At 49.6% G+C, this 279328-nt stretch overlaps 13 protein-coding genes and 1 long non-coding RNA gene across 29 annotated transcripts; 9 read left to right on the top strand and 5 right to left on the bottom strand.

Moving 5' to 3' along the window:
• Nucleotides 1-1870: 1870 nt before the first annotated feature.
• FAM183A (family with sequence similarity 183 member A) lies at nucleotides 1871-10428 on the top strand. The gene is made up of 4 exons (XM_032611705.1): nucleotides 1871-2077; nucleotides 4711-4770; nucleotides 6769-6872; nucleotides 10237-10428. Exons 1-4 carry the CDS (start codon nucleotides 1945-1947, stop codon nucleotides 10345-10347), a joined length of 408 nt encoding a protein of 135 aa, XP_032467596.1. The 5' UTR covers nucleotides 1871-1944; the 3' UTR covers nucleotides 10348-10428.
• A 3472-nt stretch (nucleotides 10429-13900) lies between these two features.
• Nucleotides 13901-20730, bottom strand: EBNA1BP2 (EBNA1 binding protein 2). Its single transcript, XM_032607195.1, has 9 exons — nucleotides 20459-20730; nucleotides 20292-20375; nucleotides 19919-20088; nucleotides 19192-19315; nucleotides 18018-18107; nucleotides 16293-16368; nucleotides 15965-16058; nucleotides 14234-14396; nucleotides 13901-14087 (listed from the first exon to the last, which is right to left on the bottom strand). The coding sequence occupies exons 1-9, from the start codon at nucleotides 20522-20524 to the stop codon at nucleotides 14037-14039; spliced, it is 918 nt and encodes a 305-aa protein (XP_032463086.1). The 5' UTR covers nucleotides 20525-20730; the 3' UTR covers nucleotides 13901-14036.
• Nucleotides 20731-20738: 8 nt separating this feature from the next.
• CFAP57 (cilia and flagella associated protein 57) lies at nucleotides 20739-99295 on the top strand. The gene is made up of 23 exons (XM_032607205.1): nucleotides 20739-20863; nucleotides 21088-21264; nucleotides 28967-29283; nucleotides 30984-31270; nucleotides 33240-33447; nucleotides 36459-36611; nucleotides 46805-46944; nucleotides 48405-48570; nucleotides 49270-49383; nucleotides 58171-58383; nucleotides 59671-59844; nucleotides 62557-62718; nucleotides 66168-66323; nucleotides 67792-67885; nucleotides 68516-68706; nucleotides 72558-72731; nucleotides 73758-73916; nucleotides 76973-77116; nucleotides 83423-83539; nucleotides 84861-84995; nucleotides 85077-85220; nucleotides 92769-92901; nucleotides 98989-99295. Exons 2-23 carry the CDS (start codon nucleotides 21108-21110, stop codon nucleotides 99201-99203), a joined length of 3753 nt encoding a protein of 1250 aa, XP_032463096.1. The 5' UTR covers nucleotides 20739-20863; nucleotides 21088-21107; the 3' UTR covers nucleotides 99204-99295.
• A 5322-nt stretch (nucleotides 99296-104617) lies between these two features.
• TMEM125 (transmembrane protein 125) lies at nucleotides 104618-107875 on the top strand. Of its 2 annotated transcripts, none has more exons than XM_032607216.1 (3): nucleotides 104618-104723; nucleotides 106030-106179; nucleotides 106420-107875. In XM_032607216.1, exon 3 carries the CDS (start codon nucleotides 106562-106564, stop codon nucleotides 107219-107221), a length of 660 nt encoding a protein of 219 aa, XP_032463107.1. In that variant the 5' UTR covers nucleotides 104618-104723; nucleotides 106030-106179; nucleotides 106420-106561; the 3' UTR covers nucleotides 107222-107875. The 2 variants fall into 2 exon arrangements, with proteins under 2 accessions (XP_032463107.1, XP_032463115.1); XM_032607224.1 differs by having other exon boundaries at nucleotides 106102-106179.
• Nucleotides 107876-115220: 7345 nt separating this feature from the next.
• On the bottom strand, nucleotides 115221-118868 carry C1H1orf210 (chromosome 1 C1orf210 homolog). Of its 3 annotated transcripts, none has more exons than XM_032611902.1 (4): nucleotides 118618-118868; nucleotides 117243-117320; nucleotides 116292-116408; nucleotides 115221-116145 (listed from the first exon to the last, which is right to left on the bottom strand). In XM_032611902.1, exons 3-4 carry the CDS (start codon nucleotides 116308-116310, stop codon nucleotides 115826-115828), a joined length of 339 nt encoding a protein of 112 aa, XP_032467793.1. In that variant the 5' UTR covers nucleotides 116311-116408; nucleotides 117243-117320; nucleotides 118618-118868; the 3' UTR covers nucleotides 115221-115825. The 3 variants fall into 3 exon arrangements, with proteins under 3 accessions (XP_032467793.1, XP_032467785.1, XP_032467778.1); XM_032611894.1 differs by lacking the exon at nucleotides 118618-118868 and adding an exon at nucleotides 118525-118606; XM_032611887.1 differs by lacking the exon at nucleotides 118618-118868 and adding an exon at nucleotides 117882-118062.
• Nucleotides 118869-118878: 10 nt separating this feature from the next.
• On the top strand, nucleotides 118879-130660 carry LOC116743485. Its single transcript, XR_004346793.1, has 2 exons — nucleotides 118879-118997; nucleotides 130363-130660. It is a non-coding gene; the product is annotated as an uncharacterized LOC116743485 (long non-coding RNA).
• Nucleotides 123049-125331, top strand: LOC116743479 (hypoxanthine-guanine phosphoribosyltransferase-like). Its single transcript, XM_032611916.1, is given in 2 exon segments — nucleotides 123049-124555; nucleotides 124921-125331. Coding segments are annotated over 2 exon segments (657 nt in total). The 5' UTR covers nucleotides 123049-124210; the 3' UTR covers nucleotides 125233-125331.
• A 2076-nt stretch (nucleotides 130661-132736) lies between the features above and the next one.
• TIE1 (tyrosine kinase with immunoglobulin like and EGF like domains 1) lies at nucleotides 132737-152166 on the top strand. Its single transcript, XM_032606350.1, has 23 exons — nucleotides 132737-132879; nucleotides 135586-135903; nucleotides 135984-136094; nucleotides 137559-137714; nucleotides 137877-138008; nucleotides 138169-138309; nucleotides 138528-138656; nucleotides 139479-139624; nucleotides 139852-139996; nucleotides 142046-142204; nucleotides 142384-142521; nucleotides 142708-143004; nucleotides 143534-143824; nucleotides 144165-144355; nucleotides 146691-146901; nucleotides 147063-147173; nucleotides 147387-147577; nucleotides 148884-148997; nucleotides 149107-149177; nucleotides 150329-150369; nucleotides 150476-150572; nucleotides 150656-150755; nucleotides 151703-152166. The coding sequence occupies exons 1-23, from the start codon at nucleotides 132822-132824 to the stop codon at nucleotides 151772-151774; spliced, it is 3420 nt and encodes a 1139-aa protein (XP_032462241.1). The 5' UTR covers nucleotides 132737-132821; the 3' UTR covers nucleotides 151775-152166.
• An 11500-nt stretch (nucleotides 152167-163666) lies between these two features.
• MPL (MPL proto-oncogene, thrombopoietin receptor) lies at nucleotides 163667-177030 on the top strand. Its single transcript, XM_032650293.1, has 12 exons — nucleotides 163667-163745; nucleotides 163899-164031; nucleotides 164372-164550; nucleotides 165073-165371; nucleotides 165772-165934; nucleotides 166191-166317; nucleotides 170519-170700; nucleotides 170863-171005; nucleotides 172914-173073; nucleotides 173267-173363; nucleotides 175431-175518; nucleotides 175733-177030. Exons 1-12 carry the CDS (start codon nucleotides 163667-163669, stop codon nucleotides 176018-176020), a joined length of 1938 nt encoding a protein of 645 aa, XP_032506184.1. The 3' UTR covers nucleotides 176021-177030.
• A 4369-nt stretch (nucleotides 177031-181399) lies between these two features.
• On the top strand, nucleotides 181400-185511 carry CDC20 (cell division cycle 20). Of its 2 annotated transcripts, none has more exons than XM_032650258.1 (11): nucleotides 181400-181541; nucleotides 181700-181888; nucleotides 182003-182151; nucleotides 182239-182335; nucleotides 182518-182646; nucleotides 182747-182943; nucleotides 183063-183157; nucleotides 183307-183535; nucleotides 183692-183817; nucleotides 184765-184882; nucleotides 185250-185511. In XM_032650258.1, the coding sequence occupies exons 2-11, from the start codon at nucleotides 181708-181710 to the stop codon at nucleotides 185426-185428; spliced, it is 1500 nt and encodes a 499-aa protein (XP_032506149.1). In that variant the 5' UTR covers nucleotides 181400-181541; nucleotides 181700-181707; the 3' UTR covers nucleotides 185429-185511. The 2 variants fall into 2 exon arrangements, with proteins under 2 accessions (XP_032506149.1, XP_032506158.1); XM_032650267.1 differs by having other exon boundaries at nucleotides 181468-181571.
• A 170-nt stretch (nucleotides 185512-185681) lies between these two features.
• Nucleotides 185682-190569, bottom strand: ELOVL1 (ELOVL fatty acid elongase 1). The gene is made up of 8 exons (XM_032650281.1): nucleotides 190418-190569; nucleotides 187822-187881; nucleotides 187444-187634; nucleotides 187186-187266; nucleotides 187004-187060; nucleotides 186809-186914; nucleotides 186590-186726; nucleotides 185682-186413 (listed from the first exon to the last, which is right to left on the bottom strand). Exons 1-8 carry the CDS (start codon nucleotides 190506-190508, stop codon nucleotides 186192-186194), a joined length of 945 nt encoding a protein of 314 aa, XP_032506172.1. The 5' UTR covers nucleotides 190509-190569; the 3' UTR covers nucleotides 185682-186191.
• A 5467-nt stretch (nucleotides 190570-196036) lies between these two features.
• MED8 (mediator complex subunit 8) lies at nucleotides 196037-209389 on the bottom strand. Of its 7 annotated transcripts, XM_032625503.1 has the most exons (10): nucleotides 208915-209298; nucleotides 207946-208064; nucleotides 206585-206729; nucleotides 205759-205899; nucleotides 205485-205566; nucleotides 204874-205122; nucleotides 203972-204032; nucleotides 203575-203621; nucleotides 197758-197828; nucleotides 197534-197669 (listed from the first exon to the last, which is right to left on the bottom strand). In XM_032625503.1, the coding sequence occupies exons 1-10, from the start codon at nucleotides 208927-208929 to the stop codon at nucleotides 197655-197657; spliced, it is 945 nt and encodes a 314-aa protein (XP_032481394.1). In that variant the 5' UTR covers nucleotides 208930-209298; the 3' UTR covers nucleotides 197534-197654. The 7 variants fall into 7 exon arrangements, 6 of the variants coding, with proteins under 6 accessions (XP_032481377.1, XP_032481369.1, XP_032481394.1 ...); XM_032625486.1 differs by lacking the exon at nucleotides 208915-209298 and adding an exon at nucleotides 209306-209389 and having other exon boundaries at nucleotides 196037-197828; XM_032625478.1 differs by having other exon boundaries at nucleotides 196037-197828.
• Nucleotides 209390-209402: 13 nt separating this feature from the next.
• On the top strand, nucleotides 209403-260770 carry SZT2 (SZT2 subunit of KICSTOR complex). Of its 4 annotated transcripts, none has more exons than XM_032625540.1 (72): nucleotides 209403-209515; nucleotides 219858-219983; nucleotides 220294-220467; nucleotides 220777-220947; nucleotides 224261-224392; nucleotides 225155-225296; nucleotides 225709-225815; nucleotides 229686-229896; nucleotides 230119-230289; nucleotides 230712-230946; nucleotides 231128-231257; nucleotides 232003-232145; nucleotides 232400-232552; nucleotides 232699-232813; nucleotides 233028-233245; nucleotides 233345-233560; nucleotides 233949-234027; nucleotides 234274-234368; nucleotides 234640-234808; nucleotides 235009-235123; nucleotides 235237-235350; nucleotides 235551-235721; nucleotides 235886-235980; nucleotides 236222-236345; nucleotides 236452-236616; nucleotides 236708-236912; nucleotides 237217-237332; nucleotides 237443-237689; nucleotides 238558-238699; nucleotides 238841-238933; nucleotides 239072-239150; nucleotides 239253-239546; nucleotides 239703-239844; nucleotides 240024-240119; nucleotides 240208-240271; nucleotides 240504-240689; nucleotides 241037-241204; nucleotides 241293-241380; nucleotides 241480-241551; nucleotides 241729-241930; nucleotides 242758-242857; nucleotides 243581-243710; nucleotides 245679-245831; nucleotides 245938-246040; nucleotides 246130-246235; nucleotides 246322-246433; nucleotides 247060-247178; nucleotides 247295-247459; nucleotides 247740-247824; nucleotides 247988-248152; nucleotides 248241-248408; nucleotides 248765-248916; nucleotides 249344-249510; nucleotides 249604-249701; nucleotides 249790-249922; nucleotides 250038-250168; nucleotides 250300-250400; nucleotides 250474-250650; nucleotides 250850-251117; nucleotides 251220-251299; nucleotides 251384-251509; nucleotides 251635-251834; nucleotides 253757-253847; nucleotides 254087-254167; nucleotides 254250-254324; nucleotides 256563-256776; nucleotides 257200-257353; nucleotides 257492-257614; nucleotides 257722-258127; nucleotides 258259-258375; nucleotides 259689-259757; nucleotides 259894-260770. In XM_032625540.1, the coding sequence occupies exons 1-72, from the start codon at nucleotides 209489-209491 to the stop codon at nucleotides 260035-260037; spliced, it is 10305 nt and encodes a 3434-aa protein (XP_032481431.1). In that variant the 5' UTR covers nucleotides 209403-209488; the 3' UTR covers nucleotides 260038-260770. The 4 variants fall into 4 exon arrangements, with proteins under 4 accessions (XP_032481431.1, XP_032481441.1, XP_032481459.1 ...); XM_032625550.1 differs by having other exon boundaries at nucleotides 235557-235721; nucleotides 259894-260037; XM_032625558.1 differs by lacking the exons at nucleotides 209403-209515; nucleotides 219858-219983 and having other exon boundaries at nucleotides 220348-220467; nucleotides 220838-220947; nucleotides 259894-260037.
• HYI (hydroxypyruvate isomerase (putative)) lies at nucleotides 260763-263371 on the bottom strand. 3 transcript variants are annotated; one of them, XM_032625587.1, is made up of 8 exons: nucleotides 263113-263371; nucleotides 262924-263035; nucleotides 261877-261991; nucleotides 261598-261676; nucleotides 261459-261508; nucleotides 261279-261348; nucleotides 261042-261176; nucleotides 260763-260922 (listed from the first exon to the last, which is right to left on the bottom strand). In XM_032625587.1, exons 1-8 carry the CDS (start codon nucleotides 263309-263311, stop codon nucleotides 260849-260851), a joined length of 834 nt encoding a protein of 277 aa, XP_032481478.1. In that variant the 5' UTR covers nucleotides 263312-263371; the 3' UTR covers nucleotides 260763-260848. The 3 variants fall into 3 exon arrangements, with proteins under 3 accessions (XP_032481478.1, XP_032481488.1, XP_032481471.1); XM_032625597.1 differs by having other exon boundaries at nucleotides 261624-261676; nucleotides 263113-263350; XM_032625580.1 differs by having other exon boundaries at nucleotides 261624-261711; nucleotides 263113-263350.
• Nucleotides 263372-279328: the final 15957 nt, after the last annotated feature.

Consider the following 279328-nt stretch of genomic DNA (forward strand, 5'->3'; position numbering starts at 1 on the left):
TATTCATTTCCACTCTTTATTATTTCTTTAATTCTACTTATTTTTTATTAAAATTTGCTCTTCTTTTACCACCTTCCAAGGTATAAGCCTAATCCATCAATATTGTACTTTGATTCTTTCCTGGTACCAGCAATTAAAGCTATAAATTCCCCTCTAAGCACTGGTTTATATATATTCTAAAAGTCTCAATAGCTGTGTGTTCACTTTTTATCAGTTCAAAATATTTTCTAATTTATCATGATTTTCTTTGATTCAAGACATTTAGGAATGTGTTGTGTAATTTACAAGTAATTTGAATGTTCTATCTTTTGGTAATTGACCTCTAAATTAAATGTGTTGTGGTCAGAGTACATATTTGTATGATTCATTCCTTTTAAATTTATTGAAACTTGTTTTCTGGCATAACATATGGTCTATACTGGTTAGTAGTCTACATGCAATTTAAAAGAATGCATAGCCTGATATCAATGGGTCAATGTGCTCTAATTGTCAATTAGTTCAAATGATTGGTAGTGTTTTCAAGTCTTCTATATACTCACAGATTTTCTGTTTACTTGCTTTATCAATTACTAAGATAGAAACGTTGGCAGTTCTACAATTTTTGCTTTATGTGTTTTGTTTTGTTTTTTATTTTTATTTATTTATTTATTTTTTGCTGCCTTGGGTCTTCGTTGCCACATGCAGGCTTTCTCTAGTTGAGGCGAGCAGGGGCTATTCGTCATTGAGGTGCACAGACTTCTCATTGAGGTGGCTTCTCTTGTTGTGGAGCATGGGCTCTAGGCCCGTGGGCTTCAGTAGTTGTGGCACGTGGGCTCAGTAGTTGTGGCTTGCAGGCTCTAGAGCACAGGCTCAGTAGTGGTGGCTGCCAAGGGCTAGGGATAGGAGGCAATGGGGAGCTGTTTAATGCATATAAAAACTTTCTGGAGATGGGTTTCACACCATAGTGTATGTGACTATACACTACTGAACTACAATACTTAAAAGTGGTTCAGGGCTTCCCTGGTGGCACAGTGGTTGAGAGTCCGCCTGCCGATGCAGGGGACACGGGTTCGTGCCCCGGTCCAGGAAGATCCCACATGCCGTGGAGTGGCTAGGCCCGTGAGCCATGGTCGCTGAGCCTGTGCGTCTGGAGCCTGTGCTCCGCAACGGGAGAGGCCACAACAGTGAGAGGCCTGCGTACCGAAAAAAAAAAAAAAAAAAGTTCAGAAGGTAAATTTTATGTGTGTTTACCACAATTTAAAAAATTTAAATAAATGAACTGTAAAGTCCCTAAGGTACTTTTAGGGTTATTCTGTCTATATTATCACACGGCTGATATGGGCCAGAATGTCTTCTCAGATAGGAAACCTCCACTGTTTGTGAGACAGACATAGAAGGTCTCAGTTCTGGGCAACTGCCTTAAAGTGGGAGAGGATGGGACTTCCCTGGTGGTCCAGTGGTTAAGACTCCAGTTTCCAATGCAGGGGGCATAGGTTCAATCCCTGGTTGTGCAACTAAGATCCCACATGCCACAGCGCCTCCAAAACAAAAACAGAAAGCAAACAAACAAAACACAAGTGGGAGAGGTTTCTGACTACTTCCAAAATCTTTTTTAGGAAATGACTGGCCAAGGTGAGGTCCAATCCTAAGCTCATTACCTCTTGGGTCTATCACTTCACGGCCAGTCGTTTTCTGGCGGTGTCCAGCCGCGATTCTGTAACCAGACTAGGTCCAGAGAAGCTGGGAAGGTGAGTTGAGCAGCCAAAGGGGCGGGCCGCGCGTTATAAGATTTGGGGAGGATTGGGGTGGACCGGCAGGAGTGAGGTCCAAGGGAGGAGGGTGAGCTAGCATGTGTTGCCTGGAGACGGCTTGGGACTCTGTTGCCTGGAGACCTGGCAGCCGGTGAGAGTCCAAAGGGCGGTGAGAGGGGGTTAGGTACTGACCAGACACAGCAGAGCCAAGGCCATGGCTGGACACCAGAAGGAGAAGGCGATCGCAGATGAGGTCCACCAGAACCAGATCCTGCGGGAATTGTACCTCAAAGAGTTACGAACCCAGAAACTCCACACGCAGTATCATGTGAATCCACTCCGCAAGGGTGAGGGGAGCTGCGGGATGGAGGAAGGGAAAGGGGGCGCCCCCAGGAAGGAGCCGGCAGAGATGCGGGCGGGGTGCTGGGTGGAGCACAGTAGGAGACGCCTCCTGTGACCTCTCATCCCTTCATAGCCTTCAGGAACTATGACTTTGGGGTTGGAGAGGGGTCTCACCCCCCATCACATTGAAAGTATTAGATACGTTAAAATGCATCCACGTCCTGATTAAATAACATTTTGTTGTAAAAATTTTGAAAGGCTTTTTATAAATTGCTTTTGAAATATTTTGCAGGTTTTATGTTTTCTTTTGCATGTGTTTTGGTTTGCTGCTATCAAAGGATTTCTTTCCGTCTTCTAACATTGTCTTAAGACCTTCAGAAAGTTCAAGGGGAGCAGACTCAGGGTCCAACGTGCCCCCCCCCGATAAAATGGCCACACCCCCACTTCTCACTTTGCACATTCCTGGGCCGGTTTCATCTGGTCCTGTAACATCAGCTCCCCCTAAATGCTACCGAGTCTCAAATGGAGCCCCAGACCCACATCCCCATCCACCTCCCGGCTCCGTTCCCCGGGACATCCCTTAGGCACCTCAGACGCACTGGTTCAGAAAACCGGGCACGTCCTGCACCCCTCCCCCACCTGCAGCTACTCCAGAATATTTGGTTTTAGCCAAAGGCACCACAGCCCTTCTCTCTCCCAAGTTAGAAGCTTGGGAGTCATCCTCAGTCTCTCACTCTCTCCCTCCCTCCACACAGCTGAGTAGGCACTGTCCTGTTTGTTCCTTATCCTTTCTCTCACGTGATGGTTCCCATGTTCCCGCCTGAGTGGGAAACACCATCATGCATGGCGAGGTCTCTCTGCCTCACCTCATTTGTCTCCGCTCTCTCTCCATCCTCACTCCCAGGCCCTCATCAATCCTGCCTGCATTGGTCTGATGGGCTCTTAACTCTCTCTTTCCCTCCAGGCCCAGCTCTCCAACCCTCCCCCACACCACTGCTGGCGAAAGCTGTGCTAAAGGGGATTTGATCATCCAGTCCCTCTGTAAAATCCTCAGTGGTCCCACAGATTCTGAGCTAAGGTTTAACCTGATCAGTACCTAAGGCCCCGGTGGATCTAGCTCTGCTGCCCACCCAGCTTCATCCTGACTCCCCTCCCAACCCGCACACTCTTCCTTTAATAAAAATGTTAGTGCCTGGTCTGCACCAGCCACAGATTTTCTATCCCACCATATTTAGATGCATGGATTTCCTAAATCATCTTCAGTTTCATAAATACTGCTCCTTCTTTCCGAACTTCTCCCCCAGTCCTGGGCCCGATTAACTGCAGTCCACTGCAGCCCAGCTTTGTAAAGAAAATGTAATGTCATTTCTAAAAATAGAATCTGCATATAGTTAAGGTGTACCACGTGATGTTTAGATATACATATACGTATACACAGTGAAGTGATGGCGACCGCTATATCCACCTGCTCACACACTTACATTGCGGGGGGCGGGATGAGAGTACAGAAAATGTACGTCTTCATTTAGCTTATAACGAACCTGGTTTTCCTCTGGAGCCGCCAGCTACTAATTCCAAGAAAACCACTTAACGTCCAATTCTGTTTAAACTTGGTCTATTTCAATCCCTTCAAGGGGCATCCAGGCTTCCTAGGAAAAGCGCTTGGGCTCCCAGCTCACGGTCCTTGGGCACAGGACTAATATGATCCATTGGGATTAAGTGAGGAAATATCAGAATTTGTATCTATGTTTACACTTATGTATAAAGAAAGAAATGGTGCTTTGTTAATATATGACAACAGTGCGTAGAGACTATATAAGTATTCATATGTGGAAGTTTTTTGACTGGTAGGAGTTTGAGATAAAACACTTGGAGATCACTGGTTCCTTCTGGCCTCTGCTCATTTACTACTACTCTCCTCCTAGCTCCTTCCACTAGAGCTACTCTGCCTCTCGATGTTTCTCTAACTCACCAACCTCACTCTGGGATCCCTCCCACATATCCTCACACAGCAAATTTATTCAGGACTCTGCTCTAAGGTATGTCCTTAGAGACATACCACCCACACTATACCCCACCACAAACAGAGTGGAAGCCCAGGGAGTACGGGGACCTCCTCTTTCTTGTTTGCAGCCCTACCTCCAGTGCACCAGTAATTACGGGCTGAATAGATGTCCGTGGATCCTACACCTCTGTTATCGCATGGCCTGCTGGGTATATATCACTACCTCTGGCTGCCTGGCATGTCTGCATCCCCATAGACCAGTCTGTCCCAGAGAACATTCTGTGATGATGAGAATGTTCTCTATCTGTGTTGCCCTAAATGGTAGCCAGTAGCCACATATGGCTGTTGATCATTTGAAATACAGCTGATGGGACAGAGGAATGAATTTTCAATTGTATTAAATTTAACTTATTCAAATTCAAGTCACCGCATGTGGCTGGTGGCCACCATACAGGACAGTGCCTCTCAGATTGTGAGGTCCCCGAAGGTCTTAAATGCCCTAGTGCCCAGCACAATACCTGACACATGACAGACACTCAGAAAAGGCTGACTGGGTGTCTGGCCTAGGGTGGGTCTCAGAGAGGCCAGCAAGATCGTTTTTTAACTTGAATCTGTGATGCTGTTTTTCTCTAGTTCACACAATCGCCAGAAAGCCCATGTCTTGGCATGATAACCTGGAGGAACCTGCAGATGGTAAGTCTGGGGTCTGAGAATACCGTTGAGACAGAGCATGGAGAGGCAGCCGGCTGGGAGTCTCTCAGGGCAGTGGTTTTTTGGGGCAGACCTCAGTCCTCTGTTTGATCATCTGAAAACAGGGCTCATACTGACAGAGCTCACAAGAGACTGACACATTCAAATACACAGCCAGTTCATTAACTGTCAAGCCAAGAACATGTTCCTACTGGCCCTGACATTACGGTCATTCTTTCATCCAATACTTAGCTGTTACAAGCACAGGTTCTGGAGTCCTAGTAACTAACTGAGTTTAAATCCTGGTTCTGCCACTCGTTAACTGTGTGACTTCGAGCAAGTTTTTTAACCCCTCTGAGCCTATCTGTTAGGGGCATTGTGAAGATTAAACAGAATAACCCAAGGGCTTAGAACAGTATCTGGTACACTGGTGGTCAGAACATGTTATTGTTTTCATTATTACCATGTGATAGTCACTAGGATGGGGCTGGGGATCTCATACCATAGTCAAGGAGACAGACTAGTAAATACACAGGTAAACAGAGAACAAGATTGGGATGGCAGCAGCATAGAAAACAGGTGCCCACCTCAGGCAGTGGAGTTCTGGGAAGTCTTCTTGGAGGAGGGGATGAGAGGGTGAGGTGGAGTATGTCAGGGTGAGAAGAATGTGGAAGGACATTCCAGGTATATGGAAAAGCACAGAAATGAGGTAACAGCATGGTCCACGGACTGTGAGGAGTTTGGCATGGCTGGGATGTATGGGTGAGTGGGGGCCACGTTTGGGAATGCGGGAAGGGAGATACGTGATGGGAAGCCTAATCCTTCTGGCAAGCTCTACTCCTTCCCCTCTACCTTCTTAGAGTGGAGTTTGATAGAGGATAGATGTGTGATTTTTGTAGAAGGACAGGGTGGGAAGTGAGGGGTGGGAAGGAGGAGTGAGGATCTCATAGCATCACAGAGACAGACAAGTAAATAGACTAATAGAGAACAATCCAAGAAAGTAAGGTTGTTATCTGCAGTGGAGACATCAGCCTGGCTAGAATGAAGGATAGGAGCTGGGGACTTGCAGCAATAAGGGAAATAACAGGTGGTGAGGGGCTCAAACACCGGGCAGGAGTTCATTACTAGCTGCCTTGTATTCAGGATAAGCTCGCCCCGAGGCCAGGTCCTGTATTCACAGTCCTTCATTTACTTCTCAGACATCTTGCTGAGGTAGATATTTTCCTCCCATTTTGCAGACGAACAAAGTGAGGCCCAGAGAATTAAACCACCTGTCAAGCTAGTAGTGGAAGGGCCACGAATACCCAACTACCAAGCCAGCTTCTTCCCCTTGTCAGACTGCCTCTCTCAAATTGAGACTGGATAGGATAGATTGCAAATGAAATGTGTCTAAGTCCTTAAGCCGTGGAGTTACAGATATACCTGGTGTTGACAGCCATGCTGATTTCAATCCAGAAGGATCTGACCTCACCTGGTACAGCCCAGCTCCTCACTCTCTGTGCTGCAGGTACATCGCCCAAACTCGCTCATGCCCCAGGACATTTGTTCTTGCCGCCTGTGGCGTGCTTTTCCTCTGCCTCTCTCAGGGCTGGCTCCTGCGAGCCTTCCTACTGAGTAGCCAGCCCTGCCCCGACATGGCCCTTTGCCAACTCCCTTCCTCAGAGTTTGCATCACTGTCTACCACCATTGGGTTTGTTTTTATAGGTGTATATTGTGTCCCCTGTCCCCTCACCTAGACTACCTCTCCAGGAGACCGGGGACCATGTCTATCTCACTCTGCTCTACCTCCAGGGCCCAAACAGTGCCTGGCACAGAGTTTGTGCTCAACAGATGTTTGTTGAGAGATGAGTGGAGGAGCCAGATACCTGTGTCGCGAGGCCTAGGCAAGCGTCTGAGGCCGATGCTCTGCCTCTAAGAAAGGATGTGCCAGAGTCAAGGGCACAGGATCTCTCGTTTGGTCCCAAAGCCTGACGCCTTCATAACTCATGCCTCGTCTCCCAGCCAGGTTCCTAAGTCTTATCCACCATGCCGCCCAGGGACCAAGGAGGAAATACCCCGAGACACAGACTGAAAGTCAAGAGATTGGATGGGACTCAGAGCCATTGGTAAGTGTGTCTCCTTCACTTGGAAGGTCAGAGGTAATCCAGTGGTGGCTCAGAGAACAGAGTATGGAGCTGACTGCCTGGGCTTTGACCTCTGACTACCATGTACTAGTTGTGTGACCCTGGTAAGGGACTAAGCTCTTTTGGGACTAAGTTTCCTCCTAGTACAGTGGAGATATCACAGCACTTATCTCATAAGATTGCTCCGAGGCTTAAATGGGGTGGTGTTTGTAAGGTGCTTAGAACAGCGCGTGGCATGTAGTGAATGCTGGTAAGTGTGGATTAAGCAAAGCTTGCTGATGACAGACGGCCTGAGTTTGCTCTCCCAGGTGTTAGTAGAGTGGTCTCGGGCACATCACCTACATCTCTAAATTCTGTCCCCTTCTCTGGAAAATGCAAATGCCCGTAACATATTTGCCTCGTTGATTGGAGCAATCAATCCTAGGTGCAAGGAGCCTGGCCAACGCAGTCTTTAGCATGTGATCTCCCTAAATGATATAGGGCTTCTGTTTCTGAGGAAGAAATGCAGGGTTTTGTTTTCGGGGTTTTTTTGTTTGTTTTTTTGCGGTACGCGGGCCTCTCACCATTGTGGCCTCTCCCGTTGCGGAGCACAGGCTCCGGACGTACAGGCTCGGCGGCCATGGCTCACAGGCCCAGCCACTCCGCGGCATGTGGGATCCTCCCGGACAGGGGCACGAACCCGTGTCCCCTGCATCGGCAGGTGGACTCTCAACCACTGCGCCACCAGGGAAGCCCAAATGCAGGGTTTTGAATAGACAACTTGAAGAGCTTCCTGCTACACTTGTCTTTCAACTCTGATTATGTCTTTCCTCATATAGAAGGTTTTAATTTTTAAGTAGTCAAATGTGTCAATTGTTTCCATTTTGACTTCTGGGTTTTGTGCCTTATTTAGGAAAACCTTCAAAAACCAGAGTTACAAAACACCTAATTTTGCTCTGTATTTCCCCCTAAGTTATTATTACTGTTGTTGTTGTTAAGATTTGGCTCTGAGCCCATCTGTTTCTTTTGTGGAAGATGTGAGGCTGGAGACACTGTTCCTCGGCTGTGTCAGAATTTCCTTCATTACCTCAAAGGCACCAAGACCTGCACACCCTGTCTTTATATTTGCTGCCCTGCCGATGCCTCCTGGCCCCCAGCCCTCACTCCTTGAGAAGTCCCACTCACCCTACATGAAATCCAGGAGTCACCTCCTCCCTAAAGCCCATCAAGACACTTCTGTCCCCCACTCCCCCTGGGCTTCTTGCGCACCATGTGCTCCTGCTGAGCTGCAGCTCAGTATCAGTGCATCAATGTAACCTGGTGACCCTGGAGCCAGACAGCCTGCGTTCAAATCCCAGCTCCAATGTTCTCTAGCTTTGTGAACTCCACCTCTCTTAACTTCCATTCATCTGCCTTAACATGGGGATAATAGTGTCAACACTTGAAGGTTTGTTGTGTGGATGAACTGAGACATATATAAACTGCTTAAAATGGTACCTAGCACACAGCATGTGCTCAGGACATGCAGGCTACTGTGATGTTGAGGGGGAAGAATAGACAAGACGGCATGGGGCCCAACTGAGGACCAACTGAGTGCTTCTCCTGGCCTGGTGGCTTAATCCCTGTTGTCTTTATCTGGTGAATAATTTTCCAGTGTGCTCCCTTCCCAAGAACTCCCCACACCCTGTAGTCCTCATATTTCTACAGGCACCTGTCTTTCTCACCCATTTATTTTTTATTTTTTTGTGGTTCGCGGGCCTCTCACTGTTGTGGCCTTTCCCGTTGCGGAGCACAGGCTCCAGACACGCAGGCTCAGCGGCTATGGTTCATGGGCCCAGCCGCTCCACGGCAGGTGGGATCCTCCCAGACCGGGGCGTGAACCCGCGTCCCCTGCGTCGGCAGGCGGACTCAACCACTGCGCCACCAGGGAAGCCCTTTCTCACCCATTTATACAACTCCAGTCTGGGCATGGCTCTGCAACCCCTGGTTCTGTGCAGGGCTACTGCATGGAGATTGGAATAAACATCTCACTGAGTCGGCTTTTACCAGTGAAGAGCGCAAATAGCTGCTCACTTGTAACAGCCCCTCTTCAGATATGGGGCATCGCGTTGGAGGGAGGAGACTGTGCAAGACAGGGAGAGGCTTCCAGCAGGAGCCCTCATCTCTTACCCAAGAACTGAGTCCAGAGGGAGAGGCGCTGTTGGGCAGCTGGGGAAGAGATAAAAGCTCAAAGGGTAAAGGAGGAGGATGGGAGGCGGGGCCACATAATTTACAGTGACTAAGGGAATGGAGAGGGGTCTTGTGAACGAAGGAAGGCGGAGTGAAGAAAAAGTCCTCCAAGTTAGATAACTGAGCAATGTAGAAAAATATCACAAAGCACAAGTCATTTAACTCACTACTCTTCATTTTCTTAAAGAGAAAAGGCCTGGCTCCCATGGGTACAAAGTGTATGGGTAGAAGTGTTGCATCTCTGACCAGCACATCTCAGGGCAGGCCCACCAGCCATGATAGGAGACTGGCTCGGCTAGCCCTGCCCTGCGTGGGCCTCCAGATCACTAGTCACTGTGGGGTTTCAGAGGGTCTGGAAATACACCGCACCTGTTCATTTTAAACCTGGGGACAATGCCATCAGATGGCACTGGTGGCAAAGTAAGAAAGCGTACCCAGAAAAGTTAGATCCAGGGGTCATGCAACCATAAAAGGTAATTAAGCTTTCAGAATGATGTGTTTGGGGGCAGAAGAGGTTTGATCAGCCCCAACTTAACACAGGGCTCCTGCCCCCAGCGGCACCTCGCCCCACACAGGCAGAGAACTCCAACCCCAATACTGGGACTCTGGGGAAGCCACACTCAGTGAGTATCGCTCAGCCTCTGGTCTCCTGGTAACATTTGCTGAAAGTATAACCTTTTAGCTAATGGCACAGTGTAGCTTCTGTGAGATTTGTGTGTCCCGGGACTCACTCTTACTCAGTTCTCTGTGTAACTACTTCAACAACATCCAATCTTTCATTCAGCAAATATGTCTTGAGTCCCCTGTGTGTGCTGGATACTGTTCCGGGTGCTGGGATATAGATGCAGCACCTCCCCTCATGGAGCGTCCATGCCAGTGGAGGGAAGAGTCCACAGGCCTCCACTGTAGGCAGCGGGAAAGGGCAGTGCAGCAACTCTGCACAGTTGAGATTCTCATGCAACCCTGCAAGTCTTTTGGTGGAAATGTTGTCTTTATTTCACAAACAGGTTTAGCAAGGAAAAGCACCAGAGGCTGCACATCAGGAGACTGAGGCCTGATTCGAGTCCAGGTCCCTACAAGCCCAGGTCTTCCTCCTTCCCCACTGGCTTCTTTCTGATGTCTGCCTTCCCCTCTCTAGGTCAACCCACAACGCGATGACCACAGGCTGAACCACTTCAGGGTCTACAGTGACATCACTCTATACAAGGCTAAAATGTGGAGCTTGGGAGAAGATGGTCACCACAAGTAGTATTCCCGCAGTGCTGTCAATCGCTGTCGTTAATGCCCAGAGTGTGTGCTTCCCAGGTTAAAAAAAGACACTTTAAAGCCTAGGTCTGACCTTTACCGTCCTGAGTCTCACATTTCTCCCTTCTGGTTCATATCCTTAATTTAATAAACTAGGGGGAGAATTCCAGTTAAAGATGGCAAACTGAAGGCCTACAATATCTCCTCTGCCTTCCAGACCCCAGTAAAGGATAATACATGGATTTTTTAAAAGGTATGAACCCACAACAGAGAAAATGAGAGAGAAACCTTAGCAGCCAAGAAGACTGAAGCCATGTTTAAAAGACGGAAAGCTGATGGAAGAGGGTGGAGGAGACCACAAAATGCGAGCGGGACACCTCTGAGCACAGAGCTCCGCCCCCCAGAACTCTGGAGGGAGGTCAGGACTCTGGACAGAGTGGGGTGTGTGGGAGGGAACTGAAATGGCCACTGGGAGGGGGGCTCTGCAGGGAGTCTCCTCCACACACCCCAGCACCAGGCGTGTAACAGCTCTCACGCTGGAGGTTTACTCTTGGAGAAATGGGCAAAGCCCAGGGCTCAGGGACACTAAGTAAGACGTGGGGTCAGAGTGAGGTGTCAGGCTGAAGACAATGACCATCTGTGAAAAGGAGGTTGAACCTCTCACTCGCACATGCTGTGTTTTTACCCCGGGTTTGAAGCTAGAGGGCTCCTTTCTGAAAAAAATGAAACAGCTCTAAAGAAAAGACCCGCGCCCCCCCCCCCCACGCTACCATTTGAAGGTCCTGGGAAACAAGAACTGGGGAACGTCCAGGTAGGTGAACACACGGAGGTGCTGGGAGAGTCACTCGCCCAGGGAGGGCATGGACGCTCTGTGCACTGCCCCCCACCCTGCCCCCGAATCCCTTGCTCTCTGTATCTCTTCCATCTGGCTCTTCCTGACTTATGCCTTGAGGGGTGAAGCCATATATTGCTGCGGTCACTCCTGCTTTTGTATCCTGCCAAGACTGAATGGAAGCTCCAACGCTGAGTGGCCTCACCCTGACAGCCATTTTCATACAAGGCTGGACTAGACCAATTATTAGTGACTACATGGGAATCTAGAAGGGGGCCAGTATCTCGTAACTGTTACAAACTTTTTGCTCTAAGGAATCCATGGTCAATGACCAAAGGGTGACCTGTGATATCATAGAAAGAGATTTGGTCTTTTCCTAGTTCCTGACGCAGAGCTCCTAAATCCTTTGTAATTTCCTAAAGGATAGGGGTGGTAGGAGGGTCTTTTGTTCTAATGAGGTGACTCTTAGCAGCCTCTAGACAGCTTCAGCATGGGGGCTGCTCCCCAGGAAGACCAAGTCTTGGTTAGAAACTTGCAACTTTCAGCCCCACCACCCAACCTCTGGGGAGGGAGGAGGAGCTCAAGATTGAATTAATCACCAATGGCCCATGATTTCATCAATCACGCCCACATAATGAAACCTCCAAAGACCCCTAGACTGCAGGGTTTGGAGAGCTTCTGGGTGGGTGAACACATCAAGGTGCTGGGGGGTGGCAGTATTTTAACTATCAGGATTTGTGGCTTGAGTGTGCCTGATATTTGGATGCACCTGGTCTTCCTTTAAGGTAGTGTTGATTATTGCTACATTACTGGATTTTCTTGAGTGGTCATTAGCTTACAACAGCCTCCTGAATGCCTTTAAAATTCCCTGTCTTTGATCCCCTAGTGGGATTTCTAAACGAATTGTCCTACTCTATCCCTATCAGATTCACCTCCAACATTTTATCATTTGTACTTTCAATGCCACAAAATATCTCCAGGAGTCCCTTTAATGGGAAGTTTTCTGCCAGTGTCACTTCCTCTGGGACATCATCATCCTTTCCATCATTTTCCTCATTCTGTTAAGTTCACATTCACTACTTCTCTGGCTGCATCTCTATCTAGTCTCTACAACAGCAGCCTCGTCTCCATCCCCCCATCACCTGTCTCTCCTATAACTCCATTTGCATTCTATTCCATTTTACTTCCAACCTTACCACTTTTCATTTCTTTGCCGCACTTTCATCTGTTGGTCAATTCCCTCTTTCAATGACTTACTTTTGTAAAACACCATGTGGGTTTATCGCTGGAGACGAGACAACACAAGTGCACTCCTTGCCACCTGTGCATGAACTAAATAACAGGTGTGCAGTGGCCAATCACCCACATGCTTCAAAAGCAGTGGTATTTGGCCACTATTCATTATGTTTCTTTTATGCAGCGGTTTCTGAACTGAAGAGCCAGCAGCAAAGTTTCTACTTCCTGCAATTACTTGGTTAACAATACTTTGGTAACTGAAACATGAACAGTCTTGTCGAGGAACACTGCTGCTATAACTGCACCTTGATAGCTGAAGTCCACGTATATTGGAACAAAGCAAAGCAAGAAGAGCCTGGACTCGGTAATGGGAACTGCTAGCTCCTCCTTATCTTTCAATGCATGGAATTGCATTTTAAAGCAGTATGGGGGCTAATGCTGAGTTCTATAAAGTATACCTCTGAAATTAAGGAAAGTGATTCCATTTGCTATAAAGAAAAAAAAAAAAGGAAAGAAGGTACATTGTTTTCAAAACCTTTAGAAGTACTCAAATCAGTAATTTACTTTTGTCCCTACCAGTGTGAACTCTGGCAATCTGTGTTCACCTTTCTTAAAGCTCTCAATATGTTCCACATTTAATTCAAAGTCTCTGAGCTGAGGCTCCTTATTGGAATTACTATACGTTACCCCATTCACTGCCATTGTACAGACTGTCAAAATAGGTCAGGGTTAAACATGGTGGTCTTCTGAGAACACGACTTGTTTGCTTGGAATTTTGCTCATTGAAATTAGTTTACAAAAACTAAATTCATTCTTTTTGTTCTAGAAACTCAATATCATAGGAAACCAGAGAGATCCTTTTTTAAGTCCCAATGATGCTACAAGGAAACAATGTGAAAATCAGTTGTTTTTTCTGCCTAAGCATATAGAGCTCTTAGATATCTGTGGCCTCCTTAAAGTATGGCTTCTGAACTGGAATAGAGAGAGGAGGGCAGGGAAGCTGTCTTCCTTTCCCACCTTTCAAGATACAGGAAAGCCCAAACACGGCCCGCCCACCACATCCAACCCGTGCACAGCTCCCAGCCAGCAGTGGAGAAGCTTCAAACGTGCACCACCATGGCTCAGCAGACATTAGGGAGAGCCACCCCCCCCAGCAAAATAAGCCTACGCAGGTATACACTCTCATACGGCAGGCAGTGTCCTAAGCATTTTACACATATTAACTCAAGGCTGAAAGGAACCCTCTTTGGTAGATACTATTACCACGTCTACATGGAGATGACAAAGCACAGAAAAATTAACTGGCCCAAGGTCAAGCAGCAAGTATGCAGCAGAGCCAGGTGCCAAACCGAGCAGTCTGGCCCCAGAATCCATGCTTTTAACTTAAACAGGGCTCACTTATTTATTATCAACAAATGGCAGTATTATTTAATATGTAAAAAGTAACTTCTAAATCTTTTAGTCTTGAGTTTTTAACCAAGAATATATATTTCTCTGAAAATTTTTCTTTAGTTTATTGAAAGAATTTTTACAAAAGGAAACCAACAGAAGGGATCCAATTGCATTGTGAAATCCCAAGTCTCCATCCCTTTTTCTTGGTCTTTGTATACAAAGACGCTGCCTATTTAGCGTGTTCTGCTCTTCATTTTCTCTCTTGTCCGTTTTCCGGGTCTCTTCTGCAGAAAAGGAAACACCACATGTATTCACACAGCAGGTGGCCTTCTGCCTCAGGGTCAGGATACAGGGAAAGAAAGGGAAGGGGAGGGGCGGGGTGGGAGAGGAAGCTGCTCTGGCCCCTCACCTGCGCCCCCAGCTCACTTACATTTGATCCTTTCTTTCCAGGCCTCTTGAGGCCCTTGCCATGAGCTATCTTGGCCCGGAAGCCGGATACATCATCATAGCTCTCACGAGTGTTCCACTTGGAGCCTTTCTTCTTCCCACCATAACCAAACCTCTGGTTTTTATAGCGTCGCTTGGCACTGGGCCTGGAAAAAAGCAGTCTTACACGTTACCCTCAGCACTGCAAATCCTGATGAATGTAATGACCCAAGAATACCCTCAGTTTCCTATCTGTACAGGTACTACTGTACCTAGAATCTCATCCTTGGCCCTACATTTCTACTCTACCAACTCCCCAGGCAAGCTCATCTCTTTACAGTCTTAACCACCAAAGCAGGAAAACAAAGCAAGAATCAGGAAAAGACCCAGATATGTCGTGTGGCTTTTACCACTTATCTTCAGAAACCTTTCTACTTACACTAAATCTTGCTAAATCATCCTCAGTTGTTTCAGTTCCTCTCAAGTATATTAAATGCAGTTAACATTCAGGTGCCATACATTTTAAAACTGGTCGTCCCACAGGAATCTCAATTCACCATATCCAAAGTCACACGTCACCTCCCTTCTAGACTGGTTTCAGCTCCTGTATCTATGTCCTAACTTGAGGCTGGTGGTCCTACCATCTACTCAGCCACCCACACTGTGAACCTGGAGTGGGCCTTGATTCTTCCTTCTTTCATTTTCTACACCCAGCTCAGTTACTGAGACCTGCTCATTTAACCTCCTGAATATTTCTTCAACCCATTTTCTCTTCTCTACCCCCGTTAACACTTCTATGTCATTATCTTGTTCTCTGGACTTCTGTAACAGTCCCCGCCTCCCTCACTTACACAAGCAACACTGAAATATTTAAAATATGAACGTGACCTGCTCGCTATTTTGAATAAAGCCCATCAGCGGCTCCCCACTGACTGCTGGATACAGCCCAGGCTCCTCACAAGGCCAACGAACGCTGCCCTGTGCCCGGCCCAGGTCCCCCCAGCTACACCGCGCCACTCCTTGCCCACGCTGTGTCCCTGTGATACCGAATGCTGGCTGCTCTCATCTCTACGCTCCTGCTCGTTAGTGTTCTTCTTTCTTCCCGAAACCCCGTGTCTCTCCCGTTCTGGTTGATTCCTTCCTATTCATGCCTCAGACTAAGCTCAGGTGTACCCTCCTCCAGGAAGTCATCACCTGACCCTGACCCCTGGACCATGTCACATATTTCTAAAATGTGCTTCCAGACTACTATATCTAATGCCTCTATCACAGCATGTACTATATTATACAGAAATGACCATTTCCCCCAGGACGGGTGTCCAGAAATGCATAACGGTAAACGAAAAGAACCAGTAATAATATCCAACATTATCCCTTTCAATCTTCCTAATATTAAGAGGCACTTACAATTTTCTCATTTTCATAGATAAGGAAATTAACATTTAGAAAGGTGAAGTAACCTGCTCAAAGCCACCCTCCTAATGAGCGGCAGAGTCCAGATGGGAACCTTAGGTCTGTACACTTAACCGTCACACGTGAGGAATCAACTTCTACCGAGTGTTCACTCAAAATGTGCCAAATCCTGAAATCGCCTCATTTTAAACTTCAAAGACTGATGTGGCTGAACGGGCCCATCACACGGCCTGTAGCTGTGGCCACACTCTCTGCACTGAGGTCACACTGTGAACTGTGGCCCTGCATGCACCACCACCAAAACAGAACCCGGCACCCATACCCCTTCTTCATCTGCTGGCCTTTGGCTCCTTCTTTCGTGCTCCGTGCGACGGGCTTCTGATCTCCCTCCAGGAAGTCCAGTTTATCAGAGAAGCCTGGGAGTGAAGAAGTACTTTGATCAGCGCCATCACATTTTAAGAAAAGGTTAAGCTTCGAAAGAAGGATGTTACTTATGGAACTGGTATTAAGAGGCCCATCTTGCTCCCCACACCATTCCCAAGCCTTAGGTCCAGTAGTTCCCAATCAATCAAGCCTCTAGAACACTATGTGTTTGTTAGAATTAGCAGGTACCCCTGCTCCTCTGCAGCCTTAGGAGAGAATGTACTCACCTTTCTGATATTTCTTAATGGCACTCATCATGTGTGCTTTCTCCCGCTGCCGCTTCTGAAGAACTTCTGTTTGCACCTGGACGTGGACACAGGACTGTCAAACCCACTCCAAGCCGGCACTACAAGTGTCTACATTCTCTCAGTAGCCACGCTGTGACATTACCACCACCGCTGAACACTGACTATGTGCCACGACTACACTAAAGCTCTAAGGATATTCTCTATTTCTCGTCTCAACCACCCAGTGAAGTAGAAATTCTTATGACCCCGAAACTGAAGCACAGAGAGGTTACACAACTTGACTGAGTCACACACGAGAAAGTGCGGAGCTGAGATTCACACCCAGGCAGTCTGCACCCTTACCCCATGACACAACCTGCCTACAAAACTGCACAAATCATGTTTATGTCTACATCCAATTCTCCCACTAATTATATTTGGGCAGATTAAATATCTAACCTACTGTTGCTAGGCATGAAAGTACCAACAGAGAAAACAATCTCCCTGAAAAACAAAGAAAAAAAGCTTTAAGGACAAAAAGAGATGATTAAACTCTAAGGCAGCACTCCTCCATCTCAACACTATGACAGCTGCGGCAGGATCACTGTGTGTGTGTGGGGGCACGGCCTGCCCTGGGCACCGTAGGGTGTTCAGCAGCCTCCCTGCCCTCTAGCCACTAGCTGCCAACAGGACGCTCCCCACCAGGACGCGACGACCAAAAATGTCTCCAGCATTGCCAAATGTTCCCCGGTAAGCAGAATTGTCCCCCACTGAGAAACACAGCCCTGAGGTTTCCTCACATTAGAAACAAGGGGCTAATGGACCCGACTAAGTTATTCTTTCCTTTGATAATTTAAGTTATGTTAAACCAATTGCCCAAGTCTTTGAGTTGATCTCAACCACCAACCACATCCATCCAATAGATCCACAGCTGCCCTCGTGCAGAGCCCAGGATGCTAATCTGCTCATACCCTGCTGAGGATCCATCAGGGAAATAACTGCAACTGTGGACGGCAGCTCAGCACCCAGATCACGAGTGTTTACGTCCAAAATGTTAACAAGGTCTTAACACCCATGCTGATCCTCTTCACAGTCATTTCTTCCCACAACCCTAAGTTTAGTTCCTGTCATCTTCCTTCTTAGGTAACCATGAAATAAATAAGGAAATCAAGGAAAGTTTCATGGTATATGCCTTCTGGCTTTACATTAGAACTCAGTCACAGTTCAAACATACTGGTGCCATTTTTTCTGATTGGATAACAATCAATAATATGATTGATTCCTTCAAGGACTTTATAATCATCTAGGCCAGTGAGTCTCAAACCAGGATGTGTATTGGAAACATCTGAGAAGATTTAGGGGCAAGGGATGAGAACATACAGATTCCCAAAGTTCCCAAAGCCTAGAAATCTGCTTTGAAGTTTCCCCAGTTGACTGTGCTGTGAGGTCAGGTTGGGAAACCATTGATCTGGACCCAATTCTCTGCTGTACAGGTGTGCAAACTGCAGCCCAGAGAAGCGCATGACTTGCCGGTAGTGACCACACTACCTCTGGCCACACACAGGTGTCCAGGAGGGATTGTGCTCACGGACACTAGCACTCATGCCACTGTGAAACAGTAAACACACGATGGAACACACACGGGGCACGGAAACAACGCAGACCAAGCAATCTACCGACAAACACACTCGGCCCCATCCCAACCCCGCTCCTTTTCCTTCCCACCTTCTTTCCGTATTTCCTAAGTGCTCGCAGCTGCTTAGCCTTTTCCGACCTCTCCATGGCGACCTGTTTAGCCTGCAGCTTCTGTCGAATCTAAAACACAAAATATTATCAGCTTATGTTATTTGAAAATGGGATGACTGCTGCTTAGGACGCACTGCAGCAGGGAGCAGTTATCTCCAGCTCTGCCAACTATGGGGCTCAAAGGGACCTTGTGAATCATCTACTTCAAGCCCTGCGTTCTACACACAAGGACGATAAGGCCCAGAGGCTGACCACTTTGTCCAAGACACCAAAAGTCTCAGCCTTGCAACCAGAATATCAAAGCGACCTCCCTCCTCCCAGTGTGCTGTTTGATCCATTACGCAAAATGGCATGGTACCAGGAGAGAAGACTAACTTCTCTCCATCCCTACTGTCGGCAGACTGTGGTGAAACCAGTCTGCAGCTTCGGCCCCCTTCTCCAATACACCACGTACACAATAAAAGCTCAAACAGATATCAGGTACCTAGCAGCATGCATTAAACATACACATTTCAGTTAAAGGATGAGCAGTTGTCAGTTTGAATGTGCAGAGATGGGTCTGGGCTCGTCTCTAGATTAGCTTCCCTGAGTACACTGAGAAAAGAAAATCCAGCTTGAGACCCAAGGGAATTATTTAGGTATATCTTGGATTAGATGTTGGTAATTCTCTGCCTCCCAAAGTTGAATGAGGGCAAATTCTACCTAACTCTAAATTATATCAAATCTGAGCCATATATTAATCCTTCATTTTACAGAAGAGGAAAACTGAGGCCCAGAGAAAGGTAACTGTCTACCAGTTATAGTGCTGCCCCCAGGCATTGGCAGGAAAGAACTATTGTCTTTTCCACGCATCATGCCATGACCAAGCCAGTTAGGAAATGCATAAAGGCCATCTTTACTTCAGGGACCACACTTCTTACAGTACTTTCCTCCCCTTAACTGTTTAAATTGGGAAAATGTCACCCTTACATTTATCCAACTGGTGGCGATTGGCACGAATCTGATGTAGATAACTGAGATAATAATTGTCCACTGACAACCCATTCCCTATCAGTGGGCTTATGCCTATGTGTAAATGTTAAAGGAGATAAGCCAGCTGAATACCCTTAAGTACAACGCCTCAGCTATCCAGAGAAAACCATTTGTTTCTCACCTTCTGCATCTGCTGATCAGACTTGGCCATCTCTGCAAAATAATCCGTGGGCCGCTTGGTAGGGACTTTGAGCTGATGGAGGCGGGGCAATACTGCAAGCACTGCTGCCTGGGCCTGACAGTAGCTGAGGATGTAGGACAAAAGTGTAAAATAAGCTAAGGGAGAGAGGCCTTACATCCTTTTCACTGCTCTCATGAGGCATCCAAGGTCAGGACTCTCAACATCTGACCTCCACCAGCAAGAACACACACACAAACAAAAACAGTAATAAAACCTCATTAACTTAATGGGAGAAATTGAGATGTACACTCTTTTTAAAAGGAGTGGGGAGTATTGCTAAAAATAAATTAGTAGTTTAAGAGAATGACCACTTTAGAAGTGCCCATTAACTTACAAACAAATGCTAATTACACATTCTTATTTGGTCACTAAGAAGAGCCTATATAAGGGCGTTCCGTAAGCAAATTTTTGTTCTAATAATTAACTGCACACACACACACACACAAACTTTAAAACTGGGTATTTGAAAATAAACTGGACTTTAAATTGTGATTGCTGGACAAAGGGGCTCTTCTCTCAACCAGGGAGAATCTCCTAGCTCTTCAGTCCAAAGAAGCCTTCCTCCCTACACCCCGGCCTACGACACCTCTGAGGAGTACGGGCTCACGGCTTCCCCCTCTCCAGCACAAGAACCCACAACCTCTGCCACATCTGAAAACATACATACAAGCTCATCTCACGCTGAAAGTCATCTTCTGGATCAACAGCTTTCTGATCCTTGTTCTGAGATGTTGCCTGCGGTCCACGGATTGCCGGTACCGGACCCAGGGTCACATCAAGCCTTTCAACCCATTCCAGATCCCGTTTGAATTCAGCCAAACACTGCTTCAGGCCATTCTAGGAAATTCAGACACTAAGCTCGCAAGACAGTAACAGGCCAGTGGACGAAGAGCTAACCCCCAAGACCCCGACAGGTAGTTGACCCTCTTGGCAATACGCAGGTTGTGTCTTTCCTGGGACTAGAACGCAGCCTCCCGAGCACAACGGTGCCTCGCGCGCATCCCAAGTCCAGCACCCTCCAACCGGGCGCCCGAGCTCACCACGTCGTTCACGGCCTTCTTCGGCCCCTCTAGCACCACGTTGAGGCCTGGCTTCAGAAGCCCTCGGGAAAACGCCTCCTGCAACTACAGGGCACGATCGGCGGTCAGTACCGGGGAGTGAGGACCCCTCTCCTGCGCGCAGCCCCACGAGCTCGGATGACACCTACCTCTCTGTCTGTGACAAGGGAGTCGTCAGAATCCGAGTCCGAACCTGAGAGCGGGGGAGTGTCCATCTCCCAGCACGCACGTCCACACCCGCCGGAGGAAGCGAAGGCGCCCGAGGCCCCCGCGCCTGGAAAAGGGCTCCCCTCGTCGCCACCTCCGCCCGCTTTCAGCCCCCTGCCCTCCTGCCCGCTGCTCCACGTGGACTCGAACAGCACCAGCTCCCGAAAGCCCCCAGATGCAGCTGAACTTTCTGATAGGAGTTCCGCTTCCGGCTGCTGACACACTTCCGGTTTCCCGTTGCTATAGGAACCGCTCCGGCGTCTGGGAGTGCAGCGTTGCTTGGGATTCGTAGGCGTAGTACCCTGTATACACGCGTGCTCTGGTGATCTAGAGAGCAGAAGCGACAGGTGGGAACGGTCCCTCGGGGTCGTCCGGAGGAGCAGGAAGCCACGAAGGCCAAAGGAAAGAGGAGAGGCAGGAGCGGGGTCGGGGGCGCGGGAGAAGGTTGCTGGGGGGAGGGGGCGGAGGAGGAGTCCAGGGGAGGATCTAGAGGCGTGTCGCGGGGGCGGGGACGGTAATGTGGGCGGGGTGACGCGCTTCTCCAGGCTCACCAGCTGCGCTGCATCTTCAGCGAAACTCCTTACTGGGACCATGTCCACTGTGGTAGCTCAGTCGCTGCATGTTTTTGGTCTTCGATCCCACGTGTCCAACAATGTGTTCTTCTTCGATGAACAGATCATTATATTTCCTTCAGGAAATCACTGTGTGAAGTACAATGTGGATCAGAAGTGGCAAAAATTCATTCCAGGTAAAACGCTTTCCAATCTGACGCATACGTAACCGTGTATGCCACATATAACCCCATAATACCGACACGACGATTGAAAGGAAACTTTTTTGGCCAACTTGAATATATATATAGTTCTATAAATGTAGAAGAAATACATGTCTACTTGCCATATTTAATGTATAGATTAATGAATCACACATACATAGTTAAAATCACATGTAAAATCATGTTAATTTAAAAGTACTTTTTTTCACTGTGATTTAATGAAAAAAATTCTTTTAAAGAGTTTCATGCATCTTCAATATCATTGTCTTTGTCGTCACCAGGGCCACTTTTTGAGTTTTCTAACAGTTTTCCAGAGTACACCACTTTCATGACAGCACCTTTTGAACCCATGTATGGTGAAGACACTGGAGATTTCAGCCCAAGTCACACATAACCGTCTGTATACTGTAACATTTGGTTTCGTTTGCATTGGTGCTGCTAATAATATACATGATTTCCACAGCTTAACCACCTACTCTCTTTTTCCACTCTTTTTTGCACTCAACATGTTTTATTGTGACTTGCATACAAAAGACTGTGCACTACATATATGTAATATTTAAAGAACTATATATAATAAAATGAAGATCTGTGAACCCACCAACAGGAGAGTAAATAGAACATTACCAGTTCCAGTGTTTCTCCCTGACTTCATTCTTCTCACACATGCAGACTCTCACTCCACCCTGGACTTTGTAATTATTCCCTTATTTCTCTACGTAATTTTACCACATCTCTATCTGTGTGGCCTTATGTAAGGTATCCTTTTTGTTTGTGCTCTTCACCAACTTTATATAAATGTAACCATAGTGTATGTATTCTGTGACTTGCTTCTTTTTTTCAACGACATACTTTTGACATTCATGCATCTTGATACATATTAAGTGAGTTCATTTTATTACTCATAGGACTCTAATTCTCAATTATATTTATCCATTCTAGTGTTGATGGACATTTGGGAATGAACTTTTTTTGCTATTTCAAATGATGCCACTATAAACATTGTTGCACATGTGTACTTATCCACTTGTGCAGAGATTCTCCAGGGCACACACCAGGACTAAAATTACTGGGTAATGTGGCAGTACCAATTCACACTGCCATTCCTCCACAACCTCACCCTCATTTGCTATCTTTCTAGTTTCTGTTTCCTAATTTTTGCTCATCTGATGCTTGAGAAAGGGCATCTTATTGTGGTTTTAATGTGCATTTATCTAGTACAAATGAGGACGAATAACTTTTCACATGGTTAAGGGGCTACTCATTCTGTGAAATGTCTTAAGTCTTTTATCCATATTCTGTGTTTTTTTGGGGTAATTTTCTTACTGATTTATGGGCACACTTTATAGTTTATGCCAATCCTTTGTCAGATATATATATATATATGTATTATATATATATATATATATATATATATATATATATAAAGCAAATAATTTCTCCCAGTTTGAGGCTTGTGTTTTCTTCCTCCTTATGGTATGATGGACAGAAATTCTTAGTTTTAATGAAGTCAAATGTGTCAACTTTTTCCTTTTTGTGTCTTGTTAAGGAATCATCCCTTACCCCAAGCTTATTCTCCTGTATTATCTCTTTGGTGCTCTACACATTTGCCTCTCACCTTTTAGGCTCTGGGTTAGGAGGGTGCTGAGTGTGTTAGGGGAATAGCAAGGAGGCCAGTGTGGCTGGAGTGGAGTAAATGGAGGAGGAGTGAGAGGTGAGGCAGAGTAATGGGAGCAACGTCACATGGGCTTTGAGGTCAAGGGCTCCTACTCTGAGTGAAGTGAGAAACCAGCAGGGGTGGGGGGGTGGGGGCGGGGGATGAGGGGGGATTCTGAGCAGAGTGACATGATCTGACTTATGTTTCAACAGGTTCCTTCTGGCTACTGTACAGAGAATAGATTTAAGGAGGGGCAAGGGAGGAAGCAGGAGACCAGCTGAGAGACCATTGCTATTAATATAATCCAGCTGAGAGAGCATGGTCGCTCGCAGCAGGTGGCAGGCAATAGGGTGGTGAAAAGAGACCAAAGCCTGCCTGTATTTTGAAGGTGAAGGTGACAGGTTTCCTCATAGACCTGATGTAGGTGGAAGAGAAAAGGAAAAAGCAAGGGTTTTGGCCTGAGCAACCAGAAGGATGGAGTTGCTGCTAACTGAAGCAGGAAAGACTTCAGAATGAGCAGGCTTTGTGGAGCGTATCAGGAGGTTAGTTTTTGACATGGGAAGACTGAGATGCCTGCTAAATATGCAGATGGGATCCTAAGCAAGCACTTTGATGTCAGGTTTGGGTTCAAGAGAGAGAGAGGTCCAGGCTGGTGATAGAAATTTGAGGGTCATCAGCATGGAGGTGAAATATTAGGTCCTTAGAATGGATTGGATCCCCCAAGGAGTGAATATGTTTATGAAAGAGAAGGTGAAAGATTGGGCTCTGGGGCCCTCCGACATATAGTGCCAGGGAAATGAGGAACAACCTGCAAAAGAGTTTTTGGAGGAGTAGCCAGAAAGATAAGAGGAAATCCATGCAAGAGGTGAACGTATTTCAAGGAGGAATCAGTCACTGACTGGGTTAAAACAATGAGAAAGCATTTACAGACTCTGCAGTCAGCGTATATTGGTGGCAGGCGCTGGTGATTGAAAGAATGAATAAGAAAGAAAGCCAGACCAGGAGCTCTCAGTATTGTAGTGGGGACAGGTATGTATTCAAATGAGCGGGACTATGTAAATGAGCAGCACACCTGCTAGGCCAAGTACAGCCCTGGTACAAAAGCACAGAGGAGGGAGTGAACTGTTGCCCTTTCCGTCCTCCAGGCAATCTCATCTATGTGCACACTTTAAAATCCACACCGTGACTTTTTAAAAAATTTTTTTCTAAAGGCCAAAAGTAAATATTTCTTTTATTGTTTTATACAGTGTTTGTTTGTATACCAGCTTTTTGTTAACTGTTCCTTCTTGTTTCTCCACCTTCCTTTCTTTATTTCTTTTTTTAAATTTTTACTGGGGTATAATTGATTTACAATGTTGTGTTAGTTTCAGGTGTACAGCAAAGTGAATCTGTTATACATATACATATATCCACTCTTGTTTAGATTCTTTTCCCATATAGGCCAATACAGAGTACGGAGTGGAGTTCCCTGTGCTATACAGTAGGTCCTTATTAGTTATCTATTTTATATATAGTGGTGTGTATGTATCAATCCCAGTCTTCCAAATGATCCCTCCCTCTGCCTTACCCCTCAGTAACCATAAGTTTATTTTCTGTATCTGTAACTCTATTTCAGTTTTATAGATAAGTTCATTTGTAGCCTTTTTTTAGATTCCACATATAAGCGATATCATATGTTATTTATCTTTCTGTATCTGACTTATTTCATTCACTATGAGAATCTATAGGTCCATCCATGTTGCAGCAAATGGCATGATTTTGTTCTTTTTTATGGATGAGTAATATTCCATTGTATATATGCACCACATCTTCTTTATCCATTCCTCTATCTATGGACATTTAGGTTGCTTCCATGTCTTGGCTATTGTGATAGTGCTACAGTGAACATTGAGGTGCACATATCTTTTCCAGTTATGGTTTTCTCCAGTTATATGCCCAGGGTGGGATTGCTGGATCATATGGTAACTCTATTTTCAGTTTTTTAAGGAACCTCCATACTGTTCTCCATACTGGCTGTACCCGTTTGCGTTCCCACCAACAGTGTAGGAGGGTTCCTTCTCTCCACACCCTCTCCAGCGTTTACTGTTTGCAGATTATTTTTTAACATCTTTATTGGGGTATAATTGCTTTACAATGATGTGTTAGTTTCTGCTGTATAACAAAGTGAAACAGCTATATGTATACATATATCCCCATATCTCCTGCCTCTTGCGTCTCCCACCCACCCTCCCTATCCCACCCCTCTAGGTGGTCACAAAGCACCCAGCTGATCTCCCTGTGCTATGCGGCTGCTTCCCACTAGCTATCTATTTTACATTTGGTAGTGTATATATGTTCATGCCACTCTCTCACTTCATCCCAGCTTACCCTTCCACCTCCCTGTGTCCTCAAGTCCATTCTCTACATCTGCGTCTTTATTCTTATCCTGCCCTTCTTCAGTTCTTCAGAGCCATTTTTTCTTTTTCTAGATTCCATATATATGTGTTAGCATACGGTATTTGTCTTTCTCTTTCTGACTTACTTCACTCTGTATGACAGACTCTAGATCCATCCACCTCACTACCAATAACTCAATTTCGTTTCTTTTTATGGCTGAGTAATATTCCATTGTATATATGCACCACATCTTCTTTATCCATTCATCTGTCGATGGACACTTAGGTTGCTTCCATGTCCTGGCTACTGTAAATAAAGCTGCAATGAACATTGTGGTACTTAACTCTTTTTGAATTATGGTTTTCTCAGAGTATATGCCCAGTAGTGGGATTGCTGTGTCATATGGTAGTTCTATTTTTAGTTTTTTAAGGAACCTCCTTACTGTTCTCCATAGTGGCTGTATCAATTTACATTCCCACCAACAGTGCAAGAGGGTTCCTTTTTCTCTACACCCTCTCCAGCATTTATTGTTTGCAGATTTTTTGATGATGGCCATTCTGACTGGTGTGAGGTGATACCTCACTGTAGTTTTGATTTGCATTTCTCTAATAATTGGTGATGTTGAGCAGCTTTTCTGGTGCCTCTTGGCCATCTGTATGTCTTTGAAGAAATGTCTATTTAGATCTTCTGCCCATTTTTTGATTGGGTTGTTTGTTTTTTTGATGTTGAGCTGCTTGTTTATATATTTTGGAGATTAATCCCTTGTTGACTGTTTCATTTGCAAATATTTTCTCCCATTCTGAGGGTTTTCTTTCCTTTTTGTTTATGGTTTCCTTTGCTGTGCAAAAGCTTTTAAGTTTAATTAGGTCCCATTTGTTTATTTTTGTTTTTATTTTCATTACTCTAGGAGGTGGATTGAAAAAGATTTTGTTGCAACTTATGTCAGAAGTGTTCTCCCTATGTTTTCCTCTAAAAGTTTTTTTAGCATCTGGCCTTACATTTAGGTCTTTAATCCATTTTGAGTTTATTTTTGTGTATAGTGTTAGGGTGTGTTCTAATTTCATTTGTTTACATGTAACTCTCCAGTTTTCCCAGCACCACTTATTGAAGAGCCTGTCTTTTCTCTGTTGTATATTCTTGCCTCCTTTGCCATAGATTAGGTGACCATAAGTGCATGGGTTTATCTCTGGACTTTCTATCCTGTTCCATTGATCTATATTTCTGTTTTTGTGCCAGTACCATACTGTTTTGATGACTGTAGCCTTGTAGTATAGTCTGAAGTCAGGGAACCTGATTCCTCCAGCTCTGTTTTTCTTTCTCAAGATTGCTTTGGCTATTTGTGGTCTTTTGTGTTTCCATACAAATTGTAAAAATTTTCGGTTCTAATTCTGTGAAAAATGCCATTGGTAATTTGATAGGGATTGCATTGAATATGTAGATTCCTTTGGGTAGTATAGTCATTGTCACAATATTGATTCTTCCAATCCAAGAACATAGTATGTCTCTCCATCTGTTTGTGTCATCTTTTATTTCTTTCATCAATATCTTATAGCCCCATGACTTTTATCTCAAATCTATATTTCAGTCCAAACATCTCCTCCAGCTTTCATCATATCCAGCTGCCTGCTAGACCTCTTTAAAGTTCTGCAGTATGTACCTCACACACAATATATCCAGAATGGAATTTATCACTTCCTTTTTTCTCCCTCTTTCCTTAAGAGCCTACTATGCCAGCTATCCAAACACATGATAAGGATATGATTACAAAAATAATCTAGTCCTAGTATAAATATCCCAGAACCCAGTAATACACACATAAATGAACACAATGGATAAATGAATTTAATACAACATAAAGGTGGCATTAGTAGTTAGTGCTGGGATAACCAGTTAGGTATTGATGTTTGGGAAAGGGGAGTCACCATGAACCTGAGATGGATTAAAGACTTCAGTGCAAAAAAATAAATAACTAAATAAGAAATCATAAAAAACTGAAAGCAAATAAGCACGATTAAATCAGAAATATTTGCATGAGCTATTTTCCGTGAAAAACAGTGGACGTGACCTTCACCATGGCCCCTAGCTCCCTTAGCCTGTGTTCCATCCCAGTTGTCACCACCACTCCCATCACCAAACCAGAAACCTAAATGTCATTCATTGCTCCTCTCTCTCCATCAGCCCCTCACCCCACCTTCACTGAGTCCTCCTGGTTTTACCCCTTAGCATTTCTCTAACCTCCTGTTCCCATTGCCCCTACTGCCTTCCTGTTGCTCATTGCTGCCATGTGTCCCGGTTTTTGAAATAACATGCTGAAGTTTCCTTCCCTCCAGGATTGTCTTCCATACAGTTGCCAGAGGGATCTTTCTACAACACACATTGGGCCTTCCTAAAATTTCCCAGGGCCTTCCCATTGGCCTCCCTGGTAAAGTCCAAACTCTCATGCAAGGCTCTCAGTGACCCAAACCCTGGGTTCTTCTCAGAGGTGCAGGTATTCTCTGCAGCCCTTCCAGAGAAGCCCGCGGGCTGGTGCAACTTGCTGTGGCTTGTGTGACACAGCAGCATGGAGTCCAACGTGTCACTTTCTAGCACAGCTTCCCCTGCCTCTCTCACCCGCCCCGCCCGGGGCTTGTATCAGGTCGAATTACTGTGAGGCACAGCCTGGGGCCCGTGATGCTTTTAGGGACCCAAGAAAATATTTTAATTTTAATTTATTTTAAAATCAGGAAAAAATGAATATAATACTAGTGAATCTAGCATGGATTATATTCTTCTTTAAACCAATGAGTCATAAAGTATAATTTTTACCATATTTTAATGGAGGAAGGGGCCCATGAAAGCAGAAGTGCCTAAGGCCCATGAAAATTATAATGCAGACCTGACTACATTACCCAAATAAAGCATTTGCAGTTTAATGTTTACATCAGGCTCTGCTCTCTAGAGGCCGATGGACTTCATTCTCATGCTTGTTACCTCATGGACAAGAAGAGTGCTTGACCACCAGATATCGCCTCTTTATTCCTGAAAAATGGATAGAATGCATCCCTCCTGGTTTCGAAGGAAGCACAGGCTTCACCATAAAGCCCATTCAGCAGACCTCTGCATCTGTCTCTCAGCCAGAATGTCACATAGATCACTTAACTGCAAGGGAGGCTGAGGAATCTAGTGGTTAGCGTCCCAGCCTGGAAAGTGGAGGAAGAGTATTGAGTGCTGACTGCTCAGGGCATATAGGCCTCTGATCTGACCCTACTGCATGCTCCAGACCCATCTTTGGTCACCCCTGGCTCACAGGGGGTGCTCAGCCATCTCCCACCATGTGCAGTTCCCCCTCCATCTATACCCTTTCTCACATCCACACCTTTGCCCTTCCTGACGTGCCCCACCCCCACCTCCCCACCACACTTCATCTTCCTTCAGGAATCCTTCCCTGACTTATCCTCCCACCACGGCCTCAGTGAGGTGCCCATCCTAGTTATTTCCATAATAGCCCAGACACAGTTGCCCCGAGGGACACAGGGATTGACAATGACCTATTTCTGCACTTTTCTCCTCTTGCCTCAGCAGTGCCCACCACAGTGCCTGGTTCATGCTGAATCTTGGTGAATGCATGATCTCCCCTCACCAGCTCCTCTCCTTTGTTTGCAGGCTCAGACAAGAGTCAGGGCATGTTGGCCTTGTCCATCAGTCCCAATCGGCGATACCTCGCTATCTCTGAGACTGTGCAAGAAAAACCCGTCATCACCATTTATGAACTGTCAGCCGTTCCTTGCCGAAAGCGCAAAGTCCTTAATAATTTTGACTTCCCAGTTCAGAAGTTCATTTGCATGGCTTTTTCTCCAGACTCCAAATACCTCTTGACCCAGACCTCACCTCCAGAGTCAAACCTTGTCTATTGGCTGTGGGAAAAACAGAAAGTAATGGCCATCGTTAGAACTGATACTCAGAACAATGCTGTCTACCAGGTACGACCCAGCATGAGAAGTATGGTGCAAATCATTAAAAAATAGTACAAGCTGTCCCTCATTAAATGCTTTTTCTGTGTCAGGAATAGTGCTAATTTCTTAAAATGCATTTTAAAATTTGCCTCACAACACCATATAAGGTATGCATAATTATTGTGTCTGTGTTATTTATTTATTTATTTTAAATTTATTTATTTTTGGCTGTGTTGGGTCTTCGTTTCTGTGCGAGGGCTTTCTCTATTTGCGGCAAGCGGGGGCCACTCTTCATCGCGGTGTGCGGACCTCTCACTATCGTGGCCTCTGTTGTTGCTGAGCATGGGCTCCAGACGCGCAGGCTCAGTAGTTGTGCCTCACAGGCCTACTTGCTCCGCGGCATGTGGGATCTTCCCAGACCAGGGCTCGAACCCATGTCCCCTGCATTAGCAGGCAGATTCTCAACCACTGTGCCACCAGGGAAGCCCCTATTGTCTCTGTTTTAAAGATGAAGGAACTGAGGCTCCAAGGACTTAGCAGAGCCAGGGCTCCCTGATTCCAGGGACTGTGTTCTTCACTTTGGCCCAGAACTGCTTTCTGGTCCCAGGTCAAGCCCAGAGGCAGGTTGATCAAACTTGCTGTCTCTCCCTGATCCTGGCCTCTTCCGGGCAGCATTGCGGGGCAGTGGGAAGACTTCAGGAAGGTGGTGTGAAGTGGTAGGTCTTTAGGAAGCTGTCCATGAAATTGCACTTACGTGGGGAGCAGAAGTTTCTATCGTGGTTTGAGGGCAAAATGAAGAGGATGTGTCGGGGGACTGATTGGGGCCCAAGGAGGCTTTTCTTGGAGCAGTCAACCTGGTCTAGGATCTAGTGCTCAGTTTGCCAAGGCCAAGCACTCAGTTCTGTTCATGTTCAGAGATATTTGCTAGTCAGCATCTCAGGCACAGACTCCGTTATTCTCACAAGAGTCTGGCTTGTGAACCAGCATGTCACAACCAGAACACACAGCATTTATCCAGTGTATTTCCTCCCTGGTAACAGAGTCCTTGGGAGATGAAATTAGTAGTCAGAAGGTTGCTTGCTGATCACGGAATCAGAGCAAAGGCAGGTAGAGCCCGAAGATTATTTCACCCAGGTCACAGTAAGGCATGATATGGCATCCTATTCAGAGCAGGGAGCACCTCCTCTCAAACAGATCCAGGAAACACTCATTGGATGCCCGCGCTGAACCCGGCACTGGGGATACAGAGATGAAAAAGCCACAGCCCCACCAGGTGCTCACCATCCAGTGGAGGTGACAGGTTGATTGCCCATGACTGCGCATTGGGATGAGGGTAGAGATAAAGGAAGTTTAGTCCCTGACATGTGGTTCCTTTGCCCTGAACAGGGCACGTAAGCCTGCCAAACCCTCATTTTATGCTTCCAGCTGAGCCTTCATTCCATTTTGTTGGCACAGAGTTTGGTGATTGTCAAGACCTGCTCATCTTGCTTTTCGGCCTTTGTCAGATGACTTTTGAAGGTTTCCTAGGTTAAAGACTCATGGGCTGTACAAATACAATAGATATAGATCTGTCCTCTTGTCAAATATGGTCTTAAAATTATATGATTTAGTGATATTTAAAAGATCCTATGAGCTTCTTGGGATAACTCGTAATTAGTAAAATGGGAAATAATGCCATCAAGTTTAGTTTTATATATCTTTTTCTTTAATTCCTTCCCATTTTACAGGTGAGCTTCAATCCCCAGGATAACGCTCAGATTTGTGTCACTGGAAATGGGATGTTTAAGCTTCTCCGTTTTGCTGAGGGAACCTTGAAGCAAACTAATTTTCAGAGGGGAGAACCCCAAAACTATCTCGCCCACACTTGGGTGTCTGATGACAAGATTGTTGCTGGCACTGATACAGGCAGGCTCTTCCTCTTTGAGTCTGGAGATCAACGCTGGGAGACAAGTATCATGGTCAGGGAGCCCACCAGCGAGATGAAGAACCTGGGGGTGATCCAGGAATCCGAGAGGTAACGGCGCCCTCTGGGCAGGAGCTCTTGGAAAAATACACTCATCATGGTAATAGCATTACACCAAAAACAGCATACTTTAAAAATCACTCCTATCCCCTCTACCTTAAAAATCAATGCTTTTCATTTTCCCTCTGCCTTTCTAGTGTTCTTCCATATTCAAGCACAAATTTGAAAGTTATGACCGTAACCTAGATACAATCCTTTTTATTTTTATACCTAACCTCATTTTATAAACGTTTTAGTATGATGTCTTCAAAACAACAGATTTTCAAAAATATGTTTTCTAATGGCTGCCTAATTTACTGAATCAATTAAATGAATGTCCACCAAGCCCTTGCAGTGTGCAAGGCATCTTGCTAGGTGCTGGGGACACAGGTCCATAGGACCTTACAATTGAGTGGGAGGCACCAGACCAACAAGGAAGTGCAAGGAAATGTTGTCGGTCAATCTGACAAAGCATATGGGCTAAAGTGGGGGGTCAGGATAGAGCTGTCTATTTCACCTCTACTGCAACCAATAACAGTCGTATCTCACCCATATTGGAAAGTACCATTGTGTGTTCTAGACACTGCCTTAAGCACTTTATATATATCCTCATTTGAGTCTTACCCTAAAAAGTATATATTATTATCATGCCCATTTTATAGATGAGGAAACTGAGGCTCAAAGAGGTTAAGTGCCTCACCCAGTATCACAGCACTGTTAAATGACAGGTCAGGATTCAAACCCAGACCTGTCTGACCCCAGAGCCTGAGCCCTCAACCACAATGGCACACTGTAGATGCCTCTTCCTCAGTGACTTTGGTTTCACCCATTTTCACCACCCTCCATGCCAATAACGTCTCCTTTTTTTATCGTGATTATGTTGAGAACTTCCTAATAAGACCATATGCCCTCCAGTTTTCTGGGTTCACCATCCTTCAGTGGGTCCAGGGCTCCAAGAATAAAGCTCAGACTCCTGAGCCTGGCCCACATGTCCCTGCTGCTCGGACCCTTCTTTACATCTGCAGCATCAGCTCTTACCCCTGTCTACCGCACATGCCTCGTGTACTCTCCTGCTTCTGGGCTTGGTCTGCCCCCACCCCGACCCCACTCCCCCGGACATAGACACATGCCTGACACAGTCCTCTTTGTCCTTCACTTCTCAGCTGGGAGCTCTCAGCCTCTGCTCATCTCAAATAGGTGGTGCTCCTCTGTAACTGTCCTCAGAAAACCCTTGTTAGCTGCTGACTGGTTGCTCCCATCCTACTCAGCTGCCCTTAACAGTCCTTATCATATGCCCCCTAGACCATCAGCTTCTCAGGGCAGAAACTGTGTCAACTTATTTACCATTTTTCCAGAGAGCTGTTAACACAGCATAACTCCAGTAAATGTTATATGAATGAATGAATGAATGAGTGAATGAATGAAAGAGAAACAATGGAAGGAAGGGAGGAAGGAGAAGGGAGGCAGGGAGGAAATGGAAACCTGGATTCAAATCTCAGCTCTTGGGACTTCCCTGGTGGTCTAGTGGTTAGGACTCCACGCTTCAACTGCAGGGGGCACAGGTTCCATCCCTGGTCAGGGAACTAAGATCCCACATGCCTTGCAACAAGACCAAAACAAAAAACAAAACAAAACAAAAAACAAACAAAAAAACCCAAGTCTCAGCTCTTGCCCTTACTAATTTTGTGATCTTGGAAACAACCCCTCTGAGCCACTTTTTTCCAAACAACAAAATGAATATGATAATAACAATGAAAACAGTGACCACACAGGTTTGCGAGACTTCCACATAAATGCACAACCTTCCATCTTCCATGGAGCTCAGGTAGCATTCCCAGCCAAAGGGGAGCATTTGGGCCGTGGGAAAGGGGCTCACGCTGGTTTCTCCCACACCCAAGGACAGCCCTTCTTTCTCATTCCTAGCAGGATTCATCTCCTTGGAATCGTCTCTGTTATCTTTACATGCTGTCTTCTTTTCCAGCCTGATCGAATTTCCGACAATCACCTCCCCAGTCCCTTCCTACAAGCAGGTCGTGATGGCCAGTAGCCACCACCAGCTGTCCCTGCCCCAGGTGTCTGCCATCGCAGCCTATTCCAAGGGATTTGCCTGCTCTGCTGGGCCAGGGAGAGTTCTACTGTTTGAGAAGATAGAAGAGAAGGGGTTTTATCGTGAGAGCAGGGAAATCCGGGTAAGGAGGGGAGGAGGAAGCAATACTGGGATCCAACTGGCATTTGTTCTCTGACAGCAGAGCACTGACAGGGCGTCTGGTGCGGAGAGAGGGGCTGAGGCCTGAGCCATTTGTCCTGAGGGGAGTTTTAGGATGGGTTGGACAGAATTGGGGTATAGAATTAAGGAGATCCAGATCTGACTCCTGGGAGAGGGCTTTGGCAAATTCTATTTTCTCTTTGAAGTTCAGTGTTCCCATAATGTATATTGATATTTAATGTCAAGAAAACTACCTGGTACACAGCAAGCATTCAGTAAATATTCGGAGAATAAGTGACACAAACTGTTGTGGAGAGAGAGCTTATCTGGTTGCGGAAGAACCAGGAAGGCTTCAAGGTGTTTGAGGATAATCTTTGAGGAAGGGTCATAGAGGAAGAAACAGATCAGGGATTCCAGGTGAAAGGAACAAAATTAAGCAAAGGCACCACTGACAGGGAGCAGGTGGTGTGTTTGTGAGACACCTGTTGCCCCGTGGAAGAGCCTGAAGTCACTTGAAGGGAAAGAGAGGAGCTAAGGCTGGTGAAAGATGGCAAAGCCAGCCTGAGGAGTGTGTATGTACGTCGGCAGGCATCCTGTTTTCAGCAAAGAAGCATTATGCTTCAGAGAAGTAATCTATCTGCCTGTGATGCATGGTGTGGGCCATTCGGGGGCATTGGATATGAAGTGGTTAAATACGCAATGAATGAGTTAGACTTGACTCTGAGGTTTACTGGCTGAGTGGCTTCACATGAGTTGCTGAATCTAGCAAACCTGTGTCTCTTTGTTAAGGAACTAGCCTATCCCTTGTGGTTATCGAAAGGATTAAACGACATCTCTGTAATCACTGATGCAGTGCCTGTGCTTAATAAATGATACAAGTTATTATTGCCACCGTTAGGAATCAGTTCTGAGGCTTTTTTGTTACTGAAGCGAAAAGGCAACGAGGTCTAGGATCACAGCAGTGGGAAGCCGACAGAGCCTTTGTGAAGGTTAAGTCTGTAGGACGTTCCCTGAGCAGATGTGGGAGGCCAGAGATAAGGAGCTCTCAGGGAAGATGCCCAGGCTCTGTGCTGGATGCTGGGAAAGGATGCCACGGCACGAAAACTGGAGGTGAGAGCAAGGTGGGTGGGGACTCGGGGGGACCACTGTGAGTTTACTTTGCCTATAAAACAGGTCATTCTTTTGTGTGTTTATTCATTTAACAAATATTTATTGAGTGTTTACTATGTGCCAGGCTCTATGCTCGGGGCTGGGATACAGATGAGAAGTAACCACACTAAGACTTGCCCTTAGAACTCAGTCAACAAGTAAACAAACAAATATGAACAGATTGTTGGATGAGATCCATTCTGTGAAGAAAATAAAGCCAGGAAAGGACGGGGTGCAAGAGGGGCTTCTGTTCTAGAGGGAGTGACCTGGGGAGGCCTCGCTGAGGAATGTTGACATTTGACCAGAGACAAGGATAAAATGAAGCAGTTGGATATGTGGTTTAGACCTTGGGAGTGAGATCGATATATCCACCACACACACACACACACACACACACACACACACACACACACACACACACATAGCGCTTGGCTTGTATCTGGCACATAGTCAATACTATTTTAAGTATTTATTATTGTAATTACTTTACTACTATTGTTTTCGCTGAACCCTTATATTAGGTAAAATCACTGAGAGAGAAAAATATAGAGCCAAAAAGAGAACTGAGGACAAAACTTAGCATTTCCTAATTTCAAGACTGAGACAGGATGAGAATCCAGCAGGGCACTGAGAAGGTGTCGTCCTTCACTCATTCAGTCAACAAACGTCCGTCATGCAGCTATCATGGGCCAGGCTCTGTGGTGTGGCCTGCGGTGGGTGAATCAGACATGGGCACTTCCCTTGTGGACCTCGCTGTCTGGGGGAGGACCGTGAGGCCACACCGCGCAGTCACTGAGCGCCTGCTATATGTCAGGCACTGCTCCAAGCACCAGGAGACAGACGTGGGGACAGACACGGTCCTCGGTCTGCGGGCTCCCGTTCTACTTTATACAGTGTGATGCGTGTGACAGCAGAGGGAACCCCGGGTGCTGTGGGCACATTGAGGGAACATCAGGGCCCACTCAGCCCGGGGTGGTCAGGGAGGGCTTCCCAGAGCCCTTGCTGTTCTGGTGAGGCAGTGAGAGTAGACTTCATGAGGACAGGTTAGGGGGTACATAGGAAGACAGGACTCCAGGCAGGGGGAGGGCGGCACAGGAGGCCGGGGCCTTCTAGGGAGGAAGGTGCCGAGGTCACTGCTGCAGGCTCTAGAAAAGCCTAGAAGATGAGGGCCGAGCAGGGACATCAGGCTTTGGTGATGTTTATGAGAACAGTTTCAGTAAATGATGCGGTGGAAGCCACATTATAAGGAGTTAAGAACTGAGTGGGTGGTAGGGAAGTGGAGATGGTATGTGCAGACCAGCCTTTCAATAAGTTTGGTTGTTAGTGGAAGGAGAGAAATAGCAGGGAAAAGGAAATCTAGTTTCATAATGTCCACTAGGAGCTCCCGGCCCTCTGAGACTGCTGCAGGAGCTGTGTGACCCCTTCTCTTCTCTCTGCCCTGTCACCTACTCCACGTGGTAGAAGGGCTGCCACCTTCCCCTCTACTGCCCTGGAGCACACACTGTGTACCTGGTGCAGGTGGGCGCCCACACTGGGCTCCCAACAGCTGGGCGAGAGTCGGGGTTAGACTAACGCTTGTTGTGAAGGGGGATCTCAAACTGAGACGTACAGATGGATCAGTTTCACCTGTGCTGCTGCCTTATTATTCAGCCACTAATCACTTAAAGGTGAGTAGGAAACCCACAGGAACGGAGGCCCCTCAAGCCCTCCCTTCTCCACATCTGAGGAGGATCCCGGAAGCATGGTCAGGAGTCTGTAAGCTACAGTATCTGAGAGAATCTGAAAGCCCAAGGACACCCTGACAATGTGAGGCCATTGCTGACCGCTGTTCTGTGTCTTGGGCAGATTCCTGTGGACCCACAGAGCAATGACCCGAGTCAGTCAGACAAACAGGACGTGCTCTGCATGTGCTTCAGCCCCTCTGAGGAAATGCTGATCGCCAGCACCAGCAAGAACCAGCTCTACAGCATCACCATGTCCCTGATGGAGATCAGCAAGGTGAGTCTCCCAGCAGCGCTTCCTTCCAGCCTGGAGACTGGTCACCATGTGGGAAATTTTTAATCCAATTCCTGAGTGCAGGCTCACTCACCACTTCATAACAGAGCAAAAGAAACTCAAATTTCAAGTTGTCCATGTAAGGAGCGCTCCGATACCCTGGGCAGCGGGCAGAGGGGTGCCCGGGAATGTGATTGCTGCAGCCTCTTTGGAGAACACCCTGGAGACATCTGTCAGATTTAAATTGTACCTGTCTTTAACCCAGCAAGCAAGTGTACTTCAGGTATTTAATGTATGGCTATACCTGCTTCTGTGCACAGAGATGTATATATGTAAAGGTTTATCATTGCTTTTTGTTTTTAAATAACAAAGAAAGCCAGTATGAATACACCGCAGACATTGCAACAAAAAAAGCGGTGTTAAAAGATAAAAAGAAGCACTTTGTACTTATAAAAGGTTCACTTCATCAAGCAGACATTAGTTTTAAATTTGTATGCACCTAATAGCATGGACTCAAAATATATCCAGCAAACTTTGGCAGAACAACAAGGAAAATAAACCACCTACAATTGTAGGAGATTTTAATATATCTTTCTCAGTAATTGTGGTTTTCTAAATAACAGCTGTATTGAGTTATAATTCATTATACAGTTCACCTATTTAAAGTGTACCATACAATGGTTTTTAGTATATTCAGAGTTGTGCAGCCATTACCTCCATCAATTTTAGAACACTTTCATCACTTAAAAAAAATATATGCCCTTTAGCTATTATGCTCCCACCATCCCATCTGCCTCCCTCCCAGCTGTAGCCAACCACTACTGTCTTGTGTCTGTATAGATTTGCCTTTTCTGAACATTGCATACCAATATGTGGACTCTTGGGACTGGCTTCTTTCATTTAGCACAATGTTTTTAAGTTTCATCCATGTGGTAGCATGTATCAGTACTCCACTCCTTTTTTATTTTTGTCTGCGTCGGGTCGTTGAGGCATTCAGGATCTTTCGTTGTGGTGCTTGGCATGCAGGATCTTTCGTTGAGGTGCTCGGGCTTTTCTCTAGTTGTGGCATGTGGGTTTTCCCTCTCTAATTCTGTCGTGCAGGCTCCAGGGCGCGTGGGCACTGCAGTTTGCGGCACGTGGGCTCTCTCCTTGAGGTGCATGAGCTCAGTAGTTGCAGCGCATGGGCTTAGTTGCTTCACAGCATGTGGAATCTTAGGTCCCCGATCAGAGATTGTACCTGCGTCCCCTGCATTGGAAGGCAGATTCTTTACCACTGGACCACCAAGGAAGTCCCTTGTACTCCATTCCTTTTCATGTCCAAATAATATTCCATTGCATGGCTGTACCACTTTTGTCGGTCTAATCATCAGTTGATGAACATTTGGGCTGTTTCTAACTTTTAGATATTATAAATACTGCTGCTATAAACATCTGTGTACAAGTTTTTCTGTAGACATATGTTTTTATCCTTCTGGGTGTATACCTAGGAGTGGAATTCCTGGGTCACGTAGTAACTCAATATTTAAACATTTAAGGGACTGCCAGATGGTTTTCCAAGGTGCTGTACCATTTATATTCCTATCAGCTGTGTACGAGTGTTCTCATTTCTATTTTTGCCAACATTTGTTCTTATCTAATTTTTAAATTACACTCACTCCTTCCTGCAAGAGCACCGGAATCACAACTAACTGCTGGGCAATCATCAACAGGAAGACACTGGAACTCACCAAAAAAGATACCCCACATCCAAAGACAAAGGAGAAGCCGCAGTGAGATGGTAGGAGGGGTGCAATCACAATAAAATCAAATCCCATAACTGCTGGTGGGTGACTCACAAACTGGAGAACACTTATACCACAGAAGTCCACCCACTGGAGTGAAGATTCTGAGCGACACATCAGGCTTCCCAACCTGAGGGTCCGGCAACAGGAGGAGGAATTCCTAGAGAATCAGAGTTCGAAGGCTAGCAGGATTTGATGGCAGGACTTCAACAGGACTGGGGGAAACAGAGACTCCACTCTTGGAGGGCACACACAAAGGAGTGTGTGCACTGGAACCCACGGGAAGGAGCCGTGACCCCACAGGAGACTGAATCAGACCTACCTGCTAGTGTTGGAGGGTCTCCTGCAGAGGCGGGGGGTGGCTCTGTCTCACCATGAGGACAAGGACACTGGCAGCAGAAGTTCTGGGAAGTACTCCTTGTTGTGAGCCCTCCCAGAGTCCGCCATCAGCCTCACCAAAGAGCCTGGGTAGGCTCCAGTGTTGGGTCAAACAACCAACAGGGAGGGAACCCAGCCCCACCCAACAGCAGACAAGTGGATTAAAGTTTTACTGAGCTCTGCCCACCAGAGCAACAGCCAGCTCTACCCACCACCAGTCCCTTCCATGAGGAAACTTGCGCAAGCCTCTTAGATAGCCTCACCCACCAGAAGGCAGACAGCAGAAACAAGAAGAGCTACAATCCTGCAGCCTGTGGAACAAAAACCACATTCACAGAAAAATAGACAAGATGAAAAGGCAGAGAGCTATGTACCAGATGAAGGAACAAGATAAAACCCCAGAAAAACAACTAAATGAAGTGGAGATAGTCAACTTTCCGGAAAAAGAATTCAGAATAATGATAGTGAAGACGATCCAGGACCTCAGAAAAGGAATGGAGGCAAAGATCAAGACGATGCAAGAAATGTTTAACAAAGACCTAGAAGAATTAAATAACAAACAAACAGAGATGAACAATACAATAACTGAAATGAAAAATACACTAGAAAGAATCAATAGTAGACTAACTGAGGCAGAAGAATGGATAAATGACCTGGAAGACAGAATGGTGGAATTCACTGCTGTGGAACAGGCTAAAGAAAAAAGAATGAAAAGAAATGAAGACAGCCTAAGAGACCTCTGGGACATTAAAGGCAACAACATTCACATTATTAGAGGTCCCAGAAAGAGAAGAGAGAGAGAAAGGACCCGAGAAAATATTTGAAGAGGTCATAGTTAAAAACTTCCCTAACATGGGAAAGGAAATAGCCACCCAAGTCCAGGAAGTGCAGAGAGCCCCATACAGGATAAACCCAAGGAGAAACACGCCGAGACACATAGTAATCAAACTGGCAAAAAGTAAAGAGAGAAAAATTATTGAAAGCAGCAAGGGAAAAATGACAAATAACATAAAAGGGAACTCCCATAAGGTTAGCAGCTGATTTCTCAGCAGAAACTCTACAAGTCAGAAGGTAGTGGCATGACATATTTAAACTGATGAAAGGGAAGAACCTACAACCAAGAGTACTCTACCTGGCAAGGATCTCATTCAGATTCTATGGAGAAATCAAAAGCTTTATAGACAAGCAAAAGCTAAGAGAAGTCAGCACCACCAAACGAGCTCTACAACAAATGATAAAGGAACTTCTCTAAGTGGGAAACACAAGAGAAGAAAAGGACCTACAAAAACAAACCCAAAACAATTAAGAAAATGGTCATAAGAACATACATATAGATAATTACCTTAAATGTGTATGGATTAAATGCTCCAACCAGAAGACACAGGCTCGCTGAATGGATACAAAAACAAGACCCCTCTATATGCTGTCTACAAGAGATGCACTTCAGACCTAGGGACACATACAGACTGAAAGTGAGGGGATGGAAAAGATATTCTATGCAAATGGAAATCAAAAGAAAGCTGGAGTAGCAATACTCATATAAGACAAAATAGACTTTCAAATAAAGAATGTTACAAGAGACAAGGAAGGACACTGTATAATGATCAAGGGATGAATCCAAGAAGAAGATATAACAATTATAAATATATACGCACCCAACATAGGAGCAGCTCAATACATAAGGCAACTGCTAACAGCTATAAAAGAAGAAATCGACAGTAACACAATAATAGTGGGAGACTTTTAACACCTCACTTACCCCAATGGACAGATCATCCAAACAGAAAACTAATAAGGAAACACAAGCTTTAAATGACACAACAGACCAGAGAGATTTAATTGATATTTATAGGACATTCCTTCCAAAAACAGCAGATTACACTTTCTTCTCAAGTGCGAACGGAACATTCTCCAGGGTAGATCATATCTTGGGTCACAAATCAAGCCTCAGTAAATTTAAGAAAATTGAAATCATATCAAGCGTCTTTTCTGACCACAATGCTATGAGATTAGAAATCAATTACAGGGGAAAAAACATAAAAAACACAAACACATGGAGATTAAACAGTACGTTAGTAAATAACCAAGAGATCATTGAAGAAATCAGGGAAATCAAAAAATACCTAGAGACAAATTACAATGAAAACACGATGACCCAAAACCTATGGGATGCAGCAAAAGCAGTTCTAAGAGGGAGGTTTATAGCAATACAATCCTACCTCAGGATACAACAAACATCTCAAATAAACAATCTAACCTTACACCTAAAGGAACTAGAGAAAGAAGAACAAACAAAACCCGAAGTTAGTAGAAGGAAAGAAATCATAAAGATCAGAGCACAAATAAATGAAATAGAAACAAAGAAAACAATAGCAAAGATCAATAAAACTAAAAGTTGGTTTTTTGAGAAGATAAACAAAATTGAAAAACCATTAGCCAGACTCATCAAAAAAAGAGGAAGAGGACTCAAATCAATAAAATTAGAAATGAAAAGGAGAAGTTACAACAGACACTGCAGAAATACAAAGCATCCTAAGAAACTACTACAAGCAACTCTATGCCAATAAAATGGACAACCTGGAAGAAATGGACAAATTCTTAGAAAGGTGTAACCTTCTGAGACTGAACCAGGAAGAAATAGAAAATATGAACAGACCAATCACAAGTAATGAAATTGAAACTGTGATTAAAAATCTTCCAACAAACAAAAGTTCAGGAGTTCAGGACCAGATGGCTTCACAGGTGAATTCTATCAAACATTTAGAGAAGAGCTAATACCCATCCTTCTCAAACTCTTCCAAAAAATTGCAGAGGAAGGAGTACTCCCAAACTCATTCTATGAGGCCACAATCACGCTGATAACAAAACCAGACAAAGATACTACAAAAAAAGAAAATTACAGACCAATATCACTGATAAACATAGATGCAAAAATCCTCAACAAAATACTAGCAAACAGAATCCAACAACACATTAAAAGGATCATACACCATGATCAAGTGGGATTTATCCCAGGGATGCAAGGATTCTTCAATATATGCAAATCAATGAATGTGATACACCATATTAACAAATTGAAGAATAAAAACCGTATGATCATCTCAATAGATGCAGAAAAAGTTTTAGACGAAACTCAACACCCAGTTATGATAAAAACTCTCCAGAAAGTGGGCATAGAGGGAACCTACCTCAACATAATAAAGGACATATATGACGAACCCACAGCAAACATCATTCTCAGTGGTGAAAAACTGAAAGCATTTCCTCTAAGATCAGGAACAAGATAAGGATGTCCACTCTCACTGCTATTATTCAACATAGTTTTGGAAGTCCTAGCCACGGCAATCAGAGAAGAAAAGAAATAAAAAGAATCCAAATTGGAAAAGAAGAAGTAAAACTGTCACTGTTTGCAGGTGACATGATACTATACATAGAGAATCCTAAAGGTGCCACCAGAAAACTACTAGAGCTAATCAATGAATTTGGTAAAGTTGGCGGATGCAAAATTAATGCACAGAAATCTCTTGCATTCCTATATGCTAATGATTAAAAATCTGAAAGAGAAATTAAGGAAACGCTCCCATTTACCATTGCAACAAAAAGAATAAAATACCTAAGAATAAACCTACCTAGAAGACAAAAGACCTGTATGCAGAAAACTATAAGACACTGATGAAAGAAATTAAAGATGATACAAATAGATGGAGAGATATACCATGTTCTAGGATTGGAAGAATCAATATTGTGAAAATGACTCTACTACCCAAAGCAATCTACAGATTCAATGCAATCCCTATCAAATTACCAATGGCATTTTTTACAGAACTAGAACAAAAAAATCTTAAAATTTGTATGGAGACAAAAAAGACCCCGAATAGCCAAAGCACTCTTGAGGGAAAAAAAGCAGAGCTGGAGGAATCAGACTCCCTGACTTCAGGCTATACTACAAAGCTACAGTAATCAAGACAGTATGGTACTGGCACAAAAACAGAGATATAGATCAATGGAACAGGATAGAAAGCCCAGAGGTAAACCCACGCACCTATGGTCAGTAATCTATGAAAAAGGATGCGAGGATATACAATGGAGAAAAGACGGTGTCTTCAATAAATGGTGCTGGGAAAACTGGACAGCTACATATAAAAGAATGAAATTCGAACACTCCCTAACACCATACACAAAAATAAACTCAAAATGGATTAGAGACCTAAATGTAAGGCTGGACATATAAAACTTTTCGAGGAAAACATAGGAAGAACACTCTTTGACATAAATCACAGCAAGATCTTTTTTGATCCACCTCCTCAAGTAATGGAAGTAAAAACAAAAATAAACAAATGGGACCTAATGAAACTTAAAAGTTTTTGCACAGCAAAGGAAACTACAAACAAGACGAAAAGACAACCCTCAGAATGGGAGAAAATATTTGCCAACAAATCAATGGACAAAGGATTAATGTCCAAAATATATAAACAGCTCATGCAGCTCAATATTGAAAAAACAAACAACCCAATCCAAAAATGGGCAGAAGACCAAAATAGACATTTCTCCAAAGAAGACATACAGATGACCAAGAAGCTCATGAAAAGATGCTCAACATCACTAATTATTAGAGAAATGCAAATCAAAACTACAGTGAGGTATCACCTCACACCAGTTGGAATGGGCATCATCAGACAATCTACGAACAACGAATGCTGGAGAGGGTGTGGAGAAAAGGGAACCCTCTCGCACTGTTGGTGGGAATGTAAATTGATACAGCCACTACGGAGAACAGTATGGAGGTTCCTTAAAAAACTAAAAATCGGGCTTCCCTGGTGGCGCAGTGGTTGAGAGTCCGCCTGCCGATGCAGGGGACACGGGTTTGTGCCCAGTCCGGGAGGATCCCACATGCCACGGAGCGTCTGGGCCCCGTGAGCCATGGCCACTGAGCCTGCGTGTCTGGAGCCTGTGCTCCGCAACGGGAGAGGCTACAATGGTGAGAGGCCCGCGTACCACACAAAAAAAAAAAAAAACTAAAAATAGAATTACCATATGACCCAGCAATCCCACTACTGGGCATATACCCAGAGAAAACCATAATTCAAAAAGACACATGCACCCCAATGTTCATTGCAGCAGTATTTACAATAGCCAGGACATGGAAGCAACCTAGATGCCCATCGACAGATGAATGGATAAAGAAAATGTGGTACATATATACAATGCAATATTACTCAGCCATAAAAAGGAACGAAATTGGTTCATTTGTACAGACGTGGATGGATCTAGAGACTGTCATACAGAGTGAAGTAAATCAGAAAGAGAAAAACAAATATCGTATATTAACACATATATGTGGAACCTAGAAAAATGGTACAGATGAACCTGTTTGCAGGGCAGAAATTGAGACACAGATGTAGAGAACAAACATATGGACACCAAGGAGGGAAAGTGGCGGGGAGCGGGGGGTGCTGGTGGGATGAATTGGGAGATTGGGATTGACATGTATACACTAATATGTATAAAATGGATAACTAATAAGAACCTGCTGTATAAAAAAATAAATAAAATAAAATTCAAAAACAAATTACATTCATAATGGATGTTGCTCTGTAGTTTTCTTGTGATGCCTTTATCTGCTTCTGGTATCCAGGTAATACTGGCCTCATAGAATGAGGTGCAGAGACATGGCGGAAAAGAGAGAATTGCTTTTGTTTTAACATAACAGGAATTTGAGTGTACTTAAAAGCTTGTCGGCTAGTATATAAGTCATTATGTTGTATACCCCAAACTAAGACATTTTTATCATTTCACCTGGGGACACTTCATTCACAAGGACTCAGAAAGGACTAATTTGATGGCTGGATCTCCACTCTGTCCACTTTCTCTGTGTAGAAGGGTGAGCTCATTGCATAGAGCTTCTCTCCCTGCTGGTGGGCAGGGCCTCTCAGAAGGAAGGCTGTGTAGGGAGGAGAGAACTAGACCAGAGAGTGGGACCTTCTGTGGAGGGGAGTGTTTCCACTCTCTCTCCCAGGCTGGAAAAGTTTCCTGCTTGTCTCTGCATGTACAGTCTGCCCTCCAGCACCTGATTTATATTCTGTTTGGCTGCCAGAGTGATCTTTTCAAATCCCAGATGTGGTTATCGCAAAATACACATCCTCCACCACCTCCACCGTCATCACAGCTGCGATCCTTCATTGGCTTCCTGGTGCTCTGAGAAGAACTGAACTAGGTGCACAGGGCTGGGCAATGTCTCCGCAGCCCCATCCCATCATTCCACCTGATAGGACTGGCCTTTCTGATCACCATGAGTCTGCATGTTCCCTCTGCCAAAAGGCTTCAGTATGCTCCTACCTCCGCCTGGGGCACTCTTATATTGTCCCCTTCCCCACATTAGTTCTTGCTCATCCTTCAGGGGAAAAAAAAAAAGCTAATAGAAATGTGCTAGTAGAGACAGCAAGATTGACGATATTGGAGAAAGAAGGGGAAGCAGATGGAGAAGAATGGGAATAATCTGTGCCTACCCCGACCCCAGCCCAGCACCTCTTTCTGACACAGTAGAGAAGGGAAGCGTCTGAATTTGAGGGGATTGCCAGCTCAGCCTTTGCCTTGGCTTGTGAACAAAGTATGTACACCTCATTAAACTCCCCAGTCATCACTCCTCATTCAGGTGTCCCAGGTGTAATGTCTCTGATGACAGACACCTGGAATCTACACAAGCAGTGCAATAGGATAAATATTAACTTAAAATCATTCACCCAACTCTCCTTGCTGCTGCTTGTGGAGTAACATAGTCTCCCTGCAGAGAAATTTGGGAGTTCTCATTAAGATCTTGAAAATCATTCACACCATTTTGCCCTGTATTCCACTTCTAGAAATATATCTGTTGTGTGGGTCCCAACCTATTGGTGGTGATGCCATCAGCTAGGAATGCCGGAGGCACTCCCCGGGAGCGGTATTACTCCTAGCTAAGGCCCCACATACACTCCCCCAACCAGGGCCAATGCTGTGGCCTGACTGGCCCTTTGGTTCCTATTGTGATTGTAGGATGTACTTCATCAAAAACCATCAGGGGGGCCTCCTTGGTGGCGCAGTGGTTGAGAGTCCGCCTGCCGATGCAGGGGACACGGGTTCGTGCCCCGGTCCGGGAGGATCCCACACGCCATGGGGCGGCGAGGCCCGTGAGCCATGGCTGCTGAGCCTGCGCGTCCGGAGCCTGTGCTCCGCAACGGGAGAAGCCACAGCAGTGAGAGGCCCGCGTACCGCAAAAAAAAAAGCCATCAGGGAACTTTGAGGAACAAGATTTCTTACTCACAGGTCCTGGAGGGTACAGAGCAAGCCCAAGGGCCACACAGTGAGGCCATGGTTAAAGAGAGAGGTGGACCTGGGGCTCTGCATTTATTAAGGTTTGAAGGTGGAGTGTCTAGGGTTTTGCGAGTTCACTATTGATTTAATGGTCATTTAGCCATGAGAGTGAGAATTAGGCCACAGGAAGAGAAAAGTGGGGTCACTCAAGAAGTCAGTTATTTAAGTTATCCAGGACTTTCTGCAAAAGAGATCTTCAAGGGTGGGGACGGCTTAATTCCTTGGCAGATTATTTGGCTGGTAGCTGTGTCATACAACCGGCAATATGTTTATTCAAGATGGATGTCCTTTGAAATAGATGCCTTGAGACTCAAAAGCTTAATGTCAGGCACTTACCCTACAGCATCTAAGGAAGTAATCAGAGAGGAACACAGACTTACATGTAAGAATATTTAGTCTAGTGTTACCCCTAACTAACAAAAATCAGAGACCACTTAAATGTTCCTATAGTAGAAGGATAGATAAATTAAATTCTGGTATATTCATAGAATAAAATACTTTATTGCTATTAAAATGATGTTTTAAAATAATAATGGTATAGGAAAATATGCATAATGTTAAAGCAGTTTGCCCACAGCCTGATTTCTGGGCATCTGGGCTAATTAACGTCCATAAGTAGTAATGAGAGCTGGAGTGCATTACCAGCCTTTTGCTTCCTCTGCCCAATCTCATTCTGTGTGATTTCTCCAGGGGGAGCCTGCCCGCTTTGAGTATCTGATGTACCCGTTACACTCAGCATCCATCACTGGTCTAGCTACTTGCATCCGCAAACCCCTCATTGCCACCTGCTCTGTGGATCGGTCTGTTCGCATCTGGAATTACGAATCAAAGTAAGGAGTGAAAGGCTTTGCTACTGTGATATGCACGATTTCAGCTGTTAAATTTTCCATGTAGGGCTTCCCTGGTGGCGCAGTGGTTGAGAGTCTGCCTGCCGATGCAGGGGACGCGGGTTCGTGCCCCGGTCCGGGAAGATCCCACATGCCGCGGAGCGGCTGGGCCCGTGAGCCATGGCCGCTGAGCCTGCGCGTCCGGAGCCTGTGCTCTGCAACGGGAAAGGCCACAACATTGAGAGGCCCGCGTAATGCAGAAAAAAAAAAAATAATAATAATATTGTTATTGGGCTTCCCTGGTGGCGCAGTGGTTGAGAGTCCGCCTGCCGATGCAGGGGACGCGGGTTCGTGCCCCGGTCCGGGAAGATCCCACATGCCGCGGAGCGGCTGGGCCCGTGAGCCATGGCCGCTGAGCCTGCGCGTCCGGAGCCTGTGCTCCGCAACGGGAGAGGCCACAACATTGAGAGGCCCGCGTAATGCAGAAAAAAAAATAATAATAATAATATTGTTATTGGGCTTCCCTGGTGGCGCAGTGGTTGAGAGTCTGCCTGCCGATGCAGGGGACGCGGGTTCGTGCCCCGGTCCGGGAAGATCCCACATGCCGCGGAGCGGCTGGGCCCGTGAGCCATGGCCGCTGAGCCTGCGCGTCCGGAGCCTGTGCTCAGCAACGGGAGAGGCCACAACAGTGAGAGGCCCGCGTACCGCAAAAAAAAAAAAAAAAAATTTTCCATGCGAATTATTTTACTTAGAGGTTTGAAATTTTAATTACTTAGAAGCTTTCAGTTGGAAAAGTTTTTTTTTTTAATCAAGTCAGTCAAACTACCTTATTCTCTTTACTTTTCACTCTTGCATGAGCTAGAAAATCACTTTATACTTTATTCAGTGCTTGCTACGTGCCAGACACCATGCTTGGCACGTGGGACATAAAGAAACATCCCAATATCTCCCGTCCTTACATACCCTCCTGTGTCCTTTTAGCTTTCCTATCCCCTCACCCCCACTAGACCTGCTTTTTGCCCCACGGAGCTCTCCAGACCATTGATTTGCCCTTTGAATCCAGATCACTGCCCCAACCACCTTCAGCTCCCAGTGATTTTATCCTCCTGGCACAGCTTCCTTGAGAATCTCCAGCCTAGATTGGCCCCATGACGTAACTTCTTTGCTCTTGTATATAGCTGCTGGGGCTGCTGGAAAAAAAATTGTGCAATACTTCTGATTTGGAAATCTAAATGGAGCTGTGCCTTCAACATGTCTAGACAACGCCATATTCAGTCCCCTTACTTGCCATACTCATTGCTGGACACTACCCTCAAGTAACCAAAATCTAGAAAAAGAGGCACCAATAATTGCAAGTAATAAAGTATCTCAAACGCTAGGATAAAAATATGTACCAGATACAATGGAGGACTTGAGGGACTCAGTGGGCTAGACTTATATTCAATAATTTATCTTTTTCACAGCACCCTGGAACTATTTAAGGAATACCAAGAAGAAGCTTATACAATCAGCCTTCACCCATCTGGACACTACGTTGTAGTAGGGTTTGCTGACAAACTACGCCTTATGAATCTACTCATTGATGATATACGTTCTTTCAAAGAATACCCTGTCAGAGGGTGCAAAGAGGTAAGAACTGCTGGAGATAAAGGTCCAGTTTCTTGGAAAGCCAGAGTTGAAATATCAAGAACTAGCACAACTGGGGAGGTAGGACCAAAGACTGTCTTAGAGAATTCTGGTGGCTTAAAAAGAAATCCAATTCTCCCACCAAACTTATTGAGTATGTTGGTTCTATCCTCTTTCTTTTATGCCCACCAAATATATCACTGAACCAAACCATGTGAGATCCCACCTGTGATCAGTCCACTCTGTGACTGTGGAGTAATATTTTTTTAAAAAACATTAAAAAGAAAGTTATCACAGAATCGGAGTCATAGCTGGGAAGGCGAGTTTGGCGATTGGGAGGGGCCAGGGAAAATGAGCAACAGGGAGAGAAAATAGCCCATCAGATTTCCCCCTGAGATGACTTGTGGAATCAAGACAGTGATTTGAGGAATTGCTCCCCTGTTCTGAAACTTCTTCTGCAGACAAAATGAGTGTTCTATTCTCTGACCCAAGCACCTTCATGATTCGTGCACAAGGTAGTGTCAGCATCTTGGCCAATATGAGCTACAGGAATAGTGAAAGTGGAGATGTCAGCACTTCTCAGTCCTATTTGCACCTTCCCCTGATTCCCAATCCTACGCATGGTTTCACCCTGAACTCAACTGTAACCTCCAGATAGACTACTGTCTTTCATTCTTGCTCTCTTCCTGTATTTCCTGGTAGTGTTGCTTTAGCAATGGAGGTCACCTGTTTGCTGCAGTCAATGGGAATGTGATTCACATTTTTTCCACCACCAGCCTGGAGAACATCTCGAATCTGAAAGGACACACAGGGAAGGTAAGTGAGTGAACAGTGTCCAAGGAAACAAGGACTCAGAGCCAAGCATCATGCTAGCCAATGGGGTATAAGTGAACAAAAGAGAAGTGATTCCTTTCCCTCGAAGGTCCCTGTCTAGTTGGGGGAAATGACAATAAAACAAATGCACAGACAGATTTAAGTACTAACTGTAGTAAACTCAATGAAAGAAAAATACGGGTTGTTATGAGAGGAAGTGGTTGAGGAGTGGGCATGATGAGGGAAATTGGGATGTTCACGAAGGCTTGGTCCTAAGGAGTGGCTCGGAATTAATCAGACAGAGCTGGTGGGGAAAATCATTGCAGATAGAGATCCAAAGACCCTGGGCTTCCCTGGTGGCACAGTGTTAAGAATCCGCCTGCCAATGCAGGGGACACAGGTTCAAGCGCTGGTCCAGGAAGATCCCAAATGCCGCAGTGCAACTAAGCCCGTGTGCCACAGCTACTGAGCCTGTGCTCTAGAGGCCGTGAGCCACAACTACTGAAGCCCGCACACCACAACTACTGAGCCTGCGTGCCTAGAGCCCATGCTCCGCAACAAGAGAAGCCACCACAATGAGAAGCCCACGCACCGCAACCAAGAGTAGCCTCCTCTCACTGCAACCAGAGAAAAGCCAATGTTCAGCAACAAAGACTCAAAGCAGCCAAAAATAAATAAATAAACAAAGACCCTGAGATGGGAGATTTCTAAGGGTATAAGAGGAACCATCTGTGAGACTGAAGCATAGGTATCAGCAATGAAACTGAGATTGGTGAGGTTAGCAGCGACCCAAGTTCATGGAACCTTGCTCATGGAACCTTGTAGGCCTTTTAAGGATTTTATACTTTATCCTTCCTGTTCCATGAAATCATTGAAGACTTTTAGGACAAGAAATGATATGACCATATCTACATTTTGAAACATTACTTTGGCTGCAGAATGAAGATTGTATTGAAAAGGACGAGAGTGGAAATGGTAAGGAAATTGTTATCTACATGATAAATGATTAGTATTTTAGACCAGGATGGAGGTGGTACTAATAGGAAGAAATGGATGGATTCAAAAGATATTTAGGAAGTAAAACCAGTAGTTCCTAAAGATAAAGTAGATATGGAGCATGCAGAAAACGGAGAGACTAAAGATTGATAGGGTAAGAAGTCAGCAGATGAATTTGGAGAGAACAAGCAATGGGAAAAGAAAAGCATTCTAAGCAGCAGGATGTGTTGTAGATGAAGGAATGGGAGTATAGAATAGGATGGTGGTTTGTGGTTTATAGGGCACATTTAAGGAGTGATAGAAGGAGGAGCTGGAGAAGTCTGCTGCACCATGGAGTGTGTATGCCATGCCAAGGAATTGAACATTAGTCTGTAGGTGATGAGAAACAATCGGAAGGATTTAAGAAAGGAAGTAATGGTATCAGAAAGATAATTCTCCAAACAGTACTGAGGATGGATTAGAGGGGAGGGAAGTTGGAGTGAAGGAGATCAGCTAGGAAATGAGGGTGAAAAAGGAGCTAGGAACTAAACCATGGCTTTAGTAGTAGGGACAGAGAGAAAAAAGATATTAAGCTCCATTTTGGACACGTTATATTTGATGTGTCCAGGAGTGTGATATATGAGTGCAGAGGTCAGAAAGAAGTCAAGGCTAAAAATTCCAGTTCAGGGGATTAGGTGGTAGTCAGTAGAAGTCAGAGGCATAGATTAGATCACCAAGGGCTCATGCGGAATCTGAGATCTTGGGCAGGAGATGAGTGACCAAGGGACTGGTAGAGAAGAGAGAGACTGCAAATGAAGTACAAAGAGAACCTGGAATCGAGGAATTGTATCAAAGAAGCCAGGGAACTGGTTTCCAAAAGGATAAAGTAGTCAGTGGTATTAAATGTCAGAGAGTGGGGTGTGAATACTAAAAAGTGACCACTGAGTTTAGCAATTAACAGGTCACAAGCAAAAGTGCTGTTAAGCACAAGCAGTACTGAGAGTTGCTGCGTTTCCTCAGCTCCAACAGTGTGACTGTGGAGATGCGGAGGAAAGCACACCAGGTGAATGTGATGCTCTTTCCAGGACCACGCACACCCCCATAGGAGGCCCTACCTCACCAACCCAGGAGAGCAGCCATGTTTCATCACTTTACAAGAATTTATAACACTTGTCTCCAACCACGGATATATGTTAGGCTTACATGTGTAATACTGCAAGAAAAAACAAAAAGAAAATATAGATGAAGCATGCAGCTAAAGCCATGCATACAGGGAAATTTATGACATTAAATACATGTATTGGAAAAGTGAAAAAGATGAAAATCAGTGATATAACCATCCAGCTCAATAAATTAGAAATAGAACAGCAAATTAATTCAAAGAAAACAAAAGAAAGGACGTCATCAGGATAAGAGCAGGAGTTAATGAAACAGAGAACGTTCACACGTAGAAGATCATCAAAGCCAAAACTTGATTTTTTTTAATTTTTATCTTTTTAACATCTTTATTGGAGTATAATTGCTTTACAATGGTGTGTTAGTTTCTGCTGTATAACAAAGTGAATCAGCTATACCTATACATACATCCCCATATCCCCTCCCTTTTGCGTCTCCCCTCCCACCCTCCCTATTCCACCCCTCTAGGTGGTCAGAGAGCACTGAGCACTGATCTCCCTGTGCTATACAGCTGCTTCCCACTAGCTATCAATTTTACATTTGGTAGTATATATATGTCCATGCCACTCTCACTTCTTCCCAGCTTACCCTTCCCCCTCCCCATGTCCTCAAGTCCATTCTCTACGTCTGAGTCTTTATGCCTGTCCTGCCCCTATGTTCTTCAGAACCTTTTTTTTTTTTTAGATTCCATATATATGTGTTAGCATACAGTATTTGTTTTTCTCTTTCTGACTTACTTCACTCTGTATGACAGACTCTAGGTCCATCTACCTCACTACAACTAACTCAATTTTGTTTCTTTTTATGGCTGGGTAATATTCTATTGTATATATGTGCCACATCTTCTTTATCCATTCATCTGTCATTGGACACTTAGGTTGCTTCCATGTCCTGACTATTGTAAATAGAGCTGCAATGAACATTGCGGTACATGACAAAACTTGATTTTTTGAAAACTCAAAATGAACAAACCGTTAGCATAGCTGATTAAGGGGAAAAAAAGATAGAGAGAAGATATAAGTAACCAATGTGAGGAATGAAAAGGGGATATCAGTACAGGTCCTACAGACATTAAAAAAGATCATAAGAAGATATTATGAACAACTTTATGTAAATAAATGTGAATACATAGACGAACTGACAAATTCCTAGAAAAATTGAATCTGTAATTTAAAACCTTCTGACAAAGAAAACTATCACTGGAGAAGTATATCAAGTTTTAAGGAAAACATGACACGAATCTTGAAAAAACTCTTCTAGAGAATTAAAAAAAAAAAAGCAAATACTTCCAACATTGTTCTCGGAGGTGAGCATAATTGTGATACCTGTCAAAGACATCACAAGAAAGGAAAATGATAAGCCAGTCTTTTGTATGAACATAAAAAGTCCTACATAAATTATCATCAAACCAATCAAGCAATATATTAAAAGGATAATACAGCATGACCATGTTGATTTATTCCAGGAATGCAAGGTTATTTTAGATTTTGAAATCAATTAGTGAATACCACATTAACGTAGTAAGGATAAAAAAGCATATGCTTATCTCTATAAATCCAGATATAATAAAAATCTGTACCATTAACGTGCATTCATGATTTTAAAAAACAAACTAAAAATAATGGGGAACTTATTATATTATAAAAAAAATTTTAGGTACTTTAAAAAAATATTTTATTTGGCCACACTGGGTCTTTAGCTGTGGCACACGGATCTTCGTTGCAGCATGCGGGCTTTTTGTTGTGGCGTGCAGGCTTCTCTCTAGTTGTGGCGTGTGGGCTCCAGAGTTCACGGGCTCAGTAGCAGTGCACGGGCTCACTAGTTGTGGCACGCGGGCTCTAGAGAGTGCAGGCTTTTTGCCCTGAGGCATGTGGGATATTAGTTCCCTGACCAGGGCTCGAGCCATGTCCCCTGCATTGAAAGGCGGATTCTCAACCACTGGACCACCAGGGAAGTCCCTAAAAATCTTATATAAGACATTTACAGGGACTTCCCTTGTGGCACAGTGGGTAATACTCTGCGCTCCCAATGCAAGGGGCCTGGGTTCGATCCCCAGTCAGGGAACTAGATCCCACATGCATGCCACAACTAAGAGTTCACATGCCACAACTAAGGAGCCTGCAGGCCACAACTAAGTAGCCGGCAAGCCACAACTAAGGAGCCTGCCTGCTGCAACCAAAGAGCCTACGTGCTGCAACTAAGGAGCCCGCCTGCCACAACTAAGACCCAGTGAAACCAAATAAATAAATAAATAGTAAAAAAAAAAAAAAAGTACAGCCTGGAGAAAAAAAAGACACAGAAAACCTACAACAAACAGCACACTTGATTATGAAAGCATTCCCTGTGAGATAGAGGACAAAACACGATGCCTTCTGTTAGCCTTGTACTGAGTCCTATCCAGTGCAATAAGGCAAGGAAATGAGCTATGCATTAGTCCATGGGGCTGCCATAACAAAATAGCATAGACTGGATAGCTTATAAACAACAGAAAATTTTCCTCACAGTTTGGAGTGTGGGAAGTCCAAGATCAAGGTGCCAGCATGGTCAGAAGAGGGCCCTCTTTCCTGCCTGCAGACTTCTTGTATCCTCACATGGTGGGAGGAGCAAGCTAGCTCTCTGGAGCCTCTTTTATTAAGGGCTCATGAGGGAAGCACTGAGGACCTAATCACCTCCCGAAGGCCCCAGCTCCTAATACCATCATCTTTGAGGGTCAGGATTTCAAAATATGAATTTTGGGGTGAGGAGGTAGACATTCAGGCCATAGCAAAATAAAAGGCATGAAGGTTGGACGGGACGAAATAAAACTATCACCACAGACATAATCAGGTATGTTGAAAATTCAGAGAATTTGCAGATAAACTATTAAAATTAGTGAATCTAAGACTATTGTTGGAAATAACTATATTTAAGTGCATTTTTACATGGTAGTAGAAAACAATTAGAAAATGCAATTTAAGAGGTAGAGCTAGGACTGAGACATGGTAGAGCTAGGACTGAGATGTGGCTGACAGGACTGTAGTCATGGGAACACCCAAAGAGGTAACCAGTGGGTCAGCAGGTTTGTTACTTATAAGGAGACTGAGAAAATCCATTAACGTATTGGAGTTCATGGGAGCCAGTCTCTCTCTATGGGAGAATGGAGTTACAAATACGAAAAGGGGAAAAGGCTAGAAAGTTTTTATTTGGTTGTTTTGTTTAGCAACTTGGCTGAACTAATTCTGAGAAATCTTTTTTTTCTCCTACAGTGGGCAGCCTCGGATGTCTCTGCTTGGATGTTTTTCTATTTTGATCTTTTAGCCTGGCTACCTAGGGCTTGCCCCTGGTTGACCTAAGATGGTGCTTAAGGCCCCTTAGCCAGTTAGATGTTCACCCTTTACTGTTGGATTTGTGTTTGGCTTAGAGGCTGCTGTCACAGTTCATTGAGTTTATGCTTTTGCTCCATGTTTAGCCAGAGACTAGCGGTTTGGAGATTCCCTCTCTGATTGTACCTGAGAGGGTGCAGCCTTAGCCACGCACACAGCCTTCCAGGCTGCCAGATATAAGCATGGTTTTATTTCTAAGCCTGACTTCCTGGGAAATGCCCCTGGGTCAGGTGCTTAGTATTCAGTTAGTGTTTGGTCAGATGTGTTTAAACCCCTTGTGCCTGTGATGCTTCCGCCCTGTGTTAATGAGTCATTGTGCAGCTTAGGAGATGCTTTCAAGTGTTCCCCATATCCTGCTCTGATTGCTCTTGAGTGGGTGCAGCCTTGCACGTACATACAGCCTTCCCGATCCCCAGAGTTGTCTATGATCCCAGAAGGGCTCTCCTGACTGTCTCTTTCCCTTGTCCTCTCTATTACAATTCTGTTATTCTGCCATCTTGCTTATATCAAGGAGTTACCAGCCTTCTCTTAATCGCCCTCTACCTAGATCTCCATTGATTTAGATGATGCCCGTGGATGGAATTCTCCATGCTCTGTTCCAAATAAGTCAGTCTCCTCAGGCAGAGCTGTAGGGCTCCTTTGTCTTATGGCTGACTTCCCTCTGGGAAGAGCCCCTGCTCCACTGCACCAGAGCCGGGGGTAGGGACCTTCTTTTCCAAGAGTGACATCCCTACTCCGTGAGTGGCACTTGCAGGTGGAAAGGGGGTGGAATCCCTCATCTTTTCAGCTCCCCCCTCATGGTGCGGAACCCTCACCATATGAGTTAGCTGGGGCGGGGCAGTCGGGGCACCGGTATTCTCGTGCTTCGGCACTTGGAGTAGAGCTTCCACCAACAGGTGGGAATTGGCTGGGGGAAGGAAGATGAGGTCTTCTTGGCCACACCTGCCTGGAATAGAGCTTCTAGGTGGGGATAAGAAACACCAGCAGGTTTCCCAGGGTGAAGCCATAGCCAAAGACTGAGATCCAGGAAGAAAGGGAGCCACACCTGCCCAGAGTACACAGGAATAAAGTGTTTGAAGCTGAAGAGGGTAAAGGAGCCGATTATGGCTCATATGCCACAGTCTCTGTTCCTACTGAGATTGAGGAGATTTTCCTGAATGAATGTTTCTACATTTGCTGCATGCCCTTAGGACAATTTCCAAAGACTTTACATAACTGTTTTTATTGTTTTTAACAGTTACCTTATTGTGTGGGGGTTAGGTCAGCTGACGTACTTACTCTGCCATCTGGAAGAACCCTCTCTCTGTGCAATTTGTGCAACTCCCTGTGAATAGATAATTATTTCAAAATAAAAAGGTTTTGCAAAACATAGCAATGATTGATTGTAGTGTTAGAGGAGCTATTATGATTCCATCTTTACACTCATAAAGTGAAATGGAAATGGGAATGTTTCATCTTCAGTATTTTGCAAGCATATGAGAAAATAGAATGTTAACTTTCCCACAAAGCTATGATTAGTGTTTACTGAAGGGCATGTACCAGGAAAGGACATTCTGCCTCAGTCTAGTGGAACACGTAAGAAGTTATCCTCCTTCAGACATACTACAAAGCTATAGTAATCAAGACAGTATGGTACTGGCACAAAAACAGAAAGATAGATCAATGGAACAGGATAGAAAGCCCAGAGATAAACCCACACACATATGGTCACCTTATCTTTGATAAAGGAGGCAGGAATGTACAGTGGAGAAAGGACAGCCTCTTCAATAAGTGGTGCTGGGAAAACTGGACAGGTACATATAAAAGTATGAGATTAGAGCACTCCCTAACACCATACACAAAAATAAGCTCAAAATGGATTAAAGACCTAAATGTAAGGCCAGAAACTATCGAACTCTTAGAGGAAAACATAGGCAGAACACTCTATGACATAAATCACAGCAAGATCCTTTCTGACTCACCTCCTAGGGAAATGGAAATAAAAACACAAATAAACAAATGGGACCTAATGAAACTTCAAAGCTTTTGCACAGCAAAGGAAACCATAAACAAGACGGAAAGACAACCCTCAGAACGGGAGAAAATATTTGCAAATGAATCATCGGACAAAGGGTTAATCTCCAAAATATATAAACAGCTCATGCAGCTCAATAACAAAACAAACAACCCAATCCAAAAATGGGCAGAAGACCTAAACAGACATTTCTCCAAAGAAGATATACAGACTGCCAACAAACACATGAAAGAATGCTCAACATCATTAATCATTAGAGAAATGCAAATCAAAACTACAATGAGATATCATCTCACACCAGTCAGAATGGCCATCATCAAAAAATCTAGAAACAGTAAATGCTGGAGAGGGTGTGGAGAAGAGGGAACCCTCTTGCACTGTTGGTGGGAATGTAAATTGATACAGCCACTGTGGAGAACAGTATGGAGGTTCCTTAAAAAATTACAACTAGATCTACCATATGACCCAGCAATCCCACTACTGGGCATATACCCTGAGAAAATGATAATTCAAAAAGAGTCATGTACCAAAATGTTCATTGCAGCTCTATTTACAATAGCCCGGAGATGGAAACAACCTAAGTGTTCATCATCGGATGAATGGATAAAGAAGATGTGGCACATATATACAATGGAATATTACTCAGCCATAAAAAGAAATGAAATTGAGCTATTTGTAATGAGGTGGATAGACCTAGAGTCTGTCATACAGAGTGAAGTAAGTCAGAAAGAGAAAGACAAATACCGTATGCTAACACATATCTATGGAATTTAAGGAAAAAAATGTCATGAAGAACCTAGGGGTAAGACAGGAATAAAGACACAGACCTACTAGAGAATGGACTTGAGGATATGGGGAGGGGGAAGGGTAAGCTTTGACAAAGCGAGAGAGAGGCATGGACATATATACACTACCAAATGTAAGGTAGATAGCTAGTGGGAAGCAGATGCATAGCACAGGGAGATCAGCTCGGTGCTTTGTGACCGCCTGGAGAGGTGGGATAGGGAGGGTGGGAGGGAGGGAGATGCAAGAGGGAAGAGATATGGGAACATATGTATATGTATAACTGATTCACTTTGTTATAAAGCAGAAACCAACACATCATTGTAAAGCAATTTTACTCCAATAAAGATGTTAAAAATAATAATTTAAAAAAAGAAAGGAGTTATCCTCCTTTCTGTGAAAGGCGTGTGTGTGTGTGTGTGTGTGTGTGTGTGTGTGTGTGTGTACACTCCTAATTGGGTATATCTTCATCCCCCATAGATTCGTTCAGTTGTATGGAATACAGATGACAGCAAACTGATTTCTTGTGGCACGGATGGTGCTGTATATGAATGGAATCTGTCCACAGGAAAGAGAGAGACAGAATGTGTGCTCAAGTCCTGCAGTTACAACTGTGTTACCATCTCCCCTGATGGCAAAATCATCTTTGCTGTTGGATCAGACCAGACTCTCAAGGAGATCGCAGATTCTTCAGTAAGTCTGCCCCTGTCCCTCCTCTGGGCTGCTGCCCTGATTTGCAGAAGACCGCCTCCTGTGTTTACAGCAGAAAGGGATGGAAAGCGGGCCTGTGAGAACAGCGTGCCTTCTTCATGGGATAACACCTGGCTTCTCATTCCTATAGGGTCAGCTCAGTAATTGTTACTCCTGGAATTTCCTGCCCAGCGTCCAACTGAGTGGGTTAAATTGTGGGGCCCTTTTCCATTTCTACTTTGCTTGCTGTCTGTAACTTCTCTCCTACCCTCCAGGGATGGAGGTCAGCAGCATCTCTAAACTGTGCTCTAACCCTTGATCTGCACATGCTTTCGTGGGGTAAAAACAGAACTCTAGTTATGGCTATCACCTAAGCTTGCTACCATATTTGTTTGGAAATCCCCAAACTACTCTGAAATTTTAGAATTAGCATGTTGGCTCCAAATAGTTGAGGGAGGAGAGAAGAGCTCAGCAAAGACACTTCCTGCAAATGTGGCTGTGTCCTTCTCCACAAGCCCAGCTGAGAGTAGGGTGTCTCTCCAGTGTGCCCCCAAGTAGCTTGGTCCTGACTCTGTGGTGGCTTCCACAGTGCTGCACCAGGACAAAGCTCCTTCCTTTAGGGCAGGGCCATGGTTCACACCTCTTGGTATCCCTACTAGCTGGCACAATGCATGGCCCACAGCACACATTCAGTAAATATTTCGTGGCTAGCTGGGTGGGTGGGTTGATGAGTGAATTAAAGAGCAAAGTAATGAATGAATTCCCTGATAGAATAGTTTTTTGTGTATATAATGGACATTAATAAATGTTTGCTAAATAAATTGATGATCCACATCCCATTCTTAGTTTGAGATACGTGGTAGAATAGCAGTCAAGAGCATAGTCCTGGGAGCCTGACTGCTACCTAGGAGGTGGTTGAGTTGAGTCGACTTACCTAGTATCTCTGTGACTGTTTCAGCATCTTTAAAGGGTTTTGTGAGGACTGGATGAGTTACAACCTGTAAAAGCCATAGAACACTGCTTGGCACATGCGTTATGAAGGTTTCCCTTTTTCAGTATTATTCCTAACTCCTAGAGCTGCTTACTCATCGGTCAAGCAGCCACGAAATATTTAGTTTCTGCCCCTTATGTGCTGGACGGTATGCCAGATGCTAAAACGAATGGAAAAAACACAGTTTAAAATCCAGAACTTGCCCTAATGTTGCTGTTAGAAGCAAGGAGGAGAATGACATGGGGACAGTGGGTACACGGCTCAGCCCCTCACCCTGAACAGAGCTGGCTGTGTTCCAGGTCCTTCGAGAGATATCAGCATTTGACGTCACCTACACAGCCATCGTCGTCTCCCACTCCGGACACATGATGTTCGTGGGCACCTCGGTGGGAACCGTTCGTGCGATGAAGTACCCGCTGCCTCTGCAGAAAGAATTCAACGAGTACCAGGCCCATTGCGGTCCTATCACCAAGGTGAGGGCAACCGTCTCCCCTAGGGCCCAGTCCCAGATCCAGCTCTCAATAGATCCACCTGGTCTTGCCCTCCACATACCACCTTTATCCCTTCAATCTCCCAGCATCTTTTCTCTCCCTTTATTTATTCCTCCAGCCGAACGTTCAATAAACATTTATTGGCTCTTAATACTCTTTGGTTAAACTACTCCCAGGAATTTGTTCTAGGAGGTAATCAGAGATGCACCTGAAGATTGAGGTACAAGGTTGTTCATCATAATATTTCGCATAATTATGGGCCATTCGAGAGATGTTATAGGCCCCCTGACCACAGCCAGTGCCCTCGTGTCCCAGCTGCCGAATGTTGGCTACTAAAGGCTCACAGGTCTCCTCGCCCTCCACAGAGTCACTCTGGACTAAAAGGAGTCATGGCCCAGGAGATGAGCCCCCACCCGTCCCTGGGGGTCATAGCATGAGCACACATTTGTAAATTGTCCTTCCATTCCCCCTTGTAAAAAAGCAGTGTCTATGTACACATGGGCTCCTGAAGAACAGGCACTGGGAAAATATGTTTTCTCTCCCTCCTCGCCTCTCTTATCCCCAACTGAACAATACCAACACCTGAGGTTTTTAATTATGTCCCAAACTCTATACCGGCTTGCCTGCAGACACCATCTTTACTAGGAAAGGCTTTTTCATTATAAACTGGAACATTCCTATACTGAGCATGAGTCTTGGGTCCAAAGTTACTATCACGTATTCCCCCCTTTTGCTTCAGAGCTACTAAGTTTTGTGGATAAGATGTTTGCTTTTCTGATTATAAAAGCAATAAATGTTTATTTTAGGAATAAAAATGCTCATAATAGCATTATCGTTAACATAGTGATGCATTTTCTTCTACTTTTTTGTGCATATGCTTTAAATAAATTAAGACCATACTGTACGTATGCTCTTGTAGGCTGCCTTTTTTAAATTTATGCTCTTGTAAGCATTTTTTGTATGATTAAATATTCCTCAAAAGCATGATTTTAGTAGCTATTCAAATATCCTATCACAATGATGGAACGTAACTTATTTAACTCTTCTCTTACAACTGGGCATTTAAATTATCATGAACTCATGACTATCCTAGCCTATAGATTTCTCTGAGCGTCTCTGATTATTTTCTAAGGCTAAATGCCTAGGCAGAGAGCGAATCCTGAGGGAAAGAGCATTGCCATTTTTAAGGTTCTTGACGCATATTGGTGATTGTGAGAGGACAGTTTCCATAGCTGATTCTTTACTTTTCACTTTTTATTTTGAAGTAATTATAGATTCATAGGAAATCTGAAAGATAGCATCAAGGTCCTGTGTGCCCTTCACCCAATTTCCCCCAATAGTTACATCTAATGTAACTACTGTACAGTGTCAGACCAGAAGACTGACACTGGTACATTATGTGTGGGGTTCTCTATCATTTTTTCACATAGATGCATAAATGTGTGTAACCACCACTGCACGCAAGACACAGAACTATTCCTGTGCCACAGCAGCTCCCTCGTGCTACCCTTCATAGTCACCCAACACCATACCTAGTCCTCAGCAACCACTAATTTGCTTTCCATTTCTATAATTTTGACATCTTGAGAATTTTATATAAATAATCATACAGTATGTGACTGTTTGAGAGGAGCTTTTTTTTTTTTTTTTTTTTGCGGTACGCGGGCCTCTCACTGCTGTGGCCTCTCTCGTTGCGGAGCACAGGCTCCTGACGCGCAGGCTCAGCGGCCATGGCTCACGGGCCCAGCCGCTCCACGGCATGTGGGATCTTCCCGGACCGGGGCACGAACCCGTGTCCCCTGCATCGGCAGGCGGACTCTCAACCACTGCGCCACCAGGGAAGCCCCGAGAGGAGCTTTTTCACTCAGCATAATACCCTTGAGCTCCATGCAAGTTATTTCATGTATCAATACTTTATTCCATTTTTGCTGAGTAGAATTCCATGGTAAGGATGTACCGTGATTTGTTTAACCATCTACCTCTTGTGGGATATTTGATTTTTTTTCCCCCAGTTTTGGGCTATTACGAATAAAACTGCTATGAACAATTATGTACTGGCTTTTAGGTTGACATGTTTTCATTTCTCTGGGGTAAATGCCCAGGAATACTATTGCTGGATCATATATTACAAGTGTGTTTATTTAGTTTTTTAAGAAACAACCAAGCTGTTTTCCATTCCTACCAGCAATGCATGAGAGATCCAGTTTCTCTGCATCATTGCCAGCATTTGGTATTATCACTATTTTTTATTTTAGCTGTTCTAATAGGTGTATAGTGACATCTCGTCATAGTCTTAATTCACATTTCCCTAATGGCTAATAATGTTGAACATCTTTTCATCTGCTTATTTTCCATTTGTATAACTTCTCCAGTGAGATGTCTCTGTGTCTTTTGCCCACTTTCTAGTTGGATTATCGGGTTCTTTTACTGCTGAGTTTTGAGAGTTCTTATATAGTGTACATAATAATTGACTCTAAAGATTCCAAATCCACAGAGAACATATATATAGTCTTATTCTTTTATTCATTCCCAGAAGCCCGTGAGGGTTCTTGTCTCATGTCTTTTCTGAGATAGAGTCTTCCTCCCCAGGAGGCTGTACCCAGGCTGGCATGGAGGGAGGGCTTGCACAACAGCTGGCTCAGTCCTGCTCTCCACGGCCTGTGAAAGCCTCCTGTCCATGCTCTGTCTCCTCAGATGTCGCTCACCTTTGATGACCAGTTCCTGCTGAGCGTCGCCGAGGATGGCTGCCTGTTCACCTGGAAGGTCTTTGATAAGGATGGTCCGGGAATCAAGCGAGAGAGGGAGGTGGGCTTTGCTGAAGAGGTGCTGGTTACCAAGACGGACATGGAAGAGAAGGTAAGAATTGGATCTAGTGAAGAGGGACATGGAAATTCCGTACCAGGCTGCATCCAAAGTCCTGGGACCGGCATAGAGCCCTTCTCTAGCCCGGCTTCCCCTGTGCCCAGCACAGACCCCCACAGCTCCCTGTACGTGCTCGCCCACACCACCACCACTGCATTCTGTGTCCTCCCCACCCCACCTGTCCTTCTGCCACGTGATCGTCTTGACTTACGCTGAGCTCTACTTCTAGCCTATGACCTATCTTTCCTCTCCTACTCTTTGAGGGCAGGAACCACGACATATAATTCGCTTGTATGACCAGCAGTTTCCAGCTCGTGCAAGGCATAAATAAATATTTACATAAATATTTCCAATAAATATTTACAAAATTAAAGTGACAAACTTGTATATTCCAGTTGTATCTGTGAAACTTAATAACTGCTGGTATCTGGAAACTTCTTTAAAAAGAAAACAAAGATATTTATAAAACAGTCCTGAAACCCACTTCTCTCAATAATAAAACAATAACAGTAATAATAACCAATCACGAACTTTTTTTTAGGTTAGCCACGAAGCAGACACTGTGATAATTACTTTATAAGTATTTTCTCATTTAAATCTCCCAATATCTCTATGGAGAAGATACTGTTGTTTTCCCCACGTTTCAAAAAATGGTTTTGGAGAGGTTGGGTGACGTGTCCAAAGTCTCTGAGCTAATTAGGTGTAGGCCCAGAGTTCCGATCCAGACCTCATCTGGAGCGCGCTCTCCTAATCGTGACCTCAGAGCACCTTCCCTCCTGTTGATGCAGCTAACAGTCCGTTAAGATGTGTCTTGAGCGCTCTGAGTGCTGCGCTCCCCGAGGGAGAAACCGACTGGGTGGTAACCTCACGGGGCTCACAGAGGGTGCACAGCTGCGAGCTCACTGCTGTTCATCCAGAGTTTAAAGTGCCCTCATTGAGTACCTACTGTTTGCTGGTCACTGTGGATGCATGTGGGAGAAGACAGGATGGGCCCTGTGATCAGGAAACTCACAGTCAAGTGAAGGACAGAGGGGTTTCCCTGGTGGCGTAGTGGTTGAGGGTCCGCCTGCCGATGCAGGGGACGCGAGTTCGTGTCCCGGTCCGGGAAGATCCCACATGCCACGGAGCGGCTGGGCCCGTAAGCCATGGCCGCTGAGCCTGCGCGTCCGGAGCCTGTGCTCCGCAGCGGGAGAGGCCACGACAGTGAGAGGCCCGCGTACCGCCAAACCAAACCAAACAAAACAAAACAAAACTCCAAGTGAGGGGCAGAGACAAGCGAAGCCAACAGGACCGCAATGGCCCCAGAGCAGGATGACAGGCCCCTGGCGATTGCTGGAGAGCCCTCCTAGAGCTCCCTGGAACTTTCTTCAGGAAAGGGAAGTGGGAGGAAAGGCTGAGGGAGAGGCTGTGAGAGTTAGGAGTCTGACCTGCAGGCAAATGTGTCTCCTCCTCTTCCTTCTTCTCTATTTTCTCTCTTGTTCCCCAAGGAGAGGGGAAGACACCAAGTAGGAGACGCCAGGCTGCACCAAAAGCCTGAGGTGTCTGGGCTGACTCCTGACCTCAGCCCCCAGCCCCCAGCTAGGCCTGACAGCACGGCTGCCAAGCTGGAAGTGACTAGTGTATGTTCCGCTCACTTCTTGAAATTCCCTTCTCTCTCTCGGGCTCCAGGAGACCACACCACATCATTACCTGTGTGCCTCTCGGACTGTTCCTCCCCAGCTCCCTTCCTGGCTCTTCCTTCAACTGGCCTTAAAAGCCACATTGCCCAGAATTCCCAGCTCCCTCTTTTTCTTTACATTCTACGTAACTATCGTGATTTACCCACTCATTCAGTCATTCATTTATTCATGCACCTAACTAGTATTTGCAGAAAGATGTGCTATGTACCAGACACTGTACTAGGTCTGGGATTACAGAAATGAAAGACATTGATGGTCCTGGAGCTTATATCACGGGAAGAAGTATAGGTAAAATTTTAAAAGGGAACCAAGTGTGTAATGAGTGTCATGAAGAAACTGTGCTGTGGGAACACAGGGACGGGACCCTGACCCAGGCCAGCTGGCGCCAGGGGAAGTGAGCCTTGAATGGAGCCTCCAGAACAAGTTGCAAAGGGCCTTCCACCCCGAGGAATGAGTGTGTGCAAACGGATGAGGGGGGATGCTCTGGGGAGGATGCTCCTAGCTGGTGGGGCTGGAGAGTAGAGGGGGTGCCGGAGAGAAGCATTGGAGGTGAAACAGAGAGATAGTGAGGGGCATTTTACACCATGTTTTAGACTTTGGAAATGCTTCCTAAGGCCCCACTGATGATCTAAGTCAGGGGATGACTCAGTAGATTTGTGTCTGAAGAGACTGCTCTGTAGCAGCAATGTGGAGAAGGATGGAGAAGGGCAATGAGCAGGTGCCTCCAATGCAACCTGTCAGAACCAGGTCATTCCCACCAAAATGTGTCCCACTCGTCCGCGGCGGGCTCCCAGGGCCGTGTATTCATCTGATACATATTTGTTTAGTGCCGGTCCTGTGCTGGGCTCCCAGGATAAAGCAGTGAAGCAAGACAGGCCAATGCAACCCTCAGGGAATTGTCTGGGCCAGGGAGACGGTCTCCATCCACAGTCCTCTCACTTCACCCCACAACCCATCAGGCACCACGTTCCCTAAAATCTCTTTCTCTGGAATCTTTCCCTTCTGCTCTGCTCCCCACCTCTGGTCAGGCCCTTACCGTCCCCCACCTGAGCTATGCAGACCCCCCAACCAATGCATCTGCCTTCAGTCCTTCTCTACCCTAGCCTGTGTGCACACTCCCTGGCTTTGGGCACTTGTAACAATTGGTAATGTTAAGTCTCCTTGGCTGTCTCAGTAGACTGTAAGCTCCTTGGGGTCAGGAGTCATGATTCAACACATATTTTTCGAGCGCCTACTCTGTGTCAGGCACCGTTCTAAGTACTTGGGGTACATCAGCATACAAAACCAACAAAGATCTCAGCCTTCTTGGAGATTAAATTCTAGTGGGGGATGAAAACAGAAGACCCTAAAATAATAAGTAACATTTAAAAGTGCCAAGATTTAAGGGAATAATAAAAAAGTAGAGCAGAGTAAGGGGGTGGGGGGAGTCAGAGGTGCCGGGAATGGGAAGGGGAAGGAAGCAGGATTAAGTCCTGAGGTCTGTGTAGACCTCACTGAGGTGACATCTAAGCATAGCTGAAGGAGATGTGCGTTATTAGCACACTGCCTGTGGCACAGTGGAGCTCACTGATTACACGTTTTGAGGGTAGAGGAAGAAGCTCGTACTTCTCCTAGTGTCTGGTCTGTGTGTCTTGTGCAGAAAGATGACACATGCGTTGGAGGCTGAGCGGAGCTGTAGGTCTCAGAGAGCTCAAGGCCACGGGTTTAAATAGTCTGATTCACCCGCACTGTGATTGTTGTTGATTCTGTGTCCTTCTCCCAAAGGTTCAGATTATGTTGGAGCTGAAGACTCGTGTGGAAGAATTAAAAATGGAGAATGCGTATCAACTTCGACTAAAGGATATGAACTATTCTGAGAAGGTTAAGGAACTAACAGACAAGTTCCTCCAGGAAATGGAGTCCTTGGAAATGAAAAACCAGGTCTGTTGAACCAACAACGGTGAATAACAAGAAATTTCCTGCTCACTCGCGGTCAAACAATAAGACGTATGATAATGTGCGATTTTAAAGCATAGTTGATTACATCAGAAATGCTTACAACAAAGTGCTAAGTGGGAAAAAAAAGCAGAATATAGAGCTCTCTATAGTGAATGCTATTAATGATGTAAAATAAATACACATAGAACAATTTTTAAGAGAATAGCTAGCAGTGTGATTATCTCTGGAAGTTGGGATTGTGGATAGTTTAAGTTTGGTTCTTTATGCTTTTCTATAATTTCCAAATTCTCCACCATGAGAATATATTACCTTTGTGGTCAAGAGAAACTTATTTAAAAGCAAAAGGAAAAGTAACAAGAAAAATAAAGTATGGAAAGAGAAGAGCTAGCAGGATATTGACCTCAGAATTGTCAGTAGGTTAAATAAAATTAGTCTAAATTGGCTTCCCTGGTGGCGCAGTGCTTGAGAATCCACCTGCCAATGCAGGGGACACGGGTTTGTGTCCTGGTCCGGGAAGATCCCACATGCCTCGGAGCAACTAAGCCTGTGCACCACAACTACTGAGCCTGCGCTCTAGAGCCCGCAGGCCACAGCTACGGAGCCCGCATGCCACAACTACTGAAGCCTGTGTGCCTAGAGCCCGTGCTCTGCAACAAAGAGAAGCCACCACAATGAGAAGCCCGTGCACCACAAAGGGTAACCCCCGCTCGTTGCAACTAGAGAAAGCCCGTGCGCAGCAACGAAGACCCAACGCAGCCAAAAAATAAAATAATTATTAATTTAAAAAATACATAGTCTAAATGGCCTTCCTGTAGTTAAAGATGGTCCAGGACTCTCCCAGAATGATTTCTCTGTTCTGTACAAATCTGCCTGGCCCTTCACCAGAACAGCCAGTTTTTTGCTCAAGTGATATTTGTTCTTTTATGTTATCTCCATGGGTCTAAAAACACCCTGGCAGTTAATTTTATTATTTCATTCATTTAATCAACAAACATTGGTGCCTTCTGTAATCTGAGCACAAAGTTAGATACCTCCCCTTCCTGCAAGGAGCTTTCCTGCTCCATTAAAGAAAACACTTTCTTAGAAGCTGATACATTAACATAGCCAAGGATTTCCTTGAGAGCCATGTGCTGACAACAGAGAATTCAAATCAATCCTTACCTTTTCCACCCAGAAATCCATTTGGTGCATGTCCAAAACTGAACTCATCATTGACAAGATTCATTTCGTAGAAGGATATAAATAGAGATAGTATAGAACTTTCAGAGCAGAATATAATGCAAATAAAAGTGATAGCTTGCATGTTGATTGTAGAACAGTGCTTGGTGCAAAGTAAGGGCTTGGGAAATGTTTGTGAGTGAAGGAGGCTCTCACTTGTACAATTGGTGCTTCTCACGGTGGTGCTTTCAGCAGATGTGTAGAAATGAGAGCATTTTACTCTGTGTCTTAGGTTTTAAGAGCAGAAAAAGAAAAGCAGGATGCACTCCATCGTGAACGCATGGAAGACCTCCTGGAAAAACAGAGCCAGGAACTGCAGGACTTGGGTGAGGCCGTCAGTGGAGGCCACTGGGCAGAGGGCAGTTGACTGGGAGCAAAGTCTGAGAGTCCTCTAGATTCAGCAGAAGCCCCAGTCTATAAACAGCCTACATTTATCCCCTGGAACTCACCATGGTTTTTGCTCCTGTGTATTTACTCATTGATTAAACACAAATTAAACACCTACTGCATGCCAGTAGGAGATAGGAAAAGTGTGGGTTTGGAGCCTGATAGGCTGCCTTGGGTCCCATATTCACCTGGACTTGCTGGGTGCTCTAGGGAATCACCTAAGCTCACCAAGCCTCAGTTTACTGTCCCATAAAATGGGGGTACTAGTACCCGTTTTGCACACTCAGGGCATTCTTCTTGGCCCTGAACCCCCAAATACCCTTCTGCACTTTCCTGGAAACCTTTCTGCCTAGACGGTGAAGGGAGGAAATCGGGCTGCCAGACAAGACGATGGCGTGGGGGGCCCGTGAGGAAGACAGGTGTGCATTTGTATCTCGCCTGTGGGGGCAGAAGCTCTAGCTGGTGCTGGAAGGGGGCCCAAGGCTGGAAAAGCACCCAAGGCTCCCCTGGGTGTCCCTGAGGCTGATGCTACTGTCCCTCCTGAAATAACCTTCCTTGCTTCTCTCCAGAATGTTGCAACAACCAAAAGTTGCTTCTAGAATATGAGAAGTACCAGGAGTTGCAGCTCAAGTCCCAGAGGATGCAGGAAGAGTATGAGAAACAGCTTCGGGATAACGATGAGACCAAGAGCCAGGCCCTGGAGGAGCTGACTGAGTTTTACGAGACCAAACTGCAGGAGAAAACCACCCTCCTGGAAGAGGTACTCGCAGGAAGCCAAGCTGTGTCTCCCTGTCACGGTGCCATCCTGCAGACCTGGCCTGGGAACAGCCCAGAGAGCTGTGGGAAGCCTCACTTGACCTCCATTTCCTTCCCCACCTTCCTTTCCAAGTGTGTTTCGTTTGGCCTTGTTTCGTGCTGTTTATATGTTTGTTTCCCTGGCGGCCAAGGGACTCCCTGAGCTGGGAGGTGCTCAGCTTTTGAAACTAAAGTTCCTTGGATAGACTAAGTTCATAACTATTGTTCTCTCCTAACTGTACCTTCGAGCCTTAAGCACTGGGGAGAGCTTTCTATAAGAAGCCTCTAGAACTGTAGAGGAACAGGGACCTGAACCATGGGAAAGGTGGTTGCCTGAAACCCCTTCGTAACTTCTTATGTCTTGCAAGACATGGTAAGCCAGTGAAATCATTCCTGCGCTGACTCAACAAACACAGACAGTGTCTTATTGGTTTACCAGCCTGAGTGCTGGGTGGTGAAGCAAAGTGAAACATAGGGTCAGGTTCTCAGTGGATGAGAAAGGCGGTCACACAGGCTGATATTCATCAAGGTGTAGACGGGACAGTGGGGAATGCAGACACAGAGCACCCACCCTGGCCTGCAAGGTCTGGAAAGGCTGGCAGGAGCTACCGAGATCCAGGAGGCTTGGAAGCTGGAATTAACCAGGAGACTGGGAAATGCAGGAGGTTAAGAACATACAGGCAGGGCAAAGTCATCGAATATTCAAGCAGTTGGGTTGCCAAAGTATCTCGTTTCCCAAGATGAAGGGAAAATGAGAGAGGCCAGATGGTGTCCTTTTTGGCACGAAATTCTGACAGACGTTGTTGCTGACAGTGAGAGGGCAGGAGAGTCACGAAAGTATGGAGTGATTTTTGAAGGGAATGAGGAAGGGAGTGACTAAGAAGGGGACGGGCAGGTCTGTAGCTGAAGGCCCAGCTGAGGTCTGAGAGGCGAATTCTGGCGGCGTTCACCCACCAGGCTGTGCGCTTTTCCACAGCAGGGCTCAGCAAATAGGTGTGTGAGAGAGGAAGGCCTGGAGCCGCCCTGAGCCAGAGCTGGGGCTTCTCTGGGTGGTGAAAATAAAGGTTGGCTGGTGACCTGCCACGGGGTCCAGGCCAGAGAGGGTCAGTAAGGCACCAAGAGTCAGTGGAGGAATCGTGACCAGGCGAGGGGACGTGATGAGGTTGAGAGCTGTGATGGCACACCTGGGATCCAACAGAGACGTCACCTGTGCTCAGCGAGCAGGCCCTGTATTTTAAGACTTCAGAGGCGGCACCATTCCAGGGGGTGGACCTGAGAGTGGGTGCGGGAAGATAAGGGTCAAAGCACCAGGAGACGTTCTAGGATCCTCTGTAACCAGCCTGGTGATGGCAGGGAAGATGGTGAGTTGACATCCAGAAGTCTTCGGTGAACAGGGAGGGTGACCAGGCAGTGGGGGATATATAGGTGGTGAGAAGTAAAGTGGAGGTCCCGCAGACCTGGCAGAGGTTGAGCTCCGATAGCAGAGGGGGAGCTAAGAGATTCCACCCCCACCTGAGCCCAGCCTGCTTCCAGTTCCACGGTGTGAGGAGTGTTCCTTCACTGCCCTGCCCACCTCCGCAGCCCCATTTCCAGCTGCCCCTGTCCAGTGATGTGGAGCCTCTGGGAGTTTCCTGCACAATCTCTGAGCCCCTGCTCAGGGTGATGCCTCTTCATCTAGGCACTTGTTTGCCCCCTCAGGGACTCAGGACAAGAGCTAACTCCTTGACGATTCCTCCCTAACCCTTCCCTCCCACAGGGCTAAGCATCCCTCCTCTGCGTTCTCAGGACCCCCGGGCCCCTTTCGCCCATGTGGCTTACACAGCAACATCGTGGTTTGCTGGGCTCTGATTTTAGGGTGAATGGATCGATCCTCGCAGAGGGGAGAGAGGCCAGCCTTCCTCCCACAGTGATGACAAGGCTTTTCTTCTTTTGAGTCAGTAAAATTTCAACTCAGAACATTCCTAGGGAGATTCCTCCCAAGTGCCATCTTACTACTGGCTGGGCTGCTTCTACTTTTTAGCAACATCTCCCAGACCAAGAGCAGGGGCTTGCGGGCCCCTCTAGGCTGCAGTCGGAGCCGCCCTGGCCAGGATTCTGTCCAGCAAGGGTCTGGTGACGTGATGGGCAAAGAGAAGCCTTTCTCAGGAGGCCATTGAGCCCAGTTTTAAAACCACCTTGTCTCACTCAACCTCCAAAACACTCAGTCCAGGGATGGTACGTGCAGCCTGGGAGAATACCAGGGTCAGTGTGAGAAGAAAGACATTGACTCTACCGTGATCTAAATGTCCACCCTTGGGCAGCAGTGAGCAAGGAGGAGCCCTACCCCAGTCACTCCCCAAACTCCACCAGGCAGAGCTCGTTTTCCTAGCATCTGGGCTCTAGGCTTTTCCTCATTCAGTACCGACATGTACCAGATACGTGCTGGGTGTTCACTGCAGTGGGTGGAGATGTGGCCCTGCCGTCAAGGAGCCTCCGTGTCAAACAGGCATTTACAATATAATGTAAAGTGATGGGGGACGTACAATGTTCACACGGGAAATGATAGCTGAACCAAGAGCGGGAGGAAGAATAAGAGAGAGCCACGGGAAGACGCTGGAGTCAGAGGGACAGCAGGTATCAAGGCTCAGCAGGTGAGGACCTTGCACACTGGGGGATCTGAAGTTAGTTCACACTGGAGAGAGCTTGGGGTGGGAGTGATGGCTGAGGCCAGGGAGATGCACCAGAACTGCCTCCTGAGAGCCTGTGGACCCATTTCAAGAGTCTGGACTCTACCATGAGGACAAGGGTGAGCCAGAGAAGGCTTGCAGGTGGGGGTTGGCATGACCAGCTGTGTGGTTTAGAAAGCTCCCCTCGACTAGAGAATGAGATCCGACTGGAGGGAAGCATGACCAGAGGCAGGAGGCTGGCTAGGAGGCTGACAACAGTCCAGGCAAGAGATGACAGGGGCCTGGGCAGTGGCAGAGGCATAAAGTGGATGGATTCAAGAGGTGAAAAGGACGGGATTGGTTGGATTAAGGAGGGGGAGGGTGGAATTAGAGCTTCACTCATTCATTCAGATATTTATTTTTTTTTTTTAATTTATTTATTTATTTTTGGCTGTGTTGGGTCTTCGTTTCTGTGCGTGGGCTTCCTCCAGTTGCGGCGAGCGTGGGCCACTCTTCATCGCAGTGCGCGGGCCTCTCACTGTCGCGGCCTCTCCCGTGGCAGGCTCAGCGGCCATGGCTCACGGGCCCAGCCGCTCCGCGGCACGTGGGATCCTCCCTGACCTGAGCACGAACCCGTGTCCCCTGCATCAGCAGGCGGACTCTCAACCCCTTGCGCCACCAGGGAAGCCCCCATTCAGATATTTATTGAGTACCTACTGTGTGTCAGTGTGCGTTGTACACTGGGAACTCCTGGTGGGCGTGATAGACTGGGTTTTTACCCTCGAGGAGCTTACATCTAATGGGAGAGACAATCAAGTAATTCCACAAATAAATATAAAGTTACAAGCGTCACAAGTTTAGTGAGGGAAGGATAGAAGGGGGCTGGTGTCAGTATGAAGAAGACCAGAGGTGGAACAGGGTTGGGGGATGTTGGTGGGACAGTGGTTGAAGTGATAGAGCCCAAGGCCTGATCTGGTAGGGAAACAGAAGGACAGAAAGAAAGTGGAAGGGTCAAGGGACCCATGGCCTTGGTTTCCACTGCTGTACTAACACTCGGTCTCCCATCCCCATGATAGGCCTTGTACGTTCACCTCGTCCCAGGCCCTCTGAGCACAAGGGTGCCGCGTGTCCCCTCTGCCCTGGGCACACACTCTCCCTCTCTCCGAGCCAGGCCCAGGAGGATATCAGGCAGCAGCTGCGCGAGTTTGAAGAGACCAAGAAGCAGATTGAAGAAGACGAAGACCGTGAGATCCAAGATATCAAAACCAAGTATGAGAAGAAGCTTCGGGATGAAAAGGAATCAAACCTGCGGCTCAAAGGAGAAACGGGCATCATGAGGAAGAAGGTACCGGGCTGTTCCCGAGAGGCCTGGGGGCAGACCAGGGCCCACTACAGAGAAAGCACGGGGTGGGTAGATGGACACGGAGCCGGCTGATGGCGGCTCTGCCCCGGGATGACCTGGCAAGATCCCATCTGAACGTCCTCATCTCCAGCAAGCGGGTTAGGAAAACAGCACTGGCTGGTGTGAGGGTTCCCCCTGCCCAGACAGGCAGACAGATCCTTACCACATCGTCTGATGGGGTAACCATCGGGGCTCCCCCTCCTCTTTCCTGTTTGCAGGGACGGTGAGGTTCACCACGACACTGGTGGACACCCTGGGCTTTCATTTATTGGCAAGTGGGATTTCGAGTTTTCAGAGCTAAACATTTAATAGTGGACATGCAGTCTTTGGAGGTGAGATAGATAAAGTCTTCACCTGGAGGTGTCCTCAGGCTCTCAGTGCAGGGATTCAGGGGAGCTCCTGCTCAGACTCTGTGGGCGGGAGAAAGATTGGGAGTACAGGATGCTTAGGTTATAAGGCAGGGGAGATGCTTGTAGTCACTGATGGCTGAGTGAGGAGGCATTCAATTCATAGATCCTTATAGAACTGCCAGTTGCCCCGAAACGTTTAACCTTAGAGAAGCCAAGTTCAAAGCAAGCTCATGTTCTTTCCTATTAGAAATCACACTACTAGTCAATCCAGGGGACAATCACATCTTCCCTTCTTGGACATGACTGAGATGGCTCATCACTTAGGGCCCAACCTCTGCAACCTCGATGGGGCATGGATCCCAGCCTTTCAGGGTCAGTGTGGTCATGGAAAACTCTGCATCTGCTGGGAGAACTGGTCTCTCTGGAGCCTCTTAAGGCAGACAGTCCTTCTTCACATAAGGGGATGGGACTGGATCTTGTGGGACAGAATTGTCCCCTGGGAAATTCCTGACTGTCCCAAATTCTGATGGGGAGCTCTTAAAGTCTACAGGCAGTCAGGAGGAATGGAGATGAGTTCACAGGCTCTGGTGGTCTCTGTCGTTGCTGTTTGTTCCTCTAGTTCAGCAGCCTGCAGAAAGAGATTGAAGAGCGAACCAACGACACTGAGATTCTGAAGGGAGAACAGGTGAAGCTGCAAGTAGTCATCAAGTCCCTGGAGAAGGACATCCTGGGTCTCAAGCAGGAGATCCAGGAAAGAGACGAGACGATTCAGGATAAGGTAAAGGCATATCCTGTGTCCCGCCTCAACTCCCGCCTAGACAGACCCAGGCAATGAGGACACAGCTCAAGAGACAGGGTCCCTGCCTTCCTGGAACCCATTTATTGAACTTGATGGAGGGGGGCGGGGTGAAGGACCTACTGTGTGCTTGGCACTGGGCTAACTGCTGTAAACACATACCATTCAATTCCCCCAACGACCCCAGGGACCATGAGCCACCCAGTTGTTTAGCTCAGGAAACTGGTTCCGAGGGGTAAGTATCTGGTTCATAGATGACGGACTTGGGGTAACAACCTGAGTGCTGACTGCCAGGCCCCTGCTCACCACTGCGCCAGGCATCCCAGGGTGACTATCCCATGGACTGGGGGCAGCTCACTCACCCCATCGCCCATGTGGTCCCCCTGGTCAGAGAGGAACTCCCCCGTGGTTGGCCCTGTAACCACTGGATACCCCAGAAAGTGGTATCATTTTTCTGGATGGCTTTCTCACAAAACACTAAAACAAACACATCACATTTTGTAAGGCACACCACCTCCATATCCAAAATCTCATATCCCCCTCCTGAGCAAATCCAGGCTCCGTGCCCTCCTCTCCAGCCCCTCTGCCATTGCTGCCTTAGTTGGACACAACTCCTGGGTGGTTGAGAACGCAGGTTTCAGCCTAGTGAGCTAGGTGCCAGGGCAGCCTCTGCAATTGGCCACAGGACCTCAGGCAACTGATCCAAGCCTTGTTTCCCCACCTGTGGATGCGGCCCTCAGGGGCTCTGATAAGGATGAAATGAGACAGTGCACACATATCATTTCTGCAAGTGAGCGTTTGCATTTGTATCTGGGCATTTTTTAGGGAGGAGTCAAAGCTCTCCACAGATTCTCAAAGGGTTTTTTTTTTTAATTTAAATTTTATTGGAGTAGAGTTGATTTACAAAGCTGTATTAGTTTCAGGTGTACAGCAAAGTGAATCACTTATACATATACCTATACCCACTCTTTTTTAGATTCTTTTCCCATATAGGCCACTACAGAGTATTGAGTGGAGTTCCCTGTGCTATACAGTAGGTCCTTATTAGTTATCTATTTTATATATAGTAGTGTGTTTATGTCAACCCCAATCTCCCAATTTACTGCTCCCCCCAACTCAAAGTGGGTTTTTGACAAGAAAGAGGTTAAGACCTCTAGAAAATTGTACCAGCCTCCTAACGGGTCTAACGGCCTTCCTTCCCACTTCCCATCCGGGCTCCCTGCCACCACACTGTGTAATTATTGTCACTCTTCCACTTAAAATTCTTTCACACGTCCCAACTGCCTGTGGCAAGGGGCAGCAAAATTTTTCTTTCTATAAAGGGCAAGGTAGTAAATATTTTCAAGCAGTGTGGTCTCTGCCACAGTTGCTCAGTTCTGCCACAGTAGCATAAAATCAACCATAGACAAGACATCGATGAATGGGCTTGGCTACATTCCAGCCAAACTTTATGAAAACATGGGCTTCCCTAGTGGCGCAGTGGTTAAGAATCTGCCTGCCAATGCAGGGGACACGGATTCAAGGCCTGGGCCGGGAAGATCCCACATGCCGTGGAGCAACTAAGCCCGTGTGCCACAACTACTGAGCCTGCGCTCTAGAGCCCGTGAGCCACAACTACTGAGCCCGCGTGCCACAACTACTGAAGCCCGTGCACCTAGAGCCCGTGCTCCGCAACAAGAGAAGCCACCGCAATGAGAAGCCCGCCCACCACAACGAAGAGTAACCCCTGCTCGCTGCAACTAGAGAACAGCCCGCGCGCAGCAACAAAGACCCAACGCAGCGAAAATAAATAATTTTTTTTAAGTATAAAAAAAAAAGCTTTATGAGAACAGGCGGCAGGTCAGATTTGGCCCAAGTGCTATAGCTTACCAACTCCTGGCCTCCGGGATAAATTCTCAACTCTTTAACCCAACATGGAAGACCCTTGCCTCTCTCCCCTCCTCCCCTCCAGGCTCACCTTTCACTGTCCCCATGAACCACCACCCTGACTCACACAAGTTGTTCTCAGCACCCTCAATACACACCACGCCTTCCACATGCCTCCCTCTCCCACAATACCTGTCACAGTGTAGGTTTACATTTGTTGACACATCTGCTTTCCCAGCTAGTGTGTTTCCCTGTAAGGGTAGGGACCGTGGCGTATTTCTATTTGGAAACTCCGACCTTGGCAAAAGATCTTTGTGCAGTAAATGTGTGATAATGGATAGACCTACATTCCAACTACAATTGCCTTGCAACAAATTACCCCAAAACGTAGTGGTGAAAAACAACTGTTTTATTATGCTTGCAGATTTTGTGGGTCTGGAATTTGGACAGGGTACAACGGGATGGCTTGTCTGTGTCCCCGATGTCTGGGTCCTAGTGGGGCCTCAGTTGGGTGACTCCCGCAGCAGGGGGCTGGAAGAACAGCCTCCAAGGTGGCTTCTTCATCCCCATGTCCAGCCCCTTGACCAGCATGGCTGGGAGGCTGAGTTTAGCTGGGACTGTTGACAGAGCACCAAACATGCTCTCCAGCCTGGAGGTCTCAGTGTAGGAGGACTTTTCACGTAGCAGATGGCCTCCCAGGGCACGTGTTCCAAGAGAACCAGGTGGAATCTGCTCGGCCTTTTCCAAGCTAGCCTGGGAAGCTATGCAGCCTCACTTGAGTTTCATTCGTTGGATACAAGCAAACCGTAAGTCCAGCCAGATGCAAGGGCAGGGAGTTAGACGCCACCTCCTGATGGAGAAGCACAAGAAGCACGCTCTTCTCTTGTAGAAGAGCACGTACGACAGGAGATGCTGCCCAGGTGAGCTTCGGAAAACACAGTTGACCAAAACCTATGTCTGAATGGATGAGTGAATGAATGTGGTCCTGGCACAGAAGCCAAGAAGTCAAGGGTTCCCTCTGGTGGGGGATCCGGCCTTTGTGTCCCCAGCAAGGGGAGCAGTCTGTGGCTTCCTCAATCAGGAGGTCACAGGATCTGTGCACTTTGCCTAAAGGGATTCCGCGCCAGGGCCTCCTGGTAGCTCTCTCAACTTCTCTCTCCTCTCACGCACAGGAGAAGCGAATCTATGATCTGAAAAAGAAAAATCAAGAACTAGAGAAATTCAAGTTTGTGCTTGACTACAAAATAAAGGAGCTGAAGAAGCAAATAGAACCTCGAGAGAATGAGATCAAGGTGATGAAGGAACAGATTCAAAAGGTGAGAAGCCATCTGGACCCCCCGCCTCCTTCCCAACCATTCCTGGCTGGCCAGGAGGGAATGAAAGAAAGCTCTCCTGGGACTTCCCTGGCGGTCCAGTGGTTAAGACTCCCATGCTTCCACTGCAGGGGGTGTGGGTTTGATCCTTGGTCAGGGAACTGAGATCCCGTATGCCGTTCAACACAGCAAAAAAAAAATTTTTTTTAAAGAAAAGAAAAAAGAAAGGAAGCTCTCCTTGCAGCCCCTCCCTGCTCCCAAGGTGTGGGCCGCGTCCACTCCGCAGAAGAAGCCACGGGAAGGCCCGACGGGGGTTCGGTGGTGCAAAAGCAAAGTGCTTTGGGATTTGGCTTCCCCCGGGGGCCTTGGGGTGGGCTTTGGACCTATTTGGACCACGGTTGCTGCGCCTTCAGCCACCAGGGGGCGATGTGTACTCAGCCACCAGCCTGTCCACCAGAAAGTACACCCCCTCCGGATTCAACACTTTTTTCTCAGACTAAACATGTTGGTGGGGGCCCTGTACAAGGCCATGGTGTTTGGACTTTGTCTGATAAGGAGTGTAGGAAGTCATCAAAGGCTCTTGAGCAGGAGAGTGGCAAAATTAAGAGTGTGTTCTGGGAAGCAAACAGGATGGAGGCAGAGAGGAGAGAGATCAGCAGCAAGGGACGAGGGCTTCTGAGAGCCCAGTGGGGTACAAATGTTCCCCTTTGGCCTCTCTGCCCAGTACACAGGGCATTTCCTTATGACGTGTTTACCTGTCAGCCTCCCCACACTGGGCAGTGAGCAGCTGACAGTGGGGTCCATGGTTCATCTAAACGAGGGTGGTCCTGACCTCCCCCTCGTCCAGTTTCCCCATTTCTCAGTCAGTGGCACCACGATCCACCCAGGTGCTTGGCGTAGAAGTGTGGAAGCCATCTCGGTTCTTCCCTTCTCTTAACTCCTATATCCAAGTCACCGATGCCTATCTGATCTATTTCCAAACGATATCTCAGATCCAACCCTCCTTGCCCTCTGCTGCCATCACTCCAGTCCAAGCCTACATCATCTCTCTTCTGGTCCTGACTCCAGCCTCCAGTCTGGTCTCCACATAGAGACCACAGCAAACCCCCAGTGGTATCTCCTCCCACCTAGGATGAAGCCCAGACTCCTTACAGAGGCCCTGCGTGATCCCACCTCAACCAGCCTCTCTAGCCATATCTCCAGGCTCCTTTCCCGGCTCCAGCCTGCAGGCTTTCTCACAGTTCCAAGGACAAGCACCTTCGCAGCGCTGTTCCCCCCGCCCAGAAGGCTCTCAGATCTTCACACGACTGGCTTCTTTGCGTCTTTCACGTCTCAGCTCATGTGTCACCTCTCCAAGGAGGTCTTCCCTGCCACTCTATCCAAAATAGCCTCCTACTCCCCCTCCATCTTCTCTAACTGTGCTGAGCAAAGCTAAAAGGGTAGCAGGGTGTACCAATGGCCCAACTAGAATTGGCTCCACAAGGGCTGTCGTGGAGAAAAGCAAAGCCTTTTCTCCAGGAGGCCCAGAAAAGAGGCCACGTGGTGGGATCAGTCCAGGGCTGGGACATCCAGAGAGGATATGTCCTGTGACGATGACTTTCTCCCTGGCCTCTGGGATAAGGAAGGATGTTCCCAGCTGACCACAGAGCTGCCTCCTCCGGCCCTCCTGCCATTCTTGAGTGACCTCGGGGCCCAAGAATGGCAGCCTGAGAAGATGAGAAAGAGCAGGGGCCCTACCTGCCTGGGAAGCGGATGCGCTGCAGGCCCCTGGCAGTCACGGCCTCACTTCTCCCACCTCATCTGACATGTTTGTCAACTGCACTTAAGGTTGGGTTGGCTGCCTTCCACTGCAACACACCTGAGAGATTATTCACGTTCCCTTCAGTAACTGGACCAACCACAGCTTTGATCCTCAGCAGGGAATACGCCACCCCCTTGGGAACGAGTCAAACAGGACCCCTCCTGCCCCACCCCAGGTGCCAGTTGCTGCCAGGGCTGATGTCTGGGCCCAGTTCCTTCCCCAGGGGCCTGTGACCTGGTGGCTTCCCTCTGTGGGTCAGACACATTAGGCCCACCTGCTGTGGACCTCCTGTGAAGTTCCTTTCCCTGCAAGAAGGAAGCCGCAAGCCCTTGGCTCCTTTGTAGAACTGAGACATCCGTGCCTGAAAACAGAAAACTTCCCTGACTCAAGTGCCTCCCCTCACAGACACTCTTCCAGCTTCTCTTTGATGAAACGTGACTATCTCCTTCCTAGGGCAGGAGTTTCCAGAACCTCATCATTTTACTTCACACTCTTTTATTTCCTCATCTAGTGCAGGTTTTCTCCGCCTCGGCACTTTGGGGTGGATAATTCCTTGTTAGGGGGCAGTCCTGTACATTGTGGGATATTTAGCAGCATCCCTGGTCTCCACCCACCAGAGGTAGAGACAATCCTCCCCCAGGGGTTTGTCCTCCCCCTCCCCCAGATATGACAACCAAAAATGTCTCTAGATGTTGCCACATGTCCCCTGGTGGGGCGGGGGTCAAGATGCCTCTCCCCAGCCCCCGCTCCCCACTAAGAATCTCTGAATGTGATGAGTACCACCTGGACGAGTAGACGGAATTTCCACTCCAGGAAAAGGATGCTTGTTCCCATTCACTGGCTAGTCTCCTGGCTGACCAGCCAGCTACTCAAATTTGACATATTTCTATGTCAATCCTTCTATGAAATAGATTCTTTTTACTCTCAGCATGGTTTGAGGCTTTGCTCATATCATCCTCCTTTCTAACCTAACCTGGTCATTGCTGACTTTAAGGTTGTAGGGAAAGAGGCACAGCCAGTTGCAAGCACCCAGGCCTTGGAGAAGCTCCTTTCTCTCTTGCAGCGGCCGTTTCCTTTGTCTGGGGCACCAGCATCTCACATGGGCCACAGCGGCAGCCTCCTGACCAGGCTACCTGGCTCCAGTCTTACTCTCTCCGGTACAGCCTCTGCATCAGGCCTTCTAATGTGCAAATCAGACCATGCCACTCCTTGGGTAAGACCTGCCAGTGGCTCCCTGAACTTTCAGGATAAGGGCCAAACTTCTGACCTATTTAAACTTCTGGGCAGGGTAAAGGCTGAGCTTCACACCATTCGAGCCTCAGCCCCAGGGTCCTGCGTGACCCAGCTCAGCTGACCTCTCTAGCTCCTCTCCCACTTCCTCACACGCACGCCTCCAAGGTCCAGGGGTGGCTGGACCACTTGCTGCCTGCAGAGATGTGCCAGGCTGCCCATGCCTCTGGTCCTTTCTGTGCATGGCTGCTTTCTCTGCCTGAGATTCTCCTTCCCAACTTGTCCTTAAACCCTATGCCTCCTACAAAACCCGACTGAGCATCCCTTCCCTAGGTGCCACCCCTCAGCTCCACTGGGCACACACAGGGGCCTTTCCACCCTGACTGCTGATGGTGTTGATCCTACTGCACGTGAACTTCTCATTTACTTCCCTCTAATCCCTCTAGACCTGGGGCTTCAGCCTGCCCGTCCTTTCTAAGGGATACATTCTTTCGTTAGCTGTGTAAACATCCACACTTGCTCTGTGTCCTCTACCAGGTGGCTCCACATAGCTCTGCCAACATTGCATGTTTATCTTATCATTCTTCCAGGGGCAGGTTGTTTCAGGCTCTCCTCCCTTCCCTCAGTCTTGCTTCCCTTGGCCTTCTATACCTGTGATGCATTCATTTATTCATATGAATAATTATTGAGAGCCGCTTTTATGCCAGGCGTTGGGTCAAAGGGCTACTCTGTTCGTACAAAATGCTTCCAGTAATTAGGCTAACATTCTTCCAAACGCTGCCCCTTCCTGTCCAGGATACGGCTCCCTAGGGCCTCCTGGTACCTGAGAAGCTGGCCGGGAGCCTTGAAATCTGGCCTAAGGGCCTGCGTTAAGCTAGAGGGGCTACTCCATCCAGCCAGGAAAAAACCCCGCGAACTCCCCATCCCCCTCAAAATAGTCAGCAAACCTCTCTATCCACCAGATCCACCAGATCTGGCATGTCAGTCAGACTGCACTCCTTTGCTTTTGGCAGGAGTTAAATCAAAGGCGAGCTCACCTACAGCTGATCTCATTCTAATCAGAAACTCTGATTGTTACTCACATGTCCTTGGTTGATACCCACGTAACAATGAAGAAAGAGTCAGAAGCTCATGGGTAGCTTCTTTTTTTTTTTCTTTTGAAGATGAGGCCCTCTGAAGTTGTACTTTTCAGACCTTTTCAACAGAATGATGAGGCAAAGATTCCTTCTCAGCCTCCTCTTTTCTGTTTTATGCCTTAGACTGGGGACACCTACATGCTGGTCCCTCAAAGCTTTCTGCTTGAGGGTCGGCCCTGATGGTTTGTGGCCCCAGAGGGTCAAGATTCACTCACACAACTTCACAAAGTAGAACGAGGAAGCTTGCTTTTCTGCAGAACCTTGCCTCAGGTTACAGGTTCCAGTCAATTTATAAGGAATTCAAGAAAAGAAGGAAGGAACAGGAAAACTAAGGGCAAAAAATTCATAGCCGGGCTATAGAAACACACGATCTGGGTTAACATATCAGCCAAGGGGTGGGGAGCTTTGGGGACGGCGAGGCATAAGAAGAAATGTTCCTTCCAGTGTGGGAACTAGAAGGGAAGTGCCCTGGTAGCAGGGGAAACATTCCCACTAAAAGACTTCAGTTCTCAAATATAATTTTCATTCTCTGACTTTCTTCATTGAGGTACCATTGGTTTATAATGTTATGTAAGTTTCATGTGTGTAGCATTGTATTTCTTTTGTTGTTGTTGTTCTTTTATTTGTTTATTTTTTTATTTTTTACTACTTTATTGGAGTATAATTGCTTTACAATGGTGTGTTAGTTTCTGCTTCATAACAAAGTGAATCAGTTATACATATACATATGTTCCCATATGTCTTCCCTCTTGCCTCTCCCTCCCTCCCACCCAACAGCATTATACTTCTACTTCCAGCGTGTACAGTTTCCATTCGTCGCCGTACAGTTTCTCCCCTTTACCCATGTTGCCCTTGCCCCGCCCTTTTCCCTCTGGTAGCCACTACTCTGTTCTCTGTATCTATGTGCTTGGTTTGTTTGGTTTGTTCATTTATTTTGTTTGTTTTTTGTTGTTTTTTTAATTGAAGTACAGTTAATTTACAATGTTGTGTTAGTTTCAAGTGTACAGCAAAGTGATTCAGTTATACATATAACTTTCAGGTTGTTTTCCATTATAGCTTATTATAAGATATTGAATATAGTTCCCTGTGCTATCCTTATTTACCTGTTTTATATATAGTAGTGTGTAGATGTTAATCCCAAACTCCTAATTTATCTCCCCCCACTCCACCCCCTCTATCTCCTTTGGTAACCATAAGTTTGTTTTCTATGTCTCTGAGTCTTATTTCTGTTTTGTAAATAAGTTCATTTGTACCATTTTTTAGATCCCACATGTAAGTGATAGCATACAATATTTGTCTTTCTCTGTCTGACTTACTTCACTTAGTATGATAATCTCTAGGTCCATCCATGTTGCTGCAAATGGCATTATTTCATTCTTTTTTATGGCTGAGTAATATTCCATTGTATATATGTACCACATCTTCTTTATCCATCATCTGTCGATGGACATTTAAGTTCCTTCCATGTCTTTTATATCCCAAAGGTGAATGAAATCATACAGTATTTGTGTTTCTCTGTTGGGCTTATTTCACTTAGCATAATACCCTAAAGGGACCCATCCATATTGTTGCAGATGGCAAGATTTCATTCTTTTTTATGGCTGAATAGTATTCCATGTGTGTGTGTGTGTGTGTGTGTGTGTGTGTGTGTGTGTGTGTGTGTGTACCAAAGTTTCTTTATCCATTCCTCCACTGATGGGCACTTAGGTGGCTTCCATATCTTGGCTATTGTAAATAATGCTGCGATAAACATAGGGGTGCATATATCTTTTCAAATTAGTGTTTTTGCATTCTTTGGATAAATACACAGAAGTGGGATAGCTGGATCCTCTGTTATACAGCTATTCTTAATTTTTTGAGGACTCTCCGTACTGTTCTCCATAGTGGCTGCACCAATTTACATTCCAACCAATAGTGCACAAGAATTTCCTTTTCTCCACATCTTCTCTAACCCTTATTATTTCTTGCCTTTTTGATAATAGCCATTCTAACAGGCAGGAGGTGATATCTCATTGTGGTTTTGATCTCCCTTTCCCTAATAATTAGTGATGTTGAACATCTTTTCATGTGCCCATTGGCCATCTGCATGTCTTCCTTGGCTTACTTTCTTATTCTTGACTCTTTTTCCCCTGTTGTCTGTAGATGGAAACTGAACTGGAGCATTTCCATAAGCAGAACACACAGCTGGAGCTGAACATCACAGAATTGTGGCAGAAATTAAGAGCTACTGATCAGGAGATGCACAGAGAGAGACAAAAGGTGTGAGGATTTTCAAAGTCTGGCAGCTCTTGGATTCAGGAGCTGGTGCCTGTCTGCAACGGGCAGCTGGCTTTCAAGAGACAGAGCCAGCCCGTAGCTAAGATACACCCATTTTAACTCGCATTCTTTACTTGTTCACAGCCCTGCCCTATTTCAGGCTCATGTAAATTTACGTGACTGAATCCATCTGAGACTATAAAATGACTTTGAGTATAGTGATCAAGGAGGTGGGAAGCCAGTGTTATAGGAATGCTCACAACATTGGCTTGTGTGGCCTGGGAAGGAACATGTTCAGAGAGATCATCTGTAGTCGGTGGTTAAAGGCTTGACTGCCAAAACAATACTGAGCTAAGAGGACCTCAGAAATCGCCTATTCCGGTCTCTTTATGTAATAAACAAGGAAAGCAAGGTCAGAGAGATTAGGAAGTTAGAAACCTCACCCAGCACCCACAGCTAGTGAGCACATACAGAGCCAGGGCTGGGAACCCAGTCTTCTGGTCCTGGGCCAGGACTTGGCTGCACCCTCACCCCCTGGCACAGAGCACCTCGTAATGTTGGTAGAATCAGATTGAATTTTTCCACCCCTCACATTAAGGATTGACTCTGTACTAGGTAATACTAGAAGCTGCAGAGCTATCAACGTGAACTGATACAGATCCTGCCCTTCACAAACTGACAGGTGATTTGTGGCATGTGCATAGTAATTATCAGCCAGCCAAGGCTGAAAATTATGGAACGTGAATAAAGAGCTGTGAGAGTGAAGAAAACGGAGAGTCTCTCTAGGTCAGGGGTAGGGGAAGATGGGTATCTGAGAAAGCATGATGGAAGAGGGAGGACGTAGCCCAAGCTTGCAGATGAACCAGTCTGCTCAATTTTGTCATTATCTTCCCTACCCACTCACAGCAGCCCTCAGGAAGGAGAAACACTGGATGAGCTAACAAAGGGGCAGGGAAGCCCTGGCGCAGGGATCTGCAAGAGAGAATCGATGCTCTCCATCTTGGCTCCGAAAGGAGTAGGTGACCACTTGCGCCTCTTTTAGCCTTTTAAGGCCTGTGGTCCTGGAAGGAATCTAGAGCCAATAAAGGAATCAGTGTGTGCTGCCTCCTAAAAATGCAACTGTTCAGGCCAGGGACACAGGAGTTTTAGGGCCTCTCCCTCTGGGCTAGGTGCCCATCTAGGCCTCTGGGCCCTGTGTGGCCCCTGGTGGTCAACGGTGAAGTCCTAGATGAGGTGTCTCTTGTCCCTTTAAGCAGTCACAAGGCTGCAGCCCCTGACCCTGGAGAGTCCCTATGGGGCTAGAAGTAAATGCCTCTGCTTGCAGGAGCGGAACTTGGAGGCGCTGGTCAAACAGTTTAAGACGGACCTTCACAACTGTGTGGCGTACATCCAAGAACCCCGGCAGCTGAAGGAGAAGTTTCGCGCTCTCTTTGAGAAGTACGTGCAGCGAGCAGACATGGTGAGCTCTGCCTCCCTTTCCGCCCTCCCCTGCCCTCCAGGCTCTCCCCTCCCTGACGGTGAGCCCCTCCTGCCCCATCAGGTAGAGATCACAGGGCTGAACTCGGACCTGCAGCAGGAGTACAGCCGTCAGCGGGAGCACCTGGAGAGGAGCCTGGCCACCCTCAAGAAGAAGGTGGTCAAGGAGAGTGAGCTGCACCGCGCAGATTACGTCCGCATCATGCAGGTACCTGCGCGCGCCCCTCGGCTCCCTCGAGGCTGGGCCGTCAGAGACAAGAGAGCCTGTCAAGGGCCCCTCCAAGACCACTGTCCTCAGGGTTCCCCAAATGTCCAAGGAACCCACTAGCTTTCTCCAAAGCTCCTTCTTTGACCTGTCTCCTCTGTCCCCCCCAGAGCTCATCCTGGCGGTGACCATGGCCCAGAGGCCCGCCAAGGAGGTTTTCTAGGCACTTCCGTGCCCACTCCTGCCCCTCCAAGGTTCGTTCATTTCTGCCCCATCTCACTTCACCAGCCACCCGTTTCTTTTTTCTACTCGCATCTTTATCCAAAGCACTCCTGCATCCTGCCTCACTCCTCTCCTTGACCCCTGTCCCCTCTGGACTCTGGCCACGTGACTTTAGCTCTCCCAGTTACTCTCTTCCTTCTCCTCTTTTCTGTTTCCAGCTTCTGTTTCACCTTACTTTGTTTTGCTGCTTTTTATTCTGCTACCTGTTATCACATGGTCCCTGCTGGCCAAGTTCTCTCCCGGGAACATGCCCGTCTCCTCCCACCTCCTCCGGCTTTTCTGGTGCCTCAGGTCCCTACTCTTATCTCTCGGGTCCAGAGCCAACCACACCCACCCTAAGTGTTGGCCTCCCCTCGCTTTAATGAGCTCTCTCCACACCCACCTCCCCGGACTCTTCCTAGGGCCGTTCAGAGAGCCTAACCCCATTACTGCCACCTCCACTTACACACTGTCGGACTCCCAGGCAGGGTTCTGCTGCCAATTTCTCTTTGGGTATCGGTCTCACCTGAGGCAGTTAATGTGAATTAATATCAGAAGAGAACGTCAGAATCACATTTATAAGGCATGTACCTTTTTATGTTCCTATTTCTTTAATGCTGTAATTAAAATGCTGGAATGGGGATGGGCTGCAGTTGGATTGAAACAAATCAGTTCTGAACACAGCTGGGCAGAGCACACTGCAATTCAGGCCAGCCCCAGGCACGGCAGGTCTCTTGCCACCTTACAACCAAGCCCCTGCTTAAAAGCAGCCCACACCATCAAGCAGCCCACGGCCCAGCTCCTGAGCCATGAAAGCAGTCAGAGGCCCAGAGATAGGAGTGGATTCAATTGCTGGGACCCTTAGGCGCCAGCAGCTGATACACAGGGCCATTGCTAAGGGTCTCAAGTGCTCCCGAGCATGGAGAGTCCCCGGGGGCACTGCAGTGCGGCCTGCGGGGCAGGGGGACCAGGGAGACTGTAGGAGTGGTTGTCAACCGGTGACATTGCTGAGCTCTCATCTGTGACTTGCCACCAGGGCACAGGCCTGAGGGGTCCTCCAAGGGCTGGATCCCTCTCTCCATGCCAGCCAGACTCCCAAAGCAAACGTCTATCCTAGGAGAAGAAGGAAAAGGAAAGAGAGTAAAGACCACAGCCTAGGTGAGGGTGTAAGCGTCAGCCTGCGGCTGCTCGGGACAGGCAGAAGGGCCTCGTTTGCTCCCCCCTTCCCCAGGGGCCACAGGCGCACTCCTGCTGGGCCAGGGTGAGAGTTGGGGTAGCGGGAGCAGAGGAGACCCAAGCAGGGCTTCTGCCCAACGCTACCACTCCCTGGTGGCTGGCAGAGGGAGCCATCAACAGGGAGAACCCCGGAGAGTGTTTGCTCAAGCAGCATTGTAAACCTGTGTGCTGCGGAGCCCTGTGGATGCACAGAAGTGCCACAGACAACTGCAGGGGGCCAGAGGGGGGTCAGGACGCAGGGCTCTGGGTTCCCAGCACCTGCTCGGCCAGGGAGACTCCTTGCTTATTGCGGTGGGCTCTGTGTAAGATTTTGTTTGGAAGACTTAAAAAAAGAAAAACTTTCAAAACTACCGTTCTGGATGATAAAAATTGTTTCCTTCTTTGGTCTTAAGGGACAGGCAAGGTGGCGGGCCTGGAGAGAAGAGCACAGCCCTGTCTTTGTACAGACCCAGTTTACCCTCCTGCTGGCCAGTCTTGCTGGGGGAGGGGCGGGGGGGGGGCGGTCCTGAACTTGTCCAGGAGCTGCCTTCCTATCTGTAAGAGAGGAAGAAAACACCGACCTCAGCCAGTTACTGCAAGGATTGAGTGAGCTAACTAATGTCAAGCATTGGCCACTGGCCCTCTACAGAAAAGGTGCTCCAAAAATGCTATTTTCCTTCCCTTCTTCCGAGCAAAAGACTTACTCAAGAACCAAGGCAGGGCTTCCCTGGTGGCGCAGTGGTTGAGAATCTGCCTGCCAATGCAGGGGACACGGGTTCTGAGCCCTGGTCTGGGAAGATCCCACGTGCCGCAGAGCAACTAGGCCCGTGAGCCACAACTACTGAGCCTGTGCGTCTGGAGCTTGTGCTCCACAACAAGAGAGGTCGCGACAGTGAGAGGCCCGCGCACCGCAATGAAGAGTGGTCCCCGCTCGCTGCAACTAGAGAAAGCCCTCGCACAGAAACGAAGACCCAATGCAGCCAAAAATAAATAAATAAAATTAAAAAAAAAAAAAAAAAGAACCAAGGCAAAATCTAGTAGGAGAGCCTGAAAGGCCATCACAGCACAGACTGGGAGTGCCCATGGGCTTGAGTCACAGAAGACGGGACAGTACAGCTGATCCCAGGCCCCCCAGCTGGTGGCCCGGGGTGCCCATTGCTTTGGTGTGCGTTGGTAAGGAGCTAGCTGCATCTGCAGGTACCAAGGCCCTGACACTTAAGTCTCAAAAGGCTGAGGAAGGCTGGGGCAGACATGGCATCTGAGAGAAACTTGTTAGAAAACACAGAAAATGTTCAGATAGGAGCACGGGGCCTCCTCGTTCATTCTCCATCATGACTGCCGATACTGAAAGAAGAGTTGCAATGGAATACAAACATCTAGGACACGTACTTTATTCATTCAGGATATGTATTTTGCGGGCTTCTTACATGCCAAGCTGCGAGCTGGCCGTGCAGGATTCCCAGATTAATGTGATGGCTTGCCTACTCTCAGCAAGCTCACCTAGGGAACTTGAGCCAGACACAGATAAGCACTGCTCCGTGCAGGGCATCCAGGGTGGTAAGCTCACCGGAGAGGGGGGCTTCAGCTAGGGGGCATGGCACTTGAGCTGGGCCTTGAAGGGTGAGTAGAGGGGGTCAGGGAGCAATGGGGGAAGAGCCTTCCAAGCCGAGGACACAACCTGAGAACAGTCAGAGAAGAGAGAGGCCTGTGGGGTGTTTGGGGACCCAGAAATCCCCCAACGTAACTTTATTGCAGAGCATGGGGGCAAGGAGGAAGGGCCCTTTGGAACGGTAGGTAGCTTAGGGTCACATTGAAAGGGCTTTCCGTGTCACACAAGAAGCATGAAGTTTATTTTATAAGCTGGTGCCCCCTAAGGTTTCTTATGTAGGTAGGGGTGTTATCTGTTCCGGAAAGGTTACTTCAGTGGGCAGGGGGGAAAGACCAGTGGGGAAAGTTAAGTGGCAGGAAAACCCTTTCGAAGATGACTCCCATGTTAAAGGGAGATGACAGGCCTTGGGAGGGGAAAGTTGTGATGTCAGAAGATGTTTCAGAGTAGAGGTGATAAATAGAAGTGGGTGGTTAGATGTGAGAGGAAGGCTGAAAGAGGAGTGGAGAAATGGTTCACTTGTGCAGTTAGGCAGATGGCGAGCCCACCAACCGTGGGCTCCGGAAAGACGCCACTGAGTGGGGCTCCCAAGTTATCGGAATAAATCCGTTGCCTGCTTTTTCCACACTAACCAGACCCTGCTGTATTCTTGAAGCTGTCAACTCAAGGTAGGCCAGCAGGGGGTGCTCTAGGCATTTCCTTTCTGCGCCCTTCTCCCTCGGAGTCTGAAGTTCAGTCAGCAGTTTCCCGTGTGAGGCTCTCTGGCATTGCCCTCAACCAAAGGCAGTCCTGGACAGCTTGGCGTAGCCTCTTTGTTCAGAAGCCTTTCTGTATAAACAGACCTTAGTATCCCCGAGCCAGCCTCTCTCACATGCCCCAAGCCCTGGCGCTCGATGGACCCAGGTCAGATCTTCCCTGCAGAGGAGCTGGCTGGGGGTCTGGAGGATCAGAGGGGCCTTTGTAGGCCATTCTGACCAAGGGGGGATCAAGAACAGAAAAGCTCAGCAAACCTGCTGCATTCACGTTTTGACTTCACAAAACTACCCAAGGCACTTACAGTCGACCTAAGTGTGGCCTCTGGACTCCTCAGAACACGGACCACCCCAGAAAGCCCTCTTAAGGCAGCCCCACTTGTACTTTTCAGGGGCTCCCTCGGCCTCCATACCATGTGAGGTGTTGACAGAGGTGATGTACAGCAGAGGTGAGAGTGGAGTCTGGGAGGCAGCAGTCAGAGGCATCAAGGCACCTGGGGGCGGACGCCACCAGGTTCGAATCCCAGCTCTGCCACCCATGCACGGCCTCGGCTTCCTCACAGGCCGCTGAATCCCATGATACCTTCCTCCTGAGGTGGTTGTAGGGATTAAACGAGGTTGGGTATGCAAAGTGTCTGACACAGTGCAGGAATCCAGTCCACCCTTGGAGTTGTTATCTTGTTATTATCATCGTCATCAAGCATTTGGCGGCTCAGACCCTGCTTGCTCCCTCTTGGCTCGGGGCCTGAAACACTCTTCCCTGCACCGCCCCTCCCCCAGGCTCCACAGGGAGGCTTCCTCATGTGACCGCCCTGCGGGGCATCTCTCTGCACTGGATCCAAGCTGGCCTCCCACGTCTGGCACAATAAGCACCTAATAGGGTTTCTGTTTTTATGAATGAACCAACGGAGCAGAGGAATCGGGCTGCATTGAGTCCTGGGCCTCAATCACACTCTAGTGAGGCCTGAGTCGTGTTCTGGAGACATGTCTTAGGTGACCAGCCTCGTAAAGTTGTCCAGGGCTGGCAGTGGCATCAGAAACATGCATATCAAAAGGTACCAGGAGCCTGAATTCCCAATCATGGCGACAGGGTTGTCAGGGTGGAGAGAATGGTGGGGGCTCCACGTGGGGCCATTACAGTAGTAGAGGTGAAAGATGCTGAGAGCTGGTTATGAATGAACATGAGATTCAGTTCAGACACAAAGTCGACAGGATTGAGTGACAAAATGAGTGGAGGTTGACCGGGAAGAAGTTTCTGGAGAGAACTGGGGAAATGGCACTTTCAGTCTCTAATCTTTATTCTGATTACGATTATTTTATTGAATGAAGCAGGGGAAGTGAACCTAAGTGATGCCAGCTAAGAGGAGGAGTGGAGAGAGCCCCTGAGTGGGCTGGTGTGCCCAGGAGTTCCCTGTGGCTCTCCTAAGACTCCCTTCTGGCTGGTCTCCCCTGCTCAACATTTACCCCCTGGTTTGTAATTCACTGGTTTACAGGATTCATCTTATTCAACTTGGTATCCACTGTGCTAGTTATTCATTTGCTTATCACTTCCACAAATATTTATTGAGCACCTCTTACAGGCCAGGCAGAGTCCAAGGTCTTAGAATCCAATAAATACGCACTTAAGTGATTATGTCATGATATAAAGTCAGCATGGAGAAATTCCAGGGGGAGGAAACAGAGCATCAGGAAAGAAAATGTGGGCTATGCATCACCAAGGCCTGGGCTGGTTAAAAGGGTAAAAAATCAGAAGGAGAAAACCTGCTGACTTTATAGAAAAACAGGCACAAAGCTGAGCCTGCGAATGAGGGACTGGTAATAATTGGGCATTTCATCCAATGAGGGACTGGTAGTAATTGGGCATTTCATCCAATGTGGGACTGGTAATAATTGGGCATTTCATCCAATGTGGGACTGGTAATAATTGGGCATTTCATCCAATGTGGGACTGGTAATAATTGGGCATTTCATCCAGAGAACATTTTTTTTTTAATGAGGAAGAGTGAAATTAAGTGAAATACCAAAAATCTGAAGGTAGATCTGATCTGCCTAATTAAAAAGGCTCTGGAGGGAAGGATTATCGGGGTGTCTGCAGTTCACATTCCCATGACAGAGAAGGCTTGTCCTGCTCGCTGACAGCAGTGCTTGGGATCACCCTGTCCTCTGGGCTCAGACTCCACACTCACCACCCCAGAGCCAGTGTCCCAAGGGGAAGCACAGTTTGTTTCCAGCACAGGTTCGTCTTATGTAGATTTGGTCCGTGTTTGCCTTTGTTGGTACTCAGACCCTCGAGGGCCTTGCTACTACCCACAGCAGCATCTCCTGGGACCTGGTTAGAAATGCAGAATCTCAGGAGCAGCTCCAGGCCTGCTGAGTCAGAAGCCACATTTAAACAGGATCCTCAGGCGATTCCTGCACAGTCCTATGAGAGGTGCTGTGGCGGACGTGCTGAGTACTGAGGCCGTGGGCTCCAAGAGCAGAGCGGTCCATGGTGAGAGGGACGCCTCCCTTGGGGCTCCTGTGCTGAGTGTGAAAAGGAAGGCAAGGCAAGAGAGAAGAGACTGCTTGGTCCCAGAGCACAGAGCCCCTCCACCTGGCCTGCAGCAGGCTCTGCCCTGCATGCCTCTCTACTCCTCTCACCTCGTATTCCCGTGACACAGAACTGCTGCAGGTCACCCCACACACCTGCCGTGTCATTCTGTGCCTTTCTCCTGCCATTCCAGTTATCTGGGACCCCCTTTACCCTCTCCTTGCTAACTCTGTCAAGCCTCAGCCCAGGGGTCAGTTCCTAGGAATCCACCCTGGTCATTCAGGCAGAGCCAAGTGCCTTTCCTCTGTGTCCCACTCCTCCATCCCAGCAAGGTGGCCACCTCACTAAAGTGTGCCCAGACCCCTCACTAAACCCTAAACTCCTCAAGAACAGAGGCCAAGTCTTATTTTCTCTATATATACACCTCAGGATCAGCACAGTGCCTGGCACAAAATAAGTACTCAATAAATATTGGATGGATGGATGGATATTCATCAAACACTAACGAGAGAAGTGAACTTCCAGTGGATGTAGCAAATGTTAATTATCCATTTACTTTTCTTTATTCCTCAGTAAACTGTATGCTGCTGAGAGCAGAAACCATGTCTTATTTCTGTCTGCATCCAGGGGATGCAGCAGATACCACATAAATGTAGGTTCAACAAATGAATGGAAAAAAAACAAAGTGTAGCACAGTACTTAAGAGCTCAGAGCTCTGGAGCCAGACTGGGTCAGAATCCTGGCTCTGCCACTTGCTATCTATGTAATTTGGGTAAGTTACATCACCTCTCTGTGCCTCAGTTTTCTCTACTTTAAAACCGTGGTTGTAATAGAATCTATGCATAGGGTTATTATGAAACTTCAATGCATTAAGTTCATGAAAAGTGCTTAGAAAAGCATTGTTGTTGCTACGGATGGGAAGAGCCTGGATGGATGGGAATGGTGCACACTGCCTGTAGCTAACTTTGCCAGAGTCCACCTGAAGGTAAGTCAGCTGGTACCTCAAGAGGCTGATCCATGAGCCAGGATAAAGACTCATGCCACAGTAGAGGCACCAGAGACATAATCTGGGTCCAGGACCAACCCTGACTCTTCCCCACACCCTTAGCCCCAGAGGCCAGAGCAGGTCCTGTGCCCACTGACCACTTATCCATCTACACTCACTCTCTCCTCCTCCTTCTCTATAGGAAAATGTCTCCCTGATCAAGGAGATTAATGAGCTCCGCAGAGAGCTGAAGTTCACCCGCTCCCAAGTCTATGACCTTGAAGCAGCCCTGAAACTGACCAAGAAAATTCAACCACAAGACGTTCCAGAGACAGGTATTGTCACCAGTGGTCAAGAAAGATGGGCACTGGGATCCAGGGACCAATGGCAGCCACGAGCAGGTCTCCTTTTGGCTTTCAAAGCTGCTTCTCCTGAGTTTCCTCCTGTATCAGCTCACATCCACCCTATGGCCTGCTGGGCACCTCTGCATGCCACGCGCCTGCTCTTCAAAGGATTTGTGAGGACCCTACCACATTCAAACACTTGCAAATCCAGAATTCTTGGGGTTAGCAAAGGTTTCAGAATTCAGAATCTTTCACATCTTAGGAAGAACATACTATATATACTGTCTGGGGCAGTGCCCTGAAATCAAACACATTAGTATTTCTGTAGTGAAACATATGAATATTCGCACTAAACTTCATGAATTTTAAAATGCTTTCCATTTTTAAAGCTTTTTGCATTTTACAATTGTGGATCAAGGATTGTGGACCTGTATGATGAAAATAAAGGCAAAAATAAGGACCAGAAACAATTTAAAGGGAGAGGGGAAAGAATTACATTAAAACTATTAAATGAGTTAGTTATTGCAGTTATAAAATTCCTCTGAATTTCTGATAGCCAAGACGAAAAGGGAAAAAATATGATGGTTTACATAGCTCTCATATGGGGAAAGGAAGTTTTTTTCTGGAGGAACAAACCTTTCCCTGGTACTAAGTTCTGTGAGAAACTAAATACATGGAGCCTTACAAAAGGGATATTGGGGGCTTCCCTGGTGGCGCAGTGGTTGAGAGCCCGCCTGCCAATGCAAGGCACACGGGTTCGTGCCCCGGTCCGGGAAGATCCCACATGCCGCGGAGCAGCTAGGCCCGTGAGCCATGGCCGCTGAGCCTGCGCGTCCAGAGCCTGTGCTCCGCAACGGGAGAGGCCACAGCAGTGAGAGGCCCGTGTACTGCAAAAAAAAAAAAAAGAAAGAAAAAGAAAAAAGGGATATTGAACAACGTAATTGACAGTCTTTAACTGTAGGTTTTCAGACAATAAAAAAACATTCTTCAGGTGTCCATTTCTTATCTGGACAGTCAATAAAAAAACAAGAGCATAAGGTATTACTGTGGGAAATTAAGCCAACATAGTTCAAGTATATTGTTTTCTGGTGGTTTACCTTCAGGACTAAAGCTTAGAAACCCTAATGAACTGAAACATTCCACAGCTGTGGACTGGGTCGTTCAAATATCACCACCTCAGGTACTGTGGTTATGCAAGGTATTATCACTGGCGGAGGGTAGCTGAAGGATACACAGGAACTCTCTGCACTATTTTCATAACTGTTTGTGAGTCTTGAACTGTTACAAATTTTATATATATATATATATATATTATATATATATATAATTGTTGTCTCATACGATATATATATATTATATATATATATATATATATATATATATATATAATTGTTGTCTCATACGCCATTGTCGTTAGAGTTGAAGTTGAGAGGGTGAACTCTGTGAGTAGTACCCGAAGAACAATACTAACTCTGAAGAACTGACATAAGAGCACAGCATGTGTTAAAAAGACTGAGAACTTGGGGGCTTCCCTGGCCGCCCAGTGGTTAAGACTCTGCGCTTTCACTGCCGAGGGCCAGGGTTCAATCCCTGGTCGGGGAACTAAGATCCCACAAGATGCGTGGCACAGCCAAATAAATAATTAATTTAATTTAATTAATCAATCTGTTAAAAAAAAAAAAAGACAGAACTTGACTTCTTGGAGGTGAAACCATCTTCAGTTGGAGGTGAAGCATAGATGTGTCTGTGAACAATCACAAAACTTCTCTTTTAAAAAATTATTTCAAATATGCCCCAGCGGCCTAGCAAATAACCCGTCGAGACCTCCTCAGGATGCTGTATGATATAGCCAGGTTCTTCTTATTACTGTGTTGGAAACTATCAGGCATAGACAAAAATTGAGAGAAATTCTAATGAATCCCCATGAATTCATTCCCTGACTTGAACAACGGTCGCTCTTGTTTCATCGCTATCGCCATGCCCCCCCCGCCCCAATTATTCCCTCCTACACCCATAGCAGATTATTCTGAAGCAAACCAAATATCATGCCACTTGTGTCATAGAGCTTTACTCAAGGGAGGTTTCATCAGTAGTGGCTGAAGACAGGTATTACCAATTGTCTGCCTTGATCATGAAGAACCTAAGTCTGGCTTACGACCAGCAAATGGAAAGACATCTTTTGTTCATGGACTGGAAGATTTATTAAAATGTCAATACTATCTAAAGTGATCTACACATTCAATGTAATCCCTATCAAAATCCCAATGACATTTTTTTGCAGAAATAGAACATCCATTCTAAAATTCATTGGGAGTTTCAAGGTACCCCAAATAGCCAAAACTCTTGAAAAAGAACAAAGTTGGAGGCCTCACACTTCCTATTTCAAAATTTACAGCAAAGCTATAGTAATCAAAACAGTATGGTACTGGCATAAATATAGACATATAGACCAATGGAATAGAATACAGAGCCCAGAAATAAACACTCACATATATGGTCAAATGAGTTTCAATGTGGGTGTCAAGACTATTCAATGAGGAAAGGACAATCTTTTCAACAAATGGTACTGGGAAAACTGGATACCCACATGCAAAGGAATGAAGTTGGACCCTTACCTTACATCATATACAAAATTTAACTCAAAGTGGACCAAAGACTTAAACATAAGAGCTAAAACTATAAAACTCATAGAAGAAAATATAGGGGGAAACTTCATTGTATTAGATTTTGCAATGATTTCTTAGATATGACATCAAAAGTACAGACAACAAAAAGAAAGTAGATAAATTGGACTACATCCAAATTTAAAGCTTTTGTGCATCAAAGAACACTATCGAAAAGTGTGAAAAGGCAACCCATGGTATGGGAGAAGATATTTGAAAATCACATATCTGATAAAGGGTTGACATCCAGAATATATAAGGAACTCTTACAACTTAACTACAACAACAACAACAACAATTTTTTTAATAAGCAAAGGACTTGAATAGACATTTCTCCAAAGAAAATATACAGATGCCTGTAATAAATACATGAAAAAAGCAAGCGGGGAGGTAAACAGAAACTAGGCAGAAGCGAGTGATGCAGGCCCAAGAAGGTGGATGGGCTGGTAGGCTTTTGTGTGCTATACCTTCCCAGGGGTGCTGCTTTTCCCAGGGCTCCATGGCTAGGCCACAGCTTGACTGAGGAGATGGTTACCAGGGACAACCAGTAGCAGAAGGTGGATGAAGGGTCAAGACCTAGAAAAGAGAAGAAATCAAGAGCCTAGAAAGATCAAGAGTCTAGAAATTGCAGTAAAGGAGAAGAGGCAAGGAGCAAAGGCAGACAGAGAAGGATCCAGACTTCTCCTGGGAAGGATGGGATAAGTTGAGTACTCTGAATGCTGGCCCCATCAGGTCAATTAGAGGCCAAGGCAAGCTGGCCACTGGCCACTGCTGACCACTTCCTCTTTAAAATACTCTCTTCCTTGGCCACCATCATCTGTTCTTTTCTAGTTTTTCCTCCAGGGAAGGGGCTGGCAGCAGATAGAAAAGAGACCCCTCTTCCACTGAGAGAAGATTGACTGTGGTGAGGGAGTTGGGGACACCATTCCTCAGTGAAGAGGGTGGCAATGTCATCCATTAAGAGAAGAGGAGAGGATGGATTTGGCAATAACTTCTTGGATATGATATCAAAAGCACAGGCAACAAAAGAAAATATATAATAAATTAGACTGTCAAAATTTAAAACTTCTGTGCATCAAAGAACACAATCAACAGAGTGAAAAGGCAACCTAGGGAATGAGAGAAATCATACAGCTAATAAGGGGTCAATGTCCAGAATATATAAAGAACTCCTACAACTCCAAAACAAACAAACAAACCTGATTTAAAAATGGGCAAAGGACTATAGACACTTCTCCAAGAAGATACACAGATGTCCAAGAAGCACGTGAAAAATGCTCAGTATTACTAACAATTAGGGAAATGAAATCAAAGCCGCAATGAGATACTGCGTCACACTCATTAGGATGGCTACTATCAAAATAAACCAAACCAAAAAGAAAAAACAAAAACAAACAAACAAACAAAAAACCCAGAAAGTAACGAGTGTTGACAAGGGTCTGGAGAAATTGGAACCCTGGTGCACTGCTGATTGGAATGTAAAACAGTACAGCCACTATGGAAAACAGTAAGGTGTTTCCTCAAAAAATTAATAACAGAGTTACCATATGAACCAGAAATTGCATTTCTGGGTTTATACCCAAAAGAAGTGAAAGCAGGGTCTCAAAGAGGATATCTGTACACTCATGTTCATAGCAACATTATTCACAGTAGCCAAAAGGTGGAAGCAACCCAAATTTCCAACAATAGATGAATGGATAAACAAAATGTGGTCTATATATGCAATGAAATATTATTCAACCTTAAAAAGGAAGGAAATTCTGACATATGATACAACATAGATGAGCCTTAAGGACATTATGCTAAGCCAGACACAAAAGGACAAATACCGTGTGATTCCACTTATCTGAGATACCTAGAGTCATCAAATTCATAAAGACAGAACGCAGAATGGTGGCTACCAGGGGCTGGGGGTGGGGGGACTGGGGAGCTGTTTAATGGGGATGGGGTTTGAGTTTTTTGAGATGAGAAGAGTTCTGGAGATTAGTTGCACAACAGTGTGAATGTACGTAACACTACTAAACCATGCACTTAAAAATGGTTAAGGGACTTCCCTGGTGGTCCGGTCGCTAAGACTCTGCGCTCCCAATGCAGGGGGCCCAGGTTCGATCCCTGGTCAGGGAACTAGATCCCACATGCCGCAACTAAGAGTTCTCATGCCGCAACTAAAGATCCCACATGCCGCAACTAAGAGTTCGCATGCCACAACTAAAGATCCCACATGCCGCAACTAAGAGTTCGCATGCCACAACTAAAAGATCCCACACGCAGCAACGAAGATCCCGAGTGCTGCAACTAAGACCCGTGCGGCCAAATAAATAAATAAGCACATAAATTTTTTTTTTAATGGTTAAGTTAGTAAATGCTATATAGATTTTACCACAATTTTTTTTTCTAAGTAGGGCAGAGGAGTTGGAGTAAAGATTGAAGTTCCTAAGTGCTTCTGTGGGGAATGAGAGTTTGCTGACTATGGACATAAAGTCCGTCTGGGGTTGGAAACCAAGAACTTGAATCTCGTGTGTTACTTTTATCGGTAACGCACAGCAGGCCAGGTGTGAAAGTGGCGACCCTGGATACTCAGATTATCTTGGATGTAGGCTGGGCAGGGTACCTGGGGCAGAGGGATGAGGCATCTAGATGGGAGAAGAAACTCACTGTGGGTCTACCTGGTCAGAAAAGGAGTGAATCTAAGAGGAACCCATTTAGTAGGTAAAAAATGGAGTTGTCCAGGAAGATGAGGTCTAAATTCAGTCTAAGAAGAGGTGGATGGAGCACTAGAGTGAAAGATCCTGGGCGTGACAAGGGAGGGGAAGCCACAGAGTGGGTGTGGGGCTGACGCGCAGGCCAAACAATTAATGCTGAGTTTAGCCTCGTGAGGCCGGGAAGTGGGGTGAGCCGTGGACCTTCGTGGACACCAGCATCACCCAGGACAGCACTGAGACAGGAGGATGGCTGAGAGTCTCGAGGGGCGTCCCCAGGGAACATGAGTGAATGGCCACAGCAGGAGGGCTAGAGAGGGGTCTCTGGGAGCAGGTTTACGTGAGGAGGAGGACCGGCAGCTTGGAGGCCAACCCGGGTCAATAGAAGAGTGCCACTGTGCTTGGGGTGTGGGGACTGAGCAGCCGCCAGTGGAGGGGGGTCGGGGCAGGCACACTGCCGGGCTCAGGAGAGGGGCCAGGCTGAGGTCAGGTTTAGCATTTGCCTTATCGCTCCAAAGCATGTCTCTTCATTTCTCCTTCTCTGCTAGACAGTGAAATGGCTCATCTCCATCTCCCTAGCATCTGGGTTGGAGTGTCTACCCCATAGTAGGTGCTCCATAAATATGTGCGGGGATGGAGGTTAGAGGGGGAAGGGAGGATAAGCTTCACAGCAGCCCAGTAACAGGCCCACACTAGTCCTGCTCTGTCCCCTACAGTGTCCCGCAAAGACTTACCAGGCTTGCCTCCCACCATGAGACTGAATGAGCAAGAAGAAACTGGGAGAATCATTGAGATGCAGCGCCTGGAGATCCAGCGCCTCAGAGACCAGATCCAAGAGCAGGAGCAGGTCCCAGGCTTCCACCCCTTCACTGGGATGCGGCTGCCTTCCCTCCTGGGGGCAGAAGCAGACTTAAAGCTGCAGACCAAGTGACCCACTCTGGTGAGCCGTCTCCAGCCACGCCGGAAGAAGCACGGTGCTCCAGTCCCCAGCCTGACTCTGGGCTGCAGCCCCTGCAGCCCTGACCACACCAGCCTCTCCCTCCTGCCCTGGGGAACCTGGGACACGGGCAGAATAAAGGTGTTCTCCCACAATCGCATCCAACTCTCTGCTTAGCCTGGGAGCTGGGGAGGGAGGAAGGGAAGAGGGACCCTGAGGCCCGGGGGGCTCCTGCTCATCCAAAGCCACCACTGCTAGTCCCTGTCCAGGCACAGGGCTGCCTGTCACTGCAGAGATCCCACGCCCCTCCCAACTCTTTTCTGGACCTCAAGGGCAGGGCTGCCTGTCGCTTCTGACCTGCCTTCTCCTCTGCCAGCCACGTCAGGACCAGACAAAGCCTACTACGTTTTCTTCTTACTTATGAAACATAATGAGGTTTTCTGAGAATTTTCACAACTGTGTGAAGGTGAGAGTAAAATCATGAACATGGCAAAGTTGGTAGAATTCCCCCACATCTTCCATTATCTGCAGACCCTGGTGTCAGGAATATAAGCAGAACTCTGCCCTTCTTTCTCTTACCTCCATGCCTCTCTAGACTTGTCATCCTCGGTCTGCAGGGCCCTGCCCTGCTCCTCCATTTCTGGGGGCCACCTCTTCCTCTAGACCCCATACTGGGTGGCCCAGCCACACATACCAGGAGAGGTGGTTTTTTATGCACTAAGAACCCAGATGTGCCCGTCTTCTCCCACTTGCAGAAGCCAGACACCCTTCTAATACCCAAATAACAAATATTAAGCCCCCGATCTCTCCTGGTGTGTCATGGAATCTCAGGGCTGAGATACAACCAGAGCTCGAGAAGGACTTGAAGGAACTGGGACATGGCTGGAACCCCCTCTCCCTCTCTTATTCTTGCCTCTCTATAGACCAGCCTCCCATTGCCAGTAAGTTGGCAGAAGGGGACCCTTAGCATCCCATGAGTAGATGCCCCAAGGCTGACATGGAGTCTCTAGTCTAACTTTAAATTGCCCAAGGAGAATATTTGGGGCCTAGCTTGAATCTGGAGCTCACCACTATCCAATCAACTGTACCCATAGGGGTGGGTCACAGGACAGAATGCTGGTTACTGGGGTTCATCCCTGTAGTGAAGTTGGTCATTGTGAGTGGAGCAGATATTCCAAAAGATGTCTGTCTGGGGCAGCTGTCAGTCATGGAACATGGGGTGGGGGCAGGGGACCTGGAGCCATTGAAGACCTGGTGTTGTACCTGTGCTTTAAGCCCTTTATTCTCCAACTGCCTTTCAGGGTGGCAAGGATGGGACCTCTTTCGCTCACCACCGTCTCCAGCACCTGCACAATCCCTGGTCCAGAGGAAGGAAACAGTAAATGTTTGCTGGATGAATTATATTACTTATCGCCCCCCCCGCCAACTATTTAGACTAAGTATTATTGTCCCCATTTTACAGATGAATAGACTGGGACACACGGAGGTTAAGCCATTTTTCTAAGGTTGCAGGGCTAGAGCTGGGACTGGGACCTTCAACGTCAATCTAGTTCCAAAACCAATATTCTCTCCACTGTTCATGCTTTCATTCACAAGCATTCCTTGAACACCTGTTATATGCCAGGCCTGTTCTAGGAGCTAGGATGCATAAATCACTCCGTTCATGAAGCTTGTCTTCCAGGGCAGTAGACAGACAATATTCCAGACAGATAAGAATATATAGCATATTTGACAGCAACAAGTGCTAAGGAGAAACATGAGAGAATAAAGAAAATCAAAGGATGAAGGGCAGAGAGGTAGGAAGTAGGGGGAAGGCTGTGATTTTAGACACAGGAAGGAAGCCTCACTGAGGCGGTGACATTTGAGCACCTTCCTGAAGAAAGGTGAGGGAGGGAGCCACGTGGGAGGAAAGAGCTCCAGGCAGAGGGAACAGCCAGTGCAAAGGCTCTGAGGAAGCACAAGCAGAAGAGGGACAGCGAGGTGGGAGGTGAAGTCAGAGAAGGCCTTAGAGACTGTGGGAGGACTCTGGCTGTTTCTCTGGGTAAGACAGGCCATTGGAGGACTTTACCTGCTCTATCTTATAACAGGATCACTCTAGCTACCGGGTGGAGAATAGCCTGAGGTGGGAACTTGGCCGAAGCAGGGAGGCTGGGCTACAGGTTGGGCTACAGGCTGGGCTACAGCTCTCCCTTCTCCTGGGTCCTCCCACCATCTAACACAGGGGTCCCCAACCCCCAGGCCACATCCAAGGCCTGTTAGGAACCGGCCGCACAGCAGGAGGTGAGCAGTGGGAGAGCGAGCGAAGCCTCATCTGCTGCCCCCCACCGCCCCCCACCGCTCCCCACTGCTCCCCACCACCCCCCACCGCCCCCCATCGCTCCCCACCGCCCCCCACCGCCCCCCACGGCTCCCCACCGCTCCCCACCGTTCTCCATTGCTCCCCACCGCTCCCCACCACTCCCCATCGCTCCCCATCGCTCCCCATCGCTTGCATTACCGCCGGAACCATCCCCCACCCCACCCCTCAATCCGTGGAAAAATTGTCTTCCACGAAAGCAGTCCCTAGTGCCAAAAAGGTTGGGGACCGCTGTTCTAAGGGATCAGTTAGAATCCACACCTCAGGCTCTCTGCCCACTGCCACCTCCTCCCCCGCCTTCAGTACCGCCCAGCTGAGCTGCCTCAACAGCCTCTGCTTTGGGGACAGAGTCCAACAGCCCTGCGAGGAGCCTGCTGTCCACTTTAACTCCAAGTTATTCGATAAGACCCAGAATGAGAACAAAGTCTCACCCGATCAATTTTTTTTTTTTTTTTTTTTTTTTTGCGGTACACAGGCCTCTCACTGTTGTGGCCTCTCCCCTTGCGGAGCACAGGCTCCGGACGCGCAGGCTCAGCGGCCATGGCTCACGGGCCCAGCCGCTCCGCGGCATGTGGGATCCTCCCGGACCGGGGCATGAACCCACGTACCCTGCATCGGCAGGTGGACTCCCAATCACTGCGCCACCAGGGAAGCCCCAATCGATGTTTAAACTGGAAGCTTTTAGGCTTTGTTCCCTCCATCCAAAAAATTCCCTTCAAACCCCCAAGGGAAGCCGGTGGAGGGCAGGGGGACGTGGATCTCATGACTTGCCCTGCCCAGCTCTATCCAGGACAGCTGGACATGGATGGGTCTGGCTGGGACCAGCCCCACCTTGGGACCAGGAGGAAAATAAATGTCAGAGGGACAAGAGGAATACAAAGCCACTGAGCCCTGCCAGGCCCTTTCTTCCCCGCTCACCCCAGGGCAGGGAACTCCTTTATAATGCTTTGCAAAGTGGCAAACCCACATGTTTGTCCCCAAGATCCAGCCTGCCCTAACCTTTCCTTGAGGGGAAGAACCACCTAGCAAGGGATCTGCAAGCCACACATGGCGAGCTTTAGACATGTGGCTAGTCTGAGCTGAGACATACTGTAAGCATAAAATACACAGCGAATTTTCAAGACGAAATAAAAGACTGAAAGAGCTCAATCACCTGTGTATTAAAATGAAAATATTTGGAGCTTAAATTAAAATTTCACTGTATTAATTTCACCTGTTTCTCTTTCCTTTTTTCACATGATTATTAGACGATTTTACATTTTAAATTACATATGTGGCTCGTATTATATTTCTACTGGACCGTGCTGCTCTAGAGTTATGACCAGGCCCCCAGTCATCTCCACCGAGCAAAGCAACGAGAAGCATGGACAGGTCCAGCAAAATTATTTTGTGAGTTGATAATGGAAAGATAACTTTGATTTTGTTTTTCTTGTCTATTTCATACACACCAAAAGGAGAGACAGCAGGAGGCATTAGAAGGGGTTCAATCCAGCCGACTATCAATTACCTCCAACTAGCCCCCCCACCCACCGCCGCCCATCGTGTAGTGTGTGGTGCCAGATTCACTTGTTAGAAGCAGAGCCCTGGCCATGTCCTCATTATACTTTGGAACCCTCCATGAGTACCTCAGATGAGTCCGAATGCCTCACCAAGGCATTCAAGGCCCTGTGCCACCTGAGCCAAACTTGCCTTTCCAGCTACATCTCACAAGCTCCCTGCATAGCCCCACATCTGGCAGTTCACAGTTCATTCATTCAACACATGTTTACTGAATACTTCCCATGTGCCAGGCACAGTGCTGGCTGCTGAGGTCACGAGGGTTAGCAAAACAGCCACTAAACCTGCACGCACTGGGAACCACACATCTAGTGGGGGATGACAGGTGAATAAATAGGGCAATCACAGCACATGCAGTAAGAGCAGTTGTAGGGAAAGCATGGGGGCCATAGGTGCCCCAAAGAGGAACCTGAACCAGCCTAGAGGTCAAGGAGGGCTTCCTGGAGGAGGTGACATCTCAGTTGCAGAAGTTGAGTTAGCCAGACCAAGGCTGGGGGTGGGGCGTGGTAAATATCCCAGGGAGAGAGAACTCTGAGTTCAAAAACCAAGCGGAAGGGCAGAGCAGTGCAGAGCATACATAACTGAAAGACAGGCGTTCTGGCTGGAGGGCAGGGGCCAGGGGCAAACGACTGGCCTGCGGTGGATAGCAGGGGTTCTGTGAGCCTTGTAAAGGAATATGGCATTTATCCCGAAGTGTTTATTCTGCAAGTGTTTTAAGCTAGGGAGCTCCTGTTTCCCACCTGAAAAGCCTTTACCCCCTCCTCCCTGTGCACTCAAATCCTGCCTCCTCAGGGGGGCCAAAACGTGGGACAAACCTCCCTTGGTCAGGCCCTTGAGGCTTTGAAGGAGAATGGGCAAGGGGCTTGTGGGGCTCCGGCCCAGGGGAAAGCGCCAAGGGATGGAGGTACTGGGGCTGGGTTTGGGGCTGAGGCAGGATTTGAGTTTGGAGTCGGGATTTGGGGGCTGGATTCAGGAACATGGGTCAAGGTTGGGGCCAAGGATGAGGCTGCCATCTAAGATCTAATTCCAGCGTTTGGAGCTGAGGTTTCAGGCCAGATTTGGGGTTGGGATCTCGGGCTGGGACTGGAATTGGATTTAGAAATGGGGCTGGGGGGTCAGGGTTGGGATTTGAGATTCAGGGTTGGGGCTGAGATGTGGGGTAGGGGCCTCGGTTGGAGCTAGGAGTTCTAGTTAGAGTTTGAAACTGCAGCTGGGGCTGGGGTTGGGTTTAAGGCTGGAACTAAAGCTAAATTGGGTTGGAGCTGGGGGATGGGCTCCGGCCCGGGCTCTGGGGCAGATGGACGACATTCCTACTGCTGCCCGGGTCTGGAAATTGTCTTCGTGCCCTAACAGCAAGGGACAGAAGCCCCTCCCTTCCCAGGAATGCCTCAGCCCAGCAGAAGGAGCAGCGCCACGTCAGCCAATCGTCTCAGGCCCTGCCTTGGAAACACCTGTTGATCCTCCCCCGCTACCCCCCACCCCCGCCTGAGCTCACCCAGGTGCAGGTCAGGCAGGTGAAGCGCCTCCCCGGAAACAGAGCTGGAGCGCCCCACCTGCCCGCCCTGCCTGCTCAGATCGGATCCAGCACCTCCAGGCTTCTTGTGAGTGCCCCGTGGTCCCCCCTACCCCCACCATTCACCGTCTCCCACTGGCTTTTCCCCTGAGAGCCTCCACCCCACCCCCAGCCTGGCTCCATGGTCCCGGCACACCTGTGCAAGCACTTTCAGACCCGTGAAGTCACAGCCCTGGGGAATGCTGGGACTGATTCCAGGGCCCCTCCCTCGGCCCCTCCCCCACCTCTCTTGGGGGCACCTGCAGCTGCCCGTCCTACCTCGTGTGCGGGGCAACCCCTGCTGAGGGATCGTGGAGGACGGATACCTCATCAGAGGTGTAACCCACGTACAGCCATGAAGTCATAGTCCCGAATGATCCAGGACCTGTGTCCTATATATAAAGCAGGAGTCCCGTCCTAAGCGGGAGGAGAGAATGTTGTGTTCTTTTATTCAGAAAGCATGCTCTGGGCATCTAAGCATGCTCTGGGCATCTATTCCCATTGGAATTCTGACCTGGAGATTTTAATGCCCCCACCCCTCAAGATAAAAGTTATCATCCTCACTTTTCAGATAAGGGTCCTGAGCTCCAAGAGGTGAACTTACTGGGGGCTTCTCTGACCTCCCCCAAGCCCCTCTTCTGACTAACCCACAGCCAGCACTCATCACAGGAACACACCTGCTATAAACTGGGGCTCCCTGAGGGCAGGGGCCGGGCTGCTATACTTTGCCCAGTGGGAGTCATGCTGACTGGCCTCTGGAGGATGTGTTCAATGAGGAACCACTGCGAGGTCCCTCGTCCACATACCCACGGTGGCAGGGACTGCAGCTGGGGGTCCAGTCCAAAGCCCTCCTTCCCTTTGTACCACTTTAGAGAAATCGTGGAGGAGGATGGCATGGGAGTGCGGTGAGAGGGAGAAGAGTGGGGGAAGCAGGAAGACGGGTGAGGAAGCTGGGGGGAGGGAGGTTGAAACGCAGAAGCAGGAGGACGAGGGCAGGGAGTGGGACGGAGACATGTTTAGAGGTGACACGCACAAGGGAGGGACACAAGAGGAGGAGTGGGTTTGCGGTAAGATGACGAGCTTGGGTTGGAAGCCGTTGCATCAGAGGTACCTGTGGAACATCAAGGTGACAATTGCCTATGGGTCTTGGAGCTTGGGAGGGAGATCTGGGTTTGAGAGAGAGAGGGATTTGGGAAACAGCAGCCATGCCTGTGAGGTGGGATGGGGTGTTGGGGGTCAGATCCTGACTCGCGGAGAAGGAGTCGCAGCCCAAAGAGAGAAGATTCAGGGTCAGGCAGCTGGTTGCAGAAGGGTTAAGTCATAAGCCCCTTCCCTCCCCACAACCCTCCCCCCAGGAGCCAGCGGTGACAGCTGAGGCCATGTGAGTCGGATCCTGAATGAGGCTTTATCTCTGGGTCTCCATCCAGTCCCATCGTCCACCGTGGCACCAGCTCCCTCGGCCAGCCTGGATGGGACAGGCAACTGAGACAGCCAGAGCCAGAGAGGTCAGGGACTGGGCAGGGGGTTCCCTGGATGGGTGAGGATGCTTTGGGTGGAGGGAGCTCTCCTGAGATCTCTGGAGAGGCATTCCCAAGGGGGCAGTGCTAGGGAGGAGGTTTCCCTGGGGGGGTGTTGGTTGCAGGGGACATGGGAAGATTCCCAGGGACCATCCCCAAGGCTCCCAGGAGAGACCATAAGGGGCAGGTGGGCCAGGGAGATAGCAAGTGTGATTCTCCCCCCTGCAGGTGATGGTGACCATCCCCTGGACCATGCGAGGAACAGGACTCTGGGCCTCTGGCCGTCGCGCAGGTAGTGGGGGCTCCAGGCCATGATCCGTACCTCTGCCCCCTGACGCGGCCCTCCGCCCTTACTCGTGCCGGATCAGCCATGTCTGAGGGAGGGGCTCGGGCCCCGCCGGGCCGGGGGCTGCCGCCGGATGTGCTGGCAGAGCAGGTGGAGCTGTGGTGGTCCCAGCAGCCGCGGCGCTCAGCGCTCTGCTTCGCCGTGGCTGTGGGCCTCGTGGCGGGCTGTGGGGCGGGCGGCGTGGCCCTGCTGTCCTCCACCAGCAGCCGCTCGGGCGAGTGGCGTCTGGCGGTGGGCACGGTGCTCTGCCTGCTGGCCCTGCTGGTCCTGGTTAAGCAGCTGATGAGCTCGGCCGTGCAGGACATGAACTGCATCCGCCAGCCCCGCCACGTGGCCCTGCTCCGCAGCGGCGGCGGGGCCGACGCCCTAGTGGTGCTGCTCAGCGGCCTGGTGCTGCTGGTCACCGGCTTGACGCTGGCAGGGCTGGCCGCCGCCCCTGCCCCCGCCCGGCCGCTGGCCGCCATGCTGTCCGTGGGCATCACCCTGGCTGCCTCAGGTGCGCTCTTGCTGCTGGGCCTGCTGCTGTATCAGGTGGCCGTGAGCGGACACTGTCCCCCTACCTGTGCGGCCGCCCCCTCCGCCCGCAGTGACCACAGTGGGAATGGCAGCGTCTTCAGCATCTCAGGACGGTTGTCCGCTGGCCAGCATCACGAGACCACGTCCAGCATCGCCAGCCTCATCTGACGGAGCCCGGGCCCTGCTTCCCGTGACCTGCCTCAGCCTCCACAGAGCCGTGCCCGGGCGCGAGTGAGGGTGTGTGCACACGCGTGTGTGCACACGCAAGGGGAGAGTGACTGCATGGGTGTCCCCAGGACTGCTCAGCCCTCTGAGTGACTGTGTGACTGTGATGAGGGGCCGATTTGCACCCACACACCCACGTCACAAGGAGGGAACTGCTTCTCCTTGGAGCTCGGGAACCGTCAGTCTGCCTGTCTGTGTCCGGGGCCTCTAGGCAGAGAAGGGTCTGGGATCCCTGAAGATCCCTGGCCCCTATCCCTAACACCCCTCAAAGGCAACTCTGCCCTGTAACACCTGTCAGGGATTTCCCCAGGAGAGGCTGCTGCCTGCCCCAGAGACTGCGCCAGTGAGCCCTTTTATCAAGGAGACTGAATGGTGATAGAGTGGACAGAACACAGGCTCCGGCATGACAGGCCTGGGCTGCAGTCCCCCCCTCTACCACTTACCAGGTGGGGGCCTTGGGCAAGTGGCTTAACCTCTCTGAGCCCCGGTTTCTTGAGCGTCACGGTCACGGTCATCAATTGTTAGGATCAAATGATATTATTTACGTATAGAAGGACCGGGCACACGGCAGATGTGCAATAAAAGTGGTGACTGCTATTAGTGGTATTGTCTTTATCTCACCATCTCACCAAGAGACCTTCCCTCCCCTCCCCCTCCCCTCCCCACCCCCAGCCACCCCTCCCAAAGGGAACGCATCGTGCCTACCTCAGGCTGACCCAAGGTGCCTTGAAGGTATCCTCAGCCAGACCTGTGGTCTCTCCTCATAGGTACTAGGAAGCCTGAGGGGAGACGGGATGAGGGGATGCTTAGCTTCAGGAAGGTAGTGCGTCTCTGGTCCCAGGGAGAGGGTGTTGTGGGCAGGGAGGATGGTGAGTCCTCATTTGCTTATGTGCTGGTTCCAGATGAAGCCTGAAGTATTGGGGTTTTATCGCCTGGTTTCTCTGGAGGCTGCAGCTCCTAACCCCACCTCTGAAACCAGAACATCCTGTTCTGTGTCGTTGCAGCACCGGCGGACCCGCCTCTGGGTTTCCAGGCACGGGAGGGGTGTTGGACGCCCGCTTGGGGATGAGAGTACCTGCCTGCTTGGGGTCAGCCCTGGAAGGGATCTCCCTTTCTGGAGGCAGGGGCACTTCCTATGTGACAAGGACAGAGGTCCACTGGAGGAACGCCTAAGAGCACCAGTTACTGTTCCATCACTTGCTGCTTCACAAAATGAAGATTATAGGAAGCCCCACGGGGGGCACCGAGAGAGGCCGGGAAGCCAGACAGACGTGTTGCCTAACAGGTGTCAAATGTGGAGCTACAGAGGCTCTGACAGGAGAAGATGGCTTTCGGCTTGCCGAGATCAAGGCAGTTTCCTGGAGAAAACACTAAGCCAATGGATGAGGGAAAGGGTGTTGCCAGGCCTGGGAGGGAGAAACGTGAGCAGAGAGAATAGGGCAAGTCCAGGTGCACCGGGAATTCCGTGCACCTCAGACTCCACATATTCAAATGTGAGCCCCTCTCCTCTCTACCCTGAACTAGGTCCCCGTCTCACCCTCCACCCAGCATCCAGGTTAGAGACCTCAGGTGCCGAGGTTCCGCCTTGCTTTTGCAGGCTAGTGTGCAGACTCCCCAACACCACAGGCCTCCCTCTTTCCTCAACACACCCACGAGCCAGCCACGCTGCACCATTGTCGTGACTCCACCACGGGCGGTCCTGGCACGGGCCTGGGCACATAGTAAGGTGTGGATGGGCAGATGAAGGACTCGGCTTGGTGAGACCAACCTATAACTGGGCAGGGTAGGGAAGTTAGCCCATTGTCTGCTGTTGGCCCTGAATCTTTCCCTCCTGAGGCCCCGCACTGTCTTCTCTAGAAACTCTCATTCTTCCCGGGCTCCCAAGAGGGAGCTCTCACTATCACCCAATTCCTGGGCCATTAGAGGACCACAGAATGCCTCTTCCTCCTGTTAAACAGGGATAAATCCTGTTTCTTTTCAGCTAAGACAGGGTTAGACTCTTTCACGATATTTCTTTTAAGAAACTAAAGGAAAACAGAAACACAGAAAATTGGCGGGGGGAGGGGAAGAGTTACACAGGAAAATGTCTAGATGAGCAGTTACTGTAGGCCAGGCCCGTGTCAGGCTCTCCTGGGAAGGATGCCAGATGAAGAGCATGGTTAGTGCCCACAGAGGACACTGTGGACCTATTCCAAAGGGCAGTGGAAGTCGGCATGTACACACCCAACTACAACATGAGAAGGATGGTAGGAGCTGGGTGGAGGCCCAGGTGGGGCGGAAATGCTAATACTTCCTGATTCACTAAAGCTGACCCCCACAACCTCCCACCTCCAGCTTGAGTGCTCAAAGCTGTGCACTAAACCCCATCTTGGTCCCCATGGCAACCAGTCATCCACTGGCCCCTCTGCTCTCTCTCTGTCCCTCTAAAGCAGCGTATTCTGTTTTCATCTCCCATCTGGCTCAGATCCTGTGACCCATCATGTCACCCACTCCTTGACAGAGTCCTCAACAACTTAGCCCCCTGACCTTTGGTCCCACCCTCCCAGCAAAATCCCCTCCGTGGATGAACCCTCACACCGACCAGCTACGAGAGAAATCTGCACAGCCGGGCAGCCTGGTGTCACCGTGATTCCCCATCACCAACCTCAACCAGGTCTGAAACTCAGCTTACCAGTTACACTGTTTCCCTGGCCAGCTGCTGCTCCCACAGCGCCCTCAAGTTCTCTCCACTCCCTTCACACCACAACATCACCCCCTCACAGCCCCCAACACTGCTCTCTGCAGACGACTTGGCCTCCCTCGCTCGCCATGAGAAAATAAGAGTCGCGGGGTGGGAAGCCTCCACCTTCCTCCTGCGAAATCACGCCTCCTTTACTCCTGTCTGTCAAACGGTCTTGTCAACCCAGCTGAGGAATTTGGACTTTGTCCTCGGGACACTGAGAAACATGGAAAGATTTTAATTAGGGGGGTACTCTGAGCAGAATAGGATTGGGGACTCGCTGGCTGCAGTGTGAAGCTGGGATTGGTCTTAGCAGAAAAAAAAAAAAAAATGACCAAACAGCCCCAGAAATGCCATCTCAGCTGGCCCCTGAGGGATGAGAAGCAGTTGGTCAAGAAGGTTGGGAAGAGAACCCCAGAAAGAAGGAATCGCAGAAGGGCCCAGAGACAAAAGAATTGGTTCCTTCGAGGAACCACAGAAGGTTTGGGTGGTGGGAACATGGAGTATCAGCTGGCAAGAGGCAAGGGTGAAGCTGGGGGGATCCCTGGGCCCCTCCCAGGTTTCAGAGGCTCCCTAGCAGGTAGCACAGTTTCTTAAGGCCAAGAGGAATCCAGAGAAGGATTTTAAGGAGAGGGATGGCCTGGCCGGAATTGTATTTTAAGACAATTAGCATTAATTGGAAGGGGTAAAAATGGAGGCAGGGAAATCAGTTGGTGGATTGATGCCACCTCCAGATGCGAGACGACGCGGCTCGGACAAGGGTGGGGGTGGCTGCTGGGACAGAGTCAGACAGGACAGGTTCGATGGTTGCTCAGAAGGTGGGACCGACAGGTCTTTGTGACTAACTACCTGGAGGAGTTTTAGGATGGGACAGATGTGATGGGTCCATGACGATTGAAAGAGAAGTTGAAGACACAAGGCAGAGAAGAGGCCAGTCTTCAAGTCCCTGAGCGGGGAGGCGGGGCGGGTGGATCGAGAAAGAGAAGTTGAAGACACAAGGCAGAGAAGAGGCCAGTCTTCAAGTCCCTGAGCGGGGAGGTGGGGCGGGTGGATCGAGCCCACAGTGGAGGGATTGGGCTCACAATGCTATTTTGATAGGAGAGAAGGAAGAATGTGGACAGGAAGGTCTGTGGGTTTTGTAGCAGGAAACTGACAACTACTCTCTCTGTGAGGCAGAGGCCGTTTTAAGGAGCTGCTGCTGAGAATGCCCAAGAGAACAGCGAGGTTGCTGAAGGCTTTGAGAGCCCGCGGGAGGCTGGAGAACAGGCGGGAACGGAAGCACAAGCACGGCCTGGGCAAGGGGGGCGGCGAGGGGGGGGTTCCTCCACAGCACACGGAGGGCGGGATGCAGGCCTCAGGTTGGAGTGTCACCTGCAGTGTGTTATGGTGACATGACAGGGCAGGTAAGCTGAGGATACTAGCAAGAGGGAGGCTGACATAAAGGGCCCTGTAATCTAAACTGAGGTTGGGGGAAAAGACAAGAGGAGCTGTTGGAGATGGCACAGAGAGGTCTGGATCTCCTAGAAGCTCCCACTGGGCGGCAGGCGAGGTGGAGGGAGAGAGACCTGCCACATGTTCCTCCTGGGCCACCTGGATGCTGGGTCCTGGAAGAACACGTTCCTGAAATTTCCAAATGTGTTCCAGTCCAGGCGGTCCTTCCATCATATCCAGTCACACCCCACCTGAGACCTCAGGCCCCCCTCAAGGAGCTTCCTCCGGGCCTCGGGGGACCAACACAAGCTCAGTTCTTCCACACTGACTGGGTTGCCTTCCGGACTGCTCCCCGGGACACGTAAGACTGCCCTGGGCATGGCAGAGACCGGCCCACTCTGATCCCCTCCCCAGCCAGGGATGGGACATACCACTTCTACCCTCACAGCCTGCTCTCCCAAACCTGGAACTTCCTGGCCCCCATTCACACGGGGCAGAGGGGCTCCAGCCCAGGCAGGGTGGGAACAAGTCCAGCTACCAGGAGATTCCTTCGCTGGGTCTGTTTGATCATGACTTAGAGGTGAGATGAGGGCGTTATTGCTGAGTGAAGCAGGCAAGTTGCAGTTAACATGTTTGAGCCTCAACTTCTCAGTCTATAAAATGGGATGCCTGCCCAGCAGGGAGGTTGTCAGGAAGTGCTAACACATCGGTATTATTGTTATTGTTGTCGTGATTTTTATATTCTACGGCATCAGAACTTCTAATTCAAGTCCTTTGCTGTTCTGAACTGGATCTTCTGACCTGAGTCCTGGGAAACAGAGAAGTTCAAATCCCAGCCTGGAGAGAATGAGGAGGAGGAGGCATGGCAAGCTCCTCCTTCAGGATTAAGACTGATCACCTGTCCCGGGGAGCAATTGCCCCGGCGGTGCCCATACAGATATGGCTAATACTTGCAGATGCTTGCTGGGTTCTACTTTCCACGTCACTCATTCAATCCTTCTAAAACTGTGTGAGGCAAGTACTGTTATCATCCTCATTTTACTGAGAAGAAATTGGAGCGCTGAGGAGGTAAGTAACTTGCCCAAGGTCACACAGCAGGTAGATGGCAGAACTGGGATTTGAATCCAGATAGTCTGTGCTCTCAACGCAGTTTACTGCTCTGCTGGGCTTCTTCAACTTCATGTCCGTGGCTTGTGTGACCCCTGTCTTTGGCCTCCACACAAGGACCGTGGATGTGGCCTTACTCTGGGGGCAGCAGGATGAGGCAGCCAGGAAGCTAGGCTGTCCTCTGCAGTCAGGTCTGGGTTGGGGCTCCCTGGGAAGAGAAGGTGATACCAGCTGCTGAGGGGTAAGGACAGGGTGCAGGGCCGGGGGCAGAGACGGGCTGGGATCAGGGTCTGAAGCCAGAGGAGGGCAGACCAGAGGGAGGCCTCCCAGCAGTTCCAGCATCCCCGGGCCTTTGAACCTGTGGACCCAGGTTGTGCTCCCTCTTCGTGCCTGGGGCCAGGCATGCGGAGCTCAGTGGGAACCATTCCTCAGGGGAATCCAGCAGGGCTGCTCTCAGGGTCCACGTTTCCTGCCACCCACAGCTGGTTCTGAGAGGAAGCCTTCCCTGCCAACCCTTCTTGGTGCTGGGCTCAGAAAAGTGACTTCTAATCTGGGGTTGGGCCCTTACCTCCTCCTGGATCCCTCAGAGGTTCTGGCTCAAGTCCCCTAGAAGATGTGAAAATGGGGACGGCCGAGCTCTTTCCTAGCCCCGAACTTCAGGCAGGGCAGCCCCTCCAGGTGGACCTTGGGAACGCATGAGGGCAGGGGACAGACCCACCTGGGTTCCCAGCAGCTCCTCCCCCAGAGGCCAGGACACGCTCTGCTACTCAGCCTCCTCTGCAGGCTCTCGGGCTGGGGCCCACGCAGGGTCCTCCCGGGCCTGCGAGGGGGTCAGCTGTCTCGGGACTGAGGAACAATGGCTGGGGCTGGGCTCCCCTCCTCCCTGGCGGCTTCTCGCCAAGCTCTCCTGCCACGCGCTCCTCTGCAGTCGAACCCTCTTCTGCCAGTGTTTCCCTGCTCAGACCTCAGCGCCTCCACTACCCCGGCCCCTCCCTGGTGATCTCATTCATTCCCGGGGACTCAGGGAACCTACTGCCAATGAGTCCCAAGCCCACATCTACAGACCGGCCTTCGCCCTGTGAATCCAGCTGCCCCAGGCATCTCTCCCCTGGAAATCCCGTGTCCGGCATTGAACCCTCAATCCCCCAAAACCTGCTCTTCCTCAAGTGCCCAGCCAGCCGGTCAGAAACCAGGGTGGCTTCGTTGACTCCCTACTCCCCACGTCCAGCAGCCGAAAGTTCTGTCAACCACCCCTGCCATGCGCCCCCATCCCTTCCAGATGTGACCCTGCTTCTGTCACACCTCTGGAATCTCTCTGTTCCCTGTACCACACCTTCGTCATGTCTGGGTCTCTCTCCTGCAATCCATCCCCACGCACGGCATCCCCCTCTTCAGCTTCATCACTGGCGCGGGCACCCTGGACCCTACACTGCAACCCTCCTGGACCCCCTGCCTTTTCCTCAAGAACCCCTCTATGTTAGTCAGCCATCCCTTTCTTTCTCCACTGGCTCTTTCCTCAGAGGCTAACACTGCATCCGGTGGACACATGTGAGTGGCTGCCTGGTTCCCGACGACTTCCCCGTTTCTGGCTGGGACTGACCTGGAACAAACAGGTGGGCTCCCCAAATCACAAGTGGACTACAGGAGCCTGCCCCCACTGGTCAGAACTAGTTGCATCAGTAGTAGATACTTTTTTTTTTTTTTTTTGGCTTTGTTGGGTCTTTGTTGCTGTGCGTGGGTTTGTCTCTGGTTGCGGTGCATGGGCTTCTCATTGCGGTGGCCTCTCTTGTGAAGCACGGGCTCCAGGCATGCGGGCTTCAGCAGCTGTGGCACGGAGGCTCAGTAGTTGTGGCGCACGGGCTTAGCTGCCCCACGGCATGTGGGATCTTCCCGGACCAAGGCTCGAACTCGTGTCCCCTGCATTGGCAGGTGGATTCTCAACCACTGTGCCACCAGGGAAGCCCCACAGTAGTAGATACTTGACTCAAGCTGGACCAATCAGATTCAAGCACCTGAATACTTGAGACCCAGAATCAAGAGTTTGGCAGTCCCAGGCATGGAGCCTCATAAGTGCCGATAAATGACAAAGCACTAGAGGTCCCATGCCTGACCTCAGGCAGCTGGGACCACCTGCTTCCTGCCCTTCTGAGCCATCTGTCCCTTTAATTCACCCCCAAAACTCCTTTCCATTGCTTGCAACCAAAGAAGCTTAACTCAAGTCTCTGCCATCTTGAAACTGCCTCCCTTGCCCCAAAATCCCCCACAGCAACCATGAGTCTGTCCTTCTCTCTGCCAAGGTTCTTGATAAAGTCTTCCACAGTGAACTCCACGCCCTCACCTTTCATCCACTCACCTGTCAGCCCACGGGAATTCTACAAAGTCAACAAATATTTATTTAGCATCTTCCGTGTGAGAGACTCTGAGGACACAGAACAAGGCGCAGACTGTGGCCTCGGAGAATTCACAGTCTAGCCCGGTAAGGGGTTAGCGCAAATTGTAATAAAGACTAAATTTAAACGTGGTAAGAGACTGGCAGGGAAACTCACAGGTGTTATGGAAGGGAGGGGCTCCGGGAAGGTGTCCCAGGGAGGGGATGTCCGAGCACTGTCATGCCTTTGAGTGACAGGGACATGTTTATGCACAAGTTTCAGTTCAGGAAAATAAAAAATGAGTGACTTCTTCCTATTTTTATTTAAAATGAAAATAGATTTATTAGTATCTGTGAAAAACATAATATATTATAACTATTTAGATTACCACTTGATTGATAGGAAAAAAATCTCCCTGAGAAACTTGGCACAATGATTTTCACCTGGGCACATGTGAAATGCTGGCAGGTAGGCAGCCCACATGGGGTCTACTGGCCAGGGATTCTCATCACTGTCATAAAGGACTTGGGAGAAGAGAAGGGCAGGGAGACAAGGGAAGAATGTGAGCAAAGGTCCATGGAGAAGCAGCATGGTAGGTGGGGGAGGAATAACAAATAATTGGTTAAGCAGGGAGTAAAGTCGGGAAAGGCAGGAAAGGAAGCCAAAGGCTGACAGAGACCTGATTTCACAGCCAGGGCCTTGGTAGGCTTTATCCCAAGAACAAGAGGGAGCCATTGAGGGTTACTGAGCAAGAGAGGGTGTTTCACTTTGGTGGCTAGTGTCAAGGAAGGGGGGATTGATCTACCCCTGCTCCGCCCTTAAGCCCTAGCCACCAAGTCCCTGAGGCTTGTGGTTCCCACAAAGTATCTGCTGTCCTTAAGCTGTCGGGCACAGGGGTGGGGGGGGTCTGAAGATGAGGGCTCAGAGGGAGAAGTGGTCCCTACTGGCCTCCGTCCCCAGCCCACCAACCCCAGGGTGAATGTAATTGTCCTCGATGAAACCATCATCATCATCTTCACCCACCTCGGGGCAGACCCCTTTCACTGTCCCAGACAGCGGGCGGTGCTGGTAGCTGGCACGGTATTTGCGGCAGAGGTGGCATTTGGCAGCAAGTGCGATGAGGAGAGAAAGGACCACAGCCCCCAGCACGACCCCTACCAGCACAGGCCATGCCCGGGCCCCGCTGCCCAGTCCAGGGGATACGGCCGATGCTGTGGGGAGCTCTGAGGGCTCCACAGTGGCTGCAGAGAAAGGGAAAGTGTTAGGGATGGGGCCCCCGATTGGCTCCCTGGGGAAACTGAGAGGAGTGGGGCAAGTTCCTCCCCGCAACCTCAGCATCTAAGGGGTACCCAATCCCCTCCTCAGCCTCCCTCCCACTGTCACTCACTTTGGTTTGCCTCACTCATTGAGGGGCCGGAAGACACTGGTGAGCCTCAGCCTCTGCCAGAACAGCCCTGGCTCTAAGGAGACTCCCAGATGCCAGGCAGCCCCAGGGCACAGAGTCCTGGAACATACACACACGTTTGGATGTCAGGGATGGCCACAGGGCGCATGTTCCAGGCCACACCCACAGCTGTGTGAGGGCGCTGCACAAACTCCGGAGACTGGACAATTGACCATAACCAGTTGCCCGCAGGAGAAAAACAAGCCGAGCCACGGGAATTGGCTGTTTGTAAGGGAACACCCGGAAGCGGCTGGAAAAATAACTCAATGCTGGAATTTACTGAGCACAACTCGTGATTCAGTCACCAGGCAACGTGCTTATAGAACCTTGTAATGAGGGCATAAACATTATCCCCACTCTCCAGGTGAGGACTCTGAGGCCCAGAAAGGTGAATTAACTCAGCCAAAGTCCCAGGACTTGAACCCAGGTCTCTGATGCCAGGGCCCAGACCCAGGCTGCTCCCCTGCTTGGTAAGCTGAGGATGGTAGGTGGGGCAGAGGCAGTCCTGGCTTCCAGAGGTTGGGCAACAGCAACTGCTGGGAGCTAATGGGCAAAGTGGAGACCACGCACGGAGGACGGTGCTGGGCTCCACCCAGAATAGGAAGCTCCAGACACAGCCTGGCCCCTCTGCTCCTGAGTCAGAAGCCCTGCGTCCACACCCACCACCGCTACCCTCAGCCCTTCAGGCACATTCCTTGTCCTTTCACCTCTGCCCCAGCGGGTGGTGAGCTGTATTCTAGGAGTAGCCAAATGTAAATCAACTGGATCAGGAAAATATCTGGCTGAGAATCACTAGGGGCTGGGAAGGATCTAGAGGAGGAAGAGCATCTGGGCCAGAGGAGTGTCTGATTCTGGGGAGCACCTACAGGAAGAGCATCTGGGTTACAGAAGTACCTGGAGGAGGAACAGCTGGGGCTGGAGGTATCTGAATCAGAGGAGGACCTGGGAGGAGTGTCCAGGCTAGGAAAGCACCTAAGAGAGAAGCACCTAGTTAGGGGAGTACCCGCATACTCTTTAATATCAATACTGTAATGATGCCCTCGCTCCTCAACTCCACATTGCCACCAAGCCCCATGAGTTCTTGCTCTCAATATCCCTAGAATGCCTATGCCCCTCCTCTGCACCCCGCCGCCACTGCCCCAGTCCAAGCCACCTTCATCTTGTACCTCAACTCTTGCAATAACCTCCTAACTGGTCTCTCCTCACCTCTCATCCATTCCTCAGAGTGATGGGCCTATGGCTCAAATCTGACCCCATTACTCCCCTGCTTAAAAATCCTGCACAAGCTCCCCAGGCCCGCAAGGCTGAGTGCAGATTCCTCAGCACATCCTTCAAGTCCTCGCAATCCAGCACGCAATCCAGCACACAGCCTCCAGTTCCCTCCCCGTGCTACACACACACACCTACACGCGTGCGCGCACGCACACACACACACACACACACACACACACACCCTGCCTTGCCCTCTTGTTTCCCAGCCACCCCCTCCTGTTTTTTGAGTCCCCCATCCCTCAAGGTCAAATCAGACCATACCTGACTGTGAGGTTGTCCCAGGGCCCCTCTCATCACCCCCTTCACTGCCCTGCCCAGTCAGCCACCAGTCAGAACTGGCCAGTTACTAGATGGGCAGCTCCCTGGTCAGGGACTGGGCTGAATAACGTGCGTCCTGGCGCTGGCAGAGAGCTTAGTAGTCAGCTGCTCCGTACATGTTTGTGAGATGAGTGGACATGGGGGTAGGGTGGGGCGTCATTAGAAAGGAGGAGTAAATCATTCACTCATCCATTCATCAGCAAACATTCATTGGGTGCCTACCACGAGCCTGGCAGTAGGCACTGGGTCCTCAAAAAAAAAGAAGGATTTTGTTAAATTGAAATGAGTTGAATTCAACCTGACGTTTTTAAGATTTTACTCCTACTCCTTTCCTTCCTGCCCTGTCCCGGTGAATTCTTCCCAAGGACACACACACACACACACACACACACACACACACACACACACACACACACACACACACACACCCTCAGGCTGTCACCCCACCCCTTCTGGTCACATTTCTTCCAACGACAAAAACACACCCCACCCTGATTTGTAGCTCCTTTCCTGCTCCCAGGAGCCCTCGGGGATCTGTGGGTTCCCCACCCCAGGCCCCCCGAGTGTCTTTCCCTCTGCTCCCCACCTGTAGGAACTGTGCACAGTCCGCGGAGGAGCTTCCAGTTAGAGCCGGCAGGACCCGGCCAGGTGGGCGGGCCAGAACTGCAGCTTGACTCACCTGTGGACGCAGCAGCCAGGCGGGGCCGAAGCCGCAGATGAGGGCGGAGAGCAGAGCCTCCAATAGGGAGGACTTATGCTACACCTTCCCAAGAATTGCAGAGAACATTCTGGCGCAGGCCTCACCCCCACCCTCAGTGCCGGGGGCGGGGGCGGTTGGGGGTTTAGTGCCGCTGGGATCCAGAGAGGGGGCAGTCTTCAGCAGGCAGACGCTCAAGCTGGCGGCCCTGATAAACAAGTGAATTTCCGGTGACAGGTACGAAGTCCAGAGTTGAAGAGGGACCGCCTGTGTAGGCGGCCGGCCGGAACCAGACGGGAGGTGGGTAGGCATTCTCCAGGCAAAGCCAGAGGGACCAAGAAGACGCAAAACTGCCTGCAAGAGTATGTAAGCGAGTCTGTGTGTGTGTGTAGGTCAATGCGGAGTGTGAGTTCAGAGGCCTTTTGAGGAGTGTGTATGTGCCCTTGGGGGGGGTTACTGTGTGTATGTGTGTTTACCTGGACAGGGTACAAGCCTCTATCTGGATCTCAAGGATCCTGTGACCCCACAAAGCTAGGCTCTGAACCTCTACCTTTTGCCCTACTCCTCTTCCCCAGGCCGAGTGCCTCCTTGTCCTTTCAGACCCTCATGCAGTCACGCTCCCAGAGCCCTCCGTCTAGCCCAGTAAGCCCCGCCTCCACCCTGGCAAGCCCCGCCTCCACTTGGCAAGCCCCGCCTCCTCCATCCTCAGAGCACCGTCTGTCACAGCATTGCTTTCACGATCTCGTAATTGTTTCTTCCTGTGCTGCGTCCCCACCTGGACTAGCAGGGGAGCTCTCCCAGGGTGGAGCCAAGTTTGACAGTCTCTGGGTTCCCAGCACCTGCCACAGGGCAGGCCCTCAGTAAATATCTAAGGGGCGAAGGGTTCCATGAGCTAAGCCATGCTGGCACAGGAGTTCACAGGAACCCGCAGGGCACAGCGGAGCAAGGGCTGCTGCCAAGGCTTGCAAGTGGGGCACGGTAGAACTGTGGCTGGAAAGTGGAGGCCAGTTCATGCAGGACCTCGAAGATCTTGGCTCCAAGTCTGAGCTCCTGCCGCCAATGGCCCCTTCATAACTCTCCCACCTGCACCTCACACTCTCTGCTGCAGTCACAACCAAACTGTCCCCTATTCCTAGAACCCGCCATGCTCTCATCTCCCAGGTTTTGCATGCGCTCTTCCTGGGACCCCTGCTTTCCTCCAACCTTAACCTTCATCCTCTCCCCACCACATGTCCACCTCCCACCTGGCTGACTGTTCCTCCCATCACATGGGCCCCAGCTTAGGTCCTCTTTATCTAGATGCACCCTAGCCTGGATCCCTCCTCCCCGCTCTGTGCCCCCTGAAGACCCTGGCCCTTCTCCCCCATAGCCCTGACCACACAGCATTGTGATTTTCTCTTTACTTGTCAGAGTGCCCTATGAGCCTGTAAACTCTGGAGGTAGGGTCTGTGTCTGTCTTGTTCCCCTTCAAATCCCTAATATCTAAAATGACAACAATAAATATTCTTGAAATAAATGAGACGAACGTGGAGATTATCCTGGACGGGGCAGTGAAGAGCCAAGGAAGTTTTAGGGTTTTGGTTTGATTTTGAAGCAAGGAAGTCACAGGATTCAAAAGATATTCATTGAACACCTACCATGTCCTGGGCACTGTGCCAGGTGGTTTTGTTGTTGTTGTTTTAATTGAGGTATTCACATGGCATAATCTAGTTCACATAACAAAAAATTCACCATATCAGTCAATTTCAGTGCACAATTTAGTACATTCAGAATGCTGTGCAACCACCACTCTATGTAGTTCTAAAACAGTTTCTTCACACCAAAAGGATTCTCCCCACTCATTCAGCAATCACTCCTCATTTCCCCCTCCCCAGCCTCCAGCAATGTCTAATCTGCTCTCTGTCTCTATGGGTTTGCCTATTCTGGATATGTCCCACAAATGTAATCAGATTTGGGCCAGCTTTTTAATGAATTATTTCATTTAATCCTCCTGACTGTACTATGAGATAGATGTTAATTATTTCCTTAACAGATGAATAAAATGAGGCCATGAGATGGTAATTTGCGTTAAGTCCCACAGAAGAAAACAAGTAAAGGTCTACCCATCCATTAGTCAGCCATTTATTCAATGAATACTTACTAAATGCCCACCACAGAGCCACAGCCAGCCCATATGGCAAGCATTGCAAAATAGCAAAAGGCCACCTGCTAGATGCCCCACAGCATGGAGAGCAGGCTGGATACTGGCACCCACCGGCCCATCAGCCAGGAGCTCTGGTGCAGTGAACAACCTGCACAACCTTCCGTGGCAGCCCTGGCAACCACGTGGTAGACTCTGTGCTAGCTGCTGGGGAGAGTTCCAGCCGCCATACAGCTTTCATTCTGGTGGTGAAGATTGACAATACACAAGTAAAGAAATAAATACGATCATTTCAGATAATGGTTAGTGCTATGAAGAAAGTGAAATAGCTTCGAGTGATGGAGTTGTGGAAGGGGCTGCTATTGTTTTTCTTTTTTAATAGCTGTGACTTCTATGGGTGACAGTCTTTTTTAAAAAATATTTATTTATTTATTATTCATTTTGTCTGTGCTGGGTCTTAGTTGCAGCACCCGGGATCTTCACTGTGGCATTCAGGATCTTTAGTTGCGGCATGCGGACTTCTTAGTTGCGGCATGTGGGCTCTTAGTTGCAGCATGCATGCGGGATCTAGTTCCCCGACCAGGGCTCGAACCCGGGACCCCTGCATTGGGAGCACAGAGTCTTATCCACTGGAGCACCAGGGAAGTCCCAGGGCTGATATTTTATATTAGGTGGTCGGAAAAGGGGGGGACTCGCTGAAGGGGGGATGTTTGAGCTGAGATCTGAATAAGAGTGAGTGAGCAACCATGCCAATACCTGGGAGAAGAACATTCCAGAAAGAGGGAACAGCCAGAACAAAGATGGAGAAGCAAGAGCGTGGCTTGTTCAAGCAACAGAAAGGAGGCCGGCTGGATGGGGTTCAGTAAATGGGGAGAGATGGTGGTGCTGCACTGGGTCCTTGCCTCCATGAGATGATGAGAAGCCACTGATGATCGGGGGACCAAAGGATGCCTTCTTCGGCTTCTGTGTGAAGAATGGACTAGAAGAGGTCAAAGCAGAAGCGGGGCGGCCAGTCAGGGAGCCATTGCTATCATCCCGGAGAAGGGCAATGTGGCATCAGGGTGGTCAGGCAGAAACGGGGAGAAGTGCTCAGATTCTGGATGTACTTGAAGGTGAAGTCAACACGATTTGCCGACTGGATATGGGGCTTGAGAAGAAGAAAGGGAGTAAGAATAACTCCAAAGTTTTGACCTGAGCAACTAGGAGGACGGCGTTGTGGGAGACTGCAGAGGTGACAGCTTTGGAAGGGCAGTCTGTACCTCAGTTTTGGACATGTTACTTGTGAGATGCCTGTGATTCATCCAAGAACATACTAAGTAGGTAATAGCATAAACCAGCCTGAAGGCAGCAGAAGGTAAGAGCTAGAAATATAAATTGAGGAACCAGTAAAAAGTGGATGGTTTTTTGTGGGTTTTTTTTTTTTGCGGTACGCGGGCCTCTCACTGTTGTGGCCTCTCCCGTTGCGGAGCACAGGCTCCGGACACGCAGGCCCAGCGGCCATGGCTCACGGGCCCAGCCGCTCTGCAGCATGTGGGATCTTCCCGGACCGGGGCACGAACCCGTGTCCCCTGCATCGGCAGGTGGACTCTCAACCACTGCGCCACCAGGGAAGCCCAAAAGTGGATGGTTTTTTAAAGCTGGTCTTCTAGGTGAGGCCCCAAAGAGAAGTGCAGAAAGAGAAGAGGGCTGAGGGCTGAGCCCTGGAGCACTCGGGGAGCAGAGGTCAGGGACTGGAGGAGAAGCAGGAAAAGAGACTGGGGAACGGCCCCGCATGGTGAGAGTCAGACAGGCGAGGGAGGTGCCCTGGAGGTCAGAGAAGAAAGCGCTTCAAGGGCAAGGGCTTCACCAGCTACACCAAATGCTGAGGCTAGGTCAACTAAGACAACACGAACTGAAAATTGACAATGAATTTGGCGGTGTAGCCGTCACTGGTGACCTTGACAAGGACGATGTCACTGATTTGTCAGGGACAAAGGCCCAACCAGAGCGATGCATGGGTATGGGAGCAGAGGAAGTAGAAACAATGCAGTCAAGGAATTTTGCTATAAAAGAAGCAGAGAAATGGGGCAGACATGGGAGGTGAGTGTGGGATCAAGGAAGGATTTTTTCAAGGCTAGGAGCTTTTAGACCACGTGTGTATGCGGGTCAGAATAATCCAGGAGAGGGAGGAAACTGATGATGCAGAAGGAAGAGAGAAGGGACAGTGGGGGTGGGAAGTCCTTAATGACATCGAGGGGTGCGGGGTTGAGCGCACAGGTGGAGGGCTAGCCTTGGGCAGGAGCAGGGAGGTTCCCTCTGAGGAAGGAGGAGGGTCAGGTGAGTGATAGGAGCCTTAAGGAGTTTTCTTCGCATGGCTTCTGTTTTTGCAGAGAAATAGGAAGCAGTGTCATCAGCTGAGAGTGAAGAGCGGGGAGCGGATGCTGGGGTTTGAGGAGAGAAGAGAAGGTGTAAGTTCACCATCCTGGGGCTTTGGAGAGAGGATGGAGTGTGGTAGGCTTCCCAGGCAGCATCAGGACCCCCTTGAGGTGGGCGGCATGAATTTAAAGTGATAGCAGGAAGGGTGGCTGAGTGTTTTGTTTTCCAGCCACTCCAGGTGTGCAGGTGGGGAGAAGATGGAGCCTGGAATTTAATCAGGATTGGGGCCTTGCCAGGCAAGTCTGATAAAGCCAGAGAGGGGCAAGGAGCTGTAGGCAAGGCAGTGGTTGACGTGATGGCCCAGACAATCAGGCCAGGTAAAGAGGGAAGTGAGGATGGGGTCGGGGAGGGGTGAGGAACCCTGAAAAAGTGGTAGGACTGATAGATGTTAGGAGCGATTACCGACGTACTAGAGAAAGTTGAAAACATAGAAGGTGGTGGGCAGATGACAGCATATAGAAATGGAGGTTACCCAGGGGATACAGACAAGCCCTAGGACGTGAACCATGGAGTGGTCCTGAGGTAGGGTTTACAGACCAGTGGTGGTTTTACTATTATCAGAAACATATCAACTCAACCTGCTGAATCAGAGGTCCAATGATTATGTGCTAACAGCTCTATGAGTACATGGCAGAGGCAGAATTTGAACCCAGGTCTTCTGCCTCTAGGTCCAGCACGTTTCCAGATGCATCCCCACTGCTCCTATGAGTAACACTGTCAAGGTGTTCCATTCCTCACAGTCATTTGAAGTGACAGATAGCAATCACTGCTTTTCAAAGATTTGCTTATATTTCCCAAAGGAGGCTCGGGGTGCTGCTACTAGAAGAACCAGGAATGAATGCTGAGCAAGCAAAAGAATGAGGTGTCCCAGTCCCCAGCCTGCACCTACTTCCTCCTCCACCTCACCCAACCCCTCCCTGTGGCAGACCCAGGGCTCTTAGCCTTGGGGTAGTTGCGTCCCCTTTAAGAAGCTGATGAGAGCCCCGACTGCCCTCAGCCCATACACCAGCCAGCTCCGTTATGGTGACCTGCAGCCCCACCGTCATGATTAGTGATAATGAACCAGGTTATGACCTGGATTTATTTTGTGTACCTAATCATTATGCTGAGGATTTGGAAAAGGTGTTTATTCCTCGTGGACTAATTATGGACAGGACTGAACAGCTTGCTCGAGATGTGATGGAGGAGATGGGAGGCCGTCACATCGTGGCCCTTTGTGTGCTCAACGGGGGGCTATAAATTCTTTGCTGACCTGCTGATTACATCAAAGCACTGAACAGAAATAGCGATAGATCCATTCCTATGATGGTAGACTTTATCAGACTGAAGAGCTACTGTAATGACCAGTCAACAGGTGACATAAAAGTAATTGGTGGAGAGACTTCCCTGGTAGCACAGTGGTTAAGAATCCGCCCGCCAATGCAGGGGACGTGGGTTCCAGCCCTGGTCCGGGAAGATCCCACATGCTGCGGAGCAACTAAGCCTGTGCGCCACAACTACTGAGCCTGCACTCTAGAGCCCACGAGCCACAACTACTAAGCCTGCGTGCCACAACTACTGAGGCCCAAGCACCTAGAGCCCGTGCCCCGCAACAAGAGAAGGCCCCGCAATGAGAAGCCCACGCACCATAACAAAGAGTAGCTCCCGCTCACCGCAACTAGAGAAAGCCCGCGTGCAGCAGCGAAGACCGAACGCGGCCAAATAAATAAATAAATACTTTTTTAAAAAAGGTAATTGGTGGAGATGATCTCTCAACTTTGACTGGAAAGAATATCTTGATTATTGAAGGTATCATTGACACTGACAAAACAGTGCAAACCTTGCTTCCCTTGGTCGAACAGCATAATCCAAAGATGGTCAAGGTTGCAAGTTTGCTGGTGAAAAGGACGCCTCAAAGTGTTGGATATAGACCAGACTTTGTTGCATTTGAAATTCCAGGCAAGTCTGTTGTAGGATATGCCCTTGACTATAATGAATACTTCAGGAATTTGAATCATGTTCGTGTCATCAGTGAAACTAGAAAAGCAAAATACAAAGCCTGAGAGTTCAAGTTGAGTTTAGAAACATCTGGAGTCCCATTGAAATCACCAGTAAAATTATCAAATGTTCTAGTTCTGTGGCCAGCTGCTTAGTAGAGCTTATTGTATGTATCTTCTAAGAATTTTATCTGTTTTGTATTTTAGAAACGTCACTTGCTGCAGTCCTGAACTCTATTTGCACGATGAGCCTATAGACTATCAGTTGCCTTTCGGTAGATTGCTGTTTGATTCGAGAATGAAAAATCCCTTAAACCACATCACTATTGAGTGAAAATATTGAAACTGTATCTGTAAGAAACATTTAAAGCAAAGAATATATTAGTTTTTAAATTGGTATTTTAATTTTTATATATTCAGGAAAGGACAGAAGTGATTGAATATTGTTCATTATACCACTGTGTGCTTGGAAAAGTAAGAAGCAGTCAGTTTCATATCAGTGACAGCATTCAGAGGTATCATTATGTTGGATAAACCATACGTCCTGGAATTATTTTAGTAGGTTTCAGTAGTATTAACTGTATTTTCCCACGGGTTCAGATTATTTCCGGTGAATCTTTGTCAACAGTTCCTTTTTTTTTTATATAAATTTATTTTATTTATTATTTTTGGCTGTGTTGGGTCTTCGTTGCTGCACACGGGCTTTCTCTAGTTGCGGTGAGCGGGGGCTACTCTTCGTTGCAGTGCGCGGGCTTCTCATTGCGCCGGCTTCTCTCGTTGCAGAGCATGGGCTCTAGGCGCGTGGGCTTCAGTAGTTGTGGCTCGTGGGCTCTAGAGCGCAGGCTCAGTAGTTGTGGCGCATGGGCTTCGTTGCTCCGCGGCATGTGGGATCTTCCCAGACCAGGGCTCGAACCCGTGTCCCCTGCATTGGCAGGCGGATTCTTAACCACTGCGCCACCAGGGAAGCCCAACAATTCCTTTTAAATACAGATCGATAAGTTCCAAAAACCTGCCACTTTTTTGAGTCTTCAATGTAAAATCCTTAAAATAAAGGCTGTCTCTTTAAAAGAAAAAAAAAGCAGCTGATGAGAAAAACAAAATGCATTTGCACACCCAGTCACATATGCTCACAGGCCTGGCGGGGTGTAAGGGCTCAATAAAAACTTGTCGAATGAATGAATGGTTGGAATTCCAGGGGTCTCACTTGCCCTCTTGGGGTTAAGAACTGGTGTTAACACACCAGTTCCTGCATACTGTGTGTGCAGGAACCTCTATTCTATTGTAAACAGGTACCCCTTTGATTAGGTAGAGCACCTCTCCTTTGCAAGCCTCTGAAGGGTGGCTGCCCATTTCCTGCTCCCAGTCGCATCCAGCCTCCCAATGGTGGAGGTGGCACCATCCTGCCCTCTTCCTCCTTCATTCAACCCCCATCTTCCCTGGAGGCTGGCTGTTCCTTGCTCCTGTTCTGCCAACGCTGACCTCCTGGACGTGCCCCAGCATTCAGAGCATCCCTGACGTAGTCCCAGCGGGGACTGGGCTTGAGACTTGGTGAAAACAAGCTCTCTGACCTGGTCATCCCTGAAGTAAGGTCAAAGGATATATTCCCAGTGGTGCTTCCCAGACCTACACTAGGGAAACGCTGAGACTAGGGAAACGCTTGGACATCACAGCTTCTACGATTTCCTAACTTGCTCAAGGCAGACCAGCCTGTCTGGGGCCATGGCATTCCGCAAAGCCCTGAGGGAGAGCTTGCTAAACCTCCTCTATCCCAGTCAAAGCACCCTGAAACTCCAGTATAATTACCTCAGATGGTTGCCACATCCAACATCCAGGTTCACGGGACAACTTCCTCCCAAGCCACCAGCTCCAACTTGCCGCAACGGATTTATAATTGGACATCACAGGTGCCCAGTGTGATGAGGTAGCCATCTGTGGCACCCTATGATCAGTTACCTCTTGGGTAACCGGATCTGGGAGGAACAGAACTCAGCAGACCTGGCAGAGGATGACCACACCCTCTCCCGAGGGATGTAACGCCCAGGCCAGTGGCCAGAGGTGGCAGAACAGCGAGACAGAGTGGCCCCATCAGGCTGCCCCTCGCAGCCCTGCCTCCCTGGGTTCCCTGCAATAGGAATAGTCATCTCTTCCACATTCTCACTTTCTCCTGGGGTCTGGAAAGGAGGAAAGTAGGTCCCACCTGAGACCCCAGGAGTGTTGGAGCATTCCCGAGTGGAAATCCTCAGGTGGCCAGCACCACTCATGCCTGGGAAAAGGCATTTCTTCCCACGGGAACAGGAAGCCCACCCCTGCGTGCTATTGCACACACACCCACTCCGATGCCCCAATCAGAACAAGCGTCCCTTCCTCAGGGTGTGGGCAAGGATGGAGCACCAACATGCCTTCAGGGAAAAAGGGTTAAGAAAAGGGTGGGACATCCCTATGACATTGGTGAATGAATCATGAGAGCTAATGGGCTTGCGTCATCACTACTCCTTATCCTCAAATAACATTTGAAGTGAGATTGAGCATCCAGGAAGCCATCCCCGCTCTTCAACCAGGCTACGGATCCTGCAGGAAGGAAGGTGTGTCTATGGCCGGTGCAGTTTACTCCCAGAAAATGTGCTTTGTATTCTAAGTAGGCTTGCTGTTTTTTGAGGCCAAGGACAATGAGTCATTTGTGTCGGGTGCTAGTGGTTCTAGGATTTCAGAGTGATCTGGGGGTGAAGCAAGGACCCGGTGTACCTTAAGGGCAAGACGCCCTGAAAATGCATGCTTGCCCTTCTCTGCCGGCCCACCCTTGCCTTTTAAAGGGTCCCCACTCAATCATGACACAGCACAGAGATGAGCAAATTATTTTTCTGGAATAAAACCTCTAATGCTTTCTGAGTACATAAGGGCTGGCTTTTTAAAATCTTTTGTAAGACTCTGGAGGTGATACATGCAGATGGTAGCCACCCCCTGTGAACGCTGGAGAAGAATTTTACCCTGCTTGCTATCTAGGCAGGGCCATTTAGCAGGCCCAGTGCGGAGTTAAGCTCTCTGGTTGTGGATCCAATTGTCTGAGGTCAAAGCTGAGCTCCACCACTTAACACCCTTAGGAAGCATCAGTTTCCTCATCTGTAAAATGGGGATAATCACAATGAAACCTGCCTCAAGAGGTGGGGAGCCCATGAGGAGGTGTCAGTACCTTTTCCTCACACCTGTAAATGTTCAGTAACTGTTAGTCATTCTCATGAGGGTTTGCTGGCATTCTATGTAAGACCTCTGCTTGCAGTACTGGGTAATTTCATTCTAGCCAAGGTCGATAAAAGTCTGTTGTGCTTTAAGAAGGTCCTGAGCTTTGAACTATCTGAACCCTCTTTGGGGTGTTGATACCAGCTTCTGGCCTCACAGGGTTCCTCGGGACCAAATGGCCTTTGTCAAGCAGTCTGTATAAAAGGGACTTCATCCAAGCCTTGTTGGATTAACTGGGGCTTCCTTTAAATAAGGGCTTGTTTTCCGAAGCTTTCTTTTTCCAACAAGGGAAAAGAACACAATGGATTCCAGGTAATCTACAGTCCTCATCACAGCTTGTCACAAACACCTGGCACATCTTTTCAGCCCAGAGTGCAAACACACACACTCCCTCACTTGCTAACTTCAGGAATACAGCCCCAGCCTGATGTTTCAAAAGCATTTGCTGACAAACTTCCTCTCACTTATAGAGTTATTTCCTGGAAGAACAGCAAAAACTGTTTTTGAATTGCCAATATGGCTTTAGTTGTTGCTGAAGTTAAGTGAAAGTACAATTGTTACCACCTATTTACCTTAAAAAAAAAAACCTGAAAACAATTACTTTTTCTTTTTTCTTTTCTTTTTTGCTGATCAACATTTTTCAAGCAAAGACAGGACTTAGGAATTGGGTTAATGTGTTGCTTATTTCAAAAAAAGAAAATTTCTTAATGTTTTTTGGGCAACACTTTAACTTGGTGCTTCAAAAAGCAATTGTGATGAACAGTAGAGAGAGTTAAAGCACTTATGGAATAGATAGACACCGGCATTTGGGGTTGCACATAACAAAGAAATAAATATTTTTCAAAATATTCTAGGAGCCAAGACACAGGGGCATGCTTTAGGAATGTAATAGGGTGGGGGGCATATTGGAACTACCCATTTCCTTTAAAATCACTGAGGAAAACGAAGCAGCATTCAGCTTCACATACTGACTTTACACAGTTTATATGTAATAGCTTGACTTAAATCCAAGAAGCAAAGATGGAACTCTCACTCTGTTTATTTTGAAAAATAATTGCATGGACACCCTCTCCTTGGGCTTCCCTGAGACACAACAATATTGAAATCAGAGCAATTAATAACTCTACAACGGCCTCTAAGTGTTCAAGGGAAAGAAAGAGTTAATTGATCCAGACGTCATTGTCTTATTTTAAGAAACGGTCACGGCCACCCCAAGCTTCAGCGACCACCACCCTGACCAGTCGGCAGCCACCAACATCGAGGCAAGACCCTCCACCAGCAACAAGATTACAACTCGCTGAAGGCTCAGAAAATTGTTAGCATTTTTTAGCAATAAAGTATTTTTTAATTAAGGTATATACATTGTGTTTTCTAGACATAATGCCATTGCACACTTAATAGACTACAGTATAGTTTAAACCTAACTTTTATATGCACTGGGAAACCAAAAAATTCATGTGACTCGCTTTACTGCATTATTCACTTTATTGTGGTCTGGAACTGAACCCACAGTATCTCTGAGGGATGCCTGTAATATGTTTATAAAAGAGGCCTGAGAGAGCTCCCTTGCCCTTCGGCCCTATGAGGACCTGAGACCTGGAATAGGGTCCTCACCAGACCATGCTGGCACCCTGATCTTGGACTTCTACCCTCCAAAACTGTGAGAAATAAGTGTTTGTTGTTTATAAATCACCCAGGCTTTTGTTATGGCAGCCCAAAGGGACCGCGACAGACTGCGTCTCCAAAAGCAGCAGCCCCAAAGCTACGGATTAGCTATGAAAAATACACAACCATTTTCAGTATCAGTTGATACCACCGAGGAAACACAGACCTCTTTAGCTCCACAGCCCCACAGTGGAGCACGAGCCTGCCCCCATGAGTCTTGGACAGTTCCAAAATCACATGTCCTTTTTCAGTTGTTATGGGCAAATGATAACTAATTTCATTACCTTTCCTTTTCAGGTCCAACAGCAGGCTTCTTACTAGCAACATTCTAACTGAAGGTGACTAAAATCTGGCATTTGGAAAGTAAAATGGCTTGAAGACTACTAAAGATCTCTGCTTCAGAGTTACACTAGGAGGCCTGGCTGCCCTGAACCCCTGGCGACCTGGCAAAACTCCTGTATGTGCCAAGAGCTGGAATTCCCACTATTTGCAGGAAGGCGGCTTTCATAGCAGTGAATTATCAGCCTTGTGTGGAGTTAGTCATGCTGCTATGCTTACTTTTTTAAAAAATAAATTACCTTTAGCTCTATCATTATCAGCTTTGTTTTGGATTGGAGGTTTGACCTCCCAATGTGTAGAACTGCATATCTGCATTAACGTTACTCTTGGTCTGTAACTTTCCAATGACTGAGACTTTAAGAAATGCATTATGGTTTAAGTATTCCTATTGCCGTAGCCAGATGTATACACAACCCACGCAAAATTAGTTGGTGTGGTGAGAGTTCATTTGTGACATGCTGTTTGTAAACAGATGCTACTTAAGTTACTTGCAACATAATCTCAACACATGTAAAAATATACTTTTACACTTACAGGACATTGTTTTATAATATAAACCCTTATATACAAACCCTGCAAGATGTGCATTGTGCTTATCTACAGATCGTTACTACTGAGTTTTGTTTCCCAGTTGAAAGTGGGGAGGCCAGATGGACCTGTAGTCTTCGTCATGCTATAGTGTCACAGAGCAAACACCTGTGCCGGTACCTGTCATTTTCCAGATCAGATGCTGCCCAAGTGCTCTATGTATACACACAAAATGACGTTAGGCCCACCAGGTTTTCCCAGAACCAAGCAGGAAGTTCTGACTACAACCCTGTCAGACAAAGTGCCGCAGCATTCCCCAGCTGCTTCCTCTCGCCAGAGTCAAAGGTCTTGGCACCAAGATGAGCAGAAGACTAAGAAGGCATCCACCACCCCCACTCCCACCCGAGTCTTGTCCACAGAAAGCTCTTCCCAGGCTCACACCTAGGAACGGGGTGTCCGGGGGGCCTACAGCGTGGGCCCGGGGGTCTTCCCTGATCCATTTTTCAAACTACACCCAGAGTCAACGTCTCTCCTGAGACTTTTCAGGGATTTTCAGATGAGCCGCAGGGCTAAAGCAGCTCAGCTAGGCTGCAGGGGCCCAGCTTCCCCCAGACAGTGAATTAGAGCCTGGTGAGTCCAAAAGAGAGTCCAGCTTTCACCCGGGGAACAGGCTCTGGGAAGATGTCCCAGCCCCAAAGGGAGGGTTTGGACTCCCAAACCAGTCCCCTAACCTGGCACCAGGTCTCACCCCACCGCAACCACTCCATTCAAGGGCAGAGGAGTCACAGATTTCACCAGCAAGCCTGGCCGTCGGAGGGCTCTAACACGTCTCCCTCTGCTCCCTGCCAGGACAGACCCCCACTGCCACCCCACCTCGGCAGGCATTCTGTGCCTGCGGGTCAGGCTCTGCTCTGGGAACTGCCAGTGGAGAGGTGGCACCAGGGCCGGGAGAGATGAGGGGCACAGCAGATCCATGGGGCTTCAGAGCCTTTGTCAAGGGGCTGGGACTGCTCCCAGGCTGTTATCAGCCCTCAAGAGTACGGGCGCTCCCTGGGTGGGGCTTCTGCTGCCCCAGTGCCCAAGGGTAATGACATCAGGCAGACAGTGTGCTGAAGCCTCTGTTACTGGCTTAAGCCAAGGGACTCACTCCCTGTGCATTCTCTGGGTCTGCTTAGAATGAGTCCTTGAGGAGCAACGAAGTCAGAAGTTCAGGTCCCAGTCTCACCATGACCTCAGAGAGCCTTCAAGCCCTGCAGGCCTCAGTTTTCCCGTCTGTGAAATGAGAGAGTTACACAAGATTGAATCAAAGGGTTTTTGCCCTGAGTGTGTTCTTTTGTTCCTTTGTGTACGTTCCAGATCCTTGTGCTCCATACATGAACGGCTCTCGAGGACACCCATGTAACCACGTCCTGGGACGCATACTTGAGGAATCGTGTGTTTGTGCTGGGGGAGGGACACCCCAGAGCAATATCCTCCCCCATCCCCTCTCAATAGGAGGAAGCCAGTGGCTTCCTCCCTTTCCTGCCTCCTGCCTCCTGCGTGCTGGCAAGGCTGAGGACCACGCAGAGAAGAGGGGAGGGGAAACAGTCCCACAGTCCCCAGGTCTGTCCTTATCACAACCCTCCCCCACCTCAAGTGACCCCAGTCCAGGACCTTCCAGACCACACCCATCCCCAGCCTTGCAGGGGCCAGACTAGGGGGGCCCAGAGGCCCAGAAGCAGGATAAGTCCTCCCCAGCCCTCTCCCCGGCCCGCCTCCCACCCAAGCTAACTCATTTCCTCTTCCTCCCCAATACCAACACACACTGACAGCACAGGCTGAGCAGCCGGACCCAGAGTGACTGACCGTGGGCCCCGCTTGTCCCGGCTGGCCTGGTCAGCCTCTGGATTATGGTCTGGCTGGGGACCCCTTTGCTGCTCCCCATCGTCTTCCTGGCTTCTCATGTTGGTAAGTCTGCCCTGAACCTCCCCCCACCCAACCCCCAAAGCCCTGACTCCCCCCAAGAAATCCCTATCATCACTGCCATCACTTTCCTCTGCACGCTGATCCGCTAGAAAGTGGGATCAGGGCCTGGGAAACCCAGGCAGGCATTAGGGATTGGGGGAGGGGAGCAGCCACTGCCTGTGTTGGCTGTGCACATCAGTGGGGAGCAGCAGGGCCTCTGGGCCCGTGAAGCTTTCAGTGGGTACTCATATGGTCAGTGTGTGGGACTCACGCAATTATTCATTTATCAAGCATTTATCAAGCACCAACAATATTCCAGGAGCTGTGCTAAGTGACAGGCCATTAGTCGCTAGATCTGTACAACAGATTAAATGGTGCGGACCTCCTATGGCTGTTACTGGGTTTAAAGGAGGTAATTGACACAGAGCACTTGGTAAGAGCTTCTGAATAAGCGGTAGCCGATTCCTTCAGTGTGGTACCCAAAGAGGATTAGAACGCAAAGGCCACCTAGAGTGGTTCATGGTCTAGTGGGGGACACGGGACACCAGGTGAGCGCTGAACAGATAGACACGGAGGAGTCAGCTTACTCTGCTTCAGGGTAGGAGATGAAAAGGGATTTGGAAATACTGCACTAAGAGGGGTGGTCTTCATTCCAGGCAGCCCAAACAATAGATGCAAGTCTCAGAGGCGGGGAAGTGCATAGGAGAGAGGGTTCCTGGAGGGGATGCAGCAGGAGGGGCAGTGTGAGCAGCAGAGGGCTCAAGAGGGCACACTGCATCCTGAGGGCAATAGGGAGCCATGGAAGGTTGTAGACCAGAGAGTCACAAGGTCTTAGAGGGATCACTTTGGAGGATGAGTTGAGGAAGGAGGAGTGTGGCTGTCAGGATGGTCCAGGGGAGTAAGGATGAAGGTTAACAAGGGCGGGCTTGGGAATGGGGATGAAGCCAAGAGGCTTTGAGGAAATAGAATTTTGTGACTGATTGGGGCAACCAGAGTAGTGCTCTGAGGTGTAGACTTTTAGAGTCAGACAACCAGGGTCTGCCAGTTACTCATCGTATGACCTTGTGCAAGTTATTTCTCTGAGCCTTAACTTGCCAGCTATAAAATTGGGGTGATAACACCCACCTCCCAGGAGAGTTGGGATGATAAAATGAGAGAACATAAGTAAAGTACCTGGCATATCACTGACCTCCAATAAACATTAATTACTATGACAGCAGGAGTATGAAATGACTCCAAAGCTTGTATCTCAGGCGGGTTTTGCCGTCTGCTGAGGCAGAGGGCCCAGAGAGGAGCAGGTTTGGGAAGAGCTGATGGAAAGCAGGCCCGAGCTGAGAGGCCATCCAGGGGTTATTGACTCAGAAGTGATAGTGAAAGCCCAGGGAGGGGATGAGCTTGCTAGAGGAAGCGTCGAGAATAATTATCATGACCCTCCTCTGTGGATGGAAAGACATCAACTTCTGGAGGGTGTGAGGACCCAAAGGAAAACAGGTGCTCGGCACAAGATAGACAGTCAGCTTCGTTTACTCGTGAAGTACATTTACTCATGACTTCATTACTCACATTGATAAGTGAAGTAGCACTTAAACCAACTAACCACTTGGCAGTGAACAGGCAGGGACAGAGTAGGAGGGGCTCGGGAAGGTTTGGGCCCCGGGGCTGAGGAGGCTGGCAGGGCTCAGCCAGGCCTGGACTCCAGCTCTGCTTGGTCCCTCCTGGTTCCTGCCTCACACTGTGTGCCCCAGCCTTTCATTCCACACCTTTACTCAGGCTGTGCCCTCTGCCTAGCATGCCCTTCCTACCACTGACCTCTCCCTGTCCTCATTCTGAACCCTCACCGTACCCTGCTCAGCTTTAAGACCCTCAAGCTGTATCTCCCGGGAGGCACCTGTTCATCCTCTGCCTCCCCCATGCTGAGTTAGGCATCGCTTCTCTGTGCTCCCCACACAGTGCCCTGCATTTGACAGGTAGGTCCATGTCTGTCTCCTCATGGGGCCCACAGCCCTTTGGAAGGCAAAGACCAAGGCCCACCTGGTGTCTGTGTGTTTCAGCCCCAACTCTGCCCTAGGGTCTGCCCTCCCTGCTTCTGGCCTTTTGCTGGGCCCTGAGCTCTCTTCCTTTCTGCCCCATAACCACCTGGCTGCAGAACCCAGCCTCTCCCACCTTCAATCCCAGCACAACAAACAGGTCCAGATTTCTGGAGTGATGGGGAGGGGGTCCCTCCAAGACACTTCTGATCTCTCGGCGGGGTTGGGGGGGGAGGGGCGGGGGAGGGCAGGGAGAGCGTCTCCCCTTTGCAAAGCAGCTGTAGAGACAGGTCAGGAAAGGGGACTGCCGGGAATAGAGGAAATGGAGACGCGGCGCATAGATCATTCTTTCTTTCCGAAGGCTGGGCTGTAAAGGGAAGCCATCTGGCAGGAGAAGGGAGGGGATGGGGAAGCCAGAGAAGGGGCTTTGTTTTTGTTTTTGTTCTTTTAGGATGAAGAGACTTGAAGGAAAGGGGCCAGTGCACCGGGAAGGGGACTGGGACAGGAAGGGACGGGGGTGGACGTGCCTGATAAAGTTCAGTGCCTGGTGGGCGGGCGGGGAGAGCGGGGGAGAGGAGGGGAGGAGACGGGAGAGGCTGGGAGGAGAGGGGCAAGAGGGGGAGGGCGGGGCAGGGGTGAGGGCGGGGCCCTGCCAGATACGGAGCCCGGTATCCCGGTCCAGGCGCTGCGGTGGACCTGACGCTGCTGGCCGACCTGCGCCTGACCGAGCCCCAGCGCTTCTTCCTGACCTGCGTGTCCGGGGAGGCGGGGGCGGGCAGGGGCTCGGACGCCTGGGGGTCCCCGCTGCTGCTGGAAAAGGACGACCGCATTGTGCGCACGCCCCGGCCCTGGCAGCCCCTGCACCTGACCCGCAATGGCTCGCGCCAGGTGACGCTGCGCGGCTTCTCGCAGCCCTCGGACCTGGTGGGCGTCTTCTCCTGCGTGGGCGGCGCGGGGGCGCGGCGCACGCGCGTCCTCTACGTGCACAACAGCCCAGGAGGTGAGTCCGGCCGCCGGCGGGGAGGAGGGGCAGGAGGGGCTGCCCTTGACCCCTGACCCCGCCCTCCATCCGCCTCGCAGCCCACCTGCTCCCGGACAAGGTCACACACACGGTGAATAAGGGCGACACGGCAGTACTTTCCGCGTGGGTGCGCAAGGAGAAGCAGACAGATGTGATCTGGAAGAGCAACGGTGAGAGGGGCATCTGAACTGGTTGGGCAGGTAAACCCATAGCTCTGACACCCCAACACCTCCACGGCCCTCAGTGTTCCCAGTTTTGGCCCCTGACACAGCACCTGTTACCCCAACTGGCCAACCTCCGGGGCGCCCCCTCTCTCCTGCACCAGGTCCATGGGAAGCACCTGCATCCAACTCATCTCTAGCTGTGAGATGTCCTCCTACTGCGCCCAGAGGACCAGCAGGCTCGTGGTCAGCTACCTCCTTCCCTGTCACCCCCACACTAGCGCTATGTTAACCCCTCACGTTGGACTCTCCTCTGAGAGTTAGCAGGTGCTATCACATTAGCCCGTCTGGCAGGGAGCAGCAGTCCCCATGCTGAAGAAGCGAACGGGTAACAAAGTCCCAGAACAGGCAAGGGAGGTTTGGCCTCTTGCAGAGATTTGTCAAGACACGTGCAGGGGCCTGGGCAGGCCTGGGGATCTCAGCCCAGGCCTGCCCCCATCCTGGCCCTATCAGGCCCTCTGGCCACCCCATAGAAGGAAGCAGTTTTCCTGTGTGGCCCCACAGATTCCTGCCTCAGCTCTCACACCCACAGCCCTTTGGCTGACTCATGTGTGCCTGGCCTCCTGAGGGAGGAGGACCCTTTTCTTGGCCCAAGGGATTTGCCTCCTGAGCTCCAGGTCCCCCGAATTGATGAGAGGTGTGGAGAGTCAGGTAGACCTGCGTTCCCTAGAATCTCTGTTCCGTCCTGAGCAAAGAGGCAAGAAGGGGTGGGACAGGGACAAGGACCCTGATATTAGGGTCCACACCTCCTGGAGGGAGAGGCTTCTGGGAACTAGCTGCACGAAGAAGAGGGGAAGAACATTCCAGGAGGAGGATTGATAAGAGCAAAGGCAGGAAGCTGTGAGATACCACAGTGTTTCTAGAAGAGATAGAAGCAATTCAGGAATTCAGGAATGTTAGGAGTCAGGCAGGATGTGGAGCGGTATGGGCTACACGGCGGCCAGACTGGTGCAAATGATTTGCTAAGCAGTCGGATGTTGTCTTGAGGGCAGTGGAGAACCATGGAAGAGCTTAAGCCGGGGAGCTACTGCGGAATCTATTGGAGAAAAATCTCACTGGCTGCTGAGTGAAGGACGGGCAGGAAAGGGGGAGACTGGAGGCAGAGAGCCTGCTTGGAAGGCTGTGGGAGGCTGGGAGCAGGGTGGTGGCAGTGCACGTGGAGAGGAGTGGGCAGCTTTAGGAGACGAGCGGGAGATTGAACCGGACTTGGCGATTTACTGAGTGGCTGGTGGAGCATGGAAAAGAGGATGCTTCCCAGCTTTCTGCCTTGGGTCCAGACACTGGCTGGTGCCTTCCCCCAGGTCTGCGCACTCTGCCTGGCGCACGTTGATGTGACTCAGGCCGAGGTGGGCAGAGGGAGGGAACACCAGCTCTTGTGTGATGGTGAGGCCCCTGACCCGTTTATGCCCCCAGGATCCTACTTCTACACCCTGGACTGGCATGAGGCCCAGGAAGGGCGGTTTTTGCTGCAGCTCCCAAACGTGCAGCCATCGTCAAGCGGCATCTACAGTGCCACCTACCTGGAAGCCAGCCCACTGGGCAGCGCCTTCTTTCGACTCATCGTGCGGGGTCAGGAGCAGAGGGCAGAGGTGGTGGGTGGTGTGGGAGGCTGGGAGCCCTGTGGTACTTCCTGTGGACCCCCTGCATCCTCTGGTCCCCCAGGGCTGCCCCAGTCCTCAGCAGCAGTGGTCCAGTGGGTGAGGGTCAGCTGCTGAAAGCACATTCCTGCAGGTTGTGAGGCTGGGCACTGGGGACAGGACTGTACCAAGGAATGCCCGGGCTGCCTGCATGGAGGTGTCTGCCACGACCAGGACGGCGAGTGTGTGTGCCCCCCTGGATTCACTGGGACCCGCTGTGAGCAAGGTAAGATGGAGGGGGGCACTAGGACCTGGGCAGGAGAGGATGCCTGGCTGGGGGAAGACTCTCAAACCATGGGCATGGACCTTGGAGGGTGAACATGCCAAGTAGGTCTTGAACCCTGGGGCCCAGCAGAGGCCCCTGCACCCACATGCCCTCTTTCTAGCCTGCAGAGAGGGCCGTTTTGGGCAGAGCTGCCAGGAACAGTGCCCAGGCACATCAGGCTGCCGAGGCCTCACCTTCTGCCTCCCGGACCCCTATGGCTGTTCTTGTGGATCTGGCTGGAGAGGAAGCCAGTGCCAGGAAGGTACGGACTAACCACCCTCCATGCTCCCTGACCCGGGCAGTCGGCTACAGGCCCGGCCCCAGCCCTTCACTCTGGCCCCGACTTGCACACCAAGACCTCCACGGTCCCTGCTCACTTGGCCAGTGCCCTCTCTACCCAGCCAGTCATTACCCAGGCCCCAGCCGGCCCTCGTTGCCCCCTGACCTGTGCCCCTCTAACCACACCCCCTCTGTTCCCAGCCTGTGCCCCAGGTCATTTTGGGGCTGATTGCCACCTCCAGTGCCAGTGTCAGAACGGCGGCACTTGTGACCGCTTCAGCGGCTGCGTCTGCCCCTCCGGGTGGCATGGGGTGCACTGTGAGAAGTCAGGTACGAGCTCGGGGGGCTCTGAGGTCCCTCGGAACAGGTCAGCCTTCACCAGACGCATCTCCCTGGCTCAAAGCCCTGCCCTCAGGGAGCTCATGGTCTGGAAGTTCTCACCGCCAGCCCACATCATCCATACAGGGATGGGCAGCACCCCAGAGTGGGTGGGAGCCCAGAGGAGGCCCCGACCAGCCTGAGAGAGTCAGGGAGGGCTTCTGGGAAGAGGTGCGATCTGAGATGGGATATGAAGGACAAGAGAAAGATGGCTGGAGAGAGAGCAGGGCAACGGCCGGGGGATTGAGGACTCAGGCTCAGGTACCAGGACAGTGGCGTGAGGGGAGGCTCCGGGAGTGATCAGAGGAGGTCAAATCTTGGGGCCTTTGAATGACAGGCCATAGGATTTGCACTTAATATGAGAGGCCAGCAGGGAATTGTTGAAGAGGCACGGGGCTCTCGGGTTTGTGTTTGAGAGAGGACACTGGCTGCTGGGTGGGGAGTGGAAGCAGGAGAGCCTGGAAGACCTGTTGCAGGGCCCAGAAATGATGGAGGCCTGAACCAGCGTTCCGGCTGTGAGGCTGGCAAGGGGTCTGGTCTCCGTGTGGGAAGGTATGAGGAGGCAGAGGGTGAAGGAGGTAGACTCAGGGGCAGTCAGAGGTGGGCGTGAGGGCCCTGGAGGAGTTGCACAGGACTTTGCTGGCTTTCAGGCCCGGGTGACTGAGCTGCTGGCGGTACCTCCACTAAGATGCAGGACTCCGGGGGAGGGGCACTATGGCAGTCACGTATCTGCCCTCGCGGGGCCTCCAGGATGCGTGTCCCCTCTCTCCCCAGACCGGATCCCCCAGATCCTGGACATGGTTTCAGAACTGGAGTTCAACTTAGAGACGACACCCCGGATCAACTGTGCCGCCGCGGGGAACCCCTTCCCAGTCCGGGGCAGCGTGGAGCTCCGCAAGCCGGACGGCACGGTCCTCCTGGTCAGCCCCGTGACCCCAGCCCAGGGCCCCTGCCCCTCCAGACCCCTGACCCCTCGGGGCTTTCTGCGGGCTCTGCCCACCGGCCTGACCACAGCTCAAATGGGGTCAGGCTGATTGTTGAGGCACCACCACCCAGGCTCTGTCCCCTCATCAGCCTGGACGAGCACATTTGTATCTGCCACATGGCACACATTCTCTGTGGTCTGTCCCTTCCCCATCTCTCCCAGTCCACCAAGGCCATTGTGGAGCCAGATAGGACCACAGCCGAGTTCGAGGTGCCCCGCTTGGCTCTTGGGGACAGTGGACTCTGGGAGTGCCGCGTGTCCACGTCTGGTGGCCAAGACAGCCGACGCTTCAGGGTCAACGTCAAAGGTCAGTGATGTCCTAGCTGATGCTGCTCAGACTGGGCATCGTAGCAGGAGGAGCAAAGGGCATCTAAGGTCACAGCCCAGCGCCAGACAGAGAAGAGGGCTTGTCGTCAACCTGAGGCCTGGGCAGGGCATTGTCCCGGCTGGAGCACAGCTCAGTCCCATCTGGAAAGGGCATCCCATGCCCCAGAAATGGGACACCCTGCAGCCTTGCCCAGGGTGATGCTTCCCCTCTCTACCTCCCCCAAACCCCGCCCCACAGACACAGTGCCTTTCACTCCACCTCTGGGATGCTGCATCCCCCCACCCGCCAACCCCGAGTCACACCACAGGGCACTCATTGCTAGGACAGGGGGGTGCCTGGGGCTATGGAGCTCAGAGGGTGACCTGCTTCGTTTCCAAAGGTGCTTCCTGGTGAGTCAGGAGGTAGCTGCCATTGCCCAGGATCGCTCAGAGCAGAGCACCCACACCCCGGTATAGGTGTCCCTCACCTTCTCCAGGACCATAAGCCTCAGACGTTCACAGCCCCTGCCGCGCCTTGGCTTCTCTTTCCCTGTGCTCCTGACGCCGCCCTCCCCGACGTAAGCCCAGATCTCTTGCTCATCTTCCTCTTTCTCACGGTCACACTCTGCCTCCCACTCTCTCTCCACTACTCTGTCACCCACCCCAGTGCCCCACCTCCAGCCTTTCTCTTCTCGCTCTCCCCAGGCTTTGGGCCCAGACAGCTTGGCCTTGAATCTTCACTACAAACTCTAGCTCCATCACCTAAGCAAGTTACTTATCTCCTCACAGCTTGTTTCTCTCCCTGTGAAATGAGGATATCAGTGCTCCCTTGATAGGGTTGCTGTAAAGATTAAATTAGATGATGCTTTTAAGCATTTAGCACAGTGCCCGACACAGGGTATGTGCTCAACGTATGTTGGTATTTATTCTTATTATTAGTTAAAATGTCAACTATTCCTAAGATTTCAGATGTTCCCTAGCAACTCCCAGATATGATCTGCGGCCTGGACCCCTCTCCTGGGCCCCAGACCCAACTGGTGGGACCTCTGTGTAGTGGAGGTCTGATTCTGAAGTGAGCATGGAAGTTACCTGGTGCATGGCTCAAGGGCCCACTTTCTATCCAGCCACTGCCACATCTAACCTCACGTGTGAGCCACAGGCCCAGGGGCTCCATAGGATCCAAACTGGACCTTTCTCTCCCTCCAGACCAGCGCTTCCTCCTGACATACTTCTTCCTGCCTGACCCCACTGTTCCCTCCCACTCCCTCAGCCACACCCCTGCACCTTCCTTGACCCTCCCCCATCCATCGATCCATCCATCCGTCCATTCTTAGAAAATCCGTCTGGAAAATGTTTGAAAGAGGCAAGGGAACCAGTTAAGGCCTTAATGCAATAATCCGGAGAGAAAAGCTAAGGCAGAAAGGGCCGTGACCGTGGGGTAAGGAAACGAAGCAGGAGCACAAAAGCTCTTTGGAGTAGGATGGGCTGATTTTAGGTGGCCTGGTCAGACCCTGGCTCCGTGTCTTTAAGCAAGTTGTTCCATGTCTCTGAGCCGCAGTTTCTTCACTCATAACATAGGGGTGATGAACCCTGCCTGAAGGCCCTTGTCAGGATTAGAGACCATGCGCATGAAGCATCCGGGTAGAGCAGGTGCTTCATCACCTGCTACCCTTTTTTTTTTTAATTAAGAGAATGATGGATGATGGGGGGGGCAGAGAGTAGGGTGACACTGCCTTGGGTTTCTGCACCCACCTTGCATGGGCAGAGTGCCCTCCCCCAAACCCCTGTCCAGCCATGCCACTCCCTCACTTCACATCTTTTGGGACATCCTCATGTCCTTATTGCCGAGTCCCTGCACCCTGAGCTGTCCTCCCCTGGGCCCTGGACACTCTGGTCATCTGTTGAACTTGGTCTCTCCCCAGCCCAGGGGGTCCCCCGATCTAAACCGAAAGCCAGAGTTGTCTTTGATGCCCAGAAGACAGAGTCTGCTCCTATTTCCAACGACTGGGGGTGCTGTCTGGGCCATGCCTTACCCCAAGTCTCCTGGCAGTGCCCCCGGTGCCCCTGACTGCCCCTCGGCTCCTGGCCAAGCAGAGCCGTCAGCTCGTGGTCTCCCCGCTGGTCTCCTTCTCCGGGGACGGGCCCATCGCCTCTGTACGGCTGCACTACCGGCCCCAGGACAGCACCATGGCCTGGTCCACCATCGTGGGTGAGCGGGGAGAGAGCAAGGGGTGGAGGTGGGGGTGTCTGGGGAAGGATGGGATGTCAAGCAGTGATGAGGGGAAAGGGGGGATGGAAGTGTGTGGAGAAGAGAGGGACTGAAGGGAGAGTGGTGGCTTCTGGAAGGGGTTGGGACTGAACAGTGTGTGCTGCACACCCCGCCCCCAGTGGACCCCAGTGAGAACGTGACGTTAATGAACCTGAGGCCGAAGACAGGATACAGTGTCCGCGTGCAGCTGAGCCGGCCAGGGGAAGGGGGGGAGGGGGCCTGGGGGCCTCCCACCCTCATGACCACAGACTGTCCTGGTGAGAGGCCAAGAGTTATCCCTTTCCGCCCCCCAGGGGTTACTGTCCTATGCACTCAGGGTTGTCATGGCTTGTCCACCCTGGGGGTCCCTGCCTTTCCCACTGGAGGTTGTCCCCTGGGGATCACTATCCCGTCCGGCCCCAGGGACCCACCGGACAGTTCTGACCCCCGACCTCTGGCCCCAGAGCCATTGTTGCAGCCGTGGCTGGAGGGCTGGCATGTGGAGGGCCCCGACCGGTTGCGAGTGAGCTGGTCCTTACCCTCGGTGCCGGGGCCACTGGTGGGCGATGGTTTCCTGCTGCGCCTGTGGGACGGGGCCCGGGGACAGGAGCGGCGGGAGAACGTCTCGTCCCCCCAGGCCCGCACCGCCCTCCTGACCGGACTCACACCTGGCACCCACTACCAGCTGGACGTGCGGCTCTACCACTGTACCCTCCTGGGCCCAGCCTCACCCGCTGCTCGTGTGCTTCTGCCCCCCAGCGGTACGCTGGGGAGGGTGATGGGCTCAAGACGAGGGAGGACATGGGATGCAGGGAACACAGGAGACCCAAAAGGACATGGGAGGTTATAGGAGCCTGGATGGACATGCAGAGAGCATTGCACGTGAAAACACGGGCATAGGGAGGACCCGGGATGTGAGGCAGACACAAGCATGGGGAGGACATGACACAGGGAAGGATACAGGATACCAGGAGGACATGGGACTTGGTGGGACCACAGGGTGTGGAGCGACATGGGGAGGACCTATGACACTGGGAGGGTCTGGGCCACCAGGAAGAGAATGTATGTAAGGAGAACATACATGTAAGGAGAACCAGGGGCAGCAGAAGCTCAGGGGTAAAGGAAGCCACAGGGAGAGGGATCCAGCCCAGGAAGGAAGGAGGAGGTCGGCAGGGTGCCTCCCGTTCTGGGTTCGCGGAGCCGGGGACGCAGCTAGCGTGGATCTGTCTGACCCCACAGCCACACAGCCCGGTCCCATCTGAGCCCTGCCTTCTCACCCCGTGTCCACAGGGCCCCCAGCCCCCCGACACCTCCACGCCCAGGCCCTTTCAGACTCCGAGATCCAGCTGGTGTGGCAGCGCCCAGAGGCTCCAGCTGGGCCTATATCCAAGTACATTGTGGAGGTGCAGGTGGCTGAGGGCTCAGGAGACCCGCTGTGGATGGACGTGGACAGGCCCGAGGAGACGAGCACCGTCGTCCGCGGCCTCAACGCCAGCACGCGCTACCTCTTCCGTGTGCGGGCCAGCGTCCAGGGCCCCGGTGACTGGAGCGACATGGTAGAAGAGTCCACCCTAAGCAACGGTGAGAGGGCGGGGCCCAAGAGGACTCCTGGGCCACAGGGTCAGTCTCAATGCTCTCTCCTTCCAAGCGATCCCCTGCCTTGGAGCTAGGGCATCCTAGGTCCCCTCCCAACAACTGACACAAGCCCTGGCACTGGGGACCCTGACCCTTCCCTTCCTATGACCCATTGTCCTAGTGCTGGAAAAATCATGTCATTCCAGACCCATCAGTCCTAGGCCTGATACACCTGCTCCTTCCCTGGAGCTGGGATCTCTGACCTCTCCCTCTGTGTGACCCCATGGTGGCCTCTGGGTTCCCTGACCCAGGCGTCCCTATGATCTGTCCCTCTTATTGGGTCCAGGGCTGCAGAGCGAGGGCCCGGTCCAAGAGGTCCAGGCAGCTGAAGAGGGTCTGGATCAACAGCTGGTCCTGGCTGTGGTGGGCTCTGTGTCTGCCACCTGCCTCACCATCCTGGCTGCTCTCTTAACCCTGGCGTGCATCCGCAGAAGCTGCCTGCATCGCAGACGCACCTTCACCTACCAGTCGGGATCGGTCAGTCACCTGTACCCTTCTCAGGGCACGTGTGTGCAGACCTTGTGCATATATGTTCCTACCTATACACACATGAGTATTTGTACACTGCGAGTGTGTGTGTGTGTGCGCGCACACGTGGTGTTTGTGTCATAGGTATAAGACTACACTCAGCAACGTGCAAGGGTACGGTACTTATCAATAACTTTCTCTATTTCTCTAGAAGTGAACTCAACTCACAGCCCATTTATATTCGTGGTGACATGTTTAATATCCCCAGTTCAGAGTCACTCGGTTATGTCCCTGTCGCACCACGGTCAATTAAGGATTCCCCCCCTTCTCACGAGGGGTGACGGAAGCCTGGGAAGCCTGGTGATGATGTAGGGAACGCCTGGGCTCCGTGCCGGCCTCTGTCTGGGCGGGCCGTCCCGCATCTGGGGACCACCCTGCACCTGCACGCACCTGTGACTCACGTCCTCAGCCCTTCCGTAGCCTCCTTCCTGCCGGCAGGGCACTCGTCCCAACCTCCATCCTTGCAAATCCCAGGGCCTCCTTGGGGAGACGTAAGAACTCCAAGGGGCTTCCCTGTGCCCTGCAGAAGGCAGCGTATTCTGTGGCCCTCAGACCCATTGCTGCAGGCCCTCCTACAGCTGTTGAGCTGGGCCTGCAGCCTCACCTGTCACTCCCGGAGACAGGAAGCACAGGCCTCCCCTCTTGGCTTCCCTGTAAACCTGGCTGAGTTTTCTGTCCTGTCTATGCCCCTCCAGCCAGCAGGCCCACACAGAGGGGCTGGGGGTGGGGGTGGGGTGCTGGCTTCTCTTCAGGGACCAGGCATCACCTCATCTTGTCACCTCCTCCCACCTCTCTGTCCTCTGGGATCTTCCCCACTGTTGTCACTTATGATCTGAACTCTGACCTTGGTCCTCTGTGCCTGGGCTCTTGATATTTACAGCCAAGCTTTGGCATTTCAAAAAAATAAAAACAAAAAACTTCTCTCTCAAGGGCTGATCCTTGTGATACAAAGCCTAGTGTCCGAGGCTATTGTCTCTGCCATGCCTTTAGAAAACTCCCTTCAGAGATTCAATCGGCCTCTTTGTTCCAGGCTGCATTGGCCTCCTTCTGAGGTCAGTGTGTGCAGAAAGCGGCCCTGGCTGTGGCAGGAGAGGGTCACGGGTACAAATGTGGAGGGAAGGAGTAGGAAAGCAGCCTTAACTGGGTATAGCACCCTGACATATATCAAGATGTACCCCTGCTACATGCACCTGCGTGCGCGTATGCGTGCGTGTATACATGAGCGCGTGTGCCGGGCGTGAGTGCACGTGTGCGTCCCTGTGAGTACCCCCATCTGTATGTCCCTGATATGTGTGTCCCTCTGCTTGTGCTCCTGCTTGAGCACATGTCCACGTGTAGTTCTCATGGATGCCCTGCATACGGGCCACCACTAGAACATGCGTGTGCATGCTGGTGTGTGCCTTCAGCTGTCCATGTTTTGTGTGAATCCATGTGACCTGTGTCCTCAGTCCTCGCCCCTCACGCTGGGCTGCAGCTCACGTGGGGACCGCACCCACCACCAGGTCTGTCTTAACCCTTCTTTTGGCTCTCATATTGGCAGCGCCCATGGTCCTGTTTAGCGGTTTCCTCTTCCTATCAGCCCTGCGCAGGTGGCCCAGCTCCTACTTGGTTGTGGGGAGTGGATGTTCCTCTTTTTTATGCTCTTTCTATCCTCAGGTCCCGGGGTGATTTGAGAGCTATGGGTGGCCACCAAGTGGGTGGACAGGGGTAATCTCTGCTTCGACTGCGGTGGAGAAGAAAACCCATCCACTGGCTCCCAGCAGCTCAGGGCTTAGCATGGTGTAGGTGTACAGTAAATGTGCCCTAGCCCACTGCCCAGGGCTGGAACCCCCTCCAGAGCGTCCTAGGTGACAAAAAAAAAAAAAAAAAAACTGGTTGTGGGATCAGCACAACAAGGGGAAGCTCGTTACTCCTCGTCACAGTTCATTCCAATTCCTTTCAGTTTTAAATGTTAGGAGTATCATCCTTCCATCGACTCACGCGGTGGCTTCTAGCAACTTTACCCACTCCTTGTTCCTCCAGAGCCCCACACACCTGATCCCCAGGGGGCGGCCTCTGCATTTCTCTCCTTGGACATCTGTCCACTCAACAGCCCACCTGTGGCTCCATCTCATATGATTCTGTCTCGGTATGTGTCCTGTGTCTGACTGTGCTTGGCTGGCCACCAGGGTGCCCTCTGTCTGAGTCTCTATCCATTTGTCTAACCACTCTTTGTCTGCCTATCTGTGCATCTTGCCCCTGTCTCTTGTGTGGACTGTCTGCCCACTTGTCCCATCCTATGAAGGGTGAGGAGACCATCCTGCAGTTCAGCTCGGGCACCTTGACACTGACCCGGAGGCCAAAACCGCAGCCCGAGCCCCTGAATTACCCAGTGCTGGAATGGGAGGACATCACCTTTGAGGATCTCATTGGGGAAGGGAACTTCGGCCAGGTCATCCGGGCCATGATCAAGAAGGACGGACTCAAGATGAATGCAGCCATCAAGATGCTGAAAGGTCCGCTGCGAGTGACTCCCGCCCAAGCCCTGACCCTCTCCTTTGTCCCACAGTCCCAGGCCCCACCTGGCTTCCACCAGCAACTGACACCAGCCCTCACCAGCCCATACCCTTTCTCCAGGGTTATTTTCGGCAAAAGTGATATTGGATTCTTTACACAGAGTATGCCTCTGAAAATGACCATCGTGACTTCGCAGGAGAACTGGAAGTTCTGTGCAAATTGGGACATCACCCCAACATCATCAACCTCTTGGGGGCCTGTGAGAACCGAGGTGAGCCCCCAACTCATCATCTACCCCTTCTTCCAAACCCCCATTATCAGCCGTCGCCTTCGTATCTGTAGCTTGTGGGAAGCTTCGGGACACAGAAACATCACTATTGGTTCTCCTTTGTGCACCAGGTTCCCTGTCTAGTACCATGGGGTGCCTGCTACCACCCCAGGTTGCCTGAGTATAAACCACCACCCCGTATTCCTCACCTCCCAGGTTACTTGTATATCGCCATTGAATATGCCCCCTATGGGAACCTGCTCGATTTCCTGAGGAAGAGCCGGGTCCTGGAAACTGACCCAGCTTTTGCCCGAGAACACGGAACGGCCTCCACCCTCAGCTCCCGGCAGCTGCTGCGTTTTGCCAGTGATGCTGCCAATGGCATGCAGTACCTGAGTGAGAAGCAGGTGTGTGTGAGTGTGTGTTGGGGGAGGGGAGGGGAGACCATGGAGCGGACTTCAGGAGATTAAATCAGCAGGCTCTAATTGATGTGGGATTGAGGAATAAAGAGGGACGTGACCCCATCCTGTCCTGGATGAGCGGGTGAGAACACAGGGCGAGAAGCAGGTCTGAAAAAGGTGTTGCATTTGAAGCATCCGAGGGACATCATGGTGGAGGTGTTGGCTTAGCGGTTGTAGAAGCCAGCCTAAAACTCAGGAGGGAGGCCTGGGCCAGGGACGACAGTCTGGGAGCTGTCACTTCACAGTTGGTGACACTGGTGGCCAGGGAGTGGGCGAGACTCACCAGGAGAGGCTGGAGGGTAGAACAGACAGGGGAGGCCCGAGCCCAAGTTCGAGGACACCCCGCTTCAATAAAAGGAGAGAGGGGACAGTTGAGACTGAGGGGAGGCATTTTGAAGTTATTAAAGTTTTGAGTATCTTTTTTTTTTTTTTTTTTTTTTTTTAAATTTATTTATTCATTTATTTATTTTTGGCTGTGTTGGGTCTTCGTTTCTGTGCGAGGGCTTTCTCTAGTTGTGGCAAGCGGGGGCCACTCTTCATCGCGGTGCGCGGGCATCTCACTGTCGCGGCCTCTCTTGCTGCAGAGCACAGGCTCCATACGCGCAGAGCTCAGTATTTGTAGCTCACGGGCCCAGCTGCTCCGTGGCACGTGGGATCTTCCCAGACCAGGGCTTGAACCCATGTCCCCTGCATTGGCAGGCAGACTCTCAACCACTGCGCCACCAGGGAAGCCCATAAAGTTTTGAGTATCTTTGAAAGCAGAGGGGAAGGGGCCAAGATAGAGGGTGGGGTGATGGAGAGAGGTCTCTGAGGAAGGTGGAGGGCCCAGTGGGGAGGATCTGGAACTCAAGGGAGAGGTCACTTTGGGCAAGAGAAGGGCCTTTCCACGCTCATCAGTGGGGTGGGGGTCGGGGAGAGGTCAGGAAAGACGGGGTCAGGGAGCATGCAAAGAGGAGAAGGTGCAGTGTGGTCACTGGGGAAAAGCCCACCTTCGTCCCAGGAGAGGGGTACAGCCTGAACTTGGCCGTGGCCCAGGTCACTAGAAGGAAGGGATGACAGCCAGCACTGTGGTTCTTCTCAGGCAGGAGTTTCTGATCCAGAATGAGGCCTGGGTTGGGGGGCAGAAGAGTAAGGGGCTACTAAAGGCATGGAGGGGCCCACGAAGGCAGCCACGGGGCCAGACGCCTCGCTGGCCCCGGAGTCTGGGGCTCACTCATCCCCCATCTTTCCTGACTTCTGACCGTGCCTGCAGTTCATCCACAGGGACCTGGCTGCCCGAAACGTGCTAGTCGGAGAGAACCTGGCCTCCAAGATTGCGGACTTCGGCCTTTCTCGGGGGGAGGAGGTTTATGTGAAGAAGACGATGGTAAGTCTCACTGGGTCCCCCTCTCAGGGCCAGGCCTGGCCCTGCCTCCCAGAACCTGCTAAACAGCCCCTTTCTCGTCACCTGACCCCTCAAACCCACTCTCTCCCAGGGGCGTCTCCCCGTGCGCTGGATGGCCATTGAGTCTCTGAACTACAGTGTCTATACTACCAAGAGCGATGTGTGAGTGTGGGGGGGAGGGGCGGGAGGGTTTGGTCCCCTGAGGATGCTTGTAGGTGTAACCTGGACGCACCTCAGAGATGTCTCAGGTAGTCCAAGGCATGACTTGGCCATCCCTGCGGTGTGTTCCAGGTGTGACACAGGTGTGACAGATGTGTCTCAGGTATACCTTGGCCATGCCCGGCATCTTAGTGGGAAGGCGTGGGGCTAGTTGGAAGGAAGTTTCAACTTGGAAGGTGTGTCAGGAGTAGGATTGGAGTAGGGGTGGTTTAGGGCTATATTTGACTAAGAGACTGGAGGATGCCTTGGAGAGGCTTGGGGATGCTGGTGGATAACGCCTGGGTGAATGGAGAGACCACTCAAAGAATGTTCTCGCCTTCATCTCTGAAGGGGAGGTCATCCCCACCCGAGGACCTAACTAGAGCATGACCCCCAAGATGCCCTCTCTGCACTCCCTCCTCCAAACAGCCATCCTGGCACACCCCTGCCCTTCTCTCCAGGGAGCCTGGCCTGCCCAGCACTCCAGCCCTGGCTCTGCCCCTTGCCCCAACCCCTTTGGCCTGGCCTGCCCGGCTCACTATCCACCACACCACCACCCCTCTGATCAGTACTCGCCTACTTCCCGCTTCTGCCCCAAGACCCCTGAGATTCCCTCCCCCGACTAGAACTTCCACCCTGGCCTCAGCCGCCTCTAACCTGCACAGCTGTTGTTACAATATAAGAGGCAGTTAAGAGCAAGGGCTTTGGAGCAAGACTGCCAGGGTTCGAATCCCAGCTCTGCCACTTACTAGCTGTGTGGCCTTGGGTGAGCTAGCTACGCTCTCAGTGCCTCTGTGCCTCCATCTGTAAAATGGGGATAATAATTGTACCTATACCATAAGGTTGGTGTGAGGGTTAGATGAATTAACATACACATTAAATGATCAGTGCCTCGCCTACGGTAAGTGCACAGTAAAAATGTTAGCTATGATTACATTAAGCCTGGGAGGCTGTGAAGGAGTTTCAGTTGCAGAGACAACAGCTGGCCAAGGCCAGACCCTTGCAAAGTAGATACACACAGGGGCTGGGAGGGGCTGCACACCAGGGGTAGGTTGACACTAAGCTGCTGGGCCCCGGGGCCTAGAAGGTAACTAAGTACATCCTCCTCGTTTCAGTTGGTCCTTTGGGGTCCTCCTCTGGGAGATCGTGAGCCTTGGTGAGTTCCTGACCCCTGTTCCCGAGAGGGTCCCCACCTTCTCCCTACCCGCCCCCCGACCCTCCCTCCTGGGCCCTGGGCTGAGAGAGCGTTGCCCCTCCCACAGGGGGCACCCCGTACTGCGGCATGACATGTGCCGAGCTCTATGAGAAGCTGCCGCAGGGCTACCGCATGGAGCAGCCTCGCAACTGTGATGATGAAGTGTGAGTCCCCTCAGCCTTGAGCCCCGGGAACCCCGTCACCCCAGCAGGACCTGACCCTCACCTCAGCGATCCCCCACCTGCAGGTACGAGCTGATGCGGCAGTGCTGGCGGGACCGTCCGTACGAGCGACCCCCCTTTGCCCAGATCGCGCTGCAGCTGGGCCGCATGCTGGAAGCCAGGAAGGTGAGGAGACTGGGGGGGACGGGGGCTGGTCTCGCCGAGCTCGCAGGGGTGCCCTCTCATAGGAGCCAGAGAGGAGCAGCCTCTGTGTCCCTGTCCCCGCCACTAGCAGCACCACAGCTAGGCCAGGCCCCGGGATGCAGCCCCCTTTCCAGCTCTCACTGGGTTGGGCACTAGGCCCTTCTAAACTCTTCCAAGGCCACTGATTAGCTTCAGCAGCAAGTCGTTGTCCCAGGTCCCGGGTCCCAGACTCCCTGCCTGTCCTCTGCTGGGGCCATCAGCCCACTCTCATCTGGGACACCTCACCTGGCACAGAGCCAGAGTGGAATCGTGGATGGTCAGCTCACCAAGTGGATGAAGGATGAATGAATGACCCAGTAACTGAATGAATGACTGAATAGAATTAGTGGATGGATGAAACAATAATCATTCAAATAAACATGTAATTAAATGACTGAATCTAGCAACCGTATAAATAAATGAATCATCACATAAATATAAGTGAAGAAATGCATCAAAATGAGTAATGTGAAGAGTTCGTCATATGAATTAATTCATGACTAAGTAGTTAAAGGAATTATAAAACTATCTTAAGAGTGAAGGAATAATCAAACAACCAGAAAAATGGGTGAATCATCAAAAATAACTTTATGAACAGGTGAATAAGTAAATGAATGGATGAATGCATTCGCAATCAATTCATCAGATAAGGGCATGAAAAAACTCCTATCGAACAGTTGTGTCAAGGGTCTCTCATGTGAGCCCCCAGCTGTGGTCTGATGACCTTGCTGCTCTGGGCTGGTGAGGACCGCCCTCGGCCATGGGGTCATCTTGAGTCTCCGAAACAAATCCGTGTCACTTCAAATACCCCAACCACATGGAAGTCAAGGACCTCCAGGGCAGGCACGCCCCCATCCCTGGCCCCCACTAAAGCTTGCTCTGCTCCCCAGGCCTACGTGAACATGTCGCTGTTTGAGAACTTCACGTACGCGGGCATCGACGCTACAGCTGAGGAGGCCTGAGCCGCCATCCGGCCAGAATGTGGCTCTGCTGGCCAGAGCAACCTCAGCTCTTCAACCTGTGACTTCTCATCCTTGTCGCCTGAGCTGCCTCAAGGAATTGTTTTTTAACTTAAGGAAGAGAAAAGGGGATCCAGGGATGGGGTGGGCTTAGCGGGGGGGCAGTCCTCATCCTTTGCAGTTGCTCCCAGTGCCTCCTGAATTACTGACAGCTACCCTCACGTCCTTCGTTCTAGTTCAGCTGCTCCACGTTTGTGCTCTTCTGTTCCCTGCCTTCGAACCCCTGCTTCAGCCCCTCCACTCAGGCCAGCACTCACACCACTAACATGCCCTGTTCAGCTGCGCCCCACTCCCAGCCTTGTAATCAGGAAAAATAAATGCTGTGAGAAGCTCCATCCGATGTCTACCATTTACTGCTGGTCAATCCTAGGGAAAAGTTAAGCCAAAGAGGGAGAAACTGGACTTTCCAGGAAAAGAAATGCTATCCCTGGTTACACTGTCATTATTCCAAGCCCTCTACGGGGGTTGCCTCTCCATGATGGGAGATATTCTTGAAGACCCATTTTATACATACACTGCCCCCACATCTCCGTCATAATGAGAAGTCCAGTTCTCCCCTGGTCTCTTCCCGGCTTTCCAGCCTCTATCACCAATGTGTCTCCCTAGGTAGCTGCCAGCCTAGGATTCTTTGCTCTGTCCAAACAGTCCCCTCCCAGGATCGGTTCTAGGCCAGCCTCAGCTCAAACTGACACCTCAGCACCGGACAGATTCTGGCCTGTCTTGAGCTCCCATTTTCCTTATGTCTCTAGGCGGCCTTCCCTGGCTTGGTACTGCCTGGCTTGTGGGCCCCAAAGGAAGAAAGCAGAGGTCACTTCCAACTTCAGCCAGCCACGGTAGGATTCCTTTGCCTTCCTCAGAGTCTCTAAGTGTGTGGGGAGGTGATCCCTGTACTGAAAGCTAGTCCCAAATCACTACCCCATGCTGTGTGGCCTTCAGGTTTGCCCATCCTTTTGATTTGTCACTGCTGGCCTCAGATTTCTCTCCCACTGGTCCTTAAGAAACAAGACTTGTCTTGCTTCTCACATTTTTTCAGCGAGTCAGATAAAATCGAAGAAGACATAAAGATAGGATGGTATTGTGGTTAAGAGCACAGATACTGGAATCACACAGACCCATGTCCAAGTCCCTGCTATATCACTTACTATCTGTGTGACCTTGGTCAACTCACTTAACCTCTCTGAGCTTCAGTTTTCTCCTCTAAAAAATGAAGTTAGTAACAGCTACCTCACTGCTGTTAGCACTAAATAAGATTACACAGGGACGTTTTTCACAACTATGACCTTGGACATAGTGTTCAGCAAGTGTCAGCTGATATCATTATACACAAATGCAGGAAGTTGGGGAAGGAGGTGATTATCAGAATCTATATTCCAAAAAGACTTGAGTGGTTAGAGAGTGGAGCTGAATTTAAGAAGAAGAAATTAACTGGAGTAAAGGGGAGGCTATGCATGCTAGGGGAGATGGGATTCTCTAGAATGAAATTCCATTTCAGATCTACTGCAGGGATATTTCCAGGTCTTGGATGTGGGGATTAAAAAGTTATCTCTGGTAGGGACCAATATATAAACAAAGATGCCCCTGTGGGGTGACAGGTATGTAAACAAACAATAAAATATAGTGGTGTATGCTATAAGAGAGGGAGACGGGACCTGTGGGATACACAGAAAGGAGATGCAGTCGGGAAGGCTTTTCTAAAGAAGGTAACATTTTAATATGGGCCATGAAGAAGAAGCAGGAGCTTAACAGAAGAAAACACCTGGCAGAGGAAACAGCACCTGTGACATGTGGTATGTTCAGGAGCTGCAAAGAATTCCCTGTGTCTGGAACAACGGGAGAACATAGCTCCATGAGGGTAATGACCGCAGAGAGGTGACAGGGGCCAGCCCATACTGAACCTTATAAGGTTCAGCCCATACTGAACCTTAAGGTTCAGCCCATACTGAACCTTATAGGCAATATTAAGGATATGGGTCTTTATCCTAAGGGCAAAGGGCAGCCATAGAAGAGCTGGATGCAGGGGTGTGTCATGATCAGATTTGCATTTTTGAAAAGATCACTGGTTACTCTGTGGAAGATGGATTATAGAGGAACAAAGTGACATGCCTATAAATTAAATACCTTAAATAAAATGGACAAATTCCTAGAAAGACAGGAACTACCAAAATTGACTCAAGAAAAAATAGGCAATCTAAATAGACTTATGACAAGTAAAAAGATTAAATTAGTAATCAAAAAATGACCTACAAAGAAAAGCCCATGCCCAGATGGCTTTGCTGGTGAATTCCACCAAACATTTAAAGAATAAATACAAAATTTTCACAAACTCTTCAAAAATAGAAGAGGAAAGAATAGCTCCCAATTCATTCTGTAAGACCAGTATTACCCTGATACACAGAGCAGACAAAAGATCACAAGAAAACAAAACAACAGATCAATATATCTTATGAATATGGACACAAAAATTCTCAAGAAAATACTACAGAATCCAGCAACATATAAAAAGCAAACAGAATCCAGCAACATATAAAAAGGATTGCATAACATAACCAAGTGGGATTTATCCCAGGAGTGCCAAGTTTGGTTAAACATCCAAAAACCGATTAATGTAATACATCAACGTATCAATAGAATGAAAAACAAAAACTACATGATCATCTCACTAGGCACAGAAAAAGCACTGGACAAAATCCAACACACTTTCATGTTTAAAAAAAAAACAACTAAAACTAAGAATAGAAGGAGACTTCATCAACCTGATACAGGGCATTTACAAAAATCTACATCATACTTAATAGTGAAAGACTGAATGCTTTCTCCCTAAGAACAGGAAGGAATAAGACAAAGATATCTGTCTCCCCACTTCTATTCAACACTGTACTAGAGGTTCTAGCCAGGGCAGATGGGCAAGAAAAATAAACAAACAGCACCCAGACTGGAAAGGAAGAAGTAAAACCGGCTCTATTTGCAGATAACATGATTGTGTATCCAGAAAATCTTAAGGAATCCACTAGAAAACTATTAGAACTGATAAATGAGTTCAGCAAGTTTGCAGGACACAAGATTTATATACAAAAAGCAGTTTTCTTTTATATACTTTCAATGAACAATCTGAAAATGAAAATAAGAAAATTCCATTTACAATAGCACTAAAAATAATCAAATACTTAGGAATATATTTGGCATGCAAAACTTATACTCTGAAAACTACAAAACATTACTGAAAGAAATTAAAGCACATCTAAATAAATGGAAAAACATCTCATGTTCATGAATTGGAAGACTCAGTATTGTTAAGATAATAATACTTCCCAAACTGATCTACAGATTCAATGCAATCCTGTCAGAATACTAACTGGCTTCTTAGTAGAAATTGACAAGCTGATTCTAAAATCCATATGGAATTGCAAGAGACCCAAATCAGCCAAAACATTCATGAAAAAGAAGAACAAATTTGGAGGACTGACACTTCCTAATGCGAAACTTATTATAAAGCAATAAAAATCAAGATAGTGTGGTGCTGGCATAAGGATAGACAGATAGATCAATAGAATAGAACTGAGAGTCTAGAAAGAAACCCATGTGTCTATGATCAACTAATTTTAAACAAAGGTGCCAAGACCATTCAATGGGGAAAGAATGGTCCTCAACAAATGGTGCTGGGACAACTGAATAGCCACATGCAGAAGGATGAATTGGACCTTTTACAAACACCATAAACAAACTCAAACTGGATCAAAGACCTAAATGCAAGAGCTAAAACTATAAAACCCTTAAAAGAAAACATAGGGGTAAATCTTCATTACCTTGAATTTAGCAATGAATTCTTAGATATGACACCAAAAGCACAAGTAACAAAATTAAAAATAAATGAATTAGACTTCATCAAAGTTGAAAACTTTGGCATATCAAAGGACATTATCAAGAAGGTCAAAAGACAACCCATAGAATGGAAAAAAAATATTTGCAAATCACATATCTGAGAAGGGACTTATATCTAGGATATATAAAGAAGACTTACAACTCAATAAAGATAAATATCCCAATTTTTTTAAATAAGCAAAGGCCCTGAATAGACATTTCTCCAAAGAAGATGTACAAACGGCCAATAAGCACAAGAAAAGATGTTCAACATTATTAGTCATCAGGAAAATTCAAATCAAAACTGTAAGGAGAATTGGGGTGGGGGAGGGAAGGATTGGAAGTTTGGGATTAGCAGACACAAACTATTATATATAGGATGGATAAACAATAAGGTCCTACTGTAAAGCACAAGAAACTGTATTCAGTATCCTGTGATAAACCATAATGTAAAAGAATATATACATGTAACTGAATCACTTTGCTGTACAGCAGAAATGAACACAACATTGTAAATCAACTATACTTCAATAATTTTTTAAAAAATACTCTAAGGAGATACCACTTCATATCCACTAGGATGGCTATAATCAAAAGTCAGATAATAACAATTGTTGGCAAGGAGAAATTAGAACCCTCATACATTGCTGGTGGGAATGTAAAATGGTGCAGCCTCTTTGGAAAATAGCCTAGCAGTTCCTCGAACAATTAAGCATAAAATTTCCATAGGACCCCACATTTCCATTCCTAGGTGTATACCCAAGAGAAACGAAAACATATGCCCACACAAAACTGTACTTGAATATTTATAGAAGCATTATTCATAATAGCCAAAAAGTGGAAACAACCCAAATGTCTATCGACTGATGAATGGATAAACAAAATGTGGTATATCCATAGAATTGAATATTATTTCAGCCATTAAAAGGAAATGAAATGCTGATGCACTCTACAACATGCATGAACCTTGAAAATACCATGCTAAGAGAGAAGCCAGTCACAAAAAGACCACATATTGTATTTGTTTCTATTTCATTTATATGAAATGTCCAGAATGGACAAGTCTTTAGAAATAGGAGGTAAATTACAGGTTGCTTAGAGTTTGGGATTAGCAGATGGAGGAATAGGAGGGCAAGAGCTGAAAGATACAGGATTTCTTTTTTAATATTTATTTATTTAGTTAGTTGTGTCGGTTCTTAGTTGTGGCAGGCGGGCTCCTCAGTTGCGGCTCGTGGGCTCCTTAGTTGTGGCATGCAAACTCTTAGTTGCGGCATGCATGTGGGATCTAGTTCCCAGACCAGGGATCGAACCCAGGCCGCCTGCATTGGGAGCGCAGGGTCTTAACCACCGTGCCACCAGGGAAGTCCCAGGATTTCTTTTTGAGGAGATAAAAGTGATCTAAAATTGACTGCGATTTCATATATCTGTGCATATACTAAAAGCCATTGAATTGCATACTTTAGTTGGGTGAATTGTATGGTATGTAAATTAAATTCCAATAAAGCTGTTAAAAAAGAGAGAGAGAATGAAGAAGTGATGGTGTGGTGGTGAGCTGGAAGAAATACTTAGGTGGAAGAATGGCCAGGGGTTGAATATGGGCGTGGAAGGAAAGGGAAGGAGTCTAGGATTATTGCCACACTTCTGTTTAGATGACTGGGTTGCTCGAAGTGTCAGTCACTGAAAGAACAAAAACAGCTGCTATGTACATGGTGCTTAATTGCCAGGCACGGCCCAAGCACGTGGCATGTATTAATTCCTTTCATCTTCAACAACCCTATTAGGTAGCTACTATTATTATCATTCCCATTCTACAGAAGAGACAACAGGCTCAGAGAGGTTAAGTAACTTAGCCAGAGTCTGGCAGCTCATAAGTGGCCAGAGTTGGGGTTCAAATCGAGACATTCTGGATCCAGAATCCTTCTCGTAGCCACAGTGCTGTGGTGCTTCTCTGGCACAGGGGAAAGGGCCCGACTGGGGTATAATACCCGCTTGCAAATCCAACACCAATACTTTGATTGCATACTGCACGCCAGGTCCTGGGCTAAGGGCGGGCCCCAAGGGCATTCTCCCCCAACAGAAGAGCTCACACATCCACTGTGGCACCATAGGACCTAGGACGCCACTACAAACAAGGCAGAGAACTTCAGGCCAAAGCACCTAAACTCTCAGCCTCACCTGCCCCAGCCCTGTCTAGCTGCAGTCCTCACTGCCTCACTCGGCAGCTGTATTCCCACAGGGGATGACCTGGGTTGGGCAAAGGTTGGAACAAGAGACCTACTCAGCAGCACAAACTTGTTTCCAGGGAAATGATGGAAAAGGGAAGAGGGAAGGCCGAGGCACGCCTCTTGAAGCCTCATTTGGCTGGTGGCTGTGGGAAAGGCGAACCCAAGTGCTTTGTCCAAGAGGCCTCACTGCAGCCTGCCAGGACTGCAAAAACGGAACTCCCACCCGTCAGCCCTGAGTCATCCCCCTCTCAGCCCCAAGGAAGGGGTGATTTCCTGCCTGGCCCTCTGGGCAGCTCAGGCTCCTCCCACGGGCTGTGCATCTCTTATCTCACCCCAGGCCCGCTCCCAGAGTCTGGCCGGAGTGGTCTGGTCCTCATGTTTCCTCAGCAGGAAACATGGATTCAGGGGTCAGAGAGAGCCCAGCAGGTCAGGAGGACAGAGGGCTTATCAAATTGGGTCCCCTGTAGCTCTCGCTTGGGGTCGCTACTGGGCACCTAGGGACCCTTTTCCCATTTACTTGAATAAAACCTCTCCTGATGTCTGTTTTGAACCCAGCCTCATCCTGTGGGAGAGACTCTGGCCTGGTGGCCCTGTGCCAGGCACATAACGTTAAATAAATGAATAAAGTGGAGAAAACAGTAGTCCTAGTCAGAGGTGTCCATGTAGTAGTTATAAGAACAGGCTTTGGAGTCAGACAGACCTGAATTCAAATCTCAGTTCTCCTTAATAGTGACTTTGGACAACTCAGTTAATCCATCTCAGCCTGCGTTTTCTCTTCCGTAAGGTAAGAACAAGGGCGCAGAATGGAGTCCTCCTGGGATGTAATGAGACAACGCATTAACGTATGGCTAGCAAATAGCAAGGACTCTTTTTTTTTTTTTTTTTTTTTTTTTTTTTGCGGTACGCAGGCCTCTCACTGTCGTGGCCTCTCGCGTTGAGGAGCACAGGCTCCGGACGCGCAGGCTCAGCGGCCATGGCTCACGGGCCCAGCCGCTCCATGGCATGTGGGATCTTCCCGGACCGGGGCACGAACCCGTGTCCCCTGCATCGCCAGGCAGACTCTCAACCACTGTGCCACCAGGGAAGCCCAGCAAGTGCTCTTTAATGGTAGCTGGTGGGACAGGGAATCAGGGAGGAAGAGGCTGGCCCACTCCCACCCAACTTTTACCCCAGGATGAGTGAGCTAAGATGACAGTCCCCTCTTGGCAGGGTTCACATCTTGTCTTGCTAAGGGGGAGGTGTGCACAGATGTTTATGTATAAAAGCACCCTCACAGGGGCACAAAATCCTGGGGGGACTCAGAGGAAGGAAAGATTGTGTGTGTGTAACCCAAATGTCCCCAAGGCTTGCAACGCTTTGGTGTCACCTTTTCCCTTTACATCCAATCAGAATAGCCCAGTCCCTATTCCGACCCTCTGGGGAGTCCACGCCCTCATCTGTTTTGACTAGGACTCCGGTACATCCTCATGATCACCCCTCAGTCTGAATTCCTGCTCTGGCTAAATTCTTGATCACTGGATTGCTCACTTTCTGTGGCTGCCATCCTCTCTTGACTCCACAGGTATCATTACCTTTCTCCCTTTGTTCCTAAAATACCATGAATATAGGGTTTTGCTACAGAAGGCCTCTACTGAGTGTTTGGGGATGCTTTAGGGAAGCTAAGCTTTCACAGAATAGGAAGTAAACTTAAAACTGAGTATTAAGCATCACTGTTCTGAAATTTTCCTCCAACAGTCCTTCTACTGGAATTTCTCACTGGTGAAGATTTCTTTCCCTCAGGCTGCTTTCACTTACTAGCTCTCCTCCTTTTTTCTCTGGAGTTACCACAATACACTCCAAAATTCTCATTAATTTCATATTTGGCAAATTTAGCTCTCTAACTCCTTCCTATGCCCAAAGTGTCACCAGGTTGCTTCTGATCACAAAACAGTTACAAGGCCTCTGAAAGGAATGTGAAATTGCATTTTTCTTTTTAAGTGAGGCTTTTTTCCCCATTATATGTAGTTGGGGGATAAGAGTCCCAAGAAGTAATGACTTGAATCACAAAGACAGCTCCAACAGGCTGAGAGTTTGGAGGGGTCTGTGCTTGGGGAAGCAAGGAAGCAGGGCCTGTGGCAGGGTTTGGGAAAGAGTGAAGGGAGCGTCATGAGGAAGAGAGTCCAGGAACAGGAAGATGAGAGGTTTAAGGACTTTAGTTCTAGCATCGAGAGATGAGCCTTGGTCCAAAGGATCACAAAAGGATTTTAAGCAGGGAAAGAATAAAAGCAAATTTGAGCTTCAGAAAAAGTACTGAATAAGGAGAGACCATTTGTCAACTATGGGAATAGCAAACATAACACTGAAAAAGGTGTGGGGAAACCACAGTGCTCTGACACACTGCTCCAGGCGTCAATGGAACAATGGTTCTGGAGAGAAGCTTGACAACGCTGGGAAAGAGACGGGGAGATGGAGAAACCAAGTGCCCAGAGCTACCTCTCCCGGGCTTTCTGACTGGAAGAAAATGACAGATGTTGGGAAATCTGGGAAAATTGGGAGGGAGAGGGCAAGGGCACAGGCATGGGCCCCTGAGAGCCCAATTCTCTTCCCACTCACTGTTCAGGGATATCACATTAGTAGCTTGAAATTGGCCGCGTGGGAGTATTTATACCACAAAGAGCAGCAAATGCTACCCAATGGGCTCCCATCCCCCAGCCCCAGAGAGCAGTCCAACAGCACACTACTGCCTGAGCCAGTCCGCACCCAGCAACCCCTTGAGTTCTCTCAGCAGCAGCTGCACAGAGATCAAATACAGACTTTGATACGCCAGGGCTTTGGCCTTATATCCCAACAGAAAAGCCTAGGCCTGCTGACCTGGGCTGGACCCATTGGCCCCTGACCAGAGAGTAGCAGATCTAAGTGATCTCCTTTCCCCTAGGGCTATCCCAGTCTCTGTTTAATATTCTAAAAAAGCAAAGGATTGGGGAAGGCATCTCTTTCCAGCTGTGTGGAAGCAGAAAAAAATGGCGAAATGACAGGGACAGGTAGTTGGTCGTCCTTCCACGCAGAAGCAGAAAGGCCCCAACTCAACTCTCTGATGGTAGTAAAGAAGCCCCTTGTCTTGTGGGCCTGCACCCCTAAACACTATTATGCTGCCTCCCTGTACAGGTCATAGGACTTGGTAACACCTGGCTGCAGGCGTGGAGGGAGAATGAAAATTTGAGGATAACGTTCAGGTTCCAAGCTTACACGCCCAGGTCGCCTATGGTGAGATGCAAACATAGGAAGGGAAGATCCGATAGGGTGCATGGGAGGTAGGAATAGCTCTGTTTGGGACACGGTGAGCTTGAAGTGCCCATGGAGCAACAACTCAAGATGTCTAATAAGTAAGTGAGAACTTGAAGTTCAAAAGAGTGATAAAACATTGAGAGTTACTGGTATATAGATGGAATTGAAGCCATGAGACCACTCGGGGAATATGAAGGGGGAAACAAGGACATCTGGGGAACACCAACATTTAAGAGAAAGAGCAAAGAGAGAGAGAAACTGGGAGGGAACGTTACAGAAGCAGGAGGAAACCGGGAGAAGGTGACACAAGGAAGGAGGAGAGTATCAGCACTGCAGAAAGGTTGAGCATGAGAAGGATTAAGATGAGAGACACAGTGAGGTTATTGTGGCTGGTGGAGATGGGATCTAAGTAGGCAGGGACCGGATCAGGCAGGACCTTGTGTGCCTCTAGGAGGTGTTTGGATTTTATTCTAAGTGCAGTAGGAAACCGTTAGGGGTTTTAAGCAGGGGAGTGAAGAAATCTGATTTGCATTTTAAACATCTCACTCCCGTTCTGTGAAGGATCTGCCAGAGGGGTTAAGAGTGGAGTTAGTTAGGAAGTTACTCAGTGATCCAGACTTGGACGGACTAGGATGGTAGCAGTGGAGGTGGTGCAAGTTGGTGCATTTTGAAAGACTATCTGGCAGGACTTGCTAATGAATTGAATGTAGGGTAAGAGGAAGACAGGAATCAAGGAGCACTGAGGTTTTTGGTTTGATCAACTGAGTAGATGGTGGTGCCACTTACAGTGTGGGTAAGACTAGAGGAAACAAAACAGGTTTAGGGGTGGAAACCAGAATCAAGAGTTTTATTTTAGCCATCGTTAAGTATAAGATGCCCATTAGACACATAAGCAGAGATGCCAAGTAGGCAATTGGTGATCCAGATCTGGACCCCAGGAGGGGGAGTCGCAGCTAGAGATATTTTGAAGCCATCAGCACATACACAGCATCAAAGTCATGGGACTGCATGAACATTAGAGTTGTTTCCCCTCTCACCTGACCCGGCGGAGGTTGGGTGGCCCTTGATTGGGGTCTGGGAGAGGCATCCAAAGTCACCCCCGTTGGGCAAAGGAAGCTGGTCCTTGGAACTTGAGAACCGAACAGGAATCGGGACAAACCTAGCCTCAGGGACTTCTTGCAGAGAAATGGTGCGAGAGAAGCTAAGACTTCACAGGGGAGCTGTAGGTTTCCATGCCCCTCCTCCTACCCCTTCCCACAATTCTCTGTTAGTAGCATTAATTCAGGAGGAAGAGAGAAAAGTGATATTGAGGATACTAACTCTGTAAAGCCGGGAAGGGGAGCCCCAGCTGAAGCCAGAGGGGCTAAATGTGGGAGTTAATATGGTCTACACTGGCCCCATGCCCTGCAAGAGTCAAAGCTCCTGAGAATCGGCATAAAAGCTACCAGTCAGAGCAGTCCCAGGAGGGGGCCTGGGCTACAGAGAAGGGATCACACCCACTCTTCCGCTACTGATGTGGAGATGAGCTCAAGCTGGAGGACTGAGACCAACCACCCCTTGATTCTGAGCCAACCTGATGAAAGTACTGAAGACCAGAGCTTCTCCAGCTTTAATATGTATTCGCATCACCTGGGAATTTAGAGCGAGCGCAGATTCTGTTTTAGAAGGCCTGGGGCGGGGCCCAAGAGTCTGCCTTTGTAAGACACTCCCAGGGAACGCTCTTGCTGCTGATCCATGGACCACGCTTTGAGTAGCAAAGGATGAAAGGCAGCTGTGGAGGGTCCCCACAGTGGAGAGTGTTGTGTAGTTCCAAGGAGAACGTGTTTATTTGTGCACAAAGTGACAGAACCTATTAAAGTGGAAATAGCCACCATTTTGTCACAGTTGCAAGGCAGACAGTCATTTCTTGGCAAATTACACCTTCCAGCGGCACTGGTATGGTTGTTAAGCACTTGGGGTCTTAAGCTTGATGTCCTGAGCTTTACCTCTTAGGAGGTGTGTCATCTTAGGCAAGTCTTTATTTGCATCTCAGTTTCCTCATCACTCTAATGGAAATAATAAGACTATTGTGAGGGTTAGCTGAGTCAGTAGATACAAAGTGCTTAACACATGGCAGCATTGTAAGTAGCACTCAGTAAATGTTGCTCTCCATGCTCATAATACACCCTTCTACAGCAGTGAACATGGACACACATAGAGGCTTACTCTGCTTTTGGTACATGGTCAAAAAAATGTAACCCCCCCATCTCCCTCCCACCAAAGGTCTGTATCCTCTCTTTCAAATTCCTCCTACCCTCCTGCCCACTCCCACACCCCCTCCCCTGGCCCCCGGCCCCAGTGTGGTCTGGATGGGCCCCACAGGGGCAGGGACAGGGACAGGACGTGGGGCTGTATCTGACAGGAACCTGAGGGGCTGGCCCGGGAGGGGATTGGGGCCCGGCTTCCTGCAGGGAGGATGGGCTAAGGCAGGCACACAGTGCCGGAGAAGATGCCCTCCTGGGCCCTCTTGGTGGTCATCTCCTGCCTCCTCCCGGCCCCCCAAAACCTGGCACAAGTCACCAGCCAAGGTGAGGTATGTGGAGGGTGGAGATCACCTATACCCAGGAAGAGGGAGCCCTGGGAGGGGGATGTGCAAAGTAGGAGACTCCCATCGGTCCCCGACTCTTGCCCACAAACACACCGGGGAGGACCCAGAGCCCAACTCACCAGCTATTCCTCAGATGCCTCCTTGCTGGCCTCGGACTCAGAGTCCCTGAACTGTTTCTCCCGAACATTTGAGGACCTCACTTGCTTCTGGGATGAGGAAGAAGCAGCGCCCAGTGAAATATATCAGCTGCTGTATGCCTACCCAGGGTATGTGTTGCATCATATATATCATATATATGTACCATGTATGTACCACTCCCCTGTATCTGTCCTGTACATACCACAGCTGAGCCCCATTCCAGTAGCTTCCCTGCCTTTGGCGCTATCAGAGGACTCCTCCAAGTACATGCCCTAAGTAGCCACTTAATGAACAGATGTGCTTTGGATATACCCAGCTCACACCCTCTACATAACCCCTAATCCCACCCAGGCACTGAGAAGAAAAATGGCAGTATTGGAAATAGAACTTGGGTTTGGGCCCAGACCTGGGTCCTCAGGGCTGAACAGGTGGCCGTGTAGGTAGGATGGACTTCTCCTGTGCCCACAGGGAGAAGCCCCGTGCCTGCCCCCTGAGTTCCCAGCGTGTGCTGCCCTTTGGAACCCGGTACGTGTGCCAGTTTCCAGCCCAGGATGAAGTTCGCCTCTTCTCTCAACTGCACCTCTGGGTGAAGAACGTGTTTCTGAACCAGAATCTGACCCAGCGGGTGCTCTCTGTGGATACTGTGGGTACGGACCATCCTCCTGTCACCCTGGCCCCCCCTGTTTGCTGCCCTCAGGCCAGCTCCTAGAATCAGACCGAGCTGTGCTCTTTCAAGACGATGTGGATGTCCCCCCACTACCAGACCCCCAGAGGCACCTCAAGACCCCCTTCTCATTCCTCTTAGCCTCAGCATCCAGAGCTAGACTTCATTCCACACCAGAGACATCCTGACTTTCCCATCATTAACCTATTCATTGACTCACTCATTCATCAGTTACAGAATACCTACCATGGGCCAGGCACTGTGCTAGGTGAAAAGGATGCACAGATGAAGAGACATCCCTGCTCTTGAGGAGCACTGAGCCTAACAAACCTGCAATGAGGTCACTGTTCTGAGGACAGGAGAACAGGATAAGGAGCCTCCCTGCCCTGCCCCGCCCCAGGGGCTGCCCTCAATCCAGCCTCCAGTCTCCCCTCTCCACAGTCCATGGGTTGAGCTGTAGACTGTGGCCCCCAAAGAGTTCTCACGTGCCCTGTCTCACCTTCAGGCCTGCCAGGTCCCCCCAGCCTCATCAAGGCCATGGGAGGGAGCCAGCCAGGGGAACTTCAGATCAGCTGGGAGGTCCCAGCTCCCGAAATCAGTGAATTTCTGAGGCATGAACTCCGCTATGGCCCTAAGGATCCAAGGAACTCCACTGGTCCCACAGTCACACTGCTGCTGTCCACAGAAACCTGCTGCCCAGCTCTGCGGAGACCAAACCTAGCCCCAGCTCCGGACCAGTCTCCATGTGCTCAGCCCGTGATGCCCCAACAGGATGTACCCGAGCAGACCCCCACAACTAGAGAAGTATCCCGGCCTTCTTCTGCTCCGCCTCCTGATCTCCTACCCACAGTTTTGCCCCCAAGAAAGGATAGGCCATACTTTGGGGATTCCAGACTGGGTTGGTCCTTAGAGAGTTAGTATAGGCTCTGATTAGGAGCCATGTCTATTTAGGGATCTCCCACTTTGGGTCATTCATACCAACAAAATCGAGAGCTTCAGGCCTCCAAGTTAATGGGGGTTTCCCTAAAAAGCCCTGAACTCCACCTGAAACCCACTGACCTGGCTCCCAGTCTGTGTGCATATCTATCCAGTGAAGAACTGAGTGTCTCTCCATAGGCATGTTGTGGGGCTTCAAATATAAGAGGTGGAGGCTCTCTTGGCTGAGAGGCAGACCTAGTTCTGAGGCTGGGATTCTTCTCCCAAGGCTCCATCTCTGACAGTGAAGGGTGGAAGCTGCCTCATCTCAGGGCTCCAGCCTGGTAACTCCTACTGGCTCCAGCTACGCAGCCAACCTGATGGGGTCTCCCTCCGCGGCTCTTGGGGATCTTGGTCCCTCCCTGTGACCGTGGACCTGCCTGGGGATGCAGGTGAGTCAACAAAGGAATGGGGAGATGGGGAGGAGATAGAAAAGATCTCTAGAGAGGCCTGGGCCGGATATGGAAGCTCTTCAAACCATGGTCCTTCCTGATGACCTCAAACTTGCCACTGGACAGAATGAACTATGTTCAGGGAGAGAAGACAGAATAGGAGTAAATGTTCCAAGTTACGTGTGTAAAGATGATCTGGACACCCTATAGAGTAGGAGCACATGGGCTCTGATGGGACTTCCTTCTCTGACCCCAGTGGAAATTGGACTGCAATGCTTTACCTTGGACCTGAAGAATGTTACCTGTCAGTGGCAGCAACAGGACCATGCTAGCTCCCAAGGCTTCTTCTACCACAGCAGGGCATGGTGCTGCCCCAGAGACAGGTGAGAACTGAACTGCTGACTGAGCTTGATGTCATGGGAGAGAAGCACAACGTTGCAGAAAGAAGGGAGAGATTGTCCTGGTCCTCTTCACTCCCCTCCCTTGTCCGCCAAACCAAACAGCCTCCATGCTCTCATCCTCCAATGGGTATTGTATCTTTTCAACCTCTCTTCATACTCGCTGGGAATGCCTTGGTTTCATGCAGCTTTAATCATGTCACCTGGACCATTCCAACAGCCTACATTCTCATCTACCTCCGATTTACCCCCCATGCTGCTGACAGACTGACTTTTGTTAAACTCAAACTTTGCGTGGCCTTTCCCTACTCAGATATGTACTGCAGCTTTTCACTATCTATCAGATCCAATCAAAACTTCACCTGGCCTTCAAGAATTTCCACCAAACACCTCACTGATCTGTCACTTCCTTCATATCAAGTATATAACCAAGTCTTACTGATTTTACCTGTTAAACATCTCTAGAATCTGTCCACTTTTCTTCTTCACTGCCATCATCCTAGTACAAGCCATCATCATCTCTCACTTAGGCTATTGAGAAGTCTTATTAACTGATCGCTTCTTGGATCCTCCAAAACATTCTCCACACAGGAGCTGGAGTGAGTTTTTAAAAGTGCAAAACATAGGGACTGCCCTGGCAGTCCAGCGGTTAAGACTTCGCCTTCCAATGTAGGGGGTGCAGGTTCGATCCCTGGTCGGGGAGCTAAGATCCCACATGCCTCGCGGCCAAAAAAACCAAAACATAAAACAGAAGCAGTATTGTAACAAATTCAATAAAGACTTTAAAAACGGCCCACATCAAAAGAAATCTTTAAAAATAAATAAAGAAATAAAAGTGCAAAAATAAATACAACATCCTCTGCTTAAAACTCTTCCAAGGTCCACAGCTTCCATTGATCTTAGGACAAAGAAGAGAACACTACTGTGGCCGTGTAAAGTTCTAAAAGGCTCAGCCCCCACCAATGCCTTCAGTTTCATCTTGTACTATGCTGCCTTCTGTGCTCTGTGCTCCAGTACTGGCCTATTTTTGTTCCTCCCTACCTGCCATGTCCCCTCCTGCCTCTGGATCTTTGCACATGCTGTTTACCCAACTCTCCTATCTTTACTTAACCTTTATTTATCCTTCAGATCTCAACTCAAATGTCACCTCCTCAGGGAGCCCTCCCCTGACCTTCCTCCTTAGGTCCAATGGCACTATTATACATCCTTGTTGTACCACCTACCTCTCCTTCTTAAATACTTATGATAGTTACAATTTTACATTGATACCTCACATAGTTTTTTTCTTTTGGCTGCGTTGGGTCTTCGTTGCTGTGTGCAGGCTTTCTCTAGTTGCGGTGAGTGGGGGCTACTCTTTGTTGCAGTATGAGGGCTTCTCATTGCAGTGGCTTCTCTTGTTGCAGAACACGGGCTCTAGGCGCGCGGGCTTCAGTAGTTGCGGCACATGGGCTCAGTAGTTGTGGCTCGTGGGCTTAGTTACTCTGCTGCATGTGGGATCTTCCTGGACCAGGGATCGAACACGTGTCCCCTGCATCGGCAGGCAGATTCTTAACCACTGTGCCATCAGGGAAGTCCCATGGTTATTTGATTGATGACAAAATTCTGTCTCAGAGCTCCAGCTGAGAAAGGCTGATCTTGACTAGACATGATCCATGAGGACAAAGTCAGTGTCTGCTTTTACTCACCAATATGTTCTCAACTCACACGGTGCCTGGAATACAGTAGATGCTCAGTAAAAAAAAATTGTTGAATGAATGAATAATGAAAAAAACCACTATTAACAGTTTTAATGTATTCTTCCAGATTTTATATGCATTTACATATGTCTATACACAATATTCAATTTTCAATATAAATTGGATCACATTATATGTATGATTTAGTAACTTACCTTTTTACTTAAAAATATGTCTTGGAGATCATTACAAAAAGATGTAACTCATTCTTTTTAATAACTGCACAGATTTCCATAGTATGGAGGGGCCATGGATGGATCAAAAGGTGGCAAAACCGAATTCACATATTCCCTACCAAAACCTGCTCCTCCTCTTCTTGTCCATCCTGCTATCAAATCAGTTTTCCACCCTGAATTTCTGCCATTTCTACACCCTCCATATCCAATCAGAAACGCTTGTCATTTCTACCTGTACAGTATCCCTTGAATCCATCTATTTCCCTCTACCCCAACTACCACAACCCTACTTTCAGATCCTCACAACTCTGCATGTAAAATACCATAACATTGTCCTAATAAATTTCTCTGCCTAGTGCACCCTCACAAGTCCTCTCTTACAAACTGCAGTTAGAGTGACTTTCCTAAAGTACAAAGCTAATGATGACAATTCCTGTTTAAAATCTTTAAGTGTCTCCATCATTACTGCAAGATTAAGTTTACACTCCTTAGAAAGGCAATAACGCCATCCATGACCTTGGTCTGCTCACATTTACCACTCCCCACCAGACCCTCTATGCTAAAAGCATTCTGCACCACTGAGAATTTCCCCCAGAGTACCATATCTCTTATCTGTGCACAAGCGTGTGCCTGGGATGTCTGTCTGTCCCCTTTGCCTGTCCTGTTTAGAGTCCAGGACTCAGTCTAAGCACTGCCTTGTACGGGAACTATCCTCTGACCCTCCCCATCTGGGTTAGATGATCCTCCTTGATATTCCCAAGCCAGCCCGTGCACATCACAGAAAAATATCATCTGTTTGTTTTTCTACCTTTCCCATTGAAATGACAGGTCCTTGAAAATTATTCCTCTGTGTATTCATAGGGCCTATCACAGTGCCTGGCACATAGTATCAATTATTTGTTGAATAAGTCAGTAAACATAAAAATATATAAAATGATAAATAATTTTAGTAATAGCTACCCATTTAGGGGTTATAATCAGGAAGGAGACAGGATTTATTTGTTCAATAAACAATTATCGAAGGCGACTATGTTCCAGGCACTGGGGATAGAGTGACAAAACAGAAAAGCTTCCGGCATTGTTGCGGCTTCCATTTTAGTCGGGAGAAGGGAAAAGGGGGTGAGAAACAAGTAAAGAAATAAAGGAACAAGGTTATATGATAGAGACTAAGTGGGAGGGTGGGGGAGGGGTGCTAATTTCACCTGAGTGGTCGGAGAAAGGCTTGCCAAGGACGTGACAGGTGAGCTGAGATCCAAGTGGCAAGAAGAAGTGAGTCACGTGAGATCTAGAGGCAGGGCAACCCAGGGCAAGGTGAGCTGCAAAGACAGTTCACCTGGTACGTCTGCTGCACAGAGAGAAGGCCTGTGCGCATGAAGGGTGGTAAACTGGTGTGAGAATTGTAGGAGATGAGAATGGGGAGGGAGGGAGGAGAATGGGGAGGGAGGGAGGAACTCAACCGTATGGAGTCCTATAGGCTCTGGTATGGAGTTTGGATTTTATTCCAAGGGGGATGGGGAGTCCTTGAAGGATTTTAAGCAAAAGAGTGACATGATATGATTTACATTTCGAAAAGATGTTTCTTTGTGCAATTAAAAAGAAGTAAGAGTGGAAGCAGGATCACCAGTTAGAAATTTGCCTTAATCCAGGCAACGGATAATGGTTTCATCTAATGCAGCAGGGGGTAAAGATCAAAATAAATGGACAGATGTGTCAGATATTCTGGACATTATCAGATCAACATTTTGGATCTGGTTGCTATGTGGAGAGTAAACTGAAGGGAGTGGCAGAAATGGAGGCAGAAAAGCCAGTAGGAGGCTGTCGTAATAATCTATTAGTAAAATAACATTTAGAGGTGACTAAGAGGGCCGCCTGATGAGAACAGGTTAAAAACATGTTTTCCTCCAGAAAGATGAAAGCTCTTTAATCTCTGAAATAATACCATTCAAAGTAGGCATTATTAACCTATTTCACAAATGAGGAAACTGAGGCAGAGATAAATCAAGTAATTTGCCCAGAGTTATACACCAATAAGCCAAGACCTGAACTCTATAGCCCATATGCTATTTTCCTATCTCATCTAGCTCTTTTCTTAAGAAGAGGCTGGACACCAAAACAAACCTCAGAAAACCAAACATTATGACACGGGAGAGAAAGCCCTGCAGGCCCATCCAAAGAACAAGTTAGATTATAATCCAGTTCCCTGTGGGATGGGGGATATGAGGATTAGTCTCTGAGGCAAGCCTGATTCAATGACTCTATGGGACTGATTCGTAGGGACCCCATCTGGGAGAAGTGTGAAGAGCAGAAGAAAAATCCAGGATCACAGCCCTCCCAGTTCTCCCGCTGCCACTTCAAGTCACGAAATGACAGTGCTATTCACATCCTTGTGGAGGTGACCACAGCCCAGGGTGCCATTCACAGCTACCTGGGCTCCCCTTTCTGGATCCATCAGGCTGGTAAGAACTTCCTCCCCTTCTCCTCCCACATAGTTCCCACCTCTACCATATCTGACCCCATGCCCAGGATCACCAACTCTGATACTCCTGACCCGTGGCCCTGGTGACATGATGTCTCATGCACAGAAGGGCTTAGGCCAGTCCCTGCTGACGTCCCTGTAGTGCTCATTCCCACTCCAAACTTACACTGGAGGGAGGTCTCCAGTGGGCAGCTGGAACTGGAATGGCAGCATCCATCACCCTGGGCAGCACAAGAGACCTGCTATCAGCTCCGATACACAGGAGAAGGCCATCAGGACTGGAAGGTACAGTCAAGGAACAAATGCCCCCAGACCTCATAATCAGGGTATCCCTGAGTTTCACTGTATCTGTTATCAGGAGTGAAGGTGTCTGTGTATTCACGTCTGAGCTTGTTTATCTATGTTTTATCTGATTCAGCTGGTGTCTTAATCTCTCTTTGGCATCTGACATGCTGACTACTCCTATTTAAAATTTTCTCCTTCCTTTGCTTTTGGGATATCAGTCTCTCCTGATTCTCGTACCACCTCTCTGACTGAACCTCCTCGCTCTTTTCCTGGCTCCTCCTTTCTACACTTCCTTAATAGGTTGTGCTTCCAACAGTCCCATCCTAGACTCTTTTCTCCTCTAGATAAATATATACGCTCTCCCTAAGTGAGTGCTTCAACTCTGTGGTTTCAATGACTATACGTTAACCATCCCAAACTTATCATTCCAACACCCATATGAAAAGGAACTTCTATACCATAGGTGAATTATGTAAATTTTTGAAGTCTCAGTTTCCTCATTGGTGAAATGGGGATAAAGCTATGTACTTTCCAGAGTTACGGTAAAAATTAAATATATAAATATTTAGCATACTGCCTGGCAGATAGAAGGTGCTCAATATTCATTAAATATTAGTTTCTTTCTTTACTTTTATTCTCATTCACCACATGTATATACAACTTCTTACCAGACAGCTCTATCTAAAAGCCCCCAGGGCATTTCAGACTCAGTATATCTAAAACTGAACTCATCTTCTTCCCCAAACTTATTTTACTTTTTTACTGAAGTATAAGTTACATAAAGTAACACAAATCTTAAATATACCACTGATTAATTTGTACATGTGTATACAGCCATGTAACCATTACCCAGATCAAGACAGAGATTACTTCTAGCACCCCAGAAGCGTCTCATGCCCACAGGTCACATACGCAGACCCTCCAAGGAAACCACTACTCTGACATTACCACTCATAATTTCTGACTGTTGTTGAACTAATAAAATAGAACCATACAGCATTTCTTCCTCAGACTTACCTCTCCTGTTCCTTGTCTCTGACAGTGGCACCAACACTTACCCAGTTACCTGAGTCTGGAATTATCTTTGACTCTTCTCCCTTTTCCCTTCCCTCTATTTATCAACAAATTAGTTGAGTTTATTGTACTAATCGGTCTCATGTCCCTACTACCGCTGGCTTAACCTCACCTTTGACCATCCAGCCGGCCCATGCATGCTCTCAGTACACAGAACACTCTGTAACCTCCAATCAAGCAACTCAGGCAGCATTACACTCTTCTTGGTGCTCCCGTGGTACCTTACTTATATCATTATTATTGCACTCATTATTTCTTGTAACTATTTACTCGTTTGGGTGTCTTACTCTTCATGTTTGCTAACTGATCAAGTTAATAATGTCTCCCTGCTTGGACACACGATTCTTGTTCCCTGTGCTTGGAATCTCTCCTCGTACCCCCAGCACCTAGCACAGTGCTGGCATCCTCTACTCAGAGGATGTTATTTGTGGCCTGGTCTACGTGGCTCCGAGTATCTGAGCGTGTCCGGGGTTTCCATCGGCCAACCTGGTCTGGTGCGTGCCTGGTCACTGTGTGTGTACCAGATCTCTGTCGGTTTATCGTATGTATATGTGTCAGGATGAGTAGTACTCTGTGTAGATGAGTCTGTGTGACGGACGTGGGTGTACCGCGCCAGGCTGGGCGAGGCCGCAGGCAGGGCGAGGCTCTCTGTCCTGGTGTTCTCTCCAGCCAGCTTCCGCCGGGATGACCGTTTTCTGCCAGCGAGGCTCTCTGGGGGAAATCCCCGGGGACTCAACGCGGTAGGATTTCGGTCAGATGCCGAGTTCTAGAGGCCCCGACGCCGGCCCACCCGGACCGGGAGCCTGACCACCCGCCCGCTTCTCCTCTGCGCAGGTGCTAGAGCCGCCTCTCGGGGCCCAGGGAGAGACCTTAGAGCTGCGCCCGCGCTCCCGCTACCGTGTACAGTTGCGCGCCAGGCTCCACGGCCCCACCTTCCATGGGCCCTGGAGCGCCTGGTCCGACCCACTGAGGGTGGAAACCGCCTCCGAGACCGGTGAGGGCCGAGCCAGAGCAAAGGCGGTCAGCGCCTGCGCGAGCGGAGGGGCGCCGGCGCAGCGAGGGGCGGGGCCGCTGCCGAGCCGACTTACCCGGCGCCCCGGGGCGGCGAGGGGTGGGGCCTGGTGGGCCGGGGAGGGGGGCTCCTGCCAGGCGTGGCCCCCCGAGATCTGACTGCTTTTGTCCATTAGCCTGGATCTTTTTGGTGACCGCTCTGCTCCTGGTGCTGGGCGTCAGCGCCCTCCTGGGCCTGCTGCTGCTGAGGTGGCAGTTTCCTGCTCACTACAGGTACAGCTCCGGTCAGGCGGGAGACGGGGCCGTGGTCCGGGCGAGGCCAGCGGCCTCTAAAGAAGCATCCCCGCGTCACTCTATGTCACCCGCTCTCCGGGCAGTCCCACATCCACACCTGTGGCGTCAGCTGCTCCCAGCGCGTCTTCCCCGGGAGTCGCACTGCCTTCTTACACTCTAACATACCCACTATACGGGACACCCCAAACAGGCCCACCTTCTGACTCCTCATCTCAGTAACAAGGCTACTGTCCCCCTGTCACCCAAGCCGGAACACTTAGGCGCCACCCTCGCCCTTATCCAGTCTGGTCCGGTCATTCCACCTCATAAAGCTCGCTCAAACAACAGCCCTCTTTCTCTAGCGGTACAGGCACTACCTGACTCACCAAAACGGAGACCCTTCTCCCTCCAGTCTAGCCTCACACAGCCATCAGAATAATCTTTCTAAAACTGCACACGTGAACTTGTCACTCCGCCTCCTTAAGTCACATTATTAGCGCCCCAGGATAAAGTCCAGACGCTAGAATGACAAGGAAGGCTGTGCAAAATCTGGCCCCTGCCAGGATTTCCACCCTCCCACCATGTGCATCAGCCTTGCCAGACTGTTGGTGATTTCCTCCCCAAGTCAAGAGATTCTACTTCTCAGTGCCTTTGCACATAATGTCCCGTCTGCCAGGAATATCCTCCCTGGATGACTAATACCCATTTATCTATAAATAACTTTCTTCCCCAACTCCTAGGAAACCTTTCCTGACCTTCCCCTATTGGCTACTTTCTTTGTGCCCCAATGCAGACTTCTTCCATAGTACCAGAAGCATTTTACTGCATTCATTTCTTTATCTGTCTTCCCTATGCTTTACTTGGTCATCCTTAAATCTATAGCACAGGGCCTGCTAAATCGCACACACTTAAATAAATGTTATTAATGAATGACTTGTTGATGTGGGGAGACTAAGGCTGAGGAGAAATGTCATTGGAAGTTATAAACATGAAGGACAGAATCCATACCACCTTAGTCCTTCAGTTGGTAACATCTCTCGATTCTTAAAGACTCAGCTCAGAAGGTAACTCCTGCACGTGGCCTCTTTAGATGACCCTAGGCTAGATTAGATGCCCCTCTTCTGTGCTGCATCTCTCCTTGAACATGTCTTTGAGCTTTTAATCCACTCATATGTATGAGAGGACCGCAATGCAGCCTCTATGCAAGTAGCCAGCTCCAACAAAAAAGTTGGGAGAGAAGAGGGAGGTGATGCTGCTGAACCAGGCGTACTCAGTTCCTTTTCCCCAATTTACCAGATACATCACTCCTCCTTCCCTGGAGAGATACGAGTGAGGTCACAGAAGAGGCCTGAAATGTCGTTCAGCTAAAGTCCCTCCATGTGGAAATATGAGCCTAAGGAATTGGAGGTTCCCCCAACATACCTTAATCCACGTTCTTCCTGGAGAGACCACCTTCCCCAGTAACTTAATAAAAGCCCCATTGGTTCTCTCCATTCATTCATTCAACTAATTTCTTGAGAACCTATTATGAGCCAGACACTGTTCTACACCCTGGAGCTACAGGAGTGAGCAAATAGACAAACTCTTTGCTCTCATGGAGTTTACATTCTCGTCTATGTGATATATATAAGGATCTAATAAATACACAGTAAGTCAAGTGCTATAAAGAAAAGTAAGCAGAGCAGGATGGGGAAGGGAGGTGGTTCTATTTTAGGGCAGTCAGGGAAGCCCTCTCTGTCAGGACGATGTCTGAGCAGAAACCTAAATGAAGTGAGGGAACAAATCAAGTGTTCCAGGCAGAAAGAACAGGAAGTGCAAAGGCCCTGAGGCAGGAGTGTTTGAGGACACTCAAATCCCTTTTTTGAACCTCCGTACTGCTGAGTTCCCTCCACCACCAGAGGTTTCCTTTTCACCTATGCTCCACTACCTTACTTTACCGCCTTGACTACACTGTTACCTCTCCAAGCTTGCTCCCCCACCTCACTGCCTCCCCCCACGGCCCCCCCTCAGGGCTCCCCTCCTAACTCACTCCCACAACTCAGTCTCCTTCTCTTCCTTCTCCTCAAGGAGCCTGAGGCATGCCCTGTGGCCCTCAGTTCCAGACCTGCACCGGGTCCTAGGCCAGTACCTTAGGGATACTGCAGCCCTGAGTCCGGTGAGTGCACCCCTGCTCTCCATCACCCACCACCAGCCCTGTGTGGAGCTGGATCCTTGCCCTACCACACAACTTTTCCAAGGCCCTTGCCCACCAGCATACCATCCCTGGGCCCTACCTCCAGCCGAACCCTCCTTTCTACACAATCCAGGTCCTGCTCCCACAGGACCTGCTCTAATCCAGACCCCTTCCCCCGCTCTCTCATCTCTCCCAGCCCAAGGCTGCAGTCTCAGATGCCTGTGAGGAAGTGGAACCCAGCCTCCTTGAAATTGTACCTAGGTCCTCAGAGAAGACTCCCTTGCCCCTATGTTCCTCCCAGGCCCAGATGGACTACCGAGGATTGCAGCCTTCTTGCCTGGGGACCATGCCCCTGTCTGTGTGCCCACGCATGGCTGAGACAGGGTCCTACTGCACCACTCACATCGCCAACCATTCCTACTTACCACTCAGCTGCTGGCAGGCCCCTCGCTCCCAGTACCCTGGACAGATCCAAACCCTCTAGTCCTTCCTTCTGAACTTCCCTACCCACCCCATCCCAACAACACAACCATCTCAGACCTCACATCCTTCCCGGTTGTCTACCCTCCTAGCTGGGCTTCATAACACTGATCTTTCAGTACTGCTGCTGACATAAATCCAGGACAAGGTTCATTTGAGTAAGCCCCTCTAAATTTCACCTCCTTTCTCTCTCCTCTTTAATGCCAAACTCCTTGAAAAGGAGTCTCCACTTCCTGACTCCCATTTGCTCCTCAGACTACTTCAATTCATTCCCCTACTACCACTCCGCTAATGAAACTACTCAGGCAAAACTCACCTCAAATTTTTCTTATCACAAGATCCAATCAGATTTTGTTAATTCTCAATCCATTTGATCTCTCTGTTGTCATTTGTCATGGTGACTACTCATTTCTCCTTTAAATTCTCTCCTCCATGGCTTGCATACGTCACCATCTCTCCTGGCTCTGCTCGGGCCTTTCTGAGTATACTAATAGTTAAGAGCATAAGCTCTGGAGTCAGAGCTGGGTTCAATTCCTGTCTTTCCCATTTGCTAGCTGTATGGCCTTGAGCAAGGAAAGTCTTTGAGCCTTAATTTTCTCATCTATAAAACAGGGGTAATAACAGAACCCCATAGAGTTGTAAAGAGCATTTAGTGAGATAATCTAAGTAAAGCACAGTAACTAGGACATAGTAAGTTTTGATATGTCTAAACTATGGTAATTATTCCTTCCTAATCTTATCCTGGAATCTCTTCCACTCCTTAATTACTGCAGTCCCTCAAGAGTCCATTCTTAACAGTCTCCAATCCCATCGGTTCTCATTGCCTTTCCTATATGCTGACCATTCCAAAGTTCTTATCTCCAGCCCAGACCTCTACTACAGCACCTGTACTGGTTTATGCAAGTAACCGTTTACATGTCTGTCTTCTATTACTAGATTGTGAGCTCCTTGAGGGCAAGGGCTGTGATTTATTTGTCTTCCCTCCGACCCCCACCCCCCAGCACCTGGAGTAGTGCTTGGTGCATGGTAGCAGGCCTTCAATAAATGTTTTCTAAATGAAGGAAATCTTTCTGGACAATGTCGCCTTAACTCCATGCCTCTCATCCTCTCTGCCATTCATATGCAGCAGTAAATGTGCTTAGCCATTCTGATTATGGATTCCCCTGACCCATTCAAATTCTCAAACAAACAGTATTTTTTGCTGACTCCAAATATACCCACTGTGTCAGTCAGGGTCTTGGCAGAAATAGATGACGCACTCAGTCTGGGTATCTGGATGAGAGTTTAATAAAGGGCATATTTATAAAGATGAGGCAGGATTTAGGAACACCATCAAGGAATAGTGCAGTAACCCGGGGCTAACAACAGCTGGGAGCTGGTACCCACCTCACCCCACCCTGGGCATCGAGGGGTAACGGGAGAGAGTAGTTATGAGACAGGGAGAGAGTAGCTACAGAGAGGGCCGCCTGGCAGGAGCTGTGGCAGAGAGCTACAGCCAACCTGTGGGGATATGGCAGGGACGGAGCCAGGGGAACAAATAGCTCATGTCTGCCCTCCCCTTCCCCCAAACCTCACTCTCTGATCTCCTGATCTCCTCCATCTGCCCTAACAAAGTACTGCAAACTTGGTGGCTTAAACAACAGATGTTTATTATCTCTTAGTTCTGGAGGCTAGAAATTCAAGGTGTCAGCAGGGTTGGTTGCTTCTGAGAGCTGTAAGGAAGAATCTGTTCCATGCCTCTCCCCTAGCTTCTGGGGGTTTCCTGGCAATCTTCAGTGTTTGGATTGTAGAAGCATCACCTACACCTCTGCTTTCATCTTCACATGGTATTCTCCCTGTGTGTGTCTGTGTCCAAACTTTTCCAGTTTACAAGGACACCAGTCATACTGGATTAGGGCCCACCTAAATGACCTCAAGTCAACTAATTATACCTGGAGTGACCCTATTTCCAAGTAAGGTCACACTCTGAAGTACTGGGGCTTAAGTATGCAACGTATAAATTTTGGCGGAGAGAGACACAATTTAACCCATAACATCCTCCCATTGGTGGAATACAAACAGAAACCAGAGCCCAAGGGAGTCCATTGACGCAGGCCATATGAGTCAGCCTCACAGGGCACAGGGCAGAGTAGAGGATGAAGAGTGGACCTGGATGGGACAAATGGATGACATCCGGTATACTCACTTTCCATAATTCCTTCCCCAAGCCACGTTCAAGGCTCCAACTCTACTCCTAGGGACTCAAAACTAGGACTGAGATCCAAACCACTGAACCTCCCACCTTTACACGGATTCAGCCATCACGTCCTGACCCCTTATACTTCCTAAATTCGGCCTCCTCTTCTCCATCTCCACTGAGCGATTACTACCTACCTCTACCTAATATCTCTGCCTCCAGTCTCTCCCCCTAAATCCAACCTGTATGTTGCCTCTAGATTGATCTTCCTGTTCATCTCACTCCTTGCTCACTCCTTACCTCTAAATCTTTAGCTTGACCCTTCAGAACTGATCTCGTTCTCTTCTACTATTTCCCCGTGTGAGGATTAACGGTGTTAACACAATGCCATGCATATAGTAAATAGTCAGCGTTTACAGGGTTATCTTTTTTTTTTTTTTTTTTTTTTTGTGGTACGCAGGCCTCTCACTGTTGTGGCCTCTCCCGTCGCGGAGCACAGGCTTCGGACGCGCAGGCTCAGCGGTCATGGCTCACGGGCGCAGCCGCTCCGCGACATGTGGGATCTTCCTGGACCGGGGCACAAACCCGCGTCCCCTGCAGCGGCAGGCGGACTCTCAACCACTGCGCCACCAGGGAAGCCCAGGGTTATCTTTTTTTTTTAATTAATTTTTAAATTAATTTTTGGCTGCATTGGGTCTTCGTTGCTGCGTGCGAGCTTTCTCTGGTTGTGGCGAGCGGGGGGCTACTCTTCGTTGCAGTGGGTGCGTGGGCTTCTTATTGCGGAGCACAGGCTCTAGGTGTGTGGGCTTAAGTAGATGTGGCACGCGGGCTCAGTAGTTGTGGCTCACGGGCTCTAGGGTGCAGGCTCAGTAGTTGTGACGCACGGGCTTTGTTGCTCTGTGGGCATGTGGGATCTTCCCGGACCAAGGATCAAACCCGTGTCCCCTGCATTGGCAGGCGGATTCTTAACCACTGAACCACCAGGGTAGTCCCTACAGGGTTATCTTTATTTTTATCCCAACTGGGCTGTTCCACCCGCTGAATATCACCTGTATTTTATTCCCTCCATGTCCTCTGCTTCCCTACATTCAGGTCCTTCCGGTGGGAGTTCCCCAATCCAAGCAGCTCCTCAGCCTCTAATTATCTATCTCTAAAGCCTCGTTCTCCTTTCCTCCAGCCTAAGAGGAATTGATCTTTCTCCCCTAGACTGAAAAAGCTGCCTGTGTTTTCTATCCCCTTTCTTCCTGGGCAAGGTGCTTGTTCTACCCTCTTCCATCTCCTTTGGCTCTTCACCTTCAAAGATGCATAGGCATCTTGATGCTGGCATTCCCTCCAGCTCCCATGCACTACCCTCTTTTTCACTCCCAAATTTCTTATACAAGTAGCCCATGCTTGCTGCCTCCACATTCTCCCCACCCTTCTTTCTGCAACCCCTTCCAAACAGAACCCAAGCACTGCCTCACCTGATCCCTTTCTCTCCAAGGTCACCGAAGATTTGTTTCCCAATAGCCAACTCTGACCTTTTCTGTCATCACTCTATTTGACCATTTTGTATCATATTAGAATCCCTCCAACTTCAAGGTCCATGTCAGTTATAATCTCCACTGGCTTCTTTCATTCCTTTATTTTTAAATGTTCAAATTCCCTGAAGTTGTACTCTCATTTACCCTGTTGTTCTTTTCCTCTACAGTGACCCTTACACCAGAAGCTGCAAATTGCTCGCTATGTTCTGCCCTCAGAAATGTTTTGTTTGGCCCTTACCTGCACAGAAACTCACTGACTCCACAATGCCTGGCAGATAAAGTCCAAATTCCTTAGCTTAACATTGAAGGCCCTGACCAGCCTGACCTTTCTATGTCCTCTGGGGTTCAGGGACTCCCCATTTCCAACCCCAGGATATCTAACTCCTTGTTTTCCAAAGTAATTGGAAAGAGACAGCATGAATGCTTCAAAATTAAAAATAATAACAATATCATTTGGGTTAAAGTCCCCCAAATTTTCTCTGTCATCATCAGAGTTGATCTTAGGCTAATGATTGAAAACGCGATTTTTTTCTAGCTTCTCACTGGGGCAGTGTAGCATATGGTTAGATTGCTGAGGTTCGTTAGATAGTTTGGCTCCACCAATTACTATGGCCTGTATGCCTTTGGGCAAGTTTCAAACCTTTCCCTGACCAGGTTTCTTTTTTTGTAAAAAGGGAATAAAGCATCTGCTTTATGATATGGGATTAAGGATTAAACGCAGTAATGTATGTAAACTGTTTAAATACCGCAGTTAGCAGATGGCCAGGAAATGGTACCCATGATTATTTTTATTATTGTTGCTTCACCTCTAAGCATATCATACAATTCACTGAAGTCATTATTAGAGCACGGATTGAATGGGAGTCAGGCCTGGACTCCTAACAACATGGGACCTCGGGCAAATCCTTTCTTGGGCCGCGGTTTCTTCACCTGTAAAATATGGGTATGTTGCTGGGATGGGGAGGGTGCACCATGTGCAGATTAGACTAGCGGATCTCTAAAACCCCTGACATCTCTAAACCCCCATGGGGGTGAGCCCCTGTTTCCCTCGCAGGGCAGTCCAATCTTATCTCCCAGATAGGCAGATCTGAATCCTGAATCCTGATCTTTTTTCTTGACCATAAGGAATTCACCCCTCTTTCAGCCTCATTTTCCTTGTTTGTAAAACAACAACAAACAAAACAGTTTTTAAAAACAAACAAATGAGCAACTTCCTTCCTATCAGTGTTTCCGCAGGCACTAAGCTAACAGTGGACGCTCCCGCCTTCTTTCTGCTTCTAAGCTGCTCAATCAACTCCTGCCCCCGCCTCCCTGCCCGCGGGCCGGCTGGCCGGCCAGCCACTGCATGTAACCTCCTCTAAAAAGGCTCAAGTGCTTTAGGTCATTACGCCGAGTCCTGCACTTTGTATCATAAACACGATCCACAAGCAGAGTTAAGCGTGAAGGGCGGGTGCGGGGAGGCTGAGGAATGAATGGAAGCGACTGGGGAATGCACGCAGCTCAGGCACGCCCCCAGACGCGACGCGACGCGACGCGACGCGCCCCGCCCCGCCCAGCCCAGCCCCGCTTTCCGACACCTGGTGGCGCAGGACCTGCCTTTGCCTCTCTCCCACCCTTCAAACTCCGCTCCACTGCAGGACTCCCGTGAGATCTGCGACTTGCCCCGGAAGACCCGCCCCCTGTGCCGTAGAGGCCAATGGGCAAGGGCGACAGTTGCGACGGTTGGGTTTTGAAGGAGCCAATGAGTGCTCGGAGCGGAGAGTTTAAGAAGTGTAAATCCGCACTGCTAAGGCCAGTCTGGAATCGGAGTCTGCTTTGAGCTGACGGTGAGAGGCGGCTGGGCCGAGCGAACCGGGGTGAGGCCGCGGCCTGGGGTGCCGGGCTGGGAGGGGCTGCGGCCGGGGGTGGCCCTGTGTGGTCGGCTGTCCCAGAGCACGGTCGCCTTTCTTCCTCCGGGGCTCAGTGGGTAACCCTCCCCCTCCAGACACTCCCATGGCCCAGTTCGTGTTCGAGAGTGACCTGCACTCGCTGCTGCAGCTGGATACACCCATCCCCAATGCACCCCCTGCGCGCTGGCAGCGCAAGGCGAAGGAAGCCGCGGGGCCGGCCCCCTCGCCTATGCGGGCAGCCAACCGATCCCACAGTGCCGGCAGGACCCCGGGCCGAACTCCCGGTCAGTAGGGTGCGGCGGGACGCGGTCAGGAAGAGGGAAGGGCTGAGAACAGCCTTCACGACTGCTCCCATGGGAGCCTGTTGTGACAGTCTGACTTCCCTCTCCCTGCCCCAGGCAAATCCAGCTCCAAGAATCAGACCACTCCCAGCAAACCTGGCGGTGACCGCTATATCCCCCATCGCAGTGCTTCCCAGATGGAGGTCGCTAGCTTCCTGCTGAGCAAGGAGAACCAGCCCGAAGACAGTCAGACGCCCACCAAGAAGGTGTGTGTCCCAGGGGGGCTTAAGGCAGGAAACCGATCTGTATAATCTGGATGATACCACCACCTCACCACCACCCTTATGTGCCAGGAACATCAGAAAGCATGGGCTTTGAACCTGAACGGTTTTGATGTGGAGGAAGCCAAGATCCTTCGGCTCAGTGGAAAACCACAAAATGCCCCAGAGGGTAAGACCTGAAGTTTTCAGCTCTTGGAGGGAGGTGTCATTCCATCCCCAGGGCTCGGGATAGATGAGATGGCTCTTCCCACCTAAGACTGAAAGGAGTGAAGGTGCTTCTCTGGCCTTCCTAGTTAGGGGCAGGGGGAGGTGTCAATTCTCCCAGTGTCTAGACCTACTCCGTTGCTACAGGTTACCAGAACAGACTGAAAGTGCTCTATAGCCAGAAGGCCACGCCCAGCTCCAGCAGGAAGACCTGCCGTTACATTCCTTCCCTGCCAGACCGCATCCTGGACGCCCCTGAAATCCGGAATGACTACTGTAAGTGCAGCCTTCTCCCTGACCGGTGGACGGAGAAAAAGGGAGAGAGAGGGACTAGGCAAACTAGAAAGCTCATGCTCTTCCCTTCCCCCTCTGGCAGACCTGAACCTTGTGGATTGGAGCTCTGGGAATGTACTGGCTGTGGCTTTGGACAACAGTGTGTACTTGTGGAGTGCTAGCTCTGGTGACATCCTGCAGCTGCTGCAATTGGAGCAGCCTGGGGACTATGTATCTTCTGTGGCCTGGATCAAAGAGGGCAACTACCTGGCTGTGGGCACCAGCAGTGCTGAGGTGCAGGTGAGGCTTGTCCCTGTGCTGCAGCTCTGTTGTTCCCCAGAACAAGACCCCCAGGGGTCTTGCCCAGCAGGAGGATGTTAATGCCAAGCCCTGATCTTCATGGTCTTCTCTCTCTGTAGCTATGGGATGTGCAACAGCAGAAACGGCTTCGAAACATGACCAGTCATTCTGCCCGAGTGGGCTCCCTCTGTTGGAATAGCTATATCCTGTCCAGGTTAGTGGTTTTTGCTAGTCTGTTACAAAATCAGTCTATGATTTTGGCCCCCTCTCCCCGGACTGTACACCTCTGAACTGATGCAGCTCTGGCCTGCTGGTGGCGTTTGGCACTGCTATAGGACCTGATTCCCTTCTTCCCCCCTGCAGTGGCTCACGCTCTGGCCACATCCACCACCATGATGTTAGGGTAGCAGAACACCATGTGGCCACATTGAGTGGCCACAGCCAGGAAGTGTGTGGGCTGCGCTGGGCCCCAGATGGACGACATTTAGCCAGTGGCGGCAACGATAACTTGGTCAACGTGTGGCCTAGTGCTCCTGGAGAAGGTGGCTGGGTTCCTCTGCAGACATTCACCCAGCATCAAGGGGCTGTCAAGGTGAGAGTTGGGCTGGGCTGGGCTGGGCCTCTGCAGACTCTCACTCAGAACCTCTGGGGACATGGGATGGTGGCATTGGACTGGGTTAATCTGTGAGCCCTATAGCTCTGTGTCTAGCTCTAGTACCTGCTGACCCCAACTTTTTATCACACCTAGGCTGTAGCTTGGTGTCCCTGGCAGCCCAATGTCCTGGCAACTGGAGGAGGCACAAGTGATCGACACATTCGTATCTGGAATGTCTGCTCTGGGGCCTGTCTGAGTGCTGTGGATGCCCATTCCCAGGTAGTCTTCCTTATTCCAGCCTCTCACTCCCAAATGCGTTCTTAATTCTATATAGCCTTCTGGGCAACCATGTCCCCTCCAGTGGCTTCACCGATGCTATACCCTGATGGTTTCCAAACTTCTAACTCAGCTCTCACTCACGAGCTCCAGACCCACATTTCCAACAGTCCACGAGAGCTTGTCTCTAACGCCATGTGCTATAGGTGGCACCACCCTAATATGTCCCAAATTAAACTTGGCACTTCTCCTTGCCTCCCTGAAATGCATTCCTCATCCTCCTATGTTGTTGTGAGGGACACCACTCAGAAATCTGAAAAACCTAGAATCTTTCATCCTCCCCACCTAGTCACCAAGATGTCTCAGTTTTACCTCAGAATATCATTTACGCGTGTCCCCTCCCCTCAGCCTCATCCTTCTCCCCAGTGGAGGCTCACAGCAGTGGTCTTTTCATATCTCTTCCAGTCTGTCCTCTTTTCATATCTCTTCCAGTCTGTCCTCTACACTGGTCTGGGTGGTCTGTTTCTGTCCTCTTTAAACCCTGCAAGTGCTCCCTATCACCTACAGTATATAATCCAAATGCTTTAGAATGATATTTGAGGCCCTTGCTGGTGTGTCTCCCTGCAAGCACTGCAGCTTCCTCTTGCCACCCCCTTGCCCAGCACATGCAGCCTTCATTCTAACCTTGGGCTCAGGTTCAAATTCTGGCTCTGCCTCCTAACTTAACTTGCATGTGATCTTAAGCAGCTTGCTGAACTTCCTTCTGCTTGATTCCTGATCTGTAAAGTGAATAACAGTTATAACTCTCAAAAGGCTTTTGTAAGGACTACAGTCATTCAAGTCTGAGTCCGTAGCACCTGGTAGGGTGGCTAACACCACGGTGGACTTGGTTCTGATTTGAGTAGTGTTGGCTCTGTGTACGTCATGCCCGTGCCATTCCCTCTCCACAGGTGTGCTCCATCCTCTGGTCTCCCCACTACAAGGAGCTCATCTCAGGCCATGGCTTTGCCCAGAACCAGCTGGTTATTTGGAAGTACCCAACCATGGCCAAGGTGGCTGAGCTGAAAGGTAGGTGCTAAGTGACAGAAGCCAGAAACAAAAGGGCACGTATTATATGACTATTTATATGAAATGTCCAGAAAAGGCAAATGCAGAGAGGGAGAAAACAGATTAATGGTTGCTAGAGGCTGAGGGGAGAGGGTAATGAGGACTTTCTTTATGGAGTGAAGAAAAAATTCTGGAATTACTGTTGTGATGGTTGCACAACTCTGAATATACTAGGAACCAATGAACGGTACACTTTAAAAGGATGAACTTTACAGTGTGTGAATTGTTAATTATCTCAGACTGTTATAAACAAGCTCTCAAAATTGGAAGGCTATAGGTATCTACCTTCATTTGTACTGCTCTCACTTTTTCCCTCCTCATGCCCCAGGTCACACAGCCCGGGTCCTTAGTCTGACCATGAGCCCAGATGGGGCTACAGTGGCATCAGCAGCAGCAGATGAGACCCTGCGTCTGTGGCGCTGCTTTGAGTTGGACGCTGCCCGGCGGCGCGAGCGGGAGAAGGCCAGTGCAGCCAAAAGCAGCCTTATCCACCAAGGCATCCGTTAAGACCAACTCAGCTCAGTTTTTTGTGTTTTTTTTGTTTTTTTTTTTTTTTTTTTACTTTTCTAATAAAGTCACATCTCCCTCTTCTCCTGGCATGACCTCTGTCCCAGCAGCCTTCCCCGGGGCTCCTCTCTACTGTGATCAGAGAGCTAGAAACATCCATCCTGTGGGCACCTTGACCATCCCTCCTGTTTGCAGACAGGCTGGCAGGCTTCGTACCCACCTCCTCCATTCACACATGTACACACACAGCCTCAGCGGTTTCCTCTGTCACTTTTAATGAAGACATAAAGGAGTGAGCAGCCTCCACAGGCTGTATTCCCAGGCCCCCACCACCCTGACCTTTGGCCAAGAAGCTCCTACTTCAGTGTGGGGTGGAGAAGGAGGGAGCCTGGGTCCACAGTGACAGATTATTGCTGACCTCTTCAGTGTGAGGAAAAAGGCCACACGACCCTGGTGGGGACCAGCCCTGAGTGCTCCTCTCCCACGTGTAAGGCAGGGAGGGGGAAATAAGTGTCCAGCCCTTTCGGCCCCTGGCTCTGGAGTGGCAGAGGGCAACGAGGCCTTGTCCCTGGGGCTGGCCAGAAGAGGAGGAATGGAAGCAGTGGTCCCTGTGTACCAGCTGTGGGGAGCAGAGGACCTGTCACCTGCTCAGTCCTGACCACATAAGCCCTGGTCACAGGTGTAGCTGGGGAGGACAATGACAGATGCTGCCTGAGGTGCAGTCCTGAGGCACTTAGGTGGGCGCCTAGCTAGGCCATGTTTCTCAGTTAGCCTTGACTTTGGCAGTACCTGGAGCTCCATTTTGCTGAAGTACACGGGGCAGCCGCTTGCCTTTGGTGTAAGACTGATACCAGAAATTGGAGAAGAGCAAGAAGAAGATGGTGCCGTACATCCAGATGAGGTGGATGATGATTGGATACTGGTAGTTACAGCTGGGCATGAAGTAGTACTGGGAGATGTGCAGCGAGACCAGGACAAACTGGATCTAGGACAGAAAGGCAAGGGTCAAAGGGCACAGTGAGAGGACCGGAGGGAAAGGGGGTAGAAAAACAGAATGCTGAGTAGGGAGGGCTGGGGTCAAAGGTGAAGTAGGCTGGCTAAAGGTAGGATCCAGACCAGAATGTTGAGGGGATGGTTGTAGGTCAGGCTCAGGCCCCTCACCAGCTGGACAGCTGTCATGTGCTTTTTCCACCAAAGGTAGGGCTGAGCCACAGGGCCAAGGGCAGACAATCCATAGTACAGGTACATGATGACGTGCACAGAGGAGTTGATCATGGCGTGGAAAGAGCCCATTCCTCCTGTGCATGGACAATCAGGACCTGAGTTGGGCCTCTGGTCCCCAGTGCCTGTCCCTCCTCCCCCGTGGTCTTCACCACTCACCTGGAGCAAATTTTACCCCCCACCACCAGCTCCAGGGAAGCACTGAGTGGTGGAAGACATGTAGGAAGGTCACCTGTCCATCTTTCTTCCGGAGAATAAAGATCACCTGAGAGAAGAGTGGGGTAAGGGGTTTCAGAGCCAGGGCCTCTCACTCCTTTCTCCCCATAAGTTCTCGAATCTCATGTAACTACTCACCGTGTCCATCAGCTCAATGAACTTGGAGAACAGGAAGAGCCAGGCCACTCGGACCATCTGTAAGAAGTCAGGGCAGCCTTAGGACCGCCAAGAGCCTCTCTAAACTGGCTCATGAGCACAGGGCACATCCAAACTGCTCCTAACCCCAGGTTGCTAAGGACCTGGCCTCCGTCCCCACTTACCCTCAGTGCCTCGGGGTTGCTGGAAAAGTCCACTGGGTCGCAGCGCCAGGTGTAGGTGCTCAGCCAGCCAGACATCAGGAACTATGAAGGGGTGTGGATTAGACCGCCAGACTTCCCTCCCTCCCCCAAGTCTCTTCTGTTCTCTAGACGGAGAAATAGAGCTGAGCCTCTCTGGAAAGGAGATGCCATGCTCTGGCCCTAAGGCCTGCCCCTTATCCTGCCGGCAGGAATTAAAGCCTAGGCATCCTGGGGGCCCACCTCATAGACGATGTAGAGGGAAAATGCCACCAGTGAGAAGTTGTAGACAACCATGAAGCTGCGGAGCTGGAAGGGCTTCCGATTGGCCATGATGCGAGGCCCAAGTGAAAGAACGAAGTACACGTAGGTCAGGAGGATAGAGGTCATTAGCAGGGGGGACCCCATCAGAGGGTAGCCCTGGATCCGGGGATCTGTGAATAAGGGTCAAAGGAGTCAGGAAGGGTCACAGAGTCCAAAGGGTCCCCACCAGGTGTGCAGACATGAGATCAGGTCACAAAGGGTCAAGGGATTTGAAGGGACTCTCCACCATTAGGAGACAGCCCTAGATCCAGGGATCCCAGGGTGGGAGGGAGAAAGGGTTGGAGGACAGCATCTCACCTGCATGCTTCATCATCTCCTGGTACAAGTTCACAACAGCCTCCATCCTGGCTAAGGACTCTGGCGAGGTAGGGAGGATGGGTGTCAGACAGGGCCGTCTGTGTTCCCCCCACGCCCCAATTTCACCCCTGACCCACAGACAGGACACAGACCAGACGCGACAACTCCCAACACCTCACTGCAGAAAGGACAGAGCAGTGAGAGGAAGGAATTGCTGGGGACTAGGGTGAGGAGGAGGCCGCTCGGGGTGGGGGGCGGGATCTGCTTCCCGCATACCCTGCCTGCCTGGGAAGGGCTCTTCCGCCCTTCCTCTCCACACCTTCCTCTCCTCTCCTCTCCTCACGCTCTGCTCCTCTCCAGAGATTTTTACTTCCTGACCTCCCCTCCCTTCTTCCACAAGAGGACTCTCAATTTCTGGTCTCTTTCCAGAGAGTCTTAATTCCTACCAACAGGGAACTCACCTCCAGAACGAACCTCCTCTCCCTTCCTTGCCAGTCCCTCACCTCTCCAGCCCTGGAGTCTTCCTTCTCTCCAGGGGTCCTCCCCTTCAACTTCTCCTGCCCCATTTCAGGATGCACATCTCCCGGGATGGTCCCTCCTATCCTCTCCCCTCCTGAGTCACCCCCTCGGGCTCTCCTCTGCCCTCCTTGGCTCTCACCTCCAGCCTCTCCTCTCGTCTCCGGAGCTCTCCTCTCACCCTCCCTCTCCAGGAGCCTGGCTCTTTGAGACTCCTGCCCTGGCGGCTCCACCTGTCTGACTAGATCTGGCAGCAGCCCCGCCCTCTGCTTGCCCCGCTGTACTGCACATGGGGTGGAGGGTGGGTCCAGGCCACAGGTCAGTACCTGGGGGACCCACCAGGATTGAGAAACCCAAGTAAAGCCCAGGACTCACCACCCACCCACCCCAGACCAGTCAGATGAGCTAAGGTTCTAGGTTTTGGCTAGAAACCTCCCAGGACGCCAGCCCCAGGCCTAGCCTTGGCCCAAAGAGAACTGCTGAAAACCCACACCCAGCATCCCCTCCTAAATTAGCCATAAATTCTCAGTTTGTCCTACTTCAGAATGGGTACCATCACCCTTCTCTCCCAGGGAGGGGCAGGGAGTGGCATGTGAGGAGGTGGGGAGTAGGGGAGGTCTCAGGAATCTTCCCCTCCCTCAAGTAGGGGGTCATAATGGGCTAGGCCCTCTTCCCCTCAGAGCCTGAAGGAATGTCGGGGGAGGGCTCACCGGGACACAAAAGCCTTGGCCCAGGCGGGGAGGACAGCCTGGGACTCGAGGCAGTCCCAGAGGGGCAAGGCGTTCCCCAAACAGCCAGAACAGCAGATGCTCTGCGAGCTGCCTGCACTCTGGTCGGCCAGGCTCCCTCTACCCAGAGAAGCACCTGTGCAGGTACTAAGTGAAGAACACACCTTCTGACACAGCTACGGAGGCTGCACACGCGCCCCTCACACACACATGTCACAGACGCTCCCCCAACTTCCATGCCGACCCACAACTGCCCCATCAAGGTCAGGCTCCAAGTCCTCCCATACACACAGCCCGTCACAGCTCCCCGCCACCAACGACAACTCGCCAGTGGCTATAGCACGCACGTGCACGCAGAGCCCACCTGGCTCCTGCAGGCTGCAAGTGCCCTCCTCTGACACTCTGACCACCCGGACAAGTCTTCATGGACTTTGACATGCATGGTCTCCAACACTCAGGCCTGCTCCGAGCTACGTTCACACTGGCAAACACACCCAAACACACACACACTCCTTCACAGGACCCGCATTACCATGTGCAAGTGCCTGTGCTCAAACGCAGGTTTCCTCACACGTCTGAGTCTCAGATGAACGTGGTCACACACATAAACTCACACAGCCCACCTGCAGGTGAACGAACCCAACATCACCCACACTGTGTGCAGACATGTACCTGTCCTGGGTCAGGCACCCCCACAGCTCTCTCTTCACGGATGGCAGTCACCATTCTTCATTCATTCATTCATTCATTCATTCACAATCAGACTTTTGTTGGCTGCTTATTCTGGGGTAGGGCCTACCCAGAAGCATGTGATCTAACACACAGTTCCTCCCGGCCCATGTGAGCTTGCCAGCTTGTTATCTCCCAGGCTCTCTCAGCCACCATCCCCAAGTTCACCTCCCCCCAGCCTACACACGCATGCACCCTGGGGGTCAGGGGTGGCTCGAGGCTTCTGGAAGGACCTCTCCCCAAGTCTGAGCTGAATCTGGGTGTGTCCCTAGTGGGAGAACTCAGTCTGGTCCTTCCTTCCTTTCAGATGGATGAAAGGGAAAGGCAGACAGGCAAAGGAAGGGGGCGGTGGCGGTGCACAAGGGCGCCAAGGGTTGGAAGGAGTAAGAGGGGGAGAGGGGCAAGAGAAGGAGGTGGTAGAGGAAGGCCCAGGTTCAAGCAAATGGGGGCCTGGCGGGAGGGAGGCTGCTGGGGAGGCCCAGCCCCGGAGAGCTGGGACCTCCCACCCACCCTCCCCAGGAACGGCCTCGCCCACAGCCTGGGCAGGGCAGGGCAGGCCGGGCGGCCCAGCGGGGCAGGGGCCTGGGCACGTGGCGAGCCCGCCCTGGGAGGTCCCGACTCACCAGTGGGGGCCAGGCGGGCAGTCGTGGAGGGCTCGGAAGGAGCAGGGCCGGAGAGGTGTCCCCAGGGCCAGGCTGCCTGCCACTTCCTCATCTGCTGGGCCGACTTTCTGTCACCAGAGGGGGAGGGGGCGGGCCGGGTGGGGGGCGCCCGCTGATTGGGCCGCGGGCTGAGGCAGGAGGGGCCGGCCAGCCCCGTCTCTGCTGGGCCCGCGGGGTGGGGGCGGGGGCGGGGGCGGGGCGGGCCGCCGGGCCTCGGGCAGGAAGCACGCCCAGCCCCTGCTCCCTACCCCTTCCCGCCGCATCGCCTCCCATCTCCGTCAGCTCGCGCGGCCTGGCCCCGGCCCGCCCCAGTTGCACCCTGCGCCTTCCTGACGTTCAGCCTGCGCATGGCCTCATTCTGGGCCCTCTGGGGGTTTATCCACCAACAAGACCAACACAGCTTCTTTCGCGGCCGGTCCACCCGGCCTGGGACCCTGGGAAGAGTTCCAGGGTCAGCCCTCCCCGCAAAGAGCTCCCTGTCTAGAGGGTGGGACCGGAGGGGTGGGCTGCAGGCAGCCTGTGTGTGTGCGGAGAGCGGACTGGGGCAGCGGGGAGGTCTCAGCCCGAGGGAGAGGCTGCGCGGGGAAGCCTTCCCTAACAGCCCATAAACTTGGATGAGCCTAGCGTTAGGAGTTGCTGAAAGGATTGTGTGGACCGGAGGTGGGAGAATACAAGTAGCCTGGGGCAGCAACAGTTAGTGAATCACTGGCTACACTGGCCTTCAAGGTAGTAAAAGGAAAAAGAGGGAAGTGAAGCCAACTGTGGCTGAATGTAGTGGTCTTGAAGGCCAAATGGAGCAGTTTGGTTTCTTCTGGAAGCAGAGGAGAAACTGAAGAGTTTTGAGGAGGCTACAATCAGACCTGTATTGTTAAATATTCATCTCATATTTTTCGACCACGTACAGGGTTAAGTGCTGGTGGCACATCAATGAACAAGGCAGGTGCCGTCCCTGCATGGGGTTTACTGCCTAGCCCAATCACTTTGCTCTGGCATCCAGTGAGATGAGGGTACTGGCGGGGAGACCAGGTGAGAGAGCACCCTGACCTAAGAAGGTTTGGAAACTGACGGGATTGGAGAAGCAGACACTGGAGATTTCCCCAAGACAGCTGGACCCTCTCTGTACACTTAGCTGTGTGGTCTGGCTCCGTGCGCTCTCCCTTCCCTCATCCACACACTCACCAACTAGACTGAACTACTGGAGGTGAGGACTAGGTTTCTGCGAAATGAAATCTGTATCTCCAGCAGCGCCTGAAACAGTGCTAATAACTGCATACAGGATTGTATGATGTACACGTGGAATTCAGAGGAGGTGGTGGTTTGGAAGAAACAATGTGTTCCTCAGTGGTGGGATCTAGCTATGTGGAAGTTTAGTCTCAGAGTTAAGAGGTCAGAGCCAAAGTACAGCTATGATCTAGCCCATTAGTACCTATGCTTGAAAGGAAATGGCAAAAGAATTCAACTATTCAAAAGGCTCAAACTTCTTAGCATGGTACACGACGGGCTACCTGATCTGGCCCTCAGCCTCCCATTCTACCAGTGCTATTCTCCTGGGCCACATCCTATGCTTCAACTGTTCCCCAAGGATATCAGCGTCTTTCATATCCCCCCACCGCTCCAAGCCTTGTCTCCTAACTCAATACAAGATACAAGCCGCTCTCCCAGGCAATAAATCAGCCCCTGCCTTCGCTTCCACAATCTCCCTGCAATGCAATTATCTGCATGCCCCCTCACTATGTTTTAGTTGTCTCTGTACCTCTAGCATCTGGCCTAATGTCAGACTCACTTGACCCTCCACAATGTTTGTGGAATATTAGAGTGAATGAGAAATGTGTGAAGTGGAAGAGAGGTCAAGGGACCCAGAGTCAAGTGGGGAAAACATTAAGAATTCAAAAGCCTTTCTACTTCCCTTGGGGTGGTACTATCTGTTGAGTCAATAAATATTTACTGTGTTAGGTATACTTCAGTGGCTTTGGGGTCACACCTAACTCCAAAGGCCTGAATTTAAATCTTCCACTTAGTATCTATATGACTTAATGGAAGTGGCTGAACCTCCATAAAATGTGAACAACGGTACCCGTCTCATATGATTGTTGTGAAGGTTAAAGGAGATGACCCAGGTAAAGTGCTCAGCACTGCTTCTATCTTGACATATCATAGACAAGGGGGGAAGCAAGAAGGTATATACTTGTATGTAGATTCATAAGCATTCATTTAACAAACATTTCCTAAATGCTTACTGTGTGCAAAGCACTGTTCAGAGAGCACTATTGAGGGGCTTTGGATTAAGTGTCCATCTAGAGATGAACAAAGTCGACTATTATAAATGATGAAACAGTTCCAGAGGTCCGTTAGAGATAGAGAACTTCAACTATCCATTACTCACCTGGACCACGCGGGTAAATGACCACAGCAATCCCTCAGTAAATGCCCACTGACTACATGAATGAACATGCCCAAAGACTCACTTCCTTCAGTTCCTGTCCTAGTCCTAGGAGAAAGCGTCTTCAAATATCTGATATAGACCACCTATAGACCACCCGAGGTCCTACCAAATGGTATCTCCATGGCCCTGGGGTTACTGCAAAATACTCACAGTCTAGACGAGAAGACAGACATATAAATTAACAATTACAGAAGCGTGTGGTGAGTATTCCCACAGAGATAAACCCAGAGAGTTAAGAGAGCACCAAGGGGGGCACCTTACCCCAAGGTGGGGATTAGTTCTTGAAGGCTTCAAAGAAATGACACCAAAGCTGAGCATTAAAGGACGCTTTCTAGAAGGCAGGGGAACGTATTCCAGGCAGAGGGAAGCATGTGTGTGAAGGCATAGAAGCAGGAGATGTGGCAGGTTTAGGGAGCTCTGGGTAGTTTGGTGTGGCTCCAGCCCAAAGGTCGTATAGCTAAGGGGGAAATGTCAGCAAGAGTCAGTTATGAAGAGCCATGTATATGCCTCGCTTGGTAAGAAGTTTGGATTTTAATTGTTTATCTTTTTCAGCCCTGGCTACACACTAGAACCACCTGGGAAGTTTTAAAAATATCAGTGCCTCGCTCTCACCTCCAGATTGATTCTAAGGGTTGTTTTTAATGGGAAGAGGCTTGAGCGTGTTTATGTGCTGTATGGAAGACAGTGAGATCCAGCACACATGGAGGGGTTAGCCTTTGGCTCAAGAGAACACCTCCCAGTCTGAAATATATAGAAAAGAAGGATAACTTTGTCAGTGGACTGGGAGGAAATGGGACCATTTGGGACCTGCAGAGAAGCTAGGATGAAGGCCTTGGAGGTAAGAGGGTCCGCAGAAGGGTACCTACACCAGGGGCAGGCTGATGAACTGGAGAAGCTGAAGGGGTCCAGGAACTGTCTTGATAAGGATAAAGGCCAGGTGTTCGTGTGGGTAGGGAATAATAGGCAGTCCAACAGCTGAAACTCCCCCTGAAACACCTGGCGCCTTCCTGACTAACGGGAAGTGATGTGACAACGTCCCCTTGGCCCCGTTCTCTCTGACTCACATCTTACTCACGGCTCTCTGAGGGGCCTTTCTCCATCCTCTTTCCCCAGAAGACAAACTACTGATTTACCGTCTCCAAGGTTCAGCCTGAAAACCACCATCTGTATGGACGTTAACAACTCTGTTTCCCCGATTATGCAGCTTTATATGTTTCTGCAGAAAAACTAAAGGTAAATGGGATCACAGAAGCAGGAAAAAATGGGAAAAGGTATGCCTGTATGTGCATGAGTGGGTGAGGGAGGGAGCAGGTGAAGCCGTGGAGGGAACAGGGCATGGGAGACACAGGGGAACTGGCTGAGAACAGGCACTGAGGGTCGAGGCTGAGAGACAGCAGGAGTGGCAGATAGAAAAGGAAGCAGCCTCCCAGGGCCTGTGTCAAGCTTCTCCCTTCCCCATCCTGTCAAGGGCAAAGGGCGCTTTCTACACAGTATCCACACAGAGGAGCTGAGCAGAGGGCTGAATCCGTGAGGACAGTGGAGTGAAGACGAGGGTGAAGGGCTCATCAGTTAATCATTCTGCATGTCCCTGGGCCTTAGCTCACTAGTGTCCCCTGCCTAAGGCTGGGACCTTGACTGAAGGAAAGACATCCGGCCAGCAGAAGAGAAAGACTGCATGCAAACAGTCATCACACCATCTGGAATTTGGGGATTGCCTGGACCCTTGAGAGGTCAGGGGCAAGGTCTGATCCATTGTAGGTAGCCAATGCCAACGCATTATGGGTATCGTTCAGTGTTCACTCAACTGAAGTAAAGAAACTCAGCTTGGGGGAGAGGGCTGCGATAGAATGTGCAGGAAGAGCTCTAGAAAGAGAAAAGGGAAGGCTTTGGTGAGGGGACAATCCAGGGGAGGTTATCAAGGTGGAAGAAAGAGAGTTAGCAAGATCTGGAAGATGTGGGAGAAGGGCCAAAAGGGGAAAAGAGGAAACGCAGCTTACTGTTCAATACTTTCTCTGGCAAGTGTAGGGCCAGCTGCTTTCCATATGCTCTTATGGTTCAGTCCTGTAAGGTAAGTACTTACCTGTAAGTACTTACCTGTAAGGTAAGTACTATTATCACTGCTTAACAGATGGAAAAAAAAACAAAATCAGAAAGGGTGAAGGATTTTCTCAAGGTCACACAGCAAGTGAGGTGGAAGCAACATAGATGATCCAAGCTGAGGAAAAAGTGTGGACAAAAGAATGAATGGAGGGAAGCACAGGACGGGAGTAGAGAATTGCAAGTGATTCTGTTTGGCTAAAGGATTTGGTGAGTGAAAGGCCTTCATATGCTAGGTTAAAAAGGAGGTTGGCCCCAAATCATGAAGTGTTTTAAATGAAAGACTGAGGAGTTTTATTCGTACTGGGATGTCCCTGAAGATTTTTAAGGGGTTGGTATGATCCCCATTGTTATTGATAATGAAAAACCTGGTGAGAGTAAGATTATCAAGAGGAAAGCAGAGGAAGGGAGAGCAGGTGGGAGACCAGCTCAGAGGCACAGGTGTGACAGAGTGAGGGCCTAACCTAGAGCAACGGAGTGAGAAGGAAGAAGAGGGGATAGAGCAGAGAGAGGACCCAGAACTGACAGCAAGGTTGGCACGCTGGATAATGCAGGTGGAGCAGGATGGAGGAAGTGAATGCAGTTTGGGACATCCGGAGTTTGAGGAAGGATGGCACATTCCCCAGGCAATCTGAAACACAGTACTGTAAGCTTAGGAGAAAGGACGGGGTTCGGGGGGAAAAAATATCTGCGGATTGTCTGTAGAGATGAAACCACACAAAGTGGACTGTAGTAGCTGTAGGTCTGGTCGTATACAGATACTGTCCCATCCCCCTGCTTTCATCTCCTTTAAGGAATTCCTGTCCTGCTCCACTGGCCTTTTAATCATGGTGTTCTCTTCACTTCCCCCAATGCTCCTAATGGTACAGAATCCAAGCAGCAACAATCAGAGTTCTTTCATGGGATGAGCTATATGTGGTAGAGTGGAGAAACGCAGAGACAGAGAGCCTAGATGACGCTGGAGCCCCTGACTCACCTGGAGCTGGTCACCCTTCAACTCCACATCCGCATAACCCAAATCCAGTTGGGTCTCTCCCTCTCTCTCTCTCTCTCTCTCTCTCTCTTTTTCAGTTAAGCTAGTTTAATTGTAATATGTTGCAATCAAATATACCATGTGATAAAAATGAGATTGCTCAGGAGAGAGTAGGAGAAGACTAGTATTAGCATTTCAGTGCTAACTATATGCCTGGAGGCCCTTGTGTGCTTTTCTAAGAAGCTTGGACTTTATCCTGTAGAAAATTAAGAGCTATTTAAAGGTTTAAATTGAATCTTAAATATGCTCGGTGGAAGGTACCTTTCTGAGGTTGGTGCTATAATCCCATTTTACAGAGGTAGAGATTGAGGTTCTTGGAAGTGAAGTAATTTGCCTAAGGTCACACAATGGATAAGTGTCCAGGTCAGGTATAATTTAAGAATGGTCAAGTGTACAGGGGAGGAGGTGGTAAAGACTTTACAGAAGTAGGTGCCACTGGGAGGATGAATTGTTCACTAGGTGAACAGGGGTTTGGAGCAGGAAAAAAAGAGGGCAGACATACTAAGGAGAGGGCAGAGCATGTGTTAGGTATGGAGGTGTGAGACAGCACCTGACCTGCAGGTGTTGCCGATAGCTTAGAGTACAGTGGCAAGAACCAGGACGTTGCCATGGCAAAACAAGGCCTAAAGCACTGGTGGTGAGTGTGAGGAAGAGGCAAGCATGGAGTTCTGGTTTGTGATGCCCAGTGAATCACACAGCCACCCGTGAAGACCTGAGCCCGGATTGAGTAAGCACAGACAGAGGAGAGAACACATCCCAGCTGCACAGAGAGACCTCTGAGTGGTGAAGGGCCTCCTTTAGAGATGGGATGTAGGCAGACTGTGGAACTGAGTCTTCAGCTGGTGTGGACAGGGAACAGACACAGTTTAGAAGGGAGGAAAAGGAACACTGCCAGTGAGGGAGCTTGTCATCTGATCTCAAATCAAAATCACACAATTTAAGAGATCAAACTGGGCTTTAATAGAAGAGTGTAGGTGACAACTAAGTGCGAGAAAGTTCACACAACTAGATTTGAAAATGACTTATCACATCAGGCAAACCAATATAAAAATGTTCCAGTGCCTGTTCTGCACATTGTGGGGGATGAAACGTGCCCAGAGGGTCTCTCCTGACACGTGAGCATAGCTGTATGCACAGATGAGCTGCAGAGGGAAGAAGAGTTACCTCCTCATAGAGGGACTGGTCAATCATTGATTTAAGCAATAACTACTGACAGCAGACTTCTAGACACTACCCTGAAGACAGTTAACATTTGAGCTTCTACTATTGCCAGGCACACTATTCTAAGCACTTTGTATATACTAATGTATTTAAACTTCACAGCATCCCCCAAAATAAGGAAACTGAGGCACAGAGAGGTAAATCAATTTGCCTAAGGCCACACAGCTAGTCGGTGGCACGGCTAGAATTTGAACCCAGGCAGTCTGGCACTAGAAACTGCTCTTTTAACCAAAATGCTACATTATACTCTCTCTCCAAAGTCAACCTAATAATAATAATGATAGCAGCAACTACACTTAACGTGCTTATGACGGTCCAGATGCCATAGGACGCCAGGCATGCACATTCCTTGCCAAAGATCATATGGCTCCCAGACAGAAGAACTGGATTCAAACCTTGGCACTTCAGGGTGCTTGAACCTGGGGGACAATAAAGAGCAGCAGGAGCTAGAATAAGTCTGCACAAGGCACAAATGTGGAGCGGAAAATAGGAGGTTGTTGACCTTACCTGGTGGGAGTGGCACTGGGTTGTAGACAGACTGGGTTGTTGGAAAGCTTCACAGAGGAGTGACTCATGAGCTGAATTTTGAAAGATAAGATTGAGTAGTCATCACAGAATGACGGGGCAACATGTTCCATGCAGAGGGAACAGTGGGACTAAAGGAATGGGGTCTGTTACATTCAGGAAACTTCAAGCAGTTTGAAGTGGGTGTCAGGACAGTACAGAAAATAAGTCAGAAGTCAGGGGCTGGATCACACAGAATCCTACTTGCCTTTCCAGGAAATCTGAGCTGTTTATCAAACTTCCACTGAAGTAAATGTGAAAAAAAAAAGGAAGAAGAAATATCCCCAGAGAATCTAACGGCTAATTATGAAGCCCTTCAGACTAGTAGGAATTCTTTGAAGTCTATTTTCTCCTACTGCATGCATGGTAATTCTGCATTCTGTTTAAATTATTTACCCTCAAGTAAAATGGGCATTCTAGGATGATTTTTTTTTTAAATATTTATTTATTTAGGCTGCTCCGGGTCTTAGCTGCGGCACGTGGGATCTTCGTTGCGGCATGCAGACTTCTTAGTTGTGGCATGCGGACTCTTAGTTGTGGCATGCATGTGGGATCAAGCTCCCCGACCAGGGATCGAACCCGGGCCCCCTGCATTGGGAGTGTGGAGTCTTACCCATTGGACTACCAGGGAAGTCCCTCTAGGATGATTTTTATCCTGCGACTTTCAGTATGCCTAGCACACTGCCCCTACCAACCTGCCAGGTATGTGGACTCCAGTTTGAGAAACATGGGAAGGAAACTATCAAAAGGATTTTAATCAAGGGAGTAATGTGATCAGACCTGCAGTTTAGATAGATGTATCTGGCAGCCATATGGAAGATGAGTTGGAGTGGGTAAGACTGGATACAGGGAGTCTGAACAATACTTTTAGGGTGAGAGGCCCAGGGCCTAAACTGCAGGGCAGGATCCTGGGGAGACAGAATTGACAGGATTTAGTATCTGATTGAGTTGGGGGGGGGGTGTTTAGGATGGCTTCCATAGACCTGGCTTAGGTCACACCTAGGATGTTAGAAAAAAAACAGGTTTGAAGGGAAAGATGATTGGATTTAGACATTCAGAACCTGAGGTACTTGTGGATCATATGGGCAGAGATACCCAATAGGCATCTGCAAGTCAGCAAAGAGGCTGGGCTGAAAATAAAACCTGTTTGAGTTATGTACATAAAGGTGGTGGTCACAAGGAGAGCAGGCAGAATAAGAAAAGAGGGTTAAGGACAGAGTACTGGAGAATAACAACATTCAAGAAGCAGGCATAGGGGGACTTCCCTGGTGGCACAGTGGTTGAGACCATGCACTCCCAATGCTGGGGGGCCCGGGTTCCATCCCTGGTCAGGGAACTAGATCCCACATGCATGCCGCAACTAAGAGTCTGCATGCCACAACTAAGGAGCCCGCCTGCCGCAACTAATACCCAGCGCAACCGAATAAATAAATGCTTTTTTTTAAAAAAAGGAAGCAGGCAGAGGGACAAAAGGCCAAGAACTGCAGAGAAGGAATGGCCAGAGAGGTGGGAGCCGGTGAATGGCAAGAGGTGAAAAGTTAATGGCCAGCACTGTTAAACACCATGGAGATAAGTAAGAAATATAAGGACTGAAAAAAGTCTGGATTTAGCCATCAGGTCAGCAGTGATCTGAGACAGGGTAGTTCCCGAGGAAGGGTGGAAGCAGGGCTAAACAGCGAATGGGAGGTGTGCAGGAAAATGGTAGGCGCTGTATTTCACGAGCGTGGCTGTGAGTCAGTGAGTGGGGACATGGGCTCAAGAAAGACTAACATGGAAGGATACTAACCAAGGCCATGAAAATGGGTGCAGCCCAGAGAAATTAGTACAAAAAAAGAAATAAGGATGCTCTACATTTGGGGTGTGGGCCAGAGAAGATGAAGAATCAAAATGACCATAAACTAGGGAAATTCGGGTGAGGGCCAGGGAAGGCAGTGGAATGGCCGAGGGAAAGCGGGAAGGGGAGTAGCCTAGGGCTCCTTGGATTTGATTTAGTAAGGAAGGGTATCATGACATGGAAAAGTATAATTTACTGCTTTTATGGGGGAGTTTCTCTGGTACATATATCTTGCCCAGGGGAGAGAGGGGGCTCCCTGAGTGGGAAGGTGACTTCTGGCATTCAGTGCATTTATCTCTGCGGTAACTTACTACCTCTTTGATGAATTTTCACTAAAGGACTAGTGAAAGCTAGAAAACAATTTTAGGGAAGTGATCTAGAGGGATGTGGGTATTTTAAGCTGCAGGTGACAGGGAACTTTAGGAACAGTTTGGAGGGGTTCAAGGGATTGGTGGGCCGATCTAGGAAAAACCTAGCCTATAATAACAGTCATGCAATGAGGAATATGAAAAATGCCAGGGATAAACAGGCTGGAGAATCATTGCCAGAGACTTTAAAGCTAGGAAGGATCACTGGGAGCACCTAGGCAAGAAAACCGAGGCCTATAGGGAAGTCAGGGGCCTTGTCCATGATGTACTTGGGGAAGCTGCCATGTCCAAGTGGTAGGCGACATCTTGAGAACGTGTGAACTCATCAAGAGATGACAACAGGGCTTCCCTGGTGGCGCAGTGGTTGAGAGTTCGCCTGCTGGTGCAGGGGACACGGGTTCGTGTCCCGGTCCAGGAGGATCCCACATGCCACGGAGCGGCTGGGCCTGTGAGCCATGGCCGCTGAGCCTGCGCATCCGGAGCCTGTGCTCCGCAATGGGAGAGGCCATGACAGGGAGAGGCCCACGTAGCGCAAAAAAAAAAAAACAGAGATGACAACAGAGATCCAGGAGCTGCCTCAGAGACGCACAGGAGCTCAAGAGCAAAAGAGAGATAAGTTATAGGGAAGAAAAGAGGAAGTTTGTCCTTTGGGACAAAACACATGTTGAAGCAATGGATGCTATGGCCCTGTCAGATGGATTGGAGTTCACCTTCTGTTCCAGTTAGAAAGCCCCATCTGCAGGGTGGCAAACCCCTTCCAAGTGTTAGCCCCTGTGCGTTCAAAGCTGACGGGCCAGAGCCACATCACGCCTCCATAGGTTGGTACAGTGAACCCTCCGGACTGAACCAGAGAGGGACCACAGCCCCCAACCCTACTCCTGGTCCATCGCTAAACTTCAATAGGCTAGCCCCCCAAATCTGGAACAGATGGAAGAAAATGTACACCCCTTGGTAGTTTCTCTGAACAGTAATCAGGAGTTGACCTAGGGTGGGCATTTGGAAGGATTCCGCCTCCGTCCTGCCTGGTGCTGGGATCAGCTCACACGGCTCCTGTGTCCACAGGGCACAGAGAATACATTGTCCATAAGGAGGATTATTCTGTACAAGAAGCTCAGACAAAGGGAGAGGTTGTTCCCAGCTGCCTGGGGGAGGTGAGAAGGGGGTGGGAAAGGGACCAGCCTTGCACTGGGGCATTCCTGCAGAGCTCAGCTTCTTCCCTTCAACAGCAGGACAGGAGGTGGGCACTACACCCGCTACAGCTCAGTCCTAATGGCAGGACTGATAATGGAGTTAGAAGGAGCACTTAGCTAGAACAACCTATCTACCTTGGCTGTTTCCCAAGAAAATGCAAGGTGAAGTTAGGTGACCTAGCTAGGTAGGGCAGCAATAGACACCAGGAGGGGAAGAGAACAGGGTGACTGGGGCAATCAGCAAAAGGGACATTCAGCAGTGACTGAGTCCCAGCCTCAGGGCAGAGCTGGAGAGGGAGTGGTCCTAGCAATGGGTGTCGTGGGAACACTGATGCATCCACCTTCAGCAGGATGACCTCTGTGCTACAGAATATTGAAGTTTCACAGCTGCTGCTTCTTTCTCCATCCCAGACACACACCTGGGAGACGATGGCCTAATCTCATTCTCCCGGGGCCCCAAGAGTAGGAGAAAACACAAGCCCTAGGCCAAACAGAGCCATCAGAAACTGAGCAACACTACCAGAGTGGAGCAAGAGGGCCATCTTTTGCAAATCTGAAATCTGAGCAAGGGAGTAGGTCAATGTCCTCTTCTTGAAAGGAAACTCTGTATTCCCTCCTTTGGGAATGAGTGTGTTAGGGATGGGAGATACTCTCCATTGAGGCATTTACTGGGCTGTATGGGCCCCAAAGTTGGCAATGCTACATAGGTTTGTGCACTCCAGAGGATCTGGGGTTGAGGGGTTGGGAATGAGAGCACGTGCTCCCGGAGTGAATATAAAGACAAGAGTGCCTGCGGAGTAAGGACTGTTGGTTTAAGGGCACAAGATGCAGGTGGGGTCCTGCATATGTCCCTGCTGGCGCAGGAGGACATTTCCACTCTGGGAGGACAAGGAATCCATTTCAGATGGTACTTTGGGAATGACGTCGATATTAGCCTGGGACAACAAAGAAACTTGGGGTGGTTTCAATAGGTCCAAAAAGTTTTCAAGAAACTTTCAATAGGAAGGAATCTTTTGGTAGAATAAAGGACAGCAGTCACCAAAAGATGCTCCAGGGGTTTTAGAGAAGCACACCTTGAACTCTATCCAATATGACAGTTAGCTCTGACATTTCCAGTGTGAAGGGAAGAGAAGATAAGGAACATCTGAGTGGGCTGATAGACCAGTAAGGGAGCACTGTTGAAGTGGGGGACAGGTCTGACACTGCCTCAGAGCTGATGGCAGGACTTTCCGTGCTCTTGTGTACTATGATCAGTGAGCTGTGTGAATACCATTTCTTGTCTTGATGGAACAGGAATGGATGTAACATCTGCAACCACTTTTCCAGCCCTTTGCTGCCACAGCCTGGCAGAATTCTGCCTGGCACTGAACAAATGCCAAAGTACTAATGTGTGACAGAAGAGAACAGAAAAAAGGCAGCTGGAAGGTGTGAGAAGGGCCTCCTATTACCTCTCAGGACATTTAGATCAAAGCTAAGAAAACTTTTTATTGGAAAACAAATTAGAATTGCCTTGCAGCAACCTTGCAAGTCTCTGACATGTAGTCTCCGATCCCTATGTAGCTGTCTCAATTTATCTGTCAGATTGACCCTGATACAGTGGCCATCAACTTAAATAACTTTATTCAGAGAAACCCTTTGGTCCACTTCTGCTGACTCAACCCCTGCCCTAGCTCACAACAGAGAGCTAAGCAAGGCAGCTTAAGCTGGAGACCCAAGCCCACTCTGCTCTCAGCTTTATAAAAGCAGGCAAAAGTACTGGCGGCTGCCACCTCCCGCCATCCACCTGGCCCTTATTGGAACCACAGGCTCAGTGTACTGGAGAAAAACCATCCTGGCTGGAGCCCAGGAACCAGGCAAATTATGAGGATAACTCAACCATGATGAAAGATGGTGTGAGGTGCAATTCCCCTCTCCCTCTAAAATAAGAAAAAAAGAGTCTGGGGAACAAGGGACTTTTTCATCTGCTAAGAAAAACCCTTTCTCACATAGTCCTGCCTGGTAGAACCACTTCCTGAAGAAGCTCCCATATACCGGGCCTTCAGCATCTTCCTTCGTGTGTGAGGTGTAGGGTAAAGGATAGGGTACTTTGTGACTATTTCCCAGATAAGAGCTGAACTGGCTTCTCAGAGGATGGAGAATAGAGCAGGCCTGAGCTTCTCCAGAGCCACAAGTGGACGGTCTGTCTCAGACCAGAAGCCTCGTCACCTGCAGCTTGGAGAGATGGCCAGGATGGAATCTGGGCAGGAAGGCCTGCGGAGACAGTAGGCCTCTAAGGACACAGAGGCTGTCACCGTTTCTGGCAGCACGAAATAAGCACAGGCTTTCAAATAGCGCTGAGCGGTCCATGATCTTGTGTCCATCAGCTCACCACAGACATGAAGCAGTATCAGATCAGGATAAGTTCTGGATCGAGGACTGAAGAGGGGGCAGTGGGGAGAAGTGGCTGTAGAAACTCTCATTTATTGAATACGCATTATTTCATAGACTGTGCCAAGTGTTTTACATTCATTTTCCCATTTTAATCCTCACAACAACCCTTTGAGGTAGGTATTATCACCATTTATAAACAAGAAAACCGGCTCAGAAAAATTTGGTCACTTGCCCAAAGTCACACAGCTAGTCGGCAGTGGAGATGGGATCTGTCTGTGGCTGAAAGCCCGTATTCTTTTTATTATACCCATCTAGGTCAGCTTTGGGCAAAAGGCAGCTTCACTGCCGAACTCTGCAAAGAGCACCTGGGAGTGGAGGTTGTCGGCCACACTCACCGCTGGTAGGGATGCATGGAAGCCGACTTGATGTTGGTTTTTATTCCACTTGGCATTTTCCCTAAAAGGAACATGAAGAAAGACACCTGAAGCACAGTAAGATGTTCATGGTAAATCAGAAATGTGGTCCCTCGGGTTCCCTTCTGCACCTCCGCTATCATCTCAGAATCTCTGTGGCATCTGACCCTGGACGGCAAGGCTCAGAGGTATGGCTCTTCGTCCAGCCCTCTCCCTGAAGGTGTCTAGGAGGAGGAATAGTGGGAGGGGTTGGAACACACCTGGCTCCTGCTCACTCCCTCCTAGAAAAAGAGAACTAAATCTGTGGGGCCCCCATTTAATGTCACAGGTAAAAGAGTGCTACGTTCTCTCTTATTTTAATTGTCCCTTTGTCTAGACAGCTTGGAAGAAAATACCTCTTCTAGCTGCTTGCATCTGAACTCTGCCAGGCTGTTCTTATAATTACTAAAAGCGAGCAGGAGAGACAGGATACGGAGAAAGGACTACACGCAGCACCGGGAAACTTGCCTGCTTGTCCATTCCCAACACACCTACCCAATGGTCCTAATGAAGGTCTGACCATTCATTTTTCTGCCTAAGACAAGACAGTGAGAACACACCTAATACCCGGAGTTAAAGGGGACAGAAGGGTAGTTGAGACCGAGGTCTGAGATGGGGTGGGAGGCAAGAGCAGTTTCTGCTTGTCAAAGTTCTTCCTCATTGTCTGGTACCTATTAAGGGTCTCAAATGAGACTTTTACTCCAAAAGTTTTTTTTCTGGGTCACAGTCCAAGGGAGAAAAGGAGAATTATCTCCAGCTCTGGGGACGCTGGGGCCCCAGATAACCCAGCTTATTCCCACTTCCCTGCTCAAGGTCTGCCACCATGCCAATCCCTGTCACCTTACCTGGTTGACCTGCTTGGGCCATCTGCACCCCACTGAGCATTGGCTGCTGCTGACTCGGAGCTCCTGCCATCTGCACCTGCTGTAATCCTGAGGCTCCTGCGAGGATTGTCCCAGCTCCTGGCTGGCCCGGCTGGCCAGGACCACTGCTGCCTGAAGGCCTCCAATTAGACAGCCCCTTCCCAAAGGCAACAGCTGCCACTAACGCATTGGTGTCTGCTGGGTTAAAGGTCTGCTTGTTCGGCCGGAGACCTGAAGAAAAAGTAAGTGGGGACCCCGAGGTATGCCTCTGGTCCTGGACCGAACCTAGCAGCAGGAAGACCAGTATGGGTACCAGGGCTTGGAGTTCTGACTTCAGCAGAATCTAGGCTCCCTGGCAGCCCAGAGGAAGAGCCAGAGGACCCCCATGACTACTCAGAATACTCCCTTCTCTCTTTGCCCATTTCCTCCACCTGCTCCAGGGCTGGCCAGAAATACAGAAGGCTAACAGAATGGACGCATACCTTTCCCTAAGCAGCACATCCTTTCGTCCTCACTTCACCACTACCAACACCACCCTTCCTACTGATCTTATCCCTCTTTCCTCCTCCGTTTTGCCACCAATCCCTCCATACCTCCACTCTCCGCTTCTCGTTCCTCTTTGCTGATTTTCTCCAGAAGGTTTGAGCACATTTTATTCAAGCTCTGGATCTGCTTCTGCAACACACATAAATTTGTGCAGAGATTAGGGCAAGCAAGAAATGATTACGGGGACGTTTCTTCCTTGGGCTATTCCAGGGGCAACTGAGGGGTAACCAGCTGTGCATCCCTACCATACAGAGGTGGTAATGCCCAGCTTCTCATGATAAAATTCGGGGTTGGGGGAGCAGGGCAGTGACTCAGTCCAACCTGAGCTGCATCAGCACCAATGCGGGCAGCATCCGTTGTCAGCTGCTTCTCTTGCTCTTCTACCTCAGGGTCAGGCTTGGTTCTCAGATGGTCAGGGACCACCTCATGGCTAAAAACAGGTACCCGTCCTTCAGTCTGCCTCTGTAACACACAGATTTTATCGATCCTACTGTGCACTCCAAGAAGATTCAATCTGGCCTGATATATACATAGTTCCTTCCACAGGCAAAGAGTGCATTTTCAGGGAAAACACAACCTGAGACTAACAATATCTGGCTTCCTAAGACACTATCCCCCTCACTCCATCCTTCAGTTCTGTCTGCTCACTCCCCTATCTCTACCAGACCTAAGGATAAACCTCTTTCTGCCACATTTAAATCAAAGATTGAAAGAGAAAAAGTCAGGGACTTTCCTGGTGGTCCAAAGGTTAAGACTCCGTGCTTTCACTGCAGGGAGCACGGGTTGGATCCCTGGTCAGGGAACTAAGATCCCACATGCCGTGCAGCTCAGCCAAAAAACAACAACAACAACAAAACCAAAAAAAAAAAAAGAAAAAGTCACAAAAGAACATACTTTCTGCTCAAGACAGGTGTTGAAGGAAAAAGGTCTTTGTCTTGGTGACATATGCCTCAGATTAATTCAGTTTGGGAATGGCTCTCCCAACTCCAGAAGGACAAAAAGCAAAGCCTCCAAAATGCAGCCCTCGCTTCTTACTGCCACACACTACTGCAGATTCAGAACTTCTAGAATAGCCAACCAACCACTGTGCCCTCAGTCCTCATCTAAGAACTTAATTTCCCAAGTTGCACCCCTCTCCTCCTCTTACCATGAGATCTTCATCTCGGTCTGGGGACAACACCAGAGGGATGATGACCTGGTTACGGAACAGTGGTGTCTTTTCATGCTTCAAGACCTTGTTCAGAGTGTTCAACTGTCCAGAGAGCAAGGCAAAGCTGTCCAGGACAGATGGCCTGGTGGTGGAAAGAAGGTGTCAGAATCTTCCCAGTAAAGGAGCCTCAAAGGGGTCCTTCAGACTAGGAATACCCAGACTCACCCTCAAAACACTCATAGCCCTATGGCTGGCCAGGAACTAGCCTGGCTCACAGGGATTATGGGGTTAAGAAAGAGGGACACACTTTCAGTTTCTGATACAGATGGAGAGGAAAAGCAGGTCATTATAGCAGGCCCCCCTTATCTGCAGTTTCACTTTCCGAGGTTTCATCTACCCGTGGTCAACCACAGTCCAAAAATATTAAATGGCAAATTCCAGAAAAAAACAATCCATAAGTTTTAAACTGGGTGCTGTTCTGAGCAGTGTGACGAAATCTTGCTTCATCCTGCTCTGTCCCACCCAGGACGTTAATCACCACTTTGTCCAGCATATCCATGCTGTATACACTACCCACCCCATTAGTATAGAAAAAAAACACAGTATATACAGTATAGGTTTCAGTACTATCACAGTTTCAGGCATCCACAGAGGGTCTTAGAACTTATCCCCCACAGATTAGGGGGACTACTATATTTGAATGGGGGTGAGGACAATGGCAAAATAGGAACCATGGCTACACTATTATCACTAAAACTTCAGAAACTGGGTAAAAGTCTCCTTTCTGGCCTAAAAATAGTATCCACACTTCCAGAGTAGATTGGACCTAAAAGACTCAGCAACAGCCATGGCAAGAGATCCAGTATGAATACTGTAGTGGGAAGACCCACTGCGGGAGGACCTCCTCCCAGAGAAGTCAAATGATGAGAATCAAAAGCTAGTGAGAGGGGCTTCCCTGGTGGCGCAGTGGTTGAGAGTCCGCCTGCGGATGCAGGGTACGCGGGTTCGTGCCCCGGTCCGGGAAGATCCCATGTGCCGCAGAGAGGCTGGGTCCGTGAGCCATGGCCGCTGAGCCTGCGCGTCCGGAGCCTGTGCTCCACAACGGGAGAGGCCACAACAGTGAGAGGCCCGTGTACCGCCAAAAAAAAAAAGCTAGTGAGAACCTGGGCTGGGAAACTGGGCATTTCTCTACTTCCTTACCATGGGGGCCCAAAGCCAACTTCAGTGTTAAATGTTGGGAAACCCAACTCTCTCTAAATCAAGAGATGTTTGCAAACTGATAAATGGTTACGTCACTGGAGATGTCCTATCCAGCAGGTGGCATGGAGCCCTCCCCAGCTTGCCCTGACAACCCTTACCAGGTCAGCCGGTCATATTCATTCTCCAATTTGTAAATGAAACTCCCCAGCGAATTCTTCAGATCAGCCACTTGACTCAGCAGTGCATCTAATGATGCCTCAAGCTGCTTCTCCTCCCTCTGCACCAATAGGAATAGGTTGGTTACTCAGATGAGTGTGAGGATGACACATACAGAGGAAGGCTGAAAAGCCAGGATGACAGTGTGCGACACCAGTCCAGTGACACAGGATCTCATTGGCGTAGTGAGAGCCAGGTTGTTTACTTTCTTTGGTATTAGGGTTACAGACAGCGTCAACCCGTAGACCTTTACACCCATTCATCTGACCTCAATTCCTCCTACCTACTGATTCCTTTCTCTCATTGCTCCTAATCCAGGCCTAGTTTTTCTCTGTATTAGGTACACTCTATTCTCTCCCACTGAGTAATTTTCACTAGACCTAATGCCTGGGGTTCATTATCTTTTGGGCACCTCTGCAGCATACATACTCTGACTTCCTCTGTCCTAAAACCTGCCGGTGAGTGTAGCCGTTCTTGCCCATGATACAATCTCTGGAAAATCTACCTACACATGAAGGCTCTTCTGAATACCTGCCACTGCCACCGCCACCACCGCTGCCATCCCCACCTTCATTTGCCCTCAGTCTTTGCTCCTTCAACCTCCTCCTTGCTAAATTAATCTGCACTCATTTTATCTCTGTGCCAATATTCCTGTGCCCCTTTCACAAGCTTAGTCAACCTATAAAAACTTACGGAGAGGCTACCAGCTGCAAGAAACTAAGTGACAAATGAAAAACGGGCACAGACTAGGAAGAATGAAGCAAAACTGTCTTAGCAAATTGCCAACGTGCAGGACAGGAGCCTTGATCCTGGGTTCCACCCACGGCCTCAGATTACATTAGTCTGGCTTTTTGGCCACCGCGGTCCCATAATTCCTTCCACCCTCGGGCTTCTCTCCAATTACAGATTACCTGTTCTGTCGGCATCCGACAACGGCCATCCAACAGCCTAGGCCGGGGCCTGAGCCGATCCACCACTTTCTTGAGCCGTCTTCCTTGGACTGCACCTCAACCTTCCCAAATTACAACCTGATCCTTTCCCACACCCTAGCAAGTCAGTGCTGCCTTCTCCCTCCCGACTTAACCGCAGTCTGTCTCCCGTCAGCCGGCTCCACCCCCATCTCTCATCTGCGCCGCTCCCTCGCCAGTGGGCCTCTGCCCCATCGTGCGTCCCCTTATTCGACGATCAAGGGCTCTACCCCCTACTCTCAGCCCCAACTCCTCACTCCCTCCTCCGCCAGCCCACTCTCGGTACCGATACCCGAAGCTAGCTAGCGGTCACTAGCGCCAACCTGGCCCTCACCTGCATTGCGGCAACAGGGTCAGTGTCAAAGACTTCCTCTTCCGTTTCCCAAGTCAGCCAATCAGAAAGCTCAGGACTCGGCCCTCCCCCTCACTTCCTGTCCCGCTGGTCGCCAGGCCGCCGGGTCAGGGGTCACGAGCGGAGCAGCTTCTCTGGCCCGGGCCGGCGCGGGAGGGCTGTGTGATGGCCTCGGAGCGCCCGGAGCCGGAGGTGAGGGGCGGGCGGGCGCAGCGCTGGGTCCCGAGATCCGAGGGGGAGGGTCCGGCGGCCGGGCGCGGCCGTGGCCTCCTCCGGGTCCGGAGCCGCCGGGTCAGCCCGAAGCCCAAACATTCGTTATCTCCTCTCCCGCACTTTCCTGGGGGGCCTAGAGGAGGAGCTTGTCGCTCTTTGGTTTGCCGAAATTTCATCCACGACGCCAACTCTAGGGCTTTCGGGTTCTTTGACCTCGCAATGGTATTAAGAAAACCTGTATTTTGATTTTCCGTTGCAGTTTCAGTGGGCAGCTTTGCCAGTTGCTGCATTTCTTCAAATATTGGAATGCCATAAACAGCATGAATTTAGTTCTAGCGCTCATGCTTTTGGAGAGCAGCTTTGGTTTTATGAAAAAACATTTGACTCAGACAGAAGCCTCGTTCCGGTATTGGCGCTGCCGTGTAACTATCTGTGCAACTTCGGGCAAGTCTTGACTTCCCGGCCTCTTTCCTTCTTCATAAAGTACTTATCATTGGTGTATTGTTAGGGTCACATGTTTTAAATCAGAAAATGCAAATAAAGTATCCATAAGGTGCTAAGGACCATGCAAGGAACTTTATATACATTGTGTCATTCAGACTTGTGCAAAGGAAGGTGGCAATACCCACTGTCATTTACAGGTAAGAATCTGAAAATCGAGAGAAGTACCTTACCCAAGTGCTACTCTCAGCTGGGGTGTAGCAGAGTTTTGGAGTTAGATGATCTGAGCGTAAAATCTCAGATTTGGAAAGAACAACGTCACTAGGAGAGGGGCGCAGTGTTACAAGAGAATATATGAGTAGATGGGAAGGGTGAGAGATGTGTATAATGATGCCGATAGTTGTCATTACTTATTGAATGCTTACTGTGTGTCAGGGACCATCTCAGCACTTTACCAACATCAATTAATACTCTGAACCCTACGCGGTAGACAATATTATCATCCCCATTTTTCAGTTGAGGAAACTGAGGCACAGAGATAGATATTAAGAGTAATAAAGTTGCACAGCTAGTAAGTACCAGAGCCAGGACTCCAAAACTGGTGGTCTGCTGTAGATCTTGTGTTCTTAGTCATAATGTTTACAGTATAAATAATAAAGTAGCCACAGGATGGTAAATCTCCAATTCGATGTCACAAGCCCCAAGATTAAATATGGTTGTAGGAAACTACCCTGTTAAAAAGGATCAGATGTGTTGACAGGGGTGATGGAGTAGCCTATGCATCAGAAATATCATTGAGAAAAACCGATGAAGGAATTTGGAGTATGTTTTGTTATGGATTAAAATGAGAAGAAATGGAGGGATGTTGTGGTGAAATACAACGTACCTTTTAGGCAGGTAGTCTAAAACAGCATTGTATCCAATGCAAGGCATATATGTCAGTTTTCTAGTAGCCACATTTAAAAAGGTAAAAAAAAACAGGTAAAATTAACTTTAATAATATATTTTTCTTTAACCCCATTATTTCCAAAACATCATTTCAATATGTAATAAATATTAAAAATTATGAGATATTTAACATTCTTTTTTTTTTTTTTTGCGGTACACGGGCCTCTCACTGTTGTGGCCTCTCCCGTCGCGGAGCACAGGCTCCGGATGCGCAGGCTCAGCGGCCATGGCTCACGGGCCTAGCTGCTCCGTGGCATGTGGGATCTTCCCGGACCGGGGCACGAACCCGTGTCCCCTGCATCGGCAGGCGGACTCTCAACCACTGCGCCACCAGGGAAGCCCTTAACATTCTTTTATTGTACCAAGTCTTTAAAATCCAGAGTGTATTTTACAGCATATCTCACTTTGGACTAGCAACATCTCAAGTGCTCACCATATGGTAGTGGCTACCATATTGAGCAGTGCAAATCTAAGGGAACCTGGAGTCCAGACATACGCTCCTGGAAGTCTCACTCAGCCAAAAGTTCATTTGTTGAATTCTTGATTTACATTTCTGAAAATTTTATCTCAGAAGGTAAAGGGAGTGAAGAGTTCTGCCCCTGAGCAGAAAAGTGACTGATCGTTAGATGTTATTACAATTCCAAGAGAGAAATATTGGACATAGTCAGATTTCAGAAGTCATTCATTCCTCAGATACTTAAATTATTTTATGCTGCTGCTATGTACTTAGAATTGTGCTAATTATCAGGGTGGATATGGAGCAGTGTAAGACACATTCCCTATTCTAATGGAGTGCACATGTTGAATTATGATAATAAGCGCTTCAAGGGAAAAGTACAGATTGAATGAGTGTTTAACAGGGGTTCTTAAACTAATTGTTCAGTGGAGGGGGTGGATCAGAAAGCCGCAGAGGAATAACATTTAAGCCGGAAGAAGGAGTGGAAGGTGGCTGTGAGAAGAGGCAGAGCGCATGCATTACAGGCAAAGGGAACAGTGAAAATCCTGAGGTAAGGAGGAGCTGAGGACCTTCAGAGAACTAAGACGAAGCAGCTGCCAGTGTGGGCGCAGTGGCAGTGAGAATAGCTAACACTAGTGCTTACTGAGTATCATCTAATACTGGGAAAACCCCTGTGAAATAGGCACCGTTGGGACTTCCCTGGCAGTCCAGTGGTTAAGACTAAGGCTTCCAGTGTAGGGGGTGCAGGTGCGAGTTCGATCCCTGATCGAGGAGCTAAGATCCCACGTGCCTCGCGGCCAAAAAACCAAAACATAAAACAAGTAATATTGTAACAAATTCAATAAAGACTTTAAAAATGGTCCACATCAAAAAAATCTTAAAAAAAAGAAAAAGAAGCACTCTTACTATCCCTGTTTCTCAGATGAGGAAATTAAGGCACAGAGCGTGTAAGTAACTTCACCAAGGCCTTATACTAATAAGCAGCAGAACCAGCGTTTGATCCGAGGTGCTCGAACTCAGGTGGAGGTGGGTGAGAGAGAAGGCTGGTGAAGAAGATTCAGGTTGAAGCCGTGCTAGAGGTTCAGGACTTTGGCATAAGTACAGTGGTTCAAGGGCACGTGGAGACTACATTATTTTGTGGGATTCTGTTAACAGAAAACAGCACAGGGGTTGGAAAAGTCCAGGAATAATTTATACCTTAACCACCAAGGGACGGGGCAATGAACAAACAACAAATTAACGAGATGGACAATGTTTGCTTCATCCTGGTATACGTGGTATGCAGCACAGTACCTGATAATGTTTTATTCATCTTGCTATAAATGGCATATAGGCCTCAATAAATTTTCCAAAGTATGATAGGCTTCCTCTATCATTGTTCTGACTCTCCTGATTAATTGCCACAACATCCTTCTGAAGTAGACATTCTTTTCCTTTTTTAAAATTTATTTATTTATTTTTGGCTGCCTTGGGTCTTTGTTGCTGCACGTGGGCTTTTCTCTAGTTGCAGCGAGTGGGACCTACTCTTTGTGGCGGTGCGCGGGCTTCTCATTGCCGTGGCTTCTCTTGTTGTGGAGCACGGGCTCTAGGCGCACGGGCTTCAGTAGTTGTGGCACTTGGGCTCAGTAGTTGTAGTTTGCGGGCTTTAGAGTGCAGGCTCAGTAGTTGTGGCGCATGGGCTTAGTTGCTCCGTGGCATGTGGGATCTTCCCAGACCAGGGCTCGAACCCGTGTCCCCTGCATTGGCAGGTGGATTCTTAACCACTGCGCCACCAAGGAAATCCCTGAAGTAGACATTCTTATCCACACGTTATAGATGAAGAAACTGAGGCCTGGGAAAACTAACTTGTCCAAGCTCACCTAGATAGCAAGTAGTAGAGCCAGATTTAAATCCAGATCTCTGACTTCGAAACCCTGCTTTCCCTTTGCCAGACTGCTCCAGTGCACTTCAGACTCAGAAGGATTAAGTATCAGGGATTAAAGCTCCATATGAGTATGGGTGCTGGGAGAACACAACCAATTCAGGGATTCTCAAACAGTAAAGCGGAAGGATCACTTGGGGGAGCTTCTTACGTACAGCTTCCCGAGCTCTCTCAGCTCTTAATTCAATTGGTCTCGGATGGTGCCCAGGAATCTGCATTTTAACAAGCACCTCAGGTGGTTCTGATGCTGCTGGTCCTTGGATCACACTTGGAAAAATACCATTCTAGCTGCTTTAATTAATTCTTGAGTCTTTAGTTCTGTTAAATCACCTCTTGAATGTGAAGAAAACTTAGAGATGATGTTTGTGAAAATGTAGTCGTTGACTTGGAAGGATCACGTATGGGGGGAATGTTGCGAGAAAACTCGAGTTAGGAAATGTTCCTGGTTTCAAGAGAGTGGATTCTATAAGAACTGATTGGTGAACTAGACTTCAGTTTGGCCTTGAAGAGTCAGTCTGTCATTCAAAATAACCTTCGAAACAAGGTGGAGAAATGGAAGCTGCATAGCAGTGGAATTCAGCAGCCTACTAACAGATAGTGTGAAGAAAATCTAATAGGTCAGTGCTTGTTTATATCCTCCATCTGGTGTATTCCCCTTTCCCTCCTCACTAGGCCAACCCTGCTCAGTCTTCAGGGTCACTTTCTCTTAAGACTCTTGCCTGAGTCAGGTTACTTTGTTACATGCTGTCATAAAACCACATTCTTATCCTTGGCACACTTAGTTTGTATCAATGTAGTATTTAGAGTGATGATTTGATTCGTTTTTTCCTCAGTTACAGGGTAAATCTTGCGAGGGCAGAGAATGCCAATTTTTGCTTTCCATTGTATCCTTAGGACCAGCCCAGTGCTAGCATGTATCAGGCTCTCCGTAAATTTGTTGACTGATAAATGAATGCATGCTCACCTTGCCTTTGTCCTCTTGGGACTTGGATGAGGACTTGATGGCATCCTGATCAAATTAGCAGGGAAATTAAGCTGGAAAGGGATTTACTAGCAGACAAAACAGCAGTCAAGCTTCACAATAGAAAATAGGCTGGATTTATCCAATGTAATAGGACGAATTGAATAATTGTGTGTGTCCCAAAAAAGCCAGCTGCATGAGAGAATGGGGGATGTGTCTAAGCAGCAGCAGAAGCGAGAAAGTCAGAGAGGTTTCTTGGGTCAGTAGCATGGTAAAGCTTCGCCTGAAGTAAATAGAATCTAGGAGATTCTGAATCTGTGACCTCACCTGGCTATTGTGCTCCATTCTGGCCCCCACATTTTAAGTTGAAAAGTAGACCAACCAGAGTTCATTCGTAGGCACGTGATCTAAGATCTAAAATAGTGAGGGAACTTGAAACCATGCCGTTTTCTTTTTGTTTTATTTTCTTTTTATTTATTTTTGGCTGCGTTGGGTCTTTGCTTTCTCTAGTTGCAGCAAGCGGGGGCTACTCTTCGTTGTGTGGGCTTCTCATTGCGGTGGCTTCTCTTGTTGCAGAGCACGGGCTCTAGGGACGCGGGCTTCAGCAGTTGTGGCTCGCGGGCTCTAGAGCACAGGCTCAGTAGTTGTGGTGCACGGGCTTAGTTGCTCCGCGGCGTGTGGGATCTTCCCGGACCAGGGCTCGAACCCGTGTCCCCTGCATTGGCAGGAGGATTCTTAACCACTGCGCCACCAGGGAAGCCCGAAACCATGCCGTTTGAGCTACATTCAAGGAACCTGGAGATGTTTATTATGGAGAATCAAAGACTCAGAACCATCATCAGATGTTTGATAGCTTCTCCTTTGGCAGAGGTTCAGATTTTTCCCTGTGTGGCCTCAGGAGGTAAAACCCAAAGTGAGTTAGATATGTTCAAGAGAACAGATTTCAAGAGCAGGCCAAGGTAATATCAACAAGACAGACTCTGGCTCAGTGTGAAGAAATTTCCAACTCTGCCAGCTAAGTGGGGGTGAGCCAAAAACGCTGAGGGGAATGGCTGTGCAGGACTTCCCCCAGACTCAAAGAAGCAGCACCTTGTTACCACTACTGTGTGCATTTGTGTGACACTTTTAACTTTACAGTGTGCTTTCACCCATCATTGGGGTAGGTGGTGGTATTTTATAGAGGAGGAAACTAAAATTCAAGCCCGGAGTCTCAGCTATGATATCACATTTTCTTTCCATAATACTGTAATTCTGTCTAAAACAAATCTATTCAAGTTTACACAACTCCCCTTCCCCCGATTCCAGAATTGTAGAAAAGAAGATGATACCAGTAAAGAACATACTAGTGAAAAAAAACTTGGTAAAAACAACTTTCAGGGAGGCAAAGTCCAAACAACAGACTGGGTTAGTTTTTCCATAAAGCAGATGAGGAAGGATGAGAACTCTTGAACAACAAAAGCCAGATGTTGATAAAAATGAAAAATTAGGAATCTCTGGTAAGATACTAAGAACATAGCTTGAAATAGAGAAGAGAATAAATATAGCTTGCGAGAGCAATTTCCCTCATTCATACATTCATTCAACAAATATTCAAACCCTTAGTGTGTCTTGGCACTGCGCTAGTTACTAGAGATACAACAAAGAACAATACAGACAGCCCCTACCTCCCTGGAGCTTCTACACTTGTAGGGGAAACCAACATTAAAAAATACACAAATTCTTCGTTATGAACTGTGGTGGATGCTATTAAGTAGTCCAGACTGCTTTGTGAATGCCTAGCAGAGATAACAAACAGTGTAGGGAATCATGGAAAGGTTCATTTATTAAACCCAGAGTGGCCAGGATTTTAGTCCTAGAAGATGAAGTGAGCCAAGTGTCCCCAACTGTCCTTATGGTGCTCCCTCCTTTAACCCTGGCTCAGTATGGGCCAAAACTCCTTTCCTGGATATTTCCTTGCATAACTGAAACAGGCTGGCATTTGAAAAAAAGTCTTCACTAAGCACCAAAGAAGAACAAAAGGAAAAACATGGAGACTAGTGTTAAGACTACCTTACCTTAAGAAAAGTTGTACTGCCTGTGATTCATTTTAAATGCCGCGTTTGCTTTGCTTAGCTTAGAACATATAGTGAATTCACTTATTCAGCAAAATTTTATTGAGCATCCTATTGCCAAGCAATGCACCAGGCTCTGGGGATAGAGTGATAAACAGAAAGGGCTGCTGAACTGGGATATCCTTCCTATTCTGATAATACTGAGCCCAGCCCGTCCTTTTTTAGATAAGAACCTTGGCAAGGATCCAGCATAGTCAACTTGTAGACGAGAGAGGTCACTAATATCATATCCACACCAGTTCAGCCAATCCTGAGGGAGAGGTTGCCTACTGGCATTGAGCACAGTTGCTCTTTCTCTGAGAAAGCCAAAGCCCAATACAAATGAATATATTTTATGGTGTTTATTGGTGCTCTAATCATACATATGGAAGCCATCAGGCCTTGAATTTCTTATAAGGGTGTTGACAAAATACCAATGAAAAGTTAATATTAAATGTTTTACAGTACAATATGTAAGTATACCCAAGTTAATAGACTAACACTGTGGGAAAGAAATTAGGCAATCTGGCAGAATTTTCGAGATGTTAATCAGGGAGAAGGCCGTCTTTTCTATTTATTTATTTATGGGAGTATCTCCTCTTGAGACCAAGGATCAGAGAAAGAGAGGGCAGGTAATTGCTGCAGTTTCCTTCTTTGCCGGTAGACCCCTTTTGTCTTTTCAGGAGTTTGGCAATAAGAGCGTTCAGTTTGATGGGACCTTTTGAGGGGGATGATGGTTAGAAATGATGGGAAATAGCTATATCTGATTTCTCTAGCTAACGGAAATCATCCTGCAACTTACTGGTTTCTGATGTTGCCTTAGTCATCCTTGACACCTTGTGTTTTTGGCTTTTTTTTGGTTACTTTCCTCCCTACCTCAGGTAATCACCAGTTCTTGTCCACTTTTTTTTTTTTTTTTTGCGGTACGCGGGCCTCTCACTGTTGTGGCCTCTCCCGTTGCGGAGCACAGGCTCCGGACGCGCAGGCCCATCGGCCATGGCTCGCGGGCCCAGCCACTCCTCGGCATGTGGGATCTTCCCGGACCGGGGCACGAACCCGTGTCCCCTGCATCGGCAGGCGGACTCTCAACCACTACGCCACCAGGGAAGCCCCTTATCCATCTTATTTTAAAGATTCCTTAAAGTACAATTGAACTCACTTCACTTGATCACTTGTCTTGAAGGTTAGTTCAACTGACTTTTCCAAGACTCTCTCAGTGAAAGTCAGTGCTGGTTTTACATTCTAGCACAACTACTTGTCTCTTCAGGAACAGTCTCAAGCAGTTCACAGAATGGCTACTTTGAGTAGCTCTGGTCTCGGCCATTGTCATCTCCCCTGGTTGTTAGGGGATCTTTCCAAGTCATGTGGTAGCCAGATGGAATTCTTTTTGAATGCAGATATAATAGTACTGCCCTGCTGAAAAAAGAGTTTGGTAGCTTGACCTAACTCTTGGATAAAATCCAAAATCCTAGCCAGAGCCTGCCTCAGGCCAGTGCAGGAAAACAGTACAACAGAGAATAGTATTTCCCAAAATGTGATTTTAGATGGTACAGAGACAAAACACAAAATAATACTAAATCACATCATATTGATGTTTAAATTGTCTTTTTGATTATGTCAAAGCATCCTTTCTATTTATAAACCCCCATCGTGTTCCTTCTTGTAACCACTTTAAATCTTTTCTGCTCTTAAGTCCCCAGTTTGATCCAGTTGTCACACTCAGTAGATGGGTTTTGCAGCTCATCAAGCCTGGGTTTGACTTCTGACCCTATGCCTACGAATTCTGCTAAGAATTCTGCTGAGAAATTAACTTTTTTGGACCTCAGCTTTCTTCTATTAAATGTTTTGTGTGAAGACTGAATGCAGTTACTTAGGTAAAGAGCCTAGTACTGGGCCTGGTAATAACCTGTAATAGTTGACTTCTATTATATTCTTATAAGTGCCATGCACCATGCTGAGTGCTTCATATGCACGGTTTCCCTTCATCTGCAGGACAGCACAATTAGATTGGTATTAGGATTTATCTCCATTTTACAAATGAGGACACTGAGGCTTAAATAGTTTAAGTACCTTTTCCACAATCTCACAGCTATTAAGAGACTGAATTGGGATTCAAACCCAGGCTGTTTGAGTCTGAAATTCTTGTACTGAACTTTTACAGTGTACAATTGAATGTATTTTAGGTGCTCAATAAATATGAGTTCCTTCCCTCTTCTTCCTTCTCCTCTCATCCATGCCATTTCCTAATATCTGTTTCTATACCTCTTTATGCTTGCCTTCTGAGGAAGAAAGACTTCCTTCATCTTTAGTCATTGCATCTCTGCTCTCCACACTCTTCTCCGACATCAGGCACCCTTCATTATTGCTTTTCCAGGACTTTTTCCATCTCTTCTCCATGCATATTTCCCCATTATTGAAAAAAAAAATCTTCACTTCCTTTCAACATCCCGTTTCTCAACAGGTAGTCACTGACTTCTGCTCACTTCCTCACAGCCTGTCATTTCCACCTCACTAGGAACACTGGAGGAGAAATTTGCAGTTTGTCTAAACAGGAGGAGAGTAATCTTTTCATCTGAGGCAAGAGTAAGGGGGTAAAGGAATGTTACAGATAAGGGTTAATCTGGAGGAAACATTGGGGGAGTTCACACCAGTTGACCCTTATTTTCTCTGCGAAACAGTAGGCACATTTATCTGCTGGGATGGCGGGGGTTGAGAGATTGGAAAACCTGAGTGGGATAAGGAAAGGTTACTGACCAAGGAGAAATAAAAGGATTGGTAAAGGCCACTAGAAGTGGCACCACTGGCGAGTTGACAAGTTTCTTTCTGTCAGAGTACAGCTGGTGTGGTATTTGTGTGGATAAGGAAGAAGGTCAAATTCATCTTGAGTCAAGATTTAGCTGGGCTTGTGTAGTGACAGGTGAGGACACGGGCCAGGGAACTGACACTTGTTAGGACACAGTTGAACCGACTGCCCATGAGGCAGCGGAAGGAAGGAACTAGAGCGTTGACAGCTGAGAAGGGTGTGGGTGGGAGACTGTGACCCACAGAAGTTGGGCTTTGAGGTCTTTAGTAGGCTTGCCATTCACCCAGTGAAGATGCTTTAGTGCGTGCTGATGTCAGGGCTTATTAGGAGAAACTGCCAGGCATTATTGTCTGCTCTGTTTTAAGCAATTTGCTAAGCACAGGGACACAAAAATAGAGCAAGGCACAATCCCCACCCTCAAAGAACTTAGAGTTTATAGGAGAAACTCACATACCCATTGAAATGTGCAAAAGTCACTTGGTCTACATAGAGGTCTTTATAGGGGGAATGGGAGCCAAGAGTTGAGAATTGAATCCTTGGGAAGCCCTTGCACTGAGGTGGGGGTAAACGTTTCACTTCTGCTGCCTTGCCTCTCACTAATGGATTCTCAGCTCTTTGGACAAGTTACTTGCACCATGATCTATATGTACTAGGAACTAGTGAATTTTTATGGATTTATTAAATATCTCTTTGTCCCCAGGTGGAAGAAGCTGGGCAGGTGTTCCTGTTGATGAAAAAGGATTATCGAATATCCCGAAATGTTCGCCTGGCTTGGTTCCTCAATCACCTGCATCAGACTGTGCAGGCCACGCCCCAGGAGATGCTGGTGAGGCCCAGAGACACACAGGATGTGAAGGGCTAGCCCCGAGGATCTGTTTTTTTAGGAGGGTACTGGAAACACACAGGAGGGGAGACTAACTCTGAGGGGTCTGATTCTAGGAGGGGCAAGTGACTTTGCCCACAAGATGATTCCCCAGGGGAAATCTTGTTTAATTGTTTTTCCAGCTCGGAAGAGTGCTTGGTTGGGTTGCAGAAGGTAGAACCAATGGTGTGTCATTTTGGATATGGAAGTCAGGTCCTGGAAAGAAAGGGGTGACTTCCTGACTCTTCCCTTTCCTCCCCATCCTAAATGTCAGCTTCAGTCTGAGCAGGAGTTGGAAGTCCTCAGTGTCCTGCCTCCTGGATGGCAGCCAGAGGAACCGGTGGTCCCCAGGCCATTCCTCCTTGTACCATCCACCCGGGTCACCTTCCTGGCCTGGCAGTATCGGTTTGTCATTGAGCTGGACCTCAGCCCATCTACTGGCATTGTGGTAAGGGGTTGGTTGAGGGGAGACAGTGGGAAGAAAGGATTGGGTGGGAAGTGAGGAGAAGAGGAGGGGCCTGGGATAAGTAAAGAATGATCCCACAATGATGCCGTTTTGGAAAGGAGACAGGTTTCCTTTACACAACGGAAGGAGTGGGGGGTGTTTGAAGACAGATCCCATTCATCTGTGGCACCGTATTTGGATGTGTGATCAACCTTAAGAGTCCCACTGACCCATGGAAGCTGCTTGTTTCTGCCCTCCACTCAGGGCTGCCTTTGGTTACCCTTGAGAGACCTTTCTCTGCATTGCCCTCAGGATGATTCCACAGGCGAGATCTTGTTTGATGAAGTTTTCCATGCCCTCTCCCGCTGCCTAGGCGGGCTGCTCCGGCCCTTCCGAGTGCCTGGATCTTGCATCGACTTCCAACCTGAGATCTACGTCACTATCCAGGCCTACTCCTCAATCATTGGCTTGCAGTCCCACCAGGTATTGCATCCTTTCTTCAAGTTTGTATCCTCAGACCTAATTTCGGATAGTCCACTGACCAAGTCCTTATCCTGTCTCCACTGTCCGTGCCCAAAGTCCCCAGCTCTCCTCGAACCTGTTCCTAGTCATCTCTGTGAGTCTCTGTCCTCTTAAGAAGCATCCATTGCTCTGGTCTTAAAGGGCCTTCCCATAGCATTAGGTGAGTTGGCATTGACTGGACAAATGCCCCTCTCATTCCTCCTCTAAGTCTCTGGTCCTGGCCACTGAATGACTGTTTTCTCTCCCCCGCTCCCTTTAGTTCCATCAGAAGGTTAGCTAATGTCCTAACTCCTTGCACTACCAGCAGGAGAAACAAAGACCCAGAAACATCATTTCTTCCAAGGACAGAGGAGGGTCATTTTTCTCCCAGAGCCCTGTGAACTGGTGGGTGTAACGCTGACCACACGATAATTACAGGGCTTATCCAGCACCCAAGCAGGCCATCAGAAGGCACTCCTTTTTGGAAAACGGCCAAGTCTGTTACTGGAATATCTGTATTGGGCTTAGATAAGCATTGGTCCAGTTTCCCTTCATCTACTCTTAACCACCCTCAACTCACTGGTAGAGGCTTACCCTGAAATTGTCCCTGATGGCTTCATTGTCACCTTAGCTATCAAACTGGCTTTGAGAGAGGGGGATGCAAGGAACAGTATCTGAGGGGCTGAAATATACACAAGGCAATTGGTACATGCCTGGATCCCAGCCCTCTGCCCTGGTTTAAAGTGTTCTCCTAGTGCAGGTGTTAGGACTGTTGGTTGTGGGCTACATCCCCAGACTTTGCAGGTGCTCACAGTCAAGGCGGGAAAAGCTTGGATATTAGGTAATCACTCAACACTTGGTTCACTTTGACAAACACTTACTAAAGCCTGATCTATGCCAGGCCTGGGCTAGGTCCTGGAGACACATGAATCAGACCCTGTCCCTATCCTGATGGGAGGGGTTGAGAGTTAGTTGCGGAGACAGATATTAAAGGGGGTAATTTCAGTTGAATGTGATAAGGGCACTGATAAGTTTTGACTCGTGATATGGGAGCACCCAGCCAAACCTGGGGCAGCAACAGGAGAGACTTTTGGACAAAGAGGCATTTGAACTGAATCTTGAAGGATGAATTGATGTTAACTATTCAAAGAAGAGGAAATGGGCTTTCCAGGCAGAGGGGCCAGCAAAAGCAAAGGCACAGAGCTATGAAACTGTGCTCTCAATCACAGGGGTTCTAGGGAACTACATGTTACTCAGTTGGACACAATGAAGTTTGAATGATGGGGGGAGGGTTAGGGGGGTGGTAAAGAGGAGACTGGAGAGATAAGTGGGGGCAGAATTATGAAAGGCCTTGAATGTCATGGCTAAGAACTTATACTTTATTCTGTAGGAGAGTTTAGTGTGGTGGTGAAGAGCACTGGATCTGGAATAACAGTGCCTTATGTGCTTCCTGGCTATACCACTTACTGGCTGTGTGCTCTTAGGCAAGTTACTTAACCTCTCTGTGCATCTGGGTCTTTTCTCCAAAATGGGGATGTCAACAATACCAGTGTTGCATGGTGATTGAATTAATACATGTCAAGCATTTAAAACGGTGCCTGCCACATAGAAAACATGCAAATGTTAGCTTTTAAAACTATTAGCCATGGGTAGAGAACCACTGGAGGTTTGGAATGTCAGTGACAGGATCAGATGCGAACACTAGGAAGGTCACACTTGTTTGTGGCTGGTGAGAAAGATGGTTGGGGGACAAATTCTGGATTGGGGAGAACAGGCAGAAGAGTATTGCAGCATGGGAGAGGAGATAAGTCCTGAACAAGGACAGCAGCTGTGGAGAAGACAAGGAGTGAGAACTTAGGTAAGCCTCCAGGGCCACTTGCCACTAAGTCAGCTAAGAAGTCAGACAGCTTCCTCACTTGTCTCTGTAGCTCCCTCAAGATGCATCCTGCTGTTTTTCAAAACAAACAAACAAACAAACAAACAAAAAGTCACATTTATAATACATGCCCAGTGAAGAAGATTTGAAAAATACGTAAAATATAAAAAACTCACAAAACTCACTCATAATAACCACGCAGAAATAACTATAACTACTATTGACATGTTGTGGACTGTGTTTCTTCTCTTTGAGTTTGTGTTTACTTCCCTCGCCACCACCCCTCCATCCAGAGAGAGGAGAAACATCAGGCTCATTCTAAACACACAGTTCTACATCCTGCTTTTTTAACGTGTGATACGGGCATTTTTCCACGTCACTAAATATTTTTGAAAACACAATTTTTAATGACCACTTGCCTTCATATTTTATCATATTTTATATTTAGCCAAACCTTTACTGTTGGACCCTTAGGTTGACCCGGTTTTCACTCTTCTAAACAATACAGCTCTGAGCATCTTTCTCACCTTTTCACAGCCCCAGTTCCCACTATTCCTCTGATTCTGTTTCTCTTCTCACAGTCAGGCCTTTAGTGGTCCAGAGTCCCGCTCTGCCCTCTTCTGGCTGTCCCCACCCACTCACCCAGTTCTGAATAGAGAGAAGTAGCTGTTGCACGGGAGGTCAGGGGTTGGGGAGAAGTGGGCAGGTTGTAGGAGTCTGATGGGGGCAGGGAGAGAGGAGAGATCCCGAGGGCCACCACAGGGACCACCAGGCCTTTATAAAATTTTTAGGATGGGGGCACTTATTTATATCTAGAGTAGAAGGAAGGAAACCCCATGGAGAGAGAATGAAGCTATTAGATAAAAGATCCAAGAGTAGATGGAGCGATTAGCTTTAGGGAGAAAAAGGAGGAAGAGGAATCTTTTCTTCTGAGCCTGAAAGGAAGAACTAGAACACATAGATATAAACATCTAGCAAACACTGAGGACATTTTCGATGGGTTGGAGAGTAGTACACCCTCAGGGTTAGGGTGAGTGGGTAGTTCCTGTTGACTTGTTTCCTTTCTCTGTGAAGAGGGGGGTGGGAATTATCTGCTGAGGGTAAAAGGAAGGAAGGAGCATTCACTGGGGGAATAAGATTTTGAGCTTAAAAAAGAGAAAAGGTCCAGAACAGCTTCTGTGTGCAGTGCTTAGAAATCAGCAAGAATAAGAAAGTATGAGTCAATGAGAAAGGCTTTGCCTGGCCAGATAGGGCAGCTTATAGACAATGTTCCGGAGGCCGAGGTGGAGGAAACTGGAAGATCTTCTGGTGCATCCATGCTTGGGGAAGCCCAGTGTGGAGAATAAATAGGGAGACCAGAGGGGTACTGCCCATGTCCCCCTGACCTTCATGGCTTGCTCTTTCCATCGTGCTTCTCAGGTGCTGGTCCAGGGCTGCCTTTTGGACCCTTCCCAGCGGGAGGTGTTCCTGCAACAGGTGTATGAGCAGCTCTGTCTCTTTGAAGATAAGGTGGCCACCATGCTGCAGCAGCAGTATGATCCCCAGAGCCAGGTATGTGGGAGAGAAAGTGGGTAGAGGCCACTTAGAAAGAGGAGCTGTTAAGGGACAGAGAGGAGAGAGGAAGGACAAGCCAAATATTATAGAGGGAAAAGACAGCAGAAAAAAAGGGCTGAAAGCCGGGGACAGAGGGAGCCAAGGAAAGAAGTGCTAGTGAGTGCACACAACAGGTTTCCTGTTGAAGAGCGCTCGGATACACTCCCCAAGACACACGTTCTTGCTGGGAGAAAACGTGAAGGCAATTTGCTTGTGTTTTTTCAGTCCTGCATCTTCTCCCCCAGTGGCTCTGAGAAGGTGATCATGGGTGACTTTGGTCTCTAGTATTTTGTACAATCAGTGATAAAGCTGCTTGGGCTCACTACAGTGCACTTTCTCATTCCTTTAGATATCCTAGAAGTAGCCAGGCAGATCTGTATGTCTGAAGACTTAATCTGATTGATGTGTAAGACATTTCATAATGGCGATGGGAAAAATATGGAAAAGGGGCCTTATTGGCAAAAGGTGGGGAAGCCCTGCTGCAGTGCAGTGTGGTGCTTCATCTGGTGCTGGACCCCCTGCCCATCTGAGGGACAGTATCCAAGCACACACTAGGGGAGGGAGCATAGTCAGGACTTGGCCGCACAGTAGGGGAATTGGGGTCCTCACAGGATTAGACCCACCTGGCCTGGGCAATGCTGGGCTATAAATTCTGGTTTTGCTGTGGAGGGGGCAGCAGTGCCATCTGTCCCATTCTATCTTTTCTGTAACTTGAACCAGGCAGAGGACCAGTCCCCAGACTCAGGGGAGCCCCCGGGCCGGAAAGTGGGAGTCTCCATGGTGACAGCTGATCTTGGACTGGTCAGTATGATCCGTCAGGGCATCTTGGCACTGCAGTTGCTGCCATCAAACTCTAGTGCAGGTCAGTAGAAGGAATGTCGGTGGGATTGGGGAAAACGGGGAATATAGGAAGGGAAGGGGGCATTATCAGCAAAGATAGAGGTTCCAGGGGATCAGTGGGCCCCAGGGAAGAGTGTCTGTTTCCTTGTTTGTAAAAGGTAAGTGTTTATTAGCGTATATCTCAAGTACCCCCTGCTCTGACAACCGTCATGGACCCTAGTGGGAAGGAGTAGAGCACCAAGGTCGTCGCTTAGGAGGAAGTTGGGATCCAGCCCTCAAGAGGAAGGAACGGGAGGGAAGGAGAGAAGGAAAAGTGCTGGAGGATTATAAAACACATTGGTTGGTGGACACTGACGCCCCGTCCATCAGATGCCTCCCCGTGACTTTGATCAGGCCAGGGTCCCCAGGTCTGAGTCTGATGCTTCCTGCTCCAGGTATCATTGTGATCACAGATGGGGTGACCAGTGTCCCTGATGTTGCTGTCTGTGAGACGTTGCTGAACCAGCTTCGCAGTAGCACTGTGGCTTGTTCCTTTGTGCAGGTGAGGACTTTCTGGGAAGGAGGAGAGGGAAGTGTCGTATATCACAAGGTGGGCTGTGGCTGGTTACTTTCTTGCAATGATTTCCCAGGTAAAGCCAATGACATAGTTCTGGAGGGTGTGGGGGACATCATGTCTAGAACAGGGTAGGTACTGTGGTGGGAGAGGACTCTCATCTTTGTCCTCTTTCCTTAGGACGTGAGAGACAGCATGTTATAGGAAGAAGAATGCAGAATTTGCAGTCTGGCAGTCAGTTCCAGTCCCACCTCTCTTATTAGATTAATTATTACTGTTTTGGTTGCAAGGGTCAGAAAACCCAGCTCAAACTGGCTTAAGCAGAGGAGGGAGTAGGTATATTCAGGGACCTGCAGCCAGTTTGGATTGACAGACTATAGGATAGGAGGCAGAGAGCTGTGGGAAACAAGGCTGGAGGGTAGGCATACGCCACGCATGGAAAGCTGCTTCTGCTGTGTTAGGCGTTCCAGCATAATTCTGCGGGTGATACAGATATATGGAAGGAAAACCACTAGCTGGGTTTATGTTTTATAAAGGTCACTCGTGTTGCTGGGGGAAGGGCAGGAGAGAAGGCAGGGAGGCTGTTAATTGCAGTGGTCAGGTAAGAGAGGATCGCGGTTTAAACTGGGGGAATTCAGGGTAAGAGAGAAGGGGGTAGGATTGAGGAAATGAAGCGGTAGAGTCAACATAACTTGTGATCAGCAGAATGTAAGGGATGAGCAAGAGAGAGGGGCTAAGGATGTCTCCAGGTTTCTGACTTCACTGATGACTGTGTATCTGGCAGAGCAAACAGAGAGCAGCAGTTGGGGTGGAGTGAGGACAGGACGGTGAAACCAGGTGTTGTGCATGTTGTGTTTGAGTTGCCTGTGGGTCAACAGGGTAGCTGTAAAGCATCACCTCTGGAGTTAGGCATGCCTGGCCGGCATCCTGGCTTCAGTTACTGGCTGTGTGACATGGGGCACATCACTGTCGCTTCTTGGTTGGATTCATTTGTAAATGGGTGAGATGATGCATTTAAAGGGCTTAGCATAATTACGTAATAAATGACTGCTGTTCATAGCAGCTAGCAGTTGGATATGCAGATCGGATACTCAAGAGACAGCACTAGCTGAGAGATAGCAAGTTAGGATTTGGCAGCCGACACATGGTGTTTGAGAAGGGAGGAGGGTCCCCAAAGAACCTGGGGGCCGCCAGTGTTCAAAGATCTTTCATAGGAAGAGGGCCCAGCAAAGAATGAAGGAAAATCATCAGACAAGAGCCAGGAGCTCTGGTGTCAAAAATTTCAGAGTTTGGGGGAGAAAAGCAGAACTTAACAGCATGAGATGCAGCAGAGAGATCATGTAAAATGAGGAATGAAAAGTGCCCTTTGGGAGATCAGCTTGGTGCTTTGTGACCACCTAGAGAAGCGGGATAGGGAGGGTGGGAGGGAGACTCAAAAGGGAGGGGATATGGGGATATATGTAAATGTATAACTGATTCACTGTGTTATAAAGCAGAAACTAACACACCATTGTAAAGCAATTATACTCCAATAAAGATGTTAAATAAAAAGAAAAGTGCCCTTTGGGTTTGGCGATTAGGAGGTGGTTATGGGGATTTTTTTCCAGGTCATTTCAGTGAAGAGGTGGCGAGGGAAATGATTGCAGTGGATTGAAGAGTGGATAGAAGAGAAGGAAGTAGAGAAAAGTGTTGACACCCAGAATTTGGTTGTTCAGATCAAGTTGGGAGCGAGAGAGAGAATGGCAGCCAGAGGGGAGTACAGGGTGGAAGGAGAGGGGTGTTCTGCTTTGTTTTGTTTTTTAAGCTAGAGACTTCAGCATGTTTCCAAGGAGCTGTGGTGAAGCAGAGTTTGAAAATAAGGGAAAGGAAAGGAAGCCGGATGGAGTAAAGTCCCTAAATTGACAGGAGGGCATTGGCTCAAGAAACGGATGGAGGGACTCTTTAGGAGCAGGAGAGTGTCACTTCTTCTTTGAGACTAGAAGGATAGAAGTGAAGATGTAGATAAATTCTGCCAAGGGAGCCTCTGATTTCTCTCCAAAGTAGAAGGTGAGGATGTATACTGGAGGGAGGGAGGGAGGGAGGCAGAGCCAGGAAGGACGAGCGGCACTGAGGACGGCCCTGAAGGACTAGCTGGGTTGGGTGTCGTATGTTTTGATGTGGTGCCAACCTACACAGCTATGCAGGGTTTTTTTCCATTTGCGATTCACTGAGATCTCATTTGGGATCTGGGTATAGAACTTGTGATCCTAGTTGGGGTTTTCAGGTGGAAGCAGAGAAAAGGTGAAGGCAGCCAGGGAGTTGAGAATGATGCATAAGAAGTTGCTTGACCATGGGGTCCAGGCTGGGTTGAGAAAGGAGGGCCAGGAGGACGTGGATAGATTTGAAAAGAGTAGAGGTTCAAGGCCTGGGAGCCTTAAGGAAGTCAAAGAGCAGCAAGAGGAGGATGGAAGGAACCTAAAAATGGGGCAAAGTTGTGTGTAATCAGTCAGATGTGGCAATTGAATTTGCAAAGAGGAAGTAGTTCCAGGTGAAGCCCAGGGCTAATGTGTAGTCAGCGGGACACGGGCTTTCTCTAGTTGCGACTAGCGGGGGCTACTCTTCGTTGTGGTGCATGGACTTTGCATGGTGGTGGCTTCTCTTGTTGCGGAGCATGGACTCTAGGCCTGTGGGCTTCAGTAGTTGTGGCGCGCGGGCTCAGTAGTTGTGGCTCACGGGCTCTAGAGTGCAAGCTCAGTAGTTGTGGCGCAGGGCTTAGCTGCTCCACGGCATGTGAGATCTTCCCGGACCAGGAATCGAACCCATATCCCTTGCATTGGCAGGCAGATTCTCAACCACTGCGCCACCAGGGAAGTCCCCTGACTAGTAAACATTTTAAGCTTTGTGGGCCATGTGGTTGTCACAACTACTCAGCTGTGCTCTTATAGCCTGAAGGGAGGCACAGGCGATAAGAAAATGAATGGGCATGGCTGTGTTCCAATAAAACTTTATTTATTTTACTTATTTTATTTATTTATCTCTTTGGCTGCGTTGGGTCTTTGCTGCTGCATTCGGGCTTTCTCTAGTTGTGGCGAGCAGGGGCTACTCTTCGTTGCGGTGCACGGGCTTCTCATTGAGGTGACTTCTCTTGCTGCAGAGCACGGGCTCTAGGCGTGTGGGCTTTCATAGTTGTGGCATGCAGGCTCAGCAGTTGTGGCTTGCAGGCTCTAGAGTGCAGGCTCAGTAGTTGTGGCGCACGGTCTTAGTTGCTCTGCGGCATGTGGGATCTTCCCGGACCAGGGCTCGAACCCATGTCCCCTGCATTGGCAGGCGGATTCTTAACCACTGCACCACCAGGGAAGTCCCAATAAAACTTTATTTACAAAAATAGATGATAGGCTAGATTTGACCACAGGTTATATGTTGTTTGCCAATCTCCAATCTTTAGGCTTTGTGCTCAAAATATTGTCCACAGTCCAGCAGCCTTGGCATCACCAGGGAGCTTGTTAGAAATGCAAAATCTCAGGCCCCACCCCAGACCTGCTGCATTTTAACAAAATCCCCAGGTGTTTTGTGTGCACCCTAAAGTTTGAGAAGCACTTTGTTAGACACTGTAGTCTTGAGATGATGACAGGAATCCAATGAACCAGTGGCCAAAATCTTCAGTGAACGGGGGCCGGCTCGTATTTGATGTGGAGCAAGACGGGTGTGGCTAGATGGCATGGGCTTCAGACAGAAGGGCTCAGGGAAGGAAAGCTGCAGAGCAGTGGTCTGTCTTGGGAGAGCACTGGCCCACTTCCCACCGTGTGGGTCAGGGATGGGAGCAGCCACCCAGCCCGGTGGCTCTTTTGGAGCTAGGTCTCTAATTGCTCACTTCTTCAGGTAGGAGGAGTTTATTCTTATGACTGTAGTTTTGGCCATGTGCCCAATGTGGAACTGATGAAGTTCATCGCGATGGCAACATTTGGCTCCTACCTGTCCACTTGTCCTGAGCCCGAGCCAGGCAACCTGGGTCTGACTGTCTACCACCGGGCGTTTCTCCTCTACTCCTTCCTGCGCAGTGGGGAAGCCCTGAACCCTGAATATTACTGCGGTGAGTGGCAGACTGGGGCAGGTATGGGAACGGGGGAATATAATGTGGACCTAGAGATGATGCAGGAATCCATCTAGGGCTTGGGTCCCCGGGGCACTAGCAGTATAACTGGGGCTGATGGCTTTGGCCCCGTTCTCTCGCGACTCAGTGTAGCCTCTGCTTCTGTGCCTCTGTCAGCTAACAGATAAAGCACTTTCCCCTTTCCCATGCTCACTGGTCTAGGCTCTCAGCACCGCCTGTTTAACGAGCACCTGGTCTCCGCAAGTAGCAATCCTGCCTTGGCCCTGCGCCGGAAGAAGCACACTGAGAAGGAGGTGCTGGCTGACTTGGTCAGCACCGTGTCTGTGCGGCTTCGAGAGGGCTACAGTGTCCGAGAGGTCACACTGGCCAAAGGTAAGCGTTTAGGTCCTGCTGTATCCCACAAGTCTGAACAAAGCAGAAGACACACATGTACCGTGCATGAGAGGGTGTCTCAGTGACAGATTCTGCCTGTCATTTGAGACAAGTGGGTTCTGAGTTGCCTTCAGGGCTTAGTTCTCATAGCGTTTAGCTTCCCAATTCCATCTCTTTTTGACCCAGGTGAGTCAGCTGACGATGGTGTGGTGTCCTGAACTTAGCTTTGTTTTCAGATTACTCCTACAAACTTCAGTTTGTGTCAGTTGGCAGGCTCTGGGCCTGCATTCTGTGGAACCACGCTTGGAACCTTTGGCCAGGCTAGAGTTCCATGTGGTAGGCGGGGTTTCAGATAGGACTCAGTACCGGGCCTGGAGTCCCATGCCCTCCTGCCCTAACCAGCTCTCCTTCTTCCCCTGAAGGAGGGTCCCAGCTGGAGGTGAAGCTGGTGTTGCTGTGGAAACACAACATGCGCATTGAGTACGTGGCTGTGGCACCCTGGCCCCTGGAGCCTGAGGGCCCTCGAGGCACCCGGGTGGAAGTGACAATGGAAGGTGGCTATGACATCCTGCACGATGTGTCCTGTGCACTAAGGCAACCCATTCGCTCGCTGTATCGGACCCACGTTATCCGGCGGTTCTGGAACACGCTGCAGAGGTGAGTGAGGTCACCGCTCAGTGAGGGGTGCCCCATTTGTTGTGTGGAGGGACAGATGTGGGGGCTAGAGAGGGTCACCCCGAGCACTAGGCTTGTGTCCAGGGCCCCCTGTGCCCCTGGGGCTCCCCTCCTCTGACTCACCGGAGTCCGGTGAGGCTCAGGGTTGGCACTTGTTCTGCAGCATTAATCAGACGGACCAGATGCTAGCCCACCTTCAGTCCTTCTCCTCAGTCCCGGAACATTTCACGCTTCCCGACAGCACCAAGAGCGGAGTGCCTCTCTTCTACATCCCGCCCGGCTCCACCACCCCGGTGAGGGGCCCCAGCGCTCACTCTCCCCATCTTGTGCCCACCCAGACTTGGATTGGCACTGCATCTAGAGCCCAGAACCACGTTCGTTTTCCTCTCCTCTCAAATCTAAGGCCCCCAAACCAGGACCCTGAGCTTTCGCCTTGAGAGCCCCCTCCCTCCTTCCATGCCCCCGGGGGAAGGAAGGGTCTCTAGAGAGAGGCTGTCCTCAGCAGACCACGGGTGTCAGAGGTAAAGACTTGCAGAATGTCTAGGTGGTTGTCTCCCAGCCGACTGCGAGCCCCCTTGCCCGTCTCCATGTGGCATACTCTGGCCTCCCCCAGCACCTTCAGCCAACCACCGTGAACTATGCACTTCCTGAAGACCATGGCTCCCTTTGTCCTGTGCTTTCTCCACACTCAGCCCCGGCTGTCAGCCTAGCACTGACAAGCAGGGGGCTTATGCTAGCAAATAATGGCCTCATCCTGGGGTCCTGCCATCCCTCAGCGGCTTTCCTCCAAAGTCAGTGGTGGAAGTTCCATCCTTTGCCTGGATTCAGCTTTAAAGGACTGCACAGCCTGTCCCTGGGTTCGTTCATCCTAATCCAGCCTTCATATTGGAGGCCGTTTTTGCCTCTGTCCCAGGCTGGGCCATGGGTTCCTCGGGCCTTACACCAGTGCCACCTCTGACCCCCTGAGCCCCACAGCTCTGTTTGCTGCGTGGAGGTTATTCATGAATGCTCCTATAGGGCTGTCCTTCCTGTCCCCAGGTGCTCTCCCTTCAGCACAGTGGTTCCGACTCCTCCCACGCCCAGTTCGCTGCCTACTGGAAGCCAGTGCTGTCCATGGATGCTAACTCATGGCAGCGCTGGCTGCACATGCATCGCCTGGTGCTAATCCTGGAGCATGACACGTGGGTACCCGCCATAGCTGGGCCATCGTTGTGGGGGAGGGGCTGGGGTGAGGGGACAGGGAGTGATGGAGAAGGGAAGCAGCAGATGAGCCCATACCGACCTCAGCCAAGAAAACCCCGAGCCGTCCTAGCCTTCCTGCTCATGAGCCTTCAGATCCTCAGACAGGTCCTAGCAGAGAGGGAGGTAGCAGCCTGTTCTTCTGCCCCATGACTGGGGCTGGGAGGGCTGCCCTCTCTCCACACCCTCTTCCCAGGCCAATCCCCAAGCACCTGCACACCCCGGGCAGCAATGGCCGCTACAGCACCGTCCAGTGCAGGATCTCACACTCCTCGCTGACCTCCCTGCTCCGTGACTGGAGCAGCTTCGTGCTAGTCGAGGGCTATTCCTATGTGAAGCTGCTCTCCAGGTGGGCAAAGTGATGTCCCCTCACTCCTCCCCCTCCCCCTCTTCCCACGTCTCTTCCTCTCACCCCAGACCCTCTCCCTCCTACCTCCTAAACCCATCTTCTCCCAGCCAAGGGCTGCTCACGGACTCCCTCCCGTTTCTCCCCAGTGCCCCAGACCAGCCCCCCTCCTCCTTCTACATGGTCCGCATCATTTCCAAGGCCCCGTGCATGGTGCTCCGCCTGGGTTTCCCCATTGGCACGCCAGCACAGGCTCGGCACAAGGTGAGCTGGGCCCCGACTCACTCCCAGACCAAGGAGCCCTGGAATGTTGACTAGCTCTTTCTCCCCAGACTCCCCAGGGCCAGGGCCAGTAGAGGGAGGAGCCCCCAGACCAAGTAAGGCTTGGGGTACAAGGCTTTCTCACCTTGTCTGTGGGCCCCTTCTCCACATCTGTAGGAGACGGGAGTAGGAGGGTCCGATCACATTTTTCCCTCAGATCGTGTCGGATTTGCGGGAAGAAATCCTGCGCCTACGTTTCCCCCACCGGGTGCAAAGCAAGGAGCCAACACCCAAGGTGAAACGAAAAGGGCTGGGGGGCGCCGGTGGGGGCAACTCTCCCTCCAAATCACCCCCGCTGCTGGGGCCACAGCAGGCCCTGTCTGATCGGCCCTGCCTTGTGGTCCTGCATAAGCCACTGGACAAGCTGCTCATCAGGTTGGTAAAGAGAGTGGGGACAGGGCCAGGAGCACGTGGGGGGCTGCGGCTAAGCTGGGTATGAGTAGAGATCAACTGGGAATTGCCCCCGTTGCTCAGGTATGAGAAGCTACCACTGGACTACCGGGCACCCTTCTTGCTGACACTGGAGCCACCAGGGCCACTGCCCTTGGTGTCGGGCCGCTCGGCCTCTTCTAGCCTAGCGTCGCTCTCCCGCTACCTCTACCATCAGCGCTGGCTCTGGAGCATCCCATCAGGACTGGCCCCTGCACTGCCGCTCAGCGCCATCGCCCAGCTCCTCTCCATCCTCACTGAGTACGTCACCAAGCCTGCTGGGCAACTTGGGGCAGAGTCTAGTGTAGACTCTGGGTTTGGAAGCTGGCAGAAAGCCTAAGCCAGATACTGCCCCGTCTCAGCCCCAGTTTCTGCTGTGGCCGCTGCTATGCAGAGGATCCAGCACAGAGCAGTGTGGGCTGCTGCCCTCCCCACCACGACTCCCCCGACTCAGTTTATTTTGGCCTCTGGCCCTAACTGGACCTGCCCCACTGAGGGACCAGTCGTTTGGGCAGGGCCACCAGCAGACAAGTCTGCCTGGATGGCTGCTGGAAAGTGGGTATGTAAGTGGCGTGGGAAGCAGGGGCTGTACACTGAGTGTCTCTCCCCATCTCATCCTGTCCCCGCCCCCACTCTTGTGGGCCTTCAGGGTCCGGCTCTCGGAAGGGTTCCACTTTGCCTGCAGCGGGGAAGGAATCATCAACATGGTCCTGGAGCTTCCAGTTCAGGTATGTGCTGTCCCTCACGACCCCTCCCACCAAGGTCCATCATCATCCCGGGGATACTGGCCTCTGAGCTGGGTTGGGACCGCTGGAAACACTGCCTCACAGGGACCCCGTGGCCAGAGGACCCAAGGCCTGAGGCCAGTCCCCGGACAGTGTGGCGAGGGGACTAAAGTGCTGAAGGTCAGAGCTGGGCCAGGCCAGATCTCTGCCTGGGCTGGGGCAGGGCCAAGCTCTCCCATCCTGTCCCAGAATGAGCCCCCGGGGCAGGCTGCAGTCGAAGAGAGGCACACGTGCGTCGTCCAGTACATCCTCTTTCCCCCGCACTCTACCTCCACCAAGGACAGGTGAGGCCCAGCCCCTCTCTGAGCCGCCTTGCTCCACATTCCCCCTTCTTGCTACTGTCCCCTGAAGTTCTGTCTCCCAATGCTGAGAGTTGGGGTGGGAGATACTGTCTCCAGATGCTTTACTGGGCAGACGCAGGTCTGGAAAGACCACGTGTGAATTGTGGCTGTCCCGTGTGCCCTGGCCTCCCCGCCCTCCGTGGACCAGCTCCCAACCAGGTGGCGGTGGGTTGGACTCTCCTTTCTTCCAGGCTCAGAGCCCTTCCTCCTTTAGCTTCTCAACAGATGATGACAACGATGTGGAGGTGGAGGCCCTGGAGGGAGACTCGGAGCTCAACCTGGTCACCGAGGTGTGGGTGGAGCCGCAGTATGGACGAGTGGGACCTGGCCCTGAGAGCTGGAGGCACCTCCAGGACTTGGCATACTCTGAGATCCCTCGAGCTGTGAGTGGCTTCAGGAGTACCCCACCACTTACCAGGTTGGGTGCATCCCCTTGGGAGCAGCACAGCTTGGCGGCTTCCTGGTCCCCCTGAGTCTCCGTGTTCTGAATGTCCGTGACTATGAGGGCTTCCTTGAGAGCTGGAGGCTGGGGTCCTCTCGGCCAGGAGGGGCTGACCCCTGCCCTCTGCTGTTCCTCCTCTAGCTCCACCCTCGGGATGCTGCCTGCATAGGCTCCATGCTGAGCTTTGAGTACCTGATACAGCTGTGCCAGAGCAAGGAGTGGAGTCCCCTGCCCCCGGAGCCGAGGGCCTCTGATGGTCAGTGGGGAGGGGGCCCCTGGGGAGGAGCAGGGGAGCGGGTGGGGAGAAGGCAGCCACAGGCAGGGACTGTGGGCCTCACTGCGCTCTTGTCTTCCTTCCCTCCCTCCCAGGCTTGGACCAGGGAGGAGACACCTGTGTCCACGAAATTCCTTTCCGTTTTGACCTAATGGGACTATTGCCACAGTGCCAGCAGATCCAGATGTTCTTCCTTCTGCTTTCCAGAGGTGGGTGAACCTTGTACCTAGAGGGCCAGCCAGCCAGGGGGTGTTAGAATACAGAGGGCAGATGAGTCTGCGAATGAGTGGAAGAGTGAGGGGGCAGGAGGGGGCTGGGAGGCTGCAGGAGGGGCCGGGCTGGTTGGGGCTGAGCCGGGGCGCCGGGCAGCAGGAGACCGTTGGTGCTGAGCAGAGTGTGTGTCGGGCAGAGCCAGAGGGCGTCCCTCTCGCCGAGGGGCCCTGTCCCGCCAACGACATGGTGCTGTGCCTGCTGCACAGCTGCCTGGGGCAGGAGCTGAGTGACCGGGAGATCCCGCTGCCCGCCGCCGACCAGGCCGCCTTCCCGCGTGAGGTGCTGCGGAGGAGCTGCCACAGTCCACGTGAGCCCCCGCCTCGTTCCCGGCACCGGACTTCGGCCCAGCCGCTCTCCCCCACCCCGCAGGGTGCCTTCTGTCTGGGTCTTGGCCTCCCCTACCCTTCACCTCAGAGCCCTGCCTCTCTTGCTGGCCCTGCTCTCTCCCACCCCTCTCTACCCGCATTGTAGGTCCAGAGGGGCCACCGGTAGGGGACTGTGGGATCCTGAAGGATGAAGCAGGCGGCAGCGCCCAGGCCAGCGGAGACTCAGTTCTTCCCACCCGGGTCAGCACTGGCGCATCTCCTTGAGCCCTTTGTCATAGTGACCTCCTGCCGTCCCCACATGTTCACACCCCAGCTTTCCATCACTGGGGATACTAAGTGCCCCCCTCCACTGACAGGATGCCATCATTCCCCTTGGTCCCCGATCTTGCAAGCTATCCCTGAGGATGGACTCGGGCGGAGGAAGAGAGCGGGCATTGGATGGTCCCTTATAGATGGCTCTAAGTTTGTTTCTCTCTTACAGAGTCTAGGCCCTTCTGAAACTCTCGGGCCTGTCAACTCTGCCCAGCTCCCTCAGTGGCGCTGCTATGCAAGGCTTGTGACCCCCCAGCATGTATTTCTGACTTTCCTCCCTGCGACCTTCTCAGGTATCAGCCGCAGACCTCTCTCACTGACCCCCTCAGATACAAGCCCCGGAGCTCCCTCCCCAGCCCATCAGGCGGCTCTGAGTTATGTCCTGCTTTTCCTCTTCAGATGTCCAGCATCTGGCTGCCTATGGCCTGGAGGGACCCTCTCAAGAGGAGACAAAGTCTAAGTTCGAGGACTGGAGTGGGGCTCCCAGCCTGAAAGATCTAGGAGGAACCGGGGTCAGGGCAACAAAGTCCCAGGTCCCCATCCTCAGTGTCACCCCAGCCAGCGGTAAGGCTGATGACTCTGAAGTCAGTTAAGCAGCAGCGGAAATGGGAACAAATAAGAGGGCTCAAAGCCATGTGCCACCTCTTGCCCACAGACAGTGTCCAGAATCCAGGAGAGCTGAGCCCACCCTTCCATCGGGACTTACCAGCTTACACTGGGCGCCAGGCTTCACAGACAGAGGGTGCAGATGGGCCCCGGATGCGGTGTCCTGTCTACATCTATAGCTGTTCCCTGGAAGCGCTGAGGGAGCAGATGGTGGGTGTGCAGCCCCCTCAGGCGCCCCGAGACCTCGTCTTCCGGTGAGTGCCCTCAGTGTTGACCTAGGTCCTCTCCCAACCCCCAGCCAACCATAGCCCCCAGCTGTGGCTCAGATACATACTCAGTGGTACGGGCAGACAGGTTGATGGTCAGTGGCAGGAGCTCAGCTTCTGAGCCATGTCCTGCCCGTTTCGTGCTGGACTTCCTCAGCACATCAGTTGAGCTTGCTGGGCCGTGGATACATTTGGTAGGGACCTAGGGATGATCCACTGGAAGGTTGGGGATGGTGAGTCTGAGGTGTCACCAGGGGAGCTGGCCAAGCCGTCTCTTTCCTCCTGTTGCTAGGACTCAGCTCCTCGACCAGCCTTCCCTCTCCTCGGCCTGGATGGAGCCCAGGCACAAGGAGGCAGCTACCCACTGTGCCTTGCTGCAGGAGCACGCACAGCGATGCTACGTCCGCGGTGTGTGTGACGCCGTGGCAGGGAGGAGCCCACTTTGCAGGATTACGGGCGTGGGCACTGGAGAGGCCCTTGCAGAGCTTGACCCTCGTGGCCCCTTCCACTTCCACTAGGGCTGTTCCGGAGCTTGCAGCAAGCACAGAGCGTGACCTCGCAGGACATGCTGATAGCCGTGGACGCCTGTGAGGAGCTACTACAGGAAGTAGACATCACCCCTTTTCTGCTCGCACTGTGTGGCCACACTCGGGGTTTGCCTCATGCACCCCCAAGCCCTGGTCCTCTCAGCCCTGGGCCCTTCAGCAGCAGTGTGGAGGAGGGCCCCGAGCCTCGGGAACGAGCTGTCTTGGCTTCTGAGTCCAGGTTGGGATGGTCCTTGAATGACATATAAGGGGGCACACAGACAAGCCCCTATAAGCAGGGGCCTTCTGACCTGGGGGAGTGGCTATGCACGGTAGTCCCCAGCCGTGCTTTGTCCTGGCTTCCCACCCCTCCTGCCCAGGCTTCTTTCTCCCATTTGGCACCCACGGCGGTCCTCCTCTCCTACTCTCCTTGTTCTCCTGGCTCTCCTGTTCTGGTGTGGAGTGTTGAGCTAGATTAGGGGTGGGGAGTTGTCAGTGGCCGTCAGTGAAAGTAGAAGTTTGTTCTGGGGACATTCACATAATAGTAATAATCCCCCAAACTGTGAGTTTCATAGAGGCAAAAACTGTTGAAGGGAGGGAGAGAGGCATGCAGACAGACGGCCACGTGTCTGGTGTCTGCAGTGGATCAGCACTGGGGACACAGAAGGAGCGGAAGGATGAGTGCACTGATGATGCCCAGATCGAAGTCCAGCCCAGCTCTCTCTCCGGAGGTCTAGATCCCACACCTTTCATGCCTCCTAAACGAGTGCACTTTCTTCCCACCAACCCTTGCTTCTCCGCCTGTGTCCCTCCTCCACAGTGAAAGATCTCTTCCTCCACCCACTGGTCCAAGTTAGAAAACTGGGAGTCAGCCTTACTCATTCCTCTGTTTCACAGCAATGTCCAGCCACTAAGAAATGTGGAGGTTAGAGCCAAGACGGGTGGGTTGGCTCTCCCGGCCTCTTCCCGCCCGTGTCGTGTGCTAATAAGCACCCTTTCTAGAGGCAAAGACAGACAGGTGTGTGCTGCTCCCACTCGGGAAGCAGGCTCATTTAGGCCTTGATGGTTCCTAACACTTCACTGTCCCTCACCCCACCCTGACCACTCAGCATAGAGACCGAGGACCTAAGCGAGCCTGAGTTTCAGAGCACCCGTGTCCCTGGCCATCCAGACCCTGGCCTGGAGATATCTCTGACAGACGTCTGCCAGCTCAGAGGAGAGGCGCGTGATGCCCTGCATAGCCTCATCCAGGTGAGGGTAGAGAGGACAGAGTCCTGCCTGCACAGCGGGACCACTCCTGGGTTGGGGGTGTATAGGTGTCTGTTCTAGGGTGGGAGCAGTGTCCTGCCGAGCAGTGACTGACATCGTAGCCTCCTTCTAACCCCCAAACAGGAGAAGTTCCTGGAGATCAGCGGTCTCTACTTCCGCACAGTGCCCTCCAATCCCCACTACTTCTTCTATTGCCCTCCATCGAGCAGGCGTGAGGTGAGTGGCTTTCTCCCTTACCTCCCTCCTACCCCCAACCTGTAGCCCCAGAGGCCCCACTTGACCCACCCGGATCCTCTTAACTCTCGGTTCCCTGAGGCCCTGCCTTGGATCATACTGTCTCTTTCTTTTGCCCAGGATGAGGGCCCCCGGGACGCAGGAGACAGAAAAGTCAGTGACTTGGAGTTTTCAGAGGCTGAGCTCATGGGAGAAGAAGGTATATAGGCAAGCGGGTAGAGGTGGAAAGGCTGCTTCAAGCCAGGATTCGGGGGCCTTTGCTGCCAGCCTATCCTGTTGACCACATGACGTGTATCTCTAGGAGACACATCTGCCTGCTGTGTGGTCACCGAGAGTGACCCAGAGCTGGAGGTGGAATACCTCGAGAGCCGTGAACCAGACCTGGGGCCTGCTGGGCTGGACTCCGCCTCTTTGTCAGACGCAGATACCGTGAACCCCGATGAAGACTCCTTCAGCATCCTGGGCGGCGACTCACCCACGGGGCCCGAGAGCCTGGCACATGACCTGCCACCACTCTTCCTGCACCTCACATGCTCTGTGCGGCTACACGGCCAGCACAGCTCAGTACCCGTGTGCAGCCTGCCCACCTGCCTGGGTGAGTTTGGGGTGCCTAGGGGAGGGCCACTGGTCCGATGCAGCCTGTCTGCCTGCCTGGGGAGAGAGCCTACGGGTGTAACTCTTTAGCCCTGGAGACTTGGAAGCTGTGTTCATCCCAGGGCTGCAGTAACCCCTGACTTTCCCCCTCTCCCAGGCCAGGTGCTTTCTAGTCTGGAAGGCCCCCCCATTGGAGGCCGAGTTCCTCTGCGGGACCTCAGTGTCACTCTGGACGTCTTTGTGCTGACCTTGCCCCTGGAAGTGGAGCTCCCCCCGACCTCAGACCCTCAGCACCACCGGTGGGACAGCAAGTTTGGTGGGGGGTATCTGGGGTCTTGTTGGAGTAGCGGGACCATTAAGGAATCTGGGGGCACCTGGGGACTAAGGGTACCTTAAGGATTCCAAGAAAGGAATGCTGAGGAGGCCCTAGGAGGATAATAGCTGCTGACCTTTGACCTTTGCTCCTACCCTGTTTCAGGTCTACATCTGAGAGCAGTACGTCCTTCCCACGATCCCCAGGGCAACCGTCCGATGATGGCCTGGGGCCCCCACTGCCACCTCCAGGAGAAGACAGGTACTTCCTTATGCTCCCTCTCTGAGTTCCTTGTTCCCTGTTGGTTTTGTTTTCTGGAAACCAATATCTAAACCTTTCTTCCAATTAGGCACCCAGGACTATCTAATTTGGCCACACCCCACAGACTGGCTATTGAGACCACCATGAGTGAGGTGAGGGCCTTCCCTCCCCCAACCTAAGTGACAGCCCCTCAACACTGTAACTGACACTCTTTCCATCAGATGGTGAGGTGAGGCACCCTGTTTATGCTGGGGTCCAAGTGGGGCCTCTCTCAGTCTGTGAGGTGGAGTATCTTCCAGTATCTTCTAATCTAAGAGTGCAGTGATGTCCCAATCAGCATGGGAAGTGCCCTTCACCACTTCCTGGGTTGCTCTCCTCCTGCAGATCCGCTGGTTGCTGGAGGACGAGATGGTGGGGGCACTCCGAAGAGGGGGCCTCCCCCAGAGCCCCGCCCTGCACCGTGCAGCTGCCCACATCCATAGCTCTCTTGGACGCTCCACCTGCCTTCGCCAGACTCTGCCACTGAGCTTTGTGTTCGGGCCAGAGCGTTCCCTCACACAGTTCAAGGAGGTATGCTGCCCTCAGAATGCTCCCTGGTCACCTGGGCGCCCGTCCGTCCCTGGACTCCACATGCACAACCGGAAGGCCCTCTTTCAGTTTGAGTTCACCTCCTCACCCTATTGTTTGACCTCTACCCCATGCCTGGCAGCCCAGCTCAGTGGGAAGAGACCCAGCTCCACCTTGCCACTGGGCCTGTTGAACCTTAGGCAAGCCACTGAGCCTTTTCGTAACTCAGCAGTAGGGATGCTAGTGTCTGCTTCACCAGGTGGTTGTGAGGGTCTGATGAGGAAGTGTGGGGCGCCGTGACCGGGGAGGGCTGTCCTGCCTAACCTCTGCCCTTGGTTCCTGCTCCCCAGGAGTTCCGCCGCCTCCACCTCCCTGGGCATGTTCTTCTTGAGGACGCTGACAGCGGCTTCTTCTTTGTGGCAGTTGGCCAAGAGCCAGGTGGGTCCCATGGGGAGCCCCCTTCGGCGGCCTGGGCTTGGCACAGCCAGGAGGACAGGGCGGAAGGCGTCGAAGGGGAGGTGAGTCTTTCCTGGGCTGACCTGGGAACGGAGCAGGTGGTGGTGGAAGTGTGGGGCCTGTACTCCATCCTGACCTCCTGCCTCTCAGGCCCTGACAGCCAGCCCCCAAGCCCCTGGCTCTCCAGAGGATTCTGAGGGCCCCCTGCTCATCAGTCTGCCCAGCCTGCCCCAGCGAGGTAAGAGAGGACTTGCACCTCCCTGGCCCTGCTTCCACGTTCAGAGGGCATCCTTGGCAGGATTGAGAGAGGCTCCAGGCATTTCCCTTCTCTTCCCAGGGAGCCAGCCTGGGCCCAGCCGGGGACTCAGACTCATGTCCAGTCAGGGCAGTGTGGACTCAGACCACCTGGGTAAGCTGGGGTGGGGCATGGAAGACTAAGCTGATGGGAAGTGGACTCAGGGCTGCACAGTGAAAGGTCTGGGCAGGGCCATCAGTAGGGACTAACCTGGAGGGGCACACCGAGCTGATACACTTGGGGCTCAGATGAGCCTAAGGATGGGGTTGAACTTCAGCACGTTTGACACAGGTTACGACGGTGGCAGCAGTGGCTCAGACAGTGAGGGTCCCAGTGAGACCCCAGGTGAGAAGGCCCCCTTCACGCTGCGGACCCCGCCCGGCCCGGCGCCTCCACAGCCTTCGCTCGCGGGCCTCCCTGGGCCCTGCCTGCCTGACTTCTGGCTCATCGTCCGGGTGCTGCAGGACCGTGTGGAAGTGTATGCACACGCGCGGTAAGGAGCAGCGGGGCCCTACACCCGACTCTGATGTTAGCTTCTCCCTGGTCCCACGTCACCCCTCTTCAGTGTCGTTAGAAGGCTAGACTTGGGGCTGAGAGTTTGGGTAGGGGTCTGACTTGTATTCTAAGGTTGAGGGCTCCTGACCACTTCCCACAGACTGTAGCAAAACACATCACTCTGCTTTCCTCATGGAGTTGAAAAGCCGATGAGGATTTTGGTTCCTAGCTGAGCATTAAGGGCATCTGTAGTTCACAGCAGCTTCAGGAGCTGTAGATACATAAAAATAAGGGATGATAGATAATATTTAACAAGTACTTGCTACGCAGCAGGCACCGTTCTAAGTTTTTTACACGGATCAACTCATTTAATCTGTAACAGCCCTGTGAGGTATTACTATCCTTGTGGTCTGAATGAAGAAACTCCAGCACAGATAAGTTAAACACTTGCCCAAGGTCTCAGTTAGTAAGCGGCAGCGCCAGGATCCATACCTAGGTATCTGGTTCAGTACTGCTGTAGTCACAGTGTTGAGAGGGGTGGGGGTGCTGAGAGAAGGGAGGACCCACCATTCTGAGGAAGAAGATCTGAGGGTAGAGAAGGCGAGCTGCATGATGGAAGCCTCAGCACGGCAGCTGGTGAGGCAAGCATGGAACCCAGGCTTCCAGAATTGCTATCGAGAATTCCATCTTTCCCAGTTCCCATCTTGTTTACTTCCCCTTGTCCAGTCCTCCTTCCTTTTCATGGTTCCTCTTGGCGCCAACTCCCATGACACCCTCCCCCCATTCCCTCCCCATGCAATTCTGTGTCTGATCCATCCTTCCCAGGAGCCTGATTCGGGAGGACGGGGGGCCAGGCACTGAGTGTCGCCACCTGCAGCAGCTCCTGGTGAGGCGAGTTGGGGAGATCTGCAGGGAGGTCAACCAGGTAAGAGGCAGCCGGGGGCAGGGCTTTCCAGGCATGGGACACAGCCCAGATGAGGAAGGGGTTTCCAGGAACTTGACCTTCAGAGGCTGTTGATCCATCTTGGATGTTTTCTTTGACCCTTAGTTACTGGGATGCTATTACTCCCCAGGCTCCCTACAAACTGGGGAGCTCTCCCTAACCCACCCCCAGGGTGGGTTACTCTCTCGTCCCCTCCCAGTGACTGTGAGATGCTCCCTCTCATTGCACTGTGCTACCATTTGGGACATGATAGTGAACAAGACAGAGGAAAACCCTGACTCTCTGGAGCTTATGTCAGGTGGAGGAGATAGACATGGAACAACTAAAACACACTAACTACTTCCGCTACAATTGTGAAGGCTTCTACAGAGGAAAAGCAGAGACTGGTGTGAGAGCGTATAACAGGGATCTGACCACCTGCAGTGTCAGGGAAAGCTGGGAAGAAGAGATTTTTTTAAGATGGTGAGCAGATTCTGGCAAAGAGGAGGGACAGGTGTTCCTAACTGGGCTTCAGTGCTCAGAGCCCGGAGCCCAGTGGCTGTCAGATGTCATCTCTGAGCTCCCAGTGGTTACAGGTGCTCTTTTTGACTTCTTATCCCCAGTGGTAATGGGCGTTCTCTCCAGCCTTTGATCACCCCTCACCACCCCCACCATTGTATGGGGGAATATTTCAGCTCCCTGAGACCTCGCTCCTTCTTCTCCCAGCGGCTGCTGCTTCAGGACCTTCATGACAGTCACGTGTGTAACTCTCTTCTGGTGGCTGAGAGTGAAGAAGATCTATGGCGCAGCGAGACGCCCTTCCACTCCCGTCAGCGGGTACCACTGCCCAGTGATGGTGAGTCCTGCCCAGTGATGGTGGGTCCCACCCAGGAGCCTCCCTCCCCAGGGGATGCCGCTGCCCTTGCCTTTATCGAAGACTCTGTTGAGAAGCTGCGGGTAGAGTCACCATTAACTGGCCATCAGTGCCAGGTAATACAGGGAGGGCAAGGAGGAGAGGACAGAAAAGGATCACCAGGTTTGGCTGTTGCGAGTTCATCAGTGACTTTAGTGAAAATGCTTTCAATGGAGAGACGGGAGTAGAAACCAGAGGAAATGGAAACATGAAAGGATGTTCAGGAAGAGGAGCTGGGACTAATTGGTCTTTCAAGTAGCCTAGCAGTGAAGGAGGAGACAAAGTAGATCCGGCAGAAACTAAAGGAAGGTGGGAGGCAAGGCAGGAATTTAAAATAAGGTAGAGACTTGAGCACCCTTATGTTCCACGGGAAAGAGCCAGCAGAGGCGGAGAAATATAGGAGAGAAGGTACACGGAAGAGGCCCCTGCTGTGACCTGTCTTCCTAAATGCACGCCTCTGCCTGGCCCTACCTTGTTTTCCAAAATGACCGTCTTTCCCCTGCAGGGTAATAGACAGGGCCGAAGAAGGGGGCAGGGGCATCGTGGACAAGTAGTGGGCCCCTCACAGGGGAGAAAAACAAAGGGGTGGAGCCTGAGGGCCGGTAGAAGGATTTGCCTTCTGATTGGCTGTCCCTCCACGCAGGCAGGCAGGCACAGAACCCTTCGGGGTTTCTGAGATTTGTGGTCGTGGTTAGGAAACGTGATAATCTGAGATTTCTGGTCGTGGTTAGGAAACGTGATAATCTACTCGAGATGGTAATTGAAGTCTCCGCAGTTCTGCTCCCTTCTCTTACTCCTCATGACCTCTCACCCCAACTCACAGAGGAAAGCCGGATCATGCCATTCCTTTGCCATTGTCTCTCTGTTATAAAAGTCAGATCACTCCTTATCTTTAACATTCTCAGCAAGTCTGTGGACGAACGTTCCTAACAGCTCCGGGAGAGTACATCTCTCAGCTCATCCTGGGATGTATTCCATATCAAAGCCAAATCCCCATAATTGATGGACTTCCCAGGGTTTTGAAGCATCTTCTGCAAATTGAGTATGAGCTGTGACAGCCAAGCACTTTTACTTCACAATGGCTCCCAGCAGCCCAGGACGTTAGATCAGTCAGAATCCAGACCCAGCCCTTCCTCATTTTAGTCTCTCCATATGGTTTTGCTGAAACCCTTAGCAACCAGCATTCCATTCCAGACTCTGCAGCCTCCCAGGTATCCTGCATGCTGCTCACATCTGACAGCAGCTTCTCTGGGAAACCAAATTGCCACCTTGACCTACCGGAAGGTTCCTCATCGACCTGGAAACCTAAAAAGGGTGGATTGAGGCCATGGGCTATGGCCATGGGCTCTCGCGTAGAGCCACACCACCCTTTGGGTTCTCTGGGATAGCTGTCCTCCAAAGCACAGGACGTAGTTTCCCCCCGCTTTGCTGCACGTGTGTGTAAGCAGTCACGCCCTTTTTGTTTTAATGGGGTTATTGTTGCAACTCCCAGTGAGTACACAAGGGGGGTGTATGTTGTGTACCCCGTATGTGTATATGTATGTGTGTGTATATGTATATGTATATGTATATGTATATGTATATGTATATGTGTGTGTATATGTATATGTATATGTTGTGACAGGCTCAGAGTGTCTTGGCATTATCTTCAGAATTTTCTCATGCTTTGCCTTGCCTGACACCTTTTCTTAGCTCCTTCTCCACATCTCCCTGACATAGTTCTGAAAACCTTTGTGCTGTGACTTATCTTCCTAAAAGCATGGTCCTATCTTATTACCCAGAATGACCATCTATCCCCACTGCAGAGTAATAGGCCCGAGGAGTAGGACAGGTAGGCCGGTTCACAGGTGAGAAGTCTCTGAGGGCAGAGGGCTGTGTCCCATTTCTGATCCACTGTCTCCCTTCCCCCAGATTACACGGCTGATGAGAGCTGTGGACCCCGAGGGTACCTAGCAGCCACCATGCAGTTTGTCCCTGGCCATTTCTCCTGTGACGTTGTGTGGGGAACCGTGATTCGAGTCCACTCACGCCTCAAAATGGGGCCCAGCATGGGGGTCTCTCGGGGTATGTGATTGACATGAGAGGGCAGGTAGAGTTAAGGGGAGTCGAGGTTGTGTGTGGGGGGGGGATCTGGAGAAGGGAGTTTCCTAAACCCATGTTCCTCTCACAGCCATCCAGGCCCTGCGCTCTGTGCTCAATGCCTTCTCCGTGGTGAACCGGAAGAATATGTTTGTTTATCAGGAGCGAGCAACGAAGGCTGTATACTATCTGCGGTATGTGGGCCCTGAGAAGATGGGCTACAGCATGGGTTAAGGTTGGTGCAGGAGGAGGTATGTCCAAAGCCCTTGCCACTCTTTCCCAGGCTCCTGGAGACGTCCTGCAGTGAGCGGCCATGGGACGGCGATGCCCTGCCCCCGTCCCTAGCTCTGTCCCGAAGCCAGGAGCCCATCTACTCTGAGGAAGCCTCGGCATGTATCCCCCCACTCCCTGATGCCCCCGTGCTCCCTCATACTTTGCTCCCTGGAGCCGGGCCCTGACCAGAGTTTCCCTGCAGGGTCCTCGTTCCCCCCTGGACATGGCCTCCAGCCGAGGTTCAGATGCTGCTCGTCCTGTGGGCCAAGTGGACAGACATATCCAGCTGCTGGTGCATGGCGTAGGGCAGGCAGGTGAGGGCCATGAGGAGGGGTAGGGGAGTGACCAGATGAGGTTCCAAAGTCCTCTGGGACTTCTTCTTATGCCAGCTCATGCTATGCTCTGGGCTTCTCTCGAGCAGGAGCTGGGTGGGAAAGGACAGGCTCCTGGGGTGTTTAGGGGTAGGACCTGTCGCTGACTGAAATGCAGCTTAGGGAGGAGGAGCTGTAAAAGTTGACACCCAGGTGTCTGTCCTGGATGACTGTGTGGATAGGTGGTGGTACCACTGGTCAGGTACTGGGGCAGGTTTGGGATGAAGATGATGGGTTCGGTTTGGGATACGTTGAGCCTGAGGCATCCAGTAGGCAACTGGCTCGTTTAATTTATTTATGGCTCAAAAGTGTGCACTAGTCTTGGGCTAAGACTGCGACATATGAGGTAGTTGCTATTATCATCCCCATTGTATTGAGGGGGGCACCGAGGCTTTGAGAGGTTAGACTCACTTGTCCACGGTCATGTACGAGTAGCTTGGCAGAACCAGAACCTGGTGTTGGCTGCCTCTGGTGCACGGGAGTCTGTTTGAGTCTGGGGTTAAGGGCTGGGATGGGGGTAGCTGGATCCTCCGCCCGTGTCCCCACCTTGCCACTGTGGCTGTGTCCAGGTCCCGAGATCACAGATGAGCTGGTGCGGGTTCTGCGTCGGCGCCTGGATGAGGCCACCCTGGACGTCATCACAGTCATGCTTGTTCGGAACTGCAAGCTGACGCCGGCTGATGTGGAGGTCAGCTCCCTCCCAGGCTCCCTGCATGGCTCCTCCCACGCAGCCAGCCGCAGGGACGGTCTCCGCGGGAACCTCTTCCTTCATCTCTGACTCCCCTTCCTTCCCTCTCTCTGCAGTTCATCCAGCCCCCAGGAAGTCTGCCCTCGGAGGTGCTGCATCTGGCTCTGCCGCCCTCCTGCAGGCCCTGGCTTCCTGCCCTGGCCTGGTACCTGCGGCAGAATCTGCTCATCTTCCTGCACTCGCCCAAGTACACAGACAGCAACAGCCGGAACCACTTCCAGGTGAGACTGCACGCACCTCTCCCCACCCGCTTGCACCAGGCCCTCCACCCACCACACACCCTTGCTGTGTAACTGTTTGCTACAGATGCCCCCTACCAATGTACCTTTGCCCATGGACCTGTGTACACCCAGGCCCCCCTTCCCTGGCCTTTATTATCTACCTGTGTCTTCCTGTGCTTTTACGTGTAGCTGTCCCCCACTTCCCCTTGTGGATACCCGTTCCCTGATGGCATTTGTCCATTTGCCTGGTCTTAGTGCTCGGTGGCCGTTCTCTCCCCAGCATCCACTCCCACCACAGGGTGGCCTCCCCGACTTGGACATCTACTTGTACAACAAGCCTGGAGGACAAGGCACTGGGGGCAAAGGTACAGTGCAGGGCCTGGGCCCGTGGCACCACCAGGCATGGGAAAGCCTGTTCCTGTCTCGCGGCTGAGGGCCTTTCCCAGCCTTGCACCTGAGGGGGATTGGGTGGGGTGGGGCAGGGCCTGGAAGTCCCAGACCTGAGCTTTCCTATGGATTTCTACCTAGGGGTCGCCTGCATCACTCTAGCTTTTGTGGATAAGGAGGGAGCCCCCATCTCACTGGCACCATGCCCCCCCTCTTCTCCGGGGCCCCCAGACCCACTGCAGGAGGAGGAATTTGAGCAGCTGACTCAAGTCACTCGCTGCCCAGTCGTGCCGGATAACTCTTCAGGTAGGGAAGCTTGGTCAGAAGAGGGGGTGTTTATTTAATGCTGTAGAAACCAGGGACACACTCAAGTGGCCCCCATTCTCTCCTCCAGCTCCGAACGGGGCCCCACGGCTTCGACTGGATGTGTGGGAAAAGGGGAACATCAGTATCGTGCAGCTGGAGGAGAAGCTCCGAGCAGCAGCTCGCCAGGCCCTGGCTGATGCCATCATGGAGCTCCGGCTGCTGCCAGCTTCACTATGCACAGAGGACACGGCCCCAGGTGTGCAGGGTCTGGAGAACCTCACAGGTCTAGGTGCAAACGTGAGAGTCTGGGGAGACGTCACAGAGGCCCCATCTGAAATACACGTTCACAGTTGTCCATCACCTTCCCTGCATCAGCAAGGTGATATGCCTTGGTAGAAATGTATGCATGCTGGTCCCTCACTCAGAGGGGGAATATGTGGTCAGGAACTCCCTTCACACACACACAGCCATGCACCTTCAACTGCATATACTGCCATTCAGGAACAGGTAGAGTTAAGTGGCACATCACTCTCTTACCAGTCTCGGGGCTAGGTTGTCTGAAATGGGGATTGATGGTCAGTGACAGGAGTCTGTAATGTCTGGTGCCCACAGGAAGTCTCAAGAGCGGGTCATTGGAAACAAAGAGCCCTGCAGGCCAAGCTAGCATCTTTCCCCCTGGCCCTGGCCCTGGCCCTGGCCCTCGCCCTGGCGAGCCTGTGACACCCCCAAGCAAAGCTGGCCGACGTAGCTTCTGGGATATGCTGGTAATGGGAGAAAGGGAGGTGGTGAAGTTGACATCTGCCTTCTTGTCTGCCTCCTGTCTCCCCTACACGCCCCGCCCCAGATCTCCTGTTGTGTAAAACTGCTCTGTGCCTTGTATAGGAGTGTGCAGAGCGTGGCAAGTTCTCACCAATACAGAGATACAGAGAGTGCCTCAGCTTGTTAAGTGCTTTCACTTCCACTTTTCCTGTCAGATCCTCACAGCCTGCATGATTGCAGCAGGCCTTTCACCAGTGAGGTAGCTGAGGCTCCAGAAAGTTGAGCAGCCTGTCCAAGGCTGCTTGGCCAGCCTCCAGGGCCTAAACCCGGGCCTCCAAATCCTCCAGGCTCTTGTTACCGTCCATGATGCCTCCGTCCTCCACCCCGTTCCCCTTCCCTTTAGCCCCTCCTCATTTACTGCATTGTTGCCAGAGTAAAACAGAATGTGGGGACTTGGGTTCCCCGAAAACAACTGATGACATTGTCCTGGATCGGCCAGAAGACACTCGGGGCCGGAGGCGTCACAAAACAGAGAGTGTTCGGACTCCCGGTGGGACTGAGCGGGCAGCAGGCCCAGAGTCTGGAGCCCAGAGACAAAGGTGTGTGTGTGTGGTCACAGGGGATGTTGGGTGCATGTAAACACAGCCGTCTTGTATGTGGGTGCAAGGCTGTTGCTCCTGCTGTGTCTTCAGACGCAGGACCACACAGCTGGAGGAGGGTGAGGCAGGCACCCTGCAGCCTGTGTTTGCTCTCGTCGCTCAGCGCTGGATGGAGTTCATGGTTCAGATGGGTGAGACCCCAGCCCCCCTCCCACCCTTAAGCTCCTGCCCTGGTCCCCATGCCACAGCCCCACCGTGACTTCTGTGTCCTGGATCCAGGATGTGCCTCGGTGTCCAGGAGCTCCACTCACGTGGTGTCCCGGTTCCTGCTCCCATCTGTCCTGTCTGAGTTCACCACTCTGGTCACCTCAATGGCTGGAGACACCAGTGTCCGCATCTTTGAGCAGCATTTGTGAGTTTGGGGTCTCACGGAAGCTGAGGTAGGAGAGGTGGGGGCCTGGCCCAGGAGGAGATAACCAGGGAATGGGGCCATGGATGGTCTGCTTTCTGTCCGTCCCTCCCACTAGGGCTTCTGAGCCAGAGATCTTCAGTCCTTGTTCCCTTGGACAGCTGGGCCCAACTCCCCGCCCGGCAGCTGAGCGGCATCTGCTGCTTCTGGGAAGGAACTTCTCGCAGTGGAGGAGACCCACCCAGCAGGGTGAGGCCACGGCCCGGAGGAGGGTGGGCTCAGAGTGACTGACCCTGGAGCCGCTGACCCCGTGGGACGCAGGGTGGGATCGAGGGGGATCGGCCCCCAGACCCTCATTTTGCCCCTCCCTGACCCCATAGCTGCCAAAGCCGTACAGCGCTTCGAGCCAGGAGGCGACGGGAGCTTGGGGCGAAATGCTCCCCGGCAGAGGTTCTTGCTGCTGGAGGTCATGGACAAGAAGGTAGACGTGGGGCCAGGGGCTGGCTGGGAGGAGGGGCTCCATGATCCCACTGACGCTGAGCCCTGACTTCCAGCTGCATCTGCTGACCTACAACTGGGCCCCAGACCTGGGGGCGGCCCTGGGCCGAGCACTGGTTCGTCTCGTGCAGTGGCAGAACGCACGCGCCCATCTCATCTTCTGCCTCCTCAGCCAGAAGCTTGGGCTCTTCCACCACTACGGCCAATTGGACTTCCCAGTGCGCGACGAAAAGGTGCCTGCTGCTCAGGTTCCCTCCTCTCCTGAGTGGTCAGCTAAAGGAAGTAGCAGTTCGGGAACAGGAGAGGGAGGGGACAGGCTGAGGGCAGGGGCAGTGGGGAGGGAGAGTCTGAGAGAGGAGGCCACGGGGGCGGTGGGAGAGGAGGTCTGAGGGCAAAGGCCATGGACCCATTGTGAGGCTCCGTCTCTCTTAGGAGCCAAACCCATTCCTGCTGCCGACCATGGAAGCAGAGACCCTCATCCGGAGTGCAAGCCCCCCTCTGAGCCGCGAGCAGGGACGGCTGAGTGGGTCCTCTCGGGGTGGGGGCCCCCTTTCCCTGGACACATTCCCCTTCGATGAGGCCCTAAGGGATATCACGGCCGCCCGCCCCAGCTCCTCCCTCGGCCCTGTGCCCAGACCACCCGATCCTGTCACCTACCATGGACAACAGTTCCTGGAGATCAAGATGGCAGAGCGCAGAGGTGAGGGCGCTGAGCCAGGAAGCGGGCAGGGCAGTCTGTGGAGTCTGGCAGGGCCAGGGGTGGCCATTCCTGGGGGCCGCTACTAATGCCTCCAACCCCCAGAACTGGAGCGCCAGATGAAGATGGAGAACCTGTTTGTAACGTGGCAGCAGCGCTCCGCCCCAGCCAGCATGCCCATCAGTGTGAGTGGCCAACCTGCGTCCTCTGGGAGCGTCCCATGACCCTGCCCTGGCCACCGCCCCAGTGCTCACTGCCCATTTCCCCAGGCCGGGGAGCTGGAGACCCTGAAACAGTCATCCCGCCTGGTGCATTACTGTGCGACGGCCCTGCTCTTCGACCCCGCAGCCTGGCTGCATGGGCCCCCAGAGACCTCTGGGCCCCCGGAGGGGCAGGTGAGGCTCCAGACTCTGGATTTCTCCTGTGGGACCTCCCTTTACCCAGCGGGGACCTCCATTCCTCCACCCCTGCTAGGGTGGTTGACGGTGGGTAGAGCCTTTCTTAACCTCCACTCCCACAGCGGCGCCACCGCCCTGAGTCAGGGTCTGGGAGCCGAGAGGCCTCCGCCAGCTGCGACTCCTCGGATGGGCCTCCACCGGGCGCCCGGGAGGAGCCTTGGCTGAAGGAGCTGAGCTTGGCTTTCCTGCAGCAGTACGTGCAGTATCTGCAGAGCATGGGCTTTGTGCTGGTGCCGCTGCGGCCCCCCTCGCCCGCCCGCAGGTGAGCGCGTCTCGTCTCCCCACCCTCCTCTCCTCCTCCTCAGCAGGTGTTGCCCCACACACCCTTCCTCTTGGGTCCTATTTGGGTAATTTGGGCCTTGCGTACATCCATCTCATCAGGCCCGCACACACACGTGAGGATCTGGGACACCTACCTGCAGCCCTCAAGCACATTCCGTAAGCCTCACACATCTCGTGGAACTCATGGCCACGTTCGTACACAAACTGGGTACATTTTCACAGAGCTGCTTTCCCACGTGTGTCTTCTGTGCTTTCACGCTGGTGTCCATCCACACACACCAGTCCTGTACAAGCTCTTGGACCTGGGTCTTAATGATTGTTGTCCTGATGACCTCCTGACCTCTCCAGAGATTTACATAGTTCCTGGCCCAGGAAGTTCTTTTCTCACCATGTTTTTTTTTGTTTTGTTTTTTTCTCACCAAGGACTCAGCAATGGGCCTACTCGCATCACTGTCCTCTGGCCTGTTCTTGGTCATGTTCACTCACTGGCCAGTAGTGAGAGGTCTGAGTCATGGGAGGTAGTAGACAGCTCCTCTGGCAACACCTTCCATCTCCCCAGAACGCAGTGAAAACTCTGCAACCACCTTTCCCATCCTGTGTCAAGTCTCAAATTCCCATTTCTATGGCCCGTGCCCTATGCCCCTCTCAGCGTCTGAGCCTCCAGATGCTATGTTCCCAGCTCCTTCCCAGTGGCTGCATGGGAAAATGTCTGTTCGTGTTATGCTGTTGCTTTCGTGTATCCAGATGTGTGAGTTTGTTTTCTCCCTCCTCTCTGCTTTCAGTTTGATACTTTTTCAGACTAGTAAATATAAGTTGTACTTCCTTACTCAAGACGCCCTCTTGGCCCAGAAAGCCAATTCCAACTCCTAAGCATTTTTGTAACCAGCTCTCTACCTCCCAGGCCTCCCTCTCATTTCCAGGCCTTAGGAAGAGAGGACAGGCCTGCGCCTCTGGGACATTTCATTCAGCACCCCTCTCATTTCTCAGTGACAGACCCCAGGAGGAGCTCTCTGCTCATTGCCCCCCACAGCCAGTTCCCAGCTGTAGGGATTTCTCTGGAGTTCGCATCCTTCCCATTCAGTTATGTTCTTCCCAGAAATCAGAATTCCCTTTTAAAACCAAAGATACTAGGATTAAAAATATGTTTCTAGAGGAGAATTTAAAGTCAGGCCTTCCTTCCTCTCCAGTCTCTAACCATTACCAATCACTAGTTAGGTCTGGTCCCTATTTCCTTGAGGATTAAGTGGGACATTTCTTGCCAGAGGCTTTGAACCCCCAGCAGGAGTTCCAGTGGTTTATAGCTCCTGAGTATGAGTGCATCCCACTGGCCCTTTCTACTTTGTCCTCATTCACAGTATTTCTCTTTTCCCTTTGCCTCTGAGTTGAGAAATGAAGAACAGCAGGCCTGTGGAACACTGAAAATGCCCTTCCCGGGTCAAAAGAGAACCCCTTTTCCCTCCCAGGGGAACGTCCCTAACCAGGGCATCAAGCATCTGCTTGCACTTTCCCCATGAAATCTTAGGCAGACATCACACTCTCCCCTCCCTTGCTGTCCACAGTAAGCAGGTATCTCCATCCGCTCATAAGTGTCTCCCCCCAATCACAGCAGCCTCTGCAGCTCTACCCTCACCCTCTCACTGGAAGAGAGAGGCCTGGTCTCCGCCTCCCCCTTAGAGCAGCAGCTGCTGTGGAGAGAGCCCCGCCCCACAATCGAGCCCTGGACTCCTGGCCTAGCCTTGCCACTTACCCACCGTGGAACCCCAGGCAGGTTCTTCCCTTCTCTGGGCCTGTCTCCTCTCCTGCAAAACGATTCCACGTGAAATGGGTTCTGGGTCTGATAGCCGTGACCCTTCACCCCACTGGCCTGCCTCACTCCCTTGTCCCTCTCTTCCTTTTCTGCAGCACCAGCCGGCTGCGGGCCATGGCTATCCTTGGAACAGAAGGTCGGGGCTCCTTCTCCTGCCCGAAAGCCAAAACTGAAGGGAGCCCCAAGGTAACACGTCGTCGTGTTCCTTCCCCAAGAGTGAAATCAGTGATGCCTGAGACACCAGCATCACTGAGCCTGAATTATTTGCCCAAGGCCTAAAGCGGGGGGCTCTGGGTGATGACTGAGGTCATTGATCCCAGCCTGACACCATTAAAGTCACTGACCCAGGGGACTTTTTCCCCGATGGTCCGAGGCTGGTGAGCCCCCGGCCCTTGCCCCTGAACCCGTCTTTTTCCTTTCTGCAGAGCACTGGCTGTCCCGTCACCACGTACCACCTGCAGCGGGCACTGCCCGGGGGCATCATCCTCATGGAGCTGGCCTTCCAGGTGAGCAGAAGGAGCTCTACATGGGGAGAGCCAGGCCCACCTGTCTCTCGCCCTCCTGACCTCATCTTCGTCCTCTCTCCAGGGCTGTTACTTCTGTGTCAAACAGTTTGCCCTGGAATGTTCCCGAATCCCCATGGGGCAAGCTGTCAACTCCCAGGTATGTGGTGGGGACGGAGGGCCGTGAGGTCTCAGGCGTAGTCAGTGCAGCCCCAGTGACCACCTGGTGCAGGCGTCTGGGCCATTCCAGTGCTCTGCCTTCCTCAGGCACCAGTCTTACTCTGTGGTAGTCTAGACCTGTATTCAGCCATGGCACTGGGGGCAGAAGGCAGTGCAGCACAGTGGCTGGTCTGGCCCTGTGGTCATTCTGGCACTGACCATACATGGGTAGACAGTGAGGACATTTGAGCAGAGCGGGTAATCTGACACATGTGTGGGTCGGTGCCATGGGCAGTCCTGGCCTCGTCTAGGGCTGGGGACAACCTGGCACTGTCCATATAGTCACTAACACTTAGAATGTGGACTAGAGTCCCCACTCACACAGCACAGCCCCCCACACTCAGTTGTTATTTCTGTCCCTGTCTGACTGCCTGAAGGCAGGGCTTCTGCACCCCATGAGGTTCTGAGCACTCAAGAGGGCTCAGAAAGAATGAGTCGCGACTGAGTGTGGTCGGAGACCCGAAGCCCTCCAGCCTTGAGTGAGTTCAGCCCCTTCGTTGTTTGGCTTCTGCCTTCCTTGTGCCTCGAGTTGAGTTTCTGAGAGATCAGGGTCTGACTGGGTGCAGTCCGTCGCCCTCCAGTACAGATGGCACACACTCTTCCCATATCTGGACAGCTCAGATCCAGCCCACAGGTGTGGATGCCTGGTCTAGTCATCACAGGATAGTGAGATCCAGGAAAGCTTGGTGATTTTAGTGCAGGAACCTACCTGGCCCAGGGCACAGAAGGGAGATTGGACAGGCAGGTACTCTTTCACACTTTGCTGTAGTATTGGCGGGAAGGACCCACCCCATTATTCTCTTGAGCTTCTTGAAGTCCTGGCTGCCCTGCCCCCTGATCTCCATCCAGCTTGGCTCTCTCTGCACCTACATATCTAATCTCTAACCTTACTTAGATTTCTAAGTTGCTTTATTATAGCTATTACTTATTTATTAACTGCTTAGTATACATGCTAAGGGAAGAGGAGAATTTTACTCCTACTGTACAGATAAGGAAACTGAGGTTCATGGAGGTTAAGTGATGTGCCCCAGGGCACACAGCTAGTTGCTGACAGTACTAGGGTTGCAAGCTGGGTCTCTGACTCTGAGGCTTATCCTTGGTTACTGCAGTTTATCACGCAGCTCTAAATTTATGAGGACCTTTCCTTTATCTCCATGGTAGATGAGGAAACTGAAGCAGAGAGGTTGTAAGTTACCCAAGGTCACGCAGCTACTCTGACTCCTAGGCAACTGCTGCTTCTACAGTCACTGATTTCCTTTCCTGTTAATTTTTATGCCCTGTGCCCCCAAGGGCACGGTCAGGTAGATTCTGCCATTCTAGCATCACCTATCCAACTGTTAACACACTCTCAGTAACACTGATGTACACCAAGAGAAGCACCAGCTCTGTGTCTCTGCCCTCCTTTCTTCCTCCATCAATGGTTCGTTCGTTCATTCATTCATTCACAGATGAATTAGAGGAGGCCAGCCCTGGACTAGCCTTGGCAGGATGTCCCAGATGAAGCTTTACAAATGAGTGGGAGTTAGCCAGCTTTGGGGACCAGGGGGAGCAGCATTCAGGCAAACAGAACAGCAGGTACAAGAGTGTAGAGAAAATATGTAGTATACGTTGCAAGAGCAAGTAATTTGATGAGAAGATAAAGCTGGAGGGATGGGAAGCGACCAGGAAAGCCTTTCTAATAGTGAGTAATTACACACCTGGCCTACCCTGACCACCCTGTTTAAAACCACACCTGCTTTATTTACTGCTTGATTTTCCATAACCATCTACTAATGTGCTATTTATTCTGCCTAATGTTTATTGTCTTATCTCCCCACTACTAGACTGTAAGCTCCTTGAGGGTAGGGGTTTGTATCCCCAGCAACTAGAACAGTACCAGGTAGGCACGTGGGAGGCACTCGACAAGTATTTGTTACATGAGTGAATCTGTGCCAGACTTGAGTGGAGACTGGGATACAGAGTAAAAAAGGTTCATGTCTCAAAATGGTCAGTTCATGTAAACAGAGTTACAACACTGTATAATGTAATGAGGAGGGCTTCTCACAGAAGCGTTTCTGGCAGAGGGGCCCATGGCGACGGGGTGAATCTTGAGCTGCCGTTTTCCAGGCAAGGAGGGAAGTGAGACGGGCGGGCAGCCTGCCACCGTTTCCTGACCAGGTCCTCCCTCCCCGCTCCCCAGCTGTCCATGCTGTTCACGGAGGAGTGTGACAAGGTGCGGGACCTGATGCACGTGCACTCGTTCAGCTACGACTTCCACCTGCGCCTCGTGCGCCAGCACGTGCTGGGCGCCCACCTGGTGCTGAGGCACGGCTACCACCTCACCACCTTCCTGCGACACTTCCTGGCCCACCACCCTGATGGGCCCCACTTTGGCCGCAATCACATTTACCAAGGTCGGTGCCCAGGGGCAAGCCAGTGAACCTGGAAAGGAACAGGCCGCCAGGTGTCTCAAGCCAGGGCCAGGGGGACCACTTCCGGGGACCTGACCTTGTCTCTGCCTCTCCTGTCCTATATGGTCAAGTCGCCTCATGTCACCTGGACCCTGTCCCCATGTCTCTGTCTTAAGTTCTTCTCAGTCTGTTTTCATAGCAAGTTTGGTTTAATTTTCGTAGCAAGCAAAGTTTAGATCCTGTGTCGTGTGTACCCTGCCCCCTGTGTGTCCTGAGCCACTTCTGTCCCATCTCCATGTCCCTCAGGAGCTCCCCAGAAAGAATCGGCCTGCTTGCCCGTCAGAGCCTCAGGGATTCCCATCCTCCGGCCCCACCAGATCACTGTGTCTGTCCCAGGCTCAGTGTCTCCTGTAACTCGCCCCTCAGGGACCCTGGAGCTCCCAACTCCGCTCATTGCTGCCCACCAGCTGTACAACTACGTGGCCGACCATGCCAGCTCCTACCACATGAAGCCACTGCGGATGGCCCGGCCAGGAGGCCCGGAACATAACGAGTACGCCCTGGTGTCGGTGTGGCACAGGTAAGGCGAGAGGGGATGCCTGGAGCCGGAGTCGGGGCCATCCTTGCAGTGGGGGACCTGCGTTTTCTTGGACAGAAGGGGTGGGGTTGGCTTCATCAGAAGCTCAGGCTTGACGTCTCCCCAACCCCCACCACACAGCTCTGGCTCCTACCTGGACTCTGAGGGACTTCGTCACCAGGACGACTTCGACGTGTCTCTGCTTGTTTGTCACTGTGCCGCACCCTTTGAGGAGCAAGGAGAGGCCGAGCGGCACGTTCTGCGGTCAGCAGATCCCCTGCCTTGAACTTGCCCGTTGCCCAGCCGCTCCCTGCTGTTGCCCTGTGTCTCTCCTGCTGTGACCATCACACTCCTGCCCCTCCCCACCCTAGGCTGCAGTTCTTCGTGGTGCTCACCAGCCAACGAGAGCTCTTCCCCAGACTCACTGCTGACCTGCGCCGGTTCCGGAAGCCGCCCAGACTGCCCCCTGAGCCAGAGGCTCCTGGGAGCTCAGCCGGTAGCCCTGGGGAGGCCTCAGGGGATGGTCTGGCCCCTGGACCGGCTCCCCTCTTCCCCCCACTGGCTGCAGAGGTGGGTGTGGCACGGGCACGGCTGGCTCAGCTGGTACGGCTGGCTGGAGGGCACTGCCGTCGGGACACCCTTTGGAAGCGCCTCTTCTTGCTGGAACCACCAGGACCTGATCGGCTGCGACTAGGGGGGCGCCTGGCCCTGGCCGAGCTGGAGGAGCTCCTAGAAGCAGTCCATGCCAAATCCATTGGGGACATTGACCCCCAGCTGGTAAGCAGCTGTGGGTTCCAGAAGGGGCTGGGACGGAAGCTAGGAATTCCACTGGCAGCCCCGGTAGAGGTTGCAAGGGTCTCAGAGGTGGTTCTGGAACAGCAGATCCATGCCTGTGGACCTTCCCCTAGGACTGCTTCCTGTCTATGACGGTCTCCTGGTACCAGAGCCTGATCAAGGTTCTCCTAAGCCGCTTTCCCCAGAGCTGTCGCCATTTCCAGAGCCCAGACTTGGGAACTCAGTACCTGGTAAGTCTCTTTGACCTTCCTCTGAAAGGGGAGACACAGCAGAAATCCTCATCAGAGAGATGATAGGGTCCCCCTCAAAGAACCCCAGTCTGACTAAACAGGGAGGCTGAGATGGAGTGACCACACCGGTAGATGGATGTAAAACCTTTCAAGCACCAAGCCACAGCATGTGATTCACTGAGAATAACCTAGAGCTGTGCCCTCAGGGCTCACAAAAAGCACAAACTTTGGCTAGCGATCCTGAGGGCCAAGCCAACCTTGTGAGTGGTTGCTCTTGGAGGTTCCAGTCCCAGAAAGGACCTCCTGGGCTTTCAGGCCTTTTTACCAAAGTGTGGTCCTCACACCAGCAGCGTCAGCACCACCTGGGAGCTGACCGAAGTGCAGACTCTCAGACCCCACCCCAGACCTGCTGGCTCAGAACCTGCCTTTCAGCCAGATCCGCAGGTGATTGGTACGCACAGTAGAGGTTGACAGGTTGCTGGGAAGGACAGGTAGAGAGGAGAGCTATGGCAGTGGGCACAAGCCTGGGGATTGAGAGCCTAAAGGATGGCCCCAACGAGAGCAGCGATCAGGAGAGGAGACATTCAAGAGAAGATTTCAAAAGAAAAGATGCTTGGTCTGTGGTAAGGGGTCCTGCGACATAGTGCTTGTGGGGAAGACAAGTTTCAAGGTGTGACAAAGCAACACCCAGAGAAGCCGAGGTTAGTTAGGGTAAGGCTGCGGTGGTGCAGGTGGGTGTGAGCAGATGGGGATGCTTCTGTGGGTGGCGGGAACGCCGAAGCAGGAGTGGGTTTGGGGGAAGGGTGAAGAATTGAATCTGAGGCCCAGGAGGACCTTCGAGGACCACAGTCTAGAAGGTATATGGGCATCGGGGATTGGCGCTCAGGAGAGAGATGTAGGCAGCACTTAAATACAAACAGGTGGTGACTGAAGCTGGGCATAGAAGAAACTGCCCAGGGAGAGATCACAAAGCTGAGCACCAGGGACAGGCATCAGGGAGGCCAGAGACACGAAACCCAGGAGGAAAGGAGGGCTCGCGTCAAGGGGAGAGAACCCTCCTTTGCTTCTGGGCTTCAGTGTGTGAGCTTACGCAGGGCCTTCCAGTCAAGTACCACTCGCTCATCCTGGTGAGGCTGGACAGGCTAACCAGGGGCCAGTGAGGACGAGGACCGAGGTTGGGCTTGGAGGAGGTCCTGGGCGGCCGTGCAGTGTAGGTAGGGTCAGGTGTGGTGATGGGAGCGGGCCCCACTCTCAGGACGCCCTCCAGGAGGGTGTGTGCCTCACTCCGCATCTCATTCTGTCTTTTGCTGCAGGTTGTGTTGAATCAGAAGTTCACTGACTGTTTCGTGCTCGTGTTTCTGGATTCCCACTTGGGAAAGACGGTGAGAATGGGAGGGGGCGGTGAGGGGCTTTGTGTCAGCCTAATGCTCCATCCCAGAGCCTGCTGAGGTTGGGGAGCCCTGCTCCCTGGGCTCAGCCTGCCCTCCTCTCACCACCCCCGCCCCGTGTTCCCCACAGTCTCTGACAGTGGTTTTCCGAGAGCCCTTCCCGGTACAGCCCCAGGACAGCGAGAGCCCCCCTGCCCAGCTGGTCTCTACTTACCACCACCTGGAGTCCGTCATCAACACAGCCTGCTTCACCCTCTGGACCCGCCTCCTCTGAGGGATGGACCACTGAATGTCCTCGAATTATGGCTCTGTAGGATTGCCCACTTGCAGCAGGACTGACCAGCCCTCTGGGCACCCGGGCAAGACTGGACACTGAGGGATGCCAGTCGTTGTGTGAATGTGTCTTGGGGACCTGGTAGCAGGAGCTGCCCTCCCTAAACACTCACTGCCACTGACCAGCCCAGGGATCCAGAAGGTCCGGTCACCTCCCTGAGGTGCCCATGCCATCTCAGGTCCCTGGGCCCTTCCAGAAGGAGACTCCTCCTCCCTTCTCACTTGGTGGAGTCCGGGAATTCTTCACATCAGGTGGCACATAGACCCCTTAGAGTTCCTCTGCCTGAATCCTGCCCCCCAGTCTTGGCTTGCGGTCAGCCACCCGCCTTCCCCACCCCCATCTTGAGCCCTGTGGTCTTCACTTCCCACGGGGACATCATTGCTGGACAATTGCCACTAAGACACCTGGGTTCCAATCCCAGCTCTGCCTTTGAAGCATCTGTGACCACGGGTGAGTCCCTTTGCTCTCGGACCCTTGGTTTCTCATCTGTACGTGAGGTGGTGAGCTCGAAAGCTCTCCCATCTCCACAGCAACACTGGCACAGACTGGAGGACTTGAACGTGAGCTGTATGTCCCTTCTCTGCAGGAAGGAAGTGACCCAAAGAAACTGAAAAGTTAGGCACTGTGTGTCCCTCCCCCTCCCCCTCCAATAACACACACGTGGAAACCTTCAGCAGATTGTCTTTAATTCAGAGGAGACTCGGGATGTGCAGCTCACCATCCCAGAGGCGTGTGGCTAGAGCGCAGGACCTCACTGGCCAGACTGTGGGCGGCCCCGCTTATCCCAGTACGAACGTAGCCAACTCAAGCCCTCTACCGTGTCTCCTGAGGGGAGAGGGACCCGAGGCATCTCAACCCACGAGGAGGAAAACAGCCCCTGCCCGACACCTGTCCCTCCAGAGCCCCCTCCCCAGGGCCAGGCCTGGAGCTCAGCCCACCCTCACCTCGAGGTTGGTACTCGCAGCCCACAAAGCCTTTGTAGCCTTCATCTTCCAGCAGTTGGAACAGATAGGGGAAGTTCAGCTCTCCAGGGCTGCCGGGTTCCCCTCGGCCTGGGACCTGTGCGACCTGCACGTGCCCTGGGAGCAGATGTGGGCAGATGTGGGGGGGGGGTAGAAAGAGTGGGAGGACAGAGGAAGCAGCATGGCAGACTAGGAAGGAGCCAAGAAAGGGGCCCTCACCAACGAGGGGCAGGAACTCCCGGATGTTCCCTGTCAGGTTCCCGTCCATGATCTGCCAGTGGAATATGTCCTGGGGCAGAGATTCCGAGTCACAGACCCTGCAGGCCACACCATTCTGCCTGGATTTGGAGAACACAGGCGCACGGGCCCTCTGAGAAGCACTCCCTCTCTCCCACTTACCATCTGTAACTGGAGGTTGGGTCTTCCAACTTTCTCTAAGATGGCTGCCGCTGGGAGAGAAACCGGGGAGGGGGCCATGAGACTCAAGGAGGGCGCCAAGAATCAAGGGACAGGAGGAGACACAGGGCTGGGGTCCTACCCTGCTGGGGCGTATCCAGGAAGTACCGGGGGTCCGTGATGCGGGTGTTGATGGGCTCCAGCAGCCCCACAAGGTTCTCCTAGCACCAGGCAGGATCCGTGAGTAGAGCTCTCCCTAAGGTTTGTACCCCCTCAATCACCGATCAAGCCCATCACCAATCCCTCCGGCCTGGACCGGGGCCCAGCCTCTGTGCCTCACTGCTCTCCCCACTGTGCATCCCCTCCACACACACACACATTCATGAAGCATGTGTGTCTGTATGTGTTTTCACCGTCTCACCTGAGCCAGGACCCCAGCTGCGTGCCTCAGGTTCTCCAGAAAAACTGTATCCATTTCATCCCTGACTGCTGCTCGATCAGCCCCCTGGGGCACTCGGCCAGCCATCAGGTGAATCCTGTGGGGAAAATGGGCCTGGAGGGGGCTGTGGAGTCCATCCTCGAAGCGCGAGCCTTCACTCCGTCGCTCCCTGGGTGCACCTCTTCCAGCTGCTCTCCCATCATGCCGGCTTCCCATCTCCCCAGGTCTCTCACTTAACCCCTCCTGTACTTCCAAATTCTCCTTTTCCGTGCCCCTTCTCCTCATGCCTACAAACATGATTCTCACCTTTAAAAAATTACTTTGACCCTTACCCTTCTCAGGAATTCCACGCTGCTTGTCACTCCTCCTTGCATCCGTTTCTTAGCTTCCCATCTGTTTTCTGCACACACACTCCTCCACCCCCTTAATAACCCCTTGTTGCCAGTTCCTTCTCAGCCTGGTTGCTCTGTGCAGGATTTGACATTTATGAGATCAGTCCCACTTTGAGTCCCCCTCACTTCACCACCTGATCCTTTTCAGCCACCTCCAAAGCAGACAGGTTACTTTTCCAGCCTCGTAAACTCTGCAGAACACACCAAGCCCCTCTTGCCTTTGGCCCCTGCATCCTTGACGGGAATGCTCCTTACCTCAAGCAAGTGCCCACTAGAGACCCACTACTTACTACCTGTAAGAAGCTTTCTCTGATCCCAGACAGAGTTACTGCCTACCTGCTCCCACAGCCTCCTTGAACTGACCTGTCCTCAAATGGATCACTCCGTTTGTTTACTGTGCTATCTATCTCCCAGATCAGACTAAGCTCCCAGCATGGGATCCCGGCATGAGTTGAGCAAGAAAGAGTTGCAAACTGAGAGTGACACACAACAGATAAAATACAGGAGGCAATTTACAAGGGACCCGGACGGAAGGGGCGGAGAAAGGCCAGTGCGCTCGGACCTCTGAGCCTCTCAAGCCCCGGCGGCCTGTTCTCTCGCGGGTCATGGGGGCGGGGGATTGGAGAGAGGAGGATACCTAGGACAGCCCAGAGCCTTGGCGTACACCACAGCCTGCTCCAGCCCATCTCGGAAGGCCGCCTGCCTCCCGGGAACGGCCCCCAGCCCCATCTCCCCTTTCTCTCGGTCTCCTGCGGAGAGAATGGACCTCAGTTCCCGGCTCGCTCTCCCGGCTCGCCCCGCCCAGGCCCGGGCCCCCACGGCGCACCCGGGGGCGTGTTGATCAGCACGAGCTGTAGCCCCACTTCCTGCGCCGTGCGCGCCAGCGCCTCCGGCGGCTCCCCGTACGGCCAGCCGACCTCGGCCGCCTCGAAACCTGAACTTCCCGCGGCCCGGAGCCGCGCGGGGAGGCTGGGGAGCTCGGGGAACAGCCACGACACGTTGGCCGAGAAGCGCAGGGGAGCCATGGCCGGCCAGGAGCGCGCCTGGGGCAGAATCTGCGCAGCCGGAAGGCAGCAGCCGCGGGCGGGGCCGGGGAGGGGAGGGGACTGAGGGCCCGAGCGGGGGGCGGGGCGGGGCGGGGCGGGCGCCGAGGCGGCGGAGGTGCCCGGCCCCGCCGGGCGGGGGCGCGCTGTCGCCGCGAACTGGGTGCCGGCTCTCTCCGGCTGGGAAAGCCGTGCGTCGTAAAAACCACGGACTGGCCAGAAAAGTGCACTTTCCCTGACGGGAGAGGGCGGCGCGCGGAGGAGGTGCGGGCCCAATTAACGTGAAGGAGCGTGGACGCTAACAAACGCTTCGTGTTTTTCCTTCATTATAACCAGAGTACCTGTTCATTATGGAACATTTGAAAGTGTGTGCCGCACCACTCACCCGTTAACTTTCCCGTACAGAGCAAAAACTAAACACGTGCAGTCTTTTCTTAGAAAACCCTGATAATAGTGTATATGCGATTTTATGGCATATTATTTCGTGAGCATTTCCCGTGAAAACCTTGAATTAGCTGCTCACTGTTCCGCACCTGGACATCCCAGAATTGATCATGCTACTCTGTTGATGGTCATTAGGGATTTCAACGTGTGTGTGCGCGTGCGCTACAAAAGCACTTTAATGCACTTCTTAGTCCCAACTCTGAATCGTTTTCTTAGGTTTCTTTTGTAGGAACAAAGTACGAAGTCCTTCATAAGGAAAACTGCCTCCACCCCAGGACTCCGCACTGAGCGGCTGTGGGCGGGCTGTCCCCTCTCAGCCCCGGCTGATTGGATCACGGAAAGACATCTGATCCAAGGGCAGCCAATCCATAGAATAGTCCAAGACCCTTGATTTGTCCAATTTGGAAAGATAGTCTGGCCAATCAGGCTCCCCCTTGGAGAGTTCAAACAAGGAAATACTGAGAGCCAAGTGGGAGGTGGGTTTGCCGGAAGATGACTGTGGCTGTAGAAACTAAATAAGCGGGAGTCAGGTGGTAAAGAAAAGCTAGAGCAGAGGGGGTGGGAAACTGAGCACTATGAATAGGGGTAGCACGTTGAGATACCGCTGCTGCAGAGTTCTCAGGACTGGCCAAACCCACGGCAGCTCCCAGGTCTACACTTCCCAAGGCCAGGATGTTTAGACTTCCCCGGGTTTCTGTGTCTGTAGCCTCTTAACGTTTCTTCAGATCATTCAAATGAATTTATCAATATTTCAGCCACACTAAACCAACTGAATGGGCAGATTCCAAGTTGGGTGAAAAAATAGGAGCATGCTTAAGTTCTTGACGACTGTTCGAAATGGCTTTTCAAAAATATTGTCAGTTTACACGTGGACAATACATTCATAGACGTCATCTTGATCTGCTTCCTGTACTAGCTTTGACAAAAAGCAGCTTGAAGTGCAACATCAGGAGAACCCAGCGTCCACTGTCTTCCTGTCACTGCTCTCCGGCATCCCAAGTCGGGCTCACCCAGGCACCTGGGGTCCAGGCTCAGCTCAGAGTGAATGCAAGTGCCTGGCAGGTACTGTTTCTTCAGCTCTGCCTCCAAGCACGGATTGCCACCAGCTATGACTGATCACCTGATTTCTTGCCCCCCTGCAGCTGGCAGTATACTTGGAAATCAGACTCCTCCTGGAACGTGTTTCTTGGGTACTGTCCAATCAGGATGTGACCTCACTAAGTTTAACAATCCCAACTTCAATCCCAACTTCATCGTGTTTATGATCCATTGTTGGCAATACAGAATAACATCTAAGGTAAGTAATTCCTTATTAACACTTCACTGTAAATCTGAGTATGCAAATTCTATGTAAGACTTTCAAAGCACCACCATCTGCTGGGGTCTGTACCAGAAACAAAATTTGTCCAGCCTCCAATGGTTCCACTCCTTTTTCGCTTGTATTCCCTGTAGGGCAGCAGAGATGATGTATAAGCTAGATGTGCGTGACTCACTTTTCCCCTTAATTCCCTTACAACCACCTTTACATAATGTATCAAAATATATACAAGAGAGGTACAATGCCCATGACAATTATTTTCTTTAGTCACCATTTGTCTATATCTTAACCCACTTTGCAACAGAAGCATTACACGAAGTTATTACAAATCTTGATTCTTTGCATTTAATTTTTAATCAAAGAACTTGTACAGGTATGATGATCAGTTAAGATAACAACAGCTTGTAAATAGTTACGTGGATAATGGCTGACACTTGCACATAGAGTTCAGATTCGCATTTGACCACTGGATTGCACTTGCCAATGTCATAAAAAATATTACAACTAATATGGGGAATGCAAATCAAAACCTCAATGAAATTTCATTTTATACTTTCCAGATTGGAGGGAAAAAAAAAACACCTTAAAAGTCAGACAATAGCAAGTATTGGAAGGGATCTGGAACAACTGCAACATTTATTCACTGCTGATAGGAGTATAAATCACTACAACCACTTTGGAAAATAATTTGGCATTATTTCTTAAAACTGAGCATTCATATGCCTTTGATCCAGCGGTTCCTTGCCCAGGTTTATCTCCTGGAGAACATTGTGCACGAGTGTACCAGGAAATAATTCAGTGATGTTCATAGCACCACTATTTATGTAGCAAAAATAAGGAATTAACTCAAATGTCCATTGATAAATGTATAGATGTGTTGTTGTATAGTCCTACAGTGTTGTTTATAAAAGTGAAGAAAAAGCTGGTGACTCAAATGGTAAAATTGAGTTTGCTCTTGGATTAGAGTAATATATGAAGAGCTTAGTGACGTTTAGGTCGAATTGAAAGCATCAGTATGAACACATCGAATGGATAAATCTCAGAAACATAATCGTAAGTGAAAGAAGCAAATCACAGAGAAATATATACAGTATGATTCCATTTACGTGAAGTCAAAAGCAGGGAAAACCAAACAATATCTTGTGCAGGGCTACAAACATCTGTGGTAAGACTATAAAGAAGAGCAAGTGATAATGACCACAAAATTCAAGATGATAGTGACCTCTGGAGTGGGAGGGAAGGGAGTGGCATTGGAGACTTCAAGAGTAATGGTTGTCCCCTTTCTCTGGTGTGGTGTGATCACACATCTTTGTTTTTATCACTACTCTTTATATCTTACATATATTTTATAAATATCATTTTGTATCTGGTTCATATTTAATAAGAACAAAATTTTAAAACTTTCTGTATGCATTATTACCACCTGTTAGCACATTTTCTATTAACATCCTCATTGTAGTATCATGAGAATCTCAAGGTTTTTCTACAGACTCAGCTTGTTTGTATTAGGCCAGAACTACTACTTTTTGGATTCAATGTGTCACTGCTCAAGCTAGTGGTCTTTGATTGTATTACCTGCTCAGAACCTGTGCTAGGCAGCCTGTGAAATGGTCCCCAGTGATCTCCACATTCTGGTCTCCCTGCCCCCTCTGCTTGAATATGGGCTGGACCTCGAGATTCACTTCAAACAAATAGAATACAGCAAAGCTGGTCCAATGTCACCTCAGAGATTAGGTTACAAAAAGGCTTTGGCTTGTGTCTTGGGTGCCCTCTCTCACTCTTTCACTCACTTGCTCTGAGGAAAACCAGCTGCCGTATTGTGAGCTGCCCTATGGAAAGAGCTATGCCAAGGGGCTGATGCAGCCTGTGAATGAGCTTGGAAGCAGGTCTGCTCCCACTGAGCCTTAAGATGACTGTGATCCTGACCAGCACCTTGACTGCAGCCTCATGACAGATAAGGTTTGAGTCAGAGACATCCACCTAAGGCACGCCCAGATTTCTGGCCTACAGAAACTCTTTGATAGTAAACATTTGTCATTTTAAGCCACTGAGTTGTGGGGTAATTTGTTAGCAGCAATAGATATCTAGTAGAGGTTCCCTTTCTTCTTCTGGGAACTGTTCCCTTGTTTGGGGGAATTATCACTTTCACCACTTCTTCATCTTAAGTGTGAATAGATGCTGTCATCTTCTTATAAGATCCTCTCTTCCCAGTCACAGTGATTGGTCAGTGAGTGGGCACCTGACCCAAGTTGGACCAACCAGAGTACCTGTTATAGACATTGTAGATTGCCTACCCCACATCTGTTGCCTCTTTTCTCCTTCTTAATAGAACCATACCTCATGGGGACATTCAGGCAGAGAGAATAGAAATGATGTACAGAGAGATGTGGCAAGAAAAACCGAGAGAGGCGTTGTATTCCCTTGGAACATCTGTAAGGAAATCAATCAAGCTAGCCTTCCTCCTTCATCTTAATTCTTTCCAAAAAAGAGATGTCTCAGAACTAACTTGCTTTTCCCATCCCAAGACCAAGCATTGTGCACATTTCAAAAAACACCTGGTGCTTTTGGTAAGAAGCAATTTGAAGACCTGGACCCTGGGCACTTGGGCTATGTATTTATATCATTTCATGAATTTATATCATTTCATATAGCTGGTAGTGGTGAACTGGATGACTGATAGCAACTTAGGGATCTCAGTGTCTCTGAGGGAGTCTTTATCTTTCAAAGTCATGAGTTTATGCTGATGATTTTTATTTCGCCCGATCTTCATTAAGCTTTTTCCTACCTTCCTCTAATACAAGAGCATCTTCATTTCTATTTTAACTTTCTTATTTGAGCTCCCAGTCTTTTTATCACTTTTATACAGCATGTTCAAATCAGGCTCCATATATCATGTTATATATTTTCACATCCAACCATGTGTTCAGAATCTAGTGTCACTTTATTATTTGTTTGAACCATTGAGTCTGCATTTCTAAGGCTTCGGAATTTAACTTTCCCACTTTACTCAATTTTACCAGTAATAGTCCATATCACACAGATTCACGATAGCTTGTCAAAAAGGAAACTAAACCTTTGGTAAAGTTTTTCTTTCATAGGGTATCCAAGTATGTCATAGGGGAATATTCGTGATACATCTATTATACATTAGGACTCGATAACTAAAATTTCAGCACATTTACACAGAATCATTTCACACACACAGTACATTGAATAATAACATCATTATACAAAACAGCATTGAATCACTTTACAAAATTTGTGCTTGCATGAGCGATCACTATACTCTTGGAAGAATATAATAATATTTGCTGTTCCATGTTATACATCCTTATCTTTAAAAGGAGGCTCCTATAACTGGCCCTTATCTTTAGTTTCTGTTCTATTACTGGGTGGCTGGATTGCATCCAGAAACTCTTCTTGTGCCGTTGCCCTACATATGTATGTTGTTAGGAACACATGAAGGCTCTTGGCCATATTATTTAATAGAGTGTTAGCTAATTACATTCCCATCCACATGCAATCTTTAAACTTAAATACAACCAGTGAATGTATGACTCAAAGAGAACAAGTGTGGATAGTCAGAAAGGTTTTTATTTCATGTTTAGGATTTTGAAAAATCTCAATAACCCTAACTACAGAATCTTATTCTTCCCTTGTTTAATTTTTACACTCATGAATTCTACCCATGGTATTAGGTATATATTTTTTGCAACTTGTTTTTTTTATCCACTTAGCATTATACATAGGAGGTCTTATAGGATGTCTTTCCTTTGTGGGGGGGAATATATATATATATAATTATTTATATATATAAACTCAATCTGTCTTACTGTTCTCCCTTTCTTTGGCCATTCTTTTAACTGCATTTTATTCCAGAATATGAATTTTTTTTTTTTTTTTTTGTGGTATGTGGGCCTCTCACCACTGTGGCCTCTCCCGTTGCAGAGCACAGGCTCCGGACGCGCAGGCTCAGTGGCCATGGCTCACGGGCCCAGCCACTCCGCGGCATGTGAGATCTTCCCGGACCGGGGCACGAACCCGTGTCCCCTGCATCAATCATCAGGCGGACTCTCAACCACTGCGCCACCAGGGAAGCCCCAGAATATGAAAATTTTATCCTTCCCCTATTGATGGACAAAAGATTGCTTCCAATTTATCAGTATTACAATAAACATCCTTGTACATGCCTTTCTGTGTGTGGATACAAATATGAATATTTCTCCAGTATATCTCTCTGAAAGTGGACTTGCTTGGCCAAAGGATATGCACGTTTAAAGTTCTAATTCACTGCCAAATTGCCCTTCAAAACGCTTTATCAGTTTACATTCGTACTGACAGCCTATGAGCGCCTGTTTCCCTGCATCTTCATCAAGGCTGGATTCTTGCCAATCTGAAGCGGGGGAAAAAAACATTTAAAAAAATCAAATCGTTCATTATGGCTGAAGTTGAACATCTTTCCAGATGTTTATTTGCCATTAGCATTCCCTCTTCTGTGAATTGCTTATCTGAAGACTTTGTCCATTCTTCAGTAGGATTCTTAATGTTTTAATTAAACGGTTTGTAGATGTTCTTTATAGAAATTCTGGATATTAAGTCTTTGGCTGTTTTTTGCTTACCTTTGACTTTATTTAAAGTATCATTTGCTGTTCAGAGTGTTGGAGGAGTGCCACCTTTCTACCAGGCTTCGCGTTCCTGTTTGGAAGAAGGTCTGCCCTCTATAGATGTCTCTGGGCGCCTGCCCCGCCTTCTCGGTCTTTCCCAGGGGAAGGAGAGTGACTCCTTTGTCAGAAAGGAGGCGCCAAACTGCTCAGCTCAGTCCCATCCTCCCTTCTCTCTGTAAAAAAGCACACTCCCTACCCTACCCCCCTCTGCCATAAGTTTTACAGGAATAAACCCTCACAGGGCTGACCTCAGGGGTGAAATATTAGCAGCCTGCTTGCCTAGCAGACCTAAGCCATATTGTCCAGTGTCAGTTGTAGTGGTAATAAAGGTAATATTTGTATCTCCATCTGCCATACTCCCCTGCCTATCTCTTAATAGGTTCTTGTATCACTGAGTCCAAACAGAAAACAGATGGCACACTCAAATTAGGATAATTCAGAAGATTGAATAAAGGGACTATTTATGAAGGCGTGGGCAGGCGTAGGGGAGATACATGGGATAGTGAAGCAACCTAGGGCTGGGAACAGCAGAGCTGTTACTCCTCCTAAGCCTGAAAGGGTGAAGGGGATGGGGGCATGGGGACTGAAATCCGGGAGGAGAAAGTCGTGCAGAGATAACTGTCCTACGAGGAACCGAAGCCCTCAGTTGCAGGACACGGGCAACCTGAGGCAGCCTGTAGGGAGGAAACCTGAGAAATAAATACCCTACCTGACTCTCCTTCTGCCCTGTAATCTCCTGCTGGGCCTCCCCACTAGATAAACCAACCAGAGCCCAAGGACAAGGGAACCCATTGATGGAGCCAACATCAGTCCCTCTGTTTGGGCAGAAAGCAAGGAGGAAAACAGAATGAGGGACAAACAGGAAATATCTAGCAGGGCTCTCCTCTTTCCTCCCTCAGTATGCCCTCTCATTCTTCATCTGGGTGAAAAATTCGCATCCCCATCAGCGGGATGCACAAAATCCCACTGACTACCATTTTACCAAGAGGCGATCTCGATCCGGAAAAACCTCTCTGGAAACCTAAACCTTTACTACTACTAGTGTTCTTCAAATAAGGAATCGGGTTAAAGTGAGGAGAGGTGTGGTAGGCAGAATCCGGAGATAGTCTCCCCAGATTCCTGCTCCCGGGTGTACACACCTGGAGTGTGTTTTCTCTGTTTTTCAATCAAATACTAGTCTAGATACTGCTATGAAGGGATTTTGCAGATGCAGTTAAGGTCCCAAATCATTTATGAAAGGGAGACTAAGCTGGGTGAGCCTGACCTAGTCAGGAGAGCCCTTAAAAGGCCCAGGGCTCTTCCTGGTGAAAGAGATTTGAAGTTAATGCGTGAGAAGTTGTCCATTGGTGGCTTTGGAGATGGAGAAGGAATATGGGTGGCCTCTAGGAGCTGAGAGTAGCCCCTGGCTGACAGCCAGCAGGGATAAGGAAGCCTCAATCCTTTGGCCACGGGGAGCTGAATTCTGCCACAACGAAGTTAGCCTGAAAGAGGACCCTGAGCCCCAGATGGGAATGCAGCTCAACACCTTGATTTCAGCCTTTTGAAACTTTGAGCAGAGAACCCAGCCATACATGCCGCGCCTGGACTTTTTTTTGGCCGCGTCACGTGGCTTGCAGGGTCTCAGTTCCCCCACCAGTGACTGAACCCGGGCCATGGTGGTGAAAGCCCAGAATCCTAATCAGTAGGCCACCAGGGAACTCCCTGCTCCTGGACTTCTGCCCTACAGAGCTGTGAGCTAGTAAATGGGTGTTGTTTTAGGCTGCTGAATTTGTGATAATTCGTCAGATAGCAGTAGAAACCCATATGGGAGCAAACAGTAAAGAAACATAGACACAGCTGTTACGGTCTGCATTTTTGGAGCCAGTAATAGGGCCTAAATTGGTAATCACAGCTGTCTTCTTCCAGCACTCAAAGCAAGTTCCCTTTGCCCTTTCCAGCACCGCAGCTGGATGAGTTTCTTTACCTGGTGGAATGACACATGCCTTCATTGCTGTAGGATCCAAGTCTTTGGTGGTCTTGACAGTATTGGGTTGTCAGTTTCCACTGACCAGAACTTTAGAGCAAGAGAAGAATTAGAGTTGCCCTAAACCAAGTCCTTCTCATCCCCACGGTGTAGCAGCAACACAACTTTCCCTGGTGATCAGGATCAGCCACCTCAGCCAAGCTAGAGAACCTCTCCTCTGACTGCTTAGTGGCATGTGGAGCCTAAAATGAACAGGGGAAATCTCAGCTTCTAGTTCACTGGAACCATGACCATGTTTCCTGGCAGAAGAATTTACTGCTGTGGACACTAGAAGCTTCAGATCCACCAAGCCTTTGGTTGCAAGGATGGAAAACAAAAAAGTCTTCTAGTGAATGATTAGGTGAAACAGTGAGAGGGACCACTCCCAGAGCCCTTTGTTCTCTGGCCACGAATCCTGCCATGGGGGAGATGGCACCAAAAACTGACCTCCGGTTTAGAACATATACTGCTGGAAGGGTGTTTTCTTCCCTCTGGCACTGTAACCGAGTGCTTAGTAATCCACCTCCCGTTCTCTCTGGCTGTTTCATACTAGGTGATCAGCCACGTGATAACATCAGTGAATTTCATGGGCATGAGCCTGTTGCCACACTTGTTTTGTTTTGTTTTTTAATTTAATTTATTTTTATACAGCGCATTCTGACTAGCCATCCATTTTATACACTTTATACATGTCAATCCCAATCTCCCAATTCATCACACCACCACCCCCAGCACCACCACTTTCCCCCCCTTGGTGTCCATACATGTGTTCTCTACATCTGTGTCTCTATTTCTGCCCTGCAAACCAGTTCATCTGTACCATTTTTCTAGGTTCCACATATATACGTTAATATACGATATTTGTTTTTCTCTTTCTGACTTACTTCACTTTGTATGACATTCTCTAGATCCATCCACAACTCTACAAATGACCCAATTTTGTTCCACTTTATGGCTGAGTAATATTCCATTGTATATATGTACCACATCTTCTTTATCCATTCATCTGTTGCTGGGCATTTAGGTTGCTTCCATGACCTGGCTATTGTAAATAGTGCTGCAATGAACATTGGGGTGCATGTGTCTTTTTGAATTATAGTTCTCTCTGGGTATATGCCCAGTAGTGGGATTACTGGGTTGTGTGGTAGTTCTATTTTTAGGTTTCAAGGAACCTCCATACTGTTCTCCATAGTGGCTGTATCAATTTACATTCCCGCCAACAGTGCAAGAGTGTTCCCTTTACTCCACACCCTCTCCAGCATTTGTTGTTTGTAGATTTTCTGATGATGCCCATTCTAACTGGTGCGAGGTGATACCTCATTGTAGTTTTGATTTGCATTTCTCTAATAATTAGTGCTGTTGAGCAGCTTTTCATGTGCTTCTTGGCCATCTGTATGTCTTCTTTGGAGAAATGTCTATTTACGTCTTCTGCCCGTTTTTAGATTGGGTTGTTTGTTTTTGTAATATTGAGCTGCATGAGCTGTTTATATATTTTGGAGATCAGTCCTTTGTCCGTTGATTCCTTTGCAACTGTTTTCTCCCATTCTGAGGATTGCCTTTTCGTTTTGTTTATGGTTTCCTTTGCTGTGCAAAAACTTAAGTTTCATTAGGTCCCATTTGTTTATTTTTGTTTTTATTTCCATTATTCTAGGAGGTGGATCAAGAAAGATCTTGCTGTGATTTATGTCAAAGAGTGTTTTTCCTATGTTGTCCTCTAAGAGTTTTATAGTGTCCAGTCTTACATTTAGGTCTCTAATCTATTTTGAGTTCATTTTTGTGTATGGTGTTAGGGAGTGTTCTAATTTCATTCATTTACATGTAGCTGTCCAGTTTTCCCAGCACCACTTATTGAAGAGATTGTCTTTTCTCCATTGTGTATCCTTGCCTCCTTTGTCATAGACTGGTTGACCGTAGGTGCGTGGGTTTATCTCTGGGCTTTCTATCTTGTTCCATTGATCTATATTTCTGTTTTTGTGCCAGTACCATATTGTCTTGTTGACTATAGCTTTGTAGTATAGTCTGAAGTCAGGGAGTCTGATTCCTCCATCCTCGCTTTTTTCCCTCAAGACTGCTTTGGCTATTTGGGGTCTTTTGTGTCTCCATACAATTTTTAAGATTTTTTGCTCTAGTTCTATAAAAAATGCCATTGATAATTTGATAGGGATTGCATTGAATCTGTAGATTGCTTTGGGTAGTGTAGTCATTTTCACAATATTGATTCTTCCAATCCAAGAACATGGTATATCTCTCCATCTGTTGGTATCATCTTTAATTTCGTTCATCAGTGACTTATAGTTTTCTGCATACAGGTCTTTTGTCTCCCTAGGTAGGCTTATTCCTAGGTATTTTATTCTTTTTGTTGCAATGGTAAATGGGACTGTTTCCTTAATTTCTCTTTCAGATTTTTCATCATTAGTGTATAGGAATGCAAGAGACTTCTGTGCATTAATTTTGTGTCCTGCAACTTTACCAAATTCATTGATAAGCTCTAGTAGCTTTCTGGTGACATCTTTAGGATTCTCTCTATATAGTATCATGTCATCTGCAAACAGTGACAGTTTTACTTCTTCTTTTCCAATTTGTATTCCTTTTATTTCTTTTTCTTCTCTGATTGCCATGGCTAGGACTTCCAAAACTATGTTGAATAACAGTGGTGAGAGTGGACATCCTTGTCTTGTTCCTGAGCTTAGAGGAAATGTTTTGAGTATTTTACGATTGAGAATGATATTTGCTGTGGGTTTGTTGTATATGGCCTTTATTATGTTGAGGTATGTCCACTCTATGACCAATTTCTGGAGAGTTTTTATCATAAATGGGTGTTGAATTTTGTCAAAAGCTTTTTCTGAATCTATTGAGATGATCATATGGTTTTTATTCTTCAATTTGTTAATATGGTGTATCACATTGATTGATTTGCGTATATTGAAGAATCCTTGCATCCCTGGGAGAAATCCCAGTTGATCATGGTGTATCACCCTTTTAATGTGTTGTTGGATTCTGTTTGCTAGTATTTTGTTGAGGATTTTTGAGTCTATATTCATCAGTGATATTGTTCTGTAATTTTCTTTTTTTGTAGTATCTTTGTCTGGTTTTGGTATCAGGGTGATGGTGGCCTCATAGAATGAGTCTGGGAGTGTTCCTTCCTCTGCAATTTTTTGGAAGAGTTTGAGAAGGATGGGTGGTAGCTCTTCTCTAATTTAGTTTGATAGAATTCACCTGTGAAGCCATCTGGTCCTGGACTTTTGTTTGTTGGAAGATTTTTAATCACAGTTTCAGTTTCATTACTTGTGATTGGTCCATTCACATTTTCTATTTCTTCCTGGTTCAGTCTTGGAAAATTATACCTTTCTAAGAATTTGTCCATTTCTTCCAGGTTGTCCATTTTATTGGCATAGAGTTGCTTGTAGTAGTCTCTTAGGATGCTTTGTATTTCTGTGGTGTCTGTTGTAACTCCTCCTTTTTCATTTCTAATTTTATTGATTTGAGTCCTCTCCCTCTTTTTCTTGATGAGTCTGGCTAATGATTTATCAATTTTGTTTATCTTCTCAAAGAGCCAGCTTTTAGTTGTATTGATCTTTGCTATTGTTTTCTTTGTTTCTATTTCATGTATTTCTGCTCTGATCTTTATGATTTCTTTCCTTCTGCTAACTTTGGGTTTTGTTTGTTCTTCTTTCTCTAGTTCCTTTAGGTGTAAGGTTAGATTGCTTATTTGAGATTTTTCTTGTTTCTTGCAGTAGGCTTGTATAGCTATACACTTCCCTCTTAGAACTGCTTTTGCTGCATCCCATAGGTTTTGGATCATCGTGTTTTCATTGTCATTTGGCTCTAGGTATTTTTTGATTTCCTCTTTGATTTCTTCAGTGATCTCTTGGTTATTTAGTAACGTAATGTTTACCCTCCCTGTATTTGTGTTTTTTATGTTTTTTTTTCCTGTAATTCACTTCTAATCTCATAGCGTTGTGGTCAGAAAAGATGCTTGGTATGATTTCCATTTTCTTAAATTTACTGAGACTTGATTTGTGACCCAAGATGTGATCTATCCTGGAGAATGTTCCGTGCGCACTTGAGGAGAAAATATATTCTGTTGTTTTTGGATGGAATGTCCTGTAAATATCAATTAAATCTATCTGGTCTGTTGTGTCATTTAATGCTTTTGTTTCCTTATTAATTTTCTGTTTGGATGATCTGTCGATTGATGTAAGTGAGGTGTTAAAGTACCCCACTATTATCGTGTTACTGTCGATTTCCTCTTTTATAGCTGTTAGCAGTTGCCTTATGTATTGAGGTGCTCCTATGTTGGGTGTATATATATTTATAATTGTTATATCTTCTTCTTGGATTGATCCCTTGATCATTATGTAGTGTCCTTCCTTGTCTCTTATAACATTCTTTATTTGGAAGTCCATTTTATCTGATATGAGTATTGCTACTCCAGCTTTCTTTTGATTTCCATTTGCCTGGAATATCTTTTTCCATCCCTTCACTTTCAGTCTGTATGTGTCCCTAGGTCTGAAGTGGGTCTCTTGTAGACAGCATATAGATGGGTCTTGTTTTTGTATCCATTCAGCAAGCCTGTGTCTTTTGGTTGGAGCATTTAATCCATTCACGTTTAAGGTAATTATCGATATGTATGTTCCTATGACCATTTTCTTAATTGTTTTCGGTTTGTTTTTGTAGGTCCTTTACTTCTCTTGTGTTTCCCACTTAGAGAAGTTCCTTTAGCATTTGTTTAGGGCTGGTTTGGTGGTGCTGAATTCTCTTAGATTTTGCTTGTCTGTAAAGCTTTTGATTTCTGCATCAAATTTGAATGAGATCCTTGCAGGGTAGAGTAATCTTGGTTGTAGGTTCTTCCCTTTCATCACTTTAAGTGTATCATGCCACTCCCTTCTGGCTTGTAGAGTTTCTGCTGAGAAATCAGCTGTTAACCTTATGGGAGTTCCCTTGTATGTTATTTGTCATTTTTCCCATGCTGATTTCAATAATTTTTCTTTGTCTTTAATTTTTGCCAATTTGATTACTGTTTGTCTCGGCATTATTCTCCTTGGATTTATCCTGTATGGGACTCTCTGTGCTTCCTGGACTTGGATGTCTATTTCCTTTCCCATGTTAGGGAAGTTTTTGACTATAATCTCTTCACATATTTTCTCGGGTCCTTTGTATCTCTCTCCTCCTTCTGGGACCCCTATAATGTGAACGTTGGTGTGTTTAATGTTGTCCCAGAGGTCTCTTAGGCTGTCTTCATTTCTTTCCATTCTTTTTTCTTTATTCTGTTCCATAGCAGTGAATTCCAACGTTCTGTCTTCCAGGTCACTTATCCGTTTTTCTGCCTCAGTTAGTCTGCTATTGATTCCTTTTAGTGTATTTTTTATTTCAGTTATTGTATTGTTCATCTCTGTTTGTTTGTTCTTTAATTCTTCTAGGTCTTTTTTAAACATTTCTTGCATCTTCTTGATCTTTGCCTCTATTCTTTTTCCGAGGTCCTGGGTCATCTTCACTATCATTATTCTGAATTATTTTTCTGGAAGATTGCCTATCTCCACTTCATTTAGTTGTTTTTCTCTGGTTTTATCTTGTTCCTTCATTTGGTACATAGCCCTCTGCCTTTTCATCTTGTCTATCTTTCTGTGAGTGTCGTTTTTTTTTCCACCAGCTGCAGGATTGTAGTTCTTCTTGCTTCTACTATCTGCCCTCTGGTGGATGAGGCTATCTAAGAGACTTGTGCAAGTTTCCTGATGGGAGGGAGTGGTGGTGGGTAGAGCTGGGTGTTGCTCTGGTAGGCAGAGCTCAGTAAAACTTTAATCCACTTGACTGCTGATGGGTGGGGCTGGGTTCCCTCCCTGTTGGTCGTTTGGCTTGAGGGGACGGAACACTGGAGCCTACCCGGGCTCTTTGGTGGGGCTAATGGCTGACTCTGGAAAGGCTCAGGCCAAGGAGTACTTCCCAGAACTTCTGCTGCCAGTGTCCTTGTCCTCACGGTGAGACAGAGCCACCCCCAGCCTCTGCAGGAGACTCTCCAACACTAGCAGGTAGGTCTGATTCAGTCTCCTATGGGGTCACTGCTCCTTTCCCTGCGTCCCAATGTGCACACTACTTTGTGTGTGCCCTCCAAGCGTGGAGTCCCTGTTTCCCCCAGTGCTGTCGACATCCTGCAATCAGATCCCGCTAGCCTTCAAAGTCTGATTCTCTAGGAATTCCTCCTTCCGGTGCAGGACCCCGGTTTGGGAAGCCTGACGTGGGGCTCAGAACCTTCACTCCACTGGGTGGATTTCTGTGGTATGTGTTCTCCAGTTTGTGAGTCACCCACCCAGCAATTATGGAATTTGATTTTATTGTGATTGCACCCCTTCTACCATCTCATTGTGGCTTCTCCTTTGTCTTTGGATGTGGGGTATCTTTTTTGGTGAGTTCCAATGTCTTCCTGTTGACGATTGTTCAGCAGTTACTTGTGATTCTGGTGTTCTCGCAGGAGGGAGTGAGAGCACGTCCTTCTACTCTGCCATCTTGAACCAATCTCCCGCCACATTTCTTATGCTGTAAAATGTGTGCCCTTGTCAGAGGTGATGTTGCGTTTGATAGCAAAGTGAACGATAAGGCATTCTGTAAGTCTACAAATGATCCTGGAAGAAGAACTTCAGGCAGAGAAAACAATCGGAATATGTATTTACCCCATGAGAACCAAGCTTCACTCCCTCTAAGATAGAGGGGTCCACGGTAGCCTCCCTCCAATCCCAGTGTCTCTCTTTCTTTGTGGTGTGAAATTCAAGAGGCCGCAACTTGTCTCTCCCTTTAGAAGTTTACCCCAGATCACAGAGGCCCTAGAAACTTCCCCTATATGGTGGGTCCCCCTCCACCTCAGGCTCACATACACCTTACAAAGGCATCTAGAGTGCTAGGCAATTCCCACTCACAGGTCCAGTTAGCATAATACCATCAATGTGATGAACCAAGACGTCCTGTCTGATATCAAGATACCTGAGTTCCCCTTACATAATATGACAGGGAGGACAAGACTTGACATTGTCCTAGTGAAGATGGTAATGGTATACTATTTTCCCTGCTATGTAAATTCAAATTGCTTCAGCTTTTCCTGGAAAGAAAATGTTTTCCAGGTCAAAAGCTGAATGCCAGATGCCTGGGCTGTGTTGACTTGCCACAGTGAAGATTCCACATTTGGTACTCTAGTTGTGATTGGCATCACTACCTAAGTTTGCAGAGATTTACTCTCTTTCTCTATGTCCCATCTGGCTCTTCCACTAGCCAGATAAGTGAGTCACATGGGGATGTGCTAGGAATCACTACCCTTGCACATCTCAAGTTTTAAAGGTAGTACCAATCTCTGTAATTTCCCCAAGGTGGAAGTATTGCTTCTGACTTACCTTCTTGGTGTGGCGGGGATGGGAATGGGGGAGTCGTTTCAGGAGCTTTCACTTTGCCTCTCTCATCATAATAGCCTTCATTTCATGAGTGAAAGGGCCAGTATAAGAATTCTACCCATTATTAAGTATCTCTCTTTTCACCATATATTCTGGGGGAAAAACACAGGGTCCATGACCCCATGGACACTGTATTAG

This window comes from Phocoena sinus, chromosome 1, assembly GCF_008692025.1.
Source record: "Phocoena sinus isolate mPhoSin1 chromosome 1, mPhoSin1.pri, whole genome shotgun sequence".
Taxonomy (NCBI): domain Eukaryota; kingdom Metazoa; phylum Chordata; class Mammalia; order Artiodactyla; family Phocoenidae; genus Phocoena; species Phocoena sinus.

What these genes read in the sequence shown, in the direction of transcription:
- CDC20 (XM_032650258.1), top strand. Translation starts at nt 181,708, where the DNA reads ATGGCCCAGTTCGTGTTCGAGAGTGACCTGCACTCGCTGCTGCAGCTG. An exon ending in GTCAGACGCCCACCAAGAAG is followed by an intron (nt 182,152 to 182,238) that starts GTGTGTGTCCCA and finishes CTTATGTGCCAG; the next exon opens with GAACATCAGAAAGCATGGGC. An exon ending in CTGTGGATGCCCATTCCCAG is followed by an intron (nt 183,818 to 184,764) that starts GTAGTCTTCCTT and finishes CCCTCTCCACAG; the next exon opens with GTGTGCTCCATCCTCTGGTC.
- SZT2 (XM_032625540.1), top strand. Translation starts at nt 209,489, where the DNA reads ATGGCCTCGGAGCGCCCGGAGCCGGAG. An exon ending in CTGGACAAGCTGCTCATCAG is followed by an intron (nt 233,246 to 233,344) that starts GTTGGTAAAGAG and finishes CCCGTTGCTCAG; the next exon opens with GTATGAGAAGCTACCACTGG. An exon ending in CCCCGAGACCTCGTCTTCCG is followed by an intron (nt 236,913 to 237,216) that starts GTGAGTGCCCTC and finishes TCCTGTTGCTAG; the next exon opens with GACTCAGCTCCTCGACCAGC.
- CFAP57 (XM_032607205.1), top strand. Translation starts at nt 21,108, where the DNA reads ATGTCCACTGTGGTAGCTCAGTCGCTGCATGTTTTTGGTCTTCGATCC. An exon ending in CCCTGATGGAGATCAGCAAG is followed by an intron (nt 36,612 to 46,804) that starts GTGAGTCTCCCA and finishes TGATTTCTCCAG; the next exon opens with GGGGAGCCTGCCCGCTTTGA. An exon ending in ATTGCGGTCCTATCACCAAG is followed by an intron (nt 59,845 to 62,556) that starts GTGAGGGCAACC and finishes CTGTCTCCTCAG; the next exon opens with ATGTCGCTCACCTTTGATGA.
- EBNA1BP2 (XM_032607195.1), bottom strand. Translation starts at nt 20,524, where the DNA reads ATGGACACTCCCCCGCTCTCAGGTTCGGACTCGGATTCTGACGACTCC. An exon ending in CATTAAGAAATATCAGAAAG is followed by an intron (nt 16,059 to 16,292) that starts GTGAGTACATTC and finishes CTTCACTCCCAG; the next exon opens with GCTTCTCTGATAAACTGGAC. An exon ending in CTGGAAAGAAAGGATCAAAT is followed by an intron (nt 14,088 to 14,233) that starts GTAAGTGAGCTG and finishes CCTTTTCTGCAG; the next exon opens with AAGAGACCCGGAAAACGGAC.
- ELOVL1 (XM_032650281.1), bottom strand. Translation starts at nt 190,508, where the DNA reads ATGAGGAAGTGGCAGGCAGCCTGGCCCTGGGGACACCTCTCCGGCCCT. An exon ending in GCAACCCCGAGGCACTGAGG is followed by an intron (nt 187,061 to 187,185) that starts GTAAGTGGGGAC and finishes GACTTCTTACAG; the next exon opens with ATGGTCCGAGTGGCCTGGCT. An exon ending in GGGGGTAAAATTTGCTCCAG is followed by an intron (nt 186,727 to 186,808) that starts GTGAGTGGTGAA and finishes GTCCATGCACAG; the next exon opens with GAGGAATGGGCTCTTTCCAC.
- FAM183A (XM_032611705.1), top strand. Translation starts at nt 1,945, where the DNA reads ATGGCTGGACACCAGAAGGAGAAGGCGATCGCAGATGAGGTCCACCAG. An exon ending in TGTGAATCCACTCCGCAAGG is followed by an intron (nt 2,078 to 4,710) that starts GTGAGGGGAGCT and finishes GTTTTTCTCTAG; the next exon opens with TTCACACAATCGCCAGAAAG. An exon ending in CCTGGAGGAACCTGCAGATG is followed by an intron (nt 4,771 to 6,768) that starts GTAAGTCTGGGG and finishes CTCGTCTCCCAG; the next exon opens with CCAGGTTCCTAAGTCTTATC.
- TIE1 (XM_032606350.1), top strand. Translation starts at nt 132,822, where the DNA reads ATGGTCTGGCTGGGGACCCCTTTGCTGCTCCCCATCGTCTTCCTGGCT. An exon ending in CTTTCGACTCATCGTGCGGG is followed by an intron (nt 137,715 to 137,876) that starts GTCAGGAGCAGA and finishes ACATTCCTGCAG; the next exon opens with GTTGTGAGGCTGGGCACTGG. An exon ending in TTTATGTGAAGAAGACGATG is followed by an intron (nt 148,998 to 149,106) that starts GTAAGTCTCACT and finishes ACTCTCTCCCAG; the next exon opens with GGGCGTCTCCCCGTGCGCTG.
- MED8 (XM_032625478.1), bottom strand. An exon ending in ACCGAGATGAAGATCTCATG is followed by an intron (nt 205,900 to 206,584) that starts GTAAGAGGAGGA and finishes TGTGTGTTACAG; the next exon opens with AGGCAGACTGAAGGACGGGT. An exon ending in GATACTGCTTCATGTCTGTG is followed by an intron (nt 197,829 to 203,574) that starts GTGAGCTGATGG and finishes TTCAAAATTCAG; the next exon opens with CTCATGAGTCACTCCTCTGT.
- TMEM125 (XM_032607216.1), top strand. Translation starts at nt 106,562, where the DNA reads ATGTCTGAGGGAGGGGCTCGGGCCCCGCCGGGCCGGGGGCTGCCGCCG.
- HYI (XM_032625580.1), bottom strand. Translation starts at nt 263,311, where the DNA reads ATGGCTCCCCTGCGCTTCTCGGCCAACGTGTCGTGGCTGTTCCCCGAG. An exon ending in CAGCTGGGGTCCTGGCTCAG is followed by an intron (nt 261,712 to 261,876) that starts GTGAGACGGTGA and finishes TACAAACCTTAG; the next exon opens with GGAGAGCTCTACTCACGGAT. An exon ending in GGAGTTCCTGCCCCTCGTTG is followed by an intron (nt 261,177 to 261,278) that starts GTGAGGGCCCCT and finishes ATCTGCTCCCAG; the next exon opens with GGCACGTGCAGGTCGCACAG.
- MPL (XM_032650293.1), top strand. Translation starts at nt 163,667, where the DNA reads ATGCCCTCCTGGGCCCTCTTGGTGGTCATCTCCTGCCTCCTCCCGGCC. An exon ending in TTTCTGGATCCATCAGGCTG is followed by an intron (nt 170,701 to 170,862) that starts GTAAGAACTTCC and finishes ACGTCCCTGTAG; the next exon opens with TGCTCATTCCCACTCCAAAC. An exon ending in ATACTGCAGCCCTGAGTCCG is followed by an intron (nt 175,519 to 175,732) that starts GTGAGTGCACCC and finishes CATCTCTCCCAG; the next exon opens with CCCAAGGCTGCAGTCTCAGA.